The sequence below is a fragment of the Haemaphysalis longicornis genome, unplaced genomic scaffold, assembly GCF_048455015.1.
Source record: "Haemaphysalis longicornis isolate Haplotype H1 unplaced genomic scaffold, Haemaphysalis longicornis Haplotype H1 scaffold_255, whole genome shotgun sequence".
In the NCBI taxonomy this organism is placed as follows: Eukaryota; Metazoa; Arthropoda; class Arachnida; order Ixodida; family Ixodidae; genus Haemaphysalis; species Haemaphysalis longicornis.
In genome coordinates this window covers 1-240,000 of record NW_027526317.1, presented here as the reverse complement: position 1 = coordinate 240,000, position 240,000 = coordinate 1, and the positions used below count along the sequence as shown (strand labels likewise).

The following is a 240,000-nucleotide window of genomic DNA, read 5'->3' as shown; positions in this document are numbered from 1 at the left end:
ACCCCTACCCTGGGTGCGCTGGTCACGTAGCCTGTGTAGTTACACATACTGGCCAATGCATCAATGCCGTCACTACTACCACAACCTCAATCGAATTCGCTGAAGAAAAAGCCATTGCCCAGGCCGCCACTTTCCGCCCTGAACCAGTTACTATCCTCATCGATTTGCAGACAACCTGCAGAAACCACCACATTGGCCGCATTTCATTTCCAGCCTGTGGGGACCAGGGTTCTTACAGCGACATAGCTCGACCCTCGAGACTCGGCCACAATGCTAGCTCCACTGAGCGCCGCCACGGACCGCGAACGTGGCGTAGCGGCAGCGAACAGCAAGGAACACACAAGACACAGAAATCGCCAACCCCGACGTTTATTGCACTGCAATAAGGACGTCGAGCGCGTCGCTCTACCACCGCCAAGACCACTTTGACCCGCACGGGAGAAACAGGCGCAAGGGCGGACAAAGGAAGGCCAAAAGGAGAAACGCGTACCTACGGCCGCTCAGAATGATGGCTAATATCCAAAGGGGTCCTTCCTGTGTCGTGGGGCCCGAACCAGCCCGCCCAGAGCTTCCGGCCAAACCGGTAACGTGATGGGGTCGGCCACCAACCCCCCCCCCCCCCCCCCGGTCTCGCTGGCATCCTCCCGGGGCTGGAATCACGCGGCCGCAGGGAGAGACGGACCTCCCCTCTCGCCTCCACGTAGGGCCGAGAGAAATGGAGATGGCTGACACCCTCAATATCCACAAGTTCTGCTTCCCTTCACAAACTGCTCCACAAACCCTTATATCCGCCTCGTCTGGGCTCCTGGACACGCGGCCATCCCTTGCAATGAAGCGGCTCATGCCGCATCTCGCGATTTGATACACCGAGCATTTGCCGATGTGGCCAATGTTTACCCCCCTCAAGATCAACCCCACCCACTAAGTTGCCACACAGAGGTCCTCTCCCATTAGAAGAAAACTCGCCGCAGCCTCCCACCGCCACACTGGCGCCTCTCCTAAGAGGAATCTACAACTTGGCGGTGGCTCCAGATGAATACCGACTCACCTCCGACCCGCCTCCACCTCACCTTCCCCACCAAACAACCTTCCATCAGCGCTTACTGTCCCCACTCTGGCACCCTCTACCACATCATATGGGAGTGCCAACGTACCAAAGACTTGCCCCCACTACCCAACCCTACCTTCGAGCAGTGGAGGGCTTCCCTGGCCAGCCCAGATGCGGATATCCTGCTAAAACTGGTGACCCGAGCACGCACGGCCATCCGAAGTCAAGGCATGCCGTACTAAGGAAACCTTCCACGTGGTGAGCCCCACACATCAGCCTGTACTCGATAAAAAAAATTATTCTCTCTCTCTCTCGCTCTTATTTAAAGTCCAAACGAGCACCAGCAATCTTACTTAAATGCAGCTACCACTGCCTTCTCGCCAGAACTGTGCTTCCTACAGTGTATGAACACTGCGCAGTTCGACAGCACGGCACACAGCAACGCACACTACCCTTTGGAAAGTGGTCTAGCGCTAGAAGTTCGGATCAGTGAGGAGGCTCTCTTCAGTTCACACTGTTTATTCCGACTTCGCAGTGAACAGACATTTCTCGCTGCTAGGAATTGTCGATTTTCGAGGGGTCTTGGGCCAAAAACACCACTGTGTTCTACTTCAACTTATTCAAACCTTCCGCGGTGGCTCATGTGCTGCTGATCCCAAAGATGTAATTTCTCTTCCAGGCCGCGGCTAGAGATTTTGTGATGGAGGCGAAAGGCGAAAACGTCCGTGTATTCGAGATTACGCCGCAAGCTGAAGACACGAAGGTGTCAAAATCATTCCGGAGCCCTCCACTATGGCGTGCCTGATGGCCTTTGCTGCGTCCGCACGTTAAAACTCATAATCAATCAGCCAACTTACCCAACGACCAACAACAACGTGCGATTAAGAGAACATTACAATTCAATTGAAAGCAGTACGGTTTGTCACCTCGTTTGGGGGACACTTCGGTTTGGTTCTGTATTAGGAACCAAAAGACCAGGAAGCTGGTTGAGGCAGCGCACATTATTAAACCGTCGACGGACTGTATCAATCAGCCTTCTCTTCTTTGGTTTGAAAAAGAGATTTCTTTTCTGGGCATAGATTGAAATGTGATTTTTATAATCTGTATCGCCGGTGACAACAGCTAGGGTGCTTCTTTCTCTCTCTTTTCTTTTGGCACATGCTATGTGAGGATGCGACATATGTACAAATTTGTGTTTTTTCCCGAATAAGTCAGTTGAAAGACAGCCCTCGTTTGTTTTTCCCCCTATTCGTGTTTTCCTCCCGTTTTCGCGGTGTTAGTCGTCTGGAACCTACAGTCCCCCAGCCCCAAAAAAGGCTACTTTTTTCTGTCTCAAAGCGAGTCAGATAGCGTATGCCGTCCTGGAAATATAAATAATTTTGACACCCAAAAGTTTCCAAGGTTAGCGTGTTGTTAATTTAAGCGTACCCCCACGGTGGTGCAGTGGCTTAATTGTGCTGCTTAGCGTGAGGTCGCGGGTTTTGTGCCGGCCGCTGTGGCTGCTTTTTACACAAAGGCGGCAAGCGAAGACACCAATATACCGAGATTTTACCCCGCGTAAAAAATCTTCAGTTGGACACAACTATTACGCAGCCATCCACTACGAGGCGACGACGTGGCCTTGGGGTCAGTTCGACTTGTTAAAAACCCTAAACTTTAAAACATTCTTGTCAACAAACCAATCGTGTTACACATTTGGACTTCTCAGTGTTAACCAATACATTTCTACTCGTACCCCAGGTCAAAAGACGGTAGCTATGAGATACCACGATGCTGGGCGATGTACAGCAAAGAATGAGGCGCTGAAATAAGGGGGTCTCTTATATTGCCCCGCAGTGTCTTGGAAGTAAAGTCGCGTTATAAAATGAAAAACATCTATTCTTTACTTATTTTTAGGTTACTTCATTGCATGCTTGCTACCAATGCGCACCCCTATTGCCTGATTTTTTGCATATAAAGATGTTACCCTGCTCTGAGGCGAACCATAAACTCTTATGTTGTGTAAAGTTTGTACTGTCGGCTGTATCGTCACTGGAGTTGTGTAGTGGTAACTTGAACTTTCTGGCGTTTCTGTCATCAGCCAACAGCGCGATTTTTTTTTTGCTGCCTGAAGCAAACGCCGTCGCCGTTATACCTAAATGCAACAGGCAAAAGGCGTCGTATAGCTTCAATTGGGACACCTGCGCAATCTAACGGGCCAATGTACGGGTCTCTGATAGTGAACAGTTGTAGAGCATTGCGATAAATGGCGTCTCTTACGTCACAAACGACACCGCCAGGTTAGCGACTTTAGAAGAACAGTTTTCTGAAAGTACCATAAGGTGAGAAGGGGTCCATTCGAGGTGTAAGCATCGTGGAGAGACGTCCACTGGATGATGGCTCTTCTAGGAGTATTCTGGGAGGCTTGCCAAGAATCGAAACGGTTGTGCGCCGCCTGACTTTAGAAGTTTCGCTGTGTGAGCGCACTGCGTTCTACTTTGTCGGTTTCGGAAGAAACTTGCATAGAGGCAATGTGTCTAGACAAAAAGCTGGCTCACGGACGTAGAGAACGCAAAAAGGGCGGACAAAATTGATCTATTGCACGCATATGTTCGAGTGGAAGAAAAGCCAATCTTTTACGTGGAATGACGTGGTTGCAGCGAGGATGTGTGTGCATGTTTTACACTGTTATTTGGCCTGCCATGGTTGATGATTTTTCGAAAGGTACACAATGACCAGTGCGTCGAGAAATAAGAGACGTAGCAAAGAACACTGACCATGTGGATGTAGACGCCGAACAGGTGATTTTTGCATTACCAGTTCTTGATATCCGCAGTGATGAGTCCGAACGGTCAAAGGTGAGAAGACGCATGCCGTACACATCTTCTATGAAGACCAGTAACCATCTGTCCGTCGGTTTTCAAAGGTCAACGCCGACGTTAAAGTGTGAGGTGAAAGCTAACCATTTCATCTTGAAGTGGCTCTTGTAACCAGAAATTGGAGCCCTTGTTGCGTATGGATGAAGTGCCGAGCAAGGAAATGTTCAATTTGCGTCTTCGTTACGGCTTACCGGACGGCACTCGTGCATCAGGCGCTTGATAATTTGTTCCCTCTGTTGCGTGTGGGTGTAGTGCTCCCGACACTAGTCAAGTTATCATGGCTCCAACACCTCGTTGCCTTGATTAACCTCCTCGAGCTGGTATACTTTCGTGATTTAACTGTGAAGACGCACTTTTCCGCCCGGGAGTTGTTTATACGCCACCATTTCAAAGCGCTGAGAACGTGTTACAAGCATACGCTTCTTCGCCGGGCACGATACGCGAAGGCCGGGGCTGTATGGTATGAGAAACCGGGTGGCGTGCGCGGCCATGGTGACTGCAGCGCCAGCAGCCCCTATAAAACCGGGAAAAGAGGCAAAAAAAGGTTCGCTCAAGAAAGCCCGATGCCGTTACAGAAATAGATGCGGCAAAACTAAGGTACACAAGTACGATGGGAAAATCACGATGGCCAGCTGAGTCATAGAAATAAGTATGACTGCAAGGATCCAGTTTATTTTTTTTGTGTTCCCATTTCTTTACAAGGGGCACCCAGTACAACCTTTTGGGCAAGTTCAAAATACGCATACAAAGTAGGACTTTGGGAAAAAGGTGTCTATCTTAGGCTGTGAATAATTGGCAGGGAGCTCCGGGATGCAGATTACTTTATTTGGCAGAAAATCAGAAACATCAAGGTGCATGCTACAGTAGGTCAGTACACGGATGATACCAAACGTGTCGCGTAACCTATAGCCATGGCTACCGACTTGTTTCCATGCTTAGACCGAGAACAACGATCCAATAAAAGGACACTAGCCAGAAAAAAATAGTAGAAGCGGAATTTCTACAATCGAAATCCGGCCGGTGAGGATGGTTTCCCTCTTTCTCGCCGTTGGCACAGTTTTCAGGCAGTCACATAACGAAGAACGGAGTGGTATAGCCTCAGCCGATGAAGATGACGATTGACGTGACCGTACGTGAGGGTGATTCCCAGATGGCCAGCCGTTAGGCCAACATGGTGCTGGTGGTGAATCGTCGAGAATGGGTGTTCGTTTGCCAATACTAGCATTTTACGACAATTAGACCGAAAGTTGTGATGTAAGAGAACGATCCTAAATCGTGGAAAAACGCCCGCAACAGTCTTATGCTGGCCAGTACACACGAACGATTATGTGGCTTAGGTATGAGTAATGACTCTGTTCGTCAGCAATCTTAAGATGGTCACAGCAATGAAAAACAAGATTCCAAAGCGGCCGGCCCCGTGGACGCACAGGGCTTGTGCAACACGATGTCGGCGCCATGATTTGGGCCGCAAGATTTGAAGCAATAGAACAAGTGTTCTCTGGAAGCCGAAGAACCCCACGGCTCGGCTTGCCCGTCGCATCTTTTAGCCCGATGACAACCATGAAGTGTCCACCATTAGGTTTGTGCGAAATTTATCGAAATGTTAAAAAATAGCAATACACTTCCCGTCTGTGACCAAAATTGCGTGAGGCTGGCGAAATGACACGACAGCATCAGCGATCACGCAGTTGTGTCTGGCTTCTTGTTGGGCCGGGAAAGCCCGTACCGCCACCGCTAGCGTGAATGCGTATTAAGTGTTGGCTGATGAAGTAAAATGAGCATAAATGGGTTGTAAAGGTAGTATATCCAGGATTAAACCGAACAATTTTATTTACATAATTATTCCTATTCAAATGCACATTTTTTTGACGTTTTTCAAGGAACTCTGATCTCGGCAAAATTCCCATTAGGGCGACAAAATTATCACCTACGTCTGCATATTTTGTAACACATAGGGCGACTGTGGCTGTAATAAAATGGCGCGCAGCTGAGCTTTGACGAGCATGTTCACCCATGCCGGTGACAAGTAGTTCAGGCGGTTTGAGTTTGAGAACTCAATGTGGCACTATTTACAGCGCAGCTATATATGAATAACCCAAATGGTTTTTGTTCCACTGAAGCAGCTTTACTCGCAGTCGCTTTCCAGATCCTAATCGCCACCTCCAACACCCCTTTCACAAGTTTCCTAACACTCGCAATTTACTAGGGCGAGTAGTAGAAAACTTGTGAAAATTATTTCACAAGCTGCGCATTGGAAAAACAATGATTATAGCACTGGTATAAGCAGTTGCACTTTTACTGGCTAGTGCACGCGCTTGTCGTTTGCTTGAAGGGGCGCTGGGCACAGAAGCGCTAATGGCCAGCCAGATTTTGCATCCAGATGAAATGCTTTGTTCGATGAATATTGTGGCAGGCGTATCTTATGAAGGTGGTACACAGTTTACAAGTGCTTCAGTTTTTCATGTTCACTGTAGACTAATTTCAGCGAGAAAACGTTGAATACATGTTTAAGTGCGCTTAAGACCGACCTAGTTTTCCTTTCGAACGAAACAAAATATTATCGCAAATATTTTGGTGCCATACTTTCTTATTATATTTTCCGTGCATTTCGACAATAAATTATATGCTACGGTTTGACCCTGCTAAACGCTTCTTCGTACATACGTGTTCATGTGAGGAAAACTTTTGCCAAGGGTTTTTGGGGAGGAAATGCAATTGGGTGATTTCATTTGTCTAGAGTACTTATGCTTGAAAGCACAGCGGAATTCTCACTAACAACCTTACTTGCAATTCTCACAGGTGTTCAAAAAGCATCGTCTACACCTCTAACAAAGTGAACTAAAACAATAAAGGTTAAATACGTATTCAGTTGTCCGACATTATTGTATTTAAGTCTGCTTCGTACCCAAGTACGCTTTGATTAATGATTGCAAATAAACAATCAAAGAGCATTTGAAGATGTAATCCCAGATGCAAATCACTGAGGGAAAATGATTTGCATCTGTAGTTTGCAATTTAGCGTGGCAAACCAAAACCTGTTTCATAACACTAAAGCCTGTCTTTTGTATTTTATTATGTTTATTTTGAAATCTTGCAATTATTTCCAGCATTAAAACCAAAAAAAGTTAGGTGTATCAGAAAATGCAACATGAACATTATTATAGCTATAATATCCTCAGGATTCTTTTTAAAGTGATGAGCACCTTTACTAAAAATCCTGGCTGAGAACGACATAATACACATTTCCTAAAAATGTAATGTGAACGAATTTAAATTTTAATCATAATCATTACTGTTTCTTACTGTCTAGGTGGAAGACGTTTTTGCCAGGCTTACCACCGTTTTCAATAAAACTCTTCAGACTAGCGAGTGGATGGACAACAAGACTAGAGACCACGCTGTAGAGAAGGTGTGAAAGTGATGTTTCTTTTGTATGCATGCATGCATGCATGCATGCATGCGGTTCACAACTGTAAATATTGTTGTCATAGCTAAAAACTAAACACTTTTCATGTTACTTTGGTCTCTAGTATTCAGCCGTTTTGTACCCAAATTGCAAGGAGCATTAGTATGAACGTCCGCAGGCTTTTGCCTTGAGTGGGAAAATCCCGTTGTGCCGCAGTAGTAGGAGGGGGGTAAAAACATTGTAAGAAACATTCCGCGTCATCCAAGGAATATAACAAAAGAGCTCGTTTTTTTTTCAGTTCATAAGAGGGAGAAACTTTAAAACCGAAGATTCAGAATATTTATTAACGCCCATACATAACAAAAAAATCACTGCATTCCACAAGGTCAAGAATTTATTATATACAACGATCGCACAGGTTTTGAAAGAATTGCCTAGCACCGATCAGATAACCATGTGATACCAAAGAGGCTGTGAGGCAATATTGCGAAAAATGGGTGTTTGCCTACAAAAACCCGTTCATACAGTCACCAGTTTATACCTATAAAGAGAAATGCCAGACTGACTGACTGACTGACTGACTGACTGACTGACTGACTGACTGACTGACTGGCTACTTCGTCAACGCCCAGCCAAACGTGGCAGTTCTAAAAACTTGAAATTTCGCGAATGCGTTTGCGTCATAGCGTAGGGGCTTACTAAGGCGGGATTTTCGAAAATTGCCCTCGCAACCAAGAAAAAGAGCGAAATTGTGTTTTTGTACATTCGTGGTTATCTCGATCACCTGTTCACTTAACGAAGTACCTTCTGCTGATACCTGTAACCTTTACGAACATCTAAAAAGTAGTTTTTTTTAATTTCGCCCTAGCCAACACTACCAAGGTGATTTGACATTACAGGGCAAAAAGGGTGTTCCTAAGAATTCTCTAAAAGATCGTTCAGTGATTTACTTATCCAATTAATTTTCGCCAGCACATGTTAGTCATACAAATTAAGAAAGCCAATATTAAGCATTTCGCCCTGTGACGCTGGTAAAAGGGACATTTTTTTTAGAAATGACACGCCGGACTATCCTACAACACCTAACAGGTGATTCTCACGCTTATCCAAACTGCTGGTTCAACCAGCTTCAAATTTCAGGAACACATTTTTATTCCAGTGGTGGAGCTCAATATTGCTGAAATTTATAAAAAATGAAACCAGTGAAAAGCGCGGAATAGCTTTTAAGATATTTTTTATCCCACGCCTATTGAGATATTGAACTGGCTTTTTTGAGATAGGTAACTTTCTCTTGTATCTAAACACTCTTCTAAAACATTTTTCTATTAAAGTACGTTGTTGGGCTAGTTGGTCGATCATTATTAACAGATTTTTCTATGACACCCGATTATTACACGCACGCAGGATTTCAGGAAAACGGTGCATTTTTACACATTCCTCAATAACCACACAGCCTGTTGATAAATCCGAATCGTTTCTTCTTAGAAATGAGAATGTTCCCGCGTTCGCAAAGCGCTCGCAATCTGCTGGCACTTTCTGCAACCAATTCCAATTACGTTCCATGTCCCCCCCTCTCCGAAAATAAAACAAGAAAAAAGTGGGGAACAACGCCCGCACCAGCGAAGGCATGGCAGATTTCCAGCCCATTAAATATAAATAAAGAGGGGCAACCGCCGAAAATGTACATTTCAGAAAAAGCCAATTAGACGATTAATAGAAACACCAAAATACATAAAAATTACAAGACGAAACAACACAAAAGCACAACACTGCAATTTCAAAATGTCCTATACTCTAACTCCCACAGCTGCTACAGGCAGTATCAGCATTTCCGAATTCGCGCAGTCTGTCTTCTCTACGCAGTTCGGATGCTGAAACGCTCACCCCTAAGAACAGTACCACCGCGTGGATCTGAGGAGGAGCACAAGCTGTCCACTTTAGCACAGGTAGCAACCACCCACAGCACCTTAAATTTTAGCAGAAGAGGCCGAAAATGAGGACTACAATCACACAGGCACGCACTAGACTCCCAAACAACACATCGTTACGGAACCCATTTCATGAGCGCGAGATGTTGGGCAAGTTATTGTTCACAACATCGACGAGCTCGATGAGGATTTCCACTGTCCAAGAAATTTCCAAGGCTTGTCACCGATGTGGAGGTTCGAGGGGCAAGCGGACAAAATGTTTAAGTCGGGTTATAATCGCGGTAGTCCTAGTGTAATTCCGGAAGGTAGTGGCTCACTAAAGATACAAGCTGTCTACAAAAAACCTGTTTTCAGGAAGCAAGTCAATCCTCTGGAAATAGTGCGGGAACCCGCGATGTCCGGCGAATATGTGGGCCAGTCGTCTTGGTGGAGGAAAGCAGCGCGGTATAGCGAGCAAGCAAGCGCGGAACCCAGCGCAACAACTCAGTGTCAACGTTGCCGGTGTTCCATCGCTGCTGCCACGCTAACCGACCAGCCATCAAAAGTCTCTCCCTTACGATGTGCTTTGAAGCACGCGCTCCCACTTCTTCACCAATGGTCGCCGCAGCTTTAGCAACAAAGTCGGCAAGCTCATTTCCCCACACCACAGAGTGTCTAGGAACGTGAAAAAGGAAGATGGTAACCGAGGAAACCAATAATCTATAACTGTTCTGAATTTGGGGAATGGTGTACGAGGTGTTTTGGGGGTTTTTGAGAGCAAAAAGTGTGGATAAACAGTCGCTATAGATAAAGCAGTGCTTGACGGCCTATTCTATTGAAGGCACAGGAATAGACGATGTAGAGAGATTTCTTCCGCATCATAGGAGCTTGTGGGAGGGCTAATCAGGAGGCGTTTGGCTGTTACTATAACGTCTGGAGCACTGAACACGACGAATGCGGCACCGGCAGATGTCATGTGAAGGAACCGTCTGTGTACAGGTGCAACCCTGGACTTGTAAAGAGCTCTGAAGCGGTTTGATAGTCCATTCTGTTGTGCGGAAATCCCAAACGAAGTGCAGGATTACAGCACGTTTAGTCTAGAGGGTGGTCCACCTTCCTGGGAGAAAAACGTGTTTCTCAATCAACAACAAGCCGTTTAATGTGAAACAAATTGAAAAGACGCGTTTTCGTGTCCGAAAGGATGGACAAAGGAAGCCATTTGGACACCACCTCCAGACATGCGGTACGGGTGGTCGTATAAGCGCCGGTCACTACAGAAAGCGGAGAGCACATCAAGGAGTGAATCCTCGCCTTAAGAGACTGATGTGCCGGTCACCCGACCATGCCGGTGCTGCATATGTGATGGCTGGCAAAATATAGCGGTGGTAGGGGAGCGACAGGAGGTTTCGTTGTATTAAAAATTCGCGCGTCTCCACGAAGTGAATCATGACGAGTGGGCGAAGCACTTGGGAAAGGTCTTACCGTAAATCACCTGTGACATTGCCCACTCGCGCATGTAAATGGGGTACAACGCATGTGTACAGTATATACTCCGGAGTAGCTTGTTCTCGGCGTTGCCGTTGAGCCGCTCCTTCCCGAGCACTCAAATCCGAATCCCCTTGGCATTTTTGCCGTTTTGGCGCCACTTCCCGAGCCCTCATCTGCGAGATATATTGTTGTCTACGGAGACGTTGAGCCGCCGGATGCCGCTGCGCGTTACGTTCGTTCTCATCCATGGCAGAAAGAGAATGTGTGGTCCGGAACGTGCTTACATACGCATTTGCACCGCAGTGCTCTCTCTCTCTCTCTAACCTATTGTGACGTTTTATTTTGTTTTTGTTAACCTTTTGTGAACCTTCTGTTCACAGATGTTTCGATATACACGGTGCTGTGCCGTTATCACGGACGCCGGACAAGCCTCGGCCTTAAGATGCTTCGCCCCTTAAGGAACCAATTGTAAAGGCTTCTGTGAAGCCCTAGCACAGTCTGGTATCCGCTTTCGACATAAAGTTGTCACGGAGAACGTTGTGTATCCGTAGCGCTCGTCGCTACTCATCTGCCTTGCCTTTTGGAATCGAAGAAGTTGTGGTTGAACCCTCTTTCACAGGAATCGGTAGAGAACTCAAGTGAAATGTGCCTTCACAGAAGCAGTTGTATGCTTACTGTGCGTTGATATGAACTTGCACATCACTATTTATATTTCATCGGCATGGCAATGCTAGACGCATAAACATTAGCCAATAGATTACACGCACCGGAGCATTGCGCAAATCCGAGTGAAACCACAGGCACTCGCAAACCGTGCGAAAAATGTCGAACTGGTTCTCAGCGAATCGTTTGGTGAAGTCAGTGTCCGCTGCCGTGAAAGGAGTATGATTTGTGGGTCGATAGCTGTCTTTTGTGCGTGCTTGGAGACCGAAGTCCTGCTGGCGGGTCGTTTCGGCAAAGGTGCGACCACTTCGGTCCTGTTCCGTCGCGTGTACTGCCGACGGTTGCGTTGCGACGAGCACAGCTTCTGGAACGCGAGAGGCAGAGTAAACAGCTTGAACCTTGAATGCGGGAACGCGTTCCGCTTCCCGTGGCGTCTCTCGCAGTACCAAGGCAGTAACGAGCGCGACATTCGCCAGTCAACGTCGTGGACAATTTTTTTTGTGCGGGGCCATCACACCCGCAGCAGTAGCGCCAAGTGCGGGCGCCCATTTAACGTCACGACGCATTACTTCGCTTCACCTCTCTTAGGCGGCAGCCCCATCTGAATGGTGATTGTTATAAGGAGGGACATCAGGCACGTTCGTTGAGGCAAATTGGTGTGAGTTCATAGCCGAGTTCTCAGAGCATCTCACACCTCCTGTTGCGGCCAGAGTGATCGTGGGCTTGAAACCTAGCGCCACTTGTCAGGGGAACGTTTTGTTGCGATGTCATTTCCGTGACGAATATGACGTCGGTAAGGCCTTGCTGTACCGCTGCAAAAAACACTGTCGTGTTAAAAGTGCCTTTTGAGACTCCCTTTCGTTGCTGCAGCCAGAAGCACAGTAGCCTCGAATTTTCTTATCCTTTACACTGCGTGATGAAATGAGGAAGGATAGATTACAGCGATGATGGAATCTTATTTCCGCGCGATCGCAGCGGCCCCTCAAAAGGAGAGACGAACAGATCAACCGAAAGGGGTCTCCACCGATCACGCCGCAAAAACGGACCAATGTATGGCGCGGATTCGAGCGGCGGTGGTGGCAGAGCGAGAAGGAAGCAGGTACCTCCCACGTTTTAGGCATTCTAGAAGTACCAGGACGTGCCGCCACCTAGGAGCAGGTTTTAAAAATACTTTTGGAGTTTACAAAATTATTTGACCCCGTCTGCTTTCTCATCAATGGCAATAATGACATCTCGTTCTGTTGCTGGCTGTTTCATGAATCTATGCGCTAAGGCTGAGTAGGTAGCGTAGGCTCTCGTGTTCACCAGCATGCATGCATGGTTTGACTGCGCCTGCACGCAAAGAGAAACATTCCAACGAAATTGAGACTGAAACAAAGCGTACCGCTGGGGTGTTTCATCATATTGATTACGTGAGCTTGCTTTGGCCTTTCAAAATTGCGTCACCATAGAAAGCTCCTGAATGCGTTTATATCACACTTACACATACCTGCTGTTTCCGTGTTTGTTTCACCAAGCGCCAAGGCATCTCCACCAATCTCGTTTAACCATGCATTCAGAGTTTCTGATGTTACAAAGTGTAGTGCGCAAAAGTGGACGGGGCATCCACACCCGTTTTAGGGCTTTTTTTCATTATATTCATTAGGAAGCAACTGCTGTTGCTTCGAGTAGTATATTTTTTATAACACTCTAATCGAGGGATATAGGCTAACTTGTTTTTACACTTTATTGTCCTTTTAAGGCCGTTCGTGGTGGCTATTGGTTCGTTATCTTTTTGAAGTTCACTTTCTCCTCATGCTGCTGCGTCGCTCGAGTGGGACACAAGCATTGAAAAAGCGATATAGCTTTTGCAACCCCATACGCCTTCAACGCGGTTCTTCTAAACTCATTGACCACAGAAGTGCTTAGAAAACATTTTTCAATAACAGGCTCATTACTCCGAATTTCAAACAGTGTGTTCGCAAAGGTTCTTTTGTTCCGGGCAGCTAATTATCAGCTTTCTTGTCATTTTGCAGGGAGTGATTACTTGCGTTATTTTAACGTATTCTTTTGGTACTTGTGTGAAACTTTGGGGAAAATCTCACAACCCCATGGTTAAATTATACTACTGTTCCCTTTTCTTCATGTGTTGCCAAGGTGGTAGGCCACAAAAAACATTTTCCTTATATTCACTAGCCAACTTTTTAATTTTTATGGTTGATGAAAATGGTTCTTTTTTGCTTGAACAATTGTTTTAGGTACCTAAATGTGTTACTGTTAATTTTCAAAAGTTATTTTTGACAAAAAATGGGTCAAATCGCTAGTCACGATAACAATGATAACTGAATGAGGAGGGGCTCAATAAAAGAAAGTGTTGAAATTTACCTAGCTAAATATCTCACATGTGCAATCAACTAGAACAACTCTGATGATGATTGATGCTTGTAGAGCTTAACCCGTCGACCCAACGCAGGTGATGACGCGCGCCGTAGTGCAGGGCTGCGGATTAATTTCAACCAGCTGGGGATCTTAATGTGCACCCAAATCTCGCACACACGGGCGTTCTTGATTTTCCCCTCCATCAGATAAGCGGCCGCCGCGGCCGGGAGCCGAACAAGCGTCCTTTTAACTAGAATAACTTTAATATCATGAATATAAAGGATGTAATGATATAACAGAGGCATAAAGTGGAGAAAATTGTGCATTCTTCAAAATCTGTGCCGCTATTCTTGATTGTGAATCTTGTTATGGCCTAGCAATGAATGTTGTATTTGTTTTGTATTTGGGAATACCGGTACTGGTATTGTTGGCGACTTAAATGTTTCTTAGTTGTTTTTTATGTTATTATGTACACTTTAGAGATTTGCCTGCATTGGTGCACCTTTTGACACTATCGCGATTATAACTTTATTGTTGTTGGGCACGAAGACTGCGTGTTTAAAAATGCTTGTACTAGTACTGTACAACAGCCTGTGTGTTGGAGTGTTAGTCTCTTTTTTTTCTGTAGAAGAAAGCCTGCATCGCATACATTTTATTTTTGGACCCAGAACTAGCCATTGGCTATGGGTCCAAGGAGTCTGATGATCCTTTGTATTGTATAATTCGACAAATAAAATAAAAAAAAAATGCCCCTTTTCACCATTGCTTTTTACAAAAACCGCTTTAAATTACCAAATCTTGCACATATTTTTTTATCGTAATTCAAATTACCTAGATCTCTTTGTGTAGAACGAGTACGCAAAGTGTCTGTTCAAACAACGTTTTCGAAAAAATTTAAGACTGTTCGTGTAATGCGAGTCCTTACAATATCTTCTTTTGAGAAAAATTTAAATAAATGTATGAACCCTCCGTAAAGGATACGAAACACAACATATAGATGACTAAAATTCATCAAAGATGGCGTTTGAGCTTTCTACGGGAATAAAAAATGTAGATAAATTTGTATACAACAGTTACTGATTTCTAGAATATATGCGGTTTTGTTTCAGATTGGCAATATGAGGTAAAGGGCTGGAAAACACGCTAGAACTACCAGAATAATCTCAGTAGGAACCTATTTTTTGAAGCTGGTTTTGAAATGTTTGAAGATATATAAATAGTACAAAATAAAATAATATTGAAGTTTACTTTTTTCAAGAAAGAGAAACTAGTCTGATCAAGGTGAACAACGTTCATTCAGTACGGGGTATACTTGTCGTGGCTCTTGTAGACTTTATAGGAATAATAAGTGCACAGACAACAACAAGAATACAATATAATACCATTCCACATAAAATACGATTACAAAACTTGAAAATAGGGAACGTGTTGTTAAAAAAGGATGGATTTCGGAAATGAATATATCTTCGGTATAGCGAAACCATTGCAAAGATTTAAAATTTTGCTCTAGCTGCCCCACTAACCATCAGAGGAACGTAAAACTTCTTCTAACTTGTTTGTGAATGGCTATAGATATTTTAAAGACCTACAAAATAAATAAATTCTGATTTCAGCCCCTGCCAAAGCTGGAAAGGTATGCCCGACAAACGCCAAGAACATTGAAGGCCTTCTGGGTGATTGACATTTGATAAGATAATTATTGGCCAGATAAGAACAGAAATAACATTTATAACGCCACAGAATAAGGGCAATCAGAAATATGTGAAATAAAAATCTACAAAAAACTATTTATTTTTTGAGTCAATACAATCTACTTTTTGGATTCTCAATACCAGGGTTGAGGCTAGAAACTTCCTGTGCCTCCGTAAATATTTATTATGGGAACACGATCTTTCAAGAGTATTTATGAATGTTTGAAGATGCACATAATATCAACACAAAAAATTTCAATAAAATCACTGTTTAAAGTGGTCTACCACCTTTACACACCCACATCTACATAAAGTAGTTTTTATGTGTAGATAACCTTTTCTATGACCCCTCCGCGTGCTATGATGCCCCGCGCGATGGTGTACCTGCATTTCTGAAACATACCGAGTTCTCTTCGCAATAAAAGCGATAGTAGGTATGCTTCACCTTCCTAAACATCTTTTTTTGATAATAAAGTTACTTGTACCACAGCGTACCTGTACCACAGCTTACCACAGCTTACTAGCAACAAGATTGGAAGTGCCCCTAAACAGAGTACCCATGCACATTGCCATCATGCACACCTTCTTGCTATTTTAGTTCGAGCCGCCTGCGACGAAATGAAGCTGAGACAATTTTCCCTAAACAAGTGCGGTATTATAGTGGCCTTGCACGGTCACTCTGTTTACTGGTTTAATTATACCTTACAGTTGCAACAACTTCATCCTGAAAGCGCTTTCGTAAATAATTGGCTCGCCGTGATGAGGAATAACTGGGCAAAATCTTTGTAACCTCTACGCAAACGATTCAACAAAACTGCAGTGTGCGCATAACAGAAATTTTACGAAAACTTCGTAAATTCGTAATAACCGGCACTAAACAAACTTCCTTTGAGATGAAACAAATTTCAACCAAAACAATATCAAGCCTGTAGTCTATTTGTGGCTTTACATTGCACTGCAATGGTTTGCAATCGCAAAGCCACCTCTTCCAATCTATAGCAGCGTTACTAAGTCCCTGTTTTGAATGATTACGCAAGCACAAAAGGCCCACGTGTATACAAATCCGTAAGAAGGATTCTAGCGCCTTCTCATTACCTACTTTTATATTTGTGATGAGCAGGAAATGTTTAGTTTGCAAGAAGTATGGTAGCTGCTCTACGAGCCTTACGCAACCACGGATAAATCAAAATTTCTAAACTCCGTCAAGAAAAAAATCACTCAGAACAATTTTTGAAATACGCGAATATAAGGCAGAGTGAAGAAGATTTTTAGGAGACAGCATTATATAAAATGAGTATTTTCTAGCTTGCTTTGTTATAAGTTTGTATTTATACATTGAAGCAAGAGAACTGGCTCCGTAAGGTTAGGTTAAATAGCGACAAATAAAAACACCTATACGAAAGGCCCAAATTTCAGATCGAAACTTGAAATTTCCTCTTACAATTTAACTTCCTGTATTTACGAGTTAAAATTTAGCTTATGAATACGAAGATACGTAACAAAAATGTTTTGTGTCATGCCGGCACACTGGGAGGCTTCGCTGTCATTCTCCTTTATATTTAATACATTCGCCCAGCTAAAGAACACTCTGGCGACCAGAAAACGAAATGGTATTATCACAAAACCACCAGGTAGCCAATAAGTACTGGCATATAATGTTTTAGTTAAAAAAGAAATGATCAATCGCTAGGATAAACCCAATGAAAATATAATTGATAAAAGAAAATGGTGCGATTTGTAACAAGTGAGTCTTTTTGAATTCGAAGGCTTTATTAGGTTCGGAGTACCTTAAGACCGCACAATGTCCATCTGTGTCCGTGCGCATAGCATTTACAATCGTAAAAATCACACAGGCACCGGCAGGATTCCAGCCTGTGTCTGGCAGACCAGACAGAGTTAGTGTCAGTCGTCTTACCCATTGGGCTACGACCGTTTTGTTATTATTTCCGTTTTCTAAAAACACAAGTCACTCAAGGATAGATTAAAAACGGTTGACATGCTTTGGCTGACGGAAAAACTTAAAATAAATATCAAAAGTACACCGCTCTTCCAAAACTGGCAGCCATTCGTGGTCAGGGTGTTGTAACTTGTGTATCTCTTGCAGCGGGTAATACTTTGTGCAAAGTAATTGCTCACAATGAGCGCTTCAGGATTGCCATGGCATACTGCCATCTCGACCTCCAAATGACATGCAGGCCTAGGGCCATTATAAGATCGTACGGCACACTACTATCACTTTGTACAGACAGAAACCGTATGCGATCTAGTGAAGCGGGCAGGTCTTTCTTTAAAGTCATTTGCAACACATCCCTGAAAAAAAATGGTGTCCCAGCACTCCGTGAATACATGCTCATCTTTTTCTCGCTTTCCACCTAATGTGCAATTTGTTGACCACGCAACAAACAAACCTTTTTCTTCGATCCAAGAATTAACAGGGAGTGAGTTGGTGTGTAACTTTAAAAAATGGTTTCAAGGGCGCTGGGGCAGCTATTTTGTTTTCACGAGATAAAACATCCTGACCCACAACAGAGCTCTATAACGATCGATACAGGGGTGCCGGGAATAGCAATTTCTTCAAATTCTCGGTGAGGGTCTTTCTTGATACGGTTCTTAGGTACTCGAGGGAGAACCGCAGAGTAAGAAACTTGAACGAGTCCACCACCTGCCTCATTTAGCCTTTGATTGTTCCACGTCTTTCAGTTGCAGAGGAAACAATGAACATGGGCAATGCACTGGCGAGTGCTCTTTGCATGAAAGTTGGTAGAAAGAGGTCTTGTGAGACTCGTAAAAACAAAAACCGGTTGTCAAGCTGTCGCAAATAAACGGGGCATAGGCCGAAATCACCTTCCCTCACCCGCCCTACAGCGCTCCCACACCGATGACCATAAAAAAACAGCAAACACGCGATGTATTCTCTGAACATGAACTCTCGAACAATGAAGTACTCGTAACATGTATTACAGTATGGTTAAAAGAAAGATAGCAGACTGTGGGACCAGGAAAAACCGACAAAGCGCGGTCGCCCCACTTTGTCTTTTCACCTAACTTTGCTGTTTCCCCTTCCCAGTACTCGTCGTTTTGTTCGTACTGGTCCAAAGATTACATGGCAAAAATTCTTTGTTATCCTCATCGCTTTGCTAATACTTTCCTTGTCTTCACAGAAAACAGCTACGCCGTCAGCGTGAATAAGCAGTTTCACCTCACTCTAGTGAAAACAAAATCCGCGCTTCTCAGTGTCATGAATTATTTTTTACCAAAAGTGTTTCAAAGATATACAAAATAACAAAGGGGACGCTAGGCATCTCTGCCTGACAGAAGACAAGATTGGTATAATTTTTCTGACATTTTTGTTGACAATTATGTTGTTAAGCCTTCACTGTACGACATGCGTACTTCCTCCTTCACAACCTCGCCCACACTTACTTGTTCCAGAACGCAAAACAAAATATCGTGACACACTCTGTCAAAGGCTTTTTCATTATCTATTTGAAGCATGGCGGCTGTGTTACAAAATAAATCACAACATTGTAACACGCTACTCGCGATGACAACATTAGTTAGCATACTTCTCCCCCGTATACCGCACGTCTGATGCAGACCCACTGCATCTCTAATTAGTCCCTGCAGCCTTTGAGCAATGATTTTGAATATTACTTTGCAATCCCTATTAGCCAAGCTTATTGGCCTAAAGCCAGTAACGGGTCTGTGTTTCCTTCTATCTTCAGACTTTGGAATTAAAACAGGAACATGTGTTCGCCAAAGGAGAGTGGCAGTACTTGCGTTCGATACGCTTCACATATAACCCGAAACAAAAATTGGCCACAATCTCTGTAATCTTCTTGTAGAACGCTGCACCTAAGCCGTCAGGGCCCGGAGATTTCTCCTTTTTAAATCCTTTACGGCTCCCTCGACTTCAGCTAACGTTATAGACTCTTGTAATCTCTTTTTCACATCCGCAACTAAACGGGGCATGAATTGAAGAAAGCCTTTTTAGAATTCATCAACTTTCGGTGCAGCGTAACTAAACAGCTGCTGGTAATGTTCCATAAAGGCTTTTTCGACTCGCACTTTATCCCGAGTAAGTTCACCACGCCACAGCATTTCTTCGATTCCGTTGCTTTTTGCATAGCTTGCCTCTTCACTTAGCAACCTTTTCGTGGGGCTTCTCCGGATGAAACCTTGTTAGCCCTTGCCCGAATGGTTGCCCCCCCCCCCCCCAATATTTCTACTTGTCTATAGCCTCTAATTTCTTTTTATTGTCCTCATATCATCGCGGAACACGACAGGGCTTTCACACTCAAGCTTCAGTAACTGCTGTAAATTACCTTTTAGGTTGTTTTCTCTTGCCCTCTCTAGCCGTTTGTTTGCAGTTTCTCGTTTTGTTCAACACAGTTTCCATCCTTGTTACATAGTTCCCATTTGGGTCCCCAGTTCATGTGTTCTGCGTTCTGGTATTTGCGGAATACCAGAACACAGGTATGTTCTGGTATGTGTTCCACTGTTTGGGTGAAGTTCTTTCCACTGTTTGGGTGAAGTTCTTGTCCAATACCTGAGAGTTCAGTTTCCATATTTCCCAACTGAACTTTTCTGAATTGTCCCTTTTCTTTCCCAACAAAAACGAAACCAAACAGTGATCGCTAAATGAGACATCGTCAACGCAGTAGCTTCCGCACAGTGACGCTATTTCAAAAGAAATGTGAACCCTCTCAAGCCGCGCATGACTCGCGCCTTCAAAGTGCGTGAGCCTCAGTACGCTAATGTTTGCCTGGCAATGCGAGACATCTGCGGGCTCGTTATCTTCAAGCAAGTCGCTAAGAACCTGTGCACTCTGATCGCTTGCTCGATGTGGACCGTTTCCATTGCTTGAGTCACAAACACAGTAAAATGCACGAGTAAAAAAATAAATTCTTCCTTCGTATTTTAACCATGTGGAAATGCTTTCGAAGAATAACACTCTTTCTCGAACCACATTCGGGGCGTAAATACAAATCACACGAAATTTACAACCGCGAGACTTATAATAACGAATCACCATCTTGCCCGCTTCACACGAAACAACATTGTTGATGTTAATCCAAATAGCATTCTTAACAAAAAAGCAGCCCCCCCCCCCCTTCTCCCGATATTGCTACAGCATTACTAGCACATACGCTAGGGCGGCTATTAGAGGCTCGTACCATGGTCTCGTACAGTCTTCATTTTCAATTTTCGTTTCTGGGATGCCCAAGTTACCCATTTCTTTTTCATCAACCAGTCTTTCAAGATGACAGTGCTTTCGCCGAGCTCCCAGACCCAGTACTTTTACAGTGGCAAAGCGTAGCGGTATTTCAATCACTAGCATTCCTTGTAGTGAAGAATGCGCCACGATCAAGGTAACAAAAAATGGTGAACGTACCGATGGTTGCAGAAACGATGAACTAGGAAGCTCTGCTGGGCGTAGTTTGCTGATGAAGGTTGTGCCTCTTTAAAGTGTATTTGCAGTGCACTGCAACGCCGTTGCCATCCCCCCATCACTCTGTAGTCGGACTAAGTCCTCTCGGTCCTCTCCCCGCTCCTATTTAACATCGCGCTCCTGGGTCTACCGGCACGGCTAGACAGTATTCTAAATTTAAGCCATGCGCTCTACGCAGACGATATAACAATTTGGACTGGCACCGACTCACTCGGGAGACTTCAAGACTGCCTGCAGCAAGCTGCCGATGCTGTACAGCAGTACGCAGAGGAAAGTGGACTCGAGTGTTCCCCACAGAAATCAGAACTCTTGGTGGTCCGGCGTCGCCGCACTAAAAATGACAAGGACGACATCGAAATAAATTTACAGGGACACAAAATTACGCCCTGCAGCTCAATCAGGGTGCTTGGGCTTTTTCTGCAAGCGGATACAAAATGGAACATAATGCTCCAGCGCCTGACCAGAACGACCGAACAAGTTGTGCACATGATTCGTAGAGTCACAAATAGACTCCGAGGCATGAAAGAAGACGATACCATCCGTCTTGTCCAGGCTTTCGTTCTATCGAGGCTGACATACGCAGTGCCCTACATGACTGTAACCAAGACAGATACGGAAAAACTTAACACCCTCATCCGTAAAGCCACGAAGCAAGCCCTTGGGATCCCCATGAGTGCGTCAACCGATAAAGTCCTACGCATCGGCCTGCACAACACGGTGGACGAGCTCATAGAGGGCCACCTCTCCAGCCAGAAAGCGCGGCTTGCAATGACACAAACCGGCCAAAAACTGTTGAACAGAATCGAATGGAGCTCCCCAGACGTGAAGCCGAACAAGCAGCTTCCTGATCGGTGGCGGCATAATATCTTTTCCAACCCACTGCCAAAGAACATGCACCCGGTTCACCACAGCGGTCGACGAGAAGCTAGAGCGAAAGCCTTAAACAAAAAATACGGCACCCTCCCGGAAACGGTCTACACGGATGCAGCCATAATCCGTGGTAGAAGAGCCAAGACAGTGGTAGTCACCACAAAGACAGAGCTTCTTGTCAGTGCCACCGTACTAACCGCATCAACCAAAGAAGCGGAGGAGCTAGCGGTGGCACTGGCCCTCACGCAGACGGAAGCCACGGTGGTCATAACGGACTCCTAGGAAGCGTGCAGGAGCTTCAGGTCGGGTTGGGTGGCACCAGCAACGCACCGCATGCTCTCAACCAAATTGCCTGATAGAAAAGTAAGAATTGTATGGACGCCTGCACATGCTTCAATGGAAGGCAACGAATTTGCCCACCAAAAGGCCCGAGAACGTGCCGACCAGGCCTCGGAGGATGTAGAAAAACCTGTACCTCTTCTAACGTACCACGAAATAACACAACATTACAAGCTTAATCGACGGACTTTCCCGCTACCTCACCCAAACCTCACGAAATCTCAAGAAACAACACTTTGACTCCTACAAACCAACACCTTCCCGCATCCAATTAGGCTTCACCGGATATCCCCCACCCAGTATCCAGCAGAATGCAAATACTGCCAAGAACCTGGTACACTAGGACATATCATCCTAGAGTGTCAAAAAAACATGCACCCACCACCCCTTCCCCGCATTTCAAATCCCCCAGAGCAGTGGGAGACACTGCTGTCCAGTCCCTGCCTCTCGGACCTGCTCCTGCTCATCGAGAGGGCAGCCGCTGCTAAGACAGCTCATGGATTCCTGTGAAGAGGGAGCCACTCCTACAAGAACACCGTAAATGCTCTCACAATAAACGTTTTCTCTCTCTCGTGAACGCTTAAGCCTGCCTTGAGCCTAAGGGTGCCCAGACGTGTTGTTGAGGCTTCCACAGTGCAGCCCGGCACGCACCAGCGTTCTCTGGCTACATCCGTGACCTTTCCGTACTGCCCCAGGGCGCGTCGCACTTCGTCATCGTGGACATGGTGGAGAACCCAGTGGAGCTTTATGCGGATGCGCTGGTTTTCCGGGTCAATGATGAGGCACCGCCTACCTTTAACCTGAAGTTCGGAAGCAGCAACCAAGTTCTTACCTCTACTGGGGTCCGTGAAAGTCACCGTCCATATGTGGTTCATCTGGTATTCCCCCAACGCGATTACTTCGGGGAGCAGTTCCAGTCGAACCAACGTGTCGCGGAAGTCCTCGACTTTTTACGGTCTGCCTTTCACGTCGGCGTGCAGAAAAATAGTGTTCAGGGCCCATGGGCCATAGGGCAAATGGGGCCAAATGACTTGATATTCCTGGCTTGCACCGTTACCAAACGTTGACCTCTTACCGCGGGCCCAAAGGCCCGCCGAAGCCGCTCCTTGGGCGGAGCTCGCCATTCTGCGTCTGCACTGCGCAGAATCAGGAAGAAGACTGCCATTGGCCTACGACCGTGAGTTAGTACCCAAGAGTCAAACAGGCTTACTCCTCGACTGTAACGGTGCGGAGTACCTCAGGAACTCTTAATGTCCTTCCGCGTCCATCCGTGCGCACACCACCGTCAAGCGAAAATCAAGCGAAATTCGATTTGAGCCGTGAGTTGGACTTTCCTTTAGTGAATAATCAAGGTGCAGCTCATGGCTCAAATCCAATGACTGTCGGGGCGGAAATCAGATGTCACTCGGGGTGCAACTTGGATGTTATTTTGAGTCCCCGTACTCCGCACGCTCGCCATCATCCACGGAGTGAATATGCTGCCATTTTTTAAATTAGCGAGAAATTGTGAAGCGCGTCCCGTCGGATTATTCTTAATACATTATCGATCGAAATATATGCATTATATTTGCTGCCAATACTGTCATATCTGGTATATAATAGAGGCGTGATGAACTAAATACTGGTTTTTCGTTACCCTACCCGTTACTTTTTTCTTTGTAGGCTTCTAAGAAAAAAATTTAATAACCATGCAGGGGAAACCAACCTCGAGCTTTGAATGGACGAGTAAGAAAGCACGGTGTTATATTTTTGCGGTGGACGTACGGCAATTACCCCTAAGAAGAAGACGACGTCTGATCGTGCAGCGTTCGTGTGAAGAGAAAGAAAGAGAAGGAAGAAGATGATGATCGGAATCGGTGTACGTTCATAACGGTCTCATGTAAACACAGTGACTCTTTCCTTTTACGGCGGCTTCGGACTCCTTTCTTCCACATCTAATGGTGCCTGAAAACCCGGGAATGAAGAAGTCGGGGCCCCCAAGCTACCGGAACGGGTAGCAAACAAAATGAAAGCGTCGGTGTCGGTGGATGAGATCTCGGCAAAGATTTCAAGGCATCGGGCCATCGCTCTCTTGAAGGACACCAACGATGCGGACGGCGGACGGCTACAGTCGGCAGAGCCACGGTGGTGCTTCCCAAAGGCGAACAACGGAATGGACAGATGAGGGCCCAACGTTTATGCATCCTCACCTCTCACGATTGCCCTCGGTGGGTCGAGACAGTGATTCCGCGAACGGTGAGGTGAGCGTCGCAACTTATCACACAATGAAAGATACAGTACGTCGACATCATGAGCCAAGTTTCACATGGCCTAATCTTGTGTTCGAAGAAATAAAGGCAAAAAGGGACCAAGAAAGGATAACGGCTCGAGAACTTTGCAACAACGCAAAGGAGACATTAGGCTTGAATGGAAATTCCAGTGGTCGGTGTGTTAGGTTGATAAGTTTCATGCGGCAGTTACGAAAAACTGAAGTTTTGTTGAAGTGGTTAAATGAGAAAATTGAACCGTGTATAGACGTGGACTTCTTCAAGCAGGAAGTCAATACCAACATTGAATATGAAGACATATGATAATTGACATATTGAGCCGATTGTACCACCGTTTAAAAGACAAGGCTTACATCAATGAACAGTGCAAGGTAATGAAGACTTTGAAGGCATCGGCAGACTTCAAAGAGCTTTTTACACTGACTAAGATGTGCTACGAACCCCCGATGTTGAATACACTGCTGAAGGAATGCACTCGCCCGCAACGTCGCTCCCGTCACATTTTCTATCAAAAGCGAAAGGGCAAACTATGTCACGTTACCCTGCTACACTGGACATCCAAACTGAAGATGCTTTGCTCTCACGTTCACCTGAAGAGTCCCCGGAAATGACCCCAAGTAACATAGTCTGCTCATCAAGCGCGGAAGCATCTCTACAAGTCCCATATATCAAAAGTCCCGAATATGTAAATACAACTGATGGTCCTGCGCAAGTAGAACGTAGACATGGGACACTTATAGTGGACGACGACAGATTCTTCAAAGGTCCACAGACTGCCATTACCCATAATGGACGCCGCAAGTTGATTAAAACCGGTCACAACGGTTGTTGTCGGAAGGGTGGCAAGAATGAATCCCACATGTACACACCAATTACCAAAACCCCAAGAAAGACGCGGAAGGTGCTAAACAACTCGTCTGAGGCCCCGGGGAATATATCTGAAAAATGCGCATCAGACGTTAAGACCGTAGAAGACGGGATGCGAGTTGCAAACTGGATACCGCTTCTGCACCGAAACTCCCGTCGTGTGCGCAAAAGACGGGCTCTTGCAGCACTCTATCTATCTGACTGCTTCAGCGGATTTGACAGGAATGGCTTTCATGTATACCGTGCTCGGAGCCTGTGCGGTCGATTACCTGACGGACACTCGTAGGACCTTGGAGTCCGGATTTTCAATGGTAACTGGTTAATTTCATTTATCTGTGGGCGGGGGAGGAGATGTTACATTTTGTTAATCGGATGAACGCTCAGAAGACCTGGGAGTCATGGTTTTCAGGGGAGATTTGCTAATTCCATTTTTTGTGCCGGGGTGGGAGGATGTTATATTTTTGCGGTGGATGTAGGGCAATTACCCCTAAGAAGAAGAGGACGTCTGATCGTGCAGGGTTCGTGTGAAGAGAAAGAAAGAGAAGGAAGAAGATGATGATCGGAATCGGTGTACGTTCATAACGGTCTCATGTAAACAGAGTGATTCTTTCCTTTTACGGAGGCTTCGGACTCCTTTCTTCCACACACGGTATGCTTGCATGTGCGCGTATAAGGTACACACCCATTGTAGTTATTTGAAATGGTGCTTCACACATAAAATAACGTTTAAATGTTCCTCGAAAAAACTTTTGGCTCGTAGATATAATTACCGGTCATGAGCACGACGCCACGGGTTCGATTCCCGGCCGCAGTGGCCGCTTTTATGATAGACGCGCAAAGCGAAAACGCCCGGGTGTACGAGATTTCGCCGCATGTTAAAGATCCCCAGATGCTAAAAATTATTTCGGAGCCCTCCACTACGGCGCGACTCATCGCCTGTGTTGCGTCGGCGCGTTAAACCCCACAATCAATCAATCAATGGCCGGTAATTCTTCTAAAACATGGTGCCGTCACTTCACATTCCCTTCATACGTCACTTCATACCCACCGGATTTCATGCGATTCCAGGTATACCCCATGCTGCTGGCTGAAAAGTATTTTATTATCGCATTGTTGTCGTTTCTTGCTTGAACGAATAGAACAAAAATTTTGACAACTCTGACGGTTCTGTAAACATCACGTCGAAGTTGTTGTATTGTGTTCCCTTTTCGCTGTACCGTATAGCAGAGACGCACGTGTCGCACCATGTTTTTCCTCCTTGATGTCGCCATTTGGCTATTTTGTGCAGTCGTTTTAGTGTTAGCAGCATTTAACTGTTTCTTACGGCAATATCGGAGAACAACGCCAGTCATAGGCCGGTATAGATGAGATAGGCAAGTAATACGCCTATCACTTTCACATCGCATGTTTCACTGATTTTTTTAGAACATTCGAGTCGAAACGTGGTACTTATCTGTTTTGTTGAAGCACTATTTTGTTTAAAATGAGCGTCCTACATAGAAGCTGTATCGGTCAACAGTTACGCAATAATCAAAATTATCTTCATAAAAGACCATGTCTCTGTGGTGAAGTTAATTCCGTTCCCATATCAAAAAGCTGATCTTGCTCCTTTGTGCACGGTCGTTTCAAAACGCATCCCTGTTTCGAATCCTGCAAGACATCACAGTACCAACTACTTTGTTAAAAGCAGCATTTACGCGTAAATATAAATACAAGCATGACTCTTCAACGTCGACGCATATTTTGTCGAGACACAGCAAGGTGTTGCAGCGCAGAGTCAGCAAAATGCATTTCCCGGCAGTTGACGGTCATACTAGGACATTCGCCCCCTACAGGTACGTCTCTTGGGAGTGCGTAAGGTTCCGAATGTAATCTGTTACAAGCTCGAATTTTCTCTGTTTGAAAATTACCTGTTCGATTTTTGCACTACCCGCATTCGCTAAGCCGAAATGTTTTACAGCGTCTTAATTTTGTAATGACCGATTTTCTTCCTTTTGCAACGCTCATCTTACGGCCCCTCTAATACTTAATGGTTGCGCTGGAAACTCCGGCCTTCTAAGTTATTTCATAGCACTTTATGTAAAGCCCATACAGAGATGAGTTTTTTTCTGTTACTACCACGTGTACGCTGCACCTAATAATATCATCGTTCGGGGCTGGAAAGTTTTTAGGTGTGGAGTACCTTAGGACCGCACAATGTCCGTCCGCGTCCATCCGCATAGCATTAACAATCTCAAAAAAAAATCGCACAGGCACCGACAGGATTCAAGCCTGTGTCTGGTAGACTAGACAGAGTTAGGGTCAGTCGTCTTACCCATTGGGCTACGACCGTTTTTTTTTTCTTTTTTTATTGCCAGGCTTGCACTTTACAACATAACACACATCAGGGTTCAACACATGTATGACACCAAACTTAAAAAAACTCTACCAACCAGACCAGGGCTGGCGTTGTCACTTTAGAAAGGTTTTAACGCTGCCAGTGGCTCGGCACTTCAAAGCCATTCCAGCACACATTCATGCAATTTCTGTTCTTTATATACCTTGAAATATATTCACCGAAATATACCCGCGTCGACCGAGCGTCTACATTGCTGAACATAAGCCGAGCGTGCTCGCCAAATACTCTGGAGGCCCAACAAAATTATCATCACCAATGGCATACCTTCATCGTTATCGACTGCCAGGTAATGAATTCTGTGTGGGCTCAGGGGGAGCTCTTTACTCATAGTCCTCTGAAGAACGTTCCCGAAGAAGACACCTTTCCAAAAGTGTAAGAAAACATGATCTACTGTTTCGGGCGTTTTACACAGTGTACAGTGCGTACTCCACGGAACAAACAAGCCCATTTCTGCCATCCATGTCTTCGTGGTTAATGTGTTGGTGTGAATTTTAAAAAAGAAAGTCTTCGCCCTTGATACTAACATTTTCTTTACCCGTTTAAGAACGTTTTCCCCAGGGCCTCCAGCGTATAAAGCACGGTACATAGGAACAGGGAGGATAACACTAAATACATCATTATACCATTTTCTTCGTGCAACAGTACTGAAATACTCTTTTGAAAAACGCACGCTCAGAAACCTCACCGCTTCGACTACTTCCTTTACATAGCCGTGGAGGCCACCACTCACGCGCCCGCTCGTCACAACAACATTGGGCAAAACTCATCAGAGTCGAAACTGACAGACAGTCCTCAAAAAAGGATCGCGTACATCGCGAAAAAAAAAACTACTAACAAGCTGTCGCACGAACAAGTGGGTCAGCCTTAGCCCACCATCTTGAACTCGCCTGAAAAGATTTGTTCGGCTACTTCTCTCCCAACTTGAGGCCCAGACAAATCCTGCCAACATCCGGTGAAGTTCTTGCACATTCATTCGCGAACAATGTAGAACTTGAATTACATACCACAATTTGCTGGCAAGGAAAACGTTGCATGTGTCTGCCCTTGCGAGCATAGATAAATCAGAGGCCCTCAATTGTCAGCCTTCTCGCGCAGCTCTTGAGCTTGCGCACACCAATGTGGCTCACTGTCGCTATTATACTTCACGGGATGAGTAACCCAATTGATGTTGCCGAAAATCTGTGGGGTAGTTGGCCAATCGCCGTGCCAGACCCCTACACACTTTCACCAGTTCACCAGGCTTCCTGTGACAACGCCAAACCGTTTCACAATTTTGAATATGTGAACGACACTTTCCTTGTTGTGACAGAACACCGCGACATCGTCCGCATATGCGAGAAGTTTCACTGCACACGTATGTAAACGGCAACCTCGAATCTGATTGGTATTTATAACAGTAAGCACAACATTTCAATGTATATTCAAAAAAGCAATCGGCTGAGTGGGCAGCCCTGGCGTACCGAACTTTGCACTGTGCGCCCAGTGACTTGTTTATAATTAACCGCGTCGTACACTTCTGGTGCGCCAGGGTCACTCCGTCTCTAATGACGGCCCCACTTTGACATGGTCCATAATATAGAGCAGAATATCGTGTGAGACGCAAATGCCTTTTCAAGGTCTAGTTGAAGTATTGCGACGGTATCTCCAGTGGCATCACAAGAGCCAAGTATACACCTCGCTGTGTGTATGTTTGTTGCGATGGTGCGTCCTTTGATGCCTCACGTCTGATGCGTCCAACAAGGTTTGTGGTAACTGTTTGCAGCCTTTGTGCAAACACCTTCATTAAAACCTTCTAGTCTACGTTATTCAACGCTATTGGACGGTATGACGTGACAGACTAGTTTTTCGGTTTCCTCTGTTTTTGATATCAAAACTGTGTGCGATGATGCATACGACGGTGGAAGGGTTTTCATTCTGAATACTTCATTAAACATTGCCGTGAAAATAGGTGAAGCCTCAGCTTTGAAATGCTTATAGAAGGCCGCGTGTGCGTGCGTGTGCGTGCGTGTGCGCTCACGTGTGCGTGCGTGTGCGCGTGTGTGCGTGTTTGCGTGTGCGCGTGCGTGTCCACGCGTGCATGTGCGTTTGCGTGCGTGCGTGCGTGTGCGTGCGTGCGTGCCTGCGTGTGTGTGTGTGAGTGCGTGTGCGCGTGGGTATGTGTGCGTGCATGTGCGGGCGTGTGCGAGCGTGTTGTGTGCGTGTGCGTGCGTGTGCGTGTGCGTGCGTATGCGCGCGTATGTGCATGTGTGCGTGCGCACGCGTGTGCGCGCGTGTGCACGTGTGTGCGTGTGCGCGCGTGCGTTTGCGTGTGCGTGCGTGCCCGTGCGTGCGCGTTCGTGCGCGCGCGTGCGCGTGCGTGTGTGTGTGTGCGCGCGCGCGCGTGTGTGTGTGTGTGGTTGCGTGTGGTTGTGTCCAAAACAGCGTCCAAAAATTGCTAGGAACGCGACCAGATTCGCCCGCATCAGTCATAATATTCAGCACTGAAGTAATTTCGTAGCAAATTTTTTTTTTTTTATTTTGCCGTCTTACCACTGAAATAAACCGCAGGCCACGCACGAAGCTTCCGCACTTTGGCTGTTGGCCCTCATGACACCCAAGGTAAGTTTGTCAATGTCGCTGAAGAACATCACAGATGATCTACGCAATCCAAGCGCCTTTTAACGTACACCCAAGGCTTTTCAAAAAGTTTCTATCGTAGCTTGTCTTCGCCCACACCTGTTTAGTGCCACGTTCTCTGTCTTTTTATTCCAGTCTGAACCAACTCGTTCAGCAGAATGTTTTGTTATATTTTCTGTTGGGATTGATTTATTTTTTTTGCTTTCGTGATATTTTTTTCCTCCGCCTTTTTTTGCTGCGCGCCTACCCAGAAATACTACGGGCGCCATTGACTACACCGTTTGCAAGTATTAGTCGTAGCGACGACGCTAACCGACTTGATCCCGGCTTACTCCTCTTCAGGGCGAACCCCCCCCCCCCCCTTCCCTCCCGAAAAAAGAAAAATGTTGGCCGCATGTCTTGGTTCTCTCAAAATGACTCTGAAAAATGAAAGTACAGCTGCCGCTGATGCTACGTTACACTCCTTCTACAATAGCTCCACTCGTTGCTTTCTCCTTTTTTTCTACCCGCCATTACGCCACTTATCTAAACTCTCAAACCTGCCTTCTCACCTCTCCCCGAATGCTCACTTGTCCTTCCGCAGTCTCGCACTCACTTTGCAAGACTTCCGCCATTCCCCCCTCGACTCTTTCATTGTTCTCTTATTCACATTCCTCCCACCCTTCCGAATTCTACACCTGCAGTCTTTCTCCCATTTCCCTCCCCTCATATTCCCCACTCAAATTGAAGTATTTTTGCACAATGCTACAAGCGGCTGTAAACTTGCCATATAGTTGCATATGATGCCATTCGTTGCAATAATAACTGTTGCCAGTTTGGCGCGTACACATACACGATGAATGTAAAAATCTAAGTTAAATGCACCACCAAAACGCTGGAGCCCCCACTACTTTATAGTAAAGAATTGGTCCTGTATGGCTAATTGTGTATATTTTCAGGCCTACAAAAACTACCTGAAAGAAGAATGTGGTCACGTGGACACTCAGCTGCCTGGACTGGAACATTTGTCGGGGAAGCAGTTATTCTTCATAGCCAATGCAATGCTACGATAAAGATTACTAGAAAAAAACACGAGTGTTGTAACCGACTTTAAGCTAAATAATTAAAATGAGGGCCTAAACATTTCTATTATACAGGGTGTTTCAGCGAACACTTTCGAAAATTCTTGAAAATAGGCTCTTCGAGAAAACAAGAAAGCCTCTTCAGAAAGAGACTACTAGCTGCAGCGGACGCCAGGTAGTATGAAGGGCGTGCACATTAGTTAGGTGGGTAAATAAACTCTACTAATTAGCTTCTTAATTAGCGGAGTGAGGGGGCTATTGGAAATGATGATTTTGTAGCCCAGGAGAAGACGTTTTCACATCTTATTTTCAAACAACGAAAAAGTCGGTGTTTAAAGCCCTGTAGCACGAGGAATCCTGCCGTTGTTTTTCGCTCAAAAATGAAACTCGGCGTTCGAGGAGCGCTGGAAGTCTTGAGCGAACGCAAGGTCCGCTGGTGACATGTTTCAATGAATGTGGCGGCCAAATTGAAATGTAAGTGCAATTTTCCCTAGCTAGGAAACCCCAGCGTGCGGCCACAGCCGCGAAAGCCTTCCTCACCCAACAAACAAACCTTTCCTTTGTCTGATGCGCTTTCTAACACGCAGCGATCATGAACGAACAGCAGATAAACCTGACGAAAAAAAAAATGAACGGATGGTGACGTTTCACATTTTGCACGACTGGTGGCCACTTCAGATGTGGACAAGACAATAAAAAAAGAAAAACAAAACTTTTTTTTTGCGCCTAGTAACGAAAGAAAAGATAACGCTAGCCGTGGTATAAGGTGATCGTTGATCATTGAAAAAATACAGGAGGCGATGGCGTTGATATAAGCTGATTTCCTAGCGTGGGGAATCACCAGAGCCCTCTTGAATTTGGAGACACAGTCACTGCAACATGTCATCAGCGGATGTTGCGTTTTCAAACTACACTTCTGGCGCACCATGTGCGCTGCGTTTCGGTTTCATGCGGGAAAAATACTTGATTTTTGCGGGCTGCAGGGCTCTACAGAGTGGTCTTTTTCGTTGCTTTAAAAACTGATTGGTTATCGCCTTCTCCGTAGCTACAAACTCGCCATTGGCAATAACCGCAAAACTCCGCTAATTAAAAAGTTCATTAGACAATTTTAGTTAATTAACTATGTAATTCGCATGTTTCTTATAACTGCTGAGGTCTGCCGAACCAGACAGCTTGTTTCTTAAGAGAACTCCTATTTTTCTTGAAAAGCCTACCTTCAGGAATTTTTGAAACTGTTCACTGAAACAACCTATATATCTTTCAGATACGGTGTAGTTTAGACAGAAAGAAAGAGCTGCAGGATAAAATTCAGTACGACAAGCACAGTCCAAATTCATACAGGTGAGTTAAACGCCTTCGATGTGGACGAATTGACGCCACCCTTTCGCAAAAAATGAACAGAATTTCTAGAATTGGATAGCACGATTAGGGCGACTAATACCCTAGTTACACGGGCACCGTTAACCACGGTTAAGCGAACCGCGGTTAGACAAAACCGCAGTTTGCTGCGTTACACGTCAGACGAAACTGCGGTTACCCCGCTAACCACGGCTAACGCAAACTGAGCTTGGACACCTCAGTTCGGTCCCGCAAACCGCAGTTTCCGCCGCCCCAGTGCTCAAAATCGCACAAGACAGTTGCGCAAGTGGCGGCGCATCAGTGGAGGCGAAAAAAGAAATCACCTGGTGTTCGGAGGAGACGAAGGTTCTCTTCGGGGGGCGCCCCGAAGCTGCCCCCAATGCACTTGCGTTCTTTTGCGTCGCTCTCGCAATCAACGCGACTGCCCGTCAGCAGCGGCTCGTTTCCCGATCCACCCAATCAAGTTCGACAAAAGCCATGTAAATTTGTAAATTCCGCACGTTGTCCACCAAAAAAAAAATTGGATGAAGCAGGCAATCATGAAGTGCTTTCGGCACTCGGAAACGATCGGCGCGCACGTCGGCCGTTCCTGCAAACACGCCGGCGCTCCTGCCCGCACGGCAGTGCAAGCGGATCGAACCGGCGCAGACCACGGCAGCAACAGCTTATCGCCGCTCTTCGAAGTCAATCTAATCACGGAAAAAAACTTCCACATACGAAAAAGTGGATGTTAGTGCGGTGAAAAATTGTGCTATGGATGGTGACTCCCAGTTGTAGAGATAGCGGTGGTCAAATATCCACCGCGATGCTAAGCCTAAAATTCCCAACACCGAGCAGACCTGAGCAAACCAAGCATGTTGCGAGCTGTTGCGGAAGCCCCTCTCTCGCTGCGCGCGAGTGCGTCGCGTTTGGGTCTAAAGCAACTGTCTTAGCGATATTTCCTTTTGTCTACACTGCTTCTCTCGTTTTTTATCGTGAGAATAAAAGTTTCCTAAATTATTTTTGTTACGCTCCCAACCAAGTTACCATTGTCGACGCACTTGGAATTGGCCGGGTAACAACCACAACCGCAGTTTGCGATAACCACGGTTAAAGTTTAGTAACCACGGATAAACGTAACTGCTGTTACTTCCGCCGTGAAACTAGTGTATATAATGCTGCTTCATCGAGCGGAAACACTGGCGAAAGTCAGTTTTTTTTCTTCTTATTCCCCTCATATATGACATCAAACTTTTTTTTGTCTGCATTTTACGAAGACCAAGATCAAACTTGCATAAATGTAAAAACTTTATAAAACTTAACTTACTGACGTATCACATTGCAGCCAGTAATTTCAAATGAAACGCAGCTGGATTCACGACAACTAGACCACATCAACCGTCCATTCGTTCAATTTCCGGGATTTGCTTTTAATATAATACTTCCAATATTAGTGCGCAAACGGAAATCCTAGACATACCGAGGATTACCAAATATATATCATAATTATCTGACAGTATTGCAGCTACAGGCAAAATTAATAATCTGCTAAAAGAACACTTTACAAACTAAGTATGTACGTGGCATATGCGGTCATGCAGTTGCTTGTGGTATCGCTACACAGCAGGATAACATTCTGTATGAAGCCTTGGACAGTTGATAATTTCAGGAATGCACTAATATGCTGATGGCAAAATCAGGGGAGTGAAACTTCCTATACCTTGCATGGGAGGCGAAATTCGCTCGCAGCGCCAGACAAACCCCTGGTGTTTGGGGGCGGTACTAAAAACATGGCGGCGCGTTGCAGACATGCACTGGGAGACGCCATCTTAATGAGGACTGAAAAGCCGAGCGGGAGGGGGCAATTTAGCGCCAAATTCAATTGGGACGCACATGCAAGGTAAATTGAAGAAGTGGAAGATATTCAGATGGCCAGCGCACGACCTTGTTCCTGATGCGCAACCCGTCACATTATCAAAAGGGCAATTGTTTTGCTCTGATTGATGAAGAGTTGCGCGTGCACTTTTTTGGAACCACTTTTTGTAAGTACAAGATTGTTTTGGTTTATTGGTACACACAATCTAGACAAGAATAAAGAGTAGTGTTTTAATTTTTATTGCCGAAATTTACCACTCATACAGTAAAAACACAACTTGGTTATTTTGTGCTTTTAGTGGCAAACAAATGTGTATGGCACATGGCCGCATGATAATAACTAGGTATCCACCCAGTGCATATCTATCCAGTGCCTTGTTTGTCGAAGGTCCGCGTACTCTCTGCTTATGGTCCCTAGACTAGGGACCATACTCTGCTGGTGAAATGGGCAGGGCACAGCCGGTAGCTGCTGTAGATCTGTCGAGGTGGTAAATGAGCCAGGTCCTGCCTTCTCTCACACGGCAGCCAAACGTGAGATCGGAAACATCAACAAGCACATTTGTATATTTGGGTTAAAATGAATACTAGCTTTAATAGCTTTGATTGATTGATTGATTGATTGATTGATTGATTGATTGATTGATTGATTGATTGATTGATTGATTGATTGATTGATTGATTGATTGATTGATTGATTGTGGGGTTTAACGCGCCGATGCAACGCAGGCGATGAGGCGCGCCGTAGTGGAGGGCTCCGGATTAATTTTGACCACCTGGGGATCTTTAACGTGCGCCGAAATCTAGCATACACGGGCGTTTTTGCTTTTCGCCTCCATCAGAAAAGCGGCCGCCGCGGCCGGGAATCGAACCCGCGACCTTTAATAGCTTTAAATGAATACTAGCTTTAAGATGATGATGTATACTAACTTTAATGCTGCTCTCAGGCGCACACAGTTTTGAGTGAAATCTGGCATCTGTATCCGAAATAAGCGTTATCTGGTATATGGGGAATCTTTCTTTCTTAAATTGATTTTGGTTACAAAGACGACTTTTGACAACACCAATCCTAAAGGAAATTTTTAAATTAAAATCACTCTTTATTATTAAGAGACGCGGATACGTTTTTCTATTTGTGCGATCATAATCTTCGGTGGCAACGACCCACATTTCCTCCTAATCCAAAATACATTTCTGCAGACAAAAGCAGCCATCACACACCAGAATCGCTAAGCAATTATTCATGCATGTATACTTTCGTGCACTATGTATTCCTCAGGTATTTCTCGAGCCCTGCAGTAAATTGCTTGTAAAAACCTTATGTAAAAACCTCTAACCAATTACTAGCAAAGGTTAAGCCTGCATTGTCTAAATATTTATCGGCTTATAGCTGTAACTGCGTTTTTTTAATATATCGTTCTTGTACTTAAAGCTGAAACTCGAAGCATGGAACCGACGCGTAAATTATAAATTATAAGTGGCGGTATTATAGTTATGATTGTATTAAAAACATAAACAGTAATTGCTTAGTTTGTATATTAATTGCTACGAATTTATTCTGCTATGTTCCGTTGATTCACGTGAAGAGAAAATGCAGAACAAGCAATCGACACGCAATAAAATAATTTATGTAGTCACTACTTAGTTAACATAGATTTAACAGCACGATATGAACCTACAGACCCATCCTTTGAGCCTAAGTGTATGGAAGATGCCTTCATCCAACTGTGGACATAAATAGGCTGATAATAAAAACGATAACAATAATACTGATAATCATTATAATCTTCACAATAATATTAATAATATAAAAACAACAACAATGCATGCTACGAAAACAAACTAAACGCACGCAATAAAAATATAATAAAAATAGTGCAGATAAGCTTACAATGTTGCGTTAGTTATGGTATTATGTTGCCTCATATAAATTTTGCTGCATACCATGCATTCACTTGCGCTAAAATCCAAAACACACGATCGAAACGCCTTAAATAATAACCCACGTATAAACAAACGCGTGTAGCTAACGTAGACATTGGATTAATTACCAGATGCTCTGCCGCACATTTCATGTGCAATTCAAGAGTCAAAGAAGACAACCAGAATGTAATAAATAAATAGTGCACGTGTATGCTCACTTAAATTATAAAGCTACTGCTGCAACCGCATCCTGCTATCTCGTGCAAGCGTAGAAAAGCAAAACGAGCAGCATGCAGATCGTACCTTTCGTCCGCCGGGATCCAAAAGAATTTTATGCGGCCTGGCGTGAAGAATTTTCACACCACTCAGCACAGCACAAACTGTGGTGACGGCGCGAATCCATTCATGCGTCAGTTTCGATGGAACGAACTTTACGGGTGTAAAAACGGCCCTCGGAACACCGTGGATCGCAGCATATCTGTGGGCGCGACAAGAAACGTCCCTTTTCAGCAGTGCGAAGCAGAAAGGCGCGGTTCCGGTTTTCCAATCCGGGGGGCGCTCGTATTTTCGCAGTATCGAACTTCAACTTTTAAGTTCACTTCTATATTAAAAACTCCGTAATTATTAAGTAACCCGGTAATAAATGTAAAATGCAACAACAACGTTCATTTATGCTCGTATGTAGTACAGCCCCCAAACGTTAGGATCGCTGCAGTCACGGGACAGAAAAACCGCGGAGTTTCGTCCCCCTGGCAAAATGTTATCAGATACTGGCGCATAATCACCATGTTTTTTTTCACCAGCACCGAGTTTTACGGCGAACAACTGGATGACGCTGCTTCAATCTCGGGGAACGTAAATGAGTATACGTTTGAAACGTACTGAATAAAAAAATCTGTCAATATAGCGCTTCTGTTTAGTGGGCAGTTAATGTCATTGAGTAAACAATTTCGAATATATTAGCGTCTTTGGGAACACAAACGTCATATGTATAGTACGGAGCAGGAAACGCAAAATGCAGTTTACTTGGTTTTTGCGTTCTAAAGCACACTAACCATAATCAATTGCTTCATGCGTGACCATACCAGGACTGTCGATGTTATATGACATGAAATGTTCATATTCTGTTGTAATTTAAGAAGACTAAAACCGAAGCTGCACAAATGCAGAACCCTAGCAATACCTACCTCCATATACAATGGATAATAAGTCAATACTTCGATGCCAAACGCTGGACGACTCACGACAACTGCGCAGAGCCAAACTCGTTTCGTCCTAACTGGAGATTACATGTCCTTAAACGAAGAGTGGCGGAATAGAGGCCTGTAAATTTAGTGCAAAGTTTCCAGCCAGGTGCTTGCTTTATTGAAACAAAGAATGCCCTCCAATTAAAGGTTTTTTTAGTTGGAGGAAAGCCAGTAATGCAACGTTGTTGGTAGGGCCCGAAATTGCCACACGGCTGCCCAAACAGCAATCATACCACCAGAGTCCCGTATCCCGCTTCACCGTCAAACTTTCCCCGAAAATTGAACGAACCGAGCAAGAAACATTCTACAGGTTCGCGTAGTGTGGTAGCTGGTTACTAATACGTCCGGAATTTATCATCTGAAGTAACGCAACGGTGAACAAATAGACCACGAATCACATGATACGCTATCCCGCGATTACACGATACGTTTCGTGAGCACCGGAGTGTTCGTTTTGAGGGAATCTAAGTAAATTTGCAACGTTCTGTTTTCTTTGCATTGCATAGACTGGTTCTGATAAACACACTTTTCATTGTTTACAGGTTGATAAAGGAACATTTAATTTACAAATCCCGAAAGAAATAAAAATACCATACGACATTTGTGGCGGCCGCAACAAACAGCAGTGACACGCATTCGAGATGCGATGTGACTGCACGATGTCCAAGGTTAGAACTGAAACCCCTTTCGGCTTTCGTTCTGGGAAACAACATGTTTGGAATCCGTCAATATTGTTCACTGGGAATTCTCGATATTTAGGTAGTCGGCATATTGTGCCATGTTGTAGGCTATAAATGCGTCACGTAAGCCCACCAGCACGGCTTACAATAGTACCGATCACCAGTTGAGGCGTACGCAGTGGCTGCACACCTTCCCCGTCACCGGAGACGCGCAAATGGGATGTGCTTTGCCAGCACCTTTGTAGCTTTTCTGGCTCGCCCCTCTGTCAGAAGAGGCGTGTTCGGACCACGCCGACAGTCGGCTGATTGGGTACTGTTCCCGCAAGCAGTCGGTACTTATTTCAACACCACGAGAAGCAGAACTCGCTAGAGCGCCAGTGTCAGTTTGGAGGCGTTATGCGAAGTCGTTCGTGGATCAATTAAGGTTACGGCGCGAACTGGTGGATTCAGTATAAGAAATATTACCCTAAAGCATATAAATCAACTTCAAAAAACATGCGCTATTGGGTATTCGAACTTGCGAATCGCCAAACAATGTACCCAAAGCTCAAGACTACTAGGCCATGAAACCTTTTTATTCTTTAATGCTTGAACAGTATACTCAAAATCCATACAAGAGAAATAACACATGATATACAAACTAACAAAAAGCGAAGAGTAAGCGCATGATCCTAACAACGATTGGCACCATTTCAAAACGCAAGCAAGCAGACGCAAGTATAAAAAAGATGCAGCCAATGCTGTGGAGCAGTCTGCGCTGCATAAACGCTCCCAACAAACGCCGCCTGCTCTAGAAAAATGCACTTGGTTGGTTGGCCTAGAGGGTTCCGCATGCCGATCAATCATGCGACACTTCCGCATGCTACACAATCCTAGAAGCATAAGAACGTCATACAACACTCGATTTATATCTTGTGAAGGCACGAAGCGAATCTTGTACGGGTTGATATTGTCACGTGACAACGCGGAGATGAGTAGTCAGGAAGGAGGTGTATTATCAACGGACACCGTAGCCACCGGGCGAAAGACGGGTTGATGGCGCCAACCCAGCGGGAGCTCGGGCTTTGTCTACCTCCTCTTCATTCCGTTGGACATCGCCCAGCGTCTTTCCACTGGAGCACATACCCCGATAGGGAGAGATTGTCCACATGGATATGCGGTTATGCCCCGTGTACGTTTCTGGGGAATCTGTCCGAAGTCTGTGACACAACTCCCCCGCCGCAGAAGCACCGTCCCGGTGCCTGTTATGAAGGAGGAGCAGTAGCAGGTAGACTCCGTCGGTGGTACGGCTTGAGGCGGCTCACGTGAACGAGCTGAGGTACTGAATGCCCAGACGAGGTCAGATGCAACACAGGCAGGATTTCGTAGGTGACGGGGGTGACGGCGCGCTCGACGCGGTAGGGGCCAGTGAAGGGGGACATGAGCTTCTCAGACAGTCCAACGCGGCGAGAAGGGGTCCACAAAAGAACCAAGGAGCCAGGAGCAAAGTGTGCAGGGCAGTGACGCTCATCGTATCGAGACTTCTGGGATGCTTGTGAGGCCAATAGTCGTTCTCGGGCAACCTGGCGCGCCAGTTCAGCGTGGGTGATGATGTCACGAGCATATGCAGTGGTCGGCTCACTTGAAGTCGGTAGGGTGGTGTCGAACGGTAAAGTAGGCTCACGACCAAAAAGAAGGAAGAAAGGAGAATATCCAGCCGTGTCGTGCCGGGAGGAATTATAAGCAAATGTGACATAAGGTAGTGTAACGTCCCAATCTTGATGGTCTGTGGAAACGTACATTGCAAGCATGTCAGTGAGCGTTTTGTCGAGCCGCTCAGTAAGGCCATTTGTTTGAGGATGGTATGCAGTCGTCAGTTTGTGCTTTGTTTCACAAGAGCGGAGAAGGTCCTCCACAACCTGTGACAAAAAAATTCTCCGCATTTCCCCGAGGGGAAGAATGTGAAAGTGCGAATGCACGAGTTGAATTTGGGCGGTTCGGTAATGTTCGCGAAAGAGAGATCACACACACACACAACTACAAAGAAAGAAAGATACATTTATTCACAGAAACCTATTTGTGTTGTCGTTGTACTTGATTGCTAGAGCGGATCTCAGCTTTGAAATTTCGTGCAGTACTCCTTTAAGCAGGTGCATTAGCCCTTCTCACGCCCGATTCTTGGCCAATCCCCCACGTGGGTATGTGCCATGTCAGCGGCCAGGCAGCGCGCGCTTATCTCCCCCCGTTGCCAAGGAAGACGAGGAGATTCCTGGCCAATCCCCCACGTGGGTATGTGCCATGTGCATTCGCACGAGCGCGGACATCACCGGTGGACGCAGGTTCAGGGTCGCTTAAGAAGTGCATTCGCACTTAAAAGTACCGGCCACGGTCCGTGAGCAACTGTCGCGGAGCACCATGATACAGGATGACGTCCTCCAGGAGGAAATCGGCGACATCTGTAGCACAACTCGTTCGGAGCGCGCGGGTGATAGCGTAGCGGTAGTATAGTCTGTGGCTACCGCAATCCAACGATTCCTAGAGGAGGACAATGGAAAGGGGCCTAAAAGGTCTAAACTAACACAATTAAATGGTTCGGTGGGAATGTCCAAAGGTTGCAACCGGCCGGCAGGACGTAATGGAGGCGTGTTTCGACGTTGGCAAGGATCGCACGCCGCGACATAGCGACGTACAGTCCGGTAGAGCCCTGGCCAGTAAAACCGTCGGCGGACGCGGTCATAAGTGCGAGCAGCGCCAAGATGGCCAGCCATCGGGACGTCGTGGAGCTGGCCGAGGACATCCGAGCGAAGTTGCACGGGTACCACCAGAAGCAGGTCAGGTCCATCAGCCCGGTAGTTGCGGCGGTATAGGATACCATCCCGCAGCACGCACGCGTTCTGTGAAGGGTGCGTTGGCTGTGATTGCAGACGGTCGATAATAGGCCGAAACGTCGGATCACGGCGCTGGTGCTCCCCGATGTCTTTGAAGTCCGACAAAGACTAGACACAAATATCCGTGTCGAGCTCATCAGTGGGAGGCTCGCCGACGGGATAACGACATAAACAGTCGACATCTGTGTGCAGTTTACCGGACTTGTACACAACTGAATAATCAGTCTTGGAGGTATAGAGCCCAGCGAGCAAGCCGACCTGTGGGATCTTTCAGAGAAGAAAGCCAGCATAAGGCGTGGCGGTAGGTCACAACGGTAAGCGGCCTGCCGTACAGATATGGTCTAAATTTGCCGACGGCCCACACCAGAGCAAGGCATTCACGCTCGGTTATTGAGTAGTTGCGCTCAGATGGAGACAAGAGGCGGCTTGCGTAAGCCATCAGCTGGTCGAGGCCCGCCTGTGTTTGGGCTAGCACTGCCCCTATTCCATGGCCGCTGGCGTCCGTGCGGATTTCCGGTGGAGCAGAGCTGTCAAAGTGAGCCAGGACTGGCGGGTTCGATAGGTGGCCGATGAGCGCGGAAAAAGCCGACTCGTGCGCTTGGCCCCAAGAGAACGCTGCATCCTTCTTAAGAAGATCAGTGAGGGGGAGAGCGATGGCAGTGAAATCCTTGACAAAACGGCGGAAGTACGAGCACAGCCCTATAAAGCTGCGCACGTCGTGCACTGAACGCGGAATGGGGAAGTCTTTAACGGCGCGTAGCTTCTCAGGATCGGGTTGAACACCAGTGGTGTCCACTAGGTGGCCGAGAATCTTGATTTGGCGGCAACCGAAATGGCACTTTTGGAGTTCAGTTGCAGACCGGCTCTACGAAAAACACCCAGAATGTCCGAGAGACGTTGCAGGTGAGTCTCAAATGTGGGTGAATACACAACGACGTCGTCCAGGTAACGAAGGCAAGTTGTGCACTTGAACCCGCGAAGAAGAGAGTCCATCATCCTTTCGAATGTGGCCGGCGCGTTACACAGTCCGAATGGCATGACTTTGAATTGGTACAAACCGTCAGGTGTTACGAAAGCGGTTTTTTCTTTGTCTTTTTCGTCAACAGCTATTTGCCAGTATCCGGACCGCAAATCGATGGATGAAAAGTAGGAGGCACCATGTAGGCAGTCGAGGGCGTCATCAATTCGAGGGAGTGGGTATACATCTTTCTTGGTAATTTTGTTCATGTGCCTGTAATCAACACAGAAGCGCCATGAGCCGTCCTTCTTTTTTACCAAAACAACCGGTGATGCCCATGCGCTAGAGGAGGGTTCAATAACATCCCTTCTGAGCATTTCGTCAACTTCCCGCTGAATGACACCTCGCTCGGTCTGAGACACGCGATATGGGCGTCGACGAATCGGACTTGCATCACCGGTGTTTATGCGATGCGTCACAACGGACGTCTGACATAAGGGCCGGCCGCCGAAGTAAAAAATGTCACTATGGCTGGCAAGAAGGCAGAGAAGCTCGTGAGCATGGTGCGCTGGAAGGTCCGGGGAAATCATTCTTACAAACTCCTCTAATTTTGCGAGGTTGTGGTGGTGTTCTTTGTCAACTTGGGCTGAGTCAAGGGCCATGGCAGAAATCTCGCAGTTATCCAATGGTGAAAGCTGGGCAAGCGCTATTCCTTGAGGAAGGACTTGTGTCGAAAGTCCGAAATTTAGTAACGGCAGTGTGATCCGATACTGGGCAACTGTTACGACCGAAAATGGGAGAGCCACGTGCCGGTCGAGCAATACGGCTGTAACCGGAGAAACGATGTAATCACCATCCGGCACGGGCGGAGACGAGGTCAGCGGAAGGTAGGTCACTGCCTTTGGGGCCAGGCGAATGTGCTCAGTGGAAAGAAGCCGGGACTGAGGTTTGACATCAGTAGCAAGGGGGCTCGGTAGCTCGAGCCGAAGAACACCTGAGGCACAATTGATTAAGGCTGCGTGGTCCGCGAGAAAGTCCAGGCCGATAATAACATCATCAGGACACGTGTCCAGGACAGCAAACATAACAGGGATTTGGTGGCCGGCCAGTCCAACACGCGCAGTACACATTCCGGCTACGGTGGTCATCCCACCATCGGCAACTCTCAAAACACGGGACGGGGCAGGCGTGAGGACTTTCCGTAGGCAGCGGCGAAGAGACGAGCTCATGACGGACAACTGCGCACCTGTATCGACTAAAGCAGTTACCGGGACATCATCGACATGAAGGGCTAATAAGTTGTGCTTTCCAGAACGATGAGGTAGAGGATTTTCGGGCCGGATCGGGAATGCAGCATCACCTCTGGGAGCTGCACTGCCTAGTTTTCCGGAGAGTATCGGTCGGCAGGGTCGGGAATCGGAGACGAGCGGCGAGGTTGCGGCGATCGGGACTGGCAGCGTTGGGGCGAGGGTGAGCGGTTGAACCGGGTGTGCACAGGGTCTGCATTCAAGTGTTGGGTATCCGAGGTTGGGGAAGTACGGCTCTGCGCATCGGGAGTGTAGCCGTAGGAGAAAGGCCGAGAGCCGTAACGAGGTGACGCATTGGGCGGGGGTGGAGTCCAGCGGCTCCTACAGTAACGAGCGATGTGGCCAATACGGGAGCAGTTGCAACATATTGGTCTGTCGTCAGGCGTTCGCCATTCAGCTGGATTGCGGCGGCGGTTACCAAAAGGCGCTTGGGGGCCCATGTGCGTGGTCGGCGAGAACTGTTGGGTAAAAGGAGGATGGGGATGCCCGATACTGCACTTTTGATGGATGCCCGTGCTTGCCATTTCATTGCGAATGGCGGCCTGGATTGCAGCGATCGTAGGGAGTTGGGAGCGATCATCTGCATATGGCAGTGGGGGGGTCGGGACCATAGCTTCGATTTCGCGGCGCACGATTCTGGTAATATCCGCAGACAGGGCGACAGGGTCCGGCCTGCGTGGAGCATGAGCGGGTAGATGGACGTCATCACAGGAAGATGTCGCAGCAGTGTGCGGGAGCCGGGCAAATTGGTGAGCTATATGGAGTCCCTTGGCCTGCTCAAATCGCCGGCACTCTTTGATGATGGAATCAACGGTGGCGCAGTCCTTACAAATGAGCAGGTGAAAGGCGTCATCGGCGATGCCCTTAAGGATATGACCGACCTTTTCCATTTCTGACATTCCTGGGTCAACTTTGAAGCATGGGGCCAGAACGTCGTGGATGTAGGCGACATAACTTTCAGTAGATGTTTGAGCCCGTGTTGAGAGCTCTTGCTTTGCCGCACGCAGGCGACCAACGGGCTTCCCGAACACCTTTCGAAGCTCTTCTTTGAAAACATCCCAACTGGTTAGCCGTGCTTCATTAGTGTCAAACCATGTCTCAGCCGTTTTCTTGAGGCACAAAGCAGCGTTGGCGAGCTTAAGGGTGTCGTCCCATCTGTTGTGAGCACTCACACGTTCGAACCTACAAAGCCAATCTTCTACATCAATGTCGTCCGTCCCAGTGAAGTCGCCGGGGTCCCGACGGTGGGACACAAAGATGAACGGTGAAGGGGATCCGGGCTCATTGGTTGGCATCGCGGGGCCGCGAGCGATGCGCCTACTCCGAAGTTCCGTGTTGTTAGGAAGCCGCGCTGGCGAGAGGTACAGGAAACCGGAAGTCCAGCACCTCCACCAAAGATGTCACGTGACAACGCGGAGATGGGTAGTCAGGAAGGAGGTGTATTTACAAAGGACACTGTAGCCACCGGGCGAAAGACGGGTTGATGGCGCCAACCCAGCGGGAGCTCGGGCTTCGTCTACCTCCTCTTCATTCCGTTGGACATCGCCCAGCGTCTTTCCACTGGAGCACATACCCCGATAGGGAGAGATTGGCCACATGGATATGCGGTTATGCCACGTGTACGTGTCTTGGGGATCTGTCCGAAGTCTGTGACAATATGAATGTCTTTTTGAAATGTCCGCTGCGGAACTTCTTGGAAAAACACGACGTCACGGCACAATAGCAGTTAATGGTCAATATTGTCTAGTCACTAGTTAATTGTACAAGCAGCAAATGTCTTCGGACATCCTTTTTCTACGCACCCATGTTTAACTCGAAGCGTTTATGAATGAAGCCTAAAATAAACTTTTTTGGCATGCGGCAACACACACACAGGATTGACGTTACGTAAACAACTACTGGCGCTCTCGGAATAGTAATATAAAGTATATATTGCATAGCGAGTTTATGGTTTATTTATTTTAAGCCTTCCCGGCAGCTTAGATGACTATTTCTTGAGTAGCGCCCATGCAGTACACTTCGCCAAATTCGTACAAATATCTCAAATCTTGAGACTTTATTCCTTCAGCAGAAGAGCGGTCGCACATGCGTGGTCATGCTGCTGAGTGCTGTGGTAGTTCACCCGGCGGGAGAAGTTCTTTTCGGACCTTGTTTAAGCGCTTTACAATAAAAGCTCCGGTTAATTTTGTTCCTGAGTACCAATGTAAACTTCACTCACTCTACTCCCGCCTTTAATTGGGCTTGGAGTTTTTTACTAACGTAGCTGTCAGAGAAGCGTCGCACGTGCCATTGTGTGGAGCTACTTGGGCTGATAAGCTTAACTAAGCTTGATACAGTCAACAAACTAACAAGCTACAGGTACATTCTTCCAGCCACAAATCGTGTCGTGCCTTAGTTTCAACTGAAAGAACTAAATGCGACGACCCTCCAGCGGCCTCCCTTCTAAACGCTGGGCGGACTGATTCTGTCGGAGGCTCGGTGAGCGGTACAGTAACGCGGTAACGCGTCACAGTAAAAGTAACGCTGCATAAGAAGCGTCATAGCAAATCGGCATGGAAGATGCAGAGAAGAGGAGGACAGCACTTAGGTTTACTTTTTCTACTAAATAAAGTCTTGTAAACGCACCGAGAGTGTTGAAATATGGCCCAAAGTCTACAGACTGCAATTTCCGCAAGTAATCCCAGAATGTTTCCAAATCACTTCAGTTCCTTTAAACAGTGTCGAAACCAAGTCAATTTGCCCTTTCTTTGGTCGCGCTGTTTAGCTACATCGCTCTTCCACTTCGCCGAATAGAATCAGCAGTGTGCGGAACAGGTTTCATGCGTGAGGATATCAACGGATAACAAGATAAAACGTAGCAGGAAATTTTTCCTTACGAGCTTTGCAGAAGTGTACGATTTTGAACCCAGGCTCCGTTTCCTCCGCGATCAACAACACGTTCCAATGAGTGATTTTGCGCTCACCCTAAATAGCTTTGAAAGATTTTGCCGAACCAAGGTTTCTCGATGCTGAACTTATGAAGCTTCTAACAGCGAAACGCTTTCAAGAAACGCAAACTAACCAGTGAACAGCCATGACCGCTCGAAAAGTCACTGTTGTTAATTTCATGCAAATTTCAAAATTTATTATTTTGGGAGTTCCATTGCGCCGTTTTTTTCTGCACGATGTCTAGTAGAAGGATAAGCTGGCCCCAGGAGTCAAGTATTTCCAATCTGGGACTTCATTGCAAAAGAAACCTTAACGATATTTACACTTTAATTTCCTCCAGTGGCGTAGCTACCATGCAACACTATCTTAGAAAGAGTAGACTAAACAAGTACCGATTATTTGCAGTCTATGGTACATAAACAGAGACAGCGTTACACGTGACTACAATCTTAAAGGAGCCATGAAGAGAAAATACGACTTTGTTTAATTTAAAAGAACTAGAATTCAGTATCTCACTCAGCTTCATTGCAGCCACAAAAGTTGTTTTTTTAACGAAAAAAAAGCAAGAAGTATTTAAAAACTTTCAAATTTCGCGCCACAGTGACGTGTTATGAGCAAGAATGACGTCATACGGGCCAAGAATAAAACATAATTTTCAGTGCATTAACTGCACGTTAGCATTCAAGTGATGCGGTCAAATGGAACTAGAGGCCCCATTGCAGACGTCCAGTCATGTGTCGTCGCGACAGGTCAGTTAGGCGGCCGCCAATCGCACAAACAAGGTTCCGTGACGTCATAGAAAAGTTGCGGGAAATTGGCTAGGGGGTCGCGACTGCTTCACACGTTTAATATCTCCGTTATTTGTTCGAAGACTGCGATGATATTGGTATCATTGTTATCGGGACTAAGCAGTCTTTCTAATAAACCCAACTTGTATTTTGTCTTTATGGCTTCTTTAAGTAGAAAGGGCATGTGTCAAATCTGCTCACAAAGCTCACTTGAAAATTGCATGTTTACATATGCTGAATTAAAAAGTGATTGTTTGTTGTTTATTCTATTTCATTTCGATTTTAAGATCCTGGTATCAATATTAAGCTACGATTTTGACTTTACTAACAAATCGAAGTTGCTGGGTGCCGTTTGCTGATGGTTGCGAGGAAACCATGCTATGTTATAGACCGCCCTCACTGGACCCATTTTTTGGCACAGGGGTTAAATGTAGGGGCCAACACAAATAAAAAATAGCCATGAGGGCATGGGCAAGTGATGCTGCAATACTTCGACATTCAGAGCTTTGAGGTCCTTACGCCTAATAGTCCATACCTGGGTGTGCCATTTTCTCTCACTTTTCTAGGGCCGCTTTTGCCTCTTCAACCGCAGTTAGAGGCACAAATATAGGGTCTTCGCATAGACACCAGCTGTAAAATTCTAACGCTATAATAACGCAGTATGTCCGTTGTAAACGTCTTAACTTCTGTCGCGACGCGCGCCTAAACGATCCTTAACATATCTTGAAGTGCTATTTTCCAACAAGCTTGGGTTTCCAGATTGTTAAGTTGTACGGGGACTAGCGAATCGTCAGAAACGGCGCAATCGTTTTAGGGGGTCGTTATCTGCGAACCGTTTCGCGTTTAGCCAGTGCATGGGAAGAAATGTAATGTTTTAGGCCGGGAGTAAAGCATGAAACGTCATTGCAAATTGGTTTGACGCTGTTCCTCCAGTACATATAAACAAATCATCTACTTTTTCTCCGAATAGGAAAGAAAATGCTTTGTGTACTTAAATTCCATCCTAGAGTAGCCAACAAGTTCACTCAGCATGACTTCACGACAAGACCGAAGAAAACTAGCACAGATCCGTGCTTCACCTGAACGTTTGGCGAATGTCTTTGTTGAATTGTCATTGTTTAGGGACACGTTTTCTGTTGCTCTTTGGAGCGGCAGTTCAAGAGTGTTATATAACAAACGAGGTATTCTGGCACGAGCTAGGCAATGAGCACCTGCGCGCAAATGCAGTTTACATGTTCGGGCAGCACCTAAATATAGTGTCACACGAGCTCTTCGTCTGTGTCTTACGCCATGCGCACAAAAGCGAAGAGTGCATTCGTCAGTGGGCATGTGGGAATCGACGTATTTATAAATTAGCACCGCTTTCACGGTGGTGAGAACATACACTGATTGCCAAGCTGCCAAGTCGTTACCTCGTGTCTTCGTTTCTTTAAAATAGTCTACAGGGAACCATATTTGATGATATATGGGACATTTGTGCATATTCGTCGCATTGCCATGCCTGAAAGTAAAACCTCCTTTTATAACACCTCAACAGAGACAAATGGAAGCGCCAAAAAAAAAACACCGCGGAAAAAGGGAACCAGACATAAAGGAGACAGTTTCAGGCTAACAAATATTAGGAGTTCATGTGGGCTACTTTTGAAAAATAAATATCTTTGCGCCGTCATCGAGAGCATTATAAAACCGGCAAAGTTGCCTTAATGTATTTACGATATTTCGCACACCTGTGTGGAGGTGAGTAATTTGCAAATACCCTTACAACATGAACACAAATGCTTAAACCTGTACTTTGGAAATGTTTTTACAACGTAACGAGTGCTTTTTCAACACATAAACGGAAAGGGCGTCCCTTATAGCATTGAATATTTTCTGATGTTATCTTGGAGTCAACACGCCCATGCAAAAGATGGAGCAGTTCTCAAGTGTATTCAGGTGCGCACCCGGGAAACGGATGAACCCAAACCGCAATGAAACATGCACTTTCTGGTGAATCATATTGCGGCGAAAGAAGACACTGACAACATTGCCCTAACCCGAAGACGTCAAAAGTGTTCTGCACAAGCATCGATAAACGTGGTCTTCATAAACTTTGGAATAAAGTGTAAGAGGAAAAGAAATAAACTTGGTTAATGAAATGAACGAGCTCTTAGTGTTGCGTAATGACCTATGATGCTACCACCGGAGGCCTCGGCTGCTGTCACCATGACACTCCGTTGGATCTTCACGTGTGGACTGCCAAACACTTTATTAGCCCAAGGCTCACCTCCTTGTATTTGGGGTAAGTGGTCTCTGGTGCATTGATGTGTTCTATATTTTGATTCCCGCAAGCTGGGCAGTTCGGTGGTGCGGGTAGAGTAAGCGGATTCTATATCTGCATCGGAAAGTATAGGTTTGTCCAAATTGGCATAACCTTTTTCTCTGTGCTGAACAGCCTCAGGCCTTGTGGTGATACTTGGCGGGGGCTTGGGAGGGTATACGCTGGAATCCCCTCGTACATCAGGAGATTGGGCTTAGATGATAGCGCGCTCCTTGGAAGGGGTAGCCGCTAGATTCAGCTCGGACGATGAGCTCTCAAGCCGCTGTATTGCTGCCTCATTTCCCAGCTCGCCTGTGTAGGATAGGGTGCGTATATAAATTCTACCTTGGTACCGGTTGAATTTTGATGGATATTTTTGGGTTCCTGAGGTAATTTATGCCTCTGACGAAATTTCGAATGGCCCTTTTTGGACAATGGGAATAGGACAGTGGGGCTCGGCCTGTGTGAGGGCCTGGAGATTTCCGCGTGTGCAGGAGATGCTCACCGTGAGGTGAGTTTCATTAGCAAATTAACTAAAGCGGTATCTGGGTACATGATTATGACTATTATGTAGCTGCCATGCCTAGCTGGCTACGTCCGTGCCTTCTGCAGCCCAACGCTTATGCACACATAGTTCTTCTGGGAATGGGCTATTTCTCGGCCACTGTCCTCACCCGTTGATTTTTTCGTATTTTGTTCAGCGCTGAGTGCATTTTCGTTGAGAGACGTCGTGAATTGATCCTATAGCGATTTTTACCGAGTATCGGACGTTTCTATCCAGTTTCTTTGCAAGTAATCTGCCCGGGATCGTTATAGTATGTCTATTTGTTTTGCCATTAAGTTAGCGAGCTTGTGACCAGCCAGTGAGCTTGCATTGATTCTTAGTCTATATATGGACCTATGATCTAAATATTACCAACAGCGCTGCAAGTCCTCGAAACCAGTTTCACTGGTTTGTGGCACTTGCGACTTGCATTTAGGGCACCTGGAGCACTTGCGCCTTTGCAGCACGAAGCGTTCTAGCGCGAGGCGTAAACGAGTGTCCTGGTGTTTTAGCACTGTGACTACATGAAACGATGATTACGACGACGATTACGACAACGACAACGACAGGAGACCCCAACAGCCCTAGCCTCTAAGGGACTTCACCCCTAAAAGGAGGAGGAACGAATAGCTTTAACGATACGGAACACTTTAATATGTGGTCCAACTTGTTAAACATTTTCTGTACTTCGGGGATGAGTAGAATGGCGCTGCCCGTTCTCAGTAGGCCCATGCCGAGAGTTCCTACTTGAGTTTTCTTTGCGATTAGGTCGCTTCGTATTTCTAGGCCTGCTTGTAACTTTCCCGCGTGGCGCCGTCAGTTGTTCGCCCCAGACACCTTGCGGAGGCAACAGAGCAGCAGAAAATATGAAACGTAATTGGAAAGCTTGTGTAACTAAACGCTATATACTGAATTTCATTTCTGACTGGGAGACATTTTAGTTCGTTTCTGCTCATAATTTTCTGTCTGCCTTCTGTCCTCCTTCTGCCCCCTCATGCAGAAAGTTTTCTGTTCCCCTTACTAGTCCGGTGACAAAAAGTTAGGGCCGGCATGAGTTCTGATAGGAAAGCCGCTACGAGCGCTGACATAAGTCGCGGCCACCGTTCGGGACAGTCCGCCTAGCAGTCCACCACCAACATCCCGTAAACCGTACCTCACTGTGCAGGCACGGCACCTGCTGAGATCAAGTATATTTTAGTAAGTCTCAGCTCTACTCTCACTGTTCTCCATTCCGCATTTCAGTTCCTTCAAAGTGCATTCCAAATGCAGGCGACCCTTCGCCTGCATCTGCCTTAGTTGTAGCTTTCGCTTGGCAGGAATTACGTATTTTCGCGGACGTCATGAGCACGGCTTATAGCGGACAGCTGGCAAACACAAAAAATTTGAAAAATGATCCAAATACCGCTATCGCTCTAACACACAGAGCAGCATAGCTGGCTGCGTTTGTTGAATAGAGTGTACAACGCACTTATCCCACCACAACCACAGCGCCATAGCCATATCTTCAACAATATGTAGCACAACACACATTTCCTTATTGTACATTACACAATACAAGAATCCCATACATATACAGAAAAAGAGGACGAGGAAACCAGCTCATTCGTAAAGTCGTGAGTAAACGCGGTCTATATATAGCTATCATGGCTGCGCGACGCTTGTGTCGCTGCGCCTCAATACTTTTTGTAAAAGTGCAAAACCATTAGACAGCTATTTGCCGCACTGTTTAGTTAATTGAATTTTCTCAATGAAATTGTCACTTTTCTAAGTGCTGCGGCGCAAAAGAAGACTGAGAACTAAAAGTAATCTTAAAAAAAATTTAGTGCCCTTCCACTCGGTGAAGGAAGATGACCCGCGAAGCTGGACGCAGCCCACAAAGTGCACGAAACAAAAAAAAAACGCTTTTTGTAATCTGCAATTGAGCACCATCAGCACCATCGGCATCATCAGCCTGTGTACGCCAACTGCAGGGAAAAGGCCTCTCTTGTAGACCTCCAATTCTCCCTGTCCTGTGCTAACTGTGACCGTAAGGATTCCTGAATGTAACGACATACTGTAAGAGCTTCCTCAACACTCCTTTTGTCAGTGCAAAAATAGGATGTTCGAGCAAACGCAAAGCAGCAGATGGCAATTCGCGCCGTACACACCAAACCAAAATGTTAGGCCTATGGAGTGCATACCCGAGAGTTGCTGTGGGTATTCTGGAGAAGTGGTGCGTACCTCCTGAGAGCACATACTCTCAGTGCGGAATTGGCCAATTAGAGAATCCATCATGAGAGGGTGTGAGAGAGGTGAACTTCATTGAGCCAACCCTGGTTACGGGACGTAGTGGCCGCACGAGAAAGCTTCGCGTTCAACCATCGTGCTCTTTTTAGCCTGAATGGTATATGATTTCATTTAGCAGCGGAGCTGTCACAAGCTGTAAGTTCGCCGTTGCATAAAAGAATACCAGAAAATGCGGGTTGCTCCTGAGCGGCTGCCTCCCGCGTATCCCCGAGCGGTCCCGGCACGCGTAAGGTTTAGCAAAAAAAAAATAAAGTGGCAAAAGACCCAAGGGTCGAAAGAATGCCCAGCGAACATGAGCGTATGCCTCGAGGTGGCCGCCGGTTCCCCGGCTCTCGCAGTAACTTTTCCAAACAAAAAACCTGCGCTGTCGTAAAAGCGCGACCGTGCATGTAAATAAACGTTCCAGCGCTAGTGCTATAGATGAAAAGGCACCCTGCTTGGGAGAGGTCACCGCTACCGTCGCATTGTCCTGAAACCTTTACGACAAATTGTAGACACGGCTACGAGTGTTCCAATCCTTCCAGAGACGACTGGCAGATCCTGCCACCACTGCGTCGAGTCGATGGCGAAGAGCTGGTGGATGTGTAGAATGGTAAGGATGAATTCGCACGAACCACTCGGCGCGAGGAAGACGACGGTCTCTTTGATACATATAACGACGTTTACTAGCACCACAATTACGCAACAAATAATGATACTGAAACTTAACAATGTGTCGGGGAGAGCTTCGCAATTCAAGTCTTGCGCGTGAGTGCAAGCTTCCATGATTATTTGTATTTTTTTATTTTTTTAGTTTTTTAGATCTCTGTCCGCCCAATTACACCTATTTATGCGATTATAACGATTAAATGTGCAACTTGAGCGCAATCTACTTTACTGTGGAATTACAACGCGTGCGAGGTTCGCTATTTTCGATTTCTTATGAATATTCAAAAGAGAAGCTTTACTATTCCTACAGACTCCTTTGTAGTGCAATATGCCCTGCAGGAAAGCCAACTTTCTCCAATGACGATGATTTATGTTGCGGGTGCATTGAAAGCAATACAAATGGCTCCAATCCACGCTGTGAACGGTGGTTGGAAAGAAAAGCTTTGAGTGACACCCACAACAACAGCCCGTGCGACCTTACTTGAATTCACACACGCGGCTCTGCAAAGAGTGAAGCCTGAGATTCTGTGAGCCGTTACCTTGGATTCACGTTGCCGTATCCCTAACGCAGCAGCGTTGCCCACGGCCGGGCTGGAGCGACGGATGCCGCCGCTGTAACCCGGCCTTGGGTCGATAGAAGGAAAACGGAGGGGAGCGTCTTTCGAAGGGTGAGACAGCGGAACCTAGCGATCCTGATGTGCTAGTTGGGAATTCTCCCCCGCGTGTCACAAGCGCAGACACCGAACCAATTCGTAATATGAGCTTAGTGACTCCTATTTATACCTATTTAAACTAGTTAGTTTCGTAAGTTTGAGAATTGCGAGAAAGCTGAGGGAACTGTTGTAGTCGCAATTTATCAGAACCAGTTGCTCCTCTCGCTTTTTGTAATACTTGTTAAAACACAGTGGAATCGGTATTCACCAATTTAGAAAACGGAGTCCCATTAGTGGCAAGCAGAGCGCAAAAGGAAGCTTTTCTCTAGCGGCCGCATGTGTGTGTGTGGTCCCTACATTTTGTTTTCCCTCCCTTAAAACCAATCCTTAACGCATCTTTGCCGTACGATCACTTAATTTCGTCGGGTCCGGATTACCCATGTGGTGCTGTCGAAGAAGTGAATCAAGCCGTGCGAAAGAAACGCGCAATGAACGAAAAGAAACGCCAAGATAGGCCCTGAACAACCGTCACTACAGCAGACGACGAAACCATCTGAAAAAGCGCCCTGTCACGCCCAAGCCGCCTTGGGAGTTTCTTATCGCACACGCCACGAAGGAACCGTTGGTTGGTAGTGGTGGAAAGCTTTGCTTTGAAAACGCTTCCCGCGGCCGGAATCGCATTTCGGTCCGTGGTGTTATGAAGCCGCCGTTACTCTGATTAGTCTATTTGGACGTGTTCGAAGCGAACGCCACGCAGCAGGTGCCGATCAGCGCCGCAAACCCTAATCCGACACGCCAGGCCTAGGAATTGCACACTCGAGAGTTACGCTGGATATTTTATAAAAAAAAGTGTTTAGCTGAAGCGTAGCACATATTCGCAGTGTGGAATTGACCAACCAAATAATTCATCACGAGATAGCTTCGCCTTCCACCACCGTCGTCGTTAAACGGTGGCGGGCGTGATTTTTCTGATTTTTGAAAGCCTGCGCTACCAGTTAGATTCATTTCCGCTATTATAACGTAGAAAGGGGAAAACTTCCGCATAATCTCCATTATTGTGGAAATGCCGCTATTTAAACGGATCGCCATTTTGGCTATATTTTAATAATTTACTTATTCTCGTTTTTCGAAATAATCTGGAACCAATTATATCTATGTCTATGGTATTATAATGACTGAAGGTATAACGCCAGCGAAATTGCATTTTTGTGGGAATGCAGGGCGTTGCATGATTGGTCCTTTGCAGTATGTGTATACTTTAGGTATTTTTTTATTGTTTCAAAATTCTACTCCACAATTATGTCCGTCTGAGTTATTATAGCGAATAAAGGTTTAACTTGCAGGGAATGTGTCTTTTTGTGGAAATGCCGAAAAAACGCCATTCTCGCTAGTATATTTATATTATTGTTATCTTTTCGCCTTTCAAAATTCTGTTCAACCAATTATCTCGATTTACGATTGCAGGTGGGACTGCCGCTATATCTACATTTTTGTGCAAATGCAGGGCGTTACACGGTCACCATTAGCAATGTTTTTAATTATTTTTCGTAATTTTTGTTTTTCAAAATTTTTGCTCCACCGTATATCTCCGTTTACGCTATTATAGCGATTAATATAGTACTTCCGCGAAATCTGCACTTTCGCGGAAATTCCGGGCGTTACACGGTTCACCATTTTCGCAATTTTTATATGTTCTTTTATTTTCAGATTTTTAAAATTCTGTTTAACCAACTGCAGTATGCCCTCATTAAACTAAGTCATTAAATCCGCTGGAAATTTCGAGATGAACGGGGTTGTATGTTAAGTGACATGCCGAACATTTGCGTTCAAGTCACTGATATAAGAACTCTTGCTGGTAAGAAAACCTCACTGCACAGGAGGCGGCAAAATATTTCACCGAAAAAGTGAATTTCAATTGTTCTATAAGGAATAACGGCGGCGTATTCCATGTTTTGCGTGCGCATCTGGCCCCGAAAAGCCGTTGTCAGGCTGCTAAAATCAAAGCATCACTCGCAGGTCACCATACATGGTGACATTCGTCCTTGTTGCGAAGCAGGCGCAGCATGTTCCTTGTCTCTGCCGATGTACGCATTTCTCGACGCTCCTCATCATCCTTATAATCAGGTGTCTCGTCCACACCTATCCCAACAATGCAGGCAGCGAACAGCATTCTTGTAATGCGGACATTGGTCTCGTACAGGGCGTACTCCGCATAAATGCGCCGCTCACGACCGCGTTCAGCGCGTAGTTGGATCTAAACGTTCAAACGAGTCTTTATGGACTCCCTGCAGCGGTCTTTTAGGGGCGAATCCCCTTAGGAGCTGGGGCTGTTGGCGTCGTCGTAATCGTCGTCGTAATCGTTATCTCATGCAGTCACGGTGCTAAAACACCGGTACACTCATTTACGCCCCGCACTGAAACGCTTCGTAACCTGTACTAAAAAAAACACCGGGACACTCGTTTACGCCTCGCGCTGAAAGTCTTCGGGCTTCAAAGACACCATAATTTTACAGCAAAGCTGTATTGCTCCAACCCCATCGGTTCATCTCCGTTCGCAAAAACGCCAAGGAGCCACGAATGCACTTATACACTGCATTCTTCGCCCCTCTCCAGGTTTGACATTATGAGAGATGGTCCGACAATTTCTTTTGTTGTGTTGTCTCTGCCAACCTTTCGAGATATCTGTGGTTCCAATGAGAAACGTTTCAGGATAAATGGGGAAATAAACAGCACTTATGAGAGATAAATTCCCCGCGAGAAAATGCTTCCACTTAAACGATATTTCGAGATATCGGAGTTCGAGTTAACGAGGGATTACTGCATCTCCATTTCCGCTTTTATAACGAATAAATTTAGAACTTCCAAGAAACTTGCAATATTGGGGAAATGCAGGACCTTGCACGGTTCGCCCTGTTTGCTATTTTTATATTTGTTCTTCTTTTTGGCTTTCTCAACATTCTGTGTGACCAATTATCTCCATTCACGCTATTATAACGATGGAAGGTGGAACTTCAGCGAAATCTTCGTTACTGTAAAAATGCCCGGCTTTGCACATTACTGGCTTAGGGGATACTCGCAAAGAATTCTACGCTTTAAAAAGAATTGCACATAAACGACCTTCTCCTTCCTTTTTTTGTCGATATAAAACTGACTGCATCCAACACGCCATTTACCATTGCGAAACGCCTTAGGGGCGGTATAAATATAACAAGGCCACAGTACCAACGTGACTGCTTACTGTATATCAACTCGAAAATTTATTAAGTGAGTTTCTGAATATTAATCACCCCGAATATGGGTAGTGAAGTGACAAGGCAGAAAACAATCCCCAAAAAGGAGTGATTTGAGTAAAAATTCACGTAGGATACACCAAATGAAATCTGAGAATCCAGAACTATGGCATTACAGGAAAAGAGCAAAATGTTGCATTTATAACACACACCCCCTCTTTTCGGAACCGGATTCCCATACAATGAGAGTGAGCCGCCTCATGACATATACATGTTTTTAGCGAAGCTTAGTTGAACATATAGTGTTTCATGTATTTGTCACGTGCGGGAAGAACAAGTCAAGTGTCTAAGAGTGAGAAGTTCCATAACGCGGGGCGTTTGAAAACATATGTCCCGGTGTATGTACTCTGGGAACTCGGTCCCCTGCGAAGTCGTTCGCCGTTCTGGGCATCACCCTTATACGTCTCAGCACTCCTCACGCATCCTGAGTAGATTACTTAGCATGATCCACCGTTTCCGCAATCATTAGAGTCGAAGTACAAGTGTATGAATAAATGCATGTGTCTTTCTTGAGGATGCCCGTCATAAAGTGTCAAGAGAAATTAGATTTTTTTACACCATTCCCCTAACTTTAACGGCACCTCCGTGTCGCGTGCTAAGCACGGCTTCGCTGGTCATCCACATTCCCTCGGAATGACTCTTGATTTTGTCCAGTTGTGCAGCACAGAGTTGGGAGCTATCAATCTACATTTGTACTATTGCACCACTTACGTGTCTCAGCGTGACCAATTGAGAATTTTTAAAACGAAAGTGTTTTATTCCCGCATACGCGAAGATTTCACATACGTCATCCGTCCCTGAAGTGACGCCATTACAACGAAGCAAGCGGCCTGTAAAGTGTGCACCCCCGCACACAGCATCTTCTTTCGTGGAAGCAACATATAGTACTAAAAAGTACGTTATACTTAGGGTTGTTTCTTTTCATGTTTTATATTTTACCACGACAGTGTTCTATGCCGGGATACACCAAGATTTCACTGACGTCGTGTCCCCCACGGAAATGACGCCAGTAAACCTTTGCCGAAGCGACCCGCCATCAGGACATCGCTCGCCAAGCGCACCCACAAGGCAGCCGGCGACGTGCAAATCATGCTCGGCTGCAGATATCGCTGCACATTTAACTTTGGTATTTTACCGATTCCTATGACAACCGGTAATTGCTAACAGAAGTTCTGCCACCTTAGATTTCAGTAAACCTAAAGAGCAAGCATGGTTTTGTAAAGGCTATTCAACAATGGACCATATTCGCACGATCAATCAGGTGATAGCAAAGTGCGCGAAGTATACTGAACCGCTATACAAAGCCTTCATAGACTATGAGAAAAGATTTCACTCGGTCGAAACCTTAGCCGTCATTCACGAATTACGGAACCAGGCTGTCGACGAGCATTATGTAAAAATACTAGAGGAAATTTACAGTGGGTCCACAGCTACGATCATCCTCCATAAGGAGAGCAGTAAAATACTTATAAGGAAGGGCGTCAGGCAAGGAGACACGATCTCTCCGATGTTATTTACAGCATGTTTACAAGAAGTATTCAGAACGTTGGATTAGGAATATGTGGGAGTAAGGGTTAATGGAGAATACCCCAGTAACCTCAGATTCGCTGACGGCGTTGCTTTGTTAAGTAACTCGGGGGAGGAATTGCAAAGCATGCTTACCGCACTGGGAAAACAGAGTAGAACCGTGAGCTTGAAAATTGAAATGCAGAAAACTGAAGTAATGATCAATAACGTGTGGACAGCACAGCGGTTTGAGATAGGTGGCGAGGCCGTGGAAGTGGTAAGCGAATATATCTACTTAGGCCAAGGATCCCAATCATGAGGCAGAGATAATTCCCGGATAAGAATGGGGTGGAGTGCATTCCGTAGGCACTCTCGGGTAATGAATTGCAGCCTTCAATTCTCCCTGAAGAAGGAACTGTATGACAGCTGCATCTTACCGGTACTGACCTACGGGGCAGTAACATGGAGGCTCACTAAGAGGGTTCAACTTAAATTGAGGACGACTCAGTGCGCAATGGAACGGAAGATGATAGGTGTAACATTAGGGACAAGGAGAGAGCGGAGTGGGTCAGGGGACAAACGCGTGTTAAGGACATGTTAGTCGAAATTAAGAAGAAGAAATGGACGTAGGCAGGGCTTGTAATGCGAAGGCAAGATAACCTTTAGTCATTAAGGGTAACAGAGTGGATCCCTAGAGAAGGTAAGCATGGCAGGGGCGGAAGAAAGTTAGATGGGCAAATGAGATCAAGAAGTCTGCGGGGATAAATTGACCGCAGTTAGCGCAGGACCAGGGTAATTGGAGATTAATAGTTGAGGCCTTTGCCATCCAGTGGACGTAGATAGGCTGGTGTTGATGAAAAAGGAATCAACAGCAGTTTTTTTAAACGGACAGATATTATTACACCGTAATATTACCGCTCCTCACACATTACCCAGCCACACACAAAGGTTTAGCATTAGTCTGCATGGACTCAACGTGGGAACCCATCTGTCACTCTGTAGAGATTGATTTGGAACACTTTTTCCCCCAACGTTGATGTTGCGCCAAAACCTACTGCAGAAAGCCAGGCTTATAGAACTCATTTCCGTACAGGAAAACCAATCCTTAAAAATCAAGCGCCTCAAGAAACGTTTTCTCAATTAGGCGATCAAGTTACTGAAGTCTAAGGCATTTACTTCGAAGACAAAGTCTGAGGCATTTACTTTCGACTTTGGTTGATTTGAAGTAGACTTTGGATTTGGACTAGGCAGTTTGGATTGGCTACTTTGTGAGCATGGATTTCCGACTTTGATTTTCTAAGATCGCACGCCGAAAGCTTTGCGTTTTAACCATCTTCCAACATGTTTTTTTTTAACATGTTTGTATGGACAGCACCATTCCACGACTTACGCACCTTCAAAAATGGAGAATTTGTAAAACTAAATGAAATTCTTTGTTTGCGGGGTTAAATTTTCGAATTGAAAGAAGGCTAAAAACATAACTCACGTGAACATGAACCGCAGTTTATATAGTCTTATAGAGGCAGTGAACGCCCTTGGCCGAGAATAACTGGACTTCACACAACCCTGGTAAGTTTGCTGATTTTAGCTTGTGCTGTGCCTCCCTCTTTGAAAAGATAAATAAATGAAAGGGAGCTTACACCAAGCTTACAAGTTGGGCGAGTTGTTCCGCATTTCAATTTAAAAAAAAACATATTCTAACACCTTCGAAATCGAGACGCGATAAGTGAGGAAACAGCGGGGCTGGTGTTCATCCCTAGCATCAACTGGTCCTGACCTAGATCTGCCCCTTACTAAGACCAAGACGCTAAAAAGGGAAGCTTTCTCCATGCAAACTAAAATAAATCCACAATCCACCCTCCTAGAGTGCGAAATACAAACTCCCAAAGTATGACGCCGAAGTCCGCTTCAACTCAGCCAAAGTCCAGAGCCGTCACCTGTGCTACGAAGCCAAGAATTTGGCGTCGTCTTCTCGAATGCGTTGTCTACCTGATTCCCTTGACTCATTGTGATATTGAGCATGTATGCCCAACAGCCAGGTGCTGTAACGATAGGATTCGCAAACACAACCGCAACGTTCATAACGCAGGGAGTGAACATCTTGGTATACATTGCCGTGACTGCCGTATCACCCATAAATTGGCGTGCACTAGAATCCTACCAAGACACACCAATAAGGTAGTCCGGGCGATAATGCAGGCATGCTTGCCCCCCTAGATCGCCGATATCGCCAAATTTCAAGAGTACTGATAGTCCTATCAGAAAAAGTTCTACAGGGTCCTGCATGCCCCCATGATTTTATCCGCTATTTCTCACAGCTGACTCTGGTTCGCCAGGTGTTATTTCATTGGAAGTTTCCCATATAAGATGCTTTCTTCCTTGCAATAAATGTTGTTAAAAGTCAGCGCTTGACGTCTAACGTTCCTGCTCGTCCTTCGTGTGTCTTCGCTGTAAAGATTGCCAAGGAAATGCTGCGTGAAATTGACGATAGATCAATCGAGTAGACGCCGGAGTTATAACGCGAAGTACGGAGGTTCAATTCCGACAACGGAAGCGTTTGTTTTTGTGGCGTAAGCTAACTCGGCTACACTGGCCGAGTTAGAGAAGTTCAGCGTGGGCTGTGAAGGACCGTACTGCGCAAGCGCGAACAGCATGAGATTGGATTGGATTGGTTTGGCTTGGCTTGGTTTGGCTTCAATCGGATTGAATTAGATTGGATTTGAATTGTAAATCCAATCCAATTGTAGTACGGGTGTGTAGATAATTGGGTCTCCACATTTGCCAGCCTTCGCATTCCAGAGGAGAGACGTCATAGCTGCGGCAGACGCACTGGCGCCGGCGCGTGCTTAGCTGTCGGTTCCGTTGCGCAGTAGCCAAGTCTGTCACTGCACCGGAGCCGCTTGATAGCCGTTTCGCGTGGCTCCTGGAGAGCAGTGCTGCTCATGCGGGAGGAGCAGTGACTGCACTGGACTACACAGGATCGGATTGGATTAGAAATCGTTTTAGCAGCAGTAAGAATGATAGTCAGCTAATCCTAGACAACCAGGAAACCTAAGAGTCACCAGCTGAACATTAGCGCACGCTACGTATATCCTGGCATAGCCGAGCTAAGCCACTGTTAACTTTTTCTTCTGGCACGCACTCACTTCCTGCTCGTGGACGTCTTGCATCGTCGCCGCTTTCCACCCCACTTCTTGTCCTAGAAGTTTCATCTTCTTCACTTCGCTGAGCGGAGTTTTGCATTAACGATCAAAGACGACAGAGCCGAAGCTTAAACAGCTGCGCTGTTAAAAACCAGCTCTTGAAAGACGGCAAAAAAAAAGAGAGCTAACGCTCTTGTTGTCTCGCGTTACATTCCCATTTTTTGTGCCCTGTTTTTTTAACATGTAAAGTAACTTAGTTTATGGCCTGTTATAATTTTCGGTTTCGAGATTTTATTAATTTCTTGGCTTTCCCGCAAATCACGTTTACAAAGAACATGTGACCACAAGTGTCGACGGAATTGCCTGGGTAGAGAAAAATGCATGCCATTGTAGCGCTAGGCTCACTTGCTCACGTACGCTACGTGTAAGCTCACACGTAAGGATCACGTCAGGCTTTGTGTTACGTGCCCACGTGAAAAATAAATTTGGAGGGTTTACATATTGTTGCAGTAAAGACCATGGCCCCTTAACCAGAAAGTACCGGCTCTTAGTCCCCCTCACCACCCCCCCTATAAAAAAAGAACCGGACACTGATTTGCCTCAAATCCTTTGCGGGATTTTTTCGACTACAGTGAAATTTCTGGCATTCTTTGCAGTCTCTATTGTGGTCTATCAACGGTTCACGAACGCGATTATGTAGGCCTCGGCCACCCATTTTACCCCAAGAGGGCAAAATAGAAGAGCAGGGGCAAGGCTCCGGGCACTGGTACGTTCGCGTGCCACTAGAGGAGAAGCAAAACACGACTCGCGGTAGGCGAACCAGGTGACTAGCGTGGCATTCCTGTTTTCCGGGAAACAAACTCAACTGACAGACATTCGAACGCAGTGCAGTCGGTCAGCGATGTACGAGCTACAATGACGACGCTAAGGCCTTCGCCTCACACCGGTGTTTACGGTAGCCGCATCGGCAGCTGCCAAACTCCAGACAGCGGTTCAGCTCGGTAATACCACTTCGGTTCCTGTTTGGCCAGTCGATTATGGGCATAACGCAAAAGAGCCCTTGACAAGTGCTCTTTTCTTAGATGCTACCTTCACCCCTTCGTGCTTCTTTTGGCCAGTAAGAGTCTCTGTTTCTGCTTTGTGACACAAGACAAAACGGTCGCGCAGCTTGTACCACCCTGTACCGATTGAAAAAGTCATAACTGGTTACAACGCTCCCAGATATAACGATCTATCGGTTATGACGACCCTATTTTTGGTCCACTTATGAATTTCCTATGATACCCATTGGAACTGCGCACAGACATACCGAACGTGTTTCCAAGCGTCCTGTTTTAGAACGAACCCTTCCGACACGGTAAGGGGAAAAATATGGCGCATAAAATGTGAAAAAAAAAATCAAAACAGTCCTAAAGCATGAGAGTGGCGGTGCGCTGCTGCGTTCACCGCTTCAGTTTAATCACAATGAAGCTTCATCCCAGATCTGCGACCACCACCCGCAGATTTCAGATGCCGCGACCGAGGTCACACACTTTCCAGGAATTTCTTAAAATGCACAATGGCAGTGAGGAAAAAAAAATTAGGGAGCATAAATCCTGGCGGTCAGCTGGTCGTCAGCCAGTGAAGCCTGGCGGTCAACCAACGAAAGCATAGCCTTTAAGTATGGCCTCTGAGACCAGTGTGATTTAAGATCCGCACTCCGTATCAACTGTCCCTCAAGCATTGCTATCGCCGGTGTCGATCTTCGCACCGGCCTAGTCAACGCGAATGCGGAAAACGCCGGTGTTTACTTAAGCCGGGTTCAGACTGTTGCCGCAACTGTCGTAATAACTTTAAACAAAGACGTCATTTCACGCATAAGCTGACCGAACTGCGTGGCATGCAATTTTAACGCAAAGCTTTCTACCTTTGCCAGCCAACGATTCCTTCCGGAAGTGCGGGACAAGAAACTCCGAACGCGGATGAGGAGGCCGAGACTGGTTTTCACTTCCAGAGCACAGTGTAGATGGCGCAGCGATAGGGCGCTATTACCCAGCGTTTCCCGAGCGCAGCTGTCTGCTCGCACCGGCGTGCGCTTTCGAGGGATGGCTTTGTCATCTGCTTAGGCACGGTTGTTTTTGGCCTGTTCTGGCGTGCTTCGCGTCCATTGCGCGCTTCCCTCGCACGGCTTGATTAGCTTGTTCGAGAGCACTTTCTAGGTAACCCGGATCCGAAGGAATTAAGCTGTCTTACAGCAAAGATAGGCTAAGGGTTGGTTTTCAGGGCGGAAAACAAAATGTAGAGACCACATACAGACATCTGGCCACTACAGAAACCCTACCTTTTGCGCAGTGCTTGCCAAGAATGGGACTCCATTTTCTAAATTGGTGAATACCAATTTGGTTGTGTTTTAAGAAGTAATAAACAGGCGAAAGGCGCAACTGGTTCTGATACATCGCGATTATTCAGGTTCCCTCAGCTTTCTCGCAATTCTCTAACTTACTACACTAACTAGTTTAAATCGCTATAAATGGGAATCAATAAGTTCACATGCCGAATTGTTGTGGTGCCTGAGCTTTTGTCGCCCGGTGGTTTAGCTCCAAGGTAGCATATCAGGATGTCTAGTTTCCGCTGTCTCACTATTCGAAAGACGCTCCTCTCTGTTTTTTCTCACTTCCGACTCACGGCTGGGCTTACAGCAGCGGCGTCGTCCGCTGCTCTGTCCCGTCCGTGGCCGACGCTCATTCGTTCGGGATGGCGCCACAGTGAATTCCAGGTAACGGCTGGCAGAATCTCTGGTTTCGCTCTTTGTAAAGCCACATGTGTGAATTCGAGTGACGCCGCATCGGCAATTTTTGTGGGTGTCGTTTAAAGCGCCTTGCTTTCGAACCACCTTCACAGCGTGAACCGGAGCCATCTTTCGAGGGGCGAAGCACGTTAGGGCTAAGGCTTGTCATTCCGGCGTCCGTCCGACGTCCGTGCTCACGGTCCAGCAACGTGTAAATCGAAACATCTGTTAACAAAAGGTTCACAAAATGTTAACAAGAACAAAATAAAAGGTTCACAAAAGGTCAGAGAGAGAAAGACAGACAGAGAGAGAGAGAGAGACACAGCACCGTGTAAATTGAAACATCTGTGAACAAAGGGTTCACAAAACGTGAACAAGAACAAAATAAAAGGTTCACAAAAGGTTGGAGAGAGAGCGAGAGCGCTGCAGTGCAAATGCGTACATAAGCGCGTTCCAGGCCACACATTCTTTTTCTGCCATGGATGAAAACGAACGTAAGGTGCTGCATGGGGTGGCTCAACGTCGACGCAGACAATATACCCCGGAAACGAAAGCGGGAAGCGGTGGCAAAACGGCAAGAACACCAAGCGGAGCCGGAGTTGAGTGCTCGGGACGCAGCGGCTCAACTGCAACGCCGACAACAAGCTACCTTGCAGTATATACTGTACGTACGCGTTGTCCGTCATTTACATGCGCGAGTGGACAATGTAACGCGTGATTTCCGGTAAGAAAGATCCCCAGTGCTTAACCCACTCGTCATGGTTCACTTCGTGGAGATGCGTGAATTTTTTTTTACGTCCATAGGTCACAATATGGCTTTTCCGTCGGTAGTCCGAACATAGCCTCGCTAACATCTAGAGATCACGGTTCACCGACACTTCGTTTGCGCAGTTGGTAATGACGAACAGTGGTTACATTCAAACTTGCGAACATCACTCTACTCCGGCCAAAGCGACGCAGCTCCGGGGAGGGTGGCGCTGCGGTCGCCAAGGAGTGCGAACGTGCTTACATCGGCTCCGTAATTTATGCCAAATTAAGTAGTGCCAATAGTCTCAACCACGAAGATATTGCTACTAGTGCTTTCGCGAAGTCGAAAACTATCGACCGACACCGGATTTCAACAAAAGGTGCGTTCTTCGCCGAGTTATCGAAAGTGACATTTTCGACGCCGGCATGGCGAAGCTAAGCCTAACGCACTAGCGCTTCGCTAAGACAACAGTCGGCGTTCTCGCCGAGCATGATGGAGGAAGACATGGCGGCGACGGCATCCGAAGACGGGCCATCGAACCGAATTTGCGTGCAAGTAGAAGGGGAGGATATTTCAGCAGATGACTTCAAGAGCTCGGTCGGCTGGCTATACATCGGCGGCCACGACAGGAAGAAGAGGCAGCAGCAGGACCCGGAGGAGCAAGGTGCCCCAGGTGAGCCGATAGACAACGTCTATAAAATCGAACGCAATAACAAGGCTTCGAGAGGCACGAGTGCAAGAAAGGAGGCCATTCGGGCCGCCCGCATGCCGAATATGCCAGCGGAAGACTTTAAGATTGTACTGAGGCCCCGCGGCGAACTAGACATCGCGAGAAGAGGAGCCGCATGCGTCGCGGCAGCCATCATGGCGGCCGCGGGCATAGAGAGGCAGGAGCGAGCCGAAGACATGGCGTGCCCCAACTACCAGCAAAACCTCATGGTGCTCAGCGCTCCGAGCAGAGAACGCGCAGAAAAATACGTCCGAATCCGCGAGATCGAAGTGCAGGGAAACAAGTATGAAATCAACGCATACGGAACTGCCGCCCACGGCACGGTGAAGGGAGTAATCAAAGGGATACCAACGGAAGACAGCGAGGCCGAAATATTAGAGCAGATTCTAACCAAGCACAATCCGACGGCAGTGGGAGCCAAGCGCATTGGAACGTCTATGACGGTCATCGTCGCCTTCGAGAGCGAAAAGGTTCCAAGATACGTGAGATACCGATCGACGTTATACCAGTTCAGCTTGTACAGAAAATAGATGAGGTGTGTAGGTGCTGTGGCAGGGTCGGCCATCGGGGCGACGTGTGCCCAACGCCCAACGCGAAAGTGTGCCTCTCATGCGGAGTGAGCAACCCCATCGATGGACACAAGTGTGTTCCCAAATGTAAACTGTGCGGCGAAGGTCACCCCACCGGAGATAAGGTCTGCAAGGTAAAATTTAAAATTCCTTTCGTGGTGAGAAGACGAAGATGGGAGCGCCGAAACACCGAGAGACAGCGCGTGCCATCGCCGGACTCCTTCCCTCGGCTGGGCGACGTGACGTCACGTGGGGTGAACGGATCGTGCCACACGTCGCGCAGCGCCTCGCGAAGTGCATCGCGCCGGCATCCCGCGTCCCGGAGTGCGTCACAAAGAGGGACTTCACAAACGAGGCACCTGCGCGGCAGCGAGCAGCAGCAACAGCCGTGGGAAGGCGTGAGCTGGGCCGACGCCGCAAGCGGGAACGGGCACAAGAGAGGCAACCAATGCTGCGAACAGCTGAGAGCGGCCAACGAGACTATGGCAAGGAAGCTCGAAGATATGGAGAAGAAACTCCGGAGCATGAAAGCGCTACTAAAACAACAGCAGCAACAACAGAGATACGGCCAAGTAGAAGAGCTTCAAGGAAACAAAGCGGACCAGACGAGCGCGCCACAAACGCAACAGCTACAGCAGCAAAAGCAACCGGCCCAGCAGAAGCAGGTACAACCGTGACAACAGCAGCAAAAGCAACATCAGCAAGAGGAGCAGCCAAAGAACGGCACGGCGATGGAAATTTCGAAAGATGAGGATGAAGACGAAGAGGCGCCAAAGAAAGGAGCGAGACCGTCGACCAAGAAGAATTACGACGCCCAAATACAAAAGCTGACGACCACGGTGGGCGACTTAACGGCCACGGTGGGCAACCTAACGACCACAGTCAAAAACCTGGCGACGGCAACGGAACAGCGCTTCGCAAGGCTGGAAGAGATGCTCTCCACCCTGACGGCGTCCCACAGGAACCTGTGCGAGCGCTTCGAGATTGTCGAACAGACGCAGAAGATAATGATACGCAACTCGATATTCGCGGTGCAGTTCGCCAATCATCCCTACATCCAAGAACAGGTGCAGCAACCCACGATGCGATAATAACAATGCCAAGACAACGCACAGGAAAGCCGGAAACCGAGCCCTTTACCATCTGGCAATGGAATTGTCAAAGCTTCGGAAACAAGAAGGCGGCGCTGCAGCAACACATTCGGAGCTCGCCAAAAAAGCCCATCACGCTGCAGGAGACAGTGGTGCAGGACCCGAAACTAATGGGGTACAGAGCACACGCCGACACGACCGGTCGACGAGGCGTCTGCATCTTCGTACGAAAGGGCCTGACCGCAATAGAAAAAAAACTGAGTAAAAAAACCAAGTGCGAACTCGTCTGCATCGAAATCGCCCCGGGAAAAGGTTGTAAGCGGGGACTCTACATAACGAACGTCTACAGCAACCCAAAGGACTACTGCCAAAAGTTCAAGATCATTCTCAGAGCGACGAACAACTTGGCCAGAGGAGCCGCACCGATGGTGGTGGGAGGCGACTTCAACGCACCGCACCAGGCGTGGGGCTACAACAGAGACACGGCCAAGGGCAGAGTCCTAATGCACGAGGCAACGGACCAAGGGTACACCCTAATCACGGACCACAAACAGCCTACGAGAACGGCCCCGACGTCGACCCAGCGGGACTCCACACCGGACCTGACTTTCGTCAAAAACGTAGGGGAAGTCACGTGGCGCAACACCGGGGAAGACCTGGGGAGCGGCCACTACATACTGGAGATCGAGCTGAAGAACGAAGGGGGACGCACAATCGAACACAAATGGACCGACTGGGATGCCTTCCGTCTGCAGAGAAGAAACGGCCCGGGACAAACGGACATCGAAGCCATTGAAGCTTGGACGACCGAGCTAAGGAAGGGATACAAGGGGGACCACAAAGATAGTGACGAACGAGAGCGTCCCGTGCGTGGACAGTCGCTTGGCGCACCTAATCGACGCAAGGAAATCAATCAAGGAGCGCTGGAAAAAGCAGCGGTGGAACCGCAAACTGCGCAAGAAGGTAACCGAGCTGAACCGGTCCATCGAGAAGCAAAGCGCGCTGCTATGCAGGCAGCAATGGGACGAGGTATGCAACCGCATCGACGGCAGCCTGCACCAGAGCAAAGCCTGGTCCCTGATCAGACACCTACTAGACAAAACAAAAACTAAGTCGTATCAGCAGAACCGCATGGCCCAAGTCATGCACGAAGCTGAAACGTCCCTAGGCAAGGAAGAGCTGATCAAGAATCTCAAAACCAAGTACATGCCGCAAACGGAGACCGAGAAACACCCGGGATACGCAGGAGCCCCGAATGAAAAACTGGACAGAGAGATCACGACGCCGGAAGTAACGCAAGCCACACGAGAGCTGAACAGCAGATCGGTGGCGAGTCCAGACGGGATCTTTAACAAGGCCCTGACGAATCTCGACGACTCATCGATAGAAGCACTGACGAAATACTACAACAAGTGCTGGCAGAGCGGCAAACTACCGATGCAGTGGAAAACGGCTAGAATGGTGCTCATCCCGAAACCGGGCAAACCACCGAGCATCGAAAACCTGCGACCCATCTCGCTGACATCGTGCGTGGGGAAAGTCTTCGAGCACGTGCTGGCGAACAGGTGGCAGGATTATTTAGAAGAAGAGGGGCTGTACCCGGACTCGATGATAGGATTCCGAAGAGGCTTAAGCACCCAAGATGCCATGCTGCAGCTGAAACAGCAAATCATCGAAAACAAAACCAGAGACAGTAAAGTGATACTGGGACTGGACATACAAAGCGCCTTTGACCGAGTAAAACACTCGGCCATACTGGCGCAAGTTTCGAGGCTCAATATGGGAGAGCGCAGCTACAAGTACATAGAAGACTTCCTGACGGGCCGCAAGATCGAGCTCCGCGCGGGAGAAATCGAAATACCAGAACAAGACGCGAGCGGCGTGGGAACCTTCCAGGGGTCGGTAATCTCGCCGCTACTTTTCAACATCGTAATGATCCGCGTAGCCAAAGCAGTGGCGTAAATCAAGGGCGTCCGACACACCGTCTATGCAGACGATATTACCCTATGGACTGCCGGTGGTACGGACGCGGGCATCGAAAGAAGAAATCAGAAGGCGATCACGGCCATCGAGCACAGCTTGGAAGGGACGGGCTTAGAGTGCTCACTGGCCAAGTCAGAGCTCCTGACGTACTCCCCCCGCAAGCCCGGCAAACAACCACCGCCCCGAGAGAATGTGACCGCCTAGAAATAATCACAAAGACGGGCCAACGAATCCCCGAAGTGCAGGAGATCTGGGTGCTGGGCTTGTACATCAACGGCAAAGGCAACAAGGAAAGCCTCATGAGAAAGTTGGCAGCCAAGACGGCAAGCACGATGCGACTGCTACAACGAGTGTCCACCAAGAATACGGGCATGCGTGAGGAGGCGTTGTGGAGACTGGTGCAGACCTTCGCAATAAGCCACGTCGCCTACACGGTCGCGTGCCACCAGTGGACACAGACTGAAAAGGCCAAAATCGACGTCATGATACGGAGGATGCACAAGCGAGCGCTGGGTTTGAGCGAGTCAACGAGTACAAGAAGACTCCTACAACTAGGCACCCACAACACGGTCGATGAGCTCATCGAGGCGCAACTGGAGGCGCAGCGAGAGCGGCTATCGTCAACAAAGACAGGCAGAACCATTCTTGAGACACTGGGCCAAGGACACCGAGCCATGGGAAGACAACTGCAAGAACTCGACCCAGAAACGCGCGCAAACATACGCGTGAGCCCCATACCGACGAATGTACTCCCAGAATACAACCGAGAAAGGAGAAGGGCGAGGGCCAAGTACATCGTCGGACAACACGGCGACGACCCGAGAACGAGATACGTCGACGCGGCGGACTACGCCAAAGGCAGATACGTGGCGGTCACGATCAATGCAAGAACAGGAATAATAGCCACGGCAGCGAGCGCAAGGTGCGAGAACGCCACGGGGGCCGAGGAAATCGCCATAGCCCTGGCAATGACCGAAGCCGACTGCGACACAATATTGAGTGACTCCCAAGAAGCCGTCCGAAACCTGGCGAACGGACGCGTAAGCAGCAAAGCAATCAAGATCATCAAGAAGTCGGGTACCCGAGAAGGCCGGAGAGTGGAAGTCAGGTAGGTGGATTCCGGCGCACGTGGGCGAATGCTCGTCGCACGCACCGAACCACAACGAGACGGCCCATTGGGAGGCGCACGCGCTAACACACCGCGCCCCCAGAATGGAAAGCCGCCCCGAGTGGGAATGGTGGACAGAGACCAAAGATAGGGCCCGAGGTTACGGTGAAGCATTAAAAAACGCGCGACTGTCCAGAAGAGAATACCCCCCGCCCCATCGGGCCCTGAGCCGCGAAGAGGCGACGATTCTCAGACAGTTACAGACGGCGTCGTCACGTCGCCGGCGGCACTACACCGCATGTACCCAGAGGAGTACACAAGCAGCCTATGCGAGGTATGCAAAAAGGGGCCGGCCAACCGGTGGCACATCATGTGGGACTGCACCACCAACCCAGAAGGCGCCAGCTTCGAAGATTACCCGGCACAACTACAGGAAGCCATCGAATCAAGAGACAAGACGAAGCAAGAGTGGGCCAACGAGCAGGTCTTCACTGCACTCGAAAAGCACAGACTCCGTAAAGGGGCCTGCGCCTATTAGGGTAGCGAGATGCGACGACCGGCCACGTCGGGACGGGGGTCATAACAAACCCCCGTCCACTGCAGGACCAATGTGAATACAGTACATTCCAGTCCAGTCCAGTCCAGCTCCGGGTACGCTCAGCCTGGCATGGATGAAAACTATCAAAGTGATTACGGCGAGTGTAATATTCAAGACGTCCGGAAGAATTCCTTCGCGGGCAATGCGCCGGTAGCGGCAGGTGGCGCGCAAACAAGATTTATTTCGTTCGCAAGCAACAGCGGGCGTCCCTTCATGCAGCGAAACGCCTTACCTTGTTAAAGAAAAGGTCGTTCGATACGTTCGCTACTTTGGGCGCGTTTTGAAGGGTGAGTCCATTCACAGCGAACTGATGATATAACGACCACTGTTCGCGGCACTTTCTGGTTCGTTATGAGCGGGTTTGACTGTATGCCGAAACGTCCTGACCGCTCATATTTGACTTCATACTGGGCCCTGAATGTAAGTGAAGTTGCGATTCCCTCAATCGGCGCTCCTCTATTTTTTCTCTGTCAGTAATGTAACCATTTTTAGCAATTTTTATTGCAAACATTAAGGACCGCCTATGGCGCTTTAATTTAGCTAGTTTCTGACCCCGTGTTTTTCACGAAAAGAAATAAAAGAAATTTGCTCTACCTAAAGTATCCTAAACGTGATGAAAAAATGGGTGTATGACCTGATCAGACCTTCCCAGTCTTGACCGCCACTAGGACGTTCAATGCTAGCACTTCCGCCGACTGAGGGCAGAATCTCGTTTACATTTGAGTGTGCTCGCTTGGCTAGGAAACGGGAACGATGACTTCAAAACAGGAAGCCATCTGCGCTCAGGCAGAAAGACTATTCAAGGCAAGGCAATTTATAATACGGCAACTCGTAGTAGGGCAAATAGTCACAGAGGGCAATTCGTAAAAGGGAATTTCTCGAAAGGACGCCTCGTCGCTTCGACGAACATGCTAAAGAACTGTGAACTGGGCTAGTCGGTGCTTGTTCATTGTACGACTTCGTGAAAAAAAAAACAGACTGAGGCAAGAACACAACATAGGCAGAGTACAGGCTAACAACACAAATTCATTGAGGATTCTTTTGAGTGTAAGTTGCGCTTGTTAAGAACACTGAGACGGACACGGAAAAAAAACGTAGACTTTCACGAAAAGACGGCGCTCCTGCTCCTGCAGTCCGACAAAACCGGAGAATTTGCAGTTCTTGATGAAGCGCAGTATCAAGAGAAGGCAGAAGCAGCCATCACCAAGAACTTCCAGCGAGAGGAGGGCGTTAAAGAAACGCATCTGAGGAAGATGCGAAAAAAAAGCGCCGTCTTTTCGTGAAAGTCTACGGTTTTTTCCGTGTCCGTCTTAGTGTTCTTAACAAGCCCAACTTACCCTCAAAAGAATGCTACACCAACTAGCCCGACATCAAGCTTTACTGAACTTCATTGAGGAATGCATAATAAAAGGCAAATATTTTGCTCTTTATAAATTAACGGCGCGTGCGGTTTAATAAAGTGTAAAGTGACGCAAGCGACATCCAACATGCTCGGCACAAGGGCCTCCTGAGGAACTGTTATTCATGTTATCCAAAATGGAATATTGTACGTTTTAACGCGCAGACGCAACGCCGGGGATGAGGCGCGCCGCAGTGGAGGGCTGCGGATTAATTTTTACCACCTCTAGATCTTTAACGTGTGCCGAAATCTCGAGCACAAGGGCGTTTTTTTTTTTTTTCGCCTCCATCAAAAAATTTGCCGCAGCGGCCGGGAATCGAAACCGCGTCCTCGGGCTCAGCAGCACAACGCCTTAGCCAGTGAATCACCGCGGCAGGTCTGCTATCCAAATTCAAGAGAAGATATCTCACTCTTTCCGATTACATTCTGGCGTCACCATGGACGACGCAGGCTTCTTCAAAACACGAAGTTTAATGTAGCAAACTTGAGCTCCGCAGAATCTCAAAGAATACACAAGCGTTGAAGGAGTCTACAAAGTGTTGGCTACAAGCGTTTATCTACGAATAAAATGCCACGGTGCTTCACCTACACCCATTTACCTCTCGTGCTCTCGTGACAAGCACACGAACGATTACTCATGCATTCCAACCAACGATCGATATCATTTTTGGACGGAGGTTAAGAAAACTAGCCATGGTTGGGTTTGGAGCATGACTATGGTTTTCTGTGAGTTTAAGAACACGCTGATTTAGGACGGCCGTCTCAATCTTCGCTTTGAAAATCTCTCTTCTTCAACATTTCCTTTGGTTCACAAAACGAAAAAAATCCTACCATCTCCATGAAGTGAATGATGATGAGAGAGGCGAAGCTAAAATGCTTATCGGTAAAACCGTGAAACATTCGTCCACAAAGCATATAAACACTCGACACGTTGTTAAAGGTCTTCTTGACGGCGCGCTCCATCTGAATGAGTGAAGGACATCAGGCGCGTTCGTAGCCATACTCGCGCCTCGGTTTGTAGCGCACTGGGAACAGCGCCACATACCTCCCGTCGCGGCCAGAGAGTCGTGGGATCGAAAACGGGCGCCACTGCGTCAAGACCACCACTCCTCGCTCGCAAAGCTTGAGACTTTCCACCGCTCTGTTGACAAGCCCGTCGACGACTTCGATGTTTGTGGTGATCATGTAGGGCTTGTTTGGGACGATGAGAATCTCCATGTGTAAGTTGGCAAATCCGGTGTGTGACATTTTAGCCACCTTGGCCGTCGCCTTCTGCAGAGCGTCTTGTGTCACGTACCCCCGGTACGTGTCTTGAGCTCGCAGACGACGAACGACAACCTCTTCTTCTTCCTCTCCGCCTTGTTGGGTAACAACGAACGCGTTGGACGTTTTGACCTCTTCGTGCAATCTTTGGTTGGCCAATCCCTAGGGGCATCCTGCCACAATCATCATCAGCGGTATTTACACGGCGGCAACAAGGGACGGGACCGGGCCCGAGCAAGAGGAGCTTCGCCCCTAAAATCCTTGGCGGACCAGCATATTCCCGCCTGTTCGGGTCCTGATTACTTTCATTAGGCCGAGAAAAAAATGCTTAGACCAGTTAACTCATAGCATTTTTCCGGGGAACTTTATCTTCTTACTTATTAAAGTTCCTTCTGGAAGCTGAATGCTCACTGAGCCACAAATTTTCGGCCTTAAGTGATATGATTGCCCCGGTGAACACGGTGCCTTCTATGCAGTGGTGGATTGTGTTTTTTTAGGCGGAATATGGAGCTTCATATTTTACATATACTCGTTCGATGCCCTCTTTCGAATATACAGTTGTGCATAAAGGTAATAAAACGTTTTTTTCGACGAATAGAGTTAGGACGAACTGCCCTACATTACCAATTGTCCTTCAGCGAATTGCCCTATTACAAAACGCCTATTACGAATTGTCTTTCGACAAATAGTTTGTACGCCTTCGGCTCGCATTTATTACGCTCCAAAATTTTGTATGAAACTGTGCTGAAGTTCTACTTTGTACGAAAAATGCTGGAGTCATGTTTTTACCTAGAGACGGTATAAACAGTAGTAGTTGCAGTATCTCCATGTGTATAGTATGCAAGTTGGATTCAAAAATAGTGCTCTATCTCAAGTTGATCCTTATCAGCTGACATCTGGTACAATAAAGGGACGCCAAATATCATAAAAGTATAAAAAAAGAGCCGCTGTTTACCGTATATGGCTTGCATATATAGAAGGAACTAAGGTGGTGGGTGATTAGCCCAAGAAATTCTCTTCCGCATCAAGGTTGTCCTTAAAGGGGCCCTGAAAGGCATTTTGAGCACACTAAATGAACTAGCGCAACCGTTAGATTGGGTCGTCAACGTCCTCTGTGCCAAGTATTACTCTTTTACGCGCAGCGGAAAGGTCGCACTTTTGTTGCAAACATTGTCGTTTTTTTCTCACCCTTTCCTTCGTGCTTTTGGACGCCGCTATCTTCACATGTCTACATCATCGATTCCCAGATGTTCGTCATGAGCTAGACATCCCGCTATTGGGCGGCTTTTTCACGCACTTCCGGCAAATAGATGAGTCGTCTGCTCAGCGTCGGCTCGCCGGCTGATCTGCCAGCGGAGTGCCGGAGTGCTTGGGCATTTTACGACAAACGAAACAAGTGTAAAACAAACGCTTAACCGTTTGTATTGAATGCAACACGGCCATAACACGACATGGATATTCTCTTACCTGAGTACGTTCCATAAAGAAAGCGTTTAAGGCCCGTGGCACTTTCGTGCAATCGCAGAGAACGCCCTGAGCCGAATGCCCGGGTTTGACGCATACATTTTATTCAACTTCAAAACAATCCAGAGATGCGTTTCTAATGAACACAACGTCTCAACATGCGTTGAAGGTCTGAACCACGAATGACAGAGGATGGGTTGCCTCCTGCCCGTCGTAAATTCGGTACTCACCTCGCGCGCGGTTTGCGGGGACGAACAGCAAGTCACTTGACTCTGGCACACAAGCCGATGGCTTTTAGCCACGCACACTGCACATACCCCATGCGAGGTTGAGTCGCACGTCGCTCGAGAAAGATTATCCAGACCATGGGAAGCACTATCCACCCGCAGAAGCACAACGTCGCATTTCATCGCGAAACAAAGGCGTCCACAACACACACACCATCGCCTCCTGTAATGCCAAACGCATCTCGCACTTCCCAATAGGAGTGGGTGGTACGCCTGCAGTGCCCACATGTCGTGAGGTGGGGCCCCAAGCTGAACCGAGATCACGGAACCATAACTGACTTCTGGAGCGGTTTGTGCCTTGTTGCCAAGGCAACCGATGTTTGAGATTGTCGAAGAAATGGCGCTCGCTCCAGCGCTAGAAAGCTCAGAGCCGCGGCGGAGAATGTTTTGCCAACGTTGCCGCTCTCCACCACGCGTCGCCCCAAGCTGAACTGGTCACATGATTGAAGCGTTTTGTGCACGGGTTCTGTATTGGTTTAAAATGTCTTTTTCACATGCCGCCGGCAGGAATTACCACCGCCGCAAAATAAGACCCGGCACCAGCGGGGCCACATCTGATACGGCGCTTTTTGGATAAACAGTGCACGGTGCATCAAGGGAACGAGCGCACGACCCACCCCGTGCGGCTGCGAGTTCGCCGCCGATAAAAAGTCATGTGCCGCCAGCAACGTACACCGCGAAAGGGCAAGGCCAGGCCGCCGCATACATGCGGCCAGATTTTTCGTTCGCTTTTCCAGCCTTAAACGGAGTGCGTGCGGGATTCATGGTGTCAACAAAGCTTGCCCGTAGCAGACGACAGTCTGAGCAGCGCAATAGCGGAAGTACGTCACCGCTGCGGAGCGCAGCATCATGGGAGGCAAAACTCGCGCGCCGTCAACAGCGGAGAGTAAGTCGAAAGGAGGAGGAAACTTGGAGCGACGATAATGCGTGGTTTTTGATTTACGATTCCTCAGCTAATACTCATCGCTTTAAAAAAATTCTTGCGCGAGGAGCTTGCAAATACATTGCTTTATTTGGGTGCATGTACATCCATGCATCGGCGGGAGGTATTTCAGGACCCCTTTAATAAAAAGCATTACAAATATCCGGCATTCGTCATTTCGGTTGATGTTGAGGCTGCCACGGTACGGGGAGAGACTTTATTTTACGGTTTGCCCTATTAATCTCAAGTCGTAGAGACGAATACAACATAGTAACAATTACTAAGTTGTAACAACGACGTTGCCTTTTTATAGAATTATATTCTTTGATTTGATTTTGATTTGATGACTTACGCGGGTGCATTTCGGATTGCAATACGAATATACTTTGATTTGAAGGAACGAGTTGAACGTAAATAATTGTAGATAGCCTACCATTGGCAAAAAAGAAATGCTGAGCACTTTAACCCGATAATAAAGTGAACGTCGATGCGCTTACCATGGGCACAAGTGTTTTAATCTTCTGGGTTTCAATTCATGTAAGCGAATACCCAGCGCAGTGTATACGAGGCTTTAAACCTCGCGCTGCTGAGCAAGTTTCAGGAGCGGTAGCCGTTTAAACTGGCGAACCACATAAGCACTGCTTAGTAGACAATTTAATGCATGTTAGAGTACCCCGGGCTGTGTGAATAGTCTGTAGCACCCTATAGTCCACGCGTAAATTAGATGCGTTAAACTATAATCAGAGCACACATCGGGGGTTTCCAGCTGCTCCCCATAAATATGTAATTCCAACGCACAGAACCGGTAAATGTCAGTCGTGAACGTGTCGCCAAAGCAGCGGTGACAGTGGTGAGCGGGTCGGGGACTCCTGCGACTACTTTCGATACGGGCTGTTAGGGGGATTTCAGTGGCGCCCCTACAGGCAGTGCTCGAGGCGTATCATAATGATGAACAACGTGAATGAAAGGTAGCAAGGTCTCTCGACGAGACAATGAATAAAACCACCGCAATGAACAGTAGGTTTGCTTTGGCACTATCTGCATTCAACTCGGAACTCATGGTTAACATACATCCCTACAACGGTATTCCTCTTCAACGGTTTTTTTACAACCATCAAATATAATTCGCAAATAAAACACTCATAGCCTTGATAAGATAACTGTCGTGTTCGAACTGCTATTGCACAAGATAAAAAGATCAAAAGCTTTCTTTTCAGACTTAGCCTTTCTTGTGGTTGTAGTGCATTGAACTTACAATAGTGTAATGGGAAGGAGAAAAACGAACAGCGAGGTGTTAAACACAAAATCGATGTATTGTGGTACAATATTGTCTACTAAAATTCCAGAAAACCCTAGACGGAACGACCAGTAGCCAACATAAAAATAGAACAACAACAGGACGTGCTTAATTTCAGTGCAAATAAAGAAACTCATAGAGTGCAATAAACAGATGTCTCAAGTCGTATGGCATATGTGAGTGCTGACTAAGTCGTGCTCGAGAGAAACGACAAAGACAAATAGATGGGTGACTCAAAGTTAGATCAGAGACCTGTCGTAAACAATGTAACGGAAAACGCATGCGGGACATCTGTTGACAATATACAATGTTGTCCAAGATATCAACAACAATAAACTTTCGAAGTCTATATTTGGATGATTTTGGAAATTTTAGTGCCCTTTGTATGCTGCCATTTTACGGCGAATCGAATATCGCACGAAAGTGCTGACGCAATGGCGCCGTTCGCAGAATTTGTATTGTCTTTTAAGCACCGCCATGCACCAGTCCAATCGACCCTCTCGAATCTACAGGAATATGCTGGTTTCGGAATCTCTTTGAAAAATCGTGTTTTTGAAGGTAAGCATGGTTTCCTGGCCTTTTTGTCTCAGTCTGATTCTTTAACGTACCGAAAAAAGAAATTCTGAATGTAGACAACAAAGTCCTAAAATTTGACTTGGCAGGAGCCTTTTAAAAGTTTTCCATTTAAAGCCGAATTTATCGCCTTTTAAAGATACGGCTGTCTCTGGAAGACAGGGTCAAACAGTTTGAAAACTTGCATTACACAAGAACCCGAACGATTGAGGTAGCTAAAGCTCGTCATTGTTTCATTAACTTCTCGGTAACAGCTTCGGTTTCATTTACGCAACGTCTTCGAAAATTCAAGTGGAATGTCAAAGTGCCGGGTACACTAGAAACATAACATCTCCAAATGCAATGTACACAAACTTTCACTAAAAATATTGCTTCTTCTGTGAAGCGATACAGAAATAAAAGTTGGCAACATTTATTCTATAGCGTCAACGATAAACTTTTAAAGACATTCCTGTGCAATAGTGGTGGCATAAGCAGCTCCCTCATTTCGTAAGGCCGTAGGATGGCCTGGAACATTGTCGCTGGAAAAGAATAACAACTGTACGACACGTTTATCTGTTACAGAGACGCCTCTTTTCGAAATATGGCGCGATTCAGTTTAAGATAGGTTGAATAGACTTGGATGCAGAACTTATCTTTATCAGTCCCGTTTTTTTAGAACAGCGTGTGGTGGTTTGGCCCAGAGCGTCATTTGGACAGCAAGTGGTTTTATATAGTTAGCAAATATAGTGTACCAATACATCTACACAAGGAAGAAATGAAATATATATATCTTACGACGCTTTAGAAACAGAGTCACCAGATGACCAGTAAAGAAACACAAAAAGAGCATCATTACTTCGTATGCAGAAAAGAAGGCATCTAAAGCCAGTACACCCGCCCGTGTATAAATGATTAGCACTGACACTTTTTCAGGCTTACTTCAGGATGCAATATTTTACCAACGGCGGTGAAGCTGACGTCACACTGGACCTGATTTGAACTATGCCATCCACATTAGTGAAGAAACTACGAGGTGCCACAGTAATTTATCGTTCTTGACCGCGTATGTTTCGAACACCAAAATCAACAGTATAAAAACTGCTTAATAGAAACTTTAACACCCTCCTTCATACTCAAACCAAACCAAGTACGTTAAAGGTGTTTATAGAGTTTCATGGTACAGTTTTTCCAAGCACATGTAGCCATCTCTGACAAATAGAGCAAAAACAACTTATCATATTCCTTTGCACTAACACCGTACTGTTGTCAGATTTCTTCCGGACACAGTTCAACTGCTCTCATCCTGCACTATTTCAACTTGTTTTCTCCCCATAATTTTTTTGATACATCGCACCTGGAAGTTTGGATTTTGCTGATTTTATTCGCGTGCGTCCTCAGTCATTGTGTTCCTGGGGTAGCCTTCAGTATTCAGTTCGCCGATTACATAGCGGGAACACGTTACCTTACTTACCTTAGTTTGTAATTGTCTACCCTCTAGAATTGCGTGACCCTTAACTACTGACTTGGTTTATTTACACCGAGGGTTGCATGTGTCACTTGTTTTTCCGTTTTTCATTGGAGGGAAGGTGGCTTTGATTTACGGTGCCGAATGATGAAAATTACTGAATATAGATTTGTCACTACACAGACGAAATTCCTTTTATGTCATCGTTTCTGCGACATTGATAAACAGTCGTTCATTACTGCAGAGTGCATGCCTACTATGCCGCTAACATATTTTCCATCTTCTTATCTCATCTTCATTGCTTGGACAATGGTTAAATGTTATTTGATATAGTTATAATTAACCAGCTCATTCGGCAATTAACACCCTCGTTGAAGGGTAAAGTTCTAATGGGCGTCTTTCAGATTATTTTTTATATTACCGTTTTGTTTTGCCCTGTGAGCAAGTTTTCAGAGCTACCGCGTGATTTTGTGCCTTATTTGGCTCCCTGAACAAGAAAATGTCTTCCTAAAATATCATGTTGCCGCCCACCTCGTGTACCTGTAAAATCATCAAATAATCCCTTTTCAGTGGCGGCAAAGTTTATCGTTCTCTCACATGAGCTAAACGATCGCTGTTATTTATTAACAAAATACGGTTCCCGTGTACCCAATGTACACGTTGTTCAAAAGTTAGATATAAGTCTCGTCTACTTATTGCCTGAAATTGCATTCATTACTGTGGCGATTTCTATTGCATCATATCTTTTCGTAACATGTCAAGGCCATGCAAAGATTGTAATATTTCGTGCCTTTAACTTTTACTTCAGCCTTAAATGCCAATAAGTATGATTCTTATATTATTAATTTTTATTCTTGCTTGTCCATTATCTCTGTTTAAACAGATCTACTATATCTCTTTCGCAAGTAACTGTTACATGATAGCCAACCTGCGAACAACAAGCAGTAGTTGAGTCATTGTGCAATTCTAAAACCCATTGTCCCACTTCAGGGTTTACACATTGCAAGCACAAAGTAGCCCACAGAATACATCGCAGTCTCGGATTGATAACCAGGAAGAATTTTATGACACACCTTGTAAAAACAGGGCACATTGCGAAATATCCACTGATCCGGAACACAGGATACCAACCACTGTCGCTAGATCCGTTTAAATAAATCAGAAACGAGGCCCAAATAAAATCATCACTTCATTTTCACTGTTATATATACCAAGCGCAAATAACTGCACACTATACACAGACTAATCACCCAAACTCAAGTGGGTTGAGCCCGCGGAACAGGTTTTCAATTGCCTCCAAAGGTTATCCGACATGCAAGGCGACGCTGCTGCAACGCCTCGTTGGATTTCTCGATTGCAGGTACAAAGACCGCGACATAAGCTGACGCCGGCATGTTGAACCCGATGAAAAACGCGGCATCGCTGGTGCTGGCTACTTCAGGAATTTACTGTCTATATGTCTTGAAGCCAGCGTTGGCGTTTACAAGTATCATGGTTACTGCTTGTACCCCTTTCTGTCACACATGGAAAGACCGGTCGCTGTGCTGCTAGTTGCCGTAACGAAGTAATGCATTGTCCTGTGACCTCATACGACATCACAGTTCTTGTTTCTGAGAATTAGGTGGCCGTTTTTCACTCTAGTGGTAGCTTCTGCAATGACACTTTTCACTGTGAGCCACGAATTTCGAAACACAGGTTGGTGCGATACAAATTCTCAACTGTCACAACAAACTTCGCCCAACATCATAACTACAAGCCGAGCTACCGCAAGGCAAAATGCTCGTTTTCGTAGCGTTATTAGGATTTGCACTTTTATGAAAATCCAATGTGTGATTCTCTGCTACGACAATTCCATTCTCAGACCTTAAAAATCTTCCTACCGTTCTTCTGGGATAGCACTAAGAATGCGTAATCAGCAGGTATTGCGTGACCAAGACCGTTAAATGTATTTGAAGCTGCAAAGCTACAAGCCAAACATGTGTCATGGGCTTTCTATCAGTACAAACTTCGGAATCAAGTGTCTTGCGCTGAGACACCCTGTGTTCATCCAGGTACAGGCATTCAATTTTCGCGGAAAAGAAATTTTAGGTGGTTACGGCAACTACAGCCGCTCAAAAGGCTTAGCGGAGTCACGAGAGGTCCTTTCTATTAGGTAAAAAGTGTTACATTTTCGTCGCTCTAATGCTTCGATGCATTTTATAATTGCAGCGCATAGGTCGTGTGATTGCTTTGGTTCTGGCGGCAGGCGTCGCATTGTTTCGTTTGCTGCAAATCCATAACTTGTTCAACTGAGTAGTACCTCTAAATTTCTACCACACCTTATTTGCACAAAGCGTCGTAGCGAAAGTTCGAAGCTCTACCATTCCGGCTGTGAAACGTTTTTGTTTGTGACCCCTTAGGAATTCCTGTTACAGTCGTTATACAGTCGTTAGGGCATTTTTATGTTTGCTTTAGGACTTCTTTTTCAACGACAGTTACCTACGTGATACCTTTTGTGTGCTTTAATACAGGAGCCCTCACTTTCGATGAAAATGGACTAAAATATACGGCACGATGGATTCCGTAACGACTCATATCAAAGTTGCAGTCATTTTTGCCCGTGGTGTTTTACAGTAGCATTCGGTATTGTGTGTTCGATTCAGGCTTCCAGATAACAGAGGACTTTTCGCGACTTCCATTTTTTCTTCATTTCTGTATCAATAAAAGACAATATTACCTAATCGCCACTATAAAATCACTTTCAACACTACGCTAACGTACATATTGTTTTTACTAAAAGTACGTTTTTAGATATGTGCTCGTTATAATCGGACTCAACAGAAAAATCAGATTCTCAGCGGCTAGCATATTCGCCATTGACACTAACTCCTGCCAAAATGCAGCTCAGTACAATTTGAAACAATCCCCTGGTATCACGTGGGGAAAGATTGGCGTACACATAGAGGAAATAAAAACTTCCTTAATCGGTAGAACTTCCTCATCTCTGTCACATATTGTTGCTCTTGCACGTAGCACCACGTTTAAGGTTTTATGGCCTCAAAAAGGTTGAACCATGAACCGCCGTTCCACAGCAAGGTTATTTTATTTGCCCAGAGCGACGGCAACAGAGCTGCCTCCCGCAGCCTGGCGTCTCAGAGACATGAGCACGCGATTGGTGTAAACACACCAGAACAATAAATTCATGGAAGGCTTTAAGCGAAGTATTCCCTGGCCCCGAGTGCGGAGGCCTTCCAGAGCATGAGGACTCCCGGTTGAATTCATAAAGAAGCAGCAAATGATACAACAGTCCGACGTCTCAAATTATGAACATCAAGGCACTTATAATAGCAGACACTTTCAGTGTTCCTCGCTGTAGTTTTAATGCCTGGAGAAACTGGATAGGCCAGTTTGTTAACAAGAAGGGGTTTTCCCTGCCACAGTTGCGTGCATAAAAAAACGTCTTCTTCCAGGTACATGGTGGAATGTTTTTTACATCTGCGTGATAGAATCGGCAGAAATTAGTTTTTTTGAATTTTCCTATTTAAACTTACCTACGCGTTACAATCCGGTGCTCTGTTGGAACCTCGGAAATACTGTAATCTCTAGCACGACATATTGGCTGGGTGAAAAAGTGACTGGTACGTTTTCCTTAATATCTGGGATAAATTGTTAAAGTTTACTTTAAAAATTGCATCATACTTTTTAGTATAAACCAGGAATTTGCGTCAACAAAAATTGTACTTGAGGTATATAGTAAATTTAAACTACAAATGTTTTTCGCATTTCGCTATTTCCGCTCCCAACCTGTCCGCGAACCGCTCCAGGGCATGACTTCGCAGAACTGGAACTGAACCGTAACGAAACAAATTTGCTCAAAAACCGAACCGCTATTTTTGTCTAGTTCGGCACATTGTTATAAACATTTCAGCTCATTTTTCGTCAGGCAGTCGTTCAGTGTGTGTGTGTGTGTGTGTGTGTGTGTGTGTGTGTGTGTGTGTGTGTGTGTGTGTGTGTGTGTGTGTGTGTGTGTGTGTGTGTGTGTGTGTGTGTGTGTGTGTGTGTGTGTGTGTGTGTGTGTGTGTGTGTGTGTGTGTGTGTGTGTGTGTGTGTGTGTTGTCTGAGATGAAGAGCACCACCAAAGATTTCTTGGGGTACAAAAGTCTGGTTTCATGCTTTAAAGGCGCAGGTTTGGCGATGATTATAAAGATTTCATTACTGCGACATCGAAGTTGCGTCGCTAGTTCTTTACTTCATCTTAGGGTGCAAACCGCTTCAACAGGCAGTCTGGTGACCGTTCACACCATAGCTTCTCCATGGTTCCGAGTGCTGGGAGGCTGAGGTGTGCCTGTTCTACTCCCACGCAACCCCATTCATGCTTAACGCGGCACGCACTACACCTTCTAATAGCGCAGAGGCAAGAAGGTTTGCTCCTAACCGACAGACGGGGGTGTTTTTTTTTTCATCCGAACTTCAATACGTTTTTACTGAATATGCTTCGGCCGTCATCTGTGCGCCTAATAACAGCGGGAACAGGCAATTTTACAGAATGGGTCTTTGAACGTAAAAAGAATGAGCAAACGAGCCACCGGGAACTGGCTGCTTTTGTGGCTGGTTTTCACCTGTATGGCCCTTATTGCTGTGTCCTTGGTTGATGTATGCCGTCAGTGTATTTGTGTAAACGTTCGCGAATTCTCCATGATGTTCGCGCAAAAAATATTCATAAAGTATGTCATCCGCATACGAAACATTTCGAAAAGGCTAGATAAAACGGCTTTTCAAAAAGTATGTTTCTTGTATTCATCAGTAAAGGCCAAACGTTTTTATTCTTCAAGCTATTTACGCAGAGATTCTCTATTGTGTAATAGTTTTAAAAATTAAAAACCCTTAAATGCCAATAATACTCCCAGTACCCATTTGTACTTGTTCCAGACACATTTTACTGCTCCGCAATTTGAGCTGAAGAGGTTTAAGATAGGAATAAAAGCCTGTTGAATACCGCAAAGGACATAATATCAGTTTGCATTTCTCTGCCGTGAATTTAAAAATAGTAATACCGTTTCAGAAACTTTACGTATTGTCTTGCTTAGGGTTTTAATGTATCCGACTCAGATGCTCACCCCAAGCGTACTCCTACTACTGCAATGGGCGGTTCTGGTTTGCTCTTATTCAAGCAATGAGGTAATAGACAAAGGTAAGCCTCTGAGAACTGTTGTTTCTTCAGTCTCTAAGGGGATGCATCTATGCAGATATTCCGATCAGTATATACTAATGCGTGCGCGCATCCACGAATTTACTATGCATGCATTTACTCACGAAATCTGTTGTCGAGAAAGTATGCACGACAAAAAGTTCCCCACACAACCGGTCCCTTCAAAAGCATCAATTTTGAATTGAGGATCGCGTGTTGAAGGATTGTGTGCGCAGCAACGTTTCACAACTGTGTCGTGTTTCACAGCCATGTTTGGCGACTGGAGCGTGGACTGCTCGGACACTTTCATCGTATTCATCAAACTACTGAAATTTGTTGAACAAGTAATCAGAATGGACAAGAATAGACTACAATTTCTTCGCATAATTCACTTACAGCAAGATGAGTGGAAAGCAAGATAAACAAAGCCAGGTTGACAGAGCCGCAGCCTCCCTCATTGGCCGTTTTTAAAAATACATAGTAAAAGAATAACATTTTCTTGCAACACCAAAAGGGCAACATGAAAGCCCGTTTTTTACCTATTTCCAAACACAATACAATGCATGAAAAAGTAACAGGCTCTTAATTACATTTCTGCATCAAATATTTGTTTACTTTTTTATTTATTCAATATACCTTACAAGACTACGGGGGCATTCATTAAGGGGGCTGCACATAGTATCAACCTAAAGACGCATATTAGACACAGCGCTGGGCAAAAACTAACAAACCTAATAGGTCCACTAAACCAAACACACAGCAAAAGAATCGAACATATGCGCAAGCCTCGAAACATCAAGTGCTGATAAAAAAAACTGGGTTGGACTGCCGCTCATATGGCCAAATATAATAAAAAGTAAACAAACTCATACAGGACAGACTAGCCCGTAAATGCACTTCGGAAATTCTGATATTTGCTGAAGGCAAGAGATGGAGTACTAGTAAAAAAACAAAAGCACACTAATTTTATGTCGAAGGTTAACACGCGCAATATCAAGTGGTGCCGAAATGTTATGCCATGACGCACATGCGATATGATACGGCAGGTCATTCCAAAGACGTGCCGCACGTGGGAGGGTAGACGTGTTATAAGCATCTGCGGCACCGTAAATGCTGGAAACGATGTAGTGGCTGTGCAGTCGACATGACTTGATAGTTGGGCATCGAATATTGACCGGTTGTTTGGTCGAGGCGTTAATACATTCATGGAAAAGGCATATTAATGCGGGAGAGCGACAGGTGAAGAATGGCTTAAAACAGCATTACCGCTTATTATTGTATGATGCTGGAATTTCAGCTTACAATTTCGAACTAGAAAGCGAGCAGTACGATTTTGGATGAATCCAATTAGGGGTTGTAGGTATTTTGGATGTGGTGACCAAATGGAACTAGCCAATTCCAGTTGAGGGAGTACAAATCCTTAAAAAGCTAATTTTCGAATATTTGATCGGGCATGGCGTTAATTTCGTTGTAAGTAACCAAGTATTCCAGATTTGATTTGCACAAAATCTAGAGATATGGTGAGACCACAAAAACCGGGAGTAAGAATGATACCCAGATATTTGTATGTGTACGTCCGCATGAGTGTGTTACCATTAAAGGGAAGCGAAAAGCAAAAATGCCCGTGTAAACGAGATTTCGGCGCACGTTAAAGATCCCCAGGTGGTCGAAATTAATCCGAAGCCCTCCACTACGGCGCCCCTCATCGCCTGCGTTGTGTCGCCGGGTTAAACCCTACAATCAATCAATCAATAGCATTAAAGGGGTAGGTAATGTACGAGTTTAGACGTTTACGACTAAACCACAATATTTTCATTTGCTGAAGTTTAGTGTCCTTCCCCATGTGCACACCAGCTCTAAAGAATATTAAGGTCGTTTTGGAGGATGAGACGATCATCAGCAGAAGCTAATTTGCAATAGATAATGCAGTCCTCAGCAAACAGGCGCACACAGGTTGTTTAAATTATTCTCCAAGTTATTTACCAATATTTCAAAAAGTAAGGGTACTAGAACGCTGCTTTGCGGCATACGGTAGGTCACGTCAGAAAACGGAGTCGAAAAGTTGTTGAATAATGCAAACTGTTCACGAAGCCGGATGAAGTTTAGAATACATGGTAATGTAAACAGATGTAGGCAAAGAGCTGGTACCTGATAATACACGTGAATCGGCTATGCGAACAAATGTTTTCGAGAAGTACAGAAACGCGCAGTCGGTTTGCAAGCTACTGCACATGATAAAATGCAGATCAATAGCGAACTGGAATAACTTAGTATCCCAGGACAACCCTTTTTTACAGTCATATTGGTTAAAGAATAAAAATTCTGATTAGATTTCAAAGGCTGAACACATGGGATGTAATATTATCTTTCCAAATTTTGCAGCCAACCTACGTTAAACAAATTTGGTGATAGTTGTTAGGACAGTCAGTGTCGCCTAATTTGTGAACTATTTCTAGTTGCCCTATTTTACAATCATATTCTAGCGCTCCTGATTACAGTGGATGGCAGAAAATATGGTATAGGATTTTGCTTGAGATTCCAATCTCCCCTACAGTACTTTCGAGTTCCTGTTATTGATGCCGCTGAAAGTTGACACTTTAAGGTTCTGTATGAGACGTTAAGTACGAGTGACGCGAATTTTGTTGGATTGCACACAAACCCAATTACGTTCACAAATTTTTCATTGTAAATACTGAAATAAAAAAAAACGTCAAATACGGTGGGGTCCTCCGAACCGGAAACAGAAGCAAGATCGTTATTTTTAACAAGACTTGATTAGTATCGCGTTCAAAGGTCATATGTTTTGAAATTTGGATTCTTCAATTTGGATTCGAGCAATCAATAAAGGTCATGTTAAACGTATTTACTTTTTTGGCTGCAGATATTGCTTCACAGAATTTTGAGAGATCTTTGTATTGCTGCCATATCTCCTGTGTACCGACGCGCACAGCAGACATGGCAGAAGATAATGTGCGAACAGAACTTTAACGAAAATTAGGAAAGTGTTATAGTAATCAATATTTTTTCAAGTATACGTATTATCTGAATTTATCACATTTTCTTTCTTGTTTGAAAAACTACCTTACTCGACAGTCCTATATTTTTTTCGGCTGGGACAACAAGGCGATTTGTAGATAATTCCGACGTACAATAGTGTATTGCTGCGGTTTCAACAGGTTTAAAACACTTTTCTTGGAGAATTAGCAGTATGTCTGCTGTATTTAGTTGTTGATGTCCGTTTATGAAAAGGTTATTGCAAATCAATGTCAAAATATGTCAAGGGAACACACAGCGGTTGCGACAAAATACGCTTTTAATAGCAATAACTTTTTGTATTGTAGTCAATGCGGGCATCCTACGAAATTGTCATTAAAAAAAGCAGTGCCTAGACTGTTAAATCTTGTAACAATATTTACAGTAATTGACTGCGAAATTTGCGGAAAACGTAAGCAGCATAAATTGTAGTTTGCGGATGTAACGTATGACGTTAGACGCTGCATGTTCGTTCTATTCACGGCGCTACGTAGTGCCTACCGATCAAAAGGCCCTGTTGTGCGGACGTGTCCTTCCATCATCACCATCATCTCTGTTCGCTATGCATTGTTGTGGTCTTTTGTTACTGCGTTCGTACTTAAATGCGCTTCTTAACATGTTTTGCTCATCTATTAACAGCAACTGCTGTGAGTAGCATCCTTAATATATTCTCAAAAGTACTAAGTGAACGTCTCTAATATGGGCGGTTAAGTTGAAGGCCAAACGCCCTTCCCAAGGGTCACATTCATTCACTCAAGACGGTCCAGCCGGGGTGTTTCATAGGTTCCCCGCTAATCGCACATTTTTAGGGCCCTGGATTGTATCCCAGGCCACGAAAAATGTACCAAATATCATTCTTGCCTAACCTACTTAATGTGTTTATAAAATCTTCTCTCCGAATAGGCGCGTGGGACCTCGTTCAGAATATTCATTCAGCTGTTTAGGTAAACCCCTCAAGCCCCTTTCTCCGAAAAACCATCGTTAATGATGCTGTGGTCGCTGTCCGGTGCATAAAATGACCACTGCTATAAACAGAAAAAGAAAACAATTGAGTTAGCTTAGGAGATAAACCCGCCTTTCTAAAGCAGTAGCCCAATTGGTTACCACTGCGAGGTCTCCCCAGGATGCCATAGGCTAGCTGTAGAGAAGTTAAACTAGTACTTGCCTCGTGGAAATCTAATTGCTTCCCGTCTTCCACAGTCGCTGCACTCGAAGCGTTCTCTGGGTCACAATTTCGCGTTTGCGCCTGGCACGAATACGGTAGATGAGATAGCTATGCCTAGGCCTGTCTAGCGGAGGGTTGCTGAAGAATCGCGTCCAAGATGTGTGATTGAGCCTGTGGATGCCTTTATTAATGGAGATAGTAGGACGAGGAATGCTTGCCCTGCCTATTTAAGGTCTACCATTCTAATGGATATAATTTGTAGACCGGTTCTCACCGATAAGGAAGAATGGCTTACAATTTCGGATGAGAGTAATTTTTCTGGAAACGTGCGAAAGGGAGTTGTGTAAATTTCGAGGCTGCCTCAGTCAAGATGTCAGAGATTATGTTTAAATGGTTAAAAATGAATTTTAACCTTCGTAAGATGTCCTATGCTGCAAAGGCCATGTGTGAGGAACTGAACGATTTATTCACCATTAAACGATAAGCATAGGCGCCCTTTTCGCACCTTATTAGGGGGAATGATTTCCTGGTAGATTAACTTATCCAGACATTTATATAACTACTTGAAGCAGGTGCACATTCAGGGACCGCCTGCAAGCTCAAAACGTGGCTCAGTAGTGCAATTCCTTCGAGACGGGCACACAGTATCCTTCCTGGGTTTTACTATTTATGTTGAAGTTATTTTTAACATCAGAGCTGTTTAAACTTTTAATTTTGCCATGGAGCGTTACCAGAATACTCCGCCTAGGCGAATGCCTGTGCGCGTGAGCCTCGTCAGGGCCCCCTGGTGTCATCAAGCTTTTCTCGTGGGATTGCGCCACGTGAGAAGCTCGCAAAAAACAGTCGGCCTGCTCGACCTGCGAGAACACTGCCCAGTGTTCATGAAGCGATCTCTCGCCTGCTCTCCTACTCGCCAGATTACATGTGTGCGCATCTTTGGTGGGGAGCACAGACACCGAGTTTTCACTACAGACGCCGACTTCACGTATCCGGTTGCCGTGTGTTTTGGCGCATGGTAAACCGGTCCACTTTAGGAAAGATGTATAAGCCTCAGGGCAAAGTGATCCGTGACGTCCAGTCATGGAGAACTTTCAGCGGCAAGATCGTAAATTCATGTTAGGTGCAACAGCCGGGTCTCCGAAGAAGGGAGAGGTGCCGCCGGCTCTGGTGTTTCTGCCGCCTTGCACCACTTGCAACCTGCGCTAATGCTCAAGGCAACGACAAGTTTCTTTTAGGATTCGTGGCGATATTTCTATTTAGTAGTGTTCCTTAAGTTAGTGGCATTTGTTTGCAGCGATGGCAGTCTTCAATTCACTGATCAGGAGTGTGCATAGGCTCGTGCGTATCACGAATTTGGTGCGAACTATGTTGAGCCAAAATTTATTTGCGGGAAGAAAGATGATTGAGTGGAGCCGGGGAGCGTATCTAGCGATGGATAGACTATAAAGGGATGAATGAAAACGCTGTATTCCGGAAGCTCCTCAGGAAGGTGTTAAAAGTGCTTAAGGCAGAAGCTTTTTACCTTTGAGACTCTGAAACACAATTCAGCCCAGCTCGTCGCCCTCACTTTGCGGTATTACGGTTTTCACGTTTGGTATTGTGCTGAGTCGCGTTCAGCAAAAGCGAGACCAAATTTGTGGTCTGCGCACGCGAAAGTTGTAAAAAGCGGCATCTCCCTTTTACGTCTAACATCCGTTCTAAGAAACTCGTGTAAGCACTTCAGAGGCTCAAACTTTCCAAAAGAAGTAGCACATCTTGAAGAATCTGGATGTGTCTATTTTTTATTTTTTCTGTGTGGCTGTCATTGATAGGCAGCTAAAAGTTGCAAAATATCGTGGTGAATGTACGTCAAGCGTTTAATATTCAGAAAAATATTCATGGTAATGCTGTAGGAGTCTAGGATAGCAGACGGGCTCAACAACGTGGGCTTCCACAATAAAGTGGCATTTTCTGTGAGGCAGCCAAAAAAAATCGTGGAATGTTTTCTCTGCTTGTCAAACAAAACAGGCAGCTGAGATAACTGGTTTGTTCATATGGGTTGTCTGAACCAGTAAGAATCATGTGTAGAGTACTGCAATGTTGCCGCCTTTGTTATGTAAGGCGAAACGGTGGTTTTGCTCATAAAGAATTGCGGGAGCACTATCTTTCGTCACGAATGCATCATCTTCGCATTTGGATTCGCACTGCGTCTCTTACGGTTGCACAGCCGAGTTTATGTAAACTTGCATTTTAACTATATTACCACATTAAAACTGTCACGTGCTTTACATTCTTTGTAAATATATTCAACCTTATGTAGGCTAACCATAACTGACGTTGCACAAAGAACAAGGTTCTCTTATTGCAGAGCGTGTGATTTCATATTCTCCTGTGCTGGGCATTGTCTGTTTCTAGAGTCCACCCCCGCTGAGACCTGCGGTTTTCTCGTAAATGTGTTCATGTTTTTTTTTTTCCATAAAACTTCAGTTGTGACTACAGTGTGTGCTTTTTTTTTCTTCCTGTTCTAAATGCTTTCATGTGCTGGTTTTGTTTACGTAACCACATCAACTCACCAAAATTGCTATTTTGGCATGTTACGTGTTTCTGCTATGCAAAAACCAAACCAGATAGTATATTTTTGCATTCGTGAACAGTTCAGTGTCAGCGTTCTCGCCAAAGTGGTCGAGTATTGGCGGGCTCTGTAATTGGCATTTTATCTCTGTAGTGTCGCGGCGGCAATGGCCCCGCTGGGTACGACAGATGCAAACGCCCACGTTGAAGGGGGAAATTCATGAAAGGATTTTATTCAAGATGATGTGGGCTTTTCTGCCCGGGTCGCATCTCCCTGGTGACAGACCATCAAATGCTGGGCTTGGAAACCTCCGATAGTACATACTCCCTTCGTTAGTAGGAAGTGTCTGCTAAGTGGAGAACAGAAAATGACAGGCATGGGCGACACCAGCTTTTCCGGACAGGTTGAGGAGAACTCATGCAAACACACAATGCACACCCATTAAACATGTAACGGTTCGAAGCCCAAAACTAAACTCACGCGACACTTCAGTCTAACTACTCAAAAAACACATTACAGACACGAGCTGCTTCAATAAAGACTGCCCAAAACAGAGAACAGATCCAACTCCTCAATGTGAACTCGACCCCCAACAACGACCAGATATATCACTACTACCCTCTCGGGGTGGCTACACCAGAGTGCGAAACAGTAGTGTGCAGTTCCTTCTCTGTAGTCCATTTCGTACCTGTTACAATGCTCATTTGATCTGGAACTAAAGAGTTTGGACGAGATTGGAAGTCCCTAGCAGGCACAGTCTTTCTCTTCACTTCGCATGATCTATGCACGTCACTGCCCTGCACACTTCACTGGCTTTTTACAACGCTCAAGAACACCGCTCAAACTGGGATTCTGGGAATATTTATTTCACCTACTTTCCATCTTTCCTTTTTCTTTTTTGAAAAAATTGCAGTAGATAGTCCTTCAGGTATTAGGGAACTCCTGCGGTCCTATGGGGACGTTTATCCTGTATCAGGGGCTAATCCGCCTGCTGGCTTTTCTCGAACTGGCATACGCCTGTCTCCAATTCCTTGCTAATGCCAGCAACCTCAGAAGTCCGCCGGGTCACCTCAAACTGCTCTCTCTCTCTCATTCCTCGTTGCTCTTTTCTTGGGTCTTGCAGGGTTCCAAGAGATAACTGTCGTGTCGCCTTGTAATTTTCTCTCTTCGGCAAGCACATTTTTGTCTTCTCCGTCTTTCTCCAGCGCGTTGCGCTTGGCCACAAGAATACCTTGGTCATCCCTCTGAGACCTCATCAATTAATTTTCTTGAGAAAGCTTAAATTCCCTTCTTTTATTCTTTTCAAGTTCAGACGAGTTGACCCGTGGATCCCCTCGGAGATTTTCTGTTTCTGAAGACCCTCTGGGCATCTCAGACTGCCATTTGTTTTTCGGAGCCTAGCATTTTCCAAACCTATTTCAAGAACAAGGCACTGCTCCAGGAGTGTGCCTTGTTTGTCTTCTACTTGCGAATTGGGCAGTTAATTTCTTCAGCAAGCCGCGATTCTTTCTGCCTGCTTTCTTCTAGCTCGAATATATTATTTTTGTAGTTCACGGCGTAGTTTTTCAGCCACTTTGAGTATTTTGTGAACTTTAGATGGTCCCTCCACTGGAAGCAGCCTGCTGTCTTTGATGTCTTTCCTAGTTTGTTAGGTCACTTTATAAGAGTGTTTTTGTCGTGCCTTATTTTTTTATGACTTAGAGGTGCTCTACTTTGCCAGCATCGGAGCCTGTCGAGTGCGAGTGCCAATCGGAGCATATAAATAGCATCAATCCAAGTTATCAACGTTGCCACATCTTAAAATAGCAGGGATTTATGGACGTTTTGAAATTTTAGATTTTCAGTAAAACATCCAAATTCTGGTGTGACAACACCCAAATAGTTTTTGGGGATTCTTGGTTACGTTTTGTAGGAACTGCGCCGCAAAGTCCCGTTTAAGTATTTCTTCGCTCAATCGGAAAAATGGTGATCCTGTATCTCGACGTCAGCGTGCAATGTGAGACGTGATGAAGCTGAGTGTTGACCTAGCTGATTACGATCACTGCTTCGCGTCATCGTCGGTTGTGGTATCTATGTGTCGTATCCGTAGTCGAGCATGGTTTAGTGCACGATGCGGAGGTGATGTGCTATGCCTGTCTGTAGTACGTGGCGTACGGTACTCTCGGACCTCCTTAGGTACTCTGGGTCACAGAGCCTCGTGCTCTGGGACCTGTTTCTGTATACTTTGTTATATAAATATGTTTTCGGCGAAATAAATTTGGCAAATTCCTTAACTATCCCAGTTGGCTGCATTTAAAGCATGTTTTTGCTCGTTCTGCGCGCGGTTGGAGTAAATGCCACATCCTGCCACAACTGCTGCAAGTCGGCGGTGAGCTTCGGCTGCTGGTTCTGAAGGTAGTGGGTGGAATTTCACGGTGTGGAAATCCCACCGGTCGAGATTTTTGAGTGTCGTCGATAGCTTGAGCTACTTCTTTTGCTGCTCAATATTGTGGCGATACATCCTCGACTTGGGTTACGTTTTGGGTAAATTTGGTGGCGTTGTCCAGCGTCATTGTCATGCCTTCTGTCAGCAGGGCCTATCTAGTTCGGCCTGAATAAGGCCTATAATAAACAGGTTCACACGCCAGAAAGCTTCTTGATAAAGCTTCTTGATAAATAGGTGAAGATAATGAGCTGCGTACACCCTGCCCCCCGAATAGCGCTGCCCACCATGTGCGAGAAGGATCTTTGAAGCACTTACAGGTTGGTCTGAGGAAAGGGCAGGGTGTCACAGCAAACTGCGCTCGTTTTGTCTTCGTCGAGTTGCAGACCGGGCACATATGGCTATGGCTCGCGACATCCACGTGCTGCATCGGCCTGCAGCGGGCCTGGGGTGTCCCGGCAAGGCCCTCGTAGCCTGCACAGAATCTTGAAGGTCGAGACGGTGAAGAGTTGGAGGGCGAAGACGGGGATGAACACGGCTGTTCACCAATACTGCATATAGCCAAAAAAGGAGTGCAGGATGGCTGCACCTAGAAAGGCAATTCTTAATTAGATGGTGTGCATAACTACGAGGAGAGCGAAAGCGAGCTTATAGCGGTGGCTGGAGACGTACGGAACAATCACCAAGCACGTGAGCCCCTGCCCAGTGCGTTTCTTCTCAGTTTGTCTGCTCTGGCACTTCACATGGCTCATACCCACGACACTAAGGAGGTGGGCAGCCGGTACGTACTCCTGGCGGGGTCAATACTTTGCACACTTCGAGGTTGCTTGTTGGTGTAGGAGATGCACACGTGACATTACCGTACACGTGGGTGCACCCCTTATAAGATTAGTGCCATGTGACGTGACAGAGGAGATTATTACGGGGAAGGACCGCGTTGAGTAGCGGCTCACGGGCTTGGTGAGCCGCTACTCTACCGACCTTCGGAGAATTTTATGATTAGACGAAACAAAGGTTTAGATGATGGTCTTCAAAGGAAGATAAACTCTGGGTAATTACTCAGAGAGAAGTCATGGGGACGCTTTATTTCACCCAAAAGATGTTATCGTTTCACACGAAATTTTGTTCGTTGCGCTCCGAAGCCGGCTGTCATTTTTTTGTAAAATATTGCCATTTCCATTAGAGACTTTTGCATGAGTTTTGAAGTGTTTCTTACTTTGTTCTAGAAGAGTTGCTTAGTGATTGATTTGGGGGTAATAAACGCCGCTTGCTCTTCCAGGAGGCCACGACGTATGCGAAACTCCCGAGTGCCACCTGAGAGGTAATGTCTGTATTCAGATTCCCTAAGAAGAATCACGATATAGCCCATGGGATCAAAAGATGTTCCAATTACAAACAAGAAAGCACTAATACGTGTGCCAGCTTGCTCACCCTTTACTATAAACATCTGGGAAGGTAGCGTGGGACTCCATATACCACCATACTACCAGACCGCTACAAGTCGGGTGTCTGTTAAGATATGTTTCCGTTGTATGATTACAACACAGAAATTGTAGTTTTTTTAAAATGGTGCATTCTGGATATGAACCCACAAAGAAAGCGCCAATTTTCAATGTGACATTTTGTCTTGAAAAAAATATACAGCATAAAACAATTCGCGCCGTGCAGCCCCCCCCCCTCCCCTCAAATAAAGGTGTGGAACTTATATTTGGTCTATGCATTGCGTAAAACGGCTAAAGTGAATGGCCTCGCCACCCAGAAATTCATTCATCGCAAAATTCGTTCAGTTCTAGAGAGTTTTTCTTTTAGCCTTAAGATGCGCTCACTTTCCTCTGTAAGACTTTTCTTGTTTTGTTTTGTGTAGAAATATTGCACTGATGTTCGCAAATGCAGCTGTTTTGTGGAGTTTGTCTTCGTTTTTGAGTATTATATTGATAGCTTATATGCTACTTCAAAATCCCCTACATTTTCTTTTTTAAACTTTTAGATGACTAGTTCAAGGGATAACCGCGGTTAAGTTTCAGCCAGTTACTTCTATTGCGTGTTGCTTGTGGCAGAAGCACAAGTAGCAAACTTTAATTGAGCCATAGCCATTAGGTAGAAGTTACATCGCTTTAAATGAGGTCAGACAGGCGTGAAAGGCGCGAGTAATTCTAAAATTACCACTGTTAGGAGAATGTAAAATATGAATGCCCAACTTAAAATATTAGTTTCGCTATTTTTGAATGCGAGTACCAGAAAATAAACCACAGCCTATAATGAAGAGCACTACTATGCCAGAGATCATATATAAATACCAAGGTAAGGATACCATGTGGACAATCTATGAGCCCTTGGAAGTGATACCAACCAAAAGCACCAGCTGTAAACCGAAGTTATGAGCACGTACACACGTGAACATAACTTCAGTAAAAAAGAAAGTCGCATCAGCAAGCCTGGCGATACTATTGCTAATTGAAATACCTTTTTGCACACTCTTGTTGAACATTTTTTTCATTCCAGCTCAAATTATGAGTGCGTCCCTTGACCCATCGGTCCATCCGTGCGAGGACTTCTACGGTTACGCCTGCGGAGGATGGGTACAAAGTCGCACGCTACCCCCAGACAGATCGTTTTTGGATATAATGCAGATACTAACCGAAGGCGTTCTTCACACTTTAAAAGGTATGATCACATCCGAGTGTTTAAGTCTTCTGTAGGAGAAGAACGAGCTGACGTGTGAAAAACTAAAAAAAAATGAATAAAGCGGAAAAAATATCATTGACATGTCACATGTGTACTGATTTACCCTGCCGCATGGCCTACCTAAGCTTTAGTTTTTTATGACGCAAGATCAACTATGGGCAAGGAGCGCCAAAAAAAATAATGTATTTCATGATAGTGGTGTGAACACAAACTCTAGTGCCTTTGAGCAAATACAAACGTAAAATGAATTATTAGTCGATAAAGATGCCCAAGTGTAAAGGGACAGGTTATGATAATGACGTATGAATGGAGGTTAGGTGTAAAAATGAATTTCTGTTAGGTAGTTGAAAACAGGTGTCGTATAAACGTTGGAGTTTCCGCTATGAAGTAAGATGGCTATAGTGTAATGTGTTGTCTGCGAAGCTATGAAAAGTACGTCTTCTAGCGTCAAGTGCTCTGCATAGAATGATCATCTGGATTACGGAGTGGCCTCTTTACACTCGCTATACAGGGTTCTACTGACAGAGTGAGCCGGTGGGAGTGTGTTACATATGTGCGGCCTATCAGGGTACTTTTATTCTTATAAAGTCCAAGAATGAAGTGAAGATGTAGGAGCTACCGTTACAACATTTGGTCTAATCCATGCTGTCAAGGTGATTGGAAACAAAGCTTGAAACTACCCCCACAACAATTGGCCATGCGACGTCACTTCAATTCACACATGTGGCTCTACAAAGAGTGAAACGAGAGAATCTGCCAGCCGATACCTGGAATTCACCGAGGCGGAGTCCCGTACGCAGCAGCATTGGCCTCGGCCGCGCTGAAGCAGCGGACGCCGCGCTGTAGCTCTGCCATGCGTCGGCAGAAAGAAAAGGGAGAGAAGCGTCTTTCGAAGGGTGAGACAACAGAACTAAGCCATCCTGATGTGCTATCTTGGTGGTACACCACCACGCGACAGAAGCGCAGACACCAAAACAATTAGCCGTGTGAGCATAGAGATTCCATTTATGCCGATTAAAACTAGTTATTTTAGAAAGTTTGAGAACTGCGAGAAAGCTGAAGGATATTTTATAATCGCTATTTAGCAGAACCAGTTGCTCCTTTCGCCTTTTGTAATACCTCTTAAAGCACAACCGAAATGTTATTCAGGAATTTATAAAACAGAGACCCATTCGTTGCAAGCCGTGCGCCAACGGTAGCGTTGTTCCAGCGGCCAGATGTCTGTATGCGGTTTCTACATTTTTTTCCCACCATGAAAACCAATGCTTAACGAATTTTTGCCGTACAGCCACTTAATTTCGTGGGCTCCGCGTTACCCCGGAGGTGCTGTCTAACAAGTTAATCAAGCCGTGAGAAGGAAGCACGCAATGGACGCGAAGCAGCGCCAGAACAGGCCAATAACAACCGTCACTAAATCAGACGACACAGGCCTGCCGCCGACGCGACGGCCGGGGAGTGGGCAATTTCGCGCGGGGAACTCTGGGCAAATTCACCAAGCCATATACACTGTGCTCCATAAGTGAAACCCTGCGCTGCCCCCCCCCTCATTCCCAGGTCAAAACAATTTACGTTCCACAATAATATTATTAATAATAAACAAAAATGGGAACAAACCTGTACCAGCTTTGCTAACAGGTTGAAATCTCCCCTTTTCAATGGATTCACCGTCACATACCCCTCTGGGGGATCGGCCTAAAAAACCACAGCGCCCCCTGGGATCTCACCCGGGAATTTCCCAGCCGGCTGTCTCAGCTGCATCCACAGCCTCTATCAATGATGCAGCTTCTTCCGTCCCAACCGAGCTGCATGTTGGGGAAACAGAACACGCGCCTGCCTGTTGTGCATCCATTCAGAAATAGAAACACTTATTCTCAAAAACCTAAAAGCATCTATTCACCATACCCCGCATCCTGGAGTCCGAGGTAAGCCTAACTGGCGAACCCAGCCCTCTTGCCGTAAAAATTCTTCATAGAGAACTGAAGCGCCAGCTGGCGCGAACGCTAGAAGTGTTGCGCTCTCCTACTATGCCAGGGAACAGCTGGAAAAAGAAACGGACTCACAGAAATTGGTGAAAAAACTCGGAGCCGAAGCGCATGATCTTCTTCCTTGCGAACCCTCTGATGATTATCCCCCGTCCCTCCGTCCTTCTGTCAGTCCGTCCGTCTGTCCGTCCGTCAGGAGGATCATCATCATCAGCGAAAGCCTATTTATTCAACTTCGTTTTGGTCATTTGATATCCTTCTATTTCGCAGCACAGATAAAAGCAGCAAATAAAAGAAGAAATAAGCATTCTTATAGCGAAGCTTTGATGTCCTCATTAATGCCGTTGTACGATAATAGTCCCTGCAGGAAAGCCGAATTTCTGCGACGATGATTATGAATGATGGTGGGTGAAGTAAAAAAAAAAATGCTTCCCGTGGAAGAAATCTTACCTGGGTTTCTCGCGTTATGAAACCGGCACACAAAGTGGACACCCCAGAGTCGCTGCGGGTGTTCTACAAAAGTGGTGCGTATCTCCAGAGTAGAGCATACTCGCAATGTGGAATTGGCCAACCAAAGAATTCATCGCGAGAAAGCTTCGCGTTCAACCACCATAGTCGTTAGACGGAGGCGTACAGGATTTTTTCGATACAGTGAGAGATAACCGGACGGATGTTCAGAAAACAAGCATGGTTAAGGCTAGGAACAAACAAAAAAAGAGTGTTGAAATAGATAAATCTATAGCGAAACACTATCACATAAGTTTACAGAATCATACAGCAGAGGGTGGTGGGCTGTTACCAGAAAGAAAAAAAAATTCAGGTTCAGCTACCTGAAACCTGGTGAAGGGGCAAAGCATCAACTGTATAAGTGTATTCTCTCCGCCTTGACGTTTGCGCCAGTGGAGAGGAAACCATTCGGGGGTAGACGTGTGCAGCTTTGCTGTAAACGTCACTTGTCTTTGAAGCGCGAAGCGTTCTAGCGCGAGGCTTCAACGAGCTATCCGGTGTTTTATTCAGTACGTGTTACTAAGCATTCCAGCGCGAGGCATTATCGAGTGTCTCGGTGTTTTAGTGCCGTGACGACATGAGATGACGATTACGACGATGATATGAGACGCCGACAGCCCAAGCCCCTAACATGCTTCGCCCCTACAAAACCTTCCCAGCGGCAAACCGGACTGCGCGATCATTGTCTGCGGATAATCAGACTAGTTTTCAACTGCTCAGTGGAAATCAAGGTACAGGGGGAAGCACACGTGCGATGCCGATTCCTGCAAAATACAAAAGAAAAAATCCCATAGACGCTCAAGACACCTAACGGGTACTATTGGAATACATTACACCGTATTCGAAGCTGCGCGATCTTCTGTCCCTGGATTGATTTGTGGTGATTTTGCCCCTTTTGCAGCTCCCAGTGATAATGGCGGTAAAGGTGACGATAGCGTTGAAATGATCGGCGCGTACCCACCAAGAGAAGTAGGTGCAGGCTTAAAGGTTGTCTGTGCACATGTTGGAGCTATACAATCGTCGTCGTACTTTCCCTTTTCTGTAGTTCTGCTTTTGGTTTTCGTTTTCACGTGCCATAAATAATTGCGCGTACTTTTGGAGGCGCTTGTTTTGTATCTGTGTTTTGTTCGCCCTTCTGGGCCCGACATATTTGCCTTTAAAATTACCATGGTTGGCTCCTTATCTAATTAGCATGCTCAAGTAACTCCTGTAGGCCTCTATGCAACTTTCTATCCCAATTTTTCAAACGAACGCCACAACGCATTCATACCGTCAACTTTTGTTTGCTGAAGAAAAAGCTCGTTCTTGGAGCAGGATGCGCTTCGGACTCGCATTCTGCAGGACCAGTATTCCAAACCAACATCCAGCCGGTTTTCTTCTATCTCCTTTTTTTATGTTGGTGCTGTGGGCTATTTTCAACCCATAGTTACGTAACGCCTACACCATGCACCGCATTTCATTTAACGAGGCCTTCACTGCTATGGCACTACAATTACCGTTTTAGAATTTCATCGAAGATTTAGAACAATTTCCTCAGGTGGAGTAAGTTTTTGCACAAAAAAAATTTAAATCGACCTCAAATCCTTCGCAGAAATTTACACCACGTTAGAGATTTCCCCTAAAACTTTCGATTACACTTGACCCTAACTTCGGATTGTTGATGAGTTCGCTCTCAAGCTACAAACGGCGAGCCTCCTGATTAGCTCACTTGGTAGAGCGACTGCCCTAGATAGGCCGTGGTCCCGGTTTCAATTGCTAGAGCAGGGTAAATTTTTCATCAACAGCGAAGTTTCTGGGAAAGCTGCGTAGGTTTCTTTTTATAGGCGTGCGTTTGAATTCCAGGTTGATGCTGCTTTCTTCCTCACAAGAATTTTCGCTGGCTGACACATTTTCCCACTGTTCTGGTACAGCGTAGTCTTCGTGAAGAAAGTTGCTACGTGCGAGATATAGATTTCCTGTGTAAGAACAAGTGCATCCGTTTACTTGAGGTGACAGGGGCGCCCTCGGGGGCGTCGAGATATAAGGAAATGCTTGTTTTTGTGCACATAGCTGTTGAAGAGCTCAACAGGCAAGTTCCCGACTGGCACCTCTCAAGCCACCGTCCCAGTAAAAACAGAATTCGTGGTGTTCTCACCCCAATAGAGACCGCAAAGACATTGCAAAAGTCTAGAAAAAAATGGATCTAGTCTGACTGGAGAATAACACGAAAAAATCGAAGCCACAACGTCAACCCCAAGATGGTCCACGAATTTGAAGCATGCAGATAACTCTTCAGATTCGCATGAAAAGCTCTGTCGCCTGTTAGCACTGTACGACCTGGTCCGTGCTAAATGCCGTTGCAGTGGCGCGTGGTGCAACAGAGATTATCAGCAGCCACACAGAATTATACATCAGTTTCGATTATCGAGATCAGAAAAACGCATGAGTTCCCGTTTCAGCCAAAAAATTTCAGCCAAAAAATTCAGCCAAAACAGGATTTCGTTGTCCATCTGCATATCTTGAAGAACTTTTTCGCACTTCTCTTCTGTGTATTTTATTATCTAAACTATCAAAACTAATGATTCCTTTAATGGGGGCAAAGCCCCGTCGGGGATCATGCTGTCGGCGCCTCTTGTCTACGTCGTCAGCATCTGATTTACTCACGGTACCAGTAAAACGCCATCACACTCGTTTTCCAACACCTCGCGCTACAGAATTACTCATTATAAAAGAAATGTGTATTCTGGATAAAACTGGTTCAAAAGAAACTAACATGATATATTATTCGTGGAACGCTCTTTCTCTGCTTGAGCATTCGTCAAGCACATGCCGAAGCTGTTTGTAGACGGAGAATGTGTTACAATTAAGTACCCACCGGCCCTTGACGCAAGGCCTGATAGAGTCAGGGTGTCGGTGGGAAAGAGAAAAGGTATACTGAGATTGTGCGGGGCCTGGTTGATCACCGAGGACCAGCTCCTAGGCCACTGCCTTCGCGTTGACCCCTGCCACTACCCCAAACTGCTACGATAGGGCTTGCAATTTCCGTAAATACGGTTCAACGCTTAAGAGGGCTCCACCGCCTGAGCAAGCACGCGATTGCACCTCTCACTGGCGCTTCTCCTGTTCCCAATCTGCGCGCCATGTGGCAAGAGAGAGAGAGAGAGAAACAAAACATTTGAATACATTGATACATTGCAAGCTTAGCTTCTGCCCAGGTTTCACGTTAGTGGTGATGGCCCGGGATTTTCACTTTAGGCTCGGTGGTCTTTGAGAGCTCACGCCCGACATTTTGCGCTTGAGGTGCGGTCAGTCGAAAAAGGCGCCAATTTATCACTTGTGAGCCGAAGCTTTCACATCACATTCAGGGGTTCTGTGTTTCCTTCACGCTTAGTTTCAAAGAAGCAGGGTTGCATCTAGTTTTTCGTGACAATTTCCTATTTCTATGTTGTAATTCTCGCTTAACCTTGACGTCAGAATTTTCTAACGAACCTATCTAGTCTGTCACGGCAATACAGCTACAATGTAATATTTTCTACCTTGTAGATAAAAACTACAAAAATATTACAGGTTGAGAGCATGTGTTTCATTAGTGGAAGTTTGAAAAAATATCCAAGATGGACTTTTTATACTGGTTTCCAAAATAGACACCATGAACGACATATGTTCAATGTAGTGTATTTTTTAAATGAACTTTTTTTTACACAAAATATTTTCGTAAAATAGAAAAGGAAGGGCAATAACACTACAAAGTTTGGATTCCCTCACTTGTATAGATGCGGAAAAATAGGGTGAATAATTTGCAGTTTGTTAAAATATATTGTTTCCCATTTTTGGAAGCAACTCTTTCTGAAAATCAAAAATAAAAACGTCTACCTATGTAAATGCATGCAAACTTTCGAGTAAAAATTAACCTGTGATTTGTGGGTTACAGTAATGACACTTTGGAATCACGTGTTACTCTTTCAACGCGCAGGCTACCCCAGCCGGCATCGCGATAGAAAATTCCGGCTGTGTTGTTATAGCCGGCCTTTTTGTTATAGAAAAAGCTTTCTTCATTTTATAAGTTGGACCCCTGTGCACACAAAATTACGTACACTTTTTTTATCAAAATTGTCAATGAGACACGCCCGTAACACCTTCTGTGAAACCCCCCAAGGGGTGTCCTTAATATTCTGTCTCATGGTCTAATGAGAGTGAGATAAAGTGGGTAACGCGTCCGCAGTTGGTACAGAATAGGCTCAGAATGTAAACAAGTTGGCTTTTGATGGTCTGATGGGCCAGAAAGTAATGGTTACTTGAGCACCCAGTCTCTGCCTTAAACACAACTCGCTTTACGAATTTTATCTTTAGTGTTGAGTAGTAGTGCAGTTTTTACCGGAAAAAATTGCTTGATGTCATTAGGCCTAAATGCGTAAGAGGCAATGTCACATTTCAAATCTTGCATAAAACTATAATGCTGCGAAAAACAGCCAGTTACGTTCACTCTCTTATGAGAAATGTTATCTTGGAGACTACAACCGGTAAAAAGTTTTATAATGCCTAAACTATGCTGCTTTCTTTCGCAGATATTCTTGAGAAAATACCTGTCGTCGAAGGGAAGCACCAAAACGTGAGCGACAAGGCTGTGGTTGCTTACCGCGCTTGCCTCGGTGGGTAAATATTTGCACATGGTACCGACCTATATCCAAAGTTCAACTCTCCACGCATTGTCACAGAGATCTCATGAGTTTAAAATATGTACTGCGTTCTTTAGCATCCAATATACTCACCTAAATTTAAAACTGTGCTGCCAAAGCATACCTATTTGTTTCAGAAAAATTTCCACCTGACAAGACATTAGCTATTACAAAGCGGTAGGATTAATCTCCTTATATTGGCTTGTGTGCTAGGAAAAAAACTTTGCAGCCGAGTTTTAAAACTCGAGCTTAAAAAACATAAAACGCAATATTTTTATCTGTCTGTATTTATGTAGGTCTGTATCTGATTGATTGATTGATTGATTGATTGATTGATTGATTGATTGATTGATTGATTGATTGATTGATTGATTGATTGATTGATTGATTGATTGATTGATTGATTGATTGATTGATTGATTGTAGTGTTTAACGCGCCGACGCAACGCAAGCGATGAGGCGCGCCGTAGTGGAGGGCTCCGGATTAATTTTGACCACCTGGGGATGTTTAACGTGCGCCGTAATCTTGTGCGCACGGGTGTTTTTGCTTTTCGCCTCCATCAGAAAAGATGTATTTATGCACGTATGTATGTATGTATGTATGTATGTATGTATGTATGTATGTATGTATGTATGTATGTATGTATGTATGTATGTATGTATGTACGTATGTATGTATGTATGTATTGGAAGACCATGGTTGGGTTGTGCTGGTATAAACTGTAATTGTTCCCATGATGGGATTAAAAAGGAATGTGACGATTAAAAAGTTCATGTCTTCCACTGGTATTCCTCCCCTCTTCCTCAGTGAAAAACTCCACTCACTAGACCTTGCTTATCCACTTGGCGCTTCTATAAATTGCCCCAGCCCTATGAATTGAGCTTGCTTAAACGATTGTTTTTCTTTTCTGATTCAGCACATTTTAGACGACGACAATAAAATTTGCAACTCTTGTTCACACAATGCTTCATTTATTTATTTATTTACTTAAAATACCTGACAGGCCCGATGGCATTGGGTAAGGGGGATACATGAAGAAGCATAAAAAGAACAAGCAGCCGACACAAGGCATAACTGATATTCTAAGTACTGTGAACAGTGATTCACACCAACTCAACTACAGATACCTAACTAAAAGAGAAAAAGCAAAAAACTCCACATGGGCACATTGTAGGAGATAAGGCAAAGTAACTTCATGGTTCCGTACAGAACTTTCAAGACCTTTATTAGGACGTTTCTCAGTTATTTCTTCGAGACCATTCTTAAGATGCTCAAAATTTTGCACGGAGGGGAGTTTTTTTTTTTACGGCGCTTTGTACTAGCGTACCTGGAAGGGGCGCTGTCCTGAGGTGTATAGAAAGCTATCTTTATTGCCGCCGAACTTTTGTATTGCACCAGAGCAAAGCATGGTTCAATCAGGGCACCTCTCACTGACGGACGAACCCATCGGCTTAGTATGAAAATTGAATGTTTCATGCAAACACGTTGTGTTTTCAACGTTAACAACAGCTGGTTTTGATTTAACCGGCTCACCTTCCAGCTTGAAATTTGGAACAAAATGTTTTTTCCTCCTATTTGTGCTGTAATCGTTTCGCTGATACTCATTAATACAAAACTTAATTTTAATTTTCCAGTCCTTATCAACCGAACCCAATCCCAATCCTTTGGAAACCATCTCGCCGAGTACAGAATCCCCCCTTATAATGAAGTTGGCAGGACGGCGGCAAATTTTGTTAGAAGCGGTATTTCGATATAAGCGACCACTCCATAAAACATGAAGTAGTTGAGATATAATTGCGCCACAACTGCGAAGAATCAAAACACAATGCATCCATTGAAGCAAAACTTCACTCAGGTGCAAAAAAGGCAGTGAGCTTGGGCTGTTTGAAGTTCCTTCCGGGCGCGAGCAACCCCTGCTCCAATTTGACCAAGCATTGCTTGAGGTGGTGGTCGCCGGTAATGCATTCAACGTTATTTCGCACGAAGCGTATACTTCATTGCCAGAGGCAGGCGCCATCGGCGCCTAAGTGACTTAATGCAGCGGGCGACGCAGGACGAGCTTCGGAAGAGCAGCGACGTCATAAATGGCAGCAAGGTGGCGAGTAGTTGACATGAAGGCAAGCGAGAGGAGTGACTCGCAGAGTAGAGAGCGAGTGGGTAGAAGAAGACCATATTTTATAGGGGCGAGGAAAGGGTCGGGGGGCGTCTAGTAATGTTATCAGAGTTTCGAGCTGGAAAGCGCCGGAAATGCCGTGGCTCGAGACTGAGGCTGTGTTTGTTGAGCTCAAAAAATTGTTAACAGCTCAATCTGCGTGCGCAGGGCAATTATAAACACTGGCTGGTTTTGCACTATTGTATTTGCATGATCACTGATGAATTTGTTCCCGAGGGATGAATCCATGCAGCTTGCAAAACAAGAGTTTTTGACGCCTCGTTGTCGACGACACTGATAATTCCACGGTTCGAGTATCAGTGTTCACGCACGGTCGCGTCCGTGTCATTGACCAACGTCTAGGAACAAAATTTGATGATCCTAGTGTACTCATTTTGACCGTTTGCCTAAATTCGGATAGCGCAAATCGAGCATAGCCTACTCCAGAAAATCATCGGTGAAACATGTTGACCGTCATGTTGACAGTGTGACTCTCCGCTGGGTAGCCGCTGCGCGGCGACGCCTCCGCTCGCCACCTCGCTCAAGCGGGTGAAGCGCTCCGTGCGCCTCGGGTAATGCGGGATAAAATGCAAGCGTTCGGGTTGGAACGAGAAGAAATTTCAAAAAAAGCGATATTTCGAGTAAAGCGATTTTGTTATAAGAAGGGATTGCTGTAATTGTTTTGGTTTTAAACACGAAAGTCTCATTGGCTGCCTAAGTGAAAAATTCCGGTATGCCTTATCGTATGTCTCTCTGTGCCTCGGTCCCTCGATTTAGCCATCCGGCCAAACATTAAAAGGACTCTTGAGCAAAGCGTTGTGATGCCGTAAATTTTTAGAAGCAGTAAATGTGGCAAGATTCTGAAAAGAAAATGTTGCGCATATTTGAGTCAAAACGTCAATGCACAACTGGTACTCGCACCCTTCGAAAGATACTCCGCTCCGATTTCTTTCTGCCGACGCACGGCCTGGCTGCGTTCGGGACGCCGCCGCACCCCCCCCCCCCCCCCCCCCCTTCCCGCATTCAAGGTAACGGCTCGCAGCATCCCTGGTTTCACTTCGTGTTGCAGCAGCAGCATGGCGTCCTGCGTGCCGAGCCTCGCGCGGAAGCCCAGCATCGCGTCGGGATACAGCTCGTTGTCCTCCAGGAACCGCTGCCACCGGGCGTTCAAGACGTGCTCCAGCACCTTGCCCACGCACGACGTGAGCGAGATGGGGCGCAGGTTCTCGATGCCCGGCGGCTTGTTCGGTTTGGGAAGCAGGATGGTCTCCGGCAGGCCGAGGAGGCGGGGATCACCTTAGCCCTGACCCTGTCCGGCACGCGGACCGTCCTCAGCGACTCCAAGTCAGCGATTTCCAAATTTGCGAGGGGCACGGTGTGCAGGAGCACCGCGCGGCTCCTCTCTCGGATCCGGGAGGGGACCGCCAACAGCACGAGCATCCGGTGGTTCCCGGCCCACGCGGGCCGGGAGCTGCCCAACGGCCACCACAACCGCAACGAAGAGGCGGTCGCCGCGGCCCGAGTCCTCGCCACGTGCCGGACCGCGCCCCCCCACCTCGACCGAACCCCGGAAGACTCCGGGGAGGAAGCAGACGACGACCACGACGAAGACGCAGGGGAGCCCCTCGTCGCCTACGGCGAAGTGCTCCGGTGGTACAGACGCGAAAGAGGGACTTTTCCGCATCCACACCCCGGCCTGTCCTGGGAGGAGGCGGTGCTCCTGCGGCAGTTACAGACCGAGACCGTGCTCATGCCGGCGCTGGCGCGCCACGTGTGCCCGGAACTCTACGAGCGGACCGAGTGCTGTGTGTGTGCGCGAGTGCCCGCGGACCTGGCCCACATCATGTGGGGCTGCGACGAACAGTGCGCGCGCGACGGAGGCGACCGCCTCCCGCCGGACATTCGCGAGTTGATCGGCTCCCCGGAGCACGGCAACCGGCTCAGGGCCGTCCAGCGGCTCGAGGCAGCTCTGGCGCTGCAACGGCAAAAGGAAAGGCAGCGCCCCTCGCCTCCCGGCCCCCGCGGCGGTCGAGCGGACGGCGACGGCGCGGGCGATCCGAGTAACCCGCGCGGCCGGCCGGGCACGACGCCTCGGGCTCCGCCCGCTACCTAGCGCAGGTAGTTAGACGAGATGCGGCGAAGCCCTGCGTGGCCTGACACGCACCTTTCTCGCAGGACGAATCAATAAAGGTCATTTCTCTCTCTCGCTCTCTGGTTTCACTTTTCGTAGAGCCACCTGTGTGAACTCTACAGGGACAATTGTTGTGGGCGTCGTTTACAGCTTTGCTTTCCAATCCCTTTCACAGCGCGGATTGGACCATTTTATTTTCATTCTCGCGAATCATGTTGACTGACATTGTGCTTGTCATCATGCCTATGCAAATGATTTTTTTCTGCTTGTTCTTTCCCCGCTCAGCTTCTCCGAAACGAGAAGATACACCAAAACCTGTCGTAAAATTTCTGACCGCCCATGGTCTCGATAAATGGCCAATTATTGACGGAAGTACAAAGTATAAAACATGGACTGAAATTCTCCTCAACGCCGGGATAAGTTCTGTATTAAGTTTGTATGTTGGAAAGGACCGTCAATCCCGCAGTTCTCACATTATACAGGTAAACGGCCTTCTTTGTACATCAATAACTGCAAACTAAACTAAGCCAGATGAGGCTTACCAAAACGCAGTGTATGTTTTACCCATTTGTAATCGGTAGTTTCAGAACGCAAATTATAATAACCAACATGCACGTTTATTTCTTTATATATAAATATTCTAAAGCTAAGGCTGAAGTGTACAAATACCGGGGTTGATTTGGTTGGTTATAAAAACTGCTGTAGTTTATAATTTGTTTGTTTGTTTGTTAAAGCTTTGTTAGATAAAAGGAATCGACCAGATATAAATATTAGACACATGTATTCCGCACTTTGGATGATAATAAATACCTTAAGGTTTCCTTTATTTAGAGGCTATTTTACATAGCAAACCTTAGCTTTCTCTACATAAATAAACGACATTTGTTTCGGTATTTAATTATGCTGGACAAGTTTACGAATTGTGGGCATTTCCTTTGCGGATAACTTGTGGCGTCATTTCCGGCAGTGACGAGAATTGCACGACAGACAAAAATCGCAACAGTACCAAATCTTCACGAGAGCAAAACATTGAGCGGAAATATTTCGTATACAGGTGTAATGTTTTTCTGCTCAGCAGTTCCCCTAAACCCCGTGGGTTGTTCCACAAGGCATGCTCGACTTTCTTTTCCGTGATTGCATGGGAAAGAAGCGGCGGTCCCAAATTTAAACAACGCTAATCCAGAAGGCTGTTGACAAACGACTGTGTAAACAAATTTTATTTCGGATAATCCAGGTAAAAGTGCTTGTTGTGTTAATACCGTAACTGAACATCCTTGCTAAAAGTCTGCAAATGAAGGATGGATCCCTGGTATTGCTCAGTGAAGCAATTAGTTTCCTTGCTTAGTTGCTAGCTGCTACTCTTTTTACAACAAAGTTTCGCTTTTGTTAAACACACACGTGGACTTCCAATACAAAATATCTACAACAGCAAACGTTTTTGCCAGTAAATACGCAGTACTTCTGTGAACAATTGTTCAGCATAGTACTTATTGCTCGTAATGTGAAATCTTTTCAGATAGACCAAGTGAAATTCTCAGTTGTGGGCCGAAACCAACTAATCCACCCTGACGATACGGAGTACAATATGAACCTAGTCGAAGCTTACAAAGGCTTGATTCAGGAAGTTGCCTTATTTATCCGCCCGAAAATCAGACCACCGAAAAGCCGCGAACTTGCTGACAAGCTTGTGAAATTTGAAGGACAACTGGCTAACGTAAGAATCCTTGTTACTTCTTTCGCCGCTGTGGTGTTTATCTTTTTGTAATGGAGTAACAGTTTTTTATTGTTGTTCGAATTACATGGCTATGCGTTTAAAAAAAAAAAGCTTTAAAATATTTTTTGTGAACACCCATCAATATAGAAACGACCACCTCCAGATAACCCTATTGTCATATATATATATATATATATATATATATGCTTCAAAAGAAAACATATCGTGTGTCGTGGGTACACTGGTGACTTCTCAGACATTTAAGGCTCTTGAACAAAAGTAATGCCATTTCTGAGATTCGGTCAGGACTGAGGATCAATCCTCCCAGTACCTAGGGCTTAGCTGCGGATAAAAAAAAACATTCCAGCTTTTTAACGCAAAGCTTTCAGCCTCTTGCTGATGTCTGCTGTAATCCACTCAAAACGCACTGCTGGAAAACAAACTTTCTCTGAACATGGTGGTGAATTTGGACGAAGAAATCTTTACACGCTTCCCGTGGTTCGAATCGAAATTGGCTGCCTAGCCTTCCGAAGCCAGCATTTATCAGTTTGCACCTTTACGGCCCGGTCGAAGCAGTTTGGATGCATGGACGTGCAAAAATAGATAGAAAATGTCCCCCCCCCCCATCCCGTCTTTTGACGACAATTACTGAACGCTAGTGAAAGCGATGGAAACGGGCGTATAAGTGAAGCACTCAAGAAAGCAATCGCAGCGCTGTAAACCGCCCGACAAGAAACACGTGCTCGATTCAGGGTTGATGCGTTTGGTGTTGGACTGGACTTGGGCAAGCTTCGCTTCCCCATCGTTGTTATTTCTAGAGTGGAAGTTGGGTTTTTTATCGCACGCAATTTCAATCCGGCGTTTTCGAACAGAATCGTGTTCACCGCCACAGTAGAAAACTTTGATTGATTACTTCGGGAAGTGATCTGCTATAACAACTGCGCTCTGATATATTGATAACAATTAGTACCTGGACTGACACAGTGAAGGAAAAATAGCGCTCATCGGGTTTCCACCTCGTAAATTCAACTGGTAAACTTAGTAGTATTGCACTGCACAAAAAAATTTGTTTAATAATTGTTGCGTATTTGCGGACGTTACCCGTGTAACATTCGCCGTGATGTATTTTATTTGCAGGAATTTATTTTGTGAACTTCATACGCAAGCTGAGATATTTTATTCTGGTCAATTTGCATGGGAAGTCTACATAATACATGAGAAATGAATATTCATTCAGTGATCACGGGGCACTATTGCTCCTTGTTTTCGTTTCTACCAGAGCACGCGATGGTTATGTGGTACGCGTTAAACAAGCGTTGAAAAGAGAGTCAGCTTGGCAATACTGAAACATTTTATAAACAATGGTTCTTACAATTGATGCAGACATGGCAAAAAACGAAATAAACAAAAAAGAAAAAAAAGTGCCACGTTGTGAAGAAAGCAAAGTTCAGGTATATTTGCTAGCCTGATGGAAATAGCTATTGCATTTTTGACGCGGCTAACTCCCTCAGGAAGACCAGACTTGCGACAGGACGAGGAGCAGCGAATAACCGGAAGGAAAGGACTGGCGCAAGTGTGGTGTGGTGAATTTAACCACGCCGAGGTGGCGGTTACGAATGCTCGGCGTGTCACCTGTGGATCATTATATCGCCTGCGACCAGACGGTAAAATTCTTCCCGGTGCTCTTTGTCCGCCGAATTTAGCTTGCAGGTAGGAGAGACCGATTCACCTGTGCTTCTGTCAGCTGCGCTCCCTTCAGCCAGCTTGTGACCAGCTGCCCTATGTGGTAGAGATAAACACTAATACTAATGGTACTCTCAGGCAATGCCCGGGTGTGCATGCATACTGGCTGCAACACACGTTGAGTATTCTATAAAATGTGTAAATAGCTGCAAATCCGCTTTTGCCTCTTATGTGTTGGTCCGAACAAACCCGGAAATTTATTTGTTGACATTGGTAACTGTCACGTAAATGCGCAAGGACCAGTGTCATATATGGAGTGTCCTGCAAGATAATGAAAATTTCCGACGTTTCAGCTTTTTTTGCCAAACTACACCGATACGCCCCGATGGCTTAGCAGTGTCCGCTACGCCCACAGGAAAGCAGACAAAGCGTGCGCGGCAGGCAACTTGTTCGCAAAATGCTCATTGGCTCACAATGTGATCAATATGTGCTTTTTGCAAAATTGCTCACTAATCATCGCTAAAGCGACTGCATCATTATGTGGCGTCCGGTTTCTTTTATAATTTTTGACATTTACCATTTATATGTCTTGGTTGGTCCGATTAGCAGAGCCCTTTACGTGCCAAAATGCGCGTCACGTACAGTTGTAAGCACTTAGGAATTCTCGCCTGCTGTCAAAACACGGGCTTTTATGTGAGAAGTAAATTTCAAAGAAGGGCTATAACTACTGTGTTATTTCAGCAACCCCGTAAAAATTTATAACCTTTATATTGGTAAAACCACAACGTGAAACGAGGATTTTTTTTTTACGAATGTGTTATGGCAAATTCTCACTCGAAATTCACAAAAAAAAGTCACTTGGTATATCACCAGGGGGCTCCCACAATACGAAATGAAAGGGTTCCCAATATATCATGTGGCGTGTTTAGTCCATTTCTTTCCTTTACCGTTCACAATTAAGGTCAGGCACTTCGATGGTCTACTCGCAACGCTCGAATGCAACCAGCATAAACAACAGCACATTTGAAAAGATATGCAAGAGCAGATTAATACCTTCACAGAAATCCTGCAAGCAACCACCGCATCCTTACCTTACAACCTCCGAAACTATATTACCACCTTGCTACGCTCACTTGCACTCCCGCCCAAATGCCCAGTCACTGCTTTGCCAAACTTAGTCGAAAGCACCTTAATTAATCGCCCATAACACTCGACTTGTTCAATTAGAAACCTCTGTTATCCATATGCTGACAACCCCGCAAGCCCTACATCAGCAACTACAGCGCTTTGGTTCGATTTCTACTTTCTCCGCAAGGGTCTGTCGTCCCCGTAAAGAAGAAACGTTCCTCTGCATCTATCTTGTCCTAGAGAATGGTACGGATCTGGAGATTGTTCTGTGTAACTGACGAAGCCTAAGTAAGATTAAGGCGCCTCTACATCAGTACCTCCTTAGTGTCTCCTTTCTCTCTCCTTTTTCTTCTTCTCCGGAACGCTGAGGATGCTCACGCAATTATAGGTTACCCCGGCTACATTAAGGCGGCGGACACACTACTCGCACCCATTGATGTGCATGGCGACGTGGTCGTAGAAACACTGGATATTCCCGTATGCCCCTCTGCAGTATGTAGTTGGGGTGTGGTATTATTACCATTCCTCAAACTTTGCACTGAGCCTTTCTTCTTTCTACAACCCCTTGTAACTTCCGCCTTATTCTATGTCCTCCGACATTCCCTGCATTCCCTACCCTCCACCAATAGTTTGCTCTCTGCGACGACCCACGTGTCCTTACACAATTTGCTGTTGCCCGCTGACACTCAAATCCGGTCATCTTCTCGGCTGTTTTGCCCAGGAACGCCATTTCACTCTTTTATACTCCGGCCGCCCCTTCCCGAGGGCACGGCATCGCAGTGTTTGTTTTGTTTTTCTCCACTCCTGTTTTTCTTCACTCGCAGATTACAGCCAAAAACATCCTCTTCGAATATTTGTTATCCACCTCACCATTTTCCTTTCATCCATTCCTCGATTTCGTCTAGTCACTGATATTGACTGGCACGCCTCCGCACGGCTGTCTTCCCACTCGTTTGAGTCGTATAACGGCTGGACGTCCGGCATTTCATTTGCGCGTTCGAGTCGTAGTTGTCATGCTCGTACCTGTCGCCCACCACACTTTATTCGTTTATGGCACGGAAGTAAACATGGCCAACGCTTTTTAACCACATAGCTTTTAATGCCCTCGTTGCGCCATCCATACGCAGAAAAAATAGCAAGAAAAATGACGAGCACGCGTACCCAAATCGGGGGCTGGCCACGAACACCGCGTAAGGAGGACTTTTGAAAGAATGAAAAAGGCATTTGAATGGACAGAGTGGATGTAATCACAAGCTACAATCTCTAACATTTCGGAAGTAGGGGTTTTAACAAGAGATTGGGCTCTTTTAACCGAAAAAAATACAAACTAACATGGCAGGCGCTTATTATGAGATACACGTCCAGGCTTGCGCGTGGGCTTCCACCACGTGAGGGGCGCGCAAAAGGAATAGAATACACATGTTGGGGATTGGCCAGGAATCCGGCGTAGGGGGGACTAGTGCACCCGCTACAAAAAACTGAAAATTAAAAGCTTAAGCCCGGTGAAGCCAAGCCAAGCCAAGAGTGGGACAAATAGTTGTTCTTTGATCTTTCGGTTTTGGTGGTTTTTCCGCGTATAAGCCTTGGAACTTAGGCCCAGCTTGCTGTGATCCCCCCCAGAGACCCCTGGCACCTCACCGACCGGTCAGTGACGACGCCCGAATCGCTGATGCGGCCCTCAGGCCAGCGTTGCATCACAGTCGCCGAGTAGGCCTAGCTTCCGCCAGCACCGCCGGCCCTAGAGCTAGGCGCACCGCGGTTGCTATGGTAACACCTACGCTCGATCTGCATGGACGCGGCGCTGCATTCACGACAGCATGGAGACTGAAACGACTGCCGTTCCTCGTCTTGCTGCTCCGGATCCGATGGCGCAGTAACAAACGTCTATAACGGGTAATGATGGTCCGACTGGCTCTAAGATGCGAGCATGTAAACAACCATTGGGAGTTCCTGCTATGTCGACTCAGGACACATTTGTGTGTAAACGTGGCAGTGCATCTGCAGTGATTGTTATGGCGCCCCGGGTATCGCCGCTGTGCAAAGTGGCGATTAATCCAATGGATCGCTTCAACGTCACGACTCTACCCAACAAGGTCCTTCAAGGCACTCTGGATTCCTGCCTCCAAACCAATGGATTTCAGGTTTTCGCCATTCGCCGTCCCACTAACATCATCTCTGTGTGGGTGTGTTCGCTGGCGGATGTTGACCGCCTCTGATCTTTGAAGGAGATCCCCTGCCTGCCCGTGGTGCACTGGGGCATCAAGTGTACCTGATTTCGAGCTCCGACCTTCGCAGGTATGTAGTTTTTGGCGTCGACCCAAACGAGTCTCCAGAAACTCTCGCGGCTACGCTCACATGCACGTCTCACAAGATCTTGCAAGGTCGATGCATGGGTCGCGGCCGAATGTGCCTAATACCACTTCAGGGCCCGGCATCTCCTCCAGCTCGCATCACATATTACGGTGCTATTCTGCGATTCCCCAAGTACAAATCAGGTGTGGTCTATTGCTACCGGTGTTTTTGGCCCGGCCATATGCGTTCCTCATGCCCGCAGCCTGAACAAGGCACGAAAAACTCGCAAGAAGCTCTTAAAGATAAATGTGGCACATGCAGAAAGGACGACTACGAGGTTACGTCCAAGGAGTGTCCCGTAAAGCACAAGGCTAATTAAGCTCGTCGCCAGAATACCCGCGACAGCAAATCGACATAGCAATACGTGTCCGATGGTACAGTTGCGACGTCTAACCGATATGCGGTTTTGACACACCCACCGATGAGGAGACGTTTCCTTCGTTAAGCCTTCAGACTGAGTCCGAAAATACCCTTACGTATACGGAAGTACTCAAGCGGGGCAATACACGCCGGAATCGGGAGGACCAGCTGCATGAGCCACTTCTGCAAGCTTCTGAGGAGTTGGACGAAGTCAAAAGGCGCCTTAATTCGCTACATGAAGAAGTCCAGCGTCTTTGCCAACGAAGAAGTTTGCTCACACGATCGTCTCAATGATCAGCTACCGCTGAGAATCGGGATACAGACCCCTTTTACCATAGCTAAGCTCCTTGCAGCTATTGACAAGGCTAAACTGCGCACAGCGCCGGGACCCAGACGGTGTAACGTATGAAGTCTTTACGAATATAGACGGTCCCGGTGTGCAGTGGTTACTCGACTGGCTCAACACTATCTGGGCGTCTGGCGACATTCCACTCACCTTATCCCGAAACCTGGGAAGCGCACCGACCGGTTGAGTAACCTTCGTCCTATTGCACTAACATCCACTCTTGCAAGCTGGGGGAACGAATGCTCGCCACGCACCTTTCCTCTTGGCTGGAACGATACGGATGGTATCACCCAGCTCAAATTGGGTTTCGTCCACCACTGGGAACAGACGATGGTCTGGACCATCTGTCATCTATGGTGATTCTAGGTGGCAGGTCGCGTAAGATCCGCACAATCTTGGCCATGGACGTTGAAAAGGCGTATGATAACGTGAGCCACTCTGCTATAATCGGTATAGTGCAGAGAATCCGCCTTCCACCACCAGTATGCAACTTTGTGAAGTCTTCCCATCATAACCGCTCGTTTTCTATACGCATAGGCAAGGAACGCGTGGAGCACTTTCTTTCAGAGTGACGCGTGCCCCACGGCTCCGTATTCTCTCTTATGCTGTTCAACCCGGCCCTACTACCCTTGGCGTGGCAGCTGGATAGCATACCGGACACGTTCTTCCTCGTCTATGCGGACGATATCACTGTGTGGTCAGTGCATGACTAATTGCCTAATCAACAAGCAGGTCTACAGGCTTCCGGGATCATTACCTCAAAGTGGTGTTCACTTGTTGTCCGGAAGCTGTCTCCATCCAAAACTACTTAGATGTCTATAGCAAATCGTAAAGGACAAAACCGGGGGTCGCATACACCGATATCCCTTTTTCCGATGTTGAACCACTTGCCGCCACCGATCATATACGTATACTGGGGCTGGACATCTGTGCTGCTGGGTCGGCATCCTCGTGGGTCCGCCCCACTCGACAAAAGGCCCCCAGTATGCTACTCTTGTTTCGCTTAATCGGCCAGAAGTCAGGGGGTACCTGCTCTCGAGTCATGCAAACGTTCGTGCGTGCTGTCTTCCAGCCTCGAGTCCTTTACCAAGCCCAGTTTCAACACCTTATCTCGGGCGGCTGGTATCGCTTAGAAACTGCAAATAGAAAAGCAATGTTACTTATCACTGGATCCCTCGCATCACCTTTATACCGACACTTCAAGCCGAGGTGGAACACAACCCGCTGGATGAAATTGTACGCCAGCGTCGATCGGCATGTCGTTTGAAAATACAATCAATTCCCGCCGCGGCAGCACTTGCACACTACTATGATCGTACTTCGCCTCTGCATGCTACCTCGCTCACGGAACCACCTCCATGGCAGCGACTTCAGGCTACGAACAACCGGCCTCTAGCGTGCGTAAAAAAGCATTGTCCATGAAGCAAACCAGGCCAACCCACCGCTTCTCTTGACTCGCCAGAGGACCTCCAAGCCCATGTTGACGCAGGGGTAGCCAACGGCATCCTCCACACAAGCCTTGTCTGCCCCACTATGCCATCCGTCAACTAGACATGCTCGTATTTCACGGAGGCGCTACTTCCATTTGTGTTGGCGGAGATAGTTGCCCTTCATGATGGCCTGAGCGCTTTAGCTTCTGAGCTATGCGCTGCCCCACTACCGTGCTTGGTATAATACAGGGATTTTACCCAGGCTGCTCGAGAGCTCCAGCGCGTAAACAGTACACTGGGTGTTACGTGTGAGGTGCACCAGATACTGCAATTATTCCCGTGCCCTGTTTGCGTCCTATGAACCCGCCGTAGCACGACCACGCATGCTCTCGCCGACTCGGCCGCTCATCAGCAGCAAGTGGTGTACCCGCTCCCGTTTTTAAGCTTTCACTGGTGGACACCCTACTCATCAAAAAAAGATATTCTTCGGCGCTCCACGCGTGCCCTTCTCCCTTCGCATGGGTCTGATCTTCCTGGCGGCTTCACCCGCCGTGAAGAGGTCGTGCTTCGGAGAATCTGCCTGGGCATCGCACTGACGCCTGCTGTGCGAGCAACGCATAAGGGATGCGTAAGAGGCTGCGCCTCTTACGCATCCCTCCCCTACTTGCCCCTACTGCCCTGCCTCTGTTGCTGAGGCTACATTGGAACACCTCATAGGGACGTATCCAGGGCTCCAACCAACCCGAGCTCGACGCAATGGGGCCACAGGACATCGCCCAGGCCGCCCTTCCGATATTCACTGGTTGACTCACGGCCCCCCTTTACAAGAAACTCTTGCAATTTATTTCGGAAACTGAGCTCTCTAGTTTTCTCTAGTACCCGCATCATTGTGTGTGTTTTTTTTGTTCTTTCCTTCTGTGTCGTACCTCTGTCCTGTTTCGTCCATTGCTTCCTCGTTACTTATGCCATGTGGCAAAATGACGCAATAAAAAAGCTTAAGCCTTTTAATGAAGAACGAGCGCATGCGAGAAGCGCTACAACATTGGCTGGAGATTACGATACTCGCTAATTCAAAATTTTGTTTCCGCTGTTTAGCTGTTTTGAATATACAAAATATGTTGAGGCAAAGAGTTTCAAACAGACATATTTGTATGGTTACCGAAAACCTTTTTTGGCAGCAGCTAACCGAGTACAAGCACCAGTTACATTTCTAATTGTTCAGCCCTCACGCTGAGTTCTGGAGTCTGCGGTGCTCAGCCTCCGCTCGTGCAGCACATTTAGCTGCAGCACCTGACGAAACACACGAACGGTTCTCCCACTCGCAGTTCACCACTCATTCCTGAGTGCTTCTGTGCGCTGAGGCAGCAGTCGCTTGTGGGTTCTCTCGACGGCTGCGATCATGAGCTTCTGCATATGCGACGCGCAGTGCGTCCAAGGAAGGGACGGCCACCCGTGTCTTAGGAAGCGAACGCACACCATCGTCACCCGCACGCCTCCCTCACATTTTCGCCCATCGTCCCGCAGACGACCGTCTTGTGCTGGCACAGTGAACTGCCCCCGTCCCTTACCGCGCCTTTCGTAGAACGCTCGCGCCGCCAAAAAAACCGCCTTACCCTCACAATTTCGCGACACTCTCCCCCTTCGCTTTCTTTCACTCGTCGGTTTTACGATCGTTCGGTGTGTTACATGACGGTGGCGACGCCGCGCATCTCTAGATGCGGCCGCCAAAGGCTGCGCCTAAAAATCGGAAGTAGAAGTTGAAACAAAAGAATCAACTTTTTAAACTCGAAAATAAAAACGAAATTCCCGCGCCTTCCCGCGAGGAGAACACGAGTAAATGCAGAGCATTGGGGGTCGTTAACGCCGCGTAAAGTCGCGTTAGGGTGGGTAGTTGGGTCGTAGTTGCGTTGGTGTTGGTTTGGGGTAGAGAGAGGAGAGTAAAGTCGCGTTAGGGTGGAGCGAGCGTCAACCAAGGAAGGAAGGAGCAACGCAGTGACTGAAGCACGAGCGACCGCTAGCCGCTTTATTTTTGCAGCGCGCGCAGTAGAGGGAGAGCAGTACGGGGGGGAGAGCGCGCATGCGCAAGCAGCGCGCGCCCTTTCACGCCCAACCGCGCTGCTATCACGCACCTGTTACGCCGAGACCGCGACGGAGCGAATGGGCTGACTACGACGCATGCGCGTGCGGCAGCTGCTGTTGAGAGAGAGGAGGGAAGGAGGAGAGTTGCACCTGCTGCGGACGCGGAGCTGTTGACGCCGTCCGACGCAGGAAGAGGCGAGGCTAAGAAATACTCTGCATTTAAAATTATCAGGACTGGTGCTTAGTCCCAGAAACATATCCAGGTTTGATCGTAGGCTTGTGACACGTGAGGGGATAGCAAGATATTAAAGCCGTTCCACTCAATGTGAAACCTGTCGGAAGTGCAGAGCAGTGTTTCGCCATAATCGGCTGTACCGCCGTTATCCGCTTACTGCTACCACCCAATGCAATTCAAATTTCCCGCCTTCGCAGTGCTCGCGCGCCCCCTGTCTGAAACTGCGGCAGCGGGAGGTTTGTTCTGTTTGTGCTTTTCTCCCCGCACGTGCCAGCGTTCCACTGCCACATTTTGCGTTTACTATCGTAAAAACCAACCCCAACGGGCGTCTAAAGGAGCTAGGGCGCTGCCGGTTAATTACGTATACTTTCCCCGAAATGTACCGATAGTTTTGTTTGCGCTAAACAACGGGAAGATGTATGACAAACGCCAGCGTTTCACGAGTTTCGAACGCTTATGTCTATATAAACCGCTTGGCTTTCGAAGCCTCTGGGTACGCCAAAAACAAAAAGCGTTACTTGGATTGGATTTGATTGGATTGGCCACACTGCCCGAGATTGACCAGTTTCGCGTAGCTCCTGGAGAGCCGTGCGGCGCAAACGCGAGGATTAAATTGCAATGGATTGGATTGAATTGAATTGGATGGCTTGTCTTGAACTGGATTGGTTTTGGATTGGATTTAATTGGATTGGATTTGGATTGGATGATAAGCAGCAGTAAGCACGATTATCAGCTAATCCTAGATAACTAAGCAAGCTAAGAATAACCACCTCAACCTCAGCTTACGTTACGTATATCCTGGCATAGCCGCTTGGCTTTCGTAGCCTCTGGGTTCGAAGCGCGGCGAAGGGACCCTGACCGGCTACACCTTAACGCCGTGGCGATATGTTTGGTCCCAGCGAGCGAGCTAGGACGACAAGGCGAGCGCCTAAAGTGTTAACAAAGATAATGAGCGCACGCACCAGTCAGCGTTTGAACAAAGAGCATCGCCGACAAAGGGGCCGTCGTCTGCTCATGACGTCTCTCGTTCGGCGATGCTAGGGGCAACTACTTGTGCTCATCAAACTCCTCGGCTGGCGCGGTGGCGGAAAGAGAAACCTCGCCGACTGTGCGCCGTGCACGTGGGGGGTGGGGTGGCAAATAACATCCGGACACCCGAAGAAGAGATGGCTCATCAGGAAGCGCGCCGCGCTGCCAAGCGAAAATGCAATCGGCCGGAACAAAAGTAGTAGTGCAGGTCTTCAATGGGCGAGGGAGCGCTCGACAAAGACTTTCCAGCGTGGGAAGAAGTATACAACAACTGAAGTGGGCCCTGTACAGACAAGGCACCTACATACTTTACGGTTTGTTGGATCTGGTCTTCTTCTTGCGAGTTTCATATATATATATATGCTCAGGGTAAAGGGTTCGCAGTGACTTATATGGCGCTCGTCACGTTTTGCTTCGTGTGGCGGACACAGTTATGCTGTACCCGAAAACTTTAAAGCGCACAAAAAACAGGGACAGACGGGAGCGACACACAGAAGCACTTTGTGTGGGTCTCTCTCTCTCCAGGCACTAAAATACTCAACTTTCTTCCATAATCCCTGCTGGGCGATCCGACATCCTGGCTCACTCCGCTGTCCCCCAACATTCTCAATGTACTGCACACTGTGACGATCCGGACACTGCATTGCACTCACGATAAACTCAATGTATTTAAATCTTTGGTGCACTAATCCCCCCTTGCTCCAACTCTAGCAGGAGCGCTTGCAGAGGACTCCCTAAGAGGCTTTTGACAAGGTAGCATCTCTGTATCTCTAGTCCCTCTTGCTTCTTATCGTTCAGACTACTCCGGTGACCCTAATTCCGATGTACACCACCATTTTACTCTCCGAGAAATCGAAAAATTTCACCATCTTCCCGTAGGGGAACACTGATAGTATACGAAGCAGCCATGGGGTCGACTCAAGTTCCCATTAGTTTTCAGTTCGATCGCGGCGTTGAGGGAGGAGAATGAGGGGAGCGGAGTGCGCGCGCGCGTCATTTATACCACGGAGCTACAGTGGCGCCCCCAGCGGAGGATGCAGCGGCTACCATCGCGTCTCTAACCCTAAGCTGCTCCGCATTATCGCGCGTGGAGCCGCAGGTGTTGCCATTCGTTGCGCAATCCCGGAGAGAAGAGGAGCCTCGGAGAAGAGAGGGGGAATGCCGAAGAGGAGAGGAATGTCGGAGAGGAGAGGAGGAATGTGTCGCATACTACTCAGGGTTCCCACACGGGAAGATGACGACGGTGGTTGAACGCGAAGCTATCTCGTGATGGATTGCTTGGTTGGCCAATCCCTAGGGTCATCCTGCCACAATCATCATAAGTGGTGGCTGGCCAGGCATGCGCAGTTGGGGTGTGGTACTCCGGGTTCCCCTACGGGACGATGACGACGGTGGTTGAATGCGAAGCTATCTCGCGATGGATTCTTTGGTTGGCCAATCCCTAGGGGCATCCTGCCACAATCATCATCAGCGGTGCCTGGCCAGGCATGCACAGCAGGTGTGAGGACGGCGGACAACGACAACGACAAGGGAGGGAGGGACACAGCTACAAGCATGAGATGCTTCGCATCTAAAAGCTCTGTATGCAAATGTTACGCTTTCGGCTCCTGAAGAAGACACCAACTCTCACTCACTCACACTCACCCACTCACTGACACACACACACACACACACACACACACACACACAAGCACAAGCACACGCACACGCACACGCACACGCACACGCACACGCACACGCACACGCACACGCACACGCACAAGCACAAGCACACGTACACGCACACGCACACGGACACGCACCACACACACTAAATACCTCGGGACTTCCAGACCATGCAAAACCATTTCTTCTTCTCCAAACCTTTAATGAGGCTTCGGACTGAGGATGTCTGCCAAACTCGTAAACTTCTTCCTCGATTACAGCGATTCTGAAGCTGGGCAAACCTCCTCCAATTTTTAATCGTCGTCTTATGTCCTCGACGTCGTGTGCTATTAACACATTCAAGCGAACGTCACTAACTGGCGTCTCCAATTCTATTAAAAAGAGGGAGTCCTTTCACAGTCTTTAATGAGTTTCCGATGCTCCGCCAGGGTTGAGTTTCCCACGCTTTGCCAGGGTATCCCACGCTCCGCCAAGGGTTTCTGCTTCTTATGTACCCCTATTGTACCCACAACTTAAATTCACATTCTCTCACCTTAGGTGGCCGTTAGGCCTTTCGTGTTGCCTGTCATCAGCCCAACCTGCCCAGCTTGGGCCTCCGGCCTTCGCTTTTCGCGTGTGCTATTGTATCCGATCCTTCCTTTCAATCCGAGTGGCTCACTTGCGGGAGGACGCCAATCTGTCTCAACACTAACACAATACCCGAGGCTCTGCTCAAAGTGCTGTTCTTTACCCCATCCTTTTCAATCTTTCTATGAACCCCCTAGCTTTCAAACTGGCCGAACGTTCTGAACTTTACCACATTTTTTGATCCTGTCACATTGCACTTTGCTGTTCGTCTGGATCTCCCTTACACGGGCAGTATACCTTGGAGTGTGGCTTCGAAGTCATTGTGTTTTTTCTCTCCACTGTTGGTGTACTTTCTGCTTTGAAAAAATCTAAGCCTCTCATCGACCATTCATGAGCCTACTACCCCTCATCTGCCTCCATCCCGGCCTCCATTCGGGCTATACCATCCCTATAGTCCCGAAATGTAAGGTTCTCAAACACTCGCATGCACCCAAGGAAGTCCGAGCCCAACACTACGCCGTCACGACCTGCGACTCTGTAACCCCATAACCTGCCCGTGTCGGCAATCTGTGATCCGGTCTCTATGAAGCTAATGCTTGCCGTGTTGGTCCCTAACTACGCATGAACAAGTATTTGTAATGTATTCCCTTAGATCGCGTTCACCGATACTCCACTGAAAACCCTTGAAACCGCCCTTTTGTGACTCTACATGACAACTATCGTCACCTCCATGCTACCGTGTTCCCCACAGGCCAAATTTAATTTCCTCTGCACTATTTTATATGTCCACTGCCATTCCTGCTTACTCTTTTCTCCCTCATAGTCAGCCGTTACTACCTCAGGCGGATATATATCATATTCCCGTTTCAAGTATTGCCCCTTCGAATAAAACATCGTATTGTACCTTCAAACCTCCCATCCTGCCCAAATGATCACCCAATCGGGCAGAGAAAAGCAAAAGGTTATATGTTCGCTGGGTTTGGCGCTTGATAAAAAGCCCTCATCTGCACATGTGATCTTTGGAATCGTTTCCAGATACCTGACGTAGGTACCGCAGCACACAACAGTGCAATCAGACGTAGTCAGGCGGTGGATCCGCCGAATGCACGCACTACGACAGTTCGCCATCCCATCGCTAGACTGCTCTGAGTGTACAGAGCGGCACGCGCTCCTGTATTAGGGCACGCTCTCCTGTATAAAGCTTTTGAGTAGTATCGTGCGATATTTCAGCGGCGGAATCAAATGCACGGAGAATCAGTGAGTTAGTACGCGGCAGCTCTACGCAAGCTCTCCACTAGCTGAAGCTTCGAGACTTTCGCTTTGGTGGATGTGACGCCGGCTACGGTGCCGCTGGAGGGAGAGGCCGCCATTACAGGGGCACCATAACCGTTGCGCGGGGGGCTACAGTAACGAACTCGACGCTGCTCCCGATGGAGGTGATGCTGTGCTACAGATTTGTTTGCGGCCTCCGCGACCAACAGCTCCAACTGCGACTCTTCGGCGAAAAAGGCTTGACCTCCCGATCCTACGACGTTGTTAATCGACGGTTAATCACACCGATCCTAGATGGTGTGATTAATCAGCAGCAGAGCAGCAAGAACAGGGGAAGTGAACAAGGCAAGCACCAGTGTAGCGTATGAAACGGTGCACAAGAAAGGCCAAGTCAAGAAAGGACACTTTTGCTGGCAGTGTGATGGCAAACACTGCCCGAAAACATGCAAGTTCGTGAAGGCAACGTGCAACTTCTCCCGCAAGCAGGGGCGTATAGAGCGACGCAGCATCGCGAAGAAAGGAGGAGGAAAGTGGTGTCAGTGCAAGGGCTACTTGGGTGCGGCCCCTGAGCATCAGTCACCTTAACTAGCTGATCCTCTGGCGTAGAGCTCTATGACCTTCACGCAGTTCCAAGTGAGGGCACCCCGCCGAAAATGACGCTGACAGTCAAGGTGCAGGGTAAGCCGATGACGTTCGAGAGGGAACGAGGTGCCGCCTGCACAGTGGTCAGTCACGAGACATTTTGTACCTTGTGACCTAAAAAACGCCAAAGCTTTAACTTTACGACATTTGCCTAAACATTTGGTCTAAGCAATCGCTTGAGTTTCTTGCAACAGCAATGGTAAATGTCAACACCAGTGACAAAATGTGCCAACTGCACTTATACTGGTAAACGGTGAGGGCTGCAGTTGGTTGCGGCGCAGCTGGTTCGCCAATCAAGGCATTCACATCGATGCCATTCGTCAGTCAGCTGGGCATCCACGCGTTGCCGAGCTCCTAGAGGAGCACCAGTGAGTGTTTGCGGAATACTTTCCTCTCCATGCTGGTGTACAACTACATCTGCAGTCGACCGAGGAAGCGAAACGCAAGTTGATGAGAGTGCGTCCTGTGTCTTGAGCAACTCGCTCGGCATATGAATCTACGATCGACCACCTGTAGGAGCAAGAGGTCCTACAGCCAACACAGCATGCCGAATCGGCTACCGCTCTTGTGTGGGAACTCCATAAAAACGGCGATCTGCACCTTTGCGGCGACTATCGCCGCACTGTCAACAGGGCTACACAGAAGGAAGCCTACCCCCTTTCCACAACGGAGGAAGTGAATAGCCTGCCAGATCGAACGATCTTCAGCACTCTAATACAGCTGATGATACGGCACAAGCATATCAGCAGCTTAGGGTTACGCAAGTGACAGCAGAGATCTTCACCATTAACACGACACTGGGACTGTAAAATGCTAAGCGGCCACGCTTCGGTGTACCAGCGGCCCCAGCCATTTTCCAGAGGTTCCTGGAAACGACATTGTGTTGATTTGCTGGTGTGTGTTTACGTCTATGACATTGTTGTCAATGGCACCCCCGATTCAGAGCACAACGACCGAGTGGCAGCAATCCTACATGGGCTGGCCATGGTAACCATTTTGATTAAACAAGATCAAGTGCCGTTTTACGGTAGATAAGGGCATTTTCTACACCACAGAATCGATGCCAAAGGGATTCCCACAATGAATGACAAGGTCAGGGCTATCACTGCCGCATAAGCACCAAAAAGCCCGCAGACTTTGCTGTCATTCCTAGGAACGTTGACCTGTTATGACGCTTTTATTCAGGCCGAGCAAAGCTCGCTTCAGTACTGTATGAGCTCCTGCACAAAAATGTGTCGTGGAAATGGCGTCAAAACCATCAGAATGATTTTATCAGCTTAAACAGTTTATCTAAAAAAGAACCGTCTTTGCACATTATCACAAGGCCAAGCCTCTCATAATCTCATGTGGTGCATCACCATATGGCGTTGAGGCGGTAGTGGCACAGCAAGACACTCTTTGAAAAGAGGCCATGATAGCTTTCGAGTCCCGCGCGCTGGGGGCAGCCGGGTGTAACTATGCGCAGCTAGACCGGGAAGGTCTTGCGTTTGTGTTCGCGGCTGACCCTGTCCAGAGGTACATCCTAGGACGCAAGGTCAGGCTCGTGACTGATTATCAACCTCTGCTTGGGATCCTGGGGCCAAAAAAGGTAGTTCCCACGATGCTATCGCCCGGCATAGCATGATGGTGTTGAAACTGGTATCATACGACTTAGATCTAAGTACAGTGCGGGTACGTTGCACGAAAATGCCGATACACTAAGTAGGTTGCCGCTACCGCAGTGCATTGAAGAGGCACATCTTCCAAATGTACTCATGTTCGAGGCCCGCTATGGCCGCCACTGATAGCAGGTGTCATAGCAGCCTTAGCACAGGAATATGACATTCTCTAAAAGTTGTTCACAGCCGTACCAGAAGGTACAATATAGCAGCTCAAGGGAGATGAATTTACACGCTACCGGAAAAGAGGCTCTGAGCTGGCTATCCGCATTGGTTGTATTCATTTGGGGTCCAGGCTAGTCATTTCCCTGGCAGCGCACAAACAAGCGATGTCACTCTTGTATGCAAGACACCGTGGGGTCGTAGTTATGAAAGGCTGCCCGGCAGCTACCTGCTGTGGCCTGGCGCAGATGGCGACATAGAAGCAACAGTTCGCTTGTGTGAGCCAAGCCAGAGCCGGCAGCGCAACTAAGCAAGGGCCCCAGTTCCGTCATGGACACCGGAGTCAATGACGTGGCACACAGTGCACTTGGATTTCGCTGGACCTATGGGCAGACATACATTTCTGGTGTTTGCAGATTCTTTTAGCAAAGTGGCTTGAAGTGCGAGAAGTAAACCAGCCTATGTCAGCAGCAGTGACTGCAGTACTGCGCAGCCTTTTCGCTACTTCTGGTCTACCGCAAAAAAATTGTGTGCGACAATGGCGCAGATTTCGTATCTGTTGAAATGCAGTGGTTCAGCAAAGACAGCGGAGTCAACCACATAACCTCGGCAGCGCACCAGCCGGCTTCCAACTGGCAGGCAGAGGGCTATATTCGCGAGTTGAAGACAGTACTGACACCCGACAAATCTAGGTCTGTGTGTTGCCGGCTTGCGCGAGTCTTGTTTCGGCAATACAGCACCATCCACCAGACCACAGGAATCACACCTCAGCCATGGCAATGTTTTGTCGGGAGTTTCGAACCAACTTAGACCAGATCAAGCCTGCACCAGAACCAACTGAGAAACAAGAGAAACTGCCCAAGAACCCACAGTTAATGGAAGGGAACAAGTCATGATACAACAGTTCCGGAAAGAACCGAAGTGAATTTTGGAAGACTTAAAATCGGTTCCAAGATCAGTGCCCGATCTTGGAACGTCCAGGAAGGGGGCGGTGAGGGGTAGGCGCAGTCGCTCGACGCCACCTGAAATAAATACGAAAACGGGATCTAAAGAGACTCACAGATGGCTCATCGAATACGTTGGCCTGGGACCTGGATATATGTAAAGGAGCTGACACGCCGGAACACCGGGTAATCTAGCAAAACACTTGTGGAGCAACGTCCAACTGAACCCATCGCGAGTGCTCTAGGGAACGGAGAAGAGTCTGACATGGTGAAGCCACGGAAGTCTCAGCGAGCAATACGGAGGCTTCAAGCTACCCACAACCTCTCTAAGGGGGAAGAGGTGTCATGTACTGCGGTCCGTAAAGCCCCTGAGCGGACCAGTACCACCATATGGTGGGGCCTGCTTTAATGGGTGACTCACGTGATTTAGCTTGCGCGGGCCCGGAGTAGCAGTGCGCACAAGCATGAATGATTCGGTTCAGGATGCGGCTAGTTCGAAATGAAGTACTTTCTTTGTATGGAATAAGTGCGTTTACGAGTTCGGCATTGTCACCTCGCACTACTGAACTCCGGATACCAACACATCTAAACGCAGCCACGAGCTGAAGGTCCATGTTTTCCCAGTTGGCAAAGGGAATTTCAATTCGTTTATTTCTTGCCTTAAAGCACAGCTTTAGCTTTATTTGTATGTTATCAAAATATAAAGCGATTCTATGACACCATACACTTCAAAATGTTATTGCATGAGTGAACAGGTTACTTGAATTCAAACAGCTAAGAAGAATTAAATGATCACCATACACCACGAATTTTCTTGTCCCAAGAGAGTTCATTTTGCATGTACAACCTTCATTAACCAAAACTAAGATGTTGAATATGTTATGTCTGCTAGAAGGAAGGACATGGGGTTGTGTTTTATTTTTCCTACGCTTTTTGAAAAACTGGTAGTATCGAGATTGGCTTGTAATTTTGTAGACTGCTTTACTCACCCTCTTTGTGAGGAACTATAAATTTGGTTATCCTAAATAATTAACAAAAAAGATACCTGAAAAGAAGAAGGGGAAATGCTAGACGTAGCGGAGGTGTGCATACATGAAGTACATGCTTCACACACCGAATGAGAGCCAATCTATGTCTGTACAGTTGCTCCCCTCGACAGCAGTAAAAGCAGAGGAATATGTTGTCGGGCAAGTTGTTATTCATCTATGGGACACATTACATTGCGAAGGCCGACGAAGATTACTAGGAAGAGGAAGCGACAAGCGCTTACGGAAATGATTTATATGAGGAGTAACTCTTGTACAGTGCGCGTCACGCTTGTCTAGGGCAAGCGAGCGCGCGGCTTCCGAGCATGCTGGCGACACCTGCTGATAGTGGCTGGGTTGGAGATAGCTTGCCATTGCGGAGTGCGTGGATCCCGGACAGGGTCGGGTCGGTCGTCTCAAACAAAGAGACGCCACGCCCCACAAGGGGCGCTTTTATTCTGCAGTGCCAATCGTAGGCGCTGACACGTGCTAAGCTTGTAATTTGACGCGATGGATTATCAGTGCAGCCGTTACTTAATCGCACAAAAGTTTGGATGGAAAGCGCTGCAGTGCGTTCTTGTTGCGGGCTGTTCGCTTGCTAAACGTTAGATTCAGAAGATTAGCGGGGTCGTTTTGTAGTATTGCGTAACCACCTGCTGGGTTATTGCAACGCGTCGAACGACGCGTCTATCAGGCCTGTCAACGCTCCCGGCTGCCACTGTGAAAGACAAGCGCCCCTCGAGGTGTGGTGGCGTCTTAAAATTCGAGCGGCACATGCGAAACGACGACCGGCCTAACCCTGTCCGAGATCGGCGTACGTGCAATGGCAAGCTATCTCTAACCCAGCCGCTACCAGCAGATATCGCCAGCACGCTCCCAAGCCGCGCGCTCGCTTGCCCTAGACAAGCCTGACGCGCACTGTACGTATCCTACATTTGTCTGGAAAATATCCTAAGGTGCAATAGGAACCAGAGATATAAATATTGGCCATCTCCAACTCGCAATCGTAAAGGGAATGACTTACACAGAAAAAAACTGACGAAGTAAGAACACAGTGCACAAAAGTGGTTACCTGCCACGCTTCGTGCTCCTTTCATGTGGAAACCACAATACACGGGGTCAAATACTTTATGGCGAAGCAAGTGCCACGATCACGGCAGTTGTTCCAGGGTATATGTTTACAAAAGGGGTGTAACGAGAGAGTGACCGCCCTTTCTATTAAATTGCACGACACATAGCGGGCTTTGTTCGAATGACGTGTTTGATTTTTGCCTATGCATATCTTTCATTGTTAGGTTTGTATTAGACGTTAAACTTAGGCTGAGGAGTCCGTGGCAATGTGGTAGATTTCACGAGATAGCGAAATTTGTTCCTCTGGATTCTTTTGCTTCTCAAGTATTTGCTAGATAATTGTACGCGTGTTACCCATCAAGTAAAACAGTTCAGAGTCACCCCTTGTCCCATTTTCTGTGTAATAGTCTTCTTCCTTTGCAGAGTAATGTGTTCCGCGAAATTATTAAAAAAAGCGTTTTCATTTATTCTGATATCTAAATGCCGCGCATTATTTTTTAACCGTGAGCCTTGCCTCTCATGGAGAGAGTCATCGTTAAAACCATCACACAACGCAATGTTGGCTGGTGTTTTCCCGATCAGGGTTAATCTTTTACTTGGGTATGCACACTATTCCTGTTCAGAGTACCATTGACACTTCCCCACGAAAGATCAGAACCTTTGACTACTCTATCAATAAATAGGTTATGAATGTACGCGCGCTTTTCCTAACGAAGAAGGGCAGCCACTTTCTTCCTTTGAATCCTAAATTCTTTTATCGGGCCCTCCTTACTACTATTTAAAAGTTGTTGGTATATATTATTTTATTGCAAACTTATGCCAGACATTTTTGGTTATCCAGAGCTTTTTACCATTTGTGCCAGTTTTGTAATGTTGTGTGAAATACCTCTATTGTAAACAGTCTAAATTTTCATAAACACAATCCTAAGCACTCTCAGGATTAGTACTTTGGGGCACATAGCGAATTACTCAGTTCGCATTCCTTCTTGATCAGAAGTGTCTAGAGTCCTTTTGTCTGTGTCACGAATCTTGATAGGAATGTTCTCAGTCATATGAGTGCAGTACGTGGTTTCCCCCCCCCCCCCCAAAAAAAAAAATACTGGAAGGCCCACTTGGTGTAACTCTTTTGAGTTATACGTTCTAGTACATGTTTCAGTTCGGCACAGTTCCTCTACCCTTTCGCTATGATTTTCATACCTTGTTTCTTCTAGAGCTTTCTGATTGGCCGCCAAGGCATTCATTTTCATGTAGGCAAATTCTTTTTAGTGCGGGAGGTGCTCCTTAACAATGTCGTTGTTCCCGCACGATGCCTCCAAGGCTATTTTACAAACTTTAAAATTTAGGAATAGTAAAGCGCAGAAAAATTACACATGGGACGAAGAGGACAACAGAGACAAGCGCTACATCCAATTGACATTTTTTCCTAAAAACACTCATATATATTATATACACACAACGTTCGCACACCAGCACAAAATTGCATTATACAGCGCATATAAATATCTCCGTGTGATGACTGCTAGTCCTCATACGCAGAGATAAATATGTTCCCGTGATCACACGGGACCTATTTATGTGAGCTGTATTAGGTTTCTGCTGATATCCGCACGTTTTGTGTGTATAAATGAGTGTTTTAAAGAATAAATGTCAGTTGGAAGTACCGCTTGTCTCTGTTTTTCTTTTTGGCTTCAGGTGTAATTTTTTTGCCTTTACTTGTCAGCAATGGAATACCATCTGGCCCAGAAGTACGCATTAAACATTAAAGATGTCGTCTGTTACGGCCATGGTTTCTAGAATGTCAAAAGCATCGGTTCTAGCTCGGTTGGTGCAATTTTTTTTCCTTCCAGATTAGTAGCTCTTCAGCGGGGGATAATGGTCTTTTATAGCCATAGAATGGACCTCTTTTATCTAATGACTCTCCCCGTATTATGTTACCGAGAGGGTTTCTTGCCTAATAGGTGGATACGAGTTCTTAAAACCCCTTCTGCAGGCTTCATTTGCACTTGTGTTTCCTTTGAGGTATTCCGTCTGTGGGTGGTGTTTTATATCAGGCTTTCTCATTTTTTCTGTTCGACTGTTGCAAGGTCAGCAGAGCAGGCTTGAGTTTCCGCCCTTTTCATATTTTTTCGCTGTTACGTCTGTCGAGACACAGTTCAAGTCGTTTCCCTGCTGAACTCGTTGAGTAGACAGCGTGCGAAAAATAATCACCTGAAGACCGTTCTACATGATGGAAATATCGCAGAGGAAATTCGCTAAGCGGTAGCAGCGGCCTAGCGGAGGGGGCGCGCTGGCATCAAAGATGAAGTTTGTCGGCGATACATGTTAGCAAGATGCATTGAAAAATTCTGTGCGTTGAAAAAAATTGAGATTTCCTGTGTGGTAGAGTGAATTGGACTATGGGGAGTGTAGATGGATTAAAGGCCCGTGCCTTGTACGGGTGGGTGCTGCCGCTGGGCGAAGATCGTCGGCGAAATTCACACCTTGTTGAAAGGGAACGAGTTTGCAAGCCAGGAGGTAAGAGAGTAAGCAAGCACGGAAGCGCCAAGAACTCTGTAGTCAGTGCGGTGTTTAGAGATTATTTAATTTTTGGAAGTCCATCACGGTGACTGCTGCCTTGTGCTGGGATAATTTTTTTCATTTGTTTTCATCCCATAAAGCGAACAGTCTGCTGTGAAAACCGGATAACTCTTCAATGCCCGACGGCCTTCTATACGGCGTAGTACACTTGATCTTTCTGTATTCTGATAGCGCACTTTAAAGTGTGTCAACTGTCGATTCAAAGTTTCTAGCAGTACCGGTATAATTATGCCAAGCAACGCGGTGATCGCGGGAGAACACTACACAATAACGCGCTCTTCTTGCACAGGAATACAGTGTGTTTTGACTAAGTAAGAATCTCCAGCTATAGCTTGTAACCTGATGTCTTTTTAACAATTCCCTAATCAGTAGACACATTGTCTCTAATGCTTTTCGTCGCCTCTTGCGCCTTTACTAAGATAAAAAAAGTATTCATTAACACCGTATTTCGCCAGAACCAGCATTTGCAAATACTCATACTTTCCTCCAACGATAACCGACTGGACCTGTCTACCTCAGTCGTTAACAGGCACTGTATGATTTCTTGATGCTTTGAACCCTGAACCATGTCTTGCACTTATGCATTTTTATTGTTCTTCCTGATGTACAGCTGTGTGTAGTGTTGGATTCTTGTCCCTCCTTCTGGGTCCCTTAAATGAGCCTGAAGTATTCCGTAAATAAATGAAATAAATATACCGAAACTTTAACATTCTCACGACAAGTATTGTAACTTTAGTGCCTGTCAGTCAGCGATCCACGTTCCGAGTGGGCATACGATCCTCAGTAGTAATGGTTGTTTTTAGATCTATGCTAACCTTCTTCATGCGTGCACTTGCACAACACCCATGGAAAGCGATGCAAGTGTTAAGGTTTCTTGGAAATGTAGCGAACTATACTATTAGATATGACGTCATGTTAGCGGTTTGTACAAAGTTAGTATTCTGAGAAAAAAAACTCGTTAAACTATTTCACAAGAGACATGCTGTTTTTTTGTGGATGCCCGTAAAACATCTGTAACTGTCGTTAAAAATGCTGCTTCCTTAATTTTTCCTGGTTACTTTTTGCAGTTAACCACACCTCCGGAACAAAGACGGGATATATCTGCACATTATAAGCGGGTAAAAATTAGTGCTCTCGCTAAAGATTTTCCAAATGTGAGTATTTTGAGGCCATTGTGTAGGCTAATGACAAAATTGTACTGCAAACCAGCTTTTCACAATATTTAATGGTCCACCAAATACGTCGAATGGCACAATTTTAGTGCATGAGGATGCTTTGATAGAAATAGAGGGCCACTTCTCGTTACAGTTACATGATCGGCTCGTTGTAATAGTGTGTTTTAAAAGTAGGACGAGATGTTGTCCATTACTTTGTGTGTCTGTCAAAGGCAATCCTGAAACCACGAGGAGAGAAAAACATTTTGATTAATATGACTAAAGAAGAATACCGATTTTCTGTACGTTTTGCTGTTGAGCGAATGTATGAACTGTAACACAGTATTAAAAGATTCCCACGTATGTATGCCAAGAATGTGTCGCAGCATTTTAGTTATATTACAAACTAGCCGCAGTATCCATCGATACCTGGGTGGCCCAACATACTAGAGACTATGTGTTACATGTTCGTTACGTGTCATAATCAGTTCACTGTCGAGTTTTAGAGAATTATGAATTCTCAGCTGCTGCTGCACGATTCTGTCGTGCGACAGCATATTGCGACAGTATTGCGACAGCATAGCTTCTTGCCTGATCAGTGTAGCTAAAGATTTAGGAATATTAAAAAATATCACATTTCAACAGTTAACACGCAAAAGATCCAACGTAATCTCCAGGCCTCCAAAATATTTCCTATAAGGACTGCTCTTGAAACCGTTTGCTAATAGGAGTGGGAGGTACCGTAACCAACGCGTAATACAATGTTCCCTCTTTTCGTCATATTTTTATTTTTGTGGTCTGGGCGGTGGCTCTTGGGGACAAAATCCTGTATTTTTTCTGTTTTTAATATTCCTGTCTCATTGCGCAATATAATGTGTCTTTATTTCAGTTCCCTTTGCTGCTATTGCTTAACAACGAGTTCAAAATTGTGAATATCACAATCATGGCCGGAGAGTATATAGAATTTTACTGTACAGACTATTACAAAAAAATGATGAAATTCTTAGAAGATGCTGACACGTATGTATACTACCTGCTGCTTTTATATTAGAAGTAAATACAGTATAGCCCACGTACAGCGAACCCGGCTTTAACGAAATCCCGGCTATAACGAACAAGACTTCATTTCCCGTTATCATTTGTATACATCGATTTTATGTACAGATATAGCGAAAGACGGATATAACGAAGTGATTTTTGTTTACCGATGTGTTCAATATAAGCGGGCTGCACTGTATTTTATTCCCTAAAAAATATGCCTTTTCAAAAGAAAAATTGTATGTTTCTTCGTCATTGGAGCGGGAGCTCTGCACACATCAAACTAACAGCGTCATAAAAATACCACTTTTTCGTCAAAAATATGGAGCGCAGGCAAAAGACAAAAAGGGAAATAAAAACATTTTGACAATCATATTCCCGATATTCATAACAATAATGCAATGGTTCGCGCGCCTTAGTACCCTCCTGAAAATTTTCTCGAGCTAGACATTTAACTTTTTACTTCACGTAATGGCTTCACAAGATTTATTCAGTGTCCTTTTAGACACTGAATAAATCTTGTGAACCTTTTTTTGTGTCGGTATTCCATAAACCGCCTGAAATAAACGTACATTTCTTTGTTTGTCCCAGCCCTAAAGCAGTATTGCAATTAACAAGGCGCAAGAAAAAAATACGCCTCTATCGGTGGCCGCAATAACTAGAACAAAGAGTAAAACTAGGCGCAGAGTTTTTGCAAAGAGATTCGACGATGTCAGCGTTGGTGCATAAGCACTTCGTTATTTAATGTTATTTCTAAAGCGAAATCTCGACTACGCTACATCTTTCATGGTAATTCATGGCGCCGCAATGACATTCAGCCACGGCGCGAAGGGTGCGCCATTCTTATCGTTTCACTCGCTTGAGCTTACCCGCCACGACACCGCGTTACTGGGCGAGGGGCGGGCGGTAGCTTCGCCTGCGCCTTACCGCCCATCGGCGGCTCGGTCTTCTCGGCGTATGGTCCAGCGCAAGCGAACGTGAGTAGGCGAGGATTTAACTACTGATTCATAGAAACACTGCTTCATTGAGCTACAGGAACGCATACGAGGGCCCCTATTTTCGTCTTTATAAATTCACCGTGAATACGCCATGTTTCTTGCGGAAGCAAAACGTAAGCAATCAGTCACGTGTGGAATTATAGCTAGGGCGACATGCAGCGTAATTTGACGCTTACCTTGCAACGATCACAACCAAGCCATCAAATATTGCGCATAAAATATATAAAAATGCATATCATGCCTTATAAAACTTAGTACGGCAGCTGAAGCTGGCAAAATAAATATACTTTTCAAGGTTCAAATGGGCGTTAACACCCGAAAGTAATCCAGTAACGTTGATCCAAAGGTGTAAAAGCGAGTGAAAGGCGTGTGTTAAGCAACATCACACAATATTTTTTGCCGTATCTATATACTTCTTTCAATCACTGTCAGTAACATAGCTCATCTGCATGCTTCATTTTAAGTTTTGTTGTGTTATCACCTTCCCAGCTGTCACCGCCGCCACGCTATCGTTTGCTGGTATGTTCCACGTTTATGGCGTCACACTGATAAGAAAAATGGCCGTGACCATCCGTTATGTGACGCGGTAAGGACGGCTAAACGCTACGCCTGATAACAGCAGAGCGTACTGATGGCGGCGATTAACTCATTGTTCAAGCGCGATATCGGTCATAGCAGTACCAAATAAAACAGACAGTTTTCTTTGTTAGTTTCCTCTTGAATTCGATTATGTGACCTACCAGCTTAAGAGTAGGAGTTTGGACAAATGCGATGCGTCAGGTGCTTTGTAATGGATAGGCTGCTACTGCCCCCTTCCGTTACTGTTACGCAAAACAAATAATTGTTCTTTTACTGCCAAACATAAAAACAAAATACGGGACCTTACTTTTATACTCTGTTATTATGACATGGAAATAGCGAAAATCATCGTTTCTTTCGCTACAAAAACACTTCTAGGCCACGCGTCGGGTGAAACGGCACCTGCCGCTAATTCACGGGGATATCACGGTGCCAAAGAACGGTGAAATTTTTTTCTGTATTTGGCGGCGAGGTCAACCGCCATTTGCAAACTGTTTCGTAACATCACGTCATTTTTCGGAGGCTAAACCTGCAAATGTGGGTTGTAACGTTCCCGTCAACCATTTAAATTAGGTCACGTATTATTAGGCAATTCTAGTGATGGTGTGACCTAGAAGCCATATTGTTGTTGAATAGCAAAGACAGGCCTACGTTCTCATGTCCGCTGCATTTTGTCAAGTCGTTCATTGCTGGCCAAGACATTGCGCGTTTAGCAGAAAGGTCTGGCAAACTTCAAAACTTGGACTAGTAAACGTCATAAAACGGGACAATGATGAACACACAGACAGCCGCTTCATCAGGCGGAAAAACGTGACCAAATCTGAACGCCAATCTGACAGGGCTTCTGGCAAATTCACAATTCACGGTTAATTCACAAAGTCGAGAATAGAGCCCCTGAGAAGCCCACACTGCACGCACAACGACCGGCTAGCCAGCGTTCAGAAGAATAGCCGGGTAGGGACGGTGCGTTCCGTCGGGTGGTGGTAAATCAAGCTCGCCAGCAAGAGCTTTGCTTCGATCGCAGTGCGACCTGCGACTTTTCGAGCGAAAGGTAGCGGTCATACCAATCAATACCGACCATTCCAGTCAGTGGGTATATTACCGGTTGGCAACTAGAATCAACTGGCTCCGTCAGGACACGCTTCTCAGCTATGCAATAGTCTACGCACACAATTAAACAACGCAGGTATTATATCTGCATGCTCGACTAGAATTATTTTTTTTAACATTTGCGTTCAAAAAGGTATTCAGAACGTTTCGGCTATCGCTTTATGTTGAGGAGTTTGAGTTTGGCGTGACGGTCGTTTGCGCAAGTGCCACATTTCAACAGGAAAGGCTTTCAACCAAGCTCCAACCAGGCCAATGAGAACTCCAACCAGGACAATGGAGGCGTAGCAGCGCCGTCATTCTTTCGTGGCAACAGTACTTTTTCCAGCGAACTGACCATCGACGCTTACTTCTTTAGAGTATGCGGGCCTTTTCTATAAATAACGCCATTCGTGTAGCAGCTCCCTGGAGGCGGCTTGCACAGCTCGAAAAATAGGAAATTTGGGTATACACGGTTTAAAAGCGGCAACCTGGGCACAGTTACGCTGGATAGTGTGGCGTCACTCGCCATTGCTGGCCTTCAATATTGCTTTTCTCGTCGTGGCCTTCCATGGGGCCGGGGCGTATCGGCGAGCGCCGGAGCGGCTTTATGAGTGAATCGTGCACATATTTTCGAGTGCTGCTGTGCGTGGGCACTTATCGGAAGACAAGATATTGTGTGCCAACCTTCAAAAGCCACGCCGTCCTGAAACATGGCCCATAAAGCTTCGTAAATGAGTGTTCTGAGTTGCGCCCATCGCCTAAGCTCCTGTTCACGCGATTCGTAGCGGTTTCACGCCATTGTTTTGTATTTGTACCTACACAGAAACCATGTATATCATGAGTCGGCCACCAGCGGCACTTGGGGAAGTATTATGCGGCCTCGGGAACCACTTCATAACCATTTTCCGTTATCCCTTCCTATCCAACTGAAGGCTGGCATGGCAATTTTAACCTAAAATGAGCTACGGCAGGAATAAAGCAACATCGCCTCCATTTGACATTGCCCCATAGTTTCACACTTATCCAGATAACACCTTGAGTTCCTTTCTTTGCAAAAGTAAAAAAAGCCGTGCTCCACCCCTGCTCCTCGATTTGCCGTCCGGCCCCTGTCGGCTTCATGCAGGTCAACGCTCCTCATCTAAAGGCTGGCAACCCCTCTTGTAAATGAAACGGCTTTGAACCACTGGGTGGCACACTGTTTACTCATGAGCATGTATGTATTCGCTTGCAGAAGGATTTTTAACAGAGTTGGAAATAACGTCGAACCTGCAGCCTCCGGCGCAAGGCAACTGCCGCTACGGCTAAGGTCTGGTTGCGCCAGCGTGCATAACACAGGCCGGCAGTGCCACAAACCACATGCAATGCTTACTGAAGCCAGGTTTATGCGCTCGTCTTTAGTAGGAAGGATGGGTTAGCGGCAAAGACGAACGGCGGGGCTAGGGCGCGTTTCCGGCTCTTTGAGTAACGCGAGATTGAATGTTCTACGCCGAGCCAAGGCTGCGATCCGCTAGCCAAAATTAGAAAAGTATCTGAGAGTCACCGTTCCGATCGGCCTAAACAGCCGGGCTTAGTAGTTTTGTCGCGATGACGCGCACACAAAGCGTAAGCACAACCGGAGACATGCTTTAGAACAGGTGTGCTAAGGCAGATTGGTGTACACTACACTACGTGTGCCGGCAGCTTTCGGTTACGGCATAAAAGAGCCACCCTGGGCAATATTGAAACAGAATTATTCTTGTGAATAAGGCGATCCGGCACCGCCTCGTAGCCGTGTTGCACTCACTGTGCAGAAAGCGGTGCATTCGGAAAGGCCGCACACACTGGCAGTCTTTGTGAAGCTGCGGCCAGTGAGACTCGCATGGCGATTCGTTTCTCAGACCTTGAGATGCCAATTGCAGCTGGTGCATCCGACTACGGCACAAGTTTTCCCCCGTGATTCCACATTTTCTGTCTGCGCACTTCGCTGAGCACCATGGCAGCTTAGTGTGGAAAACAAAACTTCTCTTGTTAAAGGCCAGTCATTTAGAGTACGGCGCCAGCGTCGCCTGCTGGAGGTAAGCCCAATCGCTCACTGTAAACGGTCTATACAACTATTAGCACCGGTCAAGGCCTGCGATTAGGTCCGCATACATAGTTATCTCCAGGGTACCTTTTTGACCTATTCACGCGTATCTAAGCGTTAGAGGCTATATTAAAGGATTTCCTTTTGCCTTGCGGTAGCTAGCCTTCCTCAGGTATACTCAACAACATACTATCGGGTTCACTGAAAGTGCGACGAAAAAAAGTTGCAAAGTATGCTTGAGCAAATCATTACCAAAGCATTTCTTGTGGCTAGGTTTGTCGCGGGGTCTTCTGCCGACGTCCACTACAGCCTACAACCCCAATGGCTGAATAGCTGCGTACACATGTTGCTGAAGCATTAGCTGTGCTGCTGCTGCACTGCCTCGACTGATATTGCAGCGCTACCAAAATTGTGTGTGCTCGGGATGCTGTACCTGTACATCTGTAAATCGTGTTTCCACGATGGTGACAAATCAAATCGGTGGCCCTGCAACGGTTTATTTCGCTACCATACTTATAACAGTGATTTTGGGAGTTCTCACATTTATACTACGTCAATTTTGAACGCTTTCTTTCAGAACTACATTCTTCAATTACGTAGGTTTGAAGTTGCTGCTTGGTGTGGCGGCCTTTGCTTCGAAAGGAGTCCGTGAGGCTGCTTTCGCTCTTGAAAAAGTGAAGCATGGAGTGCACATTCAGGTGCCGACGTGGAGAGAATGTATGGCCTTCGTGAACTCTGAACTGACAATCATTGCTGGCTATTTCTACGTGCAGCGGAAGTTCACTCCTCACGCAAAACAAGAGGTAATTACGACGAAGGTCTTCAAAACAATTACCAATTCTTTTTAGTGCTTGCAAGAAAACTGATTGTCTTGCATATTCAGAAATCATTAGGAACATTTTTTGAGAAGAAGGGTCGTTGTTGTTTTCCGCCTTCCGCATTGTTGAACATCGCATCTACTTCTGCGGCCTTGAATTTTTTGTGGTTGTTATTTTGTAAGTATACAGTAACAGCCTTTGGCCAAGCAGCTTCGTTTTGGTGGCGCACGTATTAGATTTATATATTATTTAGTTTGTTTACGAAGGTTATAGCAAAAAACCCATATGGCCGATTGGTTTCTGGGAGAAAAAATCTTCAAGTGTAATTTAAAATAGGTAGTGGGAAAAAAACTTTCAAATAATCTGGCCACGTGGCACAAAAAGTTGGCGTTCTCCAGTCGCAAACATATCAAGCTACGCGGCAGAACACTAGCCTGGTTTTGTTAATAAATCACAAATTTATACATGGTCCTTATCAACGAAAAAAATTCCCGCGCGTTCCCGCGAGGGGAACACGAGTAAATGCAGAGCATTGGGGGTCGTTAACGCCGCGTACAGTCGCGTTAGGGTGGGTAGTTGGGTCGTAGTTGCGTTGGTGTTGGTTTGGGGTAGAGAGAGGAGAGTAAAGTCGCGTTAGGGTGGAGCGAGCGTCAACCAAGGAAGGAAGGAGCAACGCAGTGACTGAAGCACGAGCGACCGCTAGCCGCTTTATATTTGCAGCGTGCGCAGTAGAGGGAGAGCAGTACGGGGGGGAGAGCGCGCATGGGCAAGCAGCGCGCCCCTTCCACGCCCCAGCGCGCTGCTATCGCGCACCTGTTACGCCGAGACCGCAAAGGAGCGAACGGGCTGACTACGACGCATCCGCGCGCCAGCTACTGTTGAGAGAGAGGAGGGAAGAAGGAGAGGCGCACCTGCTGCGGACGCGGAGCTGTGGACGCCGTCCGACGCAGGAAGAGGCGAGGCTAAGAAAAGCTCTGCATTTGAAACTTATTCGTGGTGAAGCACCTTAGTTGCTTGGGCTGACAGCGTCTATAGAAACGTTGCGCTAATGCTTGCCTAGCAAGCAACAGCGTCGTTTTCTACTTCCTGGTGGTTTGGGAGGTCATTTCTTGTAGGAAAGATGCCTCGCATATCAGGGGCTCGGTTCGTAGCCTTTATATTACGTAAGGTACGGCGCTCTGTTCCAGACACCAACAGGGGTTATCACGAGTCACACACGGGCGCCCACACAAAGAAGGCGTATAAGGTAACGTCATGATAACAAGTTCGGGAAGAAGGAACACCTTAAGTGGCGCAGGCGAAAATACGTCAGCCGCTGCTATTGTAGCCGACCAGCCAGATTGCAAATAATACAAATGACAGGAAGGAACAGGTACATTCATCACGGCCGTCTTTCTTTAAACCGTGTCTCAGTGTCAACCCCATAGATGGTTGGCAGGGCATGCTTCATGCGCAGTGGGTGATAACGGCTCGAGAAATTCCCGCTCCTTTATCGATGTCCTAGCGTGCGCTGCAGACAACTTTAGTAGGAATAAGTGCTGCGCTCACAGCGCCCTCTGTGCGGGGCAACCGTGCCTATTGTCGTCATCTCATGTCAGCACGGTAAATCAAGCTGTCAAAGGATGGTCAAAAAACAACTGTGTATTGGATAAAACCGGTTCAAAATAAACTAACAAGATTTAAATTAGTTCAAAATACACGTACCAGGTTTTATTTGTAATAACAACAAACTTTTCTTAAATTCAGCCTCGAAATCGGTTTCAAACAGAGCTTTTATTTTGTACAGCACACTTCTAAGCATGCTGAGTCGTGTGACATGAAGAAAAGTTACGGCCAGTCTGTGTCTCATTTTAATTGCTGAAATCCGGTTCAACGCAAGAGACGGTGCCACTTCCTCAGCAAGCATGCAATTGCTTGCAACCAGTGCATCTCCCGTGCGCAAACAGCGCGCGCCGTGTTGCAAGAGAGAGGCTTACAGTCTTTGAATACACATTACACTGCATGCATCGACCATCCCGCTGTTTCACATTAGTGAAAATGGCCCGGGATTTTTTTTTGTCGTTGTTGGACATTTTGTGTGATGTGAGGTCTCTCTAATCTTACTGCTTTATTAGACGCTAACGCCGAGTATTCACAAACATAAATATAAGTAAGAGTTGTCCCCTAATCTGCCCTAAGTATTGGAAAATAGAATCTGCCGGCTGTCACTATAGAAAACACCTAACTTTTAACCATTCCGGAACGGCACACTAAATAACAATTGAAGCCACTCCACACAAAGGACACACAACAAAGGACATTGCCATTCTACACGAGCAAGGTGGCTTGCTACATTAGGAAACGTGCAATCTTTTGGTCACTCTGAAAAATAGTTATAGAAGCGCCTATTTTTTGTTCTTATACAAACATTTTGTTACGGTTCACGATTATTTATCTCCACCTAGTGCCTCAAGTGTTAAAAAAAAGAAATGTAAATAAATGAGCAAGTCTTGGAGCCTTCTCTTTACGCATAACGCCAAAACGCACTTTACCAACAGCAGATATATGCATCCCGTAGTTAGCAACAAAGACATACGACGGTGGCTAATAGTATACGTGCAGGGTTGTGAATACAACGGGTCATACGAAAAAAACACAAGAATAGCTACTTTGCATCGTAAAGACACAAACAGAGACGCCTAAAGTATCAGCAGAAAATCCCAGACATCCGCCGAAAAATACTCAAAACTGGATTTTAAATGCTTTTCATAACAATAAATGGCTCTAACGTTGACGTAGTGATACACAAGGGCAGTGAACGAGGCGCACTGCTTTTGTGCATCGAACAAAATGCAATATGAAAAATTCATGTCAGTATTTATTGCCCCATTTCCAAACTCGCTCGTGTTAAAATAGGGCACTTTCATTTTTCGAGTACGCTGAGCTAAAGCGTAACTCTGTATGGATTTATGCACTTGAGTAACAGTGCTTGGTAACTGTGTTTCTGTGTACTGCTTGGTGGTGGAGGGTGAACTCAATGACTCCTCCGGCGATATTTCTGTATGCTATGACTAGGAGGCCTTGAGGTAGCTTTTGACTGCAGCTGTTATTTAAAATGGAGATTTTCAACAAGAGTAAATGTCTGATCTGATATGATCTGATTATGAAGTTTAACTTGCCGACACTACACAGACGAAGGAAGTGGCGTATAGGAGGGCTCCTGGTTAGTTTTGACCACCTGGGAATTTTTAACATGCGCCAAAACCTACAGCACATGGCGTTTTCGCTTTTCGCCTCCATCAGTACAGCGGCCGCAACGGCCAAGATTATTGTCCAATCCTTCCTTTAAACAAGCAAGCTGCGTTCAGCACACCGCGCGCCCGTCACAGATAACATTACTTCAAAAACATCGGTTACGGGTACCGTACATCTGAATACACTATTGTTTGTTATAATAAAACATTGCAAATACCAAATCTTCGTCTTGGCATATTACGCATGTTTACCTTAGAATCAATGGCCTTGTGGAAAGTATTACGGCACCGAAAAGAAGTTCGCGGTAGTAGCGAATTGTTTTAATAATATGGGACAGGACACTACTATAGCAGCCTGCAAAGGCATCAGAGACACCATTCACCGCATTTTATTCACGTGCTGGGCAGAATACATGTCAATCTTTGTGTGCCTTCTGTTAACCATTGAGATGAATATGTTTCGTACAGTGCAACGTTTTGAAGCCGTAAGTGCACCATCGTACGAAAGCGCGGCGTTGCCGTTGTCTGGTACAAAAATCCACTGTTTTCCTCTGTAATTAGTAAATAAAAATGTCTCAGGTTTAACACTTCTGTACCTAGTCATGAAGGGCGAATGCTAAGACCATGCGCACAGCGTTTCGTGGAAGTATGGCTTTAAAAGCGAAGACGACGCACGCTGCGCGTGCGTTCTGCGGTCTAAAAAATGCATTCGGAGGTGTAAAAGTATGTTCCTTGGGCAGAAAAATAAAGGACAGGGAACATATCGTCATAACTAGTTTCTACTGAGAGATACACATTTATATACGGGTTTGTTGTTTGGACATATGAGTAAAATCGAGAACAGAATTTTTTGATAGTCATTATTAAAGGGTACCCGAGGAACGAGACGTGGACAAGAAAGTACACAAAAAGCGCTGTGTCGTGCCTTCTACTGTGTCACCAATTACTTCACGCTGTTTTTTTAAGTTCTTAACACGCACCAACCTGCCCACTTGCTTTCCGCTCTTATGTGTATTATATGAACGAAGATTTTCTTTGGCATTGGCAGGTCGGCATAAAACACGGAACCTAATTCCCTAACATAACGCTGCGCATTACGATCGTTATTTGGAACATGTTGTTAAAATGTTCAAATATTTAGAACAACAAAACCGGAAGAAGTACGCGTACGAGTGAATAAGATATTGAATTTATTGAACAGAATGACGTCAGGCGTCGTTCAAATATGAAAAAGAATTTACAAGCAATTTCAATGTAGCATTCATGGTGGTCAGCGCGAACGAAAACAATACACAGAGAAGAGAATAGACGTTCGCGCTGACCACCATGAATGCTATCCAACTCGCCCAATTTGCTACCTTGTTGCAGTTAAATGTAGCAACTGAGCAATTAACAAATGCAGTATTGCCTATTCCTGCCGCATTTAAAATCATTATTCATTGTTTCCTTCTTAGGTAGAAGATCTCATCAAAAAGCTCACTTGGGTTTTCAACAAAACTATTCGGGATAGCAATTGGATGGATGAAAAGACTAGATACCACGCTGTACAAAAGGTGTGAAGGTGACCTTTTTACTTGCCTCCATGCATGCTTCAATTTGACCTACATTTGCTGTTATTCTTCTCATAACAAACTCTTACAACGTATCTTTTTACGTTGCCTTTCGAAGTCCCCCCCCTTTCAACCACATCCGTATGTCACTATATTTGCAGGTTTTCGCACCGGGGGCAACAATGCACTGAGCAACGTGTGTGCACCCTACAGAAAAAGTCGTAAACAATAAAAATAGGGCTCATAGATTCCATATTTAGATATAAGACGGCTAATGTTGACCTGGAAAAAGTCGTTGTATAAATGCCGGTGATTTAGACATGAAGCCCCACTTTTGCGGATTAGTGTAAGCTTGGTGTTTGTATTTCACACATTGTATGTTGCTCATTGAAGCGTCGCCATCTACGGAGAAAGTGTGATTGGAGCACCACTCTATACTCCTCTCCACAGCCGCGCTTCTTCCCGAGTCGTCCATACTCTTCTCCAAGCGCGCCGTCTGCGTCTTGCTGAAGAGTATGTGCGCAATGGCGGCAGCTCTTCGGCGGCCAACGGTGCGGCGGGCTAGAAGCTGCGCAGGCATTATCCTAGTCACCTGATAATAAAAAGCCATTGTCTCTAATCTCTAATCGTATCTTACTCTGTGACATTGAGATCGCGCGACTGTACTAAGAATTCAGCACAGAAAATCAGCAATATAGTAACTCCAAACATATCACTACCAAGCACTCTCTTTTTCACACAGTTTAAGGGCTCTAATTTTCAATACTCACATTAAGAATGCAGCATCACGCTCTAAAACCAGTTACGCATATCTTGTAGTTAGCATAATGAATTTTTTTTTCTCGCGATTAGAATTTTCTCGCGATTAGACTTTATTTTGTTGTCTTTATCTAATCGTTATTAAATAAAAACGACGGCGCAAACATTAATGCAGACAACATTTGTTGTACCACCAAAACAAGCGCTAGTTGTGGATGCCAACTGAACACTAATGAGAGCCTAAGGGCACGTAATCTTTGTGGCTTTCCGTTGGCCTCTATAGAACCACAATCGGCCTACGCTCGTTTCGTGTCTTGCCTCGCTTTGCTACCCTTTTAAAGAACGTGCTAAGAGGAACGTAGCAACGAGAGGAGTGTGCTAGTTTTCTGTTCCAAGGAAAGATGAAAAAAACTGTCGTGGTTAAGTTGGTGCAGAATTTATTAGAAATAGGATGACACGGGGTCATGGCTCGGAATGAGGATTTCGGGCGTCCTGATTGATTGATTGTAGGGTTTAACGCGCCGACGCAACGCAGACGATGAGGCGCGCCGTAGTGGAGGGCTCCGGATTAATTTTGACCACCTGGGGATATTAAACGTACGCCGAAATCTCGCACACACGGGCGTTTTTGCTTTTCGCCTCCGTCAGTAAAGCGGCAGCCACAACCGGGAATCGAACACACGACCTCGTGCTCAGCAGCGCAACGCCTTAGCCACTGAGCCACTGTAGCGGGTGAACCTCCGGGCGTCCAACAGCAGAAACTTTACACAAAAGTCTATAGGATTCCGACAATTATTCAGCAAGCTTCAAATACAAATGCAAATGCAAACTCAAATTTATTGTGTGCTCAGACATACAAACAGATTATTATACAGGCGAAAGTCCCACAATCTGGCTACTGTAACTTGACACTCGATGAAAAATGCACAACACAAATTTGTAAGGCATCAAAAGAAACCTATAATTATGACCCCACTGTATCAAGAAAACGAAAGTTTGCAGCAAACGCAGCAATACACAAGGACATAAATAAAGAACAGGAAACGAAACGAAAATGAACTACAACAATACAAAATAAAGGCATACAAGGTCTATACAAGATCTAACACCATTGCTAACAACCATGAAATATAAGTCTGATTTTCTGTTACCTACAACAAAGAATCTTTGAAGCGCTTTTTAAAGAGCGCTATGGATGATGATGACTTTATGTTGACAGGGAGGCCACTACAAAATGAAATTTCCACAAAACAAGAAGTTTTCTTGTCGAAATTAGTACGGACGATAGGTAACAAAAAGTTGTTATTGGCTGCAAACCTGGTGAAATTTCTTGTCCTTAAGCAAACAACATCGATGGCATCGTAGTAAATGTAACAATGAAATAACTTCTAAAAAACAGGCCTACATTATAGTTAAATAATTTATTTACGGGTAATATCTTGTTCTCACGCAACAGAGGTGGAGCTGAAGAACGGTATGAATTACGTGTCATAATGCGAATGGATTGATTCTGGATGTCTTAGACTGATGAGACATGGGAAGAATATATGCTACCCTAAGAGGCAATGCCATAATTAATATGACTATGAATGAAAGCGAAATACAATGATATAAGTGCATGATGAAAAAAAAACTGCTGTGCTTCAAAAATACGTGAAATCGAAATGCAATTCTCGGCTTAAGTTGTGAAAAATGAAAGCAAAACGAAAGGCTAGGGTAGATTCCGATGCCAAGAAATGATGAATGTTTGCATAGAGAAATGGTGTGAGATCCTAGCATTATGGCGAGCAGGATGCCGCTCTGCCTATGGAAAGTCCTGAAAGTAATGAATTTAGTTTCTGTAGGTTCATAACTAAGTTATTGTCGCTACATCCGGTATTGACGTTATTGAGCAAAGCATTCAGCTTGGAGGTGAGCAAAGTGATCAATGTATCGCATAAGGATATTGTATTATCATCGGCATATAGGACACAGTGAAATGAATGAAGTAAATTTTGAAGATCATTAATATATATAATAAAGTGCAGCGGACCCAAAATAAAACCCTGGGGTACTTCTTGATTAAATGTTGTGGGTTCAGAGAAGGTATCATCCGCATATAGTGTGTACTGCCTGCTGAACAAATGGCTTTTACTGTTAGAGGTGGCCCTGTTAGAGGTGGCCCTGTTACCCCATATGCTTGCAATTTATGGAACAAAACATCGTGATTATTCGTACCAAATGCTTTAGAGGAATCTAAAAAAGCTGAACCCGCAAAATTTTTGGTGTCGATTGATTTTTTTTATAAAATTGAATAAGGAAAGTAGAATAGATTTGTAGAATGCCCTGATCGAAAGGAAACTGGCCAGTTTCCATTCTATCGGGGCATTTCGGTTGGCAGGACTGTTCGGCCTAAATTAAGCCTGTGTACTTTGGCCGGTGATTTTCTGTCCGGCCTTTTTCCGGCAGCCATGTTCGGCCCGTGTTCAAATGTGGGCCTTTGGCCGTATACGGCCGTACTCCCTTGGCTGTCCAATGGGCAGTGTCTGTCGGCCAGTGGACCGGCTTACGTTCACACGGCCAGATTCCAGCCGTAGGGCTCCGCAATTTCTGAAGCCACCCGTGTAGGCCGAAGTACGGCCACCGGAGGATAGCCGAGATGCGGTCGTCGGACTCCAGCCTGACTAAAGCTGCTGGAAATACGGCCTCGCTACGGGCATTGGAGTTTAGCCACAGTATGTTAACTGTACTGAGGACGGTCTCTGCATGCCGCGCAAGCAGATGACTCAGTCGCGCTGTGCAGCAGCGCAAGCCCAGAATTTTGGGTATAATGCAGCCACATCACAGTGAGCCCGCGCGCAACCACCAGCCGTCCAGCCTTCAGCTCAGCCTTGCTTAATTATCAGCGCTAGTTAATACCAAAACTCATTTATTAAACAGTGCTCACAAATTGTCGTTCCTTTATTGCTGTGCCTCTTTGCTGTGCCTCATTTATTACTGTGCCTCAGATACATAACACTAAGCATCAAATATGACACCAAATAACGAGAGAGAGAGAGAGAGAGAGAGAGAGAAAACGTCTTTATTTGTCCGGCAGATATGACGCGGCCTAACGTCGCGCTGGATGGTCCCTTGCCATCAGCTACTGAGCTGCCTATTTGCACCCAGCCTCCGAGGAGACAGTGCTTTCGGCCGCTGACGCTCGAGGGCTTCCAACACTTGCTGGACGGCCTTACGCTGGGCGTCGTAGTCCTTGCTAACTACCGCACCGGCCAGGTGTGGTGGTAACGTCTCTGTAGTACCTTCTTTCACGTTACAGTTCCACAGGATGTGAGCCATCGTGGCTCTGTCCTTCTCACACACCGCACACACGTCACTGGGATACACTTCCGGGCATACGTGCTTGGCTATCACTGGTGTCCAAACCGCGTGCGCTTGTAGCTGTCGTAGCGTTACCGCTTCTTGCCTGGTGAGCTTATGATGGGGCGGCGGAAACACCCGCCTGCTATCCCGATACCATTCCAGAGTGTCTTTGTACGAGGTGAGCGGTATCACCTCGAGGTCGTCCGTCCCCATAGGTCGGGGGTCCGAGCTTACGCCGCGACTGGTGAGCGCATGCGCCGCTCGGTCCGCCTCCTCGTTGCGGTTCTCGCCCGTGCTGACCGGGCCGACGTGTGCCGGGGACCACTTCACCGTCACCGGCAGCCGCCTGGATTGTAGGGCCCCGCACACCCTCACTGCGGTGGGGGACACTTCGTCTGTAGCGTAGTTCATGATCGCCGTTCGCGAGTCACTAATAACTGTAGAGCACTTCGGGTTCACAAGCGCCAGCGCAATGGCAAGCTCCTAGGCCTGATCCGAGCTCCGCGCCCGAACGCTGCCCGCCGTGTACAGCTCCCCGGAGGTAGCCGCGACCACGACCGCTGCGTACGTGCCCGGCCGGTATGGATACTTGGCCACGTCCACGTAGTAGGCGCCGGTGTCCGACGCATGCGTCGCCGTGAGAGCTTTTGCCCTCGCGAGCCTTCGTTCGTGGTTGACGTCGGGATGCATGTGCTTCGGGATCGGCGGCACCTGCAGTTGGTGGAGCAACCCGCACGGCAGCGATGCCCGACTCCCTTCCTCTTGCAACCCCTGTCCGCGATAGCCTATCCTTTTCAGTATCGAGCGTCCTATCCTCGTCTGCGCTAATCTCGCTAGCTGCACTGTGCGCTGAGCTTCGGTGATTTCGTCTAACGTATTGTAAACCCCTAGCTCCAGGAGTCTTTCCGTGCCCGTGTGCGTATACAGCCCTAGCGCTGCCTTGTACGCTTTGCGTATTATCGCGTCTAACTTCTGGCGCTCCGCCGGCTTCCAGTCGTGAAACGCCGCAACGGAAGCCACGTGGCTGACCGCAAACGACTGCACGAGCCTGAGGAGGCTTGCCTCCTTCATGCCCGCGTGCCGGGTGGACACCTTCCTGATGAGCCGGATGGCCGTCGCCACTTTGGTATCCAGCTTCTTGATCGTAAGTCCGTTGTGTCTGAGCGCATCAATGTGCAGGCCGAGCACTCGTAGTGATTTGACGTGCGGGATGGCCGTCCCGTCCTTCGTCTTCAAGTTGATGTCCGGCTCGGTTGCGCCGCTCCTGCTCCTCCTGCGCGGCGGGATGATCAGGAGCTCCGACTTCGCCGGCGAGCACACCAGCCCCGTTCCTCGCAGTTGATTCTCGATCTCGTGGATCGCTGGTTGCAACGCAGCCTCGATGTGGCCGTCGTTGCCTCCCGTCATCCAGAGCGTTATGTCGTCGGCGTAGATGGTGTATTTGACTTCCGGAAGGCCTTCGAGTCTCTCGGCCACCGCGATCATCACCATGTTGAAGAGTATGGGTGATATTTCCGACCCCTGCGGTGTACCCACGCTGCCCAGTGTCTTGTTGGGGAGCTCCATGTCCCCGGCCACGATCGTCGTCGTTCGGTCGGTGAGGAAGTCCCCGATGTACGCAAACGTTCGCCGTCCCATGTTCAGACGGGACACTTGCTCGAGTATTGCCGAATGGTGGACCCCGTCAAACGCACTTTGTAAGTCCAAGCCCAGCACTGCACGGTTGTCCATGTAGCGAGTCGGTTGGTCCATCACCTCGTGCTTGATGAGTAACATGGCGTCTTGGGTGCTCAACTTGGCCCGGAAGCCCAGCATCATGTCCGGGTACAGCCTTTTCTCCTCGAGGTACAACTCCCACCGATTGAGTAGCACGTGCTCCAACGCTTTGCCCACACAGGACGTTAGCGAGATCGGCCGCAGGTTCTCGATGTGCGGTGGCTTGCCCGGCTTCGGAATAAGCATCGTCCTCGCCTCCTTCCATTTCTTGGGCAACTTGCCGGCACGCCAGCACTCGTTGTAGTATCGCGTAAGCGCCGTGACGGCCGCGTCGTTGTGGTTGCGGAGAGCCTTGTTCATCACCTTGTCGGGACCGGCCGCCGACCTGCAGTTGATCGACTGGAGCACCGCGCGGACTTCCCACTCTTCGATGTCCTCGTCGAGGCGGGCGTTGTCCGTGCCCGCGTAGTCCGGGAGGGGGTCCGGCGGGGTGGACGGAAGGTACTTGTTGTTCAGGCGTCGGCGGACCTCCGGCTCACTCATCTCTTGCTTCGCCTTGTGCAGGGTACGGGCGAGGACATGGTGCTGCGTTCCCTTGGTCTTGGTCTCGTCCAGCAAGTGGCGCAGCAGCTGCCAGGTGCGACTCTTGTGTATCTGACCGTCGGCTTCCTGACAGACTGCGGGCCACTGCTGTCTGCAGAGTACGGCGCTATGTTTCTCGATCTCCCGTTTGAGCTGAGCCACCCTCTTTCGGAGCTTGCGATTGTGTCGTTGCTTCCACCTGTCGCGTACAGAACTCCTCTTTTCGAGGAGGTGCGCGAGCTGACTATCGGCCTGGGGGGCCGCGTCGTCCAGCTCGACTTCCGTGGTGGCCGTTCGCGCCGCCTCGTTGAGGGCCTGCGTCCACTTGTCAATGTGTCTATCGGTTCCGGGATTCCGCCCAGGACCTCGCGATACGCGTTCCAATCCGTTATGCACTGCGCTCTGGGTGCCGGCGCCCTGGATTTGAGCGGTACGACGATCTACAAGATGCAATGGTCGCTGCCGAGCGTCTCGCCCGTATTCCGCCATCGCACCTCGGCTCTTGCGCCGGCCGTCTTGCTAAAGGCCAGGTCGGGGTTGGTGTCCCGCTGTACCGACGTGCCGTGCCTCGTGTATGCCGCCGGGTCGTTGAGCAACTGGTATCCAGCGTCCGTGGTCTCCTCGAACAGGCTTCGCCCCTTTGCCGTCGTCTTCGGGTACCCCCACGCGGTGTGTGGGGCGTTGAGGTCTCCTCACTTCAGTGTGGCGTTGTCTCCGGCCAACTGGTTCACCTTGTGCACGAGGGTCCTGAACTTTTGCTGGTAGTGCTTCGGATTGCTGTAGATACGAACGTGCTCCCTTTCCTTCTCCTACCCGTGACGATCTCGACCGCTCGGTGCTTGATGGCGCTATTGCTCAGTAGTTCGTGCTCGAAGTAGGTGATCCCCTTCTTCACCAGGGTACACACTCCCTGCCGCGTTCCCTTCCCAATCGCTCTCGCGCTGGGAGGGCTGGCGTACGAGCGGTACCGCGGCATGTTCGGGGGAGCCTCGCTGTGCGTCTCTTGCAGTAATATTACATCCGGCCGTCGGGTGAGTTGCCCAATGTACTGTTGTAGTGATGCCCTTTTGCCTTGCAGTCCGTTCGAATTCCATTGCCAAACAACGAGCTCTTGCCTGGGGGCTATTGCTGCTCTGGCCATACTGGTTGTTGATTGGGTTGTTGATATTGTGCTCCTGCTCTCAGTCTTGCGATAGCCGCTTCCATCTGCACCAGCGTCCAGCGTCTCCTGCATCGCCTGGAACATCTGCTCAAGCTTGGTGAGGCGGACGACGATGTCGGCCGTCGTGGCTTCCAGCGCCGCCAGCCTTCGGTTCGTGGACTCCTCGAATCTGTCAAAGCGCTCTTCGAGCCTGTCGAGTCGTTCCTCCACTCTTTGGATTCTCCTGTCGATCGTTCGCGTTTCCGTGGCTCGCCTCTTGGCCCGGGGTCCGGGCCCGTCCATCGGGACCTCCTCCACCATCTCCTCAGCCGGCGCCTCGGTTTGTACTTCAATCACGGGTGCTTGTGCTTGCCGCTGGTTAGCGAGGAGCATATCCGGCTTTCTGTTCATTTCCAACATTCGTGCGTCCTGCTCAGCAATCCGCTTCTTCAGGCGCTCATTCTCGTTCCTGAGCTTGAGCATCTCCGGGCTGGGTTGTGGTGGACTCGCCGTTTGTTTAGGCACGGCCTTCTGCTCTGGTACCTGTGGCCTGGCTACGTCGGCCCACGCCACGCGTTCTTTCGAATATTTCCTCAAAGCGCGGTGAAAATCACCATTATAAACAGTTGGTACAATCGAACGTGGAAAATAATTACTCTCGTGTTTATTTACCTAAGATAAAATGAATCGCGCAAGGCGTCACCTCTAAAGGAAAGTTAATAATTTGCTTCAAGCTAGCGGTCCCAATAAGGGATATGTAGAATGGCGCTTGGATATACTTCTCCCCTTGGATTCCAGGTTTCGAATAATAGATATTACGAAAACATTTCAACCTGCGGTTTCGTCTCTGTTCTTTCCCGTCTTACCATTTAGGTTAACTTTTACTTTCCCTCATGCTAAGTTGACAGTGCCAATTACCGGATGCGAATCGCACTGCCCTATTCTGTATATTTTCGAGCGTATCAACCAGCTCTTTGGTGTAGGTATCCCAGAAAACACATGCGTACTCCAACATTGAGCACACATGAGTAAAATAAGGCTGTTCTTTTTAGGTAGATGGAGGTTCGCTGAAATTTTATATCAGAAAGCCAAAAACACGTGCAGGCGTACCCTTGTGTTGTGAACGTGCCCATTTAGGCTCTAACCTCTCGTTAAACAAACTCCTAGCTATTTATATTCCCTGGCCTTTCCTAAAGCTGTGTAATTTACGGTGTACAAATTCAGTTGGAATGAACGTTTTCTTGTGAAAGTGACGTTAACACACTTTTCAACAGTCAATGACTTTTCTGAATCAGCACACCAGGATGTTATTAAATTCGAATCATGCTGCAGGTATTTTCGGAATCACGTTCATTCGCTATAATCCTGTAAACTACACAGTCTTTTGCGAACATTTTGAACAAAAATTTGAGGCCAATTGTAATAACATTTATATATAACAGAAACAAAAGAGGGCCCGCAACTGACCCTTCGGGAATTCCTGAGGTCACAGGAACATATCCGGACGAACAACCATTGACAGCGACCGACTTCTGTTTTAGAGAGATATACTCGGCTATCCATGCAATAACAAATTCATTCAGTTTAGAGCCCGCAATGTACTAACAAGAAGCTGATATGGAACACCTCCAAATGATTTTTTGCAGTAAAAGAAAATACAGTCAACTACTTTAAGCTTACCAATTGTTAGAGCAAATCGTGCGCGAACTCAACAAGCTGCGTTGAGCAAGAAAAACCCGATGAAATCTGTGTTTGCTAGGATTCTGGTGATTATGTTTACACAAATGAGCCATTTCCGAAGTGTAGCTAAGCTCACCTTCAAACAACGCAACTAAATTACATCCAGGCTTCCTCATTCACAAGGCTCTGTTGTTAAGGCAAATTTAAAATAACACGTGTTTCTAAATAGACAGTCATAAAATCCCATGAAGGAGGGCACAAAGTTGAGCCTACAAAGGCACCAGCGTAGCCTCTTCTACGTTGATTACCAGCAAAATAGTGCAACATTATTTTTCGCAGTAAAATTGTAAGAATAGCAGTAAACTTGCGCTTTTGCGCGCCCATCCCTATCTTTGGTGTGGAGTCCTCGACATGGCGCCGGTTGAGCTCCTGCGTGGCGGCCGCTTTCTCGACGCCCTTGAAGGCCACTTATTTTGGTGAACCACCACCACCTCGGGTCGAACATCTCTGCCGGATCGATGTCTCCAATGGTCTCCATTTCTTGAGGGGGCGAATAGCCTCCAGCTGATGCGTCGACGAAGCTGGCGGGTGAGGCGTGGTAGCGGCTATGACTGGTGAGGCTTAGCTCACCTGTCGGTGTGGCACAGTCTTCTTGTGGAAATAAATTGCGTTCCGATGGCCTAAAAGGTTCCCTGGTAATGTCCAGGGAGTCCTTGCACATTGCCCGTTCCCCTAGAACACTCCTTACTGTTTGACAAACGAAGTTCGTTCATTTAAAACGTAGAAGCACCGAGCGGATAAAACAGCGCGAGCGGTTCTCGCCCGTGCCGGCACCTTACTGCGCAGTCCAGAACGCGTTGTTTTTGGCGGTCCCATCTCCCCGCGAGGGGGACTCGAGTAAATGCGTCGCATAGAGGGTGGGTGTATTGCGTTAACGTTTAGTGTTTCGGTAGTTGGTGGTAGTGAATGCGTTGTATCAGCAGCTTCTTTACGTAGTTTGAATGAGTCAAGGATATAAGGCGCGTTCGTAGCCTCCCATTCTGTGTCGGCTTTGTGGCGCAGTGGGTAGAGCACCATGTACATTGCGTTCCACCCGCAGGGTCGAGGGATCGAAACCAGGCGCCGGATAGTATTTTTTTATATAGTGTAGGGGGACAGGTGTGGACAACGACGGTGCGGACTACGACGGACGTCAACGCGGGTGACATTGTGAGTTACTGAAATGCTCTGCATTTAATATATGAAAAAAAAATAATAAAATCGATTTTGTAGAATTCAAATTTGGCGCCCTTGGAAGTCCGCCTCATAGTCTCTACAATGCCAGAAAGGGGGCGCCAGGAGTCCGCTAGAAGTAGGAGTTCCTGTATAAACATCCCCCTCGCGAGGGGCACGATCAAATGCAGAGCATTTCCGTGGGCGCACGACGTTAAGTAGTTTGCGTTACGTTAATGCTGTTGCACTTGTGGCAACTGCTGACGAGAGAGCGCTCGTCAGCAGTAATTTGAATGAGTCAACGATATAAGGCGCGTTCGTAGCGTCCCATTCTGTGTCGGCCTTGTGGCGCAGTGGGTAGAGCACCATGTACATTGCGTTCCGCCCGCAGGGTCGAGGGATCGAAACCTGACGCCGGATAGTATTTTCTTTTATATACTGTAGGGGGAGGGGTGCGGACAACGACGGTGCGGACTACGACGGGACAACGCGGGTGACATCTGGAGTTACTGAAATTCTCTGCATTTAAAACGTGTCTGCGTCATTCGGCTCCCTAACGGCTCATTCTTCACCCAGGAAAAACTGGTCCTACACCGGCGCGTCTCCTTCCAAACACGTCTGTGCACGAATTCTCGGCGCCCAGACCGGTGCCGTTGTTCGGCTGGACGCCGCTTATCGAAAGAATGATGTATAACCTGAGACCTTACGTAGGCTGGTCTCCTGTTGAACACCGGTTGCCGAAAATTCTGCGACCGTTTGCTTGCCGTAATTCAGCCGAGGACCGCTAACCGAATGAAAAATGTACACTCTAGGGCCGTGCGTCGATCGGTCTCCTGTATAACACCAGTTGCCGAAACAAAAACGAATATTCTGCCGCCGGACGCGCAGTTCACCGTTGAAAGTGTGGATGCGAGGCAGCCGCGCTCCGGCCTGTCTCCGTTCGAACACCAACTGCCACAAGAATACGGATATTCTGTGGCCGGTCGCTTGCCGTGCTTCGGCTGAACGCTTGCCGTGCTTCGGCCGGTCGCTTGCCGTGCTTCCCGAAGGAAAAACGGATGCCTAAAGCCGTTCTTCGACCGTTCTTTTTGTCAACATCGGCAGCCGAAAGTGAACAGAATATCTGGCAGCCGAGTAGGTGCCATTGTGCGTCTGAACATGGGCGGCCGGAGAAATACCGAAGCGCTGGTTGCCGATGGTTCGCCGCTCATCCTAGGATCAGTGGCTGCCAGAACCTGGATGCTTGCCGGACATGCCAGAAAGCGCCCATAGACGGGCCGGTCTTAGGACACACTTTCTGTGCTGCCTGGGCAGTCACTCAGGAGATTGAATTTAGATAAATAGCGATTAAGGCGTTTCGCAATTAAACGCTCAATGAATTTACTAATAGTGGGAAGAATGGAGATGGGGCGGTAATTATAAATTAACAGCCGGTCGCCTTTTTTAAAGATGAGTATGATCTTTGGTTTTTTACGGAGGAAGCAAAAACACCCGTTTTGAAGATAAGGTTGATTATGTAGCGGAGCGTGTCAGAAATGAGTTGAGCAACCAATTTAAATGAGGAATGGAAATCTTACCAAGGCCAGCACTTGTGTTTTTGAGAGAAAAAAGCGTGGCAAATACTCCGTTTGCTGTAACCGGTGTAGTAAAGATTGACTGTTTAGCATGATGGATGTTGTGACACACATTAATATTCTGACGATTGTGTGTCTAACATGAGGAAAAGTATTCACTGAAAACATTAGCAATGTGAATGGGTTGATCCACTATTGTAAGATTTCGTATAATTTTACGTATAGCAGTGCTCGTTGGGGAGGTGTTAGGAAAGTTGTTCAGTAGATCACACTGTTCTTAGGATTATTTTTATGTTTATTCAATTCGTGTTCATAGTAGCACTTTTATGCTGGCTTTAATAGAATGTTTAGAAGATAAAAGTACTTCTTATAGCGAAGTGCAATGCTAGAGTTAAAGAGTCGCCTTTTTGTTATTCTGTAAAGGTATCTTTTTTTCTGACACTTTCTAAAAGCTCACTACTCATGCAAGGGTTATCTGGTTGTTTATATTTCCTTTTACATTTCACCGTGTTTGTGCTTAAAGATACAGCCCTTAAAAATAACGAAGAAAACTGCTGCAGTGCCTTCTCAGCATCAGAAAGAGAATCAAATGTAGATCAGTTATTTTCTGTTATGGCTTCTACGAACTTCTCAGGATGAAATATGGATGTGTATTACATGGCACTTCAGTGTCAAAGGTAAGAAAAAAATGGCAGCATCTCCACTCTGTAGATGATTGCCAGGGTGCAGAGTACGGGGACTCAAAATGACATACAAGCGCCCCGACCATCATTCGATTTGAGCTGTGAGTTGCACCTTGATTATTCCCTAAAAGAAACTGCAACTCACGGCTCAAATCGAATTCCGCTTGATATTCGCTTGATGGTGGTGTGCGCATGAAAGGACGCAGGCGGACATGGGGAGGTCCTAAGGTACTCCGCACCGTTACAGGCGAGGCAGTAAGCCGTTTGACTCTCCGGTCCAACGGCTCAAAGACACAGGATCGAATTCTGCCGGTGCCTGCCTGTAAAAGAAAATGATCAGTTACGTCAACTTCCACCACGGAAGACAGGGGACAAGGCATCGTATTACATAATTCATGATCTATGAGCGTGCGCGATCGCTGTGACGTGCATCAGTGGGGGGTCTTTTGAATCAATGATTCAAGAGCAAACCTTGAAAAGCAATCAGTGTAAGCAGTTTAATTTGGAATAAGTGCCCAGCAAGTTAATATTGATATCGCCTTCTAAAATAATGTCTTTATTTTCAACAGTTAATTCGTTGAGGCCAACATCAAGGCCAAGCAGAAAATCCGGAAGGGAAATTGAAGGCGAACGATAGATTTAACCAAGGATTAAGATCTTATTGTTGTGTGAAAAGAAAGGATGGTCCACTTCGACCCAGACCGATTCGCACAGGCTGATAGTTAGTGAAAGATGATGTCTGCGCATGTACGAGACGTCACACAAGATAAAAACTACTGTGCCCCCGTGGCTGTCTGTTGAGCGATGGCAGTACTCGGTTTGGTAGGAGGGAAAAGAGAGCAAATTAGCATTCGGATCTGAAAGCAACGTTTCGGGAATGCAAATGAATGTGAAACTGCTGTTAGGCGACGCAATAATGCAATTGATTGTCGAAATTTTTCCGAAGGCTCCGTGCATTAAAGTATATCAGTGAGTGATTGCGGTTAGAAAGGCGGGATTCAGCTCCTGTTGAGGGCAGCAAAGACATTGGCAACGAAGTGAGCTGGCATGGATCAGAAGGAAGGTGATAAGGCACGAATTACGTGAACACGCGCACGTCGCTCTCTGTGGCTATGCGGTAGACCTTGCTGTCTTCCACCTTGCGGGCCTTGACACAGCATTATCTGTCCACAAGAATCGCCAGCCAAATTCCTTCTTTAGTTCGAGGGCCTTAGAAAAACGTTTATTGTTTTCGAAAGTTGGGTGTTCTTTTGCAAAAACAGGGGCCTGGGTTTCACCAGAGAAGCCGATGTCGCTGGTGTTGATCCTACCTATCAGTGCCTTCCGAACAAAATCGTTTTTTTTCTTTTCACACGAGACGTACCATGCGATGATGTTCTTTTCATTGTTGTGTTTCGACATACTTGGGACGTGGTGGACAACATCGGTTTCACAAGGCTCAGCAGGGCACTCAATACCGCCGCACACACTCTGCAAAATGGCGACGCAATCTTCGCCTTCGGTTACAGCGATTCCCTTATTCTCGATGTTGTTAAGTCTCAAGTATTGCTCGAGCTCAGACGCACTTTTTCTAGAGCTGCGTTCTGTGCAACAAGCTGCCTGTTTCACGGTATTAGTCAGTCCTGCTTTGCCTTCAAGTCATCATATTCCTTGCTTACAAAATCCACACTCTTACCATGTTTCACTTGTTCTGCAAGACCTAGCATTTCCAACTTAGCCTTAACCTTCAAGGTAAGCTCCTCGACCACGCCCTCAAGATTCTCATCAAGTAGGGACTCAAGAGCAGCCACTTTCTTAGCGCGTTGCGCTGCTGTAGGCATCCTGGGTCCATCGATCACATAGACGACAAAAGGACGCTGGGAGCACTAGCGGCAAAAGTAATACCAGATAACATATGTAGTAAGAGACCAATCTGCGGGTAGCGCGGACAGCACTTAGCAAATCGCCCTTGTTTCCGCAACTGCTGCTGCCAAGTGAAGGTGGCAGTGCTTTGCGAATTCCTTTTTAGCACCCTCGGTGATGGCGACGAGTCGACGGCGCATACGCAGCAGGGCTTCTTGGAGGCCAACGCTTGACGCGCACACGCAAAGATGCGGCGCAGGCACGCGTGGATTTAACCACGGTGGCGAGTGATGACTCAGGAACTCGGGGGTGTTGAGCCGGCAATCGAGCTAACTGCGGGTAGAGCAGACAGCATTTAGCGAATCATCCTTGTTGCCGCCACTGCTGCTCAAAGTTTAAAGCTTCAACACGGAGTTTTAAAAACATAGTTCGGTAATCGGAACACGTTATGAAACCTCGGTGTACGAGGCAAATGAAGCTTATTGTATCGTTAGAACAAAGAAAAGGCATTTATTTTCATTACGTGGCCTATATTGCTGTCTCGCGGAGCGGAATGCGTCAGAACACGGAGGACCACAGGTGGCCCCATGCCCCCGTGAAAAATATATTGACAGAAATCGCTCTCATCAGTAAGATGTGACCAGAAGGGCGTGTTTTTGGGTTGTGTGAGCTTATGGCCTAATGTTTTGGGTTGCGATACTGAACGGACGCTTAGCGCCTGTTCAGTGCACATCCTCCGATTGCGTTCTACTTTCGTTCCCTCTATGAAACAAAAATACATTTCCCACTACCAGCGTGCCAAACTTTCCTCTTTAATTTCTAATTCCCGTAATTCTTGCGGATATGACCGCATTGAGCACGCCTGGTCAGTGACCAGAACAACAAATATGTGTTTAAACGGAAACAGTCTGTTAAGTAAATTGCCAGCAGTAATTTTAACTTGCTTACGTGAAAGAAGGGCCGCGTTGGACGTCCGCCCGTCAACACCACTCCTCCCGAGGGCGCTGAAAATACCTCTCATTACTAAAGAAAGTCCACGTGCAACCTAAAGCGTTACACGTACCGAGATGGAACAACAGGAACAGTATCAGAAATGTCAGTGCATGATTTATTACTGCACAAGCCAGCAACTTCCGAACTTTCGCGAAGCCAACCCGTGCAGAGCCAGCAGAAAAGGACACACCGTCAAACGAGAGCTGCTTTTCAAATAATCGTTGCTGTATTCCCCTAACAGCGGTTTGTTAGGAGGATGCTTATAAGATTAAAAGAATTCCTAAGGAACAAACTTTATGGGAACATCGTTTTTTACACTGCCCCACACTGTTTACCGCAAACCACCGGATACGCCTCACCCACTCTTGGTTGTTAGAAACTAAGGCGATACTCTAATGAAAACGAAGCTGCTGGTTCATTTCCCATACGCGGTGGCACTGTTTCCGCTGATCGCGAAGAACAGTATGTCATTATGTTAGGGCAAGTCAAATGCCACTACAAGATGCTTAAAGGAGTAATGAATACATAATACAAGTTTGTTTTATTTGAAATATTTCACGTTTTATAACGCCCCCAGCGCTTGTCCGGCAGCAAATGATGCCGTATTCACTGAGGAATTGATCAATTTAGGTTAAAATGGTGATTATCCCGCGAAATCGTAGGTTTTTGCAGTCACAAACGACGTCAGAAGCGCGTGTATTCAAGAGAACTTCCACTGCGTCATTCGGGATTGCGGCCTTGCTGTTCGTCAGCCCTTCCAGATGGCGCTGCTATAGTCATCCCCGAACCGTTGACCGCCGTTGCTTTGTTTTTGAACGTATTTGCACCTGGCTTGTTTTTGTTACTGTAATAAGTGATCGTCTCATGAAGCCTGGGGTATCCTCGACAAACAGGGTCACGTAAGACAACGCCACTTACGCCAATAGGTCAGTGTCGTGTAAAACAACTTCAAGTGGCGGAGTGCTGTGCAGCTAAAACAAGCATAGTGCTCCCAGTAGCAACAGCAGTGCGCATCGGCACTTCTATGCTTACGTGGGTGTTAGTAACTTTCATATTTTACAGCACCATTCTTACTGCTGTAAAATGAATATGCATTACACTTAAGCGCAAATAGTTCGTTCGAAAAGCATTTAAGCCGTGCCTAATTTTGTTCACTGTTTCCGTCCTCAGCCAATCGCACAGCTGAGCTCATGTGACATCTTAGGTTCCGTTGCGGGAAATGAGCTAGTGGGTCGGATGGCCATTCCTTTTTTTCCTAGTTATGTAGCTTATTTGAGCGAAGTGTGCGTAAACGGTAATGTCAGTATGATTCTATCGAGGAAATCTTTCGAATGAACCGAACTTGTGTTTTGTCCTCATGGCTCCTTCAAAATCTTCAGAGCAACCGTGGTGTTACTTTGTTGTGCCATGGTTACAGAAAGTCAAGAATAAACGATGAATTTTTCGATAAGAAGACCGCAGAAAAACGCGACAATACCGTTCACAATGGTAAGATGTCTTGAGGCTGCGGCACGGCTAAGGCACTACTTGTTAGAGGCCAAGCCGCTGCAGTGGTTGCGCCTTTCCAATAGGGAAGCATTAGGTACAATATTCCAAACCAAAGATATGGAAGGTCTCTGTCACCCATTACATTTATATGACTATTTTAATAGAAATGCGGCATAGTAGCCACATTTTGAACAAAATCGTTAAGCGTAATTACTGAAACATACGCCAAACAGTGAAACCATCACAAGACAGTTGCCCTGGAATTATGCAAAATGAGAATATAACGGCTCTCTTTTCTGGCCAAATAGAACTTTGAACATTAGAATTTTTTATGCAGGGCTATATTGTGTTTTTTCAAAAAAAATTATCGCCGCTGCATATTCATTCCAAATAAAACTAAACTTCTGGGAGTGTTGCCAATTCATTGCTTGACTATGACGGGGTAAAAAATTACACCATCTTTCCTTAGGGGAACCCTGAGTAGTATGCGAATCAGCCATGGGGTCGACTGAAGTTCCCATTAGTTTTCAGTTCGTTGTTTCTGTGGACGTTCAGTTTCGCGTGCCTTCGTTGTATGAGTAGCTTCTTCACGTAGTTTCAATGAGTGAAGGACATAAGGCGCATTCGTAGCGCATGCTCGCTCCCGGTTTGTAGCGCAGTGGAAAAAAGTATGTTCGCAAAAACGCGATAGTGGAAATTGAAGCCGAAGGCGTGGTTTACATGCACCAGGCTAATATCGAGCGTTGTATTTGTGACTTTTATAAAAATTTGTTTTCTCGTCATCCTGTCGATGCTGTCAAGTTTAGAGAAGAGTTTACGTCTTTGTTACCGTGCTGAGAAATGGAAGTTATGGCGTATCTCGAAAGAGATATTACGGTAGAAGAGATACGCAGAGCTACCCACGAGTTGAGCCCAGGGAAGACGCCGGGCCCTGATGGCCTGAGCGCCGCTTTCTACAAGGCGTTTAAGGGTGACATCAGCCCGGTTTTATGTAATGTTTACTCTGCGGCGTACCACAAAGGTGTGCTGCCACCTTCTTTTCTCGTGTCGCACACTGTGTTTATACCGAAATCGGAGGAGGTTGCGAAACTCAGGCCCTGGAGGTTGCGAAACCCCGGTTACCGTACTATCAGTCTGACAAATGTCGATAATAAGGTTTTAATGAAAATATTGGCTAGCCGCTTACAGACTGTCATAAATGACGTGGTAGGGCCGAATCAAACTTGCGGGATCAAAGGGCGGTCGATAGTTACAAATATTCATACTGCCCGAAGTGTTCTCGACTGTTGTGGCGCCATGGAAGGGACTTTGGCAATGCTCCAGGTATACATGGCTAAAGCCTTCGATCAGCTGTCGCACGAACTTTTGTTAAATATGTTGGAACACGTGAATGTTGGTTCTGTTATTCTTAGTGGTGTGCGCATGACATGCACTGGGTGTTCTACTAGGCTTGTTATTAACAAAACAATCGGCACACCCGTTCCTGTTCAGCGTGCCGTTCGTCAGGGTTGCCGATTGTCTGCGTTGCTTTTTTGTTTGTACATTGAAGCCTTTTGTTTAGGTGTAATCAGGAGCCAAGACGTCAAAGGGTTTAAACATCAGTCGTTTGAAGTGCTGATGTTAGCTTACGCTGACGACATTGCTCTTTTTTTTGTTGATAGGGGAAGCATAAGCATTGCTGTAAACACCTTGAACATTTTTTGTAAGTACAGCACCAGTGGTGTTAATTGGCAGAAATGTCCAGGCTTCTGGCATGGCCACTGGGGCAGTACGCCTAGTGTTTTCGAGTGTATCAGCTGGCAGACGACGCCGGTGAAGTACCTGGGAGTGCCCCTCGAGAACTATGTAGGCAGCGACCCTTATTGGCGCAGTCAAAGAGTTGAACTGTGTGAAAAAGCCGAGAAATGGAAGGGTAGCGGACTTTCAATATTTGCGAGGGCCTCAGTGTGTAATGTGTTTTTAATTAGCAAACTGTGGTATGTTCCACAGGGGTTGCTTTGTTCTCGGGCACATTTACAGGCCTTGCACCGAGATTTTGCTGTATTGAATTGGGAGTCGTCATGGGAGAGAACCAGCTGCACGAACCTGTTTCGGCGCGCGCGTCTCGGTGGTCTGTCATTATGGCATCTGTTTTTGCGTCAAATGGTAAATCGTTTTTTGTTTCTTTGGGATGTGAAGGACCCATTTTTGAGCACTGTGTGTCAGGTGAAGTTGGCCAGAGCGCTTCGTGATTTTGTTGTAGCGTAAGCTTCTTTTTCTTTTGGCGCATTGAAAGGCTACTTCCGTGAGGTGGTACAAGCCACCAAGTTTTTGCGTGCACGCTTCACGCTAGAGTATTTATCGAGTGTGACGCGTAAAAGATTGTATAATGACCTCGTTGATTCCGTTCTTCCGGTTCCCTTGTATAGATCGCTGTACCGTGTAGGGCCAGAACAGGATGTGCTTAAGCGTGTGAAACGTATGGCGATTGGCCCATGGGTTAATAAGTTTTTCTTAAAAACTTCACTCGGGCGTCCTTGATGTGAAAACGTGTCAGAAGGAAAAGGGAATGTTTTTGCCTGGTGGGGTTTCCTGCTACCCGTGCAGAAATCCTGAGACTGTAGAACACGTGTTTTTGTACTGGTGGGATAGGGTTTTCTTTTGGGACGTGCTTGAGCGGACCCGCAAAAAAGATTTCCCCCTGGACGCTCACGGTATTAGGTTTTTACCGATTGCGACTGACAAAGTACCTTACGACCTCGTGATGGTCCTGGCCCTACATGCAATTTGGAAATCCCGCATGGCCATACGCCATAGGGACGTTGACGCTAAATGGTCAAGACAATATTGCAGTGATTGCAGACAATATTGCAGACAAGACAATATTGCAGACAATATTGGAGTGCTCAGCCTGAGCCTCCAGAGTGGTTGCCTGTGTTTGAAACACTGACCAACCTCAAACAATTTTTAGCGTTTTTTGCTGGCAAGGCGATGACTAGCAGTTTTATCGTTGTAGTGTTTTGTTTGATGGTGCTTGTTTTGTACTGAAATATTGCAATAAAGAAAAAAAAGTTCGTAGCGCAGTGGCACGAGCGCCAAGTACCTCCCGTTGCGGCCATTGAGTCGTAGGATCGAAACCGGGCGCCGCCTAACTATTTCTTTTTATAGTGGACTGCGCTGACGTCAGCCCAAACGCTGACGGGGCTAAAGAGACGCACATGCGCAGTAGAGTGCGGACGGCGGACAACGACAACGAGGGAGTGAGGGACACAGCCCCGAGCATGAGATGCTTCGCATCTAAAAGAAACATAGAAGTAAGATACAAGGGACACGCATAACGCTACGTGTGTCCAGGGCCTCTGACGGAAATTTTTCTTTTCAGCGCAGTCACATCAATTAAGTACAGTGCACAGTCCTCTGTATTGTATGCGACATTTCAGCCAACTATTCTTTTTTTCGAAAGATTGACCCTCGTCATAAGAGAAAGCCCTTGAAGGTACATAATTTCACCCATTTTCCGTAAACATGCCAGAAGACTCTTGGGCTGGGACAACCATATCCCTGCTGAAGATGTGGACGCCTCCCAAAATGAATCCCTGTGCCCCGGAGGTGTTGTATGCGTGTGCTTCTAAGTGCCGAGCAGGTCCAGAACAGATATGTAGCGTCAGTATCCGCAAGCACGGCATGACAACCGCAGGCAAAGCGTGGGCCACTGAGGTTAAGGTCACCTCATATCCAAGCCTCGGAAGCTGCACATCCTCCGAGTAAGCGAGTATATGGAGGAGGTGGATGCTTCGTGGTGGAAGTGGAGCACGCATGGCGCGCCAGAGTTTCTACTTTACCGCCAGCAGTTCTTCAATGGGGGTGGACACTGAAAGAAGTCGTTGTGGCAGCGCGCGATCTCTACGGTGGCAGAGCCGGTCGGTGGCCATATGAGCAGGGAGCACGTCGAGGTGAATTTACGAATATGGACAAAACATGGGCTTGTGTACATAATTCTGTGAATCCATGCAGCCAGACTGGTGCAACCGGCCACGCGAAGCCAATTACGAATTGCTTCCCCTAAGTAAGTGAAAACTTCAAGCTTCAGCCCACTAGTAACTATCGATGCAAGAGCCGGGAGACCATCCCAAACGGCGGTTAGTCCTGTCTACAGACTATGTAGAAGGTCGAGAGTATCTCACGTGCACCTGTTGCTTAAGGTAGTATGAGGGGCATACTAAGGCCGTATTCAGAAAGCAGTTGTGTGCCCCGGTGTCCACAAAAGCCTACGCAACTCGCGTATGTGTTGCAGATGCCCAGTCAGAGAAAAAAAATTGAAGTAGCTTTCACGAGTGGTGATAAGCTGGGGAAACAGCAGAGCTGGAGGTTGACCTATCTCCTCCCAAACTGACAGCGGAGCCCAATAGAGAGGGAGCCGAAACAGCAACTCTATGCACGTGAATCATGGTTGACAAGTATTCTATGCCTGTTCCTCACATGGTAAGCGGCAACCGAAGACTATCAACCTCAACATTAACGGACACCAAGACGTCGTCACCCCCGACCGAGTCAAACACGCTCATGTCTGCTCCCTCTGACCCACCATGGCATTTCTAGTGTCAAGAAACCCGCTTCGAAATTCGCAAGCTCAAGTGACCGAAAGCTTCACGTGGACAACACAACGGCTGGCGTCTCTGAGGGGAGAGCCATGTAGTGACCATGCGGCCACGGGGTTCCTCGCGCCGAAGACGACGACAATCAAGGCGGAGCTGTTCATGTGGAGCAGGCCCACATGAAACCATGGACGATCGATGCCGGGCGCTCGGTTTTCTTTTGCTAAAGCCACTGCGCGAAGGTCGAGCTGGGAGCCTCGTGCCGGAAGGATTTTTGTTTTCATGGTAGTTTTTTGCCAACGCCAATGGGCCAAGCTCAAGCTTAAACAACTCTGCTGCTAAAAGTACGTCGGCATCCTAAGGCTCATGTAGGCCACATGGTCATACGTGTAACCTCCCCAGGGGCTTTTCTGTCACCTCACAGTACACACAGGACGACTGAGTGCGAAACAAATTGCATATCTTTAAAGCCATTGTATTCCATTTAGCATATTTTTTACCAAAGCTTCCACCTGCTCCTTTATGTTGTAAGGCTTCTTTTATGTCTTCAGCCCTGCCCAAGACGTCAATACTCCTACACAGAAGCAAATGAACATATTCTTAACTTTATATCTAGTCTTTGATTGTTGGTCGCTTTTCATTGAGAACGGTTTTCGACCATCCGAAAATTATGCATTGTAGATGGCGACTTGCCAGCGAGCATATCCCGATAAAATGAACACGAAAGCCGTGTATACTTTTGATGCTGAAACCTATCTCTAATAAATGCGTCATTCTGCCTTTTTACCCTTTAAAAAAAAACGGTGGTTACTTATATGCTGAACACATTAAATATTCGTCACTTTTGCCATTTACGCTTTATTCCTAGCGAAACAAAAATCTCCACCATTAAAGCATTTGATTACCTGAGAGGTTCCCGCTTTGTACCAAAAATAAACAATCAAAACGCTTTTACCCTTCAAAAATCTTCTTCGTCACTTTAAGCACAATACCTTGAAGAAGATTAGCGGAAGCAAATGATTATTTCCCAATACACTTTCAAGGTTTTGAATTACCATTATATGTGACGAAGGAGGGGAGGTTAAGTGCTACCCCCATCAAACCACCTAAGTATTCGTTAGGTTGCTGAAGACGTCGTGGGGAAAATTGTGGGAAACTGTTGTGTTTTTAGTTTTCCTCTGCAAACATTTTATTAAAACAATGCAGACATGATTTCGAAATTTTTAACGTTTAAAATTATTTACTCTAAGCTCTCCATCTTAAATTTTTAAATCTTTGTCGCCCGATATATTCCTGACTGATTTTATATGCCGTAATGCCAAACCACTGCAGTGCTTAGTAGTGGCTATTAGTCGCTTATCTTTTCGAAATATCATAGCCATTGGGATTGCGCTCCTCTCAAGGGGTAGCAAAGCATTAAAAACCATATGACCTTTTCCCAATTCAGTTGTTATTTTGTAATGCTCGCTTATCCTTCCCGTAACAATCATTGCTTACTACGTAACTACTTCATAGATAAAACATTTAATACTACGCCTTTCAAATACAATGCTCACCGAGCACACTGCACACAGCAATAATTATCGCTACTCGTTTCTCTTCTTGTCCACTAAATTATTCGGGGTAATTCCGTAACACTGCTCTGGGTAATTCCGTAATACTGCTCTACTTCGGTAGGCATTCGACAGTCTGGCAATTCAACTGATATTTTAACTAGACGATTGTTGTTTTTGGCGAGCCGCTACTGAACGCAGTATGGTACTTTAAATACGCCAAAAACGTTTTATCAGCGATAATACTATGCTCCCTTCCATTCATTTCCGTCATCCGTCAATGAAGCGTAATATACCACAGCTTTTATTCACTCAATTTTATACTTTAACCATTTTTAGTGTCGGGGCAGTGAATATTCCCATATTGAAAATTACTACTTTTGAAGAACTGTACCAGTAGTTGATGAGTTTCTAGATACGCGCAATGTCCATGCCTACCCGGCTAACAAAATATACGTATTCCCCGGATATCCAATGAATATGCGCCAATGTCGGCTTTCAGATGTACGTTTTCTGTCAAAGAGGCTTCTGTCAAAGAGGGTTTTGATACACGGCCTGCCAGAAGAGAACAGGTTCCCGGCCTCTTGCAAGAAAAATATTGTTGGTACTTTGTTTCTGTTGAGGTAGTGCAAGAATTAAAAGATGATGAAAATCATCCTCGCTTTTTGTATGCGCGATTAACAACTCAAATAGATAATTTTGCAAGCTTTGCCACAAACCTCAAGACGTAACAAAAGCCTGCTTTATCATGAGATGTTTTCTTGCAGTTGTTAAAAATGAAAGCGAAAATTGGATATCCAACCTGGCTGTTAAACACGTCGTATCTTGAAGAACTTGGACAATACGTAAGTAAAAAAAGAAGGATAAAAAATATTCTGAATCCTCCCATTCGATGCGGGTGCGTGCTTGGCATTGGCTTAAGTTTTTTAAAGGCATATTTTATGTCCTCGGGAATTCCAATACAGTCATGATTAAAATTTATTTTCGTGCAAGAAAGCCAGCATAAAGCTCCCCTTCCTAGCACTGAAACTACAGTGGAGCTAAACTTAATATCCCTGTCAGTGCTGTCACTGCAGCTGTTTTCGAGCCACAGGTCCATTACCCCAACAACAAAACCAAGATACGGCTCGTTCCTTGTAGTGCCAGCCTGAACTTCAAACTACCCCAAGGTGAAGGCAGCGCCTCATGCGGTTGGCGGGGGAAGTGTCTAATCGCTCGTTCAAACTTGGAGCAGGGATGCAGATACGGGAACCGAGAAAGGCGTAAAGACGCGTGCCGTTAGGAATTGATTCCAAGCGCCGCTGGATGTATCCAAGCTCAATCGGCCTTCACGCCTGCAGCGCTAATGGCTCCTAACAGCATTAGTATTTTGTATCGGGCAGTGAAACTGTGCGCACGTTCACTGCGCGCACTCGGGACAAATAGGCAGCTATCGCCACACAAACCTGGTTTAACTGTGTCCAGCGATGGGAAGGTGTATGTCTTTTTATTTCGACCTCTCAGTAGATAAAATGACGCTGAACAGAGCCACCTTTACAGTCTGCGTTGTTATAACAGATTTCTGCGGACACCATGTTTAAATATTTCCTATTTTCCAGATTCCACCGCTTGACCTCAAAGGCCCTTATATAGATATTCGGATGGCTATACAAAAGAACAACTTGGCACGCTCGTTAAAAATTCTTCGTGAACCATATAGAAAGACCACAGAGTAAGCATTTATGAAATTTTACAAACTTGGTATTATACCAATTCTTCTTAGGGTGATTAAAAGGTCATACATTATTATGAACACAAGTATGCACGTTAAACTGAGGCAATCATGTAAAATACTTGTGGCGTTATCATTCACTCTACGTTTTTTAAAAACCAACCATTTTTTTAATCCAATGGAACCATTCCAGGTTGACGTGTCAAGTCAATGGTGATGTTCCCACCAAAGATGACACATATAAAAATTAATATCAGGGGCGCATAGGGCCAACTTTCCGAAAAGCTTTTAGCAGAATAGAAGACAACAAAATGAATGTTTTTCAGTGAAATATATTGACTAATACCGAAGGTTTATGCCACATACTGCGTAAGTTGACAGTTGGAAGATGCAAGAAAAGAAAGATAAACCCTTAAGCAATGCAACCTCCAAGAAGGCAGTCGACAATCCTTAAAAATAGGAATCCTTATAAAACGGCAGTGTGGAGGGGGGGGGGGAATCCAACGGAGCTGAGACTGCTCTTTTTTATTCTAGCCTGCCGGCCATCTGGCATACCGTTTTCACCTTGCAATCTGACCCGCCACGGTGGCTCAGTGGCTAAGGTGTTGCGCTGCTGAGCACGAGGTCGCGGGTGCGATTCCCGGCCGCGGCTGCCGCTTTTCTGATGGAGGCGCAAAGCAAAAACGCCCGTGTGTACGAGATTTTGGCGCACGTTAAAGATCCCCAGGTGGTCAAAATTAATCCGGAGCCCTCCACTACGGCGCACCTCATCGCCTGCGTTGCGTCGGCGCGTTAAACCCTACAATCAATCAAACCTTGCGATCTATTTTCGTGCGGAGGGTCTACCTTTACCTTCTGATTGGGTTCAGAGTTGGTGTCAAGCAACGTTCCTGCACAGTCATGAAGACCGGCCGGCACAAAGTAAATATAGCATCAGCGTTGTTAAACGAGGCGCTTTGACGTCACGGTTTGTAAGCTATACAGCTAATTTCGTGGATTTAATAAGAGGAAGAAGGCAATGGTGGATAACGGCTAGCTGTCATCACCATCAGGAGCTAGAAGACAAAAGAGCAAATAAACTCGGTTCCGCTCAGCCATGGACTCGCGTCCGCGTCGCGTTCCATAACATATTATGGTAACGTGAAACCCAGAAACAACGTACCGGGGGACTTACTGCGCTGCGCCTTCAAGTTAGTGCATAGCCTCGAGTACATCGCCTCTACATTTCGGGGGTATCACTCTTGAACGGTCCTGCCATGACTGCGTGCTGGACGCAGACCCCCCGTTTGGAACCCGGAGATGAACCCAATTCATTTGACAGCCGCGACCCTTGCTTCGCTGCGATCCTTCGTTTTCATGGCAGGCAGGTGGTGGACGGACATATCAGTTCGCGGGTCATCCTCCGGGTGGACATAACCAAACTAGCCAACACAACCGTTCGTGTCTTCGAATCGTCTACTTCAAATATAGGTATAATTATACATTTGTGCCGCATGACAGAACAAAGACAGGGTGAATTTTGAATGCTGGATAGACATATCTAGAGCCTCCTCGGCTTTGAGAACTTTATAAATGACTTAGAAGAAGGCAAAGAGTACTCGCACGCAATAAGTCGCACTTAGGTTTCGCTAATGAAAAGAATTTCTGAGGCAACTTGGAGGAAGTCGTTCACCAAGACGAAGATTTTGTCGCCACCTCAACATAAGCAGGGGCCTCCCAGAGGTGGCACTTCTCAGACAAATGACGCGGTCAATGCAACACTCCCCTTCGCAACAAGAGCAACCTTCGAAGCCGTGGGTTTATCGTCGTCAGTGAAGGAGATGTTGGAGCACCACAGTGCCCCTACATTTGCAACCTCATCGGAGAACCAGGTCGCGGGATGTACCAGTGGGACGGAGTTCGACCAAGCAGCTGGCGCCGTGGCATTCCACCTAATCGAGGACAATACCATGCCAGACTTGGAAGCGCTCGGGGCCAAGTCCAAAAAACCATCGCGCATGGGCAATACTCAGATCAAGACACCGGATGAGCGACCTAGCAGTGGTCCCGGGTGCAACGAAATCAAGGCATTCACTCGTGTACCGCAGTTACGAAACAGGTGGCTCGGCAGCAAATCTCGGAATACGCAGATTCAAGCATGTGAAAGTGAAGCGTTTGTTCGACTACTAGAAGCAAGGAAATCCAGGTCAATGTCAACCATTCAGACGCAAGTGCGAAAAACTCAGCCAGTACTCAGAACGGAACATTGAAAAGGAGCAGGCGGAGAAAAGGTGACCACTGATCGGAACATTGAGGCTGCATTTCAAATACGATTTATCCATGCTCACTCCACGAGCAACTTTATTGGCTCATGCATAGGAGAGTCTTGTTCGAGAAAACCAGCCTGCCCCGTCGTAGCCAAGAAGGAAGCAAGAAGAAGGCATCGTGCCGCGAATCATCGATGGAGGGTAAAGCAGAAGTACACCTTTTGTCTTCGAAGGAATGGCATCGGACTACCCATCTCGGAAAAAACTTGACTAACGTGTTCTGCACTTCCCACTAGTGTCACCGTCGGAGGGGGGGGGGCGGTTTGTTGCGGAGTTAGTCAGGAAAAAGAAGATGACAAAGGTGGCTAACGGCCAAACATCATTACCATCAGGGGCTAGAAAAGAAAGCAGCGAATAAACTCGGTTCGGCTCAGCCATGGACTCGCGTCCGCGTCCCCTTCCATAACAGGTAACTCAAGAAATCATGACCTTTGCATTCCAGTGAGCATCGAATGGAGGTGAGGCTGTTCTTTTTTTTTTTTTAGCATGCCGTCCGTCTGGCCTAAATTAATCACCTTGCTGCTTAGTTTTTAGTTTATCGTCCATCCCTGCCTTCTGGCCGGGTTCAAACTGGGCATCAAGCCAGTGTCTTGCACAGCCATGAAGAGCGGCCTGCAGAAAACCAATACAGCAGCAGCCTTGGTGCACGAGGTGGTGTGACGTCATAGTCTGTAAGATATAAGGGGAACTCAAGAAATTGTCACCTTCGCAGTCCGGTGGGCGCCGAACGGAGCTGAGACTGTTCTTTTTTATTTTAGCCTGCCATCCTTCTGACCTACCGTCATCAACCGGCTGGTATTTTCCTGATGAGCGTCCGTCCCTGCCTTCTGGCGGGATTCAAAGTGGGCATCAAGCAAGCGTCTTGAAGAAAAAGCAGAAGCGTTGTGTACTAGGTGGTGGGATGTCCCGGTGTGGTAGCTATAAAGGGAACTAAAGAAATAATCGCGTTCGTATTCCGGTGGGGCATCGAATTTAGGTGAGAATGCTCTTTTCTTATCCTTGGTAAGAGACGTTGGTGATTTGTTATAACCTCTATTACATGCTTCTCTGGTACGCACGATTTTAAATGCAGAGCATTTCAGTAACTCACGATGTCACCCACGTTGACGTCCGTAGTCGTAGTCCGCACCCCTCCCCCTACACTATATAAAAAAAATACTATCCGGCGCCTGGTTTCGATCCCTCGACCCTGCGGGCGGAACGCAATGTACATGGTGCCGTACCCACTGCGCCACAAAGCCGACACAGAATGGGATGCTACGAACGCGCCTTATATCCTTGACTCATTCAAACTACGTCGAGAAGCTGCTGATACAACGCATTCACTACCACCAATTCCCCAAACACTAAACGTTAACGCAATACACCCACCCCCTATGCGACGCATTTACTCGAGTCCCCCTCGCGGGGAGATGGGCCCAATTACGATGGCAGTGCAACGCCGGCACGTGCGGGGAGGAAAGAACAAAGAGAGGCAGGGGGCGCGCGAGCACTGCGAAGGCGGGAAATTTGAATTGCATGGGGTGGTAGCAGTAAGCGGATAACGGCGGTACAGGCCGCTATGGCGAATCACTGCTCTGCATTTCCGACAGCTTTTGCCATTGCATGTGTGAGCGAGGAAGTGTTGGCACATTCTAAAAGTTTCGAACATGATACGCTGACTCGTTTCTAGCCTGTAAAAAAATTGTTTCATGTAAGGGCATGTTCAGGTGTTTTCAAAAAGAACCTTAAAAGCCTGGCTTAAATCGCTGTTCATGGTTGGAAATGTCAAAAATGCACAAACGAAAAGTTATAGGTGTCATGTGAATCCGAAGGAAGCGGTGAAGAGAACGCTAAACAAGCTAAAGACAGCGGTGCTTCGACTTGAGCAAGAGAATGTCTGATATCAGCAACACCTTTAAGTAGACTAGAAAGTTCGGAAAGCAAAGTCGTTACGAAATTCATGACCACGCAGGCTAAAGAAAAATCAATTGAGCTGTTAGTTTGTAAGTATGACGAACTCCTGCTGAGATAACGCGAAGCATGAAAAAGAAATGGACTCTTTAAATAAGGTGTCCGGCACACATTATAGAAAGCTTGCTGAAAAAGAAGCGGAAATAGCGCACCTATAGGGTATTGTCAACAATATGAGCAGTGTTCCAGGCAAAAAAACGCACACATGAATGGTGTAGCCCAGCGGCGAGAAGAGGATTCACACCAGGTTTTTTTAGATATTAGCCATTAACTGGAAATTAAGGCACCCGAAATGCAATCGGTCGGAGCGATACACAGGCTGAAGGCGAACCAAGATAAAATTCTAGCTATAATTGTTCGCTTCAAAGATCAAGAGGAACACAACCTGCGGTTGACAGAGAAACGCCACCCCACAGATAAGCGTACTCTTTATCCGTAAGTGTGTTTTAATGCACGAGTCGCACTACGTACTATGTAGAGTAGCGGTTGTCTACATGTTGCCTCTTACGTGTGGGAAAAAGTACATAGGTCAGAGCGGACGCTGTGTGAACAAGAGGCTCCGTGAACATGAGTTGTCCCTCGGTGGAAAGATGCCCTTAGCCACGCACTGCCGCGATTGCCGCGATTGCGATTCATGTGGACCTGTGTTTGCCGATACCATTGTACTAGCGAGGGAAAAAAGCAAGCTGAAAAGGGAGATTATAAAGGCCTTTCATATTAGAGACTTGGTAGCGCATTCGTGAGCCATACGTCGGTTCTACTTAGTGATAAAGAGTATGCCTATCTGTGCGGAACCTGCAAATGAAATAAGCCTAAGCCGGGTGACCAGTATATTTGGAACACGTGCCTTTTTTGTTTTTTGTTTTTTTGTGGTTCTTGGAGTGACCTTGGCTGATCGGTTACCCACAACGTCATCGGTTACCCACAACGTCATGTGACTGCGCATATAAATGTTCTGTTTTTTCAATAAAACCTCAGTTGTGAGAGACTGCGCTCGTCCGTGTCCTTTCTTGTGTCCGTCTTTCGCGCAGTTAAATTTTGAATATGAACGCCTTCCAACTCGCCCAGCTGTCTCTCATTCTAATTTTATTTCGCAGGGGTGAGCGCATGACTTGCGAAAGAAACTGGCCGTAGTAACTTACCGGATGCCTGCAGAAGTACAGTACCCAGGCCGTAGCCTCTGGCGTAGGTCTAATACAAAGGGGCTGTTGAAGTCCGGGAACTGTAAACATGCATTTTTAGATACTGCTGTCAAAAGAGATACAAAGGCACCCTGCTGTTCTTTCTGCCACTTCCACCTGGTGCCTTTCTTGAGGAGGTCATTCAGTGCCTTTGAAATATTTGAAACGGAAACATACCTAAAGAAATGAAAGTTTCCATTGCAAGACCGATTAACAAACACGGAATAAAAGCGAACTCGGTTACTACAGACCGATTGCAATATTATCACGGTTGTCTCATGTAATGGAGAAGCACATAGCGTAATGCAATCCTTTCGCAAAAAGTACCACTTAGATAAGTTGTCGCAGTTTGGTTTCACGAAACAACAGAAACAGCATTTAACTTTCAGAATTTTCGAACCTCGTTAACGCCTCTTTGAAGCTAACGGAGCGGCTTCAGTGCTATTTATAGACATATCGAAAGCCTTCGATACTGCAAACAATAAATTGATGTTACCGAAACTCTGCTCTTTTGCTGTTCGCATAAAAACCATATATTTGTGAATAAATCGCATCAAATTGGTTCTTATACAAATACCAGTTTCACTCCTTCATTTGCTCATGGAATACCGCCATGGCACCATGACTAGAATGTTGTATGTTATGTGCAATTGAGGTTATATCAGGTACGTAATATTCACGAACTGTCTTGACTTATTCCGTACGAAAAGCGGTCCTTCAAATCAAACTGCACCTACAAGCGGTCAGTCATTCCTGGAAGATAAGTCATAGGAGAAACTAGGTGCGGGTACTACACAGTACTCGTACCAGCTGAAGTAAAATGAAACTAGGTCTCCCCTGCTTTATACGAAAAATTACAGCCACCCGAAACAAACTATTGACAGTTAAGCAACCTTATGATCAATTTCTTAAGGCCATTATGAGAAGTTTCACTAATTATAGAGAATGAATATGGCGGCCAGTAAAAGCGCAAATGATAAAGTGATGATCTGTAGTGCTCAAGAGCCCACACAATCAATTTTCTCCAACACGGCAGTGAACTGTTTTGAAGTATATCATCCGTGCGCAAAATATCGAACTCTACAATGTAGACAGGTGCTAAAGTAAAAACTTTGTGCAGAGGAGCCACCCCATATTTTATGCCTCAGGTATTGCGGTTGCAAAAACATTTTTTCAGAATGCACTGCCGAACAATAAGTTTACTTAGCCATTTATGTATTTTTATAACAATTTATTGTATCTTTTGCAAATGATAATTGAAAAGCGTCCAAAAATCCGGACATTAGGGCAATTCGGAGATCTAGCATGTATTCCTGCGGAACAGGGCACCTGTTCCAGCGTTTCCGCACTTCAGGGATGTTACCACCACTTCCTCAAAGATAACGCAGCACAGCCCTTTTGCAGACTTTAAACGGACTTAAACTATTTATATAATTGTTAAATTAGACAATATGAATATTGCATCAAAAACAATGGATGTATTGAAACCATAGCGCAAAGCACTGCTCCCTCCTTTGACACTACCTACTACTACATCCCGCACCAATCTATATTAATGCTACCGTCCTCATAATATAGGTGGCCTGGCGGTCCCACTGTTGTGAACGCCTTTTACGCCGAGAATACCAACGAAATGGGTAAGGATTTCAAAAAATCGTTTTTTATTACTAGTGTGAGTTTTTAACTTTTGCGAAAACCCTTGTGCCAAAACGCTTCCGAAACTGCCAAGTGAAGGTATTTTCTTTCTATAGACATCGATATGTGACTGTTCTAACCTTATAGCTCCTATTATATCTAACAACTATCGAACACCCTCTTGAAAATTTCGTGTGGATTACAAATGCAATTTGTGCTGATTTTTGGAAGGGTTTACGAACTTTGTAAAAACTACATAACAATTGAGTCTAAAAATGCCGAGACAGACTAGAGTAGTGTACTGTTTCTCACCATAGATGGATGGAACCATGGCGGCTATCATCATACATTTCACGAGGGGACTAACAAAGCAAGCTCCCAGGTGGAGCTGAGGGGTTTTTTCTCGCTGGAAGTTGGCCGTGAGCGTTTCATCTATAAGGGCTGTGGGTTCTCCATTTTCGAGCCTTCGGCGTTTCCACTCGGCGTTCCCACAATTTGATGATGATGGTTGGGTTTTTATGGCGCAAGGCCGACTAAGGGCAAAGAGCGCCAGAGAAAAGGTTATTTAATGAAGTGAAGTGGTTACCACAAAAAGGTAGGTAAAAAACGTGTAAACCGAACATAGTAAAATCAGTTAAAGATAATGGCGATGGCTGGTGTATGGGGCCAGTTTTGATTATGCGTTATAGGAAATGAGGTTTAAAAACTTAACGTCTGACAAATACTCAAACACACGTTTCACGGAAACCATGGCATCGTCACCCAGAAACAGCGATGGATGTAGGGGAATAAGTTGTCTGTAGAGTTCTCTGAAGTGTTTGTGTCGTGTTGTGTGATGTGCCTTGCATGTGATTAGTATGTGCACTACGGATAGGGCCTCTCCGCACCTGCTGCACTGGGTTCTAGAAGATCCCGTCAGCAGATACGAGTGCGTTGCATGGGTGTGGCCTATCCGCAGCCTAAGGCGACTTCCGTGTGTCTGTTGTGTGAGTCAGCTGTGTACCGTCCCAAGTGTGGCTTTATTACATGTAGTTTGTTGTCTGTCTGTTCGTTCCAGTGGGTTTGACATGTTCTGCGCAAGTGTTGTCTTATGTGTGGCTTGAGGACTGTATATGGTACGGTTGTTATGTCTACAGTGTTCCTGAGTGCAGCAGCAGCAGCTCTCTCGTCTGCCAACTCGCTCCGAGCGATCCCAGCATGTCCTGCGACACAGCAGAAGAGCAGCTGATGCTTCTGAGCATACACAGACATGATGGTGGGGAATACTAGATTAACTATGTGGTTTTTGGGGGGTGTATGCGATGATACTGCGCGAACAACACTCAAGGAATCTATGTACATGATAGACTGCGGAATTTGATTTTAAAGTATGTGTCGTACAATCAGTAAAATTCTATACGCTTCTGCTGAAAAAATTGTTGTGTGCACGCTCATGGGTCTGGCTGCATTGAAGTTCGGACCATGAGCAGCGCAGGAGACCATAGTGGAGGTTTTAGAAACGTCACTGTAAAATTCTGCAAGTGGGTATTTAAACTGCAGAGAGAGCAAGTGCTGCAGTATTGCAGCTCGCGGTACCCAATTTTTGTCAAGTTTTATAAAAGAAAGGTCACAGGACACGGGACGAACTTGCCAAGGCGGTAAAATGTTTGAAAAGGGTGACCTGTACCCATCTAAAAACGAAGCGCTGAGATCCAAGGCTCGCTCTTTCACTGTAAGTGAAAAGGGCAGAGGAACGGGTGGGCGATTTATTCAATAATCAAACAATCAAGAGCGTTATTATCACAAGACAGGAAAAAGGTTTAGACTATTTGGACCAATAGCCAGGAGGCTAGTTTCCGGTCCAATACAAAAATACACATACAAATGAGTCGCAGGTATCTACCAAGGTTCGAAAATAAAGAAAATGAACAAAATAGGCAAATAATAAATGAAACACAAAACAGTATAAACATTCACTATAATTACAATCACATCATTAAACTACATTCTGTTTATCCAAGTAAAACATCTTGCAAGACAATTAGAAGTTCCTCGCAGTTTGCACTTGAATAGGTATATCGTTCCACACTTTGGCACCGTAGAATTCAATAAGCCTTTCGCCATAAGCGTTATGACGCATTGGCAAGTTGAAGTTGGCGTTGGATGCTTGCCTAGTGCTTCGAACAGGGATAGAAAAACGTGCTAAGGGTACAGGAACGTTGCGGTTTATAATTGTGTTTACCAAAAGAGATATTTTGTATTCCCGAATAGTTGAAAAAGAAAGCACACGAAATTCCTTAAAAATTGTATTGACAGGACGGTTGAATGCAGAAAATGATATTATTCTTAGTGCTCGTCGTTGTAATCGATATAACGGCGTAAAATATGTTTCAAAGGTAAGCCCCTACGCTTCCGTACAATAAATAATGTTGCACTGAAATAAAGTGAAGTATAAAGATCGTAACATACTACATGGGAAGGAACATCGCGCTTTGGTTAACGTGAAAAAACTAAACGCACGTTTTTTACACACCTTTTGGACTTGTTCTTTCCAATGTAGGTGTGAATCAAAGACAACACCCAGATATTTGAAGGAGGTTACATTCTCAATTGATTTGTCGTTTATATACACACTAAAAGAACTATTATCAATTACTTTTCTCCTCGAGTGAAAGATGACACATTTAGTTTTGTAGGTATTTATGGTTAACTTACTTTTCAAAAACCATGAGTAGATACTGCCCATTTCAGCTAGTATGGTATCTTGCATTTCAGATAGAGAATCACCACAAAATATAATTGCGGTGTCATCCGCATACATTAGTATTGTGGAGTTCTGTATTGCGAGTGGGAGATCATTTACATACAACGAAAATAAAATAGGACCTAAAACTGATCCTATTGTGGATTTGTGTATTGCGAGTGGGAGATCATTTACACACAACGAAAATAAAATAGGACCTAAAACTGATCCTTGCGGAACATCACATGTTAAGTCACTGTATGAAGAATGGTGATTATCGATTACCACTTTCTGTTTTCTAGATGAAAGATAGCTCGCAAAGAATTTAAGGGAGTTGCCAATTATACCATATTTTTCCAGTTTATTTATAACAATTGAATGATTAACCGAGTCAAAAGCTTTCTTAATGTCCAAAAACACTCCTATTGCCAACTGATTTTTGTGAAGAGCGTTGTTTATAACTTGAGCAAGTGTTAGAACGGCCGAGGACGTAGTCCTGTTGGGAACAAACCCATGCTGCTTCGGGCAAATTACGTGATTTTCCTGGAGATATTTCTTTAAGCTGTATAGATATTAATTTCTCCAAAATGGTATTAATTACGCTTAACACAGATATTGGTCTGTAACTATTTGTATTGTTCGGATCTCCAGTCTTATAAACTGGAACAACTCATGCAATTTTAAGTACATTTGGATAAGAACCAGGGTTAATTGGACGATTAATTATATGATGAAGGGGAACCGACAGAATGTCAATGTTTTGCTTCACTACTTTCGCTTGTATTGCGTCATAACCGACAGCTTTGTTCTCCGATAGCTGGTTTACGATATTTATTATATCTCCCTGCGTTAGTGTATTAATATTGAAAACATTATTGGTCATTGGAAAATGTTCAGCTTCGTCTGCGGTAGGTCCGTTCCTAGATATTTTACCTATGTTTGTGAAATAGGTACAGTCAAACCCGGCTATAACGAACCCGGATAAAGTGAAATATGCTATATAACGAACAAAAATATTTCAGATACGAAAATACATGGGAAACATATTCCTTATAACGAAGTTCACATCCGATATATCGAACTCTGCGCGCCTAGAATGGACGCCGAAATGCATGGTCTCGGAGCGGCGATTGAGATGTTGATTGGCCGCGACCACGGAGCAAGAGTTGCGACTTATACATTGCGCCTCGCACGGGGCGACATGACGCCCGACCCTTTCCGTAACTGTTTCCGACGCGCGGGACTCTCGACGGAACCCGCGGAGTCAGCGAGTCCAGGCCAAGACAGGTACATCGGTGAACTGTGAGAACAGCTCCCCCGCATTCCCAATGATGTCCCGAGTGAAAGCCGTCCGAAGCTTATAATGAAGCGCTTTCAGCAGTCAATGGGCTCCGGCAATGCTTCTGTGATTTTTGAGGACGCGGACTGGAACTGGTGCAAATAATGTTTCGTGTAGAGAATGCTATGGTAGTTGAAGCCGCCAAAACGAAAGTGAAAACAAAAATCACCGCTTTTTTTGCAAAGTAGGCAGTTGAGGCGGAGAAGTAGCTTTATTACTTGCAATAAACGGATTTTTTTGGGTATCGTAACGGCTAATTAACTGTGTTCGTGTCTGCATGCGGGGATGGTGGAGTTGACATTTGCTTCTGAAGAACACTCGCACTGTCGTCTCCACCTCTCTCCAGCGGCAGGTGTTGTAAGTATTGCATGAAGGGCATCAAAAGATAAACCGTTGTAAAGCTGTGGTACGAGCGTGATATCAACAGCCAAGGTGCGCCATCAACAGCTAAGTCGAAAACACTGTATCCTGCTGCCTCAAATCTGCGGAGACACGCGTTCAATGTTTAGACCCCATGATGGCTTCAGTCACGCCATGTCTTCCTTGGGAGGAGGTTGGGGCCGAATTCTTCGATATGAATGGCAGGGACTACATTCTTCTTAAAGAATACCGGTCCACACTCCATGAAGTCATCAGGCTTGGTCCAATCCCAGCAGAATCAGTAATCACGTCCACCAAGAGCGTTTCCTGTGCTATGGTATCCCCTAGATACTATGTACTGGCAATGGTCTAGTTGGTGGCAAAGGAATTCGGAGATTTTGCTGCGTCGTGTTGCTCCCGTCAAGTCACCAGTAGTCCTAGGTTCCCCCAGTGAAAAGGCGAGCTGCAACAAATGGTTCAAACTGTCAAAAAGCACCCTAGGCAAGTCCGAAGACCACAACTCGGCCCTGCTGTCTTATCGAGACACAACAGGCACCAGTGAAGCTAGCCCTGCACGGCTGTATGGGCAGACGTTTGCAGAGTCACACACTCGAGAAAATAAACAAGGTGAAGCCAAGGTGGCCGTGTTCCGGTCAACTGGACCAGAGTGATCCGGCTAACAGGCAAATAAAGACGAAGACTTGAAACAGAAGGCATGCTGCTCGCGAGCGTCGTCTACTTCTACCGCGTTAACATGTTTGGATCTGGAGTATCAGGAGTCAGCCTGTCGTCTTGAGGCCAGAACAGCGTTCGCGCTGCTACTGTCGTAGAGACTGCCAGGGCATGATGCGGCGCTACCGCAATCATCTCGTACCGACTCAACCACAGCGGTAGCTGAAGTTTCAAGCCCTGTTGCTGACAGGGAACCATCCTTGGCCTCCAGGAGTGAGTCATCATACCCTTCAGAAACCCGCCCCGAGCCAAGACTCTCAACGAATTATGTGCCTTTAGCATCGCGAGGTGTTACACCACCAACTGTGCGTGAGCCCCCAGGGCGTGTGTGGCGTTAGGGCCCGACCATTCGCCAGCCAGGGCGGCTGTAATAGTAAGCGGAGTCAGAGGGAGGAGGTAGTGAGACGCCTCCAACATTGACGGCGCCCAAGCGACAATCACCATAATTGTTCGACGAGGCTATTACGTGCCTAAAACACGCTTCATAGTGAATACTAATCCGGCCTCTACTGATTACGGACCTCGGAAAAAATCCCCAGAGCAATGTTCCGAACTCTAGTTGCCGTGCTCGCTACCATACAAGTCGTAGGCGCTCTAGTCATGACAGCGGTGATAAAGCGGTTCATTACCGTCCCCTATCCCAAGCTATTGGAGCGGACCCCACCACCATCCTTTTAAGGGGTCATCCAGATAAAACACGCTTGTTTATTTCAAACATTTGGTCATTGATAGTGCCCCCAGCGCTCGTAATTCAGCAAAGGATGCTTTCTTCACTGAGAGATAATTCAATTTAGATTAAAACTCTGGTTAAAACTCTGTTTCGTGACGTCTGCCTGGGCGTAACAAGGATAGGTCTTCAAGCGGACGTTATTGCCCTGTTTAGGTCTGCAGCGGACTGCGGAGTCTTACTTACCATTAGTCTTCCTAAATGGCGCCACCATATACGTCTCACCTGCGTCATTTTTGTTACGATAGAAACGAATTGTTTCAGGAAACATGGCGTATTCCCGACAAACCGGGTCAGGTAAGATGATGTCGCTAACGCCAATCGGCCAGTGTCGTGTGAGACAACCGCCGAGCGCCGGGCTGCTTTGCAGTTATAACAAGCCAACTGCGCGCAGTACCAACAGCAGTACGCACTGGCAGTTCTGTTCACGTGTACTTATTTAAGCCAAACAAAGTTCCATATACAATGAACACAGGGATCCAATATTGCTGTCAAAGGCTCCTGTTGCGTCGCGTGAGGTGACCGACGACATGTGCCCGGCAACTGCAGCGAGGTGGTTGCAATGGGGCACCGGCACAGCGGACCGTGGCGCTTAATTCCAACAATTGACTGAGCACACAAGTGGCCGTTTATTCCCGATGACCCCCTACGAAACGCATCCACACATGATTGTCTTACTGGAATCACGTGTGTTGTTCGGCAACAACATATATTACACACTTTCCAATACAGAGGCGCACATAGTGCGCATACGCTGAGAAGTGAGAATGCCAATGAGCTACACCACATTGTCTCCCCATCAACATGAAAGTCAGCACACCCAGTATCATAGTCAACACAAAAGCACTGGCTCACTCGCGCACGGTCTCATGGTTCACACAAAAGAACTGGTTCACTTGCGCACAGGCAGTGGAACAAGGAGTCGAAGACTACATTGTGTACATGTTAGCATTACTATATGTTCGCAAGACTACAATGTCGATATTGACAAGGACACCTAATAGCTTAAGACCTCCTCATAAAAAACAGAGTAAGACAATACACGCACAAAGCATTTCCCCTGATGTCATGGCGGGGACCAACATAGAGCCACGGCATCGTATAAAATTTTACGTCCGTAACATAGGGAACAAACTCGCTAATCTACTGAGGCCGCTTTCTATATTGGTGTGGACACGTAGAGGTGGAAGAGGAACTTCGTATAGTGTCACCCATGTCGGTGAAATTTGAAGACCCAGAGGCCCCCTCGTATTCCCTTGATGCATTAGTTGGTTACAAGAAGACATTTGCTCAAGAGAGTCCTCCTGACAACACGACGTTCCCTGGCGACCAACCGATTCAGACCTTGCACCGAAAGAGAGCTCTAACGGATCAGAGTCAACCTGGAGACTTAGTGTAGACCCATCCGCAACAGGTAAACTTGTGGACTGAGTGCCCAAATGTCTAAGATGAACGGAGAGTACAAAAATTCTTTATGCCTAGGAGAGCGTTTATCGTTCTTGGAAGAATTTGGGGCCACGCCAAAACTAGGAATGATTGTTAGCTTGGGTGCATTCCACGTCTTTCCAGCCCTGAGTGCGAAAGTGTAAGGCGAAACCTGAGCCTGCTTTGTAAGAGGCTTACTATGCTTCTGGAATCCTTTCTTATGAAACTATTTTCACTGCATCTCCCACCTTTATGGGAGTCTTCTGTAGGCCTTTTCTTTTGTCAAAATACTGTTTAGCTCTTTGCTGCTTCGTGGAGACCTGGTCTCGAACATGAAGCAGGAAGCTGTGCGATTCTGATGTCTTTTGACGTGCCATAAAGTAAATAATATTCACTTTGTAACGAAGCTGACCTCCATGTAGCGAAAAAACTGGAAAAAGGCCTGTCACAGAATGTGGTGTGGCCTTATACGGACCTAGAAATTGTGTATTGCTCTATGAAGCATCCTTGCCTTCCAGTTTGGCTACCTGTAGATTTTCTATAGCAACCTTGTTAAAGCGTTTTGTCTGGCCGTCTGCCTGGGTCAAACAGACGAGAAAACGTGGCGGATGCCTTTTTCCTCTAGGTCATTTTTGAATTCCTTGGAGGCAAAGTGTAGACCATTGTCCATAACTAAACCCTCTGGACGCCCTTCCAGGCTGAAAGAGCAGTTCAACAATTTGATGGCGTCCTCTGAACAAATGGAATTCGTGCCAAGAACATCGTGCTCCTTTGAATAGTAGTCGGCTAATGTAACGAGATACTTGGGATAAGACAACTTTAATGGACCGACAATGTTCATTCCCAAGTTTTGCCAAGGCCGTTCATGCCACTCTAATGGCTCTAATGGAGCTAGGTGGGGCTTAGCAGACTTGTCTGCCAGCTGACAGAGGTGACAATGCTTCACATGTTCTTCAACACAACGATCCATTTGGGGCCACCAATATCATTCGCGGAGAAGTTGCTGTATACGTACTATACCTTGATGATTTTCATATGATAACTGAGGAAGTGGAGGTACAACAACACCAGGAATGACTGCACCGTCACCACGCATAAGTAAGCCGTCGACAATAGAAAGCTCAGCCCTAACATAAAAATAAGCTGTTAAATCTTTGCATTTCTTCTGGGGCAAATCTTTGGACACGTACTCAAACACTTTCTGTGTGACATCTGCATTCGTTGCAAGCTGAACAGTCTATCAACCACTGAAGTCACCAGAGAGAATATTTCTTTATCCTTAGTGAGTTCCTTAGAGTACTGAATTAGTAGTCTGGACATGCCATCAGCGACTGGATTTTCTGACCCCTCCTTGAAACATTCAATGTTAAAGTTGTAGTACAGACGTCAAGCCGACCTCAGTGAAATTCTCAAAGGCCTCCGACCTGAGTCTTCTGCGACTGCTGGTCAGTTTTCGGTGTGAACCGCCTGCCCCAAGGGATATTGTGCCACTTTTCACACTCTAGCAAGCAAACAAACGCTTCGCGTTCCCCCACAGAGTATTTTCTCTGTTTCCGACAACGTTCTAGAGGCGAAGGCTACGGTAGAGGCGAGGCTACAGCACTTCACCAGCATCGGTGAGGCGCTGATACTGCAGCTTTGCAGGTATTGACGAAAGGTCCCGGGTGGCAATTACTTCAGCTTGCTTAAGTTTGGCCCAGAGCTGCAGGAGCCGGAGATCGCTTTGGGTGGGTATTCTGCATCCACGTAAGCTGGGAGGCATCCGAAAAAACATGGCGAAGCAGATCAGTGGGGTCTGGGGTGATAGCTGAGATGGAAGCGTTGAGGGTAGATCGTAAGGTATCCCAGTTCACCACCATGCACCGGTGACGCAGGCGACCTTTTGAGTCCTGAAGGAGACCTTTGCAACTTGTTTGGTGATTGCTGCCCCAACAGTCGCTTCGCGTTGCCAAGAGACCAGTTGCGTACCCAGCCACCACGACAAGTCTGGAGAAGAGAGGCCATCCGTACGTGGACACACCCGCTTGTTCGGCTGGTACTGTCATTCGGAAGTGTAAAGTTGGCATCGGTGAAGTGCTCTAAAACCACTCGACCATGCTCACTTGAATACGGTTATCCCCAGTCACCGTGCAGAGCACTGAAGCCTCCCGCCACTAGAATGGGGCACCCAGGGTTAGCATTGCTTATGTACTGCATGAGCGCACCATACAACCCGATATGATAGCACTACAGGAGACAGAATGTACACCACACCAGGCAGGCTACGTCACACACCTCTCCGAGAACTTTCCGCCTAGGGTAGTCACCCTTACGTTCCGAGCCATCACTGTCGTAGAACTTTAAATTGATGGCTGCAGCATTTAGAATGTACTCATAGAAGTCGTACCTCGTACCAGAAGCCATCCTAGTGTATATGCTTTAAACATCTACAGCCCTCCAAACTATCGCCGCGATACCTTCGAATACTTAGTAATGAAAGCCGAGAGTGCGGCGGGCTGAAACGGCCTGGTAATAGTAGGAGAGTTCAACGCAGCGCATCCGGTGTGGGACTACAAGTACGCCACGCCAAAGGGCAACTAGCTCTACACTACCATTAAGCAACAGCGTTTAACAGTCCTCACTGACCCAACGTATACAAATCGTATCGGAAACAGCATCGCAAGGGATACCAGCCCTGACCTTACACTGATCAAAAACGTTCCACAAGCAGAGTGGCATACTCTGAAAGAGTCGCTCAGTAGTTATCACTATATTGTCCAGACTATCGTCCCAACCACTCCTTTACGTCGGATACTCAAGGTGACAAGAATACCAGACTGGACCGCATTTCGCAAGCACAGAGTCCAAAGCGACAGAACAGTCATAAACTCACTTGAGCAATAGATCGCGGACCTGCACCACGATGTAAACAAGCACTCGAAAGAGATCGCCCTCACCACAGAAGCGCCTTCAGTGGATTCCCACCTCCTGCATCTCTGGGAAGCACGCAAAGGCCTCCAAAGAAGATGGAAGAGGCGGAAACATAACAGAATGCTAAAATGCAGCATCGTAGAGATAAATCGGCTAGCAGCGGGGTACGCAGCCGAGCTCGCACGATAAAACTGGCGTCAGCTCTGCGAAAGCTTACAGGTAACGCTGGGAATGGCAAAGACATGGAAGCTCCTCTGCCATTTGCTGGACCCGACACAGAGTAAGCTGGAGAGTCAGAAAGCAATCCAGTGCTTGCAACACTCTCATCCTGGCAGCGACTAGGAGGTACTGGATAAGCTCAAAGACCAGTACATTGGCACACCTTTACCTCCCGTGACTCCTCGCACGTACGCTGGCCGTCCCAACCCGGAGTTGGGCAAGTCAATAACGACACAGGAGGTCTGGCTGGCACTTCAAGCACTGACCTGCAACACCACTCCAGGTAAAAGCAAGGTCACTAACAAGCTACTCGGGAACCTCGACGACAGAAGCATCCAAGCCTTAACGGGGTGCTTCAATGAGCACTGGAAACGGGGCACAATACCGGCTGAATGGAAACACGCTGAAACGGTGCTTCTTCGGAAGCCAGGCACACCTCCGAAATTGGACACATTTCGCCCCATATCGTTAGCGTCGTGCGTAGGGAAGCTTTTTGAGCGTGTGATCCTCACCCGCCTTCAACCATACATAGAAGCCCAAGACATTTATCCGCACACAATGTTCGGCTTCCGGCCCCACCTGTCAACTCATGACATCCTCCTTCAACAAAAGGAAGACGTCTTGGCGCACATTTCTCTTCACTCAAGCAGGGCTATCCTCACTCTTGATTAGAAAGGAGCGTTCTACAATGTGAGCCACGGCGCCATCCTCGAAAACCGAAGTAACACGAACTGCAGGAAACGAATGTTTTAGTATATCCAGGCATTCCTTACCGATCTCACGGCAACTGTGGGCATCGGACCACTACGAACGGGCCTTCAAACCATGCCTAACAGGGGAACGCCACAAGGAGCGGTGCTTTCTTCAGCAATATTTACCATAGCTATGATGAAGCTCCCAGAACAAGTTAACACCATCGCATGGATTAAACATGCGCTCTATGCAGATGACAACAGTATTTGGACTACTGGTGGGTCAGAAGGCGACATGCAGGATACGCACAAGAAAGCCGCTGATGCAGCCCAACAGTACGTCTGTTTCCGAGGCCTTCAGTGATCCCCGAGGAAGTCCGAGCTCATCATTCTGAGGCGCAAGCCACGTGGTAAGCCACTGGAACCCACCACAATACAAATAAAGCTGCAAGGTAGCGACATCCCCGTAGTCCCAACCATGTGCATACTGGGACTTTACATCCAGCAAGACGGATGAGGAACGCTAAACCATCCAGCGCCTCAACCAAACCATCCAGCGCCTCAACCACACTACCTCGCAAATCATGCGTATGGTGAGTCGAGTAACAAACCGGCCGCAGGGTATGAAGGAGGATGATGTCATCAAGTTGATGCAAGCACTGGTTGTCAGCCGCGTGGTGTACTCGACGCCTTACCTCCCACTGAAACCGAGGAAAATGGACCAACTTGACATACTACTGCTGAAGGCGTACAAGCAAGCGCTAGGCCTCTCGTCACACCGCCACTAGTAAGCTGTAAGCGCTGCTGGTGCACAACAAGGTGCGGGAGATCATTGATGCCCACCTGTCAGCCAAATAGAGCGGCTCAGGCAAATGTCGACCGGAAGAACGGTGCTGAGGCAACTAGGCTACCCGGTAGCGGAGGCCAGCCACCCTCAACCGGAAACTGTGCCACAAGACATCCGTACGCTCATCAGGGTTGATCCGCTCCCGCGAAACATGCACCCTGAACATCACGTCAGCGCAGACAAGTACGAGTACAATTCCTACCAAGGAAGTACTCTGCCCACCCCCATGTGTGATTCGCGGACACGGCCCACTACGCATCCCATCCAGCCACAGAAGTAAGCGTCATCGACGGCTCAGGCGATGTCGTTGACACTGCGACCGTAAAAACCGAAAACATCGTTGAAGCCGAAGCAACAGCCATCGCAGTTACATTTACGTTTCCAACTTCGAATAAACCGCTTCAGGTAATTACAGACTGCCAACAGGCGTCCAGAAACTACCGCAACGGTCGCATATCAATATCCGCCCTCCGATTACTAAAAAATCAGGATACCCTGAACCCCAACATACTGATATGGACGCCAGGTCATGCAGGGCTCGACGGAAACGGGCGAGCACACGATACACACCGAGCATGCACCCTCCGGGCACAGCACCAATCGCTGCGTGATTCAGAGCCTGTCCAGCAGCAGTACCGTGCACATCGGCTACACCACCGCCTTGCCAGATGTGCCTACCCACCACCGCATTAGAGGCTTACTCGAGAAGAGGCTGTAGCCTAGCGGCAACTACAGACCAACACATACCCCCACTTTAGCTTTCTGTACATCATACACGCCCCAATATATCCACCAACATGTCCACACTGCAGCGAACATGCAACACTGTACCACACCACGTGGGCTTGCCAGAACACACGAGCAGCCCCCAGTATTCGCACCCCCACCCTCGAGCAGTGGGAGGCCGCGCTGTGCAGTTCAGACCCCTAGGACCAGCGACAGTTGGTGGACCGGGCACGCAGGACCGCAACCACTGCAGGAGCCCTGGACTGAGGGCTTCTGGAGCCCCGGACAGCCAGCCGCAGCCAGGGTATCCTGGATTAAGGATGCCCTCTACCAGGCGGGCGCCCTAACATCTGCGCCTCAGGCTCACAAATAAAGATTTATCAATCAATCCCGCTTTCAAGAGCGAACCTCTTCAATAAATCTTTTACCACCACCACCACCTCCACCCAGGGTTAACTCGTCGTAGTTGGGTAAGCCATCCCAGCCACAGGCGGGGAGAACAACCACTGTAATGGCGCACGTAGCACGACACCAGTATTACCGCACAACGTGGAAGCTGTACATTTACCGCACCCACTTCCTGCCAGTCTGTACATCACGAGCTTAGAGGGATAGGGTTTTGAGGAAACCGAGATAGAAAACAAGTGGACGCATTTCCGGGAGGAGTACAACTTGAGCTGCACCGCCGATCAGGAATGGACGGGTCAGCGTATGCCGTAAATTGAGGCAAGCAGGGGAGAGAGTTCGTCTCATGAAGCAAGAAAGCCAGGCATGGAGCTTCCCGAGACAGAGCCTTTCATGGATCTCTCTAATTGTTGTAGAGAGACCCCCACAGTTCCACTGAACAATATATTGTTGTGGTTCAGGCATGCTAGCGGACTGGTTAGCGAAGTTATGCGGCGAGTACGGAAACCAGTGTCTGTAGCAGTGCACCACAATCTGGGGCAGTTCCGTGTGGGTCAGAACAGAGGAGGCAGGCTGTGAGGGAAGTTCAGTCGTAGACGGGGCGTGCTGATGAGCCTTGGAGAAGGGACGAGGTGGATGAGGTGGGTCTTGAGTCGATTGATGTAAGTTGTGCTGCCGGCACGTTAATTGAGACCTTCGCGTGTTGAGTTTCTTAATTTCAACATGCAGTAAGGCCAGCTGTTGGTCTACGGCCACAAGCTCATCCTCCGCAGGGGACAAGGGCGTCTCAGAAACAGCTTTCCGGCGACGGCGCAAACCACGAACAGCGTCTCGATATGTTGGCTGCGAGGGAGGCTCCGTAGCCTCCTCCCGCTCCTCCCCTACATCCTCATCCTCTTCTGCCAAACTGTCGAAATAGTTGAACGTTGAGGTTGGGTCTGGCGTGGAACGAGAACGCCATGCACGGTGCTTCGCACGCGTGGTCTTGCTCTTGGTGGGACGGCCTTTATCTGTGATCTCATGGTCGTCAGAGCGACAAAGACCACACTTAAACTTTGGCTTTTGGGATGGATTAGCTTCGACCTGATTGGAATCCGGTGTTGGGCACGGACATGAAGAGCTCATGTGGCCACGGCGAAAGCAACGGTAGCAGTGCACTAACCCTGCTTGGAAAGGACGAGGTATGAGGGCACAACCATTAAAAAAAGCCACTTTGCGGGCTCCAGCGGGCACCAAGCGTCACAAAGCAGGTGCGGCCGGACCCCATATACCGCACGAGAAGAACTTCATGCGTGTCACACCTGATGTTGTCGCAAAGGTAGTCCGGATCCTCCCCGCGATCGACGCCCGTGACAACATAACGGCGGATGCCAGTTCGTGATACCAGGTACGCTTGCACTTCAAGAATTGTCAACAGAAAGAGCTATGTGCTGCAGAGAGTACAACTTAGCCACTACATTTAGAGATGTTACCCACACTGACATAGTGTTTGTAGCTCGATGGAAGGAGTATACAGTAAATCCAGTTGTTCCGAAGCAGTCACCAAGCAATTTCCGCAAAGTCTTCGTGGGTAGACTCAGGATGTTGAAATGCTGCCGAGGCTTGATGGCAACTTTGTACCTGGCTTGTGGCAAGAAGCTCCGCAGGGTGGGGGTCGCGGAAGCTTTCGCGAGAGTTTGAGTGGAGTTGGCAGTGGCACAAGCCGCTTTGCAGCAGGCGGTGCAGTCCCTCCCTGCATAAGAACAGTATGTGGCTCTTCTGCAGATCGCTTCGTGGACGGGTCGGCAGTTACCTCCAAGGAAAGTCGTCAAGCACTGTCCTCGTCAACTAACTACTCAAGGCAAGGAAAGTCGTCAGAGGTTCCAGCAGCAACATCAGCCGCAGCAGACGTGCCTGGCAGCTGTGTTGTTTCGAATGGTGGTCTCTGGTTCCGCCCGTTTGCCATGGCAGGGCCGTGTCTTGGTCCCAAGGAGCTTAGATGCTGCAGGGCTAAGCCTAGCGGCCGAGAGTAGGGATCCGGGCTTGCGGACGACCCCACGGCGTTATCCTTGAACTTGCCGCTGTGTCGTATCAGTGCCAGGAATACTGTAGGGACCTTACAAACAAGCAGGAGTGATGCAACAAAGGAATGGAGCCCGCTGAGGCGAAAACAGCCAGTAGGCGGAGAATGCCAACAAACCGCTCCTTCATCGTCGTCGTCCTTCTGCAACGAGTCCTTCATTCTTAACCATATCAGCAGCCTTGGTGCCAAAGGTAGTGGAAGAGGGTTTTCCGACAGTACACCACTCATGACAGGCTGTAGACGCTTGATCTACGACCCAAGTTTCCAAAGAAGGTCCTCTTCACCCTTAATTGTTGGAGCGGCGCTGGCTACCACCGTCATTAGTCAGATACATTTGGACTGAATATCAATACCGCTGAAAGTGACGGATAATAAGTCGTCAGATAGCCGAATTGGTAGGGCATTTCATATGTAAACGGAAGGCGTGGGTTCGGTCCCCAATCTGGAAGCGTCTTTTTCACCAGTGTCTTACTTAATATGAAAGTATAGATAAGGTTATCTTCAAAATGACCGTCCCAATCTGTAACAGAAATAAAGTTGTATCGTTTGCGCCCCTTCTTAGTTTTCCCTGGATACATGTTTGTATATAAACACATCATCATTCGACGATCGCAATAATCCTTTCTCTTTCTCCGCCCTATCGCGCATCCCATTTCTCATGAGGAGAGTTACCAAAACAAAGTTTTGCCTTTTTGCAGTGTTCCCTTCTGCAGTGCTTCAAATTCCATATTATGAGTACGGACTGCCGCGGTAAGTTCATTACAACCATTTAATATTCAAACGTAAGGGATCATAAAATCGTGTTTTATAGCGTGGCATTTAGGCAGCTGTCTTCGAGATTTTGCTTATTGAAACTGCACTTTTTTATTGCTGAATACAAAACCATGTAAACCTGAATATATTCAATGTGTTACAACCATTCGAAAGGGTAGTGAGAACCACATAACCGCCAAAAGGTGCAATCAGTCGCTCGACCGCATTGTTTCACGAGCTCGACACAACTGACATTACTTGTGCATATATATACACACGCCTCTCAATAAAAGTTCTTTTTTTGTTCGTCTGCGGCAATCATTGTTTCATCGTTCTTCTGCGGCTCCCGTCGCGATACAACAATGGCGATGAGGATGCGTCTTCTGCTCGCGTATCAACACCTGTAACTTTTCTACACCATGAGCGGTATATGGCTCGCTCCTCCACACGTCTTCTGCCTCAGCCCGGCCTACCTCCTGTGCCCTGAACGCAATGGCCCCATGTGGTATCGGGAGCATCCGACATCCCGCCTGAACGTCGCAAGGCCTTTCTGCTACACAGCTTCGGCCTTGAGGGTCAACCTGTCTTCGCCAGTCTACCACTTCCAACTTCTTAGAACGGTAAGTCAACCGCCGGTGACAAACATACTGAGACGAGAAAGGCCGTCGTCGTCCAGCCTTCGGTGTATGGCTCAGCTATAGCGACTTCAGCAACATTTCAGAAGCTCATGTAATTTCGTCGCTGAAAGTCACCGCTTTCGCCGTCGCTTTCAGCAACCTGGAGAGTCTGTTAAGGAGTACGTTGCCGCACTACCAGCGCTCGCCGCTGCATGTTTTTTGCGTCCATTTATGATACGCTTCGTGACGAGGTCGAAGAAATAGTCGCGTCCCGCCACCTCCGCAAACTTCGTCATCTGCACCAATGTGTAAATGGCAAGCAAGACTACAGCAAAAAGTACACAGACCGTCGCAAGGTCGCGAAGAAGAAAACAGTGTTGGTGATTTCGCGAGAATCAAGAAAATCGGAATATGGGCTAAGGGCGACCTCGCGTTTTGTCACCCATGGAAGGAGTTCCGCAAACAAGGTCCATCAGTGCTTCGGCTTGACGATGGATGAACTTGGAAAGTGTCGCATTTATCCAAGCTACCTGCACCTTCAGTCTCGAGCAACCCGCAGCATAACACTGCCTTCAAAACCACAACCACGTCTACCGCAACCGAGCAAACCGAGCATCGCTCCTCAACAGAGCCGTCCGAAGCCTCGCCAGCTACCTCCACGCTATAAAGGCTCCAGCGCCAGCTGCATGGGAGGACCATGTGATTCTACGTAGGAACCATTACCGATGAACCGAAGGCCTCCGGATCGATAGGGGTACCACGTGTAGCTGGTTTTTGTTGTGTGCAGATGGGTGCAGTGATACAACTTGACTGCTGCATGAACTGTGTTACGACTATGCAACGTCAGTTATGACTCTCGTTCGCCGAGCAGCATCGCGCCTGGTCGGCGGCTGACTTTAACTTTACTGGGGTGTTCAGTGAGGAGAGAACCCTTTGGACTCGTTTGGACCAGTAACAGGGTGACTGCAAGCTCCGGAATTATCGGTTATTTTTTATCTTCTTTGACATTATCGGTTATTTTTATCTTCTTTGACATTCCTGGATGAATCTCACTTCATAGTAAGAAGCTGCTGATTACAACCAAAAACTTTATAACTGCAAGTTTTAAAAACTCGCAACAAATATTTAAGTTACTCATCGTATCATTCTCTACAGGTATCAAGAAGGTATGATGAGACATCCAGCGGGTGCTGCGTGGTGACCGTGTAGGGCATACTGTCGCGCGATGGCGTTGGTCCCATTAAATGATAACGCGGCGTTTCAATGCACGGTTTCTCTACGACGTCATAGACACCTGAATGGTGCACTTTATTTCAAGTGGGCAGTTTCTGGACGGATGTTTTGAATTTCAGAACGATGGAAGACCCGTGCACCCATTTAAAAAGGTTAGAGCTCTTTTGAAGATACAGGATTTATGGCACTTCACTGGCCTCCAATCAGCTTCTATGTAAACAAAATTAAAATTGGCTCCAATCCACGCAGTGAAGGTGGTTGGAAAGCAAAGCTTTAAACGATTGTGATGATCTCAGTGTTCGGTGGTGGGAACCACGAGACGTGTACCCAAGATCAATCACGACAGAAGCGACAACACGAAGGTGAAGCGTAGATGCAATATATTGCAGACAGCGGGAAAGCTGGGATGTGCAGAACTAGACGGAAAAAGAAATAACAAAATAGAGAAATAAAAGAATGAAACACAAAGGGAGAGGAAAGCGTGGATAAGTCCTTCCCTGTTGCAGTTTCTTGCCGATTTGTGAGACGTAACACAAGCGTGAAGCAAAACTAAACAGTCTCACTTATGCAGTCCGTTGAGACTCGGTCGTGAGTGGCTCGATGGCTCCACGCTGACCGGGACGGAAGGCGAAGCTGCCAGGCGCAGCAAGAACGGCAGGAGAGGGATCCCGGCGCTGTTGCCCGATGCAGTAACGGATGCGGCTGGTGACCAGGAGGTACCTAGTGATGTCCCGGCGCGGTCGCATGGGCACCGTCGATGGGTGTATTCACAGCTGATGCAGGCGCACCCCGAACGCTTGTCCGGCCAAGAGCCCGGTCGTGTTCCTCCTCCTCTTACTCTTCTCTGGAGGCGCATACCCATTAGCGAGTGATTGCCCTCGTCTCCTTCCGCTGCTTTCTTTTCTGCGCCGATTTCCTTCCTGGAGCTCATCCCATTACCCCCGGCTTTAGAAAGTGTTTTGGGGTGACGCCACACACACACTTTCAGAAGACTCCGGTGGGCGAAAGGTGGTGCAGGAAAAGAAAATAAAGCACTGTTCGCACAGTCAATATATTTCACTACCCGGCCGTAAGCATCGTCTGGAGTCCACGACACCTCACTGCAGAGACGCCAAAACAAGGTTGAACACTTTGACCTCCGAGCAGATGCTTATGTTGATCGTGCCCCGTATGTGCACTATGGGCTTGTCGTTTTGCTTGAAAACAGACTTTCCGTTACGCACAGGCCAACAGTAGGCAGCTTTCTCGTAGAACCGACGCCCACTTCACATTTCGAATTTCCTGTCTTGCACGGCTCACAGGTCCTAAGAAATCTTCGGACGTCGGCGTAAACATTGGGCCAATAAAAATCCCGGACAATTCTTTTAGTTGTTTTTAGGAAGCGATAATGACCTGGTACTCCTTCTTGAGCCTTCTTCATTACCACGTCTCTGAAATGATGTGGAATAACAAGTTGTTGAATGAAACGGCCAGATGGTAAAGCGTACCGACGGTACAGAAGCCCCTTTTGCCAAAAAAAAACTTGCAGGGGTTCTCTTTATCGGGACAGGACACTGCCGCCGATATCTTCATGCAGTTGTCTAGCGTCTTGTCTAGCTGCTGCTGTTGGCGCATCTCTTTTGTTGTAACACCGGCGAACATGATGGGACTTGCTGGCCGGTTATTCTGTACCTTGTGATGGGTGTGGCTGGTGTTCTCGTCGGCCGAAGGAAGATGTGCTGCACCACCAAGCACCGCTGGAGTCGCTGGATGTCTTGGCTGCTGTGGCTTCCATGCAGGGTTAGGACTGTTCGGGTCCCTAACGCCTGGTACGTTTCCAAGTGTAGGTCGTACAGGGGATCAGCCATGCATTTGGCCAGGACTTTTCCAGTGAAGTATACTGTATCCACGTGAATGGAAGCCTCTTCAAGTCTCCTTGTGAAAGAAGAGGAAGAAGTTGGAGACCGAACACAAGACCGGCTGGAGTTCGTGTGCCCTAAAGAAAGGCGACATCCACCCGATGGCGACGTCTATGCTGCAGCGCTGGGACGTCGCCAGCTCTAACGGCACAGCGGGGCCCGCGCCGTAGGGCCGGACACCCGTCCATCTTCGGGCACCCGAGCTTTGCGCCGGGTAGCCTGGTCATTGTTCACCTTGCGGGGGCCGACATGGCATCGGGTGGACCACCTGTTGTTCTTCTCACAAATCGAGGCACCCATGCCTTGCGCCGCCGGGGAGCCTCGACTCGCACCGAGTCATCGGGCCACCACTGTTCACCGTGGATCTACCGCTCCTGCCATTCAAGGCAGCGGCGCCAAAAATACCCGAACTGTACGCTATGGCCACCGAGAACTCCAGAACGAGAAGCCGTCTGGCACGGTTACGCTTCCAAATGGATGCGCCTTACACCGTACTTGAAGAACTGCGAGCTCGTTCTTCTCTTCGTCTTATTAGTGACATTTAGCGGGTCCTAAAACTATTGTTCTTAGTACCAGGACCATTCTATTAAGCTTTTCTTTTTGTAGTGTGTGTGTTTAGTGTTGCTCCCTTTGCTGCCTTCTCCCATATTCAGTTTCTTGAGCCTCTCATAAATGTGTCTAGTTTCTCTCGAGACCCGTGTTGCCTCTCGTCTTTTCCCCTTCAAGTGTGTGTCGTCTCGTTGTTCATTATCACCCGAACCCTGACATCATCACAACGACACCCACCACAATTGTCCATGCGACTTCAATTGAATTCACACACGTGTCTCGACAAAGAGTGAAACCAGAGATTCTGCCAGCTGTTACCTGGATTCCCGGGGGCGGCGTTCCGAACGCAGCAGAAGCGTCGACCACGGCCGGGCTTGAGTGGCGTACTCCGCCGCTGTAGCCCGACCGTGAGTCGGGAGAAAGAAAACGGAAGGGGCGAATTTCGAAACGTGAGCTCCCGGAACCTAGCCATCCTGTTGTGCTAGCTTCGGGGTACACTACCGCGCGACACAAGCGCAGATACGAAAATAATTCTGCATGTGAGCTTAGTGATTCCCATTTATACCGATTTAAAATAGTCATTTTCGTAAGTTTGAGCATTGCGAGAAGGCTGAGGGAACATTTACAACCACTATTTTTCAGGATCAGTTGCTCCTTCCGCCTTTTGCAATACCTTTTGAAACACACCCGAAGTGGTATTCATCAATTTAGAAAACGGAGTCCCATTCGTGGCAAGCATTGCGCAAAAGGTAGCGTTTCTCTAGCGGGGAGATGTCTGTGTGTCGTATATCTAAATTTTTTCCCGCCCTTCAAACCAATCCTTAATGTATGTTTGCCGTACGACACTTAATTCCTTCCGTTCCGGGTTATCCACAAGGTGCTGTTGAACAAGTTAACCAAGCCGTGCGAAGGAAGCGCGTAATGGACGCGAAGTTGCGCCAAACAGGCACAAACAACCGTGGTAAAGCAGACGACAAAGCCGTACCGTCGACGCGCCCGCCAGCGAGCAGGCACCTCCGCGCAGGGAGCGCTGGGAAAATTGGCTGCGCCATCTACAAGGTGCTCCGTGAGTGCAACCCTCCTCGTGCTCCCCCTCCCCCGCCACCGCCCCCGCCGCGTTGGCAGTTTGTCCCGCAAGCCGCGAAAGAACCATTGGCTGGTAGTGGTAGAAAGCTCTGCTTTAAAACATCTGAACAGTGGTGAAAAAGTCACTGGCAAAAAACGCTTAAATAGGAGCAGTTCTCATGAGTTTTGGACAGCAGTTTCTGACGAATTGAAGCATCTGAGTGAAAACGATGGGGTTGCGATCTTACAAGAGTCGTTGCCACGCAGGATGGCTAGCGTGACGAAGGAAAAGAAGGCTCTAATAGTTACTAACAGAAATGTTAAACGTAAACAAACTGTTGCAGCGAAACTAAATCTCTTTTTGTTCTCGTCATGCTGTCTGTTTTTCTTGTCGTGATGCTAAGTGCATGCTGACACAATAAAAAGGAAAGTCAGGCCTTCCAAAGTATAAAAGAAACAGCCCTTGACACAATTACAGCTCATTTCATCACTCAAAACGTCGCCGATTCAGTGCATCATTTTTAAGCGTAAGCAAGTTCCTAGAAGTCATTTCCAGGTAAGCGAATCCGGACAAAACACGCATGCGCTAGCAAAATAGAGAAAAAGACTATTAGCGGTCATACTGGCACCTATATGTATTATTCCACAAAACTAATCATGGTCAGCTGGTCAACGAGGGCCACCCAAGCCAACCATACCAGCCAGTTGGGAGAAGGAGGGTTAGGTTATGAGGCAACTGCTGGAAACCGGGAGAAATAAAGTGATGCGCTGAACGTTTGGGTGCGTAAAGCAGCATTGGCGACACGATGGGTCTGAGCGACAACCGTAGAGATGGAGACGCGTAGGAGTAATGAGGGTATTAGCTGGATTGCCCAAATGTGTGTGCCTTTGCGTACTGGATAGGAAAGTGTGGGGTGGTGGAAGAATGTGTACCGAGAGCCGGAGGTGTTATTAGTTCTCTTTGAGGGTCTTCTTGGAGAAATATGCTTCATCCGCCACGAGCAGGGAGGCCAAGGGTTCAAAAATGTCCTGCTAGCCACTTCCGGGCCAGCAAGTGAATCTGCCTATTGCCGATGATCCCTGAGTGGCCAGGCAGCCACGCAACCGATACTGGGGCAGGAGAGAGGATCGAGAAAGCTTCAGAGAAGGTGTCATGGAGATCTTCTGGAAGTCAGTTGGCGAAGAGCTGGAATCAACGCCATGGAGTCTGAGTAAATGCGATAGCGGTGAGAAAAGAGTACGATAATTAGTTTTCTAGTTGCTTGAACGTATGCTGCCAGTTAGAAGGCTAAGGGTGATGTAGGATGAGAGAAAGGGGCTGCTGTGGATATTATGGGAGTCAGTGGGCGGAGGGCAATGCACATGGTAGTGGGAATGCGCTTGCCGTCTATTCTTCTGGAGGGGGGATGTCGTATTGGAGGGAATAGGGACACACAGCGGAAGTTACAGGGAAGAGGCCGTTGGTTGGTGTGCAGAGGAAATTAAATTGGCCGCCAGCAGCAGCAGCCAATGACCCGGGCAGCGCAAAGCAGACGGCCGAGCTTTCAGTCTCTGTGGAGGCGCAAACGATCACCAAAAGGAAGAAACCCGTGGCTTATACTTTCTCTGTACAGGCGTGTATTGGGAAATGCAATGCTGCTTTGTAAATTGAGTGAAGGGTACAGTGATGACTTCCCATATGTGTCCCTGTTAATGTACAGACTGGGAGGCAGTACAAGATGTTCAGGGCGATGGATGTTACCAGTTGACTGACTCCGTGTTCATCGAAGCAGGATCTAATGATGAGCCGACCACACGGGCCTACTTGCAGCGAAGGGAACTTTCTAACACATGCTTTATCTCGTCGCAGTTTTCCGTTCTCGCGGCTGGGCCGCGCCACCAGTATCTGTCGTCTGCTTTTCGTTTATTTCAGCTTAGGCTGTCCATGACTGTACACACTGTAATACAAGTTTGAACATTTTATTTTTGTGGTGAGCTTTGCGGCTGTTTCATTTCAGATCCCTCAATTTTGGAGCAATTGGTTCTGTTGTCGGACATGAAATGACGCATGGCTTCGACGCTCTAGGTGAATACTAACAAAGTCATTGTTTCCTTTGCGCGAGTGCGATGCGAAATAAACAGCGTGACTACCAACTCACAGGTAAAAAGAAAGATTGTTCTATTGATCATGATCGTTATTTTAGAGGGAAGTTCTTAAGCGCCCGCTCCTTTGGTATCGCATAGTCTTTCGGCGTCATCCCCGTTCTAACCGGGGGAACGGAGAGGCCACTGAAGATAGGGCGAGCAAGAAAGCGGAGGAGGAAGTATGGAAAAATTTGAGGGGAGGGCGGTGTGCCGCGTCTACGTGAGACGTGTGGAAAAAATCGCGCCTCGGCGTCTTGTGGCGCCCGAGAAAGGAGACGCAAAACCAGGCATCCATGTAATCAAACGTCTTGTCTTTTTCAAGCGCACGAAAGGCACAAAAGCCAAGATCGGGATACGTGCTGCACTTACGTGGGTCCTTCGTCATCGTCTTCGTTGTATGGCTCCTTGGAACGACGTGGCATTTCTGCGGGAGGTTCGCACGAGATTTACAGCATGTTACCCGGCGGCGACGAGCTACAACAGAACGCTAGTGTATAGCGCAAGTCGTCTTGCGTTCGTTTATGAGGCGATCGGATCCTGAGACGCAGTGGGTATGCGCCGTCACCGAGAACACTGCAGTTAGTGCGGCAGTCATATGTAGCATTACAGAGTATCGTAATGTTCAGCCAAAGTTTTTGGCAGCGTTCTCCTCATTTCTTTCAGCCATTGATTACTACTGAAAGTTTCACTTTTTCTTAGCAGTGCACAGTCACCAAGCCACAATGCGTTGGGCTATGTGAAAGGTAATATCGATTCTATTAGGCATTGTAGCGGACAAAGCACTGAATAGCCTATCATTTTGTCTCCGTCAGCGGAAATATTTGCCGCTGCACTAATTGCGCCTAAGCTCTACATGTTTAGGGTGATCTGTGGCCACTGCAGAAATCTGGAAACGAGTACGCAACTCCTCTTCCTCTTTACAAGACAGCCTTGGAGCATTGTATATACAATCTTCATCGCCGCAACAAGGGCCAGGGTGATAAAGTACACGAGCAAAGCAGTTGCTTCATATAGCTACACATGCTTGTGTAAAACTTCATATTGTGACTATTGGGCTTGCTTCACTGTTATTTGCTTGGTTTACTTTTCCTGCAAGACTTGCTTCACATTATTTCCATTTTAAGGAAGTCAGTTCGACGGCGATGGAGAACTGCGAAACTGGTGGAGCAACGAGAGCCGCAAAGAATTTGAGGAAAGAGCCATGTGTTTTGTCCGGCAGTACAGCAAAATTGACGACCCTGTAGCTGAAACAAAGGTGAGACCTGACGAATTGCTTTACTTTTTTTGTCAGAAACCTTCAACTTCAGAAATTTGGCTTGCGGGACTACTTTTATCGCTCAACCATTTGTATGACATTTGCCGCACTACCACTTGCAGCGGCACCGCAACTTTGGTCTCTTTTTCCAACCGCGAAATAACCGCACAATTTTGAAGCCTCGGGAATTTCTCGCTCCAGGCACGCTCAACCTTGTAACTCACGACGTTATGCGTTAACATGGCTCTTGCATTTATCATTGGTTTGCCTCACCTACACAAGCCGGGAAAACTATGTTTCTAAAATAAACACTGCCCAGGATCACGGGAACCTTCCTCAAGCTCTGTTCCTTTAGGTATATTTCTGAGGCCACAGTGTCTCAGCTTCTGTCGCACACGGGCACGCGATGACAAAGTCGGGCTCCGCTTATTCCTGTGATCATAGGTCGGATAAATAGGTCGGTAAGCAGATAAAATCACTCTGATGCCCCGCTACTATCTGCACATTATTATCTGAAGAGATCCGTAAGGTGAATGCGTTAGCGTTCCTTCGATAACTAATTTTTTTCTGCATAATGAGTGCCGTGCACTCATACGGATACCCCATTTACGCGTGGGAAAGCTTGGTTGCGCAGCAATAAATCAACAAAGTCTTTGCTTGTGCGCCTTACGTGTTCTCTAAACGCAAACTTTCAATCACTCACCAGGTCGCCGGTACCTATCGATGTCGCAAAAGCTACTTTTTGATGTTATGCTTCTTCTTTCTAAGGCTTATTTTATGGTTCCAGCGTCTTAGTGTTCTCCGAATAAAAATATTAGCAACTAGCGCTAGTACTGGACGATACCAGGGTTGGCTAATGTAAGAGCGGGTATAAAACATACTGAGTTATGCATTAGTTATCATAATGGTTTAGTTCACAGGGAACAGTTAGGAACTCCCGCCTGTGATCAATAAATGGGTTCCTACCGGACTGGTGTGGTTATAGGAACGGGCTTGATGTGATGTTTTGTTGGAATTCCGCAACGTTGGTGGGTTAAAGGTACATACGCCTGGAAAGTGTTAAAGCGAAGCTTTCAACCGCTCACTGGTATCGTCTCTAGCACACAAAAATGCAGTGCAAGAAAGCCAACTTTTTGTAAATGTGAGAGAAGTGAGGAAAAATTAAAACGCTTCCAGTGGTCGGGATCGAACCTGCGTCCCTCGCGGATTTCTGTCGTATTGCGCCTCTGCAGCACCGTCAAAGCAGTTTTAATTTTCAGAGGGTTGCACGGACGTGTAAAACTAGAAAATGCGCCCCTCCGTATAACGACGACGGTGGTTGGACGCTAGACAAAGCCATGGAATGCCTGTATCAGAAAGAAACCACACTCTTGCGCCTTACTCTCCACCAATCGGAGATTGTCACCGTACATCACACCGCATACCGGCCGCATAGATGGGTTGGTTCGTTCGCTGTTGGACTTCATTTTGGAAAGTTGCGCGTTCCCGCATCGTCATCATTTCGAGAGAGAGAACAGCGGCTCCACAGGGAGGCGTGTGGTTACAGAAAAAGCAGCGTACTTCCCCATTAGATGACCAGCGGTGAATTCGAGCACGGGAACATTGGATTAAATTTAAAAATCCTATTCTGTATTCGTCATGTGAGCTTTTTGGAGCGGATAAGAAAAGCCTGAATGGAGGGGAACAGAACAGACGATGTAATTAGTTCAAATGAACAATTAGCACACGTATGGTAGCGTGGGCTTGAGGGGTGAGAGGGGAGAGAGAAACGATAGTTACATAACAGGCACAGCTGAACCCTCATCACCCATCGCCAATATTTACAGTGGAGGAAGACCATACGTTGCCAATTGTTTTTACTCCCTTAATGCTGTAATAAGGAAACGAGGTCTTACTTGAGCTCCTTTTCCATGGTGGGAATGTACTCCCGAATTTTTGAATTCTGTCGCTACACCATTTTGTGCAGTGTGTTGATACCGCGTCGAAGCCATTTGCACTTTTCGGTTGGCATAATCACAAATTCCCGCTTACACCTATATTTGTTTATTAAGGCAAATCGCTGAAATAGTTTCTGGGTGTTTCTGGAGGAACTATTGCAAGAAAAGCAACCTGGATATACAGTCGCTGACCGTTTTTTCGGACTCGGCGGGACCCGCTAATCAGTCCGAATTATCGGTAGTCCGAAAAGAATGATTCACTCAAAAAAAATTACGCCCACCTCCCCTCGCGGGAACCCTGGTGTGATGCGACGCTGAGGGGGGTTCAAGCGCACGCGGAGAGCAACCGTCGACCGAAAGGCCACCGGAGAGCGGCACACCGGTTACATGCACAGCGCGCCCGAAGGAGAGGAGACCGCGGAGAGAGAGAGAGTACGGCACATGCGCAGCACCGCGCGCAGTGCCGCCCACCGGCGGAGTGAGAGCGCGCTGGGCCGCACACCCGCAAATGTTAAGAGAGAGTGTCGCTCTCACCTGGGCACGTGCCGGCGCCAGTGCGACTGCCGCGGCTATGAAGCAACACAATCCAACACAATCCACTCTAATCCAATCCAATCTAAGCCAAGCTAAGCAAAGCCAAGCCAATCCAATCGAATCCAATCCAATGCCCCTCGCGAGAGAGTCTTCGCTATCGGAGAGGAGAGGGGTGAGCGGAGGAGAGTGCGGACGCCGACGACGACTACGGATGCACGCAGGAAGGACAGGGCCGCCGACAAGAGATGCTCTCAGCGTCGCATCTAATAAACTTTTATTGGCACAACGGCTGAAAAAACATATGTATGCGTGTCTGTACACACCCACGCCTACGCGCGACTAAGTCCGCCTGTATTTCCGCCAGCGTTTGTCCGTCACTGTAGGCAGACATTAGCACTGTTAGGGCTCGCGCTAGATCAGTATTTGATGCCTCTGGCGTTGGTGGCTCGTCATCATCTGAGTCGCTGTCCACCTGCGCCGGTTCGAGGACCTGGCGTACGATTTCGTCGTCATTCAACTCGGCACACTGCAGGACGGTTCTATGGATGTTGGTGAAATCTTCAAACGTAGCCGCTCCCACATCGACACCGCTAGCACGGTGGTCATCGAAAATGGCGGATGCTGTGGCAGGTGGCATCTCTGCTGTGGGGTTCTGGGCTGTGTGACTATCCTCGTCCTCACTGCCAACCACAAATCCCACATGCCGAAAGCAGTTGCGGATCGTGTCCTGCGGAACTGCCCTCCAAGCATCAGACAGGATGCTTATAGCCGACAGCACATCCACAGCGTAGCTTTTGTCACCGCCCACACACAGCAGCACACGATTCAGAAGCCGCGATCGGTAGTGCAGCTTCACGTTCTTGATGACACCTTGGTCCATGGGCTGCAACACACTTGGCGGCAAAACTTCCAAGGTGATCGCTTTCAGGTTGCTGATGTGCCCGTGGGCACCACAGTTATCAACGAACATAAGCACCTTGCTCTTCTTTTGCTCGTACTTACGAGCTTCCGCATGTACTCCTGAAAGAGGTAATCCGGGCCTTCTAGTTCGCTTTGTACCAAACGGAGCGAATTAAGTCCTTCAAAACATCTAGGGTTTCTTGATTTGCCTATGACGACCAGTGCAAGCTTCTCTGTCCCTGACATGTTGGCTCCCACGACAACCGTCAATCGCTTCTTACTGTGCTTCCCGCCATGGCAGGGTTCGCCAGAGAACGCAATCGTCTTTTCAGGCAACATCTTGTAAAACAAGCCAGTCTCATCACAATTGAATATGTTGTCTGGGGTGTACTGGCACAGCAGGGAACACAGCTTGTCGGCGCGGTAATTCGCCACGAGGGTTACGTCGACAGCACCGCTCTCGCTACACATGCATTTAAAGGCCAGGTCGTATCTTTTCTTCAAGTTGCGCAGCCAGCCATCGCTGAACTTGCAGTCCGTAATATCCATGCGCAGGGCGAGCGTCTCTGCCTTTTCCTTAAGCATATCTCCAGAAACAGGCACCGTTCGAGCCAAAGTAGCACGCAGCCAGATGTTAAGTGCCTCTTCCAGCTTCTGGTGGCTGCCGTCTCGGAGAATCTTTTAGTTTACCGCAAACACTTTTACCGCTGCCTGCAGGATCTTCTCGTTGTTCTTTAAATAATCGGAGACGGTTTGCTCGGAAACCGAAAATTCGCGAGCAACGTGGCATTGCTGTCGGCCGCTTTCAAATTCACGGATAATGGCAGCTTTTTTCTCCACCGTGAGTGTCTGGTAGTTGCCTCGTTTCTTTGTAACTCGGGATAGCTCCCGACGGCGGAGTTCTGACGGTGCAGGTGGCCGTGGTGGCACGGGTGGTATCGGAGCCATTTCAGAAGATCAGTCTTAGCCCGCCCAGGAGCAGACGTAACGGTAAACAAAGCACAGAAAACGACTGACCGTGATGACGGCCAAAATGCGCAACCATGTATCGGGCAGTCCGACAACTCTCTTCTGTTGGGCCGCGCCCCCGCCAGGTGGGGACACAGGTCCCGTGAGAGCACTGTGAGAGCACCGAAGCTGGAGTCCGAAAAATAGAACGGCGGGCTGCGCGGCGCCCGAAATATCGGTCGTGGATATACATAGACTTCAATGGGATTAGCGGCTGTGCCGCGAAGGTGTCCGAATAAACAAGCGCGTCCGAATTTCCGGCGTCCGAATAAATGGTCGGCGACTGTACAAACTTGCTGTGCAGTTAGCGAGATATCCGTAACAGCACGCAATTTACGCTAAATGCAAATACGTTCTATTAGCAAAACCCGGGAACCTTTTTTAGAAAATTGAAATGATTACCTATACGTACCGCCAAAAGCCAGTTCGAAAGCTTTATGTGCCAGGGATACAGTGAAGCATTCGTAAAGCAATATTCTAGCCTTTTTAGCTCTGTCGGGGGCAAAAGTTTAAAATTTTAAGCCTGAAGCGTGCCGTCAGAATGATAGGAGTCTACTCGAAATTTTGAAGACTTCTGAAACGGTATTTTGGCTTCGCGTTGATATACCTGTTATGCTTTTTCAGTAGGTTGGGTTGCAATTTCAACCAATCTTTGTGGCCCTTTTACTAATGAGTCCGTTGAAATCTTAAGTTGTTTTCTGTATTTTATGAGTATCCTCTACAAATAAAAATAAATTCTATATACATCAATCCATCAAACGCATATCGGGGAATCAGTAAAAACATCCATGAGTGAACCTAAGCGCAAAGAGACAAAGGGACGAGAAAGGGAAGCGACACCAGCGCTTTCACTCATGGATGTTGCACTCATGTATGTTCACAAACTAGCTCGTCTGTCCATTTTGCTTCAGTAAAAATATGTCAGATATTTTGAAACGCCGATTGGCGCCGTAGGAGTCCGTGATTCCGAAACCCTGAAACTGTTTTAAATGCAGAGCCTTTCAGTAACTCACGATGTCACCCGCGTTGGCGTCCGTAGTCCGCACGCTCGCTGCGCATGCGCGTCGAGTCGAGGCGAAAGCGAACACTCTCTCGCGAGGGGCATTGGATTGGATTCGAACACTCTCTCGCGAGGGCATTAGATTGGATTCGATTGGATTGGCTTGGATTTTATTGGCTTGGCTTGGCTTGGCTTGGATTGGATTTGGATTGGATTGGATTAAAGTGGATTGTGTTGGATTGTGTTGCGTCATAGCCGCGGCACGTTGCGTCATAGCCGCGGCAGACGCGCTGGGGCCGGCGCATGTGCAGTACTCTCTCTTCCGCGGTTTCCTCTCCTTCGGGCGCGCTGCGCATATAACCGGTGTGCCGTACTCCGGCGAAGCAACATCCGCGCTTGGCTCAAACACCTAGGGTCCTCGCCGCTTTACAAGTACGCCAACGTCGTCGACTGGGACCGGCTTACGCAGTCCCTTCAACGTATATAAGCGGCGGAGGGCGCGTTCGGAATTCAGTCAAGGGCGTCTTTGCTTGGCTTTCGCTTGACGTGATGCTTTGCTTGCCTCGAGTAGATGCGACGCATTTACTCGAGTTCCCCCCGTGGGAAGATGCGGGCGGCTTTTTTTAGAGGCTTTTACGGGACACATACACATATCGACAATAACAACTTCGATGTCTTAACAAGTGAGATCATCAGAAACTCGTGAAACCGGAATTTTTTCCCTTTTCCTTCCTTAGGGGTGGAAATTACGAAAATCCACTCTTAGTGCGCGTTTTCCTGTCTCAAGTTACGCCAGTTTCGTCTGGGCGTTGAGTAGGGCAATGAGTGAGTGAGTACGGCACTTCTCTTGATAGGTATATGAGTGATTAGGGCACTTCTCTTGATAGGTATAGATAACTTACATTCATTTTTATTTTTTTCCCAATATAATTTTGTTTGTACACCCCTATTGAACGTAGCTGGACGGATATAACACTGTGAACGAGGACATTGCTGACAACGGAGGGCTACGCACAGCGTTTAAGGTAAGTTCTGGTACGCCTTACACAACCTATATTTTTTCCAACCAACTTATTCAGAACATTTCCTCGCTACTGTTTCTGGCCATATTTGTGCCCGTTAAAGAACATCATAGCTGCGGTCGGGCGTCGGTTACAAGTGAACACCAGCTTGATGCCTTTTGACAGTGTGTTACTAAATATCTTTGAGGAAGCGTGCAGGCATTTTGCTTTCGCAGCAACAGCGTCTAAAAATATAAAGAGACTTGACTGATATTCACAGGCATCAGTCCAAATAGTTAAACAATCTGAAGTCATTTAGCAGAGAAGTTTTGGGCCGCGTTATTCCTGACGTTGACCCGGAATGCCATTTCCCACTTGAATAAAATTTACTTTTAGTTTATTCGCGGTGTTTAATACAAGAAAATATAAAATGGCCTATATTCAGTTGCGAAAGTGAGTGAGAGAGAGCAGAGAGAGAGAGAGAGAGAGAGTGAGAAAGAGAGGGAAAGAGATAGACAAACATTAATTTTGGCGAGCCAGAACTAGTGACTGGTAGCGAGTGTCGATTACGTTTGGCAAGCACATCCGGTAGTATTGGCCCCTGCACTCATATTATGGTTCCATTTAGCTCCGCACAATTTTTACAAAAATGTTTCATTTATCCCATATAGAACAGCATTGCGTTAAAGAAGCAGGTCGAAGTTTCTTATAGCTATATGAAACATTTTAAAAACACTCGGATCGGGGACCTATATACTCATGTGGAAAGGTGTTCCACCCAGAATGCTCAAACAGTGTTCCTAATACACTCCAAGAACAGTCGCAGCTGGGGTTAGCGCCAACAGTCTGGAATGACCTATAGTCGCGTAGAAACGTGCGAATTTGGCGAATGACGGGGCCTAGCATGCAACTACAGTAAAACATCGAATCTTCGCTTGGACAACAACGAACGTACACGCCTTGCGCTGTTTTGTAACCGCAGAACATATTCTTTACTGTGAACGCATGCTCAGCCTCGTTATTCGCCATATTCGCACATTTGTTCGCGACGATTGGTCCTTCTGAAATATTTTGGCGCACTAGATCGTTCGGTCGACAGAAAAGCTCCGGTAAGATGTCTGGACACACAGCCCGTACTTGAAACGGGCTTCCTTGGCGTCAAAGCGGTTATTTGAACTTCGCGAAAAAGAAACGGTTTTTAATAAGACAGTACACATTTTCATCATGAAGAAGGAGTACAATAGTGTGCCTTTATCTCATAAAGCATGTATCGGCATGCATGTATGTCGTTCGTGGGTTCGTTCACGTAATGCGCCAAAAATTGTCGCAAGGGTTTGTTCTTCGTTTCCGATTTGTGCCTTTGGAGGTTTGGATGCACTTTGAGCGAAATGTGGACGCGTTTTAGCAATTGATTTGAAGCAGTTTTGGATCAGTTTTCAAGCAAGAATGCTTCCGCGATTTTGTGAACTTTTTAAAGCAAGGGATGACAGAGTATTTTGAGCAGCAGAGTGGCAATCATGAGGCAAGCTATACGTTTGACTTTACAGCGACAACATCAGATGCCTTGTAAACCATGCAACGTTGCTATAAGAATAAAGTAGGCCTCCTCACTTGTTTCGCTAAAAGTATATACAATGACCTCCCGTTAAAATGAACTCGGTTAAGACGAATTCTTGCTTATGCCGAACAACCGGGGAAAGTTTGTTTGGTTTTCCATAGACCCAATGCAACAAAAATCTCCTTGAAACGAACAGCCTTGCACGTACTCTTCGGTTAAGACGAACAACTTTCGGGTGACCACCACTACTGGAGATTCGGGGTAGCGAACATGGCAGTCCTGGCGGGGTTCGGCGGGGCATTCACGCGACCAGAAGGAAAGAAAGGTAAAAGTAAACCACAGCACGAAGCGAATTGGTACTACGGAGGAAGGGAGGGGGCGAGAAAAAAGACACGCGGAAAAAGCCAGCACTTTTGCAACCCTTAAACCCGCGGAGCCAGCGGCAAAACAAAGAAAGAAAAGAGGGAGAGCAAGTTTTGTGGTCGCTCTGCTCGGGAGGAAAGGGGCCCAAAATTAGGAGAATAAAAAAGCAAACAAAAAAATCTTCGGCGGAGACTGTTCGCCAACGTAGCAGCTCTCCTTACCAATGCCGTTTCTCAGCGGGAGCATGTCAGTTCGCGCCGTTTCGCGTCGCGGGTCCCATCGCGTCACCGCCGATAATGCGAAGAGGTCCCTCTCTGTCTCTGTTGCGTTGTCGCTTGAGATAGCGGGTGTACGCTCTCCGTCGCTGCTTGCACTGGATAAAACCAGGTACGGGCACTGGAACACAGTCTTCTATCGAATTGCGCACTCAAATTAATGATTTTCTTTCTCTTTTTTCTCCATCGTAAGTGTACCTCATTCACCGTCTTGAAGCAATATATTTACATGCACCTAGCGTGTGGCCGATTGTTTTTTTTTTTGGGAGGGCTCCTAAGAGGACGAACTTCTGATAAGACGAACGAATTATCATGGTCCGGGAGAGTTTGACTTCACTGGAGTTCTCTATATACTCAATTGAAGCATGAACACCTTCAAGAATTAAACGAAAGATAAAGTGCCGGAACGATTCTGATAAGCTGAACAAGCGCTTGCATTGGGTTTCCCATGCCCCAACAAGAGCACCCGTGCTTCCCTCAAGGAGAGCGAATGCGGGAATTCGAGAACTTGTGCTGCGGGTAGGAAGCAAGGAGCATGAAGTACGCCTTACCGCCACAGTAGCGCACTAAAACACAGTAATCTTGAGCCCAGCTACTGGCACGTAATAAAAGTTTCGGATGCCATTGCCATTACTCGCGCGACGCATAGCTCCTTGGGAGTACATTACCATTACAGATGGCAAGCCACTACCCGTTCACATGGGACCTCGTCACGGCACTCCCGCTCCACACAGGCGGCATTTAAACACGAGTGTAGCATCTACGCGGACGCTGCCACGCGCTTTACGGCCGACTCACACATTGTGTATGCCATGGCGTGGTTCGATGCGACTACTGGACTTCAAGGTCACGGTTACCACGTCGGTGCCACTCCGGCCCACAGCACACAAGCTGAACTGCAGGCCATCTGTGACTATGTCGACGCAGCTCTCCAGGAAGACCAAACGAGCTGCCCTGTATATCACCATGTGTTCACGCACTCACAAGCAGCGTATCGAGCCTGTGTCAATGTCCAATTCACCAGCCCCGTCACCAAAGTCATTCGCCGCAAACTTCGGAAACTCGTGGCATCGGGTAACGGCTTCACACTTCACTGCGTGCCAGCACACTGCGGCATCCTGGGAAATGAAATAGTGCATCGACTAGCACGCGCGCATTTACTCTCCGTGCTAGCTCGGAGCCGCCCCTCAGTCGTGACGACGGCGTCCTTGCCTGTGCTTGGAGAAGAAGCCTATCCCACGGCTGAGCGACAGCTTAGTCAAGCCCGCCGGAATGCATACCTCGCCGCCATGGCCAACCCTTTGTACATCCCTGCAGTTCCTTCCCGTGAGTTCTCGCAGCGGGAAACTGTCACCATACGACGGATTCAGACAGGAGCACTGCTCAACCGTTTTTTATCGCCGTGGGGCGGCTCTCAGTGTTCCGAGCACCGTTTCAACAAACAACCAACAGTCTTGCTGCTGCACACCTCATCGAACACCACAATTTTCGCCAAATTACTGCGACCAAGCCTTTTTACCACCAGCCAGCGCCGCAACACCCCGCGCCGCCCTATATAGCGCGGCCACTGCCCTCTCTGAACGTCTCCGCTTCCGTCTCGTCGCATACGAAGCACAACATACATAGAAAACATAGGATTAATAAATAGACAAAAAACGCTGTCTCAAACGGCTACATAAAACATAAAAAATTTAAATGCATGGTTAATGGAACTACACTATGTGAAACGAAGGTAAGATAAGTGCTGTTCAACGTGGATTCTAGATTTTTAACATGAACAAAGCATTTTAAACAAGAAAACACGAGTTACATAAAAGCGTGAAAATGAATAGAACAGCAGCTTTATACGGTTCCTCAATAGAACTGACATTAAACCAGACTAGGAGTGTAGTTGGGATCAGGGGCTACAGCCGGGGTGAGGAGTTGCCGGTCACTTCCAGCCCGGTAGTTAAAGGGTGGTGCAAAAAAGTGGCGGAAAGCCAAGATGTAAGTGTCGGTTAGAATCTGCGGCCACGTATGTGGTTATCCAGGGATACTGGCGAAGAGTAGGGTAAGGTGTGCTTGTGATTCGGTTTTGGGTGTACACGGGTCGAGTGGGTGAAGTGTCTTAGTGTGTGTTATGTTGCCTCCCTTCTCAGGCTGTTATAGCCCCGAGTCGGTATTTTCATATTCATGCCTATTTCCCAACTAGGCCTGTAATTATGCGGTTTAGCTTCCGGTGATGATATTGAGTATTCATGTCTTTTTTTTAGAGCCTGGGATGCCTAAAGTAGGTGCACGAATCTGGTGTCTAGAGTAACAAACATGCTGATGCTGAGAACGTAAAGCTACGTATGTTGATGTCGGTCTGTATTTTTTATTCTGGCTATCCAATCAGTTATTGGGGAAGGCTGGCATGGTGGTGGTTTAGGTGCGAGTAGTTCAGAATGTGTGCGAATTGATTAGTGTGTGCGGCAGGACTTGTTTTTCTATAGGGCGCGGTGCTAGTGGTGCTGTTAAGAATGTAGTGGTCGCTGCCGAGGCTACGGGCAAGACGTTGCCATGTGGTGGGGAGGGTGTTTATGGTATTGGAGAAGTCTGGTGCCGTGTCGCGATGTGTGCTGGTGTCGGCCCTGATGGGAACGTATGTTTTGTGTTCAATAGTGAGGTGGTGATGAAACTTTTCGTTTTTCAACTCTTAGTGTGGTGACCCCACTCTGGCTAAGTGGCAGTGAAATATCCGGCAATGGTTAAGCGGGCTCTGTCCGTTTCTGCCAGTTTTACTGTAAAGTTTGTGCACAGTGTGCGTCAGTCAACGAGTGTTACATAAGTGAAGTGCACAGGTGGGTTTGTGGTGCGGCTTTCAGGTTCTGATACGTATGAAGGACGAGGCGGGTCAAAATTCCCGCTATAGTGCTTTGAACATTTTGCAGACTACTATGCTGTTCTGCTATTCATTTGAATTGCGGGTAATAAACGCATTTTGCCTCAGGTCCGGGTTCTTGGAGGGATATGACTTTAGGCTGTTCGGGTGTACTGTCGACGAGGGCTTGAAGCAGCTTGAAGCGCTGTGCGTTTAGTGAGAAATATTCGAAAAATTCACTGACATGTCCAATATATTTTTTACTCCTCTTCCGCTGTTCCTTTTTTCAATCCCCTCATCATCTCTTGTTATCCTCCCTATTATATATATTGTTATAATATTTATTATTGTCTATTACATTCGCACATTGTCATTTGTACGCTTCCTCTCCTTCTTCTACCTAACAACGTACTTCTCTATATTCCTCGCTGTCTTCTTTTCGGCGGCTGCACTTCATATAATCCGCTTATTCTTGCAGTCTCACTTTACCACCCTCTCCCTTCATTTTCCCCTTCTACTCAACTCCTATTTCGACATTTTTCACCCTCCTCTGTCCCTCTAATGAGAAGCGCGAACACCAGGTGGCCCGCAGTTGCGCCATTGTTAGGTTCGGGGTCAGGTACCTGACTAATTCTTAATCGGCCGTGTCTAGAGTGCCGTCCTACGGTATTATAAGAAGTGCACTATATCGACGTTTACCGGCGTTTTGTGACAAAATTGCAGCGTCAGGCACTACATCGCTCTAGATAACGTAAAGACAGGCAACCTTACCTAAACATAACATAAGATCACCTAACGCACACAAAGAAATCTTTTGAAACACAAAAACTAACCTAAGGCATACAAATTATACTTCAATTTCAAGATAAAAAAAACCCGAGGAAAGAACGGGTCTCGAACCACCGTCCTTGAGAACAAGAACCCAAGGCGGATCCTCTACACCACAACGATAAACACTTCGGCATGTGCTAGCCTAGTCTTAAATATTGGAATGTCGTCGGACAGCACTCCAGCCATGCCTACAGCTGCCAGCTATAGTGCCGTCGGACGGCACTCTAGACACTGCGTTCTTAATCCCTGGTTACTGGGCTGTGACACACCCGTTTTTCTGGCTATTTCGACGCCTACACACAAACCAATTACGTTGACCTAGGTTTTGAAGCAGTGCAGCCCTAACGGGTTTAGGAATGAATTGCAAAACTAGAATAATGTATTCAAGATATTAAGTACTTATAGTATTACTTTTAGCACCAGTGGTTTATCAGAAAAATCATTATTAAGCACCTACCACAAATGGTAAGCCAGAGAGGCATTAGTGGAGTGAGCAGGTATGGGCAATATGTTTGATGTCTAGATGTCTTCTTTTTCAAGATATAACAATCAGCTCACGGGATGCCTGCTTTCAGGTGATACAGTTGGAAGATTTTGAATTGTTGGGTTTTTCTCCCAGGTCTTGGGTAGTTTTATTATAAATTTTGGGTTACTTTTTTACCTTTAGCCGAAGAGAATTGTTATCTTTCAATCATTTTATCAAAAGTATCTATGTGATGGCGTGATTTCTTGCCACGAAAACAAAATCCTGTGATAAGGGTTTGTGGGTTGTTTATTATTGAATGTTTACTCAAGCGTTGGGTGCAATTTCGTACATGTGTAAAAGTTTTTCTTACTCTAGTAACAGCTTCTAGCGTGGACTCAACTAAGAAGTAAAGGGCTAAGCTAAATAAACCACTAAATGCACGAACGCCCACTTTAGGTTAAAAAAATGGCTCTTCTGTGGTACTAAATGTTTGTATTTTCAGGCCTACAAAAAATTTCTGAAAGAAGAATGTAATGACAAGGACACCCGGCTGCCAGGACTGGAACATTTATCGGGGAAGCAGTTATTTTTCATAGCCAATGCGATGGTACGCTTACGTTACTAAAATAATGACTTGATTATCACAGAACTTAATTGACACGAGTAGAATGAGAGCATAAATGTTTTCACTTATCTCTGTTTCAGATATGGTGCAGTCTAAGTACGAAGAAAGAGCTGCAGTGGAGAATTCAGTACGACACGCACAGTCTTAACCGATACAGGTAAATTGAATGCCTTATTATGGTCGCAAATGAATGCCGCCCTTGTGTGAAAGATCAACAAATATTCTATAATTTCATTCCACATGCACGTCGAATATAACACAAACAACGTGGGGCTTGTAAACTCAGCGAAGCCAAATTAGGCTCCTATATTTATGCACGCCACCGCACAACTATTACCTTTTTTAACGAAGAATAACGTCGAACTATCACAATTTTATGTAGAGCCGCGTAAATACTTAGCGCCATCGGCATTCTGTATTTATCCAAACAATTTGAAGGTAAATGCAGCCGGCCTTACGACAAGCAAAAACAGCAAGACTCCTTTCGTCATAATATGGGGTTCCGCTCTGGAGATACAAAACGCAATAGGCCAATCGCGCCAACGTGTAGTGTGATTACCTTTTGCCACAAAATTTCTACTGAATGATATTCTTTTTGGGTATAAAGACATATGTATGATATCTAAATGCTTTTTTTCTGCAGACAATAATGACAATTCCAAACCACCGTATGGAATGGCCAAAATAGATTGACAGATGATACGTGTTATGTTAGGCATGTTAACTGTCTAAACAGATACCATGCCTATGAGTGCCTTATGCCGTCCCACGGTAATACTTTCGCACAAACTGAAGAAATTGTGGGAAAGATATTGAAGAGATGATACGTATTTTCGGGTGGTTGTTGTAGGAGTATCAACCCACAAACAATATCTAAAGCGGCTAGAAATAATTGTTAAAAAACACAACTTTAGAAGAGACAAGTATAACACGAGCTTTCTTATCCAGTGTGACGTGCTTCCTATGCGCCAGCCTGTTCTGGTTTACCCGGTTTTTAGCTAAGTAATTTAGGCGTTTTCGTGAGTTGTGCAGCTGCACCACGTCGCTTTTTGAGTACAATGTATCCCGTCATCAGTGTGCAACACAGATTTCCTGAGCGATGGCGTCACGGGCAACCAGAACGCAGAATACAAAATGTATTGTTAACAGCTCCCCGGTACAATACGAGTTTTACACCAGTTTACTGAAAGTACTAACTCGTGTCACAAAGCGCCACTTAAAATATGCTCCAGACAAGCCGCCATGCTTATTCCATTACCAAACTCCGGCCGTGGGGTTTTCCGGTCGTACAGCTATTGAAGGAAACGCAAGCGTCCGGGTAGGGTGTAGTCGTGCTTTGTTTGTTCGTGTTTTCGGAAAGTTTTGTACGTCGAGCCCAGGCATAGGCATAAACCCTTCATCATCAGGCTAGAGTTAGCAAGAAACAACATTCCGAACTAGTTTGACACCATTCCTGTTGTGCATATTGACACGGAACACATAAGAGGGCAATGGCTCAAGACAGTAAACGACGAGGACGATAACAAAGTGGCTGTGTCCTTGCGCGCGCTGCCTAATGGCCGCCATGTACATCCTGTAAATACGCATATCGCGTCTCTTCCTAGATAGACCTCTTTCCATCAACCATCGATCGCATCCCCACTTCTGCCGCGACGTAACCTTTTGGTTTGGAGCTACGACGGACGAGCGGGCTGGGGACACAACTGCGGTTCGTCTCGTCATGGCTGGTCTCGGCAGGTATTGATCGGCGTCTCAGGGTCTGGGGCACGGGGTGGGGGACGTGGTTGAAGAGTGGTCGCGGAAGCGCAAATGGCTGCCCGACATGGGCCAGGTGCCATCGATGATTACGACCAGGTCGAGACGGAGTGAAGCTGTGGCCAGGATGGGGATGATCGACCCACAGACTCCACCAAAATCTTACGTGGCAGCCGAAGTTATGAAGCGATCAATGGTTGATGGAAACTGGTCTGTTTGCGAAGAGATGGGTGGACGTGTTTAGAGATTGAACATGGTGGCCTCAACATAGCATGGGATATTGCCGCTTGTGTGTGCCATGACAATATAAGCTAACTATATACACTTCCAATCAATTTTTTATTCTAGTAACGAATCAGTGCTTTCTCTGTCAGTTCAAAACAAAACTGCAGAAAATCAGCACAGCGTCCGCTTTGGATCTGTAGCTTTCTCTACATTATTTCTAGATTTGTCCTTTTTACCCACAACAATGTGTACTGTTAAAAAGGGTAGTTGAATATAAACTATAAATTTAGGTGTTGTGGCGCGAGCTATGCAATGAGCAATTGACATCTCATTAGGTTTATTCATTCTTAAATATCCCTCCACACGAGCTCTTTAGCTGCGTCCCCGTCATGTGCGCAAAAGCGAAATGTGCACGCATCATTGTGCATACGGGAAGCTATCCGTTTAGATTGGTGTTGCTACCGCCACGTTTACAGTGGCACAAAACATATACTGATCGGCAGGATGCCAAGGCTTTGCAGCCGGTCTCACTTTCGACCAAGTATATAAACCAAATCATGGACAGGGAGGAATAAATAGTGCTACGTGTGAAATTTTTGATGTTCACTGCGGTATTACGGCTAATTGCAACAATTTACACTATAAGAAATCTTTACAAACTTCAACAATAGCAAAGTTAGCAGTGCAGGAAAGAGAACACCTTAAGCAGACCACCCCAGGGCAAAAAATATTGTGACTGCACGTTAGCTTCGACATGCCACCAAGATGCATTATATGCGTCTGTAAGAGAGCATTGAAACCGTCACAGTATCCCCAATCTGTTTACAATTTTCCGTACACACACCAGAGTCGTTACAACGCAACAGGATATAATAAAATAATGGCTACAACGAAGTAATTCAAATTCCCCTTGATATTTCCCTAGAGAATCATGCATTTGAAACCTCATTGTAACGAAGTAAAATTGACCTGTCAATAGATATGCCGAACTATATGTCTTGCCTTAACTCCTTCTCCCCCCCCCCCCCGTCCCACCACGCACCAAAGAAAAAAATTACGCCCACCTCCCGTCGCGGGAACCCTGGTGTGATGCGACGCTGAGGGGGGTTCAAGCGCAATCGCAGAGCAACCGTCCAACGAAAGGCCGCCGGAGAGCGGCACACCGGTTATATGCGCAGCGTGCCCGAAGGAGAGGAGACCACGGAGAGACAGAGTACTGCACATGCTCAGCAGCGCGCGCAGCGCCGCCCACCGGCGGAGTGAGAGCACGCTGGGCCGCACACGCGCAGATGTTGAGAGAGTGTTCGCTCTCACCTGGGCATGCGCCGGCGCCAATGCGTCTGCCGTGGCTATGACGCAACACAATCCGACACAATCCACTTCAATCCAATCCAATCCAAATCCAATCCAATGCCCCTCATGAGAGAGTGTTCGCTATCGGAGAGGTGAGGGGGAAAGTGGAGGATCGACGCAGCCTTGCGGACAACAACAACGGACGCCCGCAGGAAGGACAGGGCCGCCGACAAGAGATGCTTTCAGCGTCGCATCTAAAAACCCGACTACGGTGCGTAAACTATTCCGCGGAGTTCGACACTCGTCCGGCGGGGCTTGTTTAAACCTCCCGCGGCGTGTTCACGGCCATGCGGAGCCACGCCACGAGCGGCCGGATGAGTCGACGTCACGGATGATCACCGGGCAAACCGACGCAACCGAAGACATGCACACACGCTCCCATGTACACACGGTATCTTATACGCACGGTCTCCCACGGTTCGACGTGTCAACGTCATCGCCGGGACTCGACGCGGTTGATCTTCTACGTGGTTTCTTCGGCGCCGATGACGACGAAGAAAACGGCATCAATGCGGTGGCGTCTTTCGCTCGCGATGTCCGAAACAAAGGAGCATCACTTGCTTTTTCCGGCTATGCCTAGCGGACAATAAAATAGGCAGTGCGCGTATTGAGCAAGCAAAATATTTATCTTCTATTCATTTTCCGTCGCATGCAAGGTCGCGTAACGGTGGAGTGTGCCGCGAAAAGGTTTCTCCCTTTGCATGCTTATAGTTGTGCACCCAACTGAGCATACATTGGTGTAAACTGTTATAACTGATATAATAAAATAATGTATATAACGAAATTATTACGGTCTCCTTTCAACTTCGTTGTAACGAGGTTTGGGTGTTTTTCCAATAGACCAACTGAGATGAAATTACGGTTAACAAATTAACACCAATTGTGAAACCCCAATTTTGCAAAAATTTTGAACTACAAAACGATTGCTCCTTAAATGCATGAACAGGCATGAATTTGCTTATATTATCCAGGAATCTTTTATTTCTTCACCTTAGAGTCAACGTACCGATGAAAAACATGAAGGAGTTCTCTGAAGTATTCGATTGCAAGCCTGGGACACCAATGAACCCAAGGCGCAACAAGACGTGCACGTTATGGTGAATAATATTTGCGACAAAAGGGGACGAACATCCACCCTGACCGCGTACATCGAAAGTGCTATTCGGGAGTTAAAGTAAACGTGCACGCGCCTGGACATCAGAATAAACCGAATTTATCCAGTGAAAACGTGTGGTCTCTTTTATTTGTAACCCTACAATAAATTACCGGGCGTCAGTCATCAAACTTTCGTTTTTTTAACACGAAAGTGTTTTATTCCGGGGTACACGAACCTCACCGACGCCATATCGGTCACGGAAATGACATCACCAGAAAAAAGTTCTATTGACGCAGTGGCGCCAGGATTCGAGCCCATAATCACTGTGGCCACGACGGGTGGTGAGAAACGCTCTGCCAACTGGGCCAAGCGCGGGTAGTTGTGCGCGGGTAGTTGTGCGAACACGCCTGATGTTCTTCCCTGTAACTTTCTCTATTCATGTTGGGCTCCCGTCTAGGAGAGGTGAAGGGAAGTATTGCGTCCTGACGCTAATGAGCGCCCATAGTTGGCGCCTCCATAGGGCAAGTATACATAGCTTGCACGTGACGTCACGCTCAAGCGCTCGCGCGGCGGTAGCCATATTGGTGCAGTGGTGCTGGCATTGCGGCGTGAGCAGTTCGGGGAGCGCACGCGTTTGCTGCGGAGCTAGTCGCTTTTCGCGCTTTTTCTGCGGCATGCCGCTGGTAGCGAGCAAAAAACCTTTAAACGCGACCTACCGCTCAGACCTTACGGGGCCTGCACGCGTGCGGTATGCGGAAAAGGTGCGGCTGTGCGACAACGAGGACCCATTCATGCTACGACAGGGCATGGACACGACCGGCGATGTGGACTTGTTTCCGGAGATAAGTTACGGCGACATCCTCAACTACCTCGTGTTTTCTGCCAACTTCCTCACACTAGAAGAGATGAAGGCATTCGAGTCTACCGAAGCACATAATTACTTCACAAGCGGGTGGGTGAAGTCCCTGTCGGCTAAACAGCTACAAAACGACAAAGTGCTTCTGCTCGGAGAGGTAAGCAGCCGGGATCTTTTTTACTATTTCGTCAATTCGGAAATCTTGCACGGAATGCTCGAAATAGAAACGGTCGCGCTAGAACACCTCTTCGCTGTTGCCGGTTACGTTTTCAGACACGATCAACAGTGACGAGCGCTCGCGCAGAGATGCCGGCAAGAAAAAATTGTGCATTGCATTTTTTTATCTCGCAGGTGAACCATTCGCAAAGGTTGCGGGACCAGCCTCTGCATGTGTGGATTTTGTGGCAGAAAAGCGGGGTCGTGCTCACTGCTCATTGCACCTTTATGGCAGGAGCAGGTGAGGCCTGTTCTCATGTTGGAGCCTACCTGTATGCAGTTGAAACAGGTGTGAAGATGAAAAACGCTACAAGCTGCACCTCAAAAACAAACATCTGGCTTCCTGCGTACGTGGAGAAGGCGGAGTTCAAGAGGCTAAAGGACATCGACTTCATTTCGTGGAGAGGGAAGAAGCAAAAACTGGACGACATCATTAACAGCAGCAGTTCAGCAGTGAACGAATCAAAAAACGAATGGACATCCCACCAGCAACCCAAGAGGAGCTTGGCGACCTGTACAGAGCATTTCAGAGCACAGGTGTCACACCTGCAGTATTTTCTGTCCTTCCAGAGTATTGAGAAAGCTTTCAGGAGCCTGTAAAAACACAGCCTGCCCACTTGAGGAAGCTGTATCTCGAAGACCACTTGGAAGACAACCTCGACACGCTTTTGAAGAAGGCTGACGACTTTCTTGCCTCTTTTTCCATCAGGGACTTCACAGTGAAGACATTTGAGGCTGCAACAAGGCAACAAAGTAACTCGCCAGACTGGTTCCTTTGCCGTGTTGGCAGAGTGACTGCGTCAGTGATGAAAAGTGTGTGCCACACGAGTGTGCAGAGTCCTAGCTTATCACTGGTAAAATCGATTTGCTACCCTGAAAAAAATTCCCTCAGAGTTCCTGCCATCATGTGGGGCTTAGAACATGAGCAAGATGCTTTCGAGGCTTACAAAGCTAAATAAGCTACAAAGCACCAGAACTTTGAGTGCACAGGTCTGGACTCTACCTGAGTGCTGCTTACCCGTTCATCGGCGCAACACCGGATGCCATCACCTCGTGCAGCTGCTGCGCGAGAGCTGTTGTGGAATTTAAGTGCCCATTTTTGCTAAGAGATGCTCAAGATATCACCACCAGCATTTCATGTCTGAGTTACACTGGCGGAAAACTTCAGCTTTTGGGAAATCATGCGTACTACTACCAAATTCAGACTCAGATGACAGTGTGCCATGCTGACTTTTGCGACTTTGTGGTGTGGGGACCAAATGTGCTGCACATCGAGAGAGTGAGACGCAATGATCAGTTTTGCAGAAACATTTTTTCTTCCGCAAGACAGTTTTTCCGGAACGTCATTCTGCCCGAGTTGCTCAGCCGATACTGCACGAGGCAAGACAGAAGTCGTGAAGAACAGCCAGCAGACACAGTAGAGTACTGCTTCGGTCATGGACCGGACACAGGCAAGATGGTAGCTTGCGACAACGAGGCGTGCAGCTACAAGTGGTTTTATTTCTTCTGTGTCGGACTGAAACGGGCACCAAAAAAGAAGAAATGGTTTTGTCCCGACTGCAAATACGACAAGGACTAATGTCAGGCTTCCACAGTTTATTTCACCACAGCTGTGCCTGCCAGTGTGAAGCAACAGACTATGTTGATGAAATTTGCTAAAAGAGCACGCTAATGTTTCTTGTGACGGGAATGTACAACGAGCTTGCAGTCTTAAATACAGGACCACGTGGAGCGACAGCGACAATTGTCGTTCAAGTGTAATTGAATGGATGCGATGGGCTAATACGAGCGACGAGCTGTTGCCGACACCGCTACATACACTGACTTCTTTATTAAGCCGTCAGTGCCATGTTTCTTTCAAAACGAACACTCTGCACATGACCGCCAGACAATATTGAACACACGTAGCACCAGAATACAAAAATGTGTTGAAACTGCATTGTACAATAATTGTCTTACTGCCAACCCACAAACAACACCGAAGTAATGAATCTCAAGAAGTCACATCACGTGCAGTGGCAAGGGCAGTTGCACAAATTTGTAAATTCAAAGAGTTGTAAATGTAATGCACGACACACAGAATATGGTACGCCTGAAGCACAGCAGCGCATAAGATCCTAACAAAAAGGTAAATGGTCACCTCGCCACTTTAGAGTCGTTGGCTGGCAAAAGAGCATTCTGCCGAGAATGCTGCTCTACACATTTCGAACAAAACAAACAGCAGAAACAGAACTAAAAAATTCGAGCGTAACCACAGTGGCACTGTAAAAATTCCAGTTTGTGTTGTAGTCTCACAACAAAGTAGTGCAATAATAATATACAGACGAGGTTTCTACAGCTGAAAACTAACTAGTGTCCAACTAATTTTCAAACGCACAATCACGTGGGATATATCTGCCTTTCTTTGACTTGAACCATAACTTTGCTGCTAATTGAAATCATAGTCGGTACAACATGTTCCATTGCATTCAAATTATAAGTGAAATAACTGGAGTAAAAAGTTTCCATTGATTATGAGGTTTAACGAGCCGACGCTACGCAGGCGATGAGGCACACCATACTGGAGATCTCCGGATTAATTTTGACCACCTGGGGATCTTTAACGTGTGCCGAAATCTCGTACACACGGGCGTTTTCGCTTAAAAAGAATGTTTCCAATCACAGCTCACAATATAATATCATTCGTCAACGGAAAGCAGTTGCTCAATTAGCAGACTGTTTTAGTGATGCTACTATTGAAGGGCACAGCAAACAGTAACAATTTTGTCAAGTGGAGTCAAATTATCTCCAGGTCGGCAAACCACATAGTCCATGGGCAGCGTGGCCTTTAGGATTACATACTTATTTCTGATCAGCCCGATCACCCTCTCGACATGAATCCTGAAATTGGCTAGTATCCTGGTGCTTAGCACGTCTGCTGCCGACAGTTGCTTCTTGCCCTTGATGAACCCTGGCACGTGAAGTCTCGCACAGTAGAAGCCCACACTTTCAGACACATTGAACCCTCGGTCTGCAAGAAATACGTCACCCGGAAGTAAGTTGTCCAAAAGACCGCAGTGCTCTGATACGTGTCCATCGCTAGCACGCCCTCCCCAGCCTTCAGAGATGAAGTTACAATGCCTTCAGGTGCAATGCCAATCAAATACTTTGCCGTATTGCTGCCTTTGTACTGAGACTATGTCTCCCTTCGGAGCAAGTATGATGAAGGCCTTTCTATCTTTATCTCAAAACAGTCAATGATGACTGCAACATTTTCCCCAAAAGAATCGTACAAGGCTTGAGTCATTGTGCGTTGCAAAACACTACTAGGCGGTCACAATATCTGAGACTTAAGGCGGCAGTAGGCAGCATGCAGCCATTTGTCCAATATGCGCGACACTGTGGCCTGTGACACGTTAAACCTAAAAGCAAGGTCAGTGATGTGCAAATCTAGCTTTAACTTCATCAAGAAAGGCAGGAACTCCTGAAACTTCAGCAAGCTGTTGTTAGCGTTATGCGACACAAACCCCGCTACAACGTTGAACAGTGCGTAAAGGATCTGAAAATTCGCCATGCCGGTGTAGTACACAACTTTGGTGTCGCTACATTTCAGGGCATCTTCAGTCAGCTCCAGCAGCTTGTTTTCATTTCGCGCAGCGTAGAGGCGCTCGTTTAGGGATAAGCACTCCATCTCAATGGCTTCAATGTCACTCATTGTCAGGTCTGTCTGGACTGCCATCCCTGGAACAAAATTAAGTTGTTGCATGGATGATCAAGCAGCGCGAAAAATTCACTTGAGATGCGGAGAGGAGTTATTGGCGACGGGACTGGCAAATAAGCATGCGGAGATTCAACATCTCAGGTACTCCGGCGGAAAAAAAAAACTTTCTCTCCACTTTTGACACGCTCGGATTCAAACCACGACGACGAAAGTAGAGAACACAGGACTAACGCTAGTTTTGTGTTATCTAATTTTGTCACGTTTTTATCGGCCATCTTAACCATGTTTCACAGTTCGAACCAACAAGCCCACATTTACGTGTTGACGAAAAAACGCTCACCTGTTTCGTCACTGTTCTCTACCCCGACTCCGTCTTCCGCTGGCGCCGACGACGACGAAGAAACGGCAGCTGCGTCCGGATGCGTCGTCTGTGTTGTTGCCATTGCCTCGGCTCTACGCTCGGCGTCAGCTGCACGGGCCTGGTTCCGTCGTCTTTTTGCGCGAGCGTGGCGTTCGGGATCTCCCTGTTTCGCGCTGTAGCCAAGTAACAGCGTCGGGGCGCAGTCGGGGTCCGCCTCCTCCCACAGCTGTGACGGTCTGCCTACGGACGCAAGGACATGATTAAAAACGATATTCTCCGTAGTGCTTCCAAGTCTCACCGATAAATAATTATCGCGCACAGGCCGATGGCTTACCTTTTACAAAGTGTGCGCCACAAACACGTATGCCAGTCCTCTTGGTGTTGAGATCGGCGCAGTTTATCCGCGCCAGCCACAGACTGCGTCGTTTCACACATAGCTCTTTCGTGCGGTCGCCCTGATGCTCGATTACCCTCGCAAGGCGAAAAAAGTTTTTGTTTGTTGATTTGGTCCAACATGTAGGGTTCGAGCATCCAACAATTGCACAGATCACCATTGCGACGCGCTGGCAGTGGACGCACGATCGCTACGGCTGACTGCACCACTGCACCGGCATGGCGGAATGGTATCCCAGGGTTCCTCGCCGTGACGTCAGTGCAAGCCATGTATAGCAGCGTAAGCTGCTGTGGTAATCCGTCCGTCGCCTATACTGCGCGGATGATGGCCGCGTGCACGCTAGAGGAATCACTTATTCCTCCACCGTGGATTTCTCCACCATGGTCCCGTGTAGACAAACTGTTGCATTAAGGCAGGAAGGCAACGTTGCCGACTGGCGAATGCCACTTTCCTGGTTGCGTTCGTGCAGTAAGAGACACGCCAGCGGGAAGCTGAACGCGTTCGCGCGTTCACAATACAATTAAGCTACGAACTCTGCCTGTCGCCTTCCACAAGCTAAGCTCGTCGCAACGCAAGCGTCTGCCATACACGCCTCGGAGCACGACCGAAGTGGTCGCACGTTTGCCGAAGTCACCAACCAGAAGGACATCTCTCGCCAAGCCCATACACAAGCTGCTGCCCACCCGCAAATCATGCTCCTTTCGCTGCAGCAGACCGTGACTTCACCAAAAGATATGGTGACAACTTGTTCGGTTTCGTTCACATGGTTCACGAGCGCCTAGGATTTCAATGCGATTTACGCAATGCTCCGGCGCGTGTAATCCAGTGTCTAATGCTGATGCGTCTAACGGTGCCACACCGACGAAATATAAATAGCGATACGCAAGTTCTTATTGATGCGCCGAAACATTTTACTGCTCCTGTGAAGGCACATTTCACTTTCGTGGTTCACCTATTCCAATGAAAGAGGGATCAACCACATATTACGTAGACGTTAAAATTGTGCTTTGGCCAATGTACGAAGCGAAATGTATATGAACTAAGCGGTCGGGTTGGGCGTATGGGGTGATCAAGCTGCGTTGTTTGCAGCTTTTTCTCATGCGTCCTATCTCTACTGTACCGCAGAAAGAGGGAAATAAAGTTTCAATTCAGTGCAGCTTACCAGCTTGAAAATACACACCGTGCTTCAGTTCTCGTCCTAGTCCTCGTCCTAGTTCTCATGATCTGTAAAGCGTCCTTCTTTACTCGCCGTAGTTTTGTTTTGTAATTTTTTATAGTCAAGAATTCGGTTCAAATGCACGGCAACAGATTGCGGTAGTGAAGATGCAAACGTCACAAATCACGGCCGCAGAAGAAATTGGCCATGTATCTGCTCCCTTCTCTGCAAATCTCGTCGAAAGACGACATCACGTAACTGTCTCTCATCTCTCCCCCGCCCACCTCTCACGCTCTTCCCCTCCTGTCTCACTTCTCCCACACTAAACAAAATTCAAGTCACAAGTCAATTCAAATTTCCCGCGTTCAACCGCTCGCGCGCCGTCTACTGGAACTTTTCGTTTCTGTGCGACTTGTTGGAATACCTCTAGGCGGTCTAGGTCGGGCACGAGCGCTTTTTGTATTTTTGGGTTAGAGCATTATTTTGAACGCTTCTTTTCATTTCAAATTGAAAAAATTCATCAGCCTTGTATATATAATTACAGAACGTCACAAATACCAATTATATATTTGTTTTCTCCTTCAATATGCCTAATGTTTTTTTGTTTCCTGAACCATGTTTACAAGTGTTAAGTGTGTTTGAAAACTTGTTGTTTGGAAAAGTTTAGCCTGCGTACACCTCTCGTTGAAGTATTCTTTCCACTTCTGGACAAAAAGATGTATCGGAAAGCTAGACACACAGACAAACTGACGCACTGACAGGCAGACCCAAACTTTCGGATTTAAATAGCTGAAGAAAGACTATCCAAACTAAAACTCTGGAGTTATCATCAACAGTTGGTAATACAGCGACGGGTCTTCTTTTTTAGTCGTATTGGGCGTTTATTCCCTTCCGGTGAAATTATTTTTATGTCGGCCCTCCCTTTTGTCTAAATTTTCATTTCCTGTACGCACCATCGTGTAAGCTTGTAGTTTGTGTTTTATTCGTCTTTCGGTGCGCTCAGATGAGCTGTACTTGCATAATTGGTACTATACCCTATAAATGTTTTCCGTCCTTCCGACAGCCGGTGAGGCGTGGTTGTACTGTGCGCACTCAATCGCTGTCGGCCTGAATGATGCATATGCGCGTCTCCTCTTGGTGACGAAGTTGCGAATGAAATATAGCTGCTCTTCCTTGAATAGCGGAGTTCTATTCCAATTGACGTAGTGGTATTACTACAGAACAAGGAAAGCGTATGAACTCAAACTTTTTGTTTTATAACAGTCGTCAATATTATACTCAAGACTGCAGAAAATTAATTATTGGTTTAATCATCTCGAATGCAAGAACGAGCGTCCGTCCATGTATTAGTGCAAAGCCGCTGTTGAGCTGATTTCCTGATCAAAAAATCTCCTGCAATCTACATAAAGGTGAGGGGTTCACTGATAGGTAAAATGTTCTTCGAATGAAGTGTTCGAAAAAATATTTTACATGCGTCTGTGCCGCACTCAAGCTGCTCAGTCCGGCAGGAGACTGTGTCGCGTTATCAAGTCCCAAAATATTTTATTTAAAGCCACGATTACTAGTGAAACGGCCAATATAAACAAGCGCATACTTTCCTTTTTTGTGACCATTCACAATTGTTTACCCCCCGTAAATAAGCAACTGAATTGTGCAGGTAAATGAAATTAGGTACCTCCGCATCCTCGGCAGAGCTCCCAACTTTTTAGCACTTGAAATTGTCTTTTTTTATTCATATCTCGCCGGATTCGTTAATCTGACCTTTTATGCCATCGCGTCGGTGATATACAAGCCTGAACTTGGAGCCGCATGTTCTCGTTTGTGCACAAGAAGGTGAATCACGGGCACGGCAGAAAAGTGGCGACACACTTGCAACCTGACTGTGGGTACAAACAGCGGATAAAACCTGCATGCGCACATGCAACCTGATCCGTATGCACCTTGCTGCCGGGGTAGCCGCAATTAAGCTAAGCCAAGCTTTCGCTTTTTTTATCAAAGGTTACCGGAGCTAAGCCGACGCCGTTTTCTAGGTTTTCGTTTTACATTTTATCGTTGACTTTGTGACTCTACTGGAAAGGTGTTAAACGCTCAGGCTTCATTTTCGTGCCATGAAAAACAACAAGCATTGTTTTTTTTATCTGCTTCATTAGCTACTCAAAATTATATGCGCTCCCTTGAAGTGAGATCCGTGACACATAAGTTTCAAGAAGCCAGGGAAGACATGATAGAAAAAAAATGGGTAGTTTTCTTGCTTTAGAGGCTGTTGGGAGGCCACCGCTGCTTTCGTCCTGTGGTGGACCAATATTCTGTCGCAATGTGTAGCTTTTGCTGTTTTCATCATTAGTCGTTCTATGTTTACTGCCAAACAAGAACATCTTCTAATAACTTTAAACAACTACTGCTAGAATAAATAGAAGTCATCCCGCACGTGCCATTTCTGACCACTTCGCCTTCCTATTGCCTTAGCGCCTCATGCACCTGCAATTCCCTACTCCAAAGTATTGGGATAGCGCGTTGACGAAGTCGGACCTGCAGGAGCCGGCAACCTGATCCAGCGGGTTACCCGACCAGAGGTGGTGCGCGGCCTCCTGATCTGAGAATGCCACCCTCCCTTTATTTTATTAACAGCAGAGCTGTTTATGCTCTTGGTTGCGCAGTCAATGAACAGAAAAAATACCAAAAAATAGCAAACCTTACGTGAGTGAGCCTGTCGTGATGTTCTATGTAACATGACACGGACCCACGTGGGTAATTTGCCAGGAATGCAGCGTAAGGAGGGCTACTGCGCACGCTACACCGAACTGTAAATTACACATTTAGGCGTTTGAATGAAGAAACAACATATAATCACAAGCGACAATTCCTTACCCCGTCAATGAATAGAACCGCGCGTGCCACCTGTGGTCTGTTCCTGAGGCCACATGTCACACTAATAATGCCATTACTTCCCTGGTTGGTACCTCCGCCAAGCGAATCTCTCTGTTTCTGTTCCTGAGGCCACATGTCACACTAATAATGTCATTACTTCTCTGGTTGGTACCGCCGCCAAGCGAATCTCTCTGTTTAAAATGCGAGCGGCTCGGCCTGCTTAGCTGTGTGGGCTTCTATTTCCTCCTTCTGGTTCTTCTACATGCAGTTTGGCTATTAAATAAGCTCGTGCAACAAGGAAACGCCTCTTTCTTGTGACATTTGGCGGCGGCAGAACTCTCTCCGACGTTGTGCCACGCACATGGGGGATAGGGCGACCAAAGAAGATCCGGACGCCAAAAGAAGAAGCGGCTTTTGGCTAAGCAGGCCGGACCTCTCGCATTTTAAACAAAAAGATCCCCTTGGCGGTGGTACTAACTAGCGAAGGCTCCGCATTATTAGTGCGGCATATTACGTCAGAAGCGCATGACAAATGGGGTGCCCGTTTCTGTTCATTGACGGCGCAACAAACTATTCTATGTGATCATATGCTCTTTCTTCGTTCAAATGCTTAAGTGTATAATTCACAGTTTTGTGAAGCTGGCGTATTAGCCCTCCTTACGCCCGACTTCTGGCCGATCCCCAACGTGGGTACGTGTCACGTTACGAGGAATGTCACAATACGCACGCTCACGGTCGATCCGGATTTTATTGGTACTTTTGCTGTGCATTGACGGCGCTACCAAGAGCGTCGTCAAAGAACAGGCACACAGCTTCTCAGGTAGGCATTCTCAGTCAGACATTCTCAGATAATGAATGGTAGCCTACCATTGTTCCTTAAGAATAAAGTGTATGACAGCTGCATCTTACCGGTACTCAACTACGGGGCAGAAATTTGGAGGCTCACTAAGAGGGTTCAACTTAAATTGAGGACGACTCAGCGAGCAGTTGGACGGAAGATGATTGGTGTAACATTAAGGGACAAGAAGAGAGCGGAGTGGGTCAGGAACACACGCGTGTTAAGGACATAGTAGTAGAAATTAAGAAGAATAAATGGACGTGGGCAGGGCATGGAATGCGAAGGCAAGACAACCGTTGGTCATTGAGGGTAACAGAGTGGATCCCTAGAGAAGGCAAGCGTTGCAGTGAGCGGCAGAAAGTTAGATGGACAGATGACATCAAGAAATTTGCGGGGATAAATTGGTAGCAGTTAGCACAGGACCGGGGTAATATGACATTATTGGGAGAGGCCTTTGCCCTGCCCTGGGCGTAGATAGGCTGATGATGAAGATGATGATGATGGTGATTACACAGCTTAAGGCACACAGCTTAACTTCTGACAGCACAGCTTCAACAGCTTTGCGGCCCGGAGTTAACGCAGTTCCACACAACATAACCGTTCTCCGCACTTTGCTACCACCCTCACGCTCTTCCCCTCCCTGTCTCACCCCCTCTTGATGAACTGAACAGAGGTTTGGTCAATGCAATTCAATTTCCCCTTTTTCACAATGCTCGCAGTCCTGCCACTGGAAGGGCTGGCATACCTTCTTTGTCGTTTGTTTCTTTTTCTTCCTCGAACATCAGAAGCGGGATATCTGTTAATTTTGTGCTTGATTTCATCTCACACTTGCTGGAGCCTTTCTGTGCCAGTTTAAACGCGGCAGTATTTTTCTTCGCGGCCACGTTTTTTCGCCCGTTATCGCAAATACAAACCTAACGAGCATTGCAAACCAAATGAACGCAGGGCTGCCAGTTAAAACATATTTTGCCTCAAATGTACCTAGAGTTTTCTTTGCGCTAAATAATGGGAACATTTATAACCCGTACCAGTGCTTCTACGAGTTGCGAACTGTTCTGCCTGTATAAACCCTTTGTACAAGTACGGTCTCAACTTTTGCCCGGAAGGCTGAATCGAAGTACAAGCGGGTATCTCATCGAAGCCTCTGTTCGTGTGCGTAACGCCCGGTACCACGGACGAGTTACGTCGACAAGACGAGTGCCTAATATTCTCCTCCATTAAAGTTCCCACAGCAAGCTCAACCTTTACTACAGCTACAAACAAATAAAATCGCCTCGTAGGCCTCAAACCTGGCTGTGAACGCCAGGTTATAGTCAGCCACGAATGCGTCTCTTTCATCAATGCCAACCGCACTATTAAGCACACTCATGACACTCGCATCTTCTAAATGGGCGTGTCAATGAAAAAAGACAAAAAAAGAAAGAAAAGCACACGTTTTGCCACACTCCAAATTCTACGAGCCCATCCTCACTTTAAACATAAATCCTGTCCTGACCTCCAGACAGGGGCTGCCTCTACGAGCTTCATCAAAGGTCAACGAGGCTATTCCCAAAATTTCTTGCAATTTTATTACAAGCAGCAAACAACTGCGTAACATGCATCACTCTCAGTGACAGTTCATGGCATGATATAAATACCGTACTTCATATACTTCATAAATAAGGTGGGGAACGGAACGAAAAATATCTGGACATCATTGGTTTGTTCCTTTTAAATGAATTCGTTGTAACCACAAGGGAAGGGGATTAGAGATTGTAACCACCGATGAAACTTTTAAAAAATTGCAATTGCTGCATCTTAATTGCCAATATTTTTTAGGGGCGCATACCGAAACCCCTTGGGGGCTCGTGCTGTTGGCATCGCCTGCGTTTGTTGCAATCGTGATCTCATGTAGTCAAGGTGATACAACACCGTGAAACTCGTTTACGCCTCGCGCTAGAAGGTAACGCGTACTAAAAAACACCGGGACACTAGTTTGTGCCTCACGCTAGAGAGAGAGAGAGAGAGCATGCATTTATTGAGTGTCTGAAGTGGGTCTAGTGGCCCGCTGGGTGTGGTTCCTTATTCACTGGCGCCCATATGATGTTATGCCACCTGCGCCTGGTCTACCAGCGCAAGCTGGGTGGCCAGTGAGACGCTGAACATCAAATTCTGCAGGTGTTCTCTAAAAGAAGGTGTTGGGGGATGGAGTGACTGGGTATTGCTCTGGGAACATGAGATGTTGCCTTGTTGGGTGGGGGGAAGTATCCAGACTGAATGAGAGGAAAGACTTTATGTTTCTCTTTAGTGTGGCTAGCATGAGGTAAAGGGAGTGTCTGTCTTTATAGCCGATAGTGTTGCATGATTTTCCCGAAAGTGATGAGCGGGCAGTACTGCACGCCTTCCTCCACAGCCTGGGGTGCGGGTGCGCAGGCTTGTTGATGGGAAAACAATGTGCGAGGGGAGGAACAAGAGGATCAAAAATGTGTAGGAAAGAAGGGTGATATAAATGAAGTTGACGTGAATGAACGGGAACAGGTTTGTGGAATAGAGGATAGAAAGAGGCGAAGATGAGGAGCAAAATGGGAGGCGCTGAAGGGAACTGAAGAAAAGCGAACAGAAGAAGAGAGCCGGGAAAGGAACCTAAGCAAAAGAAGGGGCCAAGAACATATGATCGGGAAATGAAAAAAGGGAACAGAAGTGGAAGGACGCTGGGGACGGAAAGAACAGTTACCTATGAGGCGGAGGAAACGTCTAAGATGTACACGATCGAGGATATAGAACACTGGAAGAGGGAAGGAAAACCAGAGGACAAGGAAATGTGCGAATAGGAATACCTGTAGTTTGGTAACAACAGTGTATTGGAGGAGAACAATGAACTGGAGAAAGTGTGAAATGTAGGATCGGAGAGAAGGAAAAACAGTAGAAAGGGGAGGCAGAGCTGAGTAAGAGATAAAAAAGACAAGGAGAGGAGAACACAGAAGACGGGAATGTAAGAAGCTAGAGAGGCGGCGAAGATTTCGGGCGGAAGGGGGCAGGTACAAGAACGCAAGGACTGAGGCTTGGGTGTGTTGGTTCATGACTTGAAGGAGGGGAACAGCGCAAATTTGACAGACACGAGAAGGAGACGACACGCACTGTGCGTGTCATCTCCTTCTTCTTGTGTCTGTCAAATTTGCGCTGTTATTGTGCGTGTCGTCTCCTTCTTCTCGTGTCTGTCAAATTTGCGCTGTTCCTCCCAGTAAAGATCGTTTCCCCGAAGTCCGGTGTCGATCAGGAACCCAATCGCCCGGGCTCCGGTTGATTTGGCAGGAGGCTGGCAGGGTGATGGTGTTGAAGTTCTTGGAGGCAGCGGTCGCATTGACGAACTCGAGGCGTTGAAGTTGATCAAGTGAAACGGAAGTTTATGTACAGCTATTTACAGTAGGATAACTGGGTACATGAGTAATGAAAAGAAAAACTTCAAACTTCAGCTAGACGTTAGCTCCGAGTGCACACAAATCACTTGAGCTCCTCAGCTTCGTCTAACTCTCCTATTCTCGGAGCGTACACAAACCACTCGAGAAACCACGGGCGAGACTCTGTCTCGCCGCACGATCCGTCTAGTTGCCCGGTGCGGCGCTGCACCCTAAACCTCCGACGCGAGCTTAACCTCGACTAAGGGGCTCACAAATCCCAACCTAGCTATAACGGTCCAGACACCTTGTCCCGCCGGGAACTGCGAGCTCAGCGCTAAGACAAGAACCATTTTCAACGGCCAAGTTCGGCCTTATAAAACCTCGAGATCACCCTCTCTCGGGAACGCCCCTGTAGCGTTCGTACACGCGCAAGGGAGTGCCTAAATTCACGTAGACAGCTGTCACTCAGCACGCCACTGAATATTCAATGAGGCGCCGCCATCTTCGGGTCAACGGCACGCTCGCAAACGAGCAGGTCGTGCGACCCCGCGGGGTGAAAGCGAAAGACGGCGACAGTGCGTAATGCTGACCAGGGCGCGACAACAATGGAAGGACTCGTGCGGCACTCGTCCTCACGCCGGTAATCCCTCCACCTCCGCTCGTCTAGCAGACGTTCCCGGAATGCGGTGGCGCTGTCTGCTTGATCAATGGGGGACCATACTTGTGGTATGCGGTGGGCCAGACCATCTGTCTCCCGTGCACGCCGTGACGAATTGGTGGTGGTTGCAGCGCAGTGTCGGCAGCGCTACGTCGCCAGATAAAGCGGCGGGTTCCGACGCGAAGCCCGGGCGCCCGGCCGCTAATCTCATAAGTGGACCTTACAACTCCCCCCTTTAAGAGGGTTACTGGACCTCTTGGTTCAGTCAATCCGAAAAGAATTTAAAAGGGCCACTCGTTTCATCTCTCCTTCAGCAATAACAGCTGAACAAACAAACAAAAAAACACGTGGAAGGAGCTAGGTATAACCACAAATGAGCCCCCTTCTATTTCTGCAGTTCAGCTGATCCTAACTCTCTGTCACCTAAGCTACAAACACAAGCTATTCGCTAGCCGTCAACAGGGACGGAATACTCTAGCAAACCGGAAACACACCAAAAAATGCTAAAAACACTAAGTGCGAGTAAAAAGAAATTGGGTAGTGTCTCCGGAGCACGTAAACGCCACGAACAACGAGGCAACTCAACGTAAAACACTGATGCGCGCTATAACTGCAAATAGGCACAATCGTTCCGGCACACGACAACAAGAACAAAAAGAATAAGGACTGGCAAAGAAAACGGGCAATTTAGCAGTCAACAAAAATAAAACGTTAAGAAAGTTTGCATTGCCACTATGCGCACGCGCGCAAATATCCTCCTTGACGGCGTAGCCTGATAACGTTCCTTCAAGAATGTTCGGCTCTGCTGTCGCTCACTTGCGGTGCACAGAAAGTTCAGTTCGGTGCGCGGATCTATCAATTCGGTGCACGGATCGAGCACTCAAAGCCTCCCGTCGCGCACAACCGCGGCACACACACACACACACCACCAACGAAAAAGGACGGGTGAACGGCAACGTTTACGTCCTTCGTGGCGGTGTTAAGGCTCGGAGGCAATTCAATAGTAGCCTCCCCAAGCAACAATCTGAAAGCAGGGGAGTGCATTCGCGTACTTCCCGCCCCATCTGCAGATGATCCAGACCGCGTAGCGTTGCAATGTCAACGCTAGTCTCGACAATTTAACCCCATGAGGTGAACACAACTTCGGGGAAGACGGAGTGGTATCGCAAAATGCGACTTCGCTTCCTGTCCCATTGGCCAAGTGGCCATGCCTCTCCAATGCCCCAACGTACGGCAATTCTGCGCGCTGGACGCGTGAGCGCAGGGTTGATGCTGGAGCGTAATGGCGGCCCGCGAACGCGACAACCTTCTCGGGATCATTCTTTCCCTTACGCACAGACTGAACCACAACAACAACCTCACAAGTACCTGTCACTACCAAAAACCGCTCGTGCAGGCTAGGTGCATTCTGAGCAGCGGCCCGACAAAGACAGTTTTTCGGCTGTCCCAGCACGCACTCTGCCTGGCACAACTCAGAACTAGGGCCTGTGACACACTTCCAGGTGGCAGAACTTAGTGCGTCAACCCATCCAGCTCGTCTCCCGACTAAATCTCGGTAATGGCCGCAACCAACACTAAGGCTACGAAGCTCTATCTCAGCCACCGGTTTCGCAAGATCGCCGATTGCGTCTCGTTCCTGGCTTTCTACTGTAGCTGCCTCCTCACACGGTTTTTCCCTCTCTTTCCCAACCTCCTCGGGAGCTCTCATTCTTGGTTTCCTGGTCTCCACGCATGCGTTTTCGTGTTCTCCATCGGCCTCCTCGGTAACACTCTCACCGTCAAAACTACCAAACCCCCGCGACATCTCCGTATCGTTCCTACCCTCTTCAAACGTTCTGAGCTCCTCATCCCCCATCCTCTCGCGTTCTATCTCGCTTCCTCTTCCATTTTCTACATGTTCAACCCAGTCTACCTTATCAGCTCCCTTATCCGCCTTTAACTCCTGCTTTTCCTCAGCCTGATCGTTAACTCCGTCTCTTTTTCGCTCAGTCTCGTCACATGCTTTCTCGTCTTCTATCTCCTTTCTCTTCTGGGCGAGCTCCTGAACACCCGACACGGAGCTCGCTTTCTCGTGCAACTTTAGAGCGCAATTGGGAGCGTGGCGGGCCTTAAGACTTTCCTGCGCGACTCGAGTCTCCTCCGGTCCACCGATTAGAATTTGGGTGCTGCCCGTGCCGGCAAGTTCAGCATGCATTAACGCAGTGTCCGATGCAAAAGCGCCTGGCGGCTCTACACCCGCGACAACGGGGCTACCCCTTGACTCTGCTCCTATACCGGACGTGCTCGCTTGAAGAATCCGCGTGCTCGCCTCCCATTCCATGCAGCAGTTCACGGCTGAGCCGCTCGCTTCCCGTAAGCAGCCACGGCCGCTTATCTCGTTCTCGCGCGGCTTCAAATTGAAAAACGGGCTGCCCCCATTCAACTTTGCTGTCAGCGCGTAACTGGGTCTGTTCGAAGGGTTCTGTCTCATGCGCTGCAGCTCCATTCCCACACTTTGCCTGCGAGGCTGCTCGTCACGTTCGAGCATCACTTCATTTCACCGCTCTACGGTATCACCGGCCGCGCCTACCTCGTCCCTCCTCATCCCAATGTCCATCTCCGCGCGTTCGACATCGGCGGAAATGCTAGCCTCGGGTAGGGAGTCACGGCTGCTTGCTTTGTCATCGCAATGTACAACCTCCAAACACTGGACGGAACCGTTCAACTTCGCTGTCGCTATACAACTACTTGGGTCTGTACCCCATTGTTTCTGCTCGCGGGTGTCCGAGCGCAAGGGCGTCTGCCTTCTCCACTACAGCTCCAACTCATACCTTCTCAACCGCTCTTCAGATTCGAGCTTCAGCTTTTGCATGCGCTCTTTAAATTCTTGCGCTGGTTTTCTCCCTTGTTCTTCGAATTCGCGCGCTATTTTCTCCCCTCGCTCTTGAAACTCCAACTCCATTCGCCTAATAATCATTGTTTCGGACTCCGCTTGGACCAGCCCTCCTGCCGCCGTTACTCCTTCAGGTGACGCCTCATGTGTGTGACCATTTCCGTCTCCTTCCGCCATGTTCGTCTGCATGCTCCGCGTGATTACCATGCAACCCCAGACTCAGCCTACACCGCCACAACGAAGCGCAAGAAATCCCACTCACCCGCACCTCCGGTGGTCGGCTGCCGCGTCGTTGGCCCCGTGCGCTGGTTGGCTCCGCCGCTACACTCCGCGCGGAGCTCGGCTGCCACCGATGAAGGCGGGCTTGCTTCTGCTTGCTGCCCCTGGTTGTGGCCTGGGCATTTCTTCTACCAAATCCTGTCGGCTGCGCCAGTAAAGATCGTTTCCCCGAAGTCCGGTGTCGATCAGGAACCCAATCGCCCGGGCTTCGGTTGATTTGGCAGGAGGCTGGCAGGGCGATGGTGTGGAAGTTCTTGGAGGCGGCGGTCGAATTGACGAACTCGAGGCGTTGAAGTTGATTAAGTGAAACGGAAGTTTATGTACAGCTATTTACAGTAGGATAACTCGGTACATGAGTACTGAAAAGAAAAACTTCAAACTTCAGCTAGACGTTAGCTCCGATTGCGCACAAATCACTCGAGCTCCTCAACTTTGTCTAACTCTCCTATTCTCGGAGCGTATACAAACCGCTCGAGAAACCACGGCCAAGACTCTGTCTCGCCGCAAGATCCGTCTAGTTGCCCGGTGCGGCGCTGCACCCTAAACCTCCGACGCGATCTTAATCTCGACTAAGGGGCTCACAAATCCCAACCTAGCTATAACCGTCGAGACTCCTTGTCCCGCCGGGAACTGCCAGCTCAGTGCTCAGACAAGAACCATTTTCAACGGTCAAGTTCGGCCTTATAAAACCTCGAGATCACCCTCTCTCGGGAACTGCCAGCTCAGCGCTCAGACAAGAACCATTTTCAACGGTCAAGTTCGGCCTTACAAAACCTCGAGATCACCCTCTCTCGGGAACGCCCCTGTAGCGTTCGTACACGCGCAAGGGAGTGCCTAAATTCACGTAGACAGCTGTCACTCAGCACGCCACGTAGTATTCAACGAGGCGCCGCCATCTTCGGGTCAACGGCACGCTCGCAAACGAGCAGGTCGTGCGACCCCGCGGGGTGAAAGCGAAAGACGGCGACAGTGCGTCATGCTGACCAGGGCGCGACAACAATAGAGAGACTCGTGCGGCACTCATCCTGACGCCGGTAATCCCTCCACCTCCGCTCGTCTAGCAGACGTTCCCGGAATCCGGCGGCGCTGTCTGCTTTCTCAATGGGGGATCATCCTTATGGTATGGGATGGGCCAGAAAATCCGTCTCCCGTGCACGCCGTGACGAATTGGTGGCGGTTGCAGCGCAGTGTCGGCAGTGCTACGTCGCCAGACAGAGCGGCGGGTTCCCACGCGCAGCCAGGGCGCCCGGCCGCTAATCTCATAAGTGGACCTTACACCCTCCTTGAATACAAGAACGCGTTACGTCAATGGGGTAGCGGCTGAAACGGTAACGTCTTTAAACATCAAGTGCACAGACCAAGGAAAATACATGATCAGTTTTACCTTTTTACCCTTGGCGGCCCGTTAATATCTCCCTTAGCCAATGTATTCCCCAATGTTTGAGACGTTCCTTGCATTTTAAACTGTTAGCGATAAATATGCCCAAGATTGCAAAAAAGACGTACAAAAATGTGGTTGACCCCTCTTCATTATGAATCGGTAAAACACGAAAGTGAGGTGTGCCTTTAGGAGATCAGTTGAATGTTTATTCTGCATCGACAAGAACTTGCATATCGCTATTTATATTTCGGCGGTGTTGCACCGTTAGACGCATCAGCATTAGACACTGGATTACACGCGCCGGAGCACTGCGTAAATCCCATTGGAAGCCTAGGCGCTCACAAACCATGCGAACAAAACCGAACGGGTTGTCAGCAATGGTTTGGTGAAGTCACGGTCTGCTGCAGAAAAAGGAGCATGATTTGCGGGTCGGCAGTAGTCTTTTGGGTGTGCTTGGCGAGCGACGTCCTCCTGGCTGGTCTCTTCGCCAAACGTACGACCAGTCGTGCTCCGTGGAGTGTATGGCAGACGCTTGAGTTGCGACGAGCTCAGGTTGTAGAACGCGCCAAGTAGAGTTCGTAGCTTAATTGGATTGTGAACGCATGAACGCGTTGGGCTTCCTGCTGGCGTGTTTGTCGTCGAACGAAAGCAGCCAGGAGAGCGACATTCGCCAGTCGGCCTCGTTGCCTTCCTGCCTTAATGCAACAGTTTTTTTTACATGGGTTCCACAGTGGAGGAATAAGTGATTCCTCCAGCATGCACGGTGCCATCATCTCCGCAGTACAGGCGACGGACGCATTAACACAGCAGCTTACGCTGCTACACGCTGCCCTATCGAGGCGCCACCCATCGGCGCTCATTAGCGTCAGGAGGCACTACTTCACTTCACCTCTCCTAGGCGGCAGCCCTACATGAATGGAGAAAGTTAGAGGGAAGAACATAAGGCGCGTTCGCACAACTACCCGCGCTTGACTTCATGGCCCAGTCATTCTACTTCCGGTTGCCCTAGCGTTCGGACGTGCGAATCATGAGCTTCGGCGGAGCGGTAATGGCCGCTAAGCAGAGCCGCGGAAACATTTCTAACGGAAGCGACAGCGAGGATTATCAGGTAATACTGCCCCAACTGCCCACCGGTCGTATTGTCATGAACACGTTATTTTTGCACGGTCATGTGAAAGCACGATCTTTCAAGGTCGAAGACTTCAAGGACGCGACTGCACGGACTGGTTTGCTCTCCGAGGTTGTCGCCTTGGGAGCCTACCAAATAAACCACCTGTGGGCGATAACATTCAACAGTGCCGAAACGACGAAGAGGATGTTAGCAGTCACCAAGTTACAGGTGAAGGGCCGGCGGTGCGTCATCATTGACCCTCAAGTCCAACAGGTACGGCTGAAACTGCATTGGCTGCTGCACGGCGTCGCCGACTAAGACATTCGTGCCGCCCTCGCGCCGTACGATAAAGTGGCCGAAGTGAACCGCGAACGCTGCCGTGTCCATGGCGTTACAGACAAGGGGTCAACGACGAGGACGGTGCTGCTCAAGCTGAAAAGAGGCATCAAGCTGGACGACTTCCCACATCAGATAAGAGTCGCAGGAGAGCTCGCTTGAGTGGTGGTGCCGGGCCGGCCTATGCGGTGTCTTCGCTGCAATGGACAGGGACATGTGCGCCGTAAGTGTAAGGTGCCGCGTTGTGCCCAGTGCCGGTGATTCGGACATCTCACCGCGCAGTGCGTGCCCTCGTACGCGTCGGTAACGTGGCGCTCTGACCCCGAGCCGTCTGCTGAGCACCTCATGGACGTCGCCGAAGCAGATGAAGCAGTGCAAGAAACGGGTGGCAGCGAGACCCCGGGAACTCCCGCGACGACACCGAGTGAAGCCAACACTAACAAGGAGGAAGGAGACACTGAGGACTCACGCGGAACGCTGACCAGTGAGGAGGAGGGCGCGGATGAGAGTGACGAAATAC

General features: G+C 47.1%; 3 protein-coding genes across 5 annotated transcripts; 2 read left to right on the top strand and 1 right to left on the bottom strand.

Annotated features, from left to right (window-relative positions):
- The first annotated feature begins 78,230 nt into the window (after positions 1 to 78,230).
- Positions 78,231 to 219,194, top strand: LOC144172726 (neprilysin-1-like). 3 transcript variants are annotated; one of them, XM_077701338.1, is made up of 21 exons: positions 78,231 to 78,350; positions 84,879 to 84,982; positions 95,430 to 95,471; positions 96,653 to 96,814; positions 103,869 to 103,952; positions 108,549 to 108,745; positions 109,780 to 109,977; positions 133,270 to 133,356; positions 134,246 to 134,376; positions 139,700 to 139,925; positions 144,628 to 144,726; positions 168,630 to 168,707; positions 169,461 to 169,573; positions 176,592 to 176,650; positions 192,513 to 192,564; positions 199,927 to 199,994; positions 201,178 to 201,308; positions 207,647 to 207,712; positions 214,526 to 214,630; positions 214,729 to 214,805; positions 218,977 to 219,194. In XM_077701338.1, the coding sequence occupies exons 2-21, from the start codon at positions 84,886 to 84,888 to the stop codon at positions 219,080 to 219,082; spliced, it is 2,178 nt and encodes a 725-aa protein (XP_077557464.1). In that variant the 5' UTR covers positions 78,231 to 78,350; positions 84,879 to 84,885; the 3' UTR covers positions 219,083 to 219,194. The 3 variants fall into 3 exon arrangements, with proteins under 3 accessions (XP_077557464.1, XP_077557466.1, XP_077557465.1); XM_077701339.1 differs by having other exon boundaries at positions 78,250 to 78,350; positions 84,901 to 84,982; XM_077701340.1 differs by lacking the exon at positions 207,647 to 207,712.
- A 557-nt stretch (positions 219,195 to 219,751) lies between these two features.
- On the top strand, positions 219,752 to 220,882 carry LOC144172729 (uncharacterized). Its single transcript, XM_077701342.1, has 3 exons — positions 219,752 to 220,090; positions 220,285 to 220,602; positions 220,859 to 220,882. The coding sequence occupies exons 1-3, from the start codon at positions 219,752 to 219,754 to the stop codon at positions 220,880 to 220,882; spliced, it is 681 nt and encodes a 226-aa protein (XP_077557468.1).
- A 2,580-nt stretch (positions 220,883 to 223,462) lies between these two features.
- LOC144172728 (uncharacterized) lies at positions 223,463 to 224,764 on the bottom strand. The gene is made up of 3 exons (XM_077701341.1): positions 224,545 to 224,764; positions 224,190 to 224,450; positions 223,463 to 223,869 (listed from the first exon to the last, which is right to left on the bottom strand). The coding sequence occupies exons 1-3, from the start codon at positions 224,762 to 224,764 to the stop codon at positions 223,463 to 223,465; spliced, it is 888 nt and encodes a 295-aa protein (XP_077557467.1).
- Positions 224,765 to 240,000: the final 15,236 nt, after the last annotated feature.

Bases quoted from the DNA above. Each gene is read 5' to 3' on its own strand.
- LOC144172726 (XM_077701338.1), top strand. From the start codon at position 84,886: ATGTATCCGACTCAGATGCTCACCCCAAGCGTACTCCTACTACTGCAA. The intron at 84,983-95,429 runs GTAAGCCTCTGA...TTGCTCTTCCAG, and splicing joins CAATGAGGTAATAGACAAAG to GAGGCCACGACGTATGCGAA. The intron at 201,309-207,646 runs GTGAGACCTGAC...TATTGAACGTAG, and splicing joins ACCCTGTAGCTGAAACAAAG to CTGGACGGATATAACACTGT.
- LOC144172729 (XM_077701342.1), top strand. From the start codon at position 219,752: ATGCCGCTGGTAGCGAGCAAAAAACCTTTAAACGCGACCTACCGCTCA. The intron at 220,091-220,284 runs GTAAGCAGCCGG...TTTATCTCGCAG, and splicing joins AAGTGCTTCTGCTCGGAGAG to GTGAACCATTCGCAAAGGTT. The intron at 220,603-220,858 runs GTGAACGAATCA...TTTTTCCATCAG, and splicing joins TTAACAGCAGCAGTTCAGCA to GGACTTCACAGTGAAGACAT.
- LOC144172728 (XM_077701341.1), bottom strand. From the start codon at position 224,764: ATGGTGATCTGTGCAATTGTTGGATGCTCGAACCCTACATGTTGGACC. The intron at 224,451-224,544 runs GTAAGCCATCGG...TTGCGTCCGTAG, and splicing joins TGGCGCACACTTTGTAAAAG to GCAGACCGTCACAGCTGTGG. The intron at 223,870-224,189 runs GTGAGCGTTTTT...ATTTTGTTCCAG, and splicing joins AGAGAACAGTGACGAAACAG to GGATGGCAGTCCAGACAGAC.